The 273,509-nt window shown below is 44.7% G+C and overlaps 1 long non-coding RNA gene and 1 pseudogene across 2 annotated transcripts; one reads left to right on the top strand and one right to left on the bottom strand.

Annotated features, from left to right (window-relative positions):
• The first annotated feature begins 36,079 nt into the window (after window positions 1–36,079).
• Window positions 36,080–187,198, top strand: LOC138367724 (uncharacterized). 2 transcript variants are annotated; one of them, XR_011229416.1, is made up of 4 exons: window positions 36,080–36,290; window positions 36,540–36,640; window positions 120,427–120,533; window positions 127,861–127,992. It is a non-coding gene; the product is annotated as an uncharacterized lncRNA (long non-coding RNA). The 2 variants fall into 2 exon arrangements; XR_011229417.1 differs by lacking the exons at window positions 120,427–120,533; window positions 127,861–127,992 and adding an exon at window positions 187,076–187,198.
• A 72,545-nt stretch (window positions 187,199–259,743) lies between these two features.
• LOC138367837 (EPM2A-interacting protein 1-like) lies at window positions 259,744–261,578 on the bottom strand (annotated as a pseudogene).
• Between the last annotated feature and the right edge of the window lie 11,931 nt (window positions 261,579–273,509).

Raw genomic sequence — 273,509 nt, 5'->3', positions numbered from 1 at the left:
CTAAAAAGACATCTAGAGAGAGAGTCAGTACTCCGATTTACACATGAAAATAGTGAAAATAACAGTCTGCCATTCCTGGATGTACTAATAGCAAAAACAGGAACCTCTTTAAGCACCAACGTATATACCAAGCCCACCAACATAGGATTATGCCTGAACGGTAGAAGTGAGTGCCCTCAAAGATACAAAGCCAGTGTTCTCAATGCTTATATTCGTCGAGCGCTTACCCACTGCTCTGAATGGAGCAACGTGAGTAGAGAGTTTGAAAGAGTAACTCAGGTATTGGTGAACAACGGATATAGCAACGCGGAAATAAACGCTGCTATAAGAAGACTTGGACCGTTGGTATAATCCAGAACCTAGAACAGAAACCACAACACCTCCAATAAAATTATATTACAAATCAACCATGCACAGTGAACATATAAAAGAGGAAAGAATAATGAAAGAAATAATCCGTAAAGGAGTAAAAAGCACTACTCCTAACCAAAACACAAACCTGATAATATTCTACAAAACCAAGAAGACTTCCGAACTCCTTATCAAAAACAGCCCGAAGCCGACGGAGAACCCTCTACAGCAGTCAAGCGTTGTATACATGTACACTTGCCCCCACGAAGGATGTAACCTTCAATCTAAGTACATAGGTATGACGTCGACCAAGCTGACGAGGCGTTTGACATGCCATCTTCAATCTGGTGCCCCTAGGAATCACATGAGACAAGCCCATGACATTACTCTAACCAGAGAAATGTTGAACAAGAATACCTGCATAATAGCCAAAACCCAAGATTCAAGAAGATTACAAATTCTTGAGGCAATTCACATAAGAATAGAACAACCTACCATGAACACCCAAATCACGGAACTATTTACTCTACCCACCATGAGAGTAAGGACAAGACCAGAACATAACGATGCCAGCACAGAAGACAATGTCCAACATAACAGGCCAATTACACTGGATTAATCTTTGTGTTTAGATAGGAGCTGCCTCGTATGGGCCAATAAGCCTTCTGCAGTTACCTCTATGTTTCACCTCACATTTATCCCTTATGTATCCCCCCCATGTTTTCACATTTATTGTATTATCACCTGACCCAGTGCGGGTATAAAATCAACCAGCATTGTAAGATCTGTTCACTTGAGAATGAACCATGGAGGTTCGAAACGTTGTGCAAATTGTATAAATAAGTGTAATACACTCTATAGTAAATCACTTCTCTTCCTCACCTTAAAAGTACGAAAATGAGTTTTGGAGAACTCCTATTTCAACTAAGCCCTGATGCTAAGAAAATAGTTAGAGGGATAGAAGACCTAAACCAGAAAATAATAAATACAGAATATGCGGTCATATTCAATGAAACATGTTTGAAAGAAAACCTGCTGCCAGTATACACCAACATACTCATACATATATGTACATATCTGTACATATACATATATACACTTATACATATTCAATCACCTACACAAATACACACATCAATAATCTTTTGTGTCACAAGTGATTCAACAAGAGGCTCACAACAGTCACTATACAAGGCACTTTACATCTATGTTGAGTCACACAGTTACTAGTTTTGCTCCACACCCACCCAACTGGCCGGCAGCTTTACAGTCATGTGCTCCACACCCACCCAACTTGGCGGCATCATTACAGTCATGTGCTCCACACCCACCCAACTGGGCTGCAGCTTTACAGTCATGTGCATGCATTACCTACAGTAAGCAAATTTTGGATACTTCACTAAGATTTCGGGCAGCACATCATAATGAATGAAGTACTTCTGCACATTTCATGGACACAATTGTTGGTGTTATCTCTAAATTCCGCGATTTTTTCACATTCTATTATATAATGACGCAAAGTATGCGAATCGTTCTGCTGACAGAGTTTACATTTAGTCAAATCTACATCATCAGATGTTACAAATTCCCAGAGGTACTTGTAGCTGAGCCTTAACCTAGAAGTGGTAACATTTAGAAGTCTGCTAACATTATTGGATGACCCATAGTCGTGCGATTCATCAAAGTTTACACAATATTGTGAAATTGAGAGTCAGTGTAGTAACATAAATTGGTAAATCATAAATATTGTAAGTTAAGAATCTGGTGCATTTGTGTGTGTTGGGGGGGAGGGGGGGCGATACCCTTGGTAAGCGAGTGTGGAAAGTAACCTTAGACGTTCTGCGGTCAATGGGGGGGGGGGGAGGGCCAAATCCACCCTCCAACATCTGGGCATAGTACCATGCAGCAGCCTCCACAACACTCCATCAGCCTCCAGCTGATGCTTGTAGATGCCTCATCTACCCTCACCTATGTCACACATTAACCTACAGTTCCTGTGATATTTAAACTCCTCATCACAGTGGCGTCTCTATGTATGCATGCATGCATGTATGTATGTATGTATATATGTATGTATGTATTCCCAATCACGTTAAAGACTCCCCCTCTATCATCCAATTTAAGAGAAAAACAACTATGTACTAAATAATCAACTCCTTGTAATTTTAATTATGCTGACCTTCCTATCTGTATTCAGACTGTGCCTACCATCATTATAGGTGATTATAACGCCAGGCATAGGAATATTGGTAAATCGCAGTTCAGTAATCGTAACGGCAACCAACTGTTGTCACTATTAGGTAGTCACGATGATGCACAGATTGTCGGTGACCTTGAACCGATGAATATCTACGGGGGTATTCTTGATCTATGTCTCGGTTTCAACGTCTCCCACACCGTCTGTGCCTCGTCAATAGTGCCAGATATGGCGTCTGATCATCTGGCCATATTAGCCACTGTAAACATTGGCAGCTCTATCCTCCTCGGTGGAGTGTTCAGGCGGAAGAGGCTGGCTGAGCCCATCGATCAACGAGACAATCTTGTTGCTCATGTGTCAGATTGGTGCAGTTCATCTGAGCCTTCATCAGTTGAAGATTTTAACAATGAGCTCACAGGTACTATCGAGCCGTCTATAGAATCACTTGATCCATCGTCCAGGCCACGTAACCCAAATTACACTAGTCATAGCACTTATGCTTATTATAATGATTCTAAATTGCATGCACTAAAACGCACTGCCAGAATAATTGGACAAGCTTATAGAAGGACCCGCACTGCTGAAATGCTTCGGCTCTTTCAAGCGGCTCTGGCTGAGGCCAGGGAACGTATGGTGGAGCTGAGGCAGACAGACTGGGAAACTTTTGTCCGTGGTCTCAATTCTCACACACCACTAAGTCGGGCATGGAAGGATATCAACAAGATCAAAGGGAAAAATGCTGCAGAGATCTCGTACCCTAATCCTCTGCACAGAGCAAATGAGCTTGTTGATGCTTGGGCCACGACTTCTAGCTTTGACAGTCTTCCTCTACCCACACAGAATGAATTAAATAATAGATAAACTGATAGGGCAAGGCTCCTTGACTTCATGCTTCATCAAGAGGATGACTGTGACATGCTTTTTACTGAATACGAACTAGACTCTGCTCTACATAAAGGCAAAGCTACATCACCCGGGGAGGATGGAGTTACTTACGGCATACTGCGTATGCTTCTGCTAGTTCCAGGGAATCCCTTGCTTGAATTGTATAATATGAGCTATGTAACTGGGGAGCTTCTTAAGTCATGGACCAACAGTCTTATTATTCCCATTCCTAAACCTCACCACCCGAGTGCTTTTCGCCCAATCTTCCTCACTAGTTGTCCATTTGTAGCATCAACAGAAGACTGAATGACCAAATTGCACAGGTTAACAGCAATAATTTTGATATTGCTCTACAGGAGCTCTACACGTATAACTTGATAAACAAAACCCCACCAAAGATCAGAGGACATGTACCCTATACAAACAGAAACGCCACAGGCCTACTAATATACATCAGAAGTGATTTACCACACATTCTTGTGAGCACGTCACACAATGTACACACACAGTACCATCACTATCATGTACAAACTTCAGCAGGCCACTTCTCAATCTGCAACGTATATGCCAAAAGCCAGAAACTCAATGTAACATTGCTCCCAGATCTCGACAATCATGGGACAATATACATGGGAGATTTTAATGGTAGACATATTACTTTGGGAGAAAATACTGACAACGATAATGGATGCAAATTTTACAAATATTTTTATGACAACAGAATAACTGTATACTACGGATACCCAAACTCATTTATTGGGAGGCAGACTTGATTATGTAATGGGTAGAAACCTTGTGCAAGGAAATATGGAATGGTCGTTGGTAAATCACTGGGTTAGTGATCGCTATGCAATTTTTGCTTCCTATAAGGTGCAGTGTGATGTACCTAGCATACATCAGAGATGGAAAATGAATATATGGTTTGCATAACCGCTTTATTAACTGGATTTCAAAATCATATCAATATTACTCAATAACGATCTACACGCCTTCTCCAGAGACCTCGTTGATACAATTACTACCTACTACGAAACATGGGTGTGTTGGGGAACAACCCATAAGCCAACAAGCCATAAGAGGTGGACACCACCACCGCCACCCAAGTGGGTCCTTGACCCCATATTTGTTAAAAAACAATAAACGAGTAAAGCAGCTTGAAGATACATACAAACGATCCAAATCACAAGAAGATTTATATGCATTTCTTGTCGCAAATATAGAGGTGAAGCATGTTTGACCGCCAGATGGGGAAGACGTGCCACCTGCGCTCTCTAGTTGTTGGTGACTCAGCCTTGTGTGTGGTTCTCGGAGGTTCTGTTAGCAGGGGCCCTGAGCCCGTGTTTATCCGAGTGATGGGGGGTCTCCTTGCCCCCTGTGCAGCGGTCCCTGACGATTGGGCTAGAGTATTCGGATTACCTTGCGGTGGATATGACCTTGTTTGACGTTTTGTGCATTGACGTCGCTGACGTCTGCGGAGTCCAAATAATTTTAAGTCATCGCTATGTAGTTAAGTTGGTACTGAGGTGGCTTATCGAGAGTTTCTTCACTGATTTGACAGTTGCACGTTCCGGTTTCCAGCGTCCAGAATGGCATTTGGCAAGGAGGCTCATGTCTGACATCCCGTCATCCGTCAAGTTAATAGTGTTTTATATCCCAGTGTATTATGCCCGGCAGCCATGGACCTGCTTCTGTTGCGGGTTGTTGGGGCACCAGGCTGTGGGGTGCAGTGCAGGCGTCGTGGACTAGATGAGTCTTTTCCGTGAGAACTTAATCCCCCCCCCCCCCTGGTTGTTCAGGATGCCTCCAGGGGCGTGAATGTAGGTGTGTCTGAGGATGCTGTGCCTGAGCGGGAGACTTCTGCTAGGGCTGAGGCTGTTGACGGTCTTTCGTCAGTTGCTGTGCCATAGTCTCCTGCGAATTCTACGGAGGCCGTGTGTGTTGCAGGCATGGATGGGGTGGGGCATGTGGTCCCTCCCCTTCCCTACCTCTCCCTTCTGCGGCTGTTGTGGACGGTTCTCCTGTGGTTCCAGAATCTGCTCGCAAGCCACTTGGAGTTGGGGAAGTGTATGAAATGCCTGCCGTACTGGTTGGGTGTGAGGGTTGCAGCCTCTTGTTGTGCATGGGTCGGTACCTCCTGAGGTCGCCACCACTGTGGTCTGGCATACCCATAGATTGCATGCCTGGGCATGGCTTCCCTGCGTTTCTGGTGAGTTAGCTAGCGTGGAGGTAGAAAGTTCGGATGACCTGCAGCTGGACCATATGTGCTAGAGGCGTTTTTCGGATGCTCCACCCCCTGGGAGTCCAGACTGGGTGGACATGGAGGGCTTTGCTAGTTCCAGGTTTTCGGACGACGAGGATGTGCCTGGGGGTTCTGTGGTGCCTGGTGGTGGTACAGCAGTTTCTTTTTTTATTATTATTTTCTACCACAGACGTGGCCACACATTACAATGCTAACCAGCATATATACATTTTCTTCTGTCCTCCATGGACAGGGTTAGAGAAGTGTTAAACATAAAGTTCAAGGGTTTATTGAACACTCAACCACAGAAGGTGATTCGGTGCTTTTAAAATGCTAAGCTAACCTACATACGTAAATACATAGATACACACATTTACGTATGCCCTACATAAAGTGTTTGATGTGTCTTTTACATAGTGTCATTAATGTACATTCACAAAGGTGAAATGTAATTCTGATCAGCTTCCATATATACTTTATACCCAAACATATACATACACACATATATATACATACATATATGCACACACACATGCATTCACATACATTTGTCTCATTTACTCTGACAGGATGAGATAGCTGATAAATAAACTAGTGTGCAATTAGGCACTTAATCACTGAAGGTGATGAAGGTGCTTTTACAAGCTCAGGTTATATAGTTACATCATATATATATATATATATATATATATTGTATGATTGATATATTACATGGTCAATCTTGGATACAAGTCCAATATATCATCAAGTGTTCCAGTACTCATATAGTAATTACAGAGTTCAGCATACCTTAGCCCAGGAGGACGAAAGTCAGTCAGTATGGGACATTCTACAATATAATGTTCAAGAGAGTGCATGTTTTCTCTTTCACAAAGTTGACACATTGTGTACTCGACATTTGGGTTATGAGAAAGCTGTCAGATACGTCTATATCCCAGGCGTATTCTGGCCACTATAACATCACATTGCCGGGTTCTTGTTCTATTAGTCCCATATGTGAATGTCTCCTCACGATATCTATCATAATATTTAATGCTACAACTTTCAGGTCTTTGAGAATTTGTTAGGTCGGTGAGATTTTCATTAGATATTTGTTAAGTATTCTCTTCGTCACTGCTAATGTAACACCCATATCAATTTCTACCACTGGTTTTCTGCAGGCTGTCTTAGCAAGCATATCAACAGTGTCATGCCTTGAGATGCCAACATGTGATGGTATCCATAGGAATTTAATCTCAAATCTGTTTTCTTTGGCAGCTAAAACATTCATTCGAATATCACTGACTAGTTTCTGGGTGTCACTACTATGTGCGTTCAATGCCAGGAGTGCACTCTGCAAGTCACGTATATAATATAACGGGGGGGGGGGGAATGAGAATGGCGAGTAAGTAGGAAGTGAGTAGGAGAAATATAAGAGGTAGAAGTGTAGATGAAGAAATGTAGATAGTAGACGACGAAATGCTGCCACCATCCATTCAAGACCATTACATACAAGACAAGGAATGGAACTTGTCTGTATCACCAAATTCTCAAATGTTATCAAGAGGTCATTATTAGTATGTTCCATCTGTATCCTGTACCCAGTAACCGCAGAGGCTTTCTCACCTCAACTCAAAAACTCTAGGGAACAAAGTTAAAGAAATAATAAATTCATCAATTATATTTTTCATGATAAGTATCATAATTTAAACCATTCAACTTAATGTTCAAGATATAATGTGCAAAGTGAGTCATCATCCAAGAATTTGAGAACCCTACAACTTGACTGCCCCTGTTCCTCACACAACATTTGTAAACACGACCAAGTCACCTTAATGTTCAACTCACCAAGTGTCTGCCTATAGCTGGATTGAGGGGGGGGGGGATCTGTAGTTGACAGAGACTGTCCCGCCCTGCCGGCTGATAGCCTCCCTGGCTAGGCCGTCTTCTCCTCTGCTTTGCTGGCTCCTATTCTCTCTCTATGCTCTGCTCTCCGAGTATATATTGGGGAACCTAGTAGCTAACTCCGCCCACAAGTAGATAGCCTCAGGCACTCTACCAAGCCACTCCTTAAACGTCGGCATGTTTGAAGGCCAATTATCAGATTAACAGAAGCAAGGTGGAATTCGCATGATCTGACCTCAGGTCACTTGAGGTCATTAACGCTTAGAGGTGTGAGACTCAGGCCGACCAAACTGGCGCCTCTCAAATCCTTGTCTGTGACTCTTGTATCTCATTGTATGTATTAAATAAAACTAAACCAAACACCTTCCGGTGTTACATCTCCCTTCTCCCCAAATAAAGTTTTTTGCAACACTGCTAAAGCAAGCTAGCTGTGTGCGACAACTTTATCAACTTAAAAAAAATACATCTTAGCTAAACAAATATACATCATCCTACACTAAAATGAAATATGTAGACAGACGTCCATTGTCTTTGGCTGGGCGGCATCACTGCTTGGTCTTGTAGATAGTCCTGTACCACATTTCTTCCACACAACTGCCTCCGTCGCTTCTCCGTCGTTAACGCACAACAACCCATGGTCAACCAGGAAGCCGTTACTATTTGCACTGCGCACAGGACCGTGGAATTCGGTTGTCCCAGCTGATCTGTAATTGGCCCTACGTCAGTCACCATGAGAGACGTATATTGGGGTTCTTCACAGCTATAGGGACTACAAGTTTCGAGACCTCCATATAGTTGCCACCGTAGAAATCCCATCCTACTTTCTCCTCCCTGTTGCTCCAGCACGCCTCCTTCAGAGAGCCACTTCTGACAGCCACATCAAGTCCGCACGACACAGGAGGAATCACTTAACAGAGCAACATGCTTGCCGGAAGGGCGGCCAGTTAAGCCAAACGATCCTGTCTTGCAATTACGCTCCATGCAATGATGCTGACACCAGCAAGGGACACTAGGCATCGTGTCTCACTCAGCTTGGTCTTATCTTATCCTCTTCTTCCTTCTCTCTTCTATCTTCTTTCTTCTCTCTTCCTCCTCCCATGGGTCTTTGACAAGCAACCTGGGGTCCATTGGGGTCCGTTCGTCCTGGGGTCCATCCTGGGTAGGACCGATGTTGGTGGGACAGACTGGAGTTGTTGTTGCTCTTCTTCCATCTTTACTGGGTCGTCTGGGGTCGTCTCCAGAACGACCTGGGGTTCCACTTTGGGTCCATCCGTCTTGGAGTCCACTGGGGTCCATCCGGCCTGGGGTCCACTGGGGTCCATCCGTCCTGGGGTCCACTAGGTAGACCATTTTAACCGACCGAGAGGGCTGCATCTTGGGGGTCCCCTGGGTGGTGGTGGGCCATGACATCCAGGTAGGAGGCTGGTCGTGGTGGTGGTGATAAACGCCCGTGAGTATGGTACAAGGCAGCCGTAACCTCTTCTGTATATGCGCGCCTCGCCTCTGGCTCCAACCTGGGAATGAACATAAAGGCAACAATACCCGTGTTCCAACCTATTGTGTGACCCTGTAGTTTGCATAGGGTTCACACAGTCCAATCATAACGCTCTCCTCCCGGCAACGACTACACTTAAATTTTAATAATCCAATTAACACTGAATGATATTGACTTGGTGGAACATAAAACAGTAACAGAGTAAAGTTTTAGAGAAGAGAGAATAAGGTCGTCACTACTTTTAACTTGTCACTAAACGAATCTCCACAAAAAAATATGAATACTAATAGAGACAAAACACTAGCCTAACTTAACTAGACCGTTCCTAATCTTACGTACTTAAATAGCTGTTACTCCCACCGCCACCAACGTGACCCAGAGTGTTTCCTTCGCTTCTCCACGGGTCCACAACTCAAAACTTTTGCCACCCTGTGACCAGACTATCTAACGTCGAGCGTCCCCAACGTGAAGTCTACTGACATACTAAGCCTCCCCCTAGCATGCTGTACAATACCAGTACACCTCGGGTTATTGCGTTCAAATGGAGTAAAACAGTCGATCGCAATATTCTGAGCAGAACCACCACTTAAAACTACTTAAGAACTACACCTGCCACTCCCCAACTGACCTGGCAACCAGCGAGGCTGGGTGTCCCCCTGGGACATGCGGGGTCACGTGTCACACTCAGCTGACCTGCACTACCACCAACCACTAAGTTCCCAAATCGCCAAATATTATCACTAACATAAATCACTACACACGCAAGTTCTGGTAAACATTATCTGAACTTCACAAAACCTCACAAAATCACTAAAACACATCACCAGAAAATCACTATCTCCTAACCAGAAAAAGCTCGCTAAATCGCGAAAGTAAAACACCTGTCAAGATCTCCCTGATAGCGCCTGAGTGGCAAGACACTGGGACTGAACAATATTAAATGAACACTAGTTCCATACACATTGTTCAACACCGCTGCCAATATTGTAATGGGGGGGGGGGGAAATAGCTCTCTCTTGTCCATTATTCCATCCCCCAGTTAACTAACGAGGCCGGGGGAAACAGCTCTCTCTAGTCCGTTATCCCGTCCTCAGTTAGCTAACTATTCTAGAGCACCCCCAGAGTTCCTACGGCAGCCTCTCTCGCTCAACACCTTGTAACCTAAGTATTCGACTATCTAGGTGTGGGTACTACAAGGCGCCGTAACTTGATCAGCTACCCGAAACTCTAGAGACAACTCTAGAACACATTTCACTGCCACAAACGTAAAAGAGACACGAAAGGAAAGAGATGACTAGTGAAGTAATTAGTGAGGGTGTGGGGTGAGAGGTAGAGAGGTGGGAGGAGCGAGGAGGGTCATTAGATGAAAGTGAGAGTTCGGAGAGGGGTGGAGGGAGAGTAGATAGGTAGAAGTAGAAAAGTAGATAGTAGAAAGAAGAAATGCTGCCACCATCCATTCTAGACCATTACATACAAGACAAGGAATGGAACTTGTCTGTATCACCAAATTCTCAAATGTTATCAAGAGGTCATTATTAGTATGTTCCATCTGTATCCTGTACCCAGTAACCGCAGAGGCTTTCTCACCTCAACTCAAAAACTCTAGGGAACAAGTTAAAAAAATAATAAATTCATCAATTATATTTTTCATGATAAGTATCATAATTTAAACCATTCAACTTAATGTTCAAGATATAAAGTGCAAAGTGAGTCATCATCCAAGAATTCGAGATCCCTACAACTTGACTGCCCCTGGTCCTCACACAACATTTGTAAACACGACCAAGTCACCTTAATGTTTAACTCACCACGTGTCTGCCTATAGCTGGATTGAGGGGGGGGGGGGATCTGTAGTTGACAGAGACTGTCCCGCCCTGCCGGCTGATAGCCTCCCTGGCTAGGCCGTCTTCTCCTCTGCTTTGCTGGCTCCTATTCTCTCTCTATGCTCTGCTCTCCGAGTATATATTGGGGAACCTAGTAGCTAACTCCGCCCACAAGTAGATAGCCTCAGGCACTCTACCAAGCCACTCCTTAAACGTCGCATGTTTGAAGGCCAATTATCAGATTAGCAGAAGCAAGGTGGAATTCGCATGATCTGACCTCAGGTCACTTGAGGTCATTAACGCTTAGAGGTGTGAGATTCAGGCCGACCAAAACTGGCGCCTCTCAAATCCTTGTTTGTGACTCTTGTATCTCCATGTATGTATTAAATAAAACTAAACCAAACACCTTACGGTGTTACAATAAGTCCACTACCTCTGTCTTTTAAAAATTCAGTGGCAAGGTATATGCCTGCAAGTTCGGTTTGAGTTGTACTTGCCCAGTCATTGACGCACTTCATTACTGTATGTACGAGAGAAGATTGTTCAAATATGTTACATGCACATCCGGTACATCGTCCACCTTTTTCTACAGAGCCGTCGGTATAGCACTGATACACATCGTTACCCATACTCTGAGTACTTTCAGTGTTAACTGTTTTAATAATGTAGTGTGCACACTATCTTTCTTGGGTGCATTTACAAAATCAACTGATAGATCCCAGTTATCGCATGGAGTAATTGGCTGATTAATCATTAGTTGAGTTGGGTACATATTTAATATTTTGATGGAGTTGGCTCTCTTGTAGAACCAATATACATAATCAGATTTCGTTCTTCTTCTATAGACCTCAGGTGAGTGCAGCATATTAGAAAGTTTAGCTTGAAAACTTCACGTGTTGTCTAGATCTACTCAATGCCTTCACGCCGAAAACTGTGCTATATAGATAAAATTCTCTCACTTATGGTAGGTAATTTTAACTCTGCTCTCATATTAACTATTCTCGTGGACTTTGGAGCCCCAAGGATGAGACGCATAGCTTCATTTTGCAAGGTTTCAAGAGATTTCAGCTCTATGTCAGTATACAGTGTGAGATGTAGAGCATTTTAGTCAATCACAGAGCGTATAAATGATACATAAAACATTCTAGCAAGTCTCACGTTAAGTCCATGATTGACACCTTGTTGGTGTCAATCAACAAGGTGTCAACAAGGACCCGCAAGGGCTTTAATCTCTCCCAAAGTCTCCTCTTGAGAGAAGAAAGGTACCCAGGGTCGTTAATGGGGACACCAAGGTATCTGTAAGACTCGCAGTTCTCGAGTGCTCTCCCATCTATATGAAAATTGGCTGGTGGAATACCACATGGAATGATGGCACGAGTTTTCTGTACAGAGATAAGGAGGCCACATTCCTCAGCTCTAGTAGCAAAAGCGTCGAGCAGAACTTGCATTCTAGGCTCGGTGGCAGCCTGTAAACATATATCATCAGCATAACAAATGACAGTGTCTTCATCATTAGTTGGAAGATCTTTAATAAGTTTATGCATCCGAACGTTGAACAACAAGGGACTGAGGACTCCTCCTTGTGGAGTTCCCAGTTCAAAGTGTTTGCTCTCTGTGCTTTTAACACCATTAAACAAAACATATGCTGTTCGATTAGACAAATAGCCCTTTATCCATTTCAGCAATTTTCCTTGTATTCCCAGCTTGGCAAGCTGTTCCAGTATGATTTCTCTGTTTGATGTACCACAAGCTGCTGCTAGGTAGATGAAGACTGAGGGGAAGCTTCAATAAGTGTGAAGTACTCAGCAAAACAGTGTTGTGTACTGAGCCCAGGCATAAATCCAAACAGTTGAGGTGACAGGTGCCCCTGTATACGATACATGAATCGGGTAAGAACAATACGTTCAAGCACTTTGCAAACACACGATGTTAGAGATATGGGTCTATAATTATTTGAGTGTGGTTTGGGGATGGGAACAATGAAACTCTTTGTCCAAGCATCAGGTAATACTCCTTCACGTAAACTCATTCTGTACAACACTAATAGTGGATTACCTGGTACGTGTGAGACTAATCTCAGTAGACTGTAAGTAATACCATCCTCTCCATGAGCAGTTGATTTTCCTATCTTTAGTGCATGATTTAATTCCCATTCAGTTACATCATTAAGGTCCGACACGTCGATAGCTGTACAGGCAAGATTGATGGTTCGTTGTCTGTTGGGGCGTGTGTCATCAAGTTTGTGCTGTATGTTAATTGGGAGTGAGTCGTAGCTCGATGTTAGTGCCCATTGATCAAGGAGAATGTTTGCTTGTTCTAGTGAGCTGTGGTGCAACGGTTTGGTTGGGCTGCTTCTAGAGATTTTTCGTATCTTTTCCCAAACTTCAACAAGTGTTGTTTGCTCATTTATACTTTGTATGAACTCTTTCCAATGTTTATTACGTATAACGTTGCTCATGTCTCTCACCTCTCTATTTGCAACTAGAAATGCATGCAAGTCACTTTGTGCTTTGGTTCGTTTTTATGTATCTCCAAGTTGCTTTACTCGTTCATGTTCTTTAACAAATACGGGGTCAAGGACCCACTTGGGTGGTGGTAGGTGTTGCCCACTTCTGCTAGGCTTACGGCCTGTTCCCCAACACACCCATGTGTCGTAGTAGGTAGTAATTGTATCAACGAGATCTCTGGAGAAGGCTTGTACATTCGTTATTGTGTAATCTTGATACCATTTTGATATACAATTAATAAAGTGGTCATGCAAGCCATATGGAATATTCATTTTCCGTCTCTGATGTCTATTAGGTACATCACACTGTTCCTCATAGGAAGTAGAAACTGCATAGTGATCACTAACTAAGTGATTTACCAACGAACATTCCATCCTATCTTGCACAAGGTTTCTACCCATTACATAATCAAGTCTGCCTCCCAATAAATGAGTTTGGGTATCCGTAGTATACACGGTTAATCTGTTGTCATAAACATATTTGATAAATTTGCATCCATTATCGTTGCTAGTTCTGTCTCCCAGCTTAATATGTCAAGCATTAAAATCTCCCATGTATATTGTCCCATGATTGTCTAGATCTGGGAGCAATGTTACATTGAGTTTCTGGCTTCTGGCATATACGTTGAGGAATGAAAAGTGGCCTGCTGTAGTTTGTACATGAAAGTGATGGTATTGTGTGTGTACATTGTGTGACGTGCTCACAAGAATGTGCGGTAAATCACTTCTGACGTATGTTAATAGGCCTGTGGCGTTACTGTTATTATAGGATGCATACCCTCTGATTTTTGGTGGGGTTTTGTTTATCATATTGGACGTGTAGGGCTCCTGTAAAAACAATTATATCTATGTTGTTACTGGTAACATATGCAATTAGGTCATTCAGACTTTTGTTGATGCTACGAATGTTCCAACTGAGAAACCTAATGGTTCTTGTGTCAACAGCAGCCATCGTCTTGGTGTTGATCCTCCCTGGGATTGGTGGTCCCATTGTTGTCCTCGTCCCACTCACACAATGTGTCAATAAGTGACTCTATGACGTAAAGAGCCGCACCAACCTGGCGTTTGGTGTCGTCAGGAACATCTGGTGACATCATCAGTTTCTTGATCACTGAATAACTCTGGATGGTTCGCGAGTGAATGTTCTCTGTAAGTCGTATGGCATAATTACTGTCACTCAGAGTATTATCTTTTTCATTCTCGTACTTGGCTTGAGCGCGTTCGTTAAGGTCATGAATCATTTTAAAATATGCTGATGCAGATCGACTTCCTTTTCCAGTTAATGTTTCTGTGTCACTAACACTGCTGTCATCCCTGAGTTGACTGACGACGTCGCTGCCACCGCCTCCGTTGTCGCTCTCTGTTGTCGCCGCTGCCGCCGCCGTCACCACCCCCACAGGAACCTTTACCAGCGCGAGCCACGGCTGTGACACAGCAGCATGGAGGCTGCTGTATCTCTTGTGGAGGAGCCCGACGTAGCGTCTGTATAATTTCAGTCAGTTCTGCTACCTGTGCTTGCAAGGTTGCCAACTGTTCATTAACTGTTGTATGTTGTCAAGGGCGTTGCTGTAACTGTCACCACTATGGGATGGGTCAACAGTATTAGAGCCGGCATCAGTAGACACTTGTTGTGTCTTGGGCACTTGCCTCCTTGTGCCAAGGGAGGCTGGCCGTTTGGTACAATCTGAGTGCCAGATGGTGACTCCTTCCGTACCACATCTGAACCACTTCAGCGGCGGTTTAGACGGAGCCACAGATTCAGGATGTTGCCCTGCTTCTGTTGCAGTGTTCTGTTGCTCCTGTTCCTGCTTTCTTTGGTCTCTGGTCTTCTTATACTGACAATTCTTCAGTGGATGAGGACCGGAAGGTACAGCAGTGGTGGTGGTGGATGTGCATGTTGTGGAGGCGGCTGCTGGCGTTGGGGAGGGGGCGCCTCCGTGTCGGCTCCTTGGTGTCCTTCTGCACCCCATATTGTGGGCTCCCCAGAGTGGGAGGTTGTTGCTCCTGATGTGAGCGCTGGTGAAGCCCGCTATTTGGTTACTGGGTGGAATCTGTGCAGATAGAACCAGTGCCGAGGGTCCCCGTCGGGCCGGCCCCCGACGGTGATCCCTCCCTCCCATTTTGAAGGATTAGGCTATATGGGATGAATATTTGTGTGAAGTATTCTTGGGTGGCCTTTCCGGACAGATATGTGTTTGAGTATAGTAACTGGGTGATTTTTGTTATTTTTGTTCCTGGGTATGTGAGATTTTATGTCCTGTTTTGCTCTATGTTTGTTTTTAGGCTGGTTTATGTGTCTGCGCACCGCTGTTTCTGTTATGTTTCCTTCTCTCAAATTTTTTGGTATGTGTTGTTTTGTATGTTGCGTTTATGTGCTGGTTGTTTTTATGTGTGTGATTTATTTTTGTGTGGTTCTGTGCGTGGTTTATTTTTGTGTGGGTTATTTTTAGTGTGATTTATTTCTTCTTGTATTTTGTGATATTTTTGGTGTTTGTTGAGTAACGTTCCGATGCGTCGGTGCCTTGTCTTTACCTTCACATCCATGGTTCCCGATCCGTTTTGTACTTCAGTTCTTGGGATCTTATATAACTTTCTGTGCCCGGTTCAATCCGTGTCGGTGTTTTTGTTTGTTGCATGGTTGTTTTTTCCCCTCTTTCTGAGTTTTGTATGGCTGCTTTTATTTTTTTGTATTTTTGTTATTAAGCGTGTTTTCCTGTGTTTGTGTTGTGATTTGTTATGTAATTGTTATGTGATTTGTACTGTGGTTTGTGTTATGTGTTTTGTTTATTGGTGGTACTTGTGGTGGTACTTTAGTGGTGTCCTCTATTTTATTGTATTTATGTAGTATGCCGGTGGCATGGAAATATATAACAAAAATAGAGGCACGAGAGACATGAGCAATGTTATACAAAATAAACATTGGGAAGAGTTCCTACAAAGTATAAACTAACAAACAACACTTGTTGAAATTTTTGAAAAGATAAGAAAAATCTCTAGAAACAGCCCAACCAAACAACTGCACCACATCTCACTAGAACAAGCAAACATTCTCCTTAATCAATATGCACTAAAAACAAGTTATAACTTGCTCCCAATTAACATACAGAACAAACTTTATGACACACGCCAAACAGACAAAGAACCATCGATCTTGCCTGTACAGCTATCGACGTGTCGGATCTTAATGATGTAACTAAATGGGAATTAAATCATGCACTAAAGATGGGCAAATCAACTGCTCCTGGTGAGGACGGTATTACCTACAGTTTACTGAGATTAGTCGCACATGAACCAGTAATCCACTTCTAGTGTTATACAGAATGAGTTTAAGTGAAGGAGTATTGCCTGAGGCTTGGACAAAGTGTGTCATAGTTCCTATCCCCAAACCACACCCAGATAATAATAGACCCATATCTCTAACATCGTGAGTTTGTAAAATGCTTGAACGCATTGTCCTTAATTGTCCTTTACTCCCTACCACCCACACATATATCTATATGAAGGGGGCCTCGCCACTGAGGGCACAGCGCTTGGGCAGAGTTTCTTTCACTTTGATGTACCTGTTCACCTAGCAGTAATAGGTGCCTGGGAGTTATATAGCTACTACGGGCTGCTTCCCGGGAATGTGTGTAATCACCTAGTTGTATTCACCTAGTTGTGCTTGCGGGGGTTGAGCTCTGTTCTTTTGGCCGGCATCTCAACTGTCAATCAATCAACTGTTACTAACTACTAACATTTTTTCCTTTTTTTCCACACACACACACACACACACACACACACACACACACACACACACACACACACACACACACACACACACACACACACACACACACACACACACACGCACACGCACACGCACACGCACACGCACACACACACACACACACACACACACACACACACACAAATCCAGCAAGACTCGACCTGATATTCACATTGAATGATTCAGAAATATAGGATGTCAAATTTGAAGCCTCAATAGGAATGAGTGACCACAGTGTGTTGACATTTGAGTATTTGGTGGAGGTAGGGATAACCTATCCAAGGATGGGATCGGAAGGGAAAAGACTAAATTACCGAAGAGGAAAGTATGATGAGATGAGGAACTTCCTAAGGGGAATACCATGAGAAACAAAATTCAGAGAGAAGACTGTGCAAGATATGATGGATTTTGTCACCATGAAGTGCCAGGAAGCTGCAGACAATTTTACCCCAGTCCAAAAGGAGATAAACGAAAAATATCAGAAGAATCCATGGTTCAACCAGGAATGTAAGGTAGCGAAGCAATTGAGTAAAAGAACATGGAGAAACTACAGGAATAACAGAACACCAGAGAGCAGGGAGAGATACCAGAGGGCCAGAAATGAGTACATCAGAGTGAGGAGAGAAGCAGAGAGATAGTATGAAAATGACAATGCGAGTAAAGATAAGACCCAACCAAAACTGCTCCACAGCCACATCAGGAGGAAAACAGCAGTAGAAGGAACAGGTGATGAAACTGAGAAAAGGGGAGAACAGATACACAGAGAATGATATGGAGGTGTGTAAAGAGCTCAACAAGAGATTCCAGGAGGTCTTCGCAGAAGAACAAGGAGAAGCCCCTGCACTTAATGAGGCAAACCAAGCAACCTTAGAGGCTTTTGACCTCACCAGTGATGAGGTCAAAAGGAATCTGTTGGAGCTGAATTTAACAAAGGCTATTGGATCTGACAGAATCTCACCGTGGATACTAAAAGAAGGTGCAGAGACACTAAGTGTGCCACTTTCAATGGTGTATAACAGGTCACGGGAAACAGGAGACTTACCAGAAAGTTGGAAGACAGCTAACGTAGTCCCAATATACAAGAAGGGTGACAGACAAGAGACACTGAACTATAGGCCAGTTTCCCTAACTAGTATACCATGCAAGGTGATGGAGAAGATCGCGAGGAAAAGGCTCGTAGAGCATCTAGAGGGAAATAGTTTTGTGACACACCACCAACAGGGTTTCAGAGATGGTACATCGTGCCTTACAGGTTTAATTGAATTCTATGCCCAAACAACAAAAAATTAGGCAAGAAAGAGAAGGGTGGGCAGACTGCATTTTCTTGGACTGTCAGAAAGCCTTTGACATAGTACCCCATAAAAGGCTGATACAAAAGTTGGAGCAACATGCAGGAGTAAAAGGTAAGGTGCTCCAGTGGATAAGGGAGTATCTAAGCAACAGGAAACAGCGAGTAACTGTGACAGGGGAAGACCTCAAAGTGGCGAGATGTCACCAGTGGAGTCTCACAGGGGTCTGTACTTGGACCCATCCTGTTTCTAATATATGTAACTCGTTATAGACTCGTTACTCTCATAGTTTGCTGATGATGCAAAAATTATGAGAAGAAACAAGACTGATGCAGATACACATAGACTACACTATGACCTGGACAAACTGGAGGAATGGTATAGAAAATGGCTACTAAAGTTCAACTCAGGAAAGTGTAAAGCAATGAAATTAGGCGAAGGAAGCAGAAGGCTGAACACAAGGTACCATCTGGGAGGTGAAATCATGCATGAGTCAAATAAAGAGAATGATCTGGGGGGGAGGGGTTGATATCACACCGAACCTGTCCCCAGAGGCCCACATCAAAAGGATATCATCAGCGGCATATGCTAGGTTGGCCAATATAAGAACTGCCTTTAGAAACTTGTGTAAGGAATCGTTCAGGACCCTGTATACCACTTATGTCAGACGAATCCTGAAATATGCAGCTCCAGCCAGCTGTCTATATCTAGTTAAACACGAGACAAAGTTAGAGAAGATTTAGAGGTATGCCACCAGACTTGTCCTGGAACTAAGAGGTATGAGCTACGAGGAAAGGCTGAAGGAGCTGAACCTCACGTCCTTGGAAAACAGAAGAATAAAGGGAGACATGATAACAACCTACAAAATTCTCAGGGGAATTGACAGGGTGGACAAAAACAAACTCTTCAACACGGCTGGAACACGAAGAAGGGGACACAGGTGGAACCTTAGTACCCAAATGAGCCACAGAGACATTAGAAAGAATTTTTACAGTGTCAGAGTAGTTAACAAGTGGAATAAATTAAGCAGTGATGTGGTGGAGGCTGACTCCATACAAAGTTTAAAATGTAGATATGATAGAGCCCAGTAGGCTCAGGAATCTGTACACTAGTTGATTGACAGTTGAGAGGCAGGATCAAAGAGACAAAGCTCATCCCCCCGCAAGCACAAATAGGTGAGTACAAATAGGTGGTTACACACACTTAGGTAGCAACCCGTAACAGCTGTCTAACTCTGTTACGAACCCAAGTTCATCGTCAGAGCACGGAGCAGCGACATCAACTCCATCTGTGAGTCCGCTCCCAAAACCCTCACTAATTGGACGAGCCCATTTAGTAGTGACAAGACTATACCAGCCAGAAATGCTAGATTCTTGTCCTCTTAGCTCGAGAGGTAGCCGGTGATGACCTCTGGTGAGGTGACGCTTAGACAATCAGCGCCATCTATGGAACGAAAAGGTGTTCGTTTGTGTCTAAGCCAGTAAGTGATGTTTCCCAGTGGTCCCCATGTAGTGTCCCAGTGTACTGATGACGTGTCTATATTCACAGAGTCAACGTAGGGCTGCTGTGATGCAAGAAGAGTCAGTCTACCCAAGGCAGCCAAGGTCTCTACACCAGTCTGTTTTACAGAAGCAGTGAGCCGCCGCTGGACGAGAACTGTAGTGTTCAACTGTCTGCCTGAGGAGTGGCAGTGATGGGATTCGCCGTACCTGGGGCTGGCTGGTGGAAAAGACAACCGACTGTGGTGCCGAAAGAGGAGAGTAACCAGCGAGTTACACGAAGCTCCTGCCTAGGGCTCGCAACCCTAGTATTCACTCGTGAAGTGGCCTAACATCGTGAGGCTGATTGGTACCTGCCAGCAACAGGCTGGACTGTGGTTGTGGGCCTTCACGACGAGGCACCTAGTGGAATTGTGATTTGACTGGCCCGTGGCCAGGGTAGACTCATCGTTGTTTCCTGGTACCTGCTGAGGGTAGTGCCACGGATAAGGAAACCCGGTATAAGACTGCACGGAGTGAGCTTCGCCGAGTGTTCAGTGTCTTCAGAGAGAGACGATGATGTACATAGTGTAGTAATATTTTCCGTTTAAGACTTTTATATATATATGGTGATGGGAAGATTAATTATATATGGTTAAAGTGACGAACTTGTGTATTTAATGTACCTCCCTTTTTTATTTTAATTGCATTACTGAGCTCACCTCTTGAAAGCCTCTACTAACTAGGAGCTGGATATATGAACTTTCGTACCATCTGAAAATAACCCGGTTGCGTCCCATTGTGGCCGTAACAAACTCCCAGGTACCTATTTACGGCTAGGTAGACTAGGTAAGACTAGACTAGGTAGACTAGATACCTAGGTAACAGGAGCATCTGGGTGAAAAAACTGCCCATTTTGTTTCCCGCCGGCACCGGGAATCAAAACCAGGACCACAGGATTACATATCCAGCGTGATGTCCTCTCGAGCACCGGTGCTGCGGTGGGTGTGTGTGTACTCACCTAGATGTGCTTGCGGGGATTGAGCTCTGGCTCTTTGGTCCCGCCTCTCCACCATCAATCAACAGGTATACAGGTTCCTGAGCCTATTGGGCTCTATCATATCTACACTTGAAACTGTGTATAGAGTCAGCCTCCACCACATCACTTCCTAATGCATTCCATTTGTCAACCACTCTGACACTAAAAAAGTTCTTTATAATATCTCTGTGGCTAATTTACACACTCAGTTTCCACCTGTGTCCCCTAGTGGGTGTGCCCCTTTTGTTAAATAGCCTGTCTTTATCAACCCTGTCGATTCCCTTGAGAATCTTGAATGTGGTGATCATGTCCCCTCCTAACTCTTCTGTCTTCCAACGAAGTGAGGTTTATTTCCCGTAGTCTCTCCTCGTAGCTCATACCTCTCAGCTCGGGTACTAGTCTGGTGGCAAACCTTTGATCCTTTTTCAGTTTAGTTTTGTGCTTGACTATCCTAGAAACACAAACCGAAACTGTCTCTATTTTCCGCTTATTACAACTTGTAATAAAGTTGTTACATCTTGGCCTAACGTGTTTATGACGTAATAGAGCGTTGTTACAACTTGCTATATTGGTTGTTATAACTGGTTACGTGTTAAAACTTGTTCGAACGTTATACCAACGTCATAGTTTCGGTGTGTGTTTGGTGGGTAGATATGGACTCCATGCTGGGTCCGCATACTCCAGGATTGGTCTGAGATATGTGGTATATACTGTTCTGAAAGATTCCTAACACAAGTTTCTAAAGGCCTTTCTTATGTTAGCCAACCTGGCATATGCTGCTGATGTTATCCTCTTAATATGAGCTTCATCGGACAGGTCTGGCATGATATCAACCCCCAGGTCATTCTCTCTCTCTGTCTCTTCAAGTATTTCATCTCCCAAATGATACCTTGTATCTGGTCTCCTGCTTCCAACCCCTATCTTCATTACATTACATTTGCCTGGGTTAAACTCTAACAACCATTTATTCGACCATTCCTGCAGCTTGTTCAGGTCTTCTTGAAGCCTCAAGCTGTCCTCCTGTCTTAATCCTTCTCATAATTTTGGCGTCGTCAGCAAACATTGAGAGGAATGAGTCTATACCCTCTGGGAGATCATTTACGTATATCAGAAACAGGATAGGTCCGAGTACAGAACTTTGTGGGACTCCACTGGTGACTTCACGCCATTCTGAGGTCTCACCCCTCACTGTAACTCTCTGCTTCCTATTGCTTAGGTACTTACCCTTTTATGGGGTACTGTGTCAAAAGCTTTCCGACAGTCCAAAAAAAATGCAGTCCGCCCATCCTTCTCTTTCTTGCTTAATCTTTGTCACCTGATCGTAGAATTCTATTAAGCCTGTAAGGCAAGATTTACCCTCCCTGAACCCATGTTGATGGGTTGTCACGAAGTCTCTTCTCTCCAGATGCGTTACTAGTTTTTTTCTTACAATCTTCTCCATGACCTTGCATGGTATACAAGTTAAGGACACTGGCCTGTAGTTCAGTGACTCTTGTCTGTCACCCTTTTTGTATATTGGTACTACATTAGCAGTCTTCCATATTTCTGGTAGGTCCCCCGTTTCCAGTAACCTACTAGTACACTATGGAGAGTGTCAAGCAAAGTGCTTCTGCACACTCCTTCAATACCCATGGTGAGATTCCGTTCGGCCCAACAGCTTTTCTCACGTCCTGCACCAATAGGCGCTTCTTGACCTCATATCTTGTAGCTTCGAATCTTTCCAAAGTCACCTTGTTTGCTGCCACCTCTCCTAGCGCCGTGACTTCTCCCTGTTCTATTGTAAAGACCTCCTGGAACCTTTTGTTGAGTTCTTCACACACCTCTTTTTCATTCTCTGTGTACCTGTCCTCGCCCATCCTAAGTTTCATCGCCTGTTCCTTCACTGTTGTCTTTCTCCTGATGTGACTGTGTAGTAGCTTTGGTTCGGTCTTGGCTTTATTAGCTATATCATTTTCATACCTTTTCTCAGCTGCTCTTCTCACACTAACATACTCGTTCCTGGTTCTCTGGTATCTCTCTACTTTCTGGTGTTCTGTTATTACGGAAGTTCCTCTATGCCCTTTTGTTCAGCTTCTTTGCTTTCATACATTCCCTATTAAACCACGGATTCTTCTTTTGCTTCTCTGTTTTTTCCTGTCGGGCTGGGACAAACCTGCTTACAGCCTCCTGACACTTTTGGGTGACATAGTTCATCATATTTTGTATGGACTTGGTTCTGAGTTCTGTGTCCCAATGTATATCCCTTAGAAATTTGTTCATCTCATAGTTTCCCTTTCGGTAAGCCAGCCCTTTGTTTCCCAGTTCTTTTTGGTGGGTGATAATTCCTAGCTCAACCAGGTACTCAAAGCTCAATACACTATGATCACTCATTCCCAAGGGGGCTTCGAACTTAACTTCCCTTGTATCCGACTCATTTAGGGTAAATATCAGATCAAGCAAGGCTGGTTCATCCCCTCCTCTCATTCTTGTCGGTCCCTTGACGTGTTGACTTAAAAAGTTTCTTGTTGCCACATCCAGCAGCTTAGCTCTCCATGTGTCTGGTCCTCCATGTGGGTCTCTGTTCCCCCAATCTATCTTCCCATGGTTGAAGTCTCCCATGATTAGTAGTCTGGATCCGTTCCTGCTAGCCTCAGAAGCTGCTCTCTCTCTATTATACTGATGGTGGCCAAGTTGTTTTTATCATATTCCTGTCTGGGTCTTCTGTCGTTCGGGTGGGGGGTGGGGGGTTATATATGACTACTACTATAATTTTCTGTCCTCCAGTTGCTATGGTGCCAGATATGTAGTCACTGAAACCTTCACAGTTCTGAATTACCATCTCTTCAAAACTCCAACCTTCTCTTATTAGCAAAGCTACACCACCTCCTCCTCTCTCTTCTCTCTCTTTCCTCACTACATAGTAGCCCTGTGGAAACACTGCGTTTGTTATGGTTTGTTTCTGTGCTTTGTTTCTGTGAGTGCTATTATGTCTGTTTTTTTTCTAGTGCCCATTCTCCGAGTTCACTTGTTTAATTTGTAATCCAGTCTATGTTAGTGTACATTGCCTTGAAGCTCACTTTCTTCTGTTCATTTTATTGTCCCCTTCTTGGCGAGCATTCTGCTGGTTTGGGAAGCTGTTCCCTGGGTGAGAAGATCTGTGAGGTGGTTTGCAGGGTCTCAAAGGAGTTTGGGGTGGGGGGTGGGGGTTTAAGGGAAGGGGGGACAGGTAGGGTGTGGGTTAAGGAGAAAGGGGGGACATGGAGGATACGGGGTGAGGAGGGAGGAGGGATAGGGAGGGTATGGGATGAAGAGGGGAGGGGGGACAGGGGGTGAAAAGTGGGAGGGAGGGACATGATGGGAATGGGGAAGGGGTGACAGGGTCAGAATGGGGTGGGGGGGGGCACGAAGGGTGAGGGGAAGGGAGAGTTTCTATGCAGAGGGGGGTGGTGGTGTTGCCCTCCCCTCTGGTGTTGCTGGGATGCTGGTTTTGGGTTCCTCTCTTGTCTCTGGGACTGTTGTGTTGGGGGCTGCGATTTCCTGGTTTACTCCTCTCTCCCTGCGCTTAGTCCTGGCCTCTGCTACCTTGACTCTCTCCTCCTTCGTCCTGTCCCTCTGCAGGAATAATTTTTTGTATTCCTCCACATACTGCAGACGACTCTTCCTTCCGAGAATATCCTCTTTCGTGGCTTCGTTTGTAAACACCTCCTTTACAAGTCGGTTGCTGTCCTTGTTGTACGAGCCCAACCTGAAAACCTTCTCAATGTTTTGTTCAGCTCCTTCTATCTGTAACCCCTTCTGTAGCCCAGGTACTGCCTCTCTATCCTTGCTATTCCATTCTTGCCTGTTGGAACTTTTCTGTTCTTTGATGCCTACAACTACCACTGATCTTTTTCTCTCCAGCAGCTGAGTGGTGCACCTTGCTGCTTCCTGTGAGGTAGCTGCTTGCTTGGCTATCTCCCTTACTGTGTCCATTGCTTTTGAGCTCTTACTCAGTCTTTCTGCAAATGTTTCAGGTACATAGGCTTTTCCTTTCAATGTAACATTCACACCTTCCCTTTGGGTGATAATCTGATGCTCGGTCTCTTTATTTTTCTCTGTGAGGGATTTGATCTCCTCCCTTGCTGATGCCAGCTCACTTTGCAGGTTGTTAATTGTAATCCTCATTTCATGTATCTCCCTCCTGAATTCCTCCAGAACTTGGGTTAACATTTCCTTCGTTTGGTCACTTTGACTATTCCCTGTGTCCCTGTTGCGTCCTGCCATTTTGTCCCCTATCAAGAGAGAGAGTATGATAGAGAGAGAGGAAGAGAGAGAGGAAGAGAGAGAGAGAGAGAGAGAGAGAGAGAGAGAGAGAGAGAGAGAGAGAGAGAGAGAGAGAGAGAGAGAGAGAGAGAGAGAGAGAGAAGAAGAGAGAGAGAGAAGAGAGAGAGAGAGAGAGAGAGAGAGAGAGAGAGTGAGAGAGAGAGAACAGAGAGAACGAGAGAGAGGGAGGGTGGTGTGTGTGTGTGTGTGGGTGTGATGGGGGTTAAGAGGAGGTGGGTGAGGTGTTGTCTTCAGATTACTGCAGATAAGAGAGGGGGTGGATTATAAGTGAAGTTTTATCCCCTTTCAACGAAAGGTGTTATTCCTTTCTAACCTGACTGGACGTATGTGTGTGCGTGCGTGTGTGTGTGCATTTGTTTTTGCATATGTGTGCATGTGTGCTTGCAAATGTGTAACACCGTAAAGGTGTTTCATTTAGTTTTATTTAATATATATATAGTACATGAGTCAAGCCAGACAAGATTTGAGAGGCGCCAGTCTGTTGGCCTGAAAGTCACACCTCTACAGTGTTAGTGACCTGAGGTCAGCTCATGCAAATTTCACCTTGCTTCCGCTAATCTTATAATTGTAGCCTGAGAACCTTCAAATAAGCCGCAAGTTTAAGGAGCGGTTTGGTAGAGAACCTGGGGCTATCTACTTGTGGGCGGAGTTAGTTACTAGGTTTCCCAATATATACTCGGAGAGCTGTCAATTCGAGAGCATAGCAGGATAAGCAATAGGAGAACCACCAGCGGAGCAGAACAGAAGACAGCCTAGCCAGGGAAGCTGTCAGCCGGCGGGGCGGGACAGTCTCTGTCAACTACAGACCCCACCTCCTCCCTCTCTATCCAGCTATAGGCAGACACTTGGTGAGTTGAGTATGAAAGGTGACTTAGTCGTGTTTACAAGTGTTGTGTGATGATCAGGGGCAGACAGTTGTAGGGTTCTCGAATTCTTGGATGATGACTCACTTTTCATATTAATCTTGAACATTAAGTTGAATTGCTTAAATTATGATATTTAATATGTGAAATATATTTGATGAATTTATTATTTAAATTGTCTTTATCTTTGTTCCCTAGAGTTTTTGAGTTGAGATGAGAAAGCCTCTGCAGTTACTAGTTTCATGATTTTAATGAGTACATGATACAGATGGAACATACTAATAATGACCTCTTGATAACATCTTTGAGAATATTGTGATACAGACAAGTTCCAGTCCTAGTCTTGTAGGTACGGACAAATGGATGGATGGTGGCAGCATTTCCTCTTCTACTGTCTACTCTTCTACTTCTACTATCTGTTTTTCTACTTCTACCTATCTACTCCTCCCCCTCCACCCCCTCTCCAAACTCTCTTTTTCAACTGACGACCCTCCTCGCTCCTCCCACCTCTACCTCTCTCATCCCAAACCCTCACTAAGTACTTCATTATTCATCTCTTTCCTTTCGTTTCTCTTTTAAGTTTGTGGCAGTGAAATGTGTTCTAGAGTTTTCTAGAGTTTCGGGTAGCTGATCAAGTTACTGCGTTTAGTAGTCAGTGCACCTAGGTAATCGAATACCTAGGTTACAAAGTGTTGAACGAGAAATGCTGCCGTAGGAACTCTGGGGGTGCTCTAAAATAGTTAGCTGAAGGCGGGGTAGCGGACTAAAGAGAACTGTTTCCCCCGCCCTCGTTAGTTAACTGGGGGGGGGGGAGTGAATAATGGATCAGAGAGATCTATTTCCGCCACCCCCTGTTACAAACGTACGTGTGAGTGCGTCCGTGTGTTACGGGGGCCCAGAAAAATGTCAACCTCTACCCAAAATGAGCCAGTTTGATATTTTAAATGTATATGATATACTGAACAAGAATTTGGTAATATTTTACCTCACTCTATACACCTGTAGAATTAACCAGAGAGGGGTACCTACCTGTCAGCCTCCCGCTCACACAACCAGGTAAATAATTACGATGCTGGATGACGAAGTGATCAGTCATCGCCTCCCACGTGGTGATGCACTAATCCAGTAGATTGTTGATGGTGGTTCTTCTCTATCTAACACAAATCTCTGGAGTCAGTCACTGTATCGATGTGTCTGTTGGTTACAGCTCACCAATTCACTGTACCACTGATCACTTGACCCAATATGTAAACAAAGCCTCGTGGGCCTTCCCACGTGGCCTGGCTTGTGAATTCACTGTTTAACACAGAGTTCTGGTGATAGCACTGTATTTTTTCTTTCCTATTCGCGGCGGTTATACGCTTTGTGATACCCCTAGATCTGTGATCTGTCACTGTAGCCTTAATTAACCCCAACATATTGGCGTTTATTGTAGCGCGTGACCCCAGCGACCCTCCCTCCGCGGCTGGCTGAACTGAACTCAAAGTGTACTCACCTAGTTGTGTTTGCGGGGGTTGAGCGCTGGCTCTTTGGTGCCGCCTCTCAACCGTCAATCAACAGGTGTACAGATTCCTGAGCCTATTGGGCTCTATCATATCTACACTTGAAACTGTGTATGGAGTCAGCCTCCACCTCATCACTTCCTAATGCATGCAGTGTGTGTGTGTGTGTTTCTGAGATAAATATATGTAATAGATACAAAAGAGGGAAAATAGATTGGTTAGAAATAGTAAATACAAAAATATTTATGTGTACTCATCTAGTTGTACTCATCTAGTTGTGTCTGCAGGATCGAGCATTGACTCTTGGATCCCGCCTTTCGAGCATCGGTTGTTTACAGCAATGACTCCTGTCCCATTTCCCTATCATACCTGGTTTTAAAATTATGAATAGTATTTGCTTCCACAACCTGTTCCTGAAGTGCATTCCATTTTCCCACTACTCTCACGCTAAAAGAAAACTTCCTTACATCTCTGTGACTCATCTGAGTTTCAAGCTTCCATCCATGTCCCCTCGTTCCGTTACTATTCCTTGTGAACATTTCGTCTATGTCCACTCTGTCAATCCCTATGAGTATTTTATACGTTCCTATCATGTCCCCCCTCTCCCTTCTTCTTTCTAGTGTCGTAAGGCACAGTTCTCTCAGGCGCTCCTCATACCCCATCCCTCGTAGCTCTGGGACGAGTCTCGTTGCAAACCTCTGAACCTTTTCCGGTTTCATTATATGCTTCTTCAGATGGGGACTCCATGATGAGGTGGCATACTCTAAGACTGGCCTCACGTAGGCAGTATAAAGCACCCTAACTGCCTCCTTACTTAGGTTTCTGAATGATGTTCTAACTTTTGCCAGTGTAGAGTACGCTGCTGTCGTTATCCTGTTTATATGTGCCCCAGGAGATAGATTAGGTGTTACGTCCACACCCAGGTCTCTTTCGCGCGTCGTCACAGGTAGGCTGTTCCCCTTCATTGTGTACTGTCCCTTTGGTCTCCTATCTCCTTAGTCCCATTTCCTTAACTTTACATTTGCTCGTGTTGAAATCCAGTAGCCATTTCTCTGACTATCTCTGCAACCTGTTCAGGTCCTCTTGGAGGATCCTGCAATCCTCATCTGTCACAACTCTTCTCATCAACTTTGCGTCATCCGCAAACATCAACATGTAGGATTCTACGCCTGTAAACATGTTGTTAACATATACAAGAAATAGAATTGGTCCCAGCACCGATCCTTGTGGTACTCCACTTGTTACTGTTCGCCAGTCCGACTTCTCGCCCCTTACCGTAACTCTTTGGCTCCTTCCTGTTAGGTAGTTCCTTATCCATGCTAGGACCTTTCCCCCACCCCCGCCTGCCTCTCGAGCTTGAACAGCACTCTCATGTGCGGTACTGTATCAAAAGCTTTTTGGCAGTCCAGAAATATGCAGTCTGCCCAACCATCTCTGTCCTGTCTCATCCTCATTATTTTATCACAGAATTCCAGAAGGTTTGTTAGGAACGATTTCCCTGTCCAGAAACCAATGTTGATGTTTGTTCACAAACCTAATGTTCTCCAGATGTGCAACCAGTCGTAGCCTAATTATTCTTTCCAGTATTTTACAGGGGATGCTTGTCAGTGATACAGGTCTATAGTTAAGTGCCTCCTCCCTATCGCCTTTCTTGAAGATCGGCACGACATTTGCCTTCTTCCAGCAACTGGGCAATTCTCCCGACATAAGTGACTCATTAGAGATCATTGCCAGAGGCACGCTGAGGGCCTGCACTGCTTCTTTTAGTATCCACAGTGATACTTTGTCTGGTCCAACTGCTTTAGTTGCATCTAGAGTTGTCAACTGTTTCATTACTTACTCTGCTGTCACCTCTATATCTGATAGTCTTTCATCTAGGGTAACCCCTTCCAACAATAGGAGCTGCTCAGGCTTGGTAGTGAACACTCCATGGAAACTGGCATTCACTGCCTCGCAGATTTCCTTGTCACTTTCAGTATATGCCCCCTCTGTCTTCCTTAGTCTTGTCACTTGGTCGTTCACCGACATTTTTCTTCTTATATGACTGTGTAGTAACTTAGGTTGTTTTTTCGCTTTGATTGCAATATCGTTCTCATAGTCCCTTTCTAATGTTCGTCTTATGTTAATGTAATCGTTCCTAGCTCTGTTGCATCTGATCCTGTTATCCTCTGTCCTTTGTCTTCTGTACTTCCTCCACTCCCGCCTGCTGGCTGGCCATTTTTGCTTCCTGATACTGTCTATTAAACCATGGGTTATTATATTCCTTCTTTTTTTTCCCTATACTGTTGGTATAAATCTCTCTTCGGCCTCCTGGCATTTCTGTATGACTAGGTCCATCATATCTTGGACTGTTTTTGCTCTAATTTCTTCCTCCCACTGCACTTCACCCAGATAGTCCCTTATCCTCTTATAGTCCCCTTTCCTTTAGTCAACTCTCCTTTCCCAGATCTCTTGTCCCATGGTCATAAGCTTGAATTCCATCATGTAGTCAAAGACTAGGACACAGTGGTCGCTGGCCCCTAGAGGTATTTCATGCTCCAAATTCTCGATATCTTCTACGTTCTGGGTGAAAATCAGGTATAATAGGCTCGGTGCATCTCCTCCTCTTTCCCTTGTGTCTTCCTTCGCATGTTGTGTTAGGAAATTCCTGTCTATAACATCTACTAATTTTGCTCCCCATGTTTCGTCCTCTCCATGGGGATTCCTTGATTCCCAATTTATCTCTCCATGATTTAAGTCCCCCATGATCAGCAGCTTTGCTCTCATTCTGTGGGCTAGTGTTGCTGCCTTCTGCAGTTCATCTATACATGCCTTGTTGTTGTCATCATACTACTGCCTGGGTCTTCTACTGTTTGGTGGGAGATTGTAGATTACCAAGATCACAATCTTCCTCCCATCTACTGTCAGAGTTCCATGTATGAAGCTTGTGCACTCATTGGTAACCCGATTTCCCAGGTCTTCAAACTTCCATTTCCGATTTATTAGGAGTGCCACTCCCCCTCCCTGTCTCTGTGTCCTCTCTTTTTGTATCACCTGGTACCCTTGAGGAAAGATTGCATCTGAGATCATGTCATTAATTTTAGTTTCCACAATTGCAACTATGTCAGGATCTGCTTCACTCAGTCTTTCTTTTATCTCTTCTGCTTTATTAGATACCCCATCAGCATTGGTGTACCAAACCTTGAGATTCTTCATGGAAACTCTTGTACCAGAGTTTTCCCTTTCTCTGGGGGTTTGGTGGGATCTGGGGGGTGTTTGGGGGGTGACTGGGGGCAGGGGGGGACCTGGGGGATCTGGGGGGTGTCTGGGGGATGACTGGGGGCGGGGAGGATCCGGGGGATGTCCGGGGGGATCCGAGGGGTGTCTGGGGGGGGTCCAGGGGGTGTATGGGGGTGAAAGAGGTCAGGAGGGGTGCTTGGGGGGCTAATGGGGGCTGGGCTTCTAGGAAGGTAGGTAGGAGGGTCTGCGGTAGGGCCTGGGTAGGTAGGTCTGGAGTAGGAAGAGCATACTGGGTCTGAAAATTAGGGAGGGTCTGATAGGAATAGAGGGGTTGGGAGATAGCGTAAGGTTGGGAGTCAGATAGAGGTTGAGAGGTTGGTAGGGGGAAGGATAGAGGGGGTGGGGGAACCTCCGACCCCCCTCGCAAGGGTGGGGGTCACATGGAAGGAGAGGGGGTGAGGAGGGGTGAGGGCTGGGTAGGTTTTGGGGGTTGAGGGGATGAGGGCTGGGTGGGTTTTTAGGGTTGAGAGGATGAGGGCTGGGTGGGTTTTGGGGGTTGAGGGGGTGAGGGCTGAACGGGTTTTGGGGTTGAGGTGATGAGGGGGTCCTTGGAATGTGGGATGAATTTGACTGCAGTGGGGTCAGAGGGGTCAAGGAAGGTGTTGGGGAGATAAGCAGGGGCAGGGAGGGCTGATTTGGGGAGGGAGTGATCTGAGAAGGTGTGAGCTGGTTAGCATGGGGTGGACTTGCATTGGGGTGTGTATCTACGCTCAAATGGGAGGAGTTGTATTGTTGTTTGCTTGCTATGTGGGCTGGCTATCTGCTCCTCCTTCGTCATGAATTTGTCAATATATACGTTGTAGTAATTTTCGCTACCTCTGAGTAAGTGTTTGTGATGCAATATGTAATCCACTGCCTCTTCGTTAGTGAACTGTACCAGGACAGGTCGTTTCCTGTTACAGTTGTATGGCCCAATGCGTCGTTGGACCTCATTCCCTGCCATCTGGGCTCTCATGTCTCTCAAGATCCCCTGTAGCTCCAAATCCTCAATCTCCATCCTTTCCTGCCTCGATTGTGCCCTGGCTTCAAGCAATCCATGGATTATGATTGTCCTCTTTCTCAGTTCAGGGTCATGCTGGTGGCCCTCTCCCTGGCTGACCCTCACCCCTCCCACTCCCGCTACTCCACCTACTACTACTCCCCCTTCCCCTGCCAAGCTTCCCTTATTCCTGCCAAATTCATTAGTAAGCCTAGATATTTCTCCTTGCCATTCTACCCTGCTCTTCCTGATTTCCTCTTGAATATAATCCATAAACTCTTGTTTGAGTCTTTGCACCTCGTCCTGTATCTTATTAAAGACTTCACTTTTAACCCCCTGGATTAGATCATCTATCCAAACATCCCTCTTCTCTACAAATTTCCCAATCATCTTTTCCACAAACCTATCTTCTTCAATCATAATACTGCTGGATCTAGACGCCCTTCCTGACCTAGTCATTGCTATAATGCAACCTTACCCACAGGGGTTCCAAGTATCTTACCGTCCTGTTAACACAATAGGTGAGTGAATCTCCAAGCGTCTCCCCACGTGGTGGTAGGAGGGTTGCTGCCGGGGCTGAGGTCACGGTCAGAGGTCGGTGAGGTCTGCTCCACACTGCACACTGCCACAGTACTTCATCAACTATTTTCAATTACGCTACTTAAACTGTTTTTCTTCACTACCTTATGACTTTGGTCAAAACCCAAGGTTTTTTTCATTCACTTGTACACACTTTTTCACTTTGAAGTTGCCTGATTACCCCTCCCACTCCACTAGTGAACCAGAAGCACCCAACCCGTGGCCACCCAACACGATGGTCACAACACAAGATTCACACACACACACAAGTGTGTGTGTGTGTGTGTGTGTGTGTGTGTGTCTGTACTCACCTAATTGTGTGTGTGTGTGTGTGTGTGTGTGTGTATGTACTCACCTATTTGTACTCACCTATTTGGGTTTGCAGGATCGAGCATTGACTCTTGGATCCCGCCTTTCCAGCCATCGGTTGTTTACAGCAATGACTCCTGTCCTTTTACCTATCATACCTAATTTTAAAAGTATGAATAGAGTTTGCTTCCACAACCTATTCCCCAAGTGCATTCCATTTTTCCACTACTCTCACGCTAAAAGAAAACTTCCTAACATCTTTGTGACTCATCTGAGTTTCCAGATTCCACCCATGTCCCCTCATTCTGTTATTATTACATGTGAACATTTCATCTATTTCCACTTTGTCAATTCCCCAGAGTATTTTATATGTCCCTATCATATCTCCTCTCTCCCTTCTTTTCTCTAGTGTCGTAAGGTTCAGTTCCTTCAAACGCTCTTCATATCCCATCACTCGTAACTCTGGGACAAGCCTCGTAGCAAACCTCTGAACCTTCTCCAGTTTCCTTATGTGTTTCTTCAGGTGGGGGCTCGATGATGGTGCGGCATACTCTAAGACTAGTCTCACGTAGGCAGTGTAAAGCACCCTAAAAGCCTCCTCACTTAGGTTTCTGAATGTTCTAATTTTCGCCAGTGTAGAGTAAGCTGCTGTCGTTATCCTATTTATTTGTGCCTCAGGAGTTAGATTAGGTGTCACATCCACTCCCAAGTCTCTTTCTCGAATCATTACAGGTAAGCAGTTCCCCTTCGTTGTGTACTGTCCCTCTGGTCGCCTATCATTTGATCCTATTTCCATAACTTTACATTTACTGGTGTTGAACTCCAGTAGCCATTTCCCTGACCATCTCTGCAACCTGTTTAAGTCCTCTTGGAGGATCCTACAATCCTCATCTGTCACAACTCTTCTCATTAAGGTGTGTGTACTCACCTATTTGTACTCACCTATTTGTGCTTGCAGGGGTTGAGCTTTGGCTCTTTGGTCCCGCCTCTCAACTGTCAATCAACTGGTGTACAGATTCCTGAGCCTACTGGGCTCTATCATATCTACATTTAAAACTGTGTATGGAGTCAGCCTCCACCACATCACTGCCTAATGCATTCCATCCGTTAACTACTCTGACACTTAAAAAGTTCCTTCTAACGTCTCTGTGGCTCAGGTGGGTACTCAGTTTCCACCTGTGTCCCCTTGTTCGCGTCCCACCAGTGTTGAATAGTTTATTCTTGATTACCCGGTCGATTCCTCTGAGGATTTTGTAGGTTGTGATCATGTCTCCCCTTACTCTTCTGTCTTCCAGTGTCGTAAGGTGCATTTCCTGCAGCCTTTCCTCGTAACTCACACACCACTATCTTCCACCAGCACCTGAACGGTGGCGGGGTGTTTGGGCTGGGCAGCTCCTGTCTTGTCTATTAATATGCGAGGGACAAGCAGGCAATATCGCAGTAAAAAAATGTGTGTGTGTGTGTGTGTGTGTGTGTGTGTGTGTGTGTGTGTGTGTGTGTGTGTGTGTGTGTGTGTGTGTGAGTGTTTCTGAGATAAATATATGTAATAGATACATTAGAGGGAAAATAGATTGGTAAGAAATAGTAAATACAAATAGTACAGTAAATACACACACCACTATCTTCCACCAGCACCTGAACGGTGGTGGGTGTGTGGGCTGGGCAGCTCCTGTGTTGTCTATTAATATGCGAGGGACAAGCAGGCAATATCGCAGAGAAAAAATGATTACAAGTTAACAAATATTTGGCAAGCTGACCGAAGCCAAACAACAATGTTGAAAAAACAAATCAGAAATAGTGTGTTTTGAAGAAAGTGTCGCAACCAGTGTAGCAGTGCTGCCAGAGCGCTGCTCCAGCACCTCTACAAGTATATGATGGAATGGAGGAAAGGGAGAGAGGATGAGGGGAAAGGGAGAGAGGATGAGGGGAAAGGGAGAGAGGATGAGGGAAAGGGAGGGAGGATGAGGGGAAAGGGAGAGAGGATGAGGGAAAAGGAGGGAGGATGAGGGGAAAGGGAGAGAGGATGAGGGAAAGGGAAAGAGGACGAGGGGAAAGGGAGGGAGGATGAGGGGAAAGGGAGAGAGAATGAGAGGAAAGGGAGATAATGCCTAGTGGCTGATGGTTGATCGTGGCAGGAAAATATTAGTATTATATCACCAATAATTTAATAATGTTATGATATTTCTTCGTTATTTTAAAGATTCAATAATATTTAAATTGTTATATTACATATATATATATATATATATATATATATATATATATATATATATATATATATATATATATATATATATATATATGTCGTACCTAGTAGCCAGAACTCACTTTTCAGCCTACTATTCAAGGCCCGATTTGCCTAATAAGCCAAGTTTTCCTGAATTAATATATTTAATATAATTTTTTTCTTATGAAATGATAAAGCAACCCTTTTCTCTATGTATGAGGTCAATTTTTTTTATTGGAGTTAAAATTAACGTAGATATATGACCGAACCTAACCAACCCTACCTAACCTAACCTAACCTATATTTATAGGTAAGGTTAGGTTAGGTAGCCAAAAAAAAGCTAGGTTAGGTTAGGTTAGGTAGGTTAGGTAGACGAAAAAAACATTAATTCATGAAAACTTGGCTTATTAGGCAAATCGGGCCTTGAATAGTAGGCAGAGAAGTGCGTTCTGGCTATTAGGTACGACATATATATATATATATATATATATATATATATATATATATATATATATATATATATATATATATATATATATATGCAACAATGATCACAAAAACACTGATCACTGAAAAACACTGAAACACTGAAAAATAGAAAATGCTTAGCATTTTCTATTTTTCACATGTGGTTATTCTGCATATATATATATATATATATATATATATATATATATATATATATATATATATATATATATATATATATATATATATATATATATATATATATATATATATGTCGTACCTAGTAGCCAGAACGCACTTCTCAGCCTACTATGCAAGGCCCGATTTGCCTAATAAGCCAAGTTTGCATGAATTAATTGTTTTTCGACTACCTAACCTACCTAACCTAACCTAACCTAACTTTTTCGGCTACCTAACCTAACCTAACCTATAAAGATTTTCTAGTTCAAATGTTCAAACTGGGTCCATGTGCAATTCAGAAAGTAATGGTGCTTTGAAGTCTAACTTGTATCACTGTTCAGGTGTTTAGACAACACCTGAGTGATGTAACGCTCTTCACTTCGAAGGGTTTAAGACGTGTGACATATATAGAAACAAGATAGGAAATGACAGTCTTTTGTCAGGCCCACCAGAGCTCCGGCACCAATAATATTGGCACTGCGCCCCTGGTTGTAACGCACTGTGAAGAGACCAGTAGGAAAGGGACCGCCGAGAAGACTAGACACAACTACCACCAGCTTCACCAGCTTCCCCACCAACCATATCATCACTTGCCCGTACAGCGGCACTGACCAGGAACTACCACTACGTATATAAGTGTCATCTGAAGGGTGAGTTGTTATGCAATTAATGCAAACCATTCTCAGCTAGACTACCTGCAATTTTGCTAGGATTTCATAGGGATAGCAAAGAGTGAAGGATATGATCGATATAGAACGATGGAAGGGTATAAGCCTAACCATATGGACAAGATTTATGGCATTAAAGAAACGCAAAATGAGTAGCTACGGAGAGCAGTTAGCATAGTAGAACTTTGGAAAAGCATGGATGAACTAGTGGGAGTCTGTTCTATACTGCAGGAAGAGCTGGGAGGAGGCGAGAAGTAAAAAAGGGAGAAGAAATACAGGCACTTAAAGAATTTGCGTCTCTGGGAACGCAGCTTCAGAGAATTACAATAAAGGTAAACAACAATGATCATCTAATTCAAGGCCTACTACTCACGTACCACACTTACATATTGATACCCTCTCAGTTACTCGCTGTTTCCTGTTGCTTAGATACTCCCTTATCCACTGGAGAACCTTACCTTTTATGCATGTCTGTTTCTCCTACTTTTGTAGCAACCTTCTATGGAGTACTGTGTCAAAGGTTTTCTGATAGTCTAAGCAAATGCTGTCTGCCCACTCTTTTCTTTCTTGCTTATTTTTTGTCGCCTGGTCGAGGAAGCGTAAGGTAATGAAATTTGGCGAAGGGAGCAGGAGGCTGAACACAAGGTATCATCTGGGAAGTGAAATCCTGCAAGAGTCAAATAGAGAGAAAGATCTGGGGATTGATATCACACCGAATCTGTCCCCAGAGACCCACATCAAAAGAATATCATCAGCGGCATATGCTAGACTGGCCAACATAAGAACTGCCTTCAGAAACTTGTGTAAGGAATCTTTCAGAACCCTGTATACCACTTATGTAAGACCAATCCTGGAGTATGCAGCTCCAGCCTGGAGTCCATACCTAGTTAAACACAAGACAAAGTTAGAGAAGATTCAGCGGTATGCCACCAGGCTCGTCCCGGAACTGAGAGGAATGAGCTACGAGGAAAGGCTAAAGGAGCTGAACCTCACATCCCTGGAAAACAAAAGAGTAAGGGGAGACATGATAACCACCTACAAAATTCTCAGGGGAATTGACAGGGTGGACAAAGATAAACTCTTCAGCACGGGTGGGACACGAACAAGGGACACAGGTGGAAACTTAGTACCCAGATGAGCAACAGAGACGTTAGAAAGAATTTTTTCAGTGTCAGAGTAGTTAATAAATGGAATGCCCTAGGAAGTGATGTGGTGGAGGCTGACTCAATACACAGTTTCAAATGTAGATAGGATAGAGCCCAGTAGGCTCAGGAATCTGTACACCTGTTGATTGACGGTTGAGAGGCGGGACCAAAGAGCCAAAGCTCAACTCTCGCAAGCACAATAAGGTGAATAGAATTAAGTGAGCACACACACACACACACCTTTGAGGTGTACTCACCAAGTTGTACTCACCTAGTTGTGTTTGCGGGGGTTGAGCTCTGGCTCTTTGGTCCCGCCTCTCAACCGTCAATCAACAGGTGTACAGATTCCTGAGCCTATTGGGCTCTATCATATCTACACTTGAAACTGTGTATGGAGTCAGCCTCCACCACATCACTTCCTAATGCATTCCATTTGTCAACCACTCTGACACTAAAAAAGTTCTTTCTAATATCTCTGTGGCTCATTTGGGCACTCAGTTTCCACCTGTGTCCCCTTGTGCATGTTCCCCTTGTGTTAAATAGACTGTCTTTATCTACCCTATCAATTCCCTTCAGAATCTTGAATGTGGTGATCATGTCCCCCCTAACTCTTCTGTCTTCCAGCGAAGTGAGGTTTAATTCCCGTAGTCTCTCCTCGTAGCTCATACCTCTCAGCTCGGGTACTAGTCTGGTGGCAAACCTTTGAACCTTTTCCAGGTTAGTCTTATCCTTGACTAGATATGGACTCCATGCTGGGGCTGCATACTCCAGGATTGGCCTGACATATGTGGTATACAAAGTTCTGAATGATTCTTTAAACAAGTTTCTGAATACCGTTCGTATGTTGGCCAGCCTGGCATATGCCACTGATGTTATCCGCTTGATATGTGCTGCAGGAGACAGGTCTGGCGTGATATCAACCCCCAAGTCTTTTTCCTTCTCTGACTCCTGAAGAATTTCCTCTCCCAGATGATACCTTGTATCTGGCCTCCTGCTCCCTACACCTATCTCCATTACATTACATTTGGTTGGGTTAAACTCCCAACAAATGGGTGATAAACAACCATTTGTTCGACCATTCCTTCAGCTTGTCTAGGTCTTCTTGAAGCCTCAAACAGTCCTCTTCTGTTTTAATCCTTCTCATAAATTTAGCATCGTCCGCAAACATTGAGAGAAATGAATCGATACCCTCCGGGAGATCATTTACATATATCAGAAACAAGATAGGACAGAGTACAGATCCCTGTGGGACTCCACTGGTGACTTCACGCCAATCGGAGGTCTCACCCCTCACCGTAACTCTCTGCTTCCTATTGCTTAGATACTCCCTTATCCACTGGAGCACCTTACCAGCTACACCTGCCTGTCTCTCCAGCTTATGTACCAGCCTCTTATGCGGTACTGTGTCAAAGGCTTTCTGACAATCCAAGAAAATGCAGTCCGCCCAGCCCTCTCTTTCTTGCTTAATCTTTGTCACCTGATCGTAGAATTCCATCAAGCCTGAGGCAAGATTTACCCTCCCTGAACCCATGTTGGCGATTTGTCACGAAGTCCCTTCTCTCCAGATGTGTTACCAAGTTTTTTCTCACGTTCTTCTCCATCTCCTTGCATGGTATACAAGTCAAGGACACTGGCCTGTAGTTCAGTGCCTCTTGCCTGTCGCCCTTTTTGTATATTGGGACCACATTCGCCGTCTTCCATATTTCTGGTAGGTTTCCCGTCTCCAGTGACTTACTATACACTATGGAGAGTGGCAAGCAAAGTGCCTCTGCACACTCTTTCAGTATCCATAGTGAGATCCCATCTGGACCAACAGCCTTTCTAACATCCAGATCCAGCAGGTGTCTCTTCACCTCCTCTCTCGTAATTTCAAACTCTTCCAAGGCCGCCTGGTTTACCTCCCTTTCTCCTAGCACAGTGACCTCACCTTGTTCTATTGTGAAGACCTCCTGGAACCTCTTGTTGAGTTGTTCACACACCTCTCTGTCATTCTCTGTATACCTGTCCTAGCCTGTTCGAAGTTTCAATACCTGTTCTTTTACTGTTGTTTTCCTTCTGATGTGACTGTGGAGTAGCTTTGGTTCGGTCTTGGCTTTGTTTGCTATATCATTTTCAAAACTTTTCTCTGCTTCGCTTCTCACCCAGACGTACTCATTCCTTGTTCTCTGGTATCTCTTTCTGCTTTCTGGTGTTCTGTTATTCCGGAAGTTTCTCCACGCTCATTTGTTCAGTTTCTTTGCTTCCATACATGCCCTATTATACCATGGATTCTTCTGTTGCTTCTCGGATTTTTTCCTTTCGGCCGGGATGAACCTGTTTACTGCCTCCTGACACTTTTGGGTAACATAGTCCATCATACCCTGTACAGACTTATCTCTGAGGTCTGTTCCAAGGTATTTCACTTGGGAAACTTCTCATCTGTTCATAATTCCCCTTTCGGTATGCCAGCCTTTTGATTCCTAGTTCTTTTTTGGGGGAGATAAGTCCTAGCTCTACCAGGTACTCAAAGTTCAATACACTGTGGTCACTCATTCCCAAGGGCGCTTCCATCCTAACTTCCCAAATCCCACTCATTTAGGGTAAATATCAAATTAAGCATTGCTGGTTCATCTTCTCCTCTCATTCTTGTTGGTTCTTTGATGCGCTGGCTTAGAAAGTTTCTTGTTGCCACGTCCAGCAGCTTAGCTCTCCATGTTTCTGGTCCTCCATGCGGGTCTCTGTTCTTCCAATCTATCTTCCCATGGTTGAAGTCTCCCATAATTAGTAGACCAGATCCATTCCTGCTAACAACAGAAGCTGCTCTTTCTATTATGTTAATGGTGGCCATGTTGTTTCTATCATATTCCTGTATAGGTCTTCTGTCATTTGGTGGTGGATTATATATGACTACGACTATAATTTTTTTCCCTCCATTTGTTACAGTACCTGCTATGTAGTCACTGAAACCTTCACAGCCCTGAATATCCATCTCCTCAAAATCCCAGCCTTTTTTTACCAGCAGAGCTACACCACCCCCACCTCTTCCTTCCCTCTCTTTCCTCATAACATAATAGTCCTGTGGGAACACTGCGTTTGTTATCGTTTTCGTGAGCTTTGTTTTTGTGAGGGCTATTATGTCTGGGTTTTCCTCTAGTACCCATTCTCCAAGCTCATTTGCTTTATTTGTAATTCCATCTATGTTAGCGTACATCGCTTTGAGAATCACTTTCTTCTGTCCCTTCTCAAATCGCCTCCTTGGTGAGTGTTCTGCTGGTGGGGGAGGCTGTTCCATGGGTGTGAGGACCTGTGAGGCGGATAACAGGGTCTCAGAGGATACTGGGATGAGGAGCGGGGGATCCAGTGAAGGGGAAGGGACAGGGAGGGTATGGGGTGAAAGGGGAGGGAGGACAGGAAGGAAAGGGGGGGAGGGAGGACTTGGGAGGAGGGGAGGGGTAGAAGGGTGGGGATTGGGTGTGGGGGAGGGAGATTTGGCTGAACATTTGAGTGGGGGCAGAAGGGTTTGGGGTAGGGGGGTTTTCTATGCAGAGGAGGGTGGCGGGGTTGTCCTCCCTTCTGGTGTTACTGGGTAGCTGGTTGTGGGTTCCCCCCTCGTCTCTGGGGGTGTTATGTTGAGAGCTGTGACTTCCTGGTTTTCCCCTCTCGCCCTGCGCCTCTTCCTTGCTTCTACCGCCACAGCTCTCTCCTCCCTTGTCATGTCTCTCTGGAGGAATACATTTTTTAATTTTCCCACGTTTTTCAGGGAGCTCTTCCTTGATAGGATCTTCTCCTTTGTGCTCTCGTTTCCACATTATCTTTATCATTCGGTCTCAGTCTTTGTTGTACCAACCTAGCCTGAAAACCTTCTCAATGCTATGCTCAGCCTCTTCCATGTCTAGTGCCTTTAGTACTTCATTCACTGCTGCTTTTTCCTTGTCATTCCACTTTGTCCTATTAGAGCCTTCCTGCTCTTTAATACCCACAGCAACCACTGATCTGTTCCTTTCCAGCAGTTGGCTAGTGGAGCGTGCCACTTCCTGTGAGGTGGCTGCTTTCATGGCCACCTCCATCACTGCAGTAATTACTTCAGAGTTATTTTTTTTGAGTATTTCCACAAATGTTGCTTTTATTGTGGCATTCTCATCCAAAAAAACTATTACCACCTTCTCCCTGGATGGTTTTCTGATTCTCAGCCTCGATACCATTCTCTTTGAGAGCTCTAATCTCCTCCTTTGCTGCTGTCAGCTCTCTTTTCAGGTTGCATATTTCATTCTTCATTTCCTGCATCATTTCTTGCATCTCACTCTTGATGTCCTCCAGAAACTGGGCGAACATTTCCTTCATTTCGTCATCTTGGCTCTTCCCTGTTCCCCTGGTACCTCTGGCTGCCATGCTTGCCCCTGTTCCTATAGTTGTGCCGTGATACGATTTGTCAGGAGGGCAGAGCAGGATGGGGGAGGGAGAGAGAGAGAGGAAGAGAGAGAGAGAAAGGGAGTGATAAAGGGAGAGATAAATGGGTGGGTGGGGGCGATCCGACCCTTCCACTGAAGTGAGAAGAAAGTAGAAGGGGAGGGGGGAGGAGAGGTGTGTTTGTGTGTGTGTGTGTGTCAAAGATCGACCTCTGAGGATCACCCTAAATTGTGCCAAACAGATGGAAGAAGTACTAAGGAATGCTAGAAAATTACAAAGTGATGAGGATGGGAAAGTGTGGTCATAAAGACGAGATCTTTCAAAAGAAGTTAGGGAGAAGCTGAAACTGAACCTTGCCGAGGCAAAACGTTTGAATGAGAGCAGGAATGAAGAAGAAATCAATTCTTTTTTCTACAAAGTGATAGGGGTAGGTAGGCCAGTAAAGTGGTACATAAAGGCAAACCAACAAAATCATTAGAGAGAGGGGGAGTGAAAAATAAGAAGAGGGGGAACAAGTTCCTCAAGATTGCATACACCAACATAGAGGGAGTAAGATCGAAGATACTGGAGTTAAGTGATGTAATACAGCTGCAGACACCAGACATTGTTGCACTCAAGGAGACAAAACTTGAAGATGTTATTTTAAATGAGGTCATATTCCCAAGGAGCTACTCAATTTGGAAACGGGACAGAAAAATTAGGAAAGGCGGTGGCGTTGCTGTGCTGGTGAAAGAACACCTAAAGGTGAACGAAATAATGACTGCCAATCCACAAGTTGACATAATAGCACTAGAGATCTGCCATGAGGATGACAAACTAATGATCATAAATGCATATAGTCCACCGCCAAGCAGCACATGGTCAAATTAGGAGCTAGATAGTAAAAGCGAAGGTCTTATAACAATAATGAGAGAGATCATAGCGAGTGCGGATCTCGCTATGACTATAGATCATATCTGTTGATATGATCACGACTGTTGATAGTCGGCGACTTCAACTTGAAATCCATAGATTGGGAAGCATATGAAGCTAAAACAGAAGATTTTTGGACCTGTAAATTTGTAGACCTAATCCTGGAAACATTCTTGTATCAACATGTTAAACAAGCTACGAGGATGAGGGAAGGGGACGTTCCCTCCATGCTATGTTTGATATTTACCAGGAAGGAGGAAGAAATATTTGATATTCAGTGCATTCCTCCCTTGGGTAAAAGTGACTATGTCTTTTTGGGAATAAAGTATGCAATGCATTATAATCTGGAAGAAAATAAGAAGGTTGATGCAATTGAAAAGCCTGGCTTTTGGAGAGGACATTATGGCAACCTTAGAAAAAATTTTAGTGAGTATAATTGGACAGACTTGTTGCTAGGCAAGAAAGTGAATGAATTTATACCAAAACAGAGATGCAGAACTAGGAAACAGGATTAGTTCAACAGAAATTGCGAGAGAGCCAGAGACCAAAAGACACAAAAATGGAATCAATACAGGAAGAGGCCAAACCCCCAAACATACCAGCGATACAAAGATGTGAGAGACAACTACACGGCAGTGAGGAGAGAGGCAGAAAGAAATTTTGAAAAACGGATTGCAGACAAATGTAAAACAGAACCAGGTCTATTTTATAAATTCATAAACAACAAATTGCAGGTAAAGGATAATATTCAGAGGATGAAAATGGGAAATAGATTCACGGAAAATGAAAATGAAATGTGTGAAACATTAAACGAAAAGTTCCAAAGTGTGTTTGTACAAAATGAAATCTTCAGGGAACCAGACACAATAAGAATTCCAGAGAACAACATAGAGCACATAGAGGTGTCTAGAGACGAAGTGGAAAAAATGCTAAAGGAGCTCAGTAAGAACACAGCAGTTGGTCCAGATGGAGTTTCACCATGGGTTCTGAGAGAATGTGCACCTGAGCTCAGCATTCCACTTCAACTGATTTTTCAGGCATCCCTGTTTACAGGAGTTTTAGCTGATGTGTGCAAAAAGGCTAACATAGTTCCAATCTACAAAAGTGGAAGCAGGGAAGACCCCCTTAATTATAGACCTGTATCATTGACAAGTGTAATAGTCAAAATATTGGAAAAAATAATAAAAACTAAATGGGTAATGATAAGAGAGAAAATAAGAGAGATAAGAGAGATAATGACTGGAGAGAAATGATATAATATCAGACAGACAGTATGGTTTTCGATCTGGAAGATCCTGTGTATCAAATTTACTCAGTTTCTATGATCGAGCAACAGAGATATTACAGGAAAGGAAAGAGACGGTTGGGTTGACTGCATCTATCTGGACCTAAAAAATGCTTTCGACAGAGTTCCACATAAGAGGGTGATCTGGAAACTGGTAAATAGTGGAGGGGTGACAGGTAAGCTTCTAACATGGCTGAAAAATTTTCTGACCGATAGAAAAATGAGGGCAGTGATCAGAGGCAATGTATCGGACTGGAGAAATGTCACAAGTGGAGTACCACAGGGTTCAGTTCTTGCACCAGTGATGTTTATTGTCTACATAAATGATCTACCAGTTGGTATACAGAATTATATGAACATGTTTGCTGATGATGCTAAGAAAATAGGAAGGATAAGAAACTAAGATGATTGTCATGCTCTTCGAGATGATCTGGACAAAATAAATATATGGAGCACCACTTGGCAAATGGAATTTAATGTAAATAAATGCCATGTTATGGAATGTGGAACATTGACCCCACACAACCTATATATTATGTGAGAAATCTTTAAAAAATTCTGATAAAGAAAGAGATCTAGTGATGGTTCTAGATATAAAACTATCACCTGAGGACCACATAAAGAATATTGTGCAAGGAGCCTATGCCACGCTTTCTAACTTCAGAATTGCTTTCAAATACATCGTTGGCGATATACTAAAGAAATTGTTCACGACTTTTGTTAGGCCAAAGCTAGAATATGCAGCGGTTGTGTGGTGCCCATATCCTAAGAAGCACATCAACAAACTGTAAAAGGTGCAAAGACATGCTACTAAGTGGCTCCCAGAACTGAAGGGCAAGAGCTACGAGGAGAGGTTAGAGGCATTAAATATGCCAAAACTAGAAGACATAAGAAAAAGAGGTGATATGATCACTACATACAAAATAGTAACAGGAATTGATAAAATCGATAGGGAAGATTTCCTGAGATCTGGATCTTTAAGAACAAGAGGTCATAGATTTAAACTAGCTAAACACAGATGCCGAAGAAATAAAAGAAAATTCACTTTTGCAAACAGAGTGGTAGACGGTTGGAACAAGTTAGGTGAGAAGGTGTTGGAGGCCAAGACCGTCAGTAGTTTCTAAGCGTTATATGACAAAGAGTGCTGGGAAGACGGGACACCACGAGCGTAACTCTCATCCTGTAACTACATTTAGGTAATTACTCACACACACACACACACACACACACACACACACACACACACACACACACACACACACACACACACACACACACACACACACACACACACACACACACACACACACACACACACACACACACACACACACACACACACACACACACACACACACACACACACATTAGGTGAGTATACACACACACACAGTTTGTCCCAGTCCAAAAGGAAAACAGAGAAACGAAGATGAGAAACCCATGGTTTAATCAGAGATGTGGGCTTGCTAAGCAGCAAAGTAAAAGGGCATGGAGAAACTATAGGAATAACAGGACACTGGAGAGCAGAGAAAGACACCAGAATGCCAGGAATGAATATGTCAGGATGAGAAGAGAGGCAGAAAGACAATAGGAAAATGACATCGAAGCAAGGCAAAGACTCAGCCTAAATTGTTGCATAACCACACCAGGAGAAAAACAACAGTAAAAGAACAGGTTATGAAATTAAGGATAAGGGCGGAAGGATTCACTACAAATGACAAGGAAGTGTGTGAGGAATTGAATAAGAAATTCCAGGAGGTCTTCACCTTGGAGCAAGGAGAAATTCCAGAGGTAAGAGAGGGAATAGCTAACCAGGAACCACTGGAAGACTTTGAGATTACCAGCGGGGAAGTAAGGAAGTGTTTACTAGAGTTGGATGTGACAAAGGCTATAGGCCCAGATGGAATCTCCCCTTGGGTTCTAAAGGAAGGAGCAGAATAACTGTGCCTACCACTCTCCATAGTGTATAACAAATCACTGGCAACAGGGGAACTGCCAGATATTTGGAAAGCAGCTAACGTAGTCCCGATATACAAGAAAGGGGATAAACAGGAGGTACTGAACTACAGCCAGTGTCCCTAACCTGCATACCATGCAAGCTGATGGAGAAGATTGTGCGAAAAGAACTAGTGGAGCATCTGGAGCGAAGGAACTTTGTAACACAGCATCAACATGGGTTCAGGGATGGCAGGTCCTGCCTCACAGGGTTACTTGAATTCTACGACCAGGCAACAAAAATAAGGCAAGAAGAGAAGGGTGGGCAGACTGCATATTTTTGGATTGTCAAAAAGCCTTTGATACAGAGCCACACAAGAGGCTAGTGCGAAAGTTGGAGATGCAGGCTGGAGTGAAAGGGAAAGTACTCCGGTGGATAGAGGAGTACCTAAGCAACAGGAGACAACGAGTCTGTGTGAGGGGTGAAGTCTCAGATTGGCGAGACGTTACAAGTGGAGTCCCGCAGGGGTCAGTCCTTGGACCTATACTGTTTTTGGTATATTTAAATGATCTCCCAGAGGGTATAGATTCGTTCCTCTCAATGTTTGCCGACGATGCAAAAATTATTAGGAGGATTCAAACAGAGGAGGATAGTAGGAGGCTACAAGATGACCTAGATAGACTGAGTGAATGGTCCAACAAATGGTTGTTGAAGTTCAACGCGAGTAAATGCAGAGTAATGAAACTAGGCAGTGGAAATAGGAGGCCAGACACAGGATACAGAATAGGAGATGAAGTACTTAATGAAACAGACAGAGAGAAAGATCTAGGAGTTGATATCACACCAAACCTGTCTCATGAAGCCCACATAAAGAGAATAAAGTCTGCGGCATATGCGAGGCTGGCTAACATCAGAACGGCGTTCAGGAACCTGTGTAAGGAATCATTCAGAATCTTGTACACCACATATGTAAGACCAATCCTGGAGTATGCTGCCCCAGCATGGAGCCCGTACCTTGTCAAGCACAAGACGAAGCTGGGAAAAGTCCAAAGGTATGCTACTAGACTAGTCCCAGAACTAAGAGGCATGAGTTATGAGGAAAGGCTGCGGGAAATGCACCTCACGACACTGGAAGACAGAAGAGTAAGGAGGGACATGATCACAACCTACAAAATCCTTAGGGGAATCGACCGGGTAAACAAGGATGAACTATTCAACACTGGAGGGACGCGAAGAAGGGGACACAGGTGGAAGCTGAGTACCCAAATGAGCCACAGAGACATTAGAAAGAACTTTTTCAGTGTCAGAGTAGTTAGTAAATGGAATGCACTAGGAAGTGATGTGGTGGAGGCTGACTCCATACACAGTTTCAAATGTAGATATGATAGAGCCCAGTAGGCTCAGGAATCTGTATACCAGTTGATTGACGGTTGAGAGGCGGGACCAAAGAGCTAAAGCTCAACCCCCGCAAGCACAATAAGGTGAGTACAATTAGGTGAGTACACACACACATCTATATTCAAGAAGAAATCAAGAAGAGCAGAGTGGCGTGGGAAAGTGAGATAACTAGGCTTACAACTGAATTTGGCAGGAATAAGGGTAGCATGGCAAAGGGAGGGGGAGTGGTGGGAGATTTAGTAGTCAGTGTGGGAGTGGTGGGGGTCAACCAGTGGGGAAGGCGACCAACATGACCCTTCACTGAGGAGGTCAATCATAATCCATGGATTACTTGAAGCCAATGCATCATCGATGCAGGATAGGATTGAGATAGAAGATTTTGAGCTACAGGGGATCTTGAGAGATATCAGAGCCGAGATAGCAGGGAATGAGGTGGGAATCCACCGCCGCATTGGGGCGTATAACTGTAACAAGAAACGATCTGTCCTGATACAGTTCACTAATAAGGAGGCTGTGGATTACATATTGCAACACAAGCACTTACTCAGAGGTAGCGAAAACTATTACAACGTGAATACTGACAAATACATGACCAAAGATGAGCAGATAGCCCACAGGGTGAGCCGTACTCGACATATCTCCTCAAATTTGAGCGTAGTTACCAACCCCAGTGCTAACCCACCCCGTGCCCCACCCTGTGCTAACAAGCCCACACCTGCTTTCCAGGTTACTCCCTCCTCAAATCAGCCCTCCCTGCCCCTGCTTATCTCCCCAACACCTCCCCTGATTCCTCTGACCCCATTGCATTCGAATCCATCTGAATCATTCCACATTCCAAGGCCCCCCCCCTCATCCTCTCAACCCCCAAAACCCGACTAGCCCTCATCCCCTCAACCCCCAAACCTGACCAGCCCTCATCCCCTCAACCCCCAAAACCCGCCCAGCCCTCATCCCCTCAACCCCCCAAAACGGCCCAGCCCTCACCCCTCCTAATCCCCTCATCTTCCATGTGACCTTCTACCCTTGCGAGGGGGGGGGGCACATGGACCTCCCGTGGGGGATGGAGGGACCCACCCACCTCTTACTCCATTTCTCTTTTCCCCCTTCTGCCCTAATGCCCACACCTACCCCTGAGTTTTCCTTGACTAATACAACCTCCCTCCCACTATCTCTATCCATGTTCCATCTGCCCCTCTTCCCCCGACCCCCCTCTATCCTTCTCCTCCCTCCCCAACCTCTCCACCTCTATCTGACTCAACATTACGCTACTTCCTAACTCCTCTATTCCTCTCAGACTATGCCTAATCTTCAAACTCAGTATGCCCTTTCTACACCAAAACTACCTACCCAAGCTCTACCCCAGACCTTCCTACCTTCCGTCCTAGATGCCCAGCCCCCATTCGCCCCCCAAGCACCCCCTCCAGACTCCGTCCACCCCCCAGATCCCCCCAGCCCCCATTCACCCCCCAGACACCTGCCAGATCCCCCCCCTCCCAGACCCCCAGAGAAAGGGTGAACTCTGGTACCAGACTTTCCATGAAGAATTTCAAGGTTTGGTGCAACAATGCTGATGGGGTATCTAATAAAGCAGAAGAGATAGAAGAGAGAGTGAGTAAGGCAGATCCTGACATACTTACAATAGTGGAAACTAAAATAAATGCCATGATCTCAGATGCAATCTTTCCAAAGGGCTACCAGGTGATAAGAAAAGAGAGGACAAAGAGACAGGGAGGGGTAGTGGCATGCCTAATAAAGCGGAAATGGAAGTTTGAAGACCTGGGAAATCGGGTTACCAATGAGAGCAAAAGCTTCATACATGGAACTCTGACAGCAGATGGGAGGAAGATTGTGATCTTGGTAAACTACAATCCCCCACCAAACAGTAGAAGACAAAGGAAGGAGTATGATGACAAAAACAAGATATGCATAGATGAACTGCAGAAGACAGCAACATTAGCTCACAGAATGAGAGCGAAGTTGCTGGTCATGGGGGACCTAAATCATGGAGAGATAAATTGGGAAGCAAGGAATCCCCATGGAGGGGACGAAACGTGGGGAGCAAGGTTAGAAGATGTTATAGACAGGAATTTCCTAACACAACATGTGAAGGAAGACACAAGGGAAAGAGGAGGAGATGCACCGAGCCTATTAGGCCTGATTTTCACCCAGAACGTAGAAGATATCGAGAATTTGGAGCATGAAATACCTCTAGGGGCCAGCGACCATTGTATTCTAGTCTTTGACTGCATGATGGAATTCAAACTTGTGACCATGGGACAAGAGGTCTGGGAAAGGATAGTTGACTTCAGGAAAGGGGACTTCAGGAGGATAAGGGAGATATATCTGGTAGAAGTGCAGTGGGAGGAAGAAATTAGAGGAAAAAGAGTCCAAGATATGATGGACCTAGTCATACGGAAATGCCAGGAGGCCGATGAGAGATTTATACCAACAGTAAAGTGAAAAAATAAGAGAGAATATAATAACCAATGATTTAATAGACAGTTTCAGGACGCAAAGATGGCCAGCTGGTAGGAGTGGAGGAAGTACCGAAGACAAAGAGCAGAGGACAACAGGATCAGATGCAACAGAGCTAGGAACGATTACATTAACATAAGCCGAACATCGGAAAGGAACTATGAGAACGATATTGCGATCAAAGCGAAAAAGCAACCTAAATTACTACATTCATTTAAGAAGAAAAATGTCGGTGAACGACCAAGTGACAAGACTAAGAAAAACAGAGGGGGCATATACTGAAAGTGAGAAGGAAATCAGCATGGCACTGAATGCTAGTTTCCATGGAGTGTTCACAACTGAGCCTGAGCAGCTCCCATTGTTAGAAGAGATTGCCCTAGATGAAAGACTATCAGATATAGAGGTGGCAGCAAAGGAGGTAATGAAACAGTTGACAACCCTGGATGCAACTAAAACAGTTGAACCAGACAAAGTTTCACCGTAGATACTAAAAGAAGCAGCGCAGGCTCTCAGCGTGCCTCTGGCAATGATCTTTAATGAATCACTTATGTTGGGAGAATTGCCCAGTTGCTGGAAGAAAGCAAATGTCGTACCGATTTTCAAGAAAGGTGATACGGAGGAGACACTTAACTATAGACCTGTATCATTGACAAGCATCCCCTGCAAAATACTTGAGAGAATAATTAGGCTACGACTGGTTGCAAACCTGGAGAACGTTAGGTTTGTGAACAAACAGGCACGATTTCCCTTTCCAGAACATGGGTTCTGGAAAGAGAAATTGTGCCTGACTAACCTTTTGGAGTTCTATGATGAAACAACAGGATGAGACAGGACAAAGATGGTTGGGCAGACTATATTTCTGGACTGGCAAAAAGTCTTTGATACAGTACTGCACATTAACCTGCTGTTCAAACTCGAGAGGCAGGCAGGGGTGGGAGGAAAGGCCCTAGCATGGATAAGGAACAACCTAACAAGAAGGAGCCAAAGAGTTATGGTAAGGAGCGAGAAGTCGGACTGGCGAACAGTAACGAGTGGAGTACATCAAGGATCGATGTTTGGATCAATTCTATTTCTAATATATGTTAATGACATGGTTACAGGAGTAGAGTCCTACATGTCAATGTTCGCGGATGACGCAAAGTTGATGAGAAGAGTTGTGACAGATGAGGATTGCAGGATCCTCAAAGAGGACCTGAACAGGTTGCAGAGATGGACAGAGAAATGTCTACTAAAGTTCAACAAGAGCAAATGTAAAGTTCTGGAAATGGGACTAGGTGATAGGAGACCAAAGGGACAGTACACAATGAAGGGTAACTGCATACCTGTGACGACGCGTGAAAGAGACCTGGGCAAAAACGTATCACCTAATCTATCTCCTGAAGCACATATAAATAGAGTAACGACAGCAGCGTACTCTACACTGGCAAAAGTTAGAACATCATTCAGAACCCTAAGTAAGGAGGCATTTAGGGAGCTTTACACTGCCTACGTGAGACCAGTCTTAGAGTATGCCGCCTCATCATGGAGTCCCCCATCCAAAGAAGCATATAAGGTAACTGAAAAAGGTTCAGAGGTTTGCAACGAGACGCGTCCCAGAGTTACAAAGGATGGGATATGAGGAGCGCCTGAAGGAACTGAATCTTACGACACTAGAAAGAAGAAGGAAGAGGGGGGACATGATAGGAACATACAAAATACTCAGGGGGAATGACAGAGTGGACATAGACGAAATGTTCACACGGAATAGTAACAGAACGAGTGGACATGGGTTGAAGCTGGAAACTCAGATGAGTCACAGGTGTTGGAAATTTCCAACACTAACAAATTACCATTGTATAATACATCATTATTATTATATACTAACTACAGTAGTTATCAAATTTCGCTAACCGTAATGTCAACATAAATTAACAGTTTTTATCTGCGCATTAGTGCTAGAATTCTCACGACATCGAGTAACAAAATTGCATCAGATAATGTCTATCTAGACACGCTTATTACCATTATGTTAGAGAATTGAATGTGGTTCTCTAAAATTATCAGTATTCCATGTAATAATTAACTACGGATAATATGACTCCCAATAATCAAAAACCGAGAGTTATTAACTAAAATTATTAGCTAGTAGCAGTGCCCAAATGAGCTGCAGAGATATTAAAATTAACTTTTTTAGTGTCAGAGTGATTGACAAATGGAATGCATTAGGAAGTGATGGGGTGGAGGCTGACTCCATACACAGTTTCAAGTGTAGATATGATTGAGTCCAATAGGCTCAGGAACCTTTACACCTGTTTATTGACAGTTGAGAGGCGGTACCAAAGAGCTCGACCCCCGCAAGCACAACTTGGTGAGTACAACTAGGTGAGTACACACATGCACACGCATACACACGCACAAACACACACACACATGCACACACACACAGGTTGTAATGTAATTACATTACATTACAACCAAATGTAATGTAATGAAGATAGGTGTAGGGAGCAGGAGGCCAGATACAAGGTATCATCTGGGAGAGGAAATTCTTCAGGAGTCAGAGAAGGAAAAAGACTTGGGGGTTGATATCACGCCAGACCTGTCTCCTGCAGCACATATCAAGCGGATAACATCAGCGGCATATGCCAGGCTGGCCAACATACGAACGGCATTCAGAAACTTGTGTAAAGAATCATTCAGAACTTTGTATACCACATATGTCAGGCCAATCCTGGAGTATGCAGCCCCAGCATGGAGTCCATATCTAGTCAAGGATAAGACTAAACTGGAAAAGGTTCAAAGGTTTGCCACCAGACTAGTACCCGAGCTGAGGGGTATGAGCTACGAGGAGAGACTACGGGAATTAAACCTCACTTCGCTGGAAGACAGAAGAGTTAGGGGGGACATGATCACCACATTCAAGATTCTGAAGGGGATTGATAGGGTAGATAAAGACAGTCTATTTAACACAAGGGGAACACGCACAAGGGGACACAGGTGGAAACTGAGTGCCCAAATGAGCCACAGAGATATTAGAAAGAACTTTTTTAGTGTCAGAGTGGTTGACAAATGGAATGCATTAGGGGGTGATGTGGTGGAGGCTGACTCCATACACAGTTTCAAGTGTAGATATGACAGAGCCCGATAGGCTTAGGAATCTGTACACCTGTTGATTGACGGTTGAGAGGCGGGACCAAAGAGCCAGAGCAAAACCCCCGCAAACACAACTAGGTGAGTACAGGGAGCCGATGGCCAAGCGGAAAGCACGGTAGACACGTGATCCTGTGGTCCCGGGTTCGATCCCCGTCGCTGGCGAGAAACGATGGGCAGAGTTTCCTTCACCCTATGCACCTGTTACCTAGAAGTATATTGGTATCTGGGAGTTAGTCAGCTGTCATGGGCTGCTTCCTAGGGTGTGTGTGTGTGTGGTGCGGAAAAAAATAGTAGTAGTAGAAACAGTTGATTGACAGTTGAGAGGCGGGCTGAAAGAGCAGAGCTCAACCCCCGCAAGCATAACAACTAGGTGAACACACACACATTGGATTGGACATCTGGAATTGGAAACAAACATGGCAGGGAGCAGACGTAACACAGAGGGAGGAGGAGGACAAGATGTATCGCTTTAGCATGAACTCAACTAGATGTACTTGAGGATGTAGGAGTGGGGAACCCCTCCACAGGCGTTTCAACAGCCCCAGTGGGATTAGGATAACACCTATCTCCCACCCATTAGAAGCCCTAACTGCCCAAGCCCCTACATTCCTCCACCAACCTAAGCCCTCCCTTCTCCCCCAGCCCCCTATCCTCTGCTTCCTCTCCCACCCCCCTAAGTCCTCCCTTCTCCCCAACCCCCCCAAACCCTCTCTTCTCTCCTGCTCCCACAAGCCCTCTTTACTCCCCCCTCCCCCAAAGCCGTCCTTACCCTTCCCCCCCCCCCAATGCCCTCCCTCCCCCATTTCCCTGCCAAACCCCCCTTTTCTCTCACTTCACCCCAAGCCCTCCCTTCTCCCCCACCCCTCCATGCCCTGACTTTGCCTCTACCCTCTCCAAATCAGATCCTCCCAGCCCCCCACAACCCAGGTCCTCCCTCACTCTCAGCTCCCCTCACAACCCAGGGGCCCCCTTCCCCCTCACCATCCAGACCCTCCATGTTTACCTACTCAAGTGGAATCAACAGAAACTGAGGATGGACAGAAAAGAGTCAGCTTCAAGGTGATGTACATGAACATAGATGTGATTACAAGCAAGGCGAGTGAACTTAGGGAAAGAGCACAAGAAGCAAACCCAGATGTAATTGGACTCACGGAAACAAAACTCTCAAGAATCATAACGAATGTGGGGTTCCCCCAGAATTACACTGTAATAAGGAAAGAGAGGGAGGGTAGGGGAGGAGGCGGAGTGGCCCTCCTCTTGAGTAAGGAATGGAGTTTCAAGGAGATGGTTATCCCAGGCTGTGAAGGGTTTAGAGACTACATAACAGGAAACTTGAAAATGGGAGGACCTAGAGTAGTAGTAGCAGTGATATATAACCCTCAACCAAATGACAGAAGACCCAGGCCAGGGTATGACAGAAACAACATGGCAGTTAATAACATAATTGAGAGGGCAGCCTCTGCTGCCTGTAGAAATAAAACCCATCTGCTCATCATGAGGAACTTCAATCATGGAGGGATTGATTGGGAGAACAAGGAACCGTATGGAGGAGAGGATATACATGGAGAGCCAAACTAGTGGAGGTGGTGACAAGAAACTTTCCAAGCCAACATGTCAGCGAACCAACTAGGATGAAGGAAAACGATGAACCAGCAAGACTCGACCTAGTCTTCACTCTGAATGACTCCGACATAAGGGAAATTGACTTCAAGGCCCCAGTAGGAATGAGTGATCACAGTGTACTGACGTTTGAATATCTGCTCGAAGAAGGGCTACAGTGCTCAAGAAAAGGATCTGAAAGCAAAAGGCTAGAATTTCGTAAGGGAAATTACGAAGAGATAAGAAAATTCCTAACGGATATAACATGGGAATCAGAGCTAAGGGGAAAGACGGCCCAAGACATGATGGAACACATCACACAGAAGTGCAAGGAGGCAGCAGAAAAGTTTATTCCAGCCCAAAAGGTTAAAAATGAAATGCAAATGAGAAACCCATGGTTTAGCCACTTAACTGCGCCAACCGAGTATTCTCGGTCGACGGGAAAAACTAAGCCAACCGAGAAAACTCTTTGATTTTTCCATGCCCATTCTAAATGTGTGCGAGGTTGGTTGTGTACGAAATGGACTCTTAGGACCTCCAGTGAGAGGCAGCCATCTTAGAAAAAATTCTCAGAATACCCTAGGGCTGCTGGCTGGGTTAGTACTCAGTGAGCAACCATGGGAGGTGCCCGCGCCTCTGGCTCCCAAACACCTGTCCGACGGGGTGTTGAAAGATCGCGCTCTGTCAGTGAAATTCAAACCTTATTGTTTGAAGAACATAAGGATCATAATATTGGTGAAGCTAGGCGCAATAAGGACCTAACACAAAGATTGGATGCAAATGATACAGCACCTATGAGGATGATACAGCGAGAGTATCCAATTGTAGCTCTGAGCAGCACCCTTGCCCACCCATGTTATCTCCAATTTATATAGAAGATATATAGATATTTCAGCAGTCTCCGTGGTGTAGTGGTAAGACACTCGCCTGGCGTTCCGCGAGCGCTATGTCATGGGTTCGTATCCTGGCCGGGGAGGATTTACTGGGCGCAATTCCTTAACTGTAGCCTCTGTTTAACGCAACAGTAAAATGTGTACTTGGATGAAAAAACGATTCTTCGCGGCAGGGGATCGTATTCCAGGGACCATAGGATTAAGGACTTGCCCGAAACGCTACGCGTACTAGTGGCTGTACAAGAATGTAACAACTCTTGTATATATCTCAAAAAAAAAAAAAAAAAAAAATAGAGGAATCGCTTTCTGCATTCAGTAATGATGCATCTGATACAAGTAGCATAGATGAACAGTGTTAGCGGCTTCCACGGTGGTGTTTTCCATAGATATTTTCAAGAATAGTTGAATCTCTTCCAGACTGACACTCTTTGAGGCTAACTGAATCTCTTCCTGACTGATGGACACTCTTTGAGGCTAGATAAATCTCTTCCAGTTTTGGACCTTACAAAGTTATCTTTTCAAGACTACCTTACAAATTGATCTTTTTCTATAATTTTTTCAATACTACCTTGTGCTTTACAAGCTTGGCTACATACGACCTACAAGTACTAAAGCCAAGGGTGTATGTGAGTGCATTATTTGCAAGCACACAGAACAAAGAGACATGAAGCGAAAATCTATCTGTACCTGTTGCATCGAGAGCGAAGTCGCGGTGTGCACCATGGACTACTTCCTTGATTATTACTCACTTCCGAAGTACTGAGTATGTAATACAGGGTGTTACTGTGTAAATAGTGTGTGAAACTGTACATATTGTAATTTTAGTGAATTTTTGACAAGTAATATTGCGACAAACATTTATTGTGGACACATTACTGACACATGTATCACAGGTCCATGGAACACTATGAACGTTCTACTGTATACATATTGTAAAGGACACAAATATGCATCATATACGATAAAGAAACAAATAAAACCGCATTGGAAATACATAGAACAAATAATTGAAAATATATTTGTGGCAACCCCCGGTGCTTGAATGGCCCGCGCGACCGTGTCTGGGCGATTCATGCACGGGCGACCAGGCCCTGATGACGTCACAGCGCATCTTGTCCACGTCTCTACAGCCAAAGTGGAATTTGGTATTTATTTTTACATAGACATGTTCAAGGAAGGAAATTTATCATTTTACTGAGAAAAAATAATTTTTTGGGAACACTTTATCTCATGCGCACAGGGGGAATTGCACAATAAACTTGGTGCAGCACAGTGGTTAATCAGAGATGTAAGCTAGCTAAGCAACACAATTTTGTTATTATTTTTATTTTCTACCACAGACGTGACCACACATTTACAATGCTAACCAGAATATATACATTTTCTTCTGTCCTCCATGGACAGGGTTAGAGATGTGTTAAACATATAGTTCAAGGGTTTATTGAACAATCAACTACGGAAGGTGATTCGGTGCTAAGCTAACCTACATACGTAAATACATAGATACCCAGATTTACATATGCCCTACATAAAGTGTTCAATGTGTCTTTTACATAGTGTCATTAGTCTCCGTGGTGGTGTATTTGTAAGACACTCGCCTGGCGTTATGTCATGGGTTCGTATCCTGGCCGGGGAGGATTTACTGGGCGCAAATCCTTAACTGTAGCCTCTGTTTAACGCAACCGTAAAATGTGTACTTGGTTGTAACAACGATTCTTCGCGGCGGGGATCGTATTCCAGGGACCTGCCCGAAATGCTACGCGTACTAGTGGCTGTACAAGAATGTAACAACTCTTGTATATATCTCAAAAAAAAAAAATGTGCATTTACAAATGTGAAATGTAATTCTGATCAGCTTCCATATATACTTTATACACATACATATACATACACACACACATATACGTTCAAATACATATATATACACACACACATGCATTCACATACATTTGTCTATTTTACTCTGATAGGGTGAGATAGCTGCTAGAGAAACTAGAGTGCAAATAAGCACTTAATCACTGAAGGTGATTAAGGTGATTTTACAAGTTCAGGTTATATAGTTACATCACATACATACATTGTATAATTGATTAATTACATGGTCAGTCTTGGGTACAAGTCCAATATATCATCAAGTGTTCCAGAACTCATATAGTAATTACATTGTTCAGCATACCTTAGCCCAGGAGGGCGAAAGTCAGTCAGTATGGGACATTCTACAATATAATGTTCAAGACAGTGCATTTTTTCTCTTTCACAAAGTTGATACATTAAAAAAGCATGAAGAAACTATAGAAATAACAGGACATTTGAGAGGAGGGAATATTACCAGAGAGCCAGGAATAAATACGTCAGGGTAAGAAGAGGGGCAGAAGGGCAATATAAAACGACATAGCAAGCAAGGCCAGACCCAGCCCAAATTGTAGCATAGCCACATCAGGTGAAAGACAACAGAGAAGGAACGGGTAACGAAACTGAGGATAGGGGCAGACAGATTCACTACAAACGACAAAGAAGTGAGCGAGGAACTCAATATGAAATTCCAGAAAGTCGTCACATTAGAGGAAGGAGAAGTTCTTGAGACAGGAGAAGGAATAGTTAATCAGGCACCACTAGAGAAAATTGAGATTACCAGTGGGGATGTAAGGAAGCTTTTGCTAGAGTTGTATGTGACAAAGGCTATAGGCCCACATGGAATATCACCATGGATACTAAAGGAAGGAGCAGAAGCACTGTGCCTGCCACTCTCCATGGTGTATAACAAATCACTGGTAACAGGTGAACTGTCAAAGATTTGGAAGGCGGCAAATGTAGTCCCGATATACAAAAAGGGGGGATAGACAGGAGGCACTAAACTACAGGCCAGTGTCCCTAAATTGCATACCATGCAATTTAATAATAGAGAAAATTGTGCAAAAAAAGCTATTCGAACATCTGGAGCGAAGGAACTTTGTGACACAACACCAACATGGATTCAGGGATGGCAAGTCATGCCTCACAGGATTAATGGAATTCTTTGACACTGCCAAACAAGAGACTAGTGTGATAGCTGGAGATGCAGGGATGAGTGAAAGGAAAGGTACTCCCTTGGATAAGGGAGTACCTAAGTAACAGAAAGCAGCGAGTCACAGTGCAAGTTGAGGTCTCAGATTGGCGAGACGTCACCCGTGGGGTTCCCCAGGGTTCAGTCCTTGGACCCATACTGTTTTTTATATATGTAAATGATCTTCCGGATGGTATAGAATCATTGCTCTCGTTGTTTGCTGATGATGCAAAAATTATGAGGATTAAGATGGAGGAAGACATTTTCGGTTTCCCATAGGTGTATGAATAACTTGTCTTGAGAATGGTGCAAGAGAGCATTTGAGAAACGTTTACTCCAAAAATCCAAACATATATATGTTTGATATAATATATCAAACATATATATAAAGATATATATCTTTTATAATAAACGTTTTTTTTTTGTAAACTATGTTGATTCTAATGCATTACAAATAGTTTTTACATGTTTAAATATATATTTTATGGTCTTTTTTGTAAAATTCATTAGTCAATTGTGAATGATATTTAATGGTTGTATGAAACATTCAAAATACATTTAGTTATTCTATGATCAGATCATATTAATTTTCATAATTTTGCTTAAAATCGATTTTTATAACACAATTTGACTCTTTATGTGTCCAGGTAAACACTAATATCATGTTTAAATATAATTTTTTTTGTATTATTCCCTAAAATAATTTATATAAATTGTAAATGTTGCTTGATTGAGGTGTGAAACATTCTAAAACTTTTTCTTGTCTTGTATATAGACGTGTGCTTATTTTAACTGTCTCAAGTGAACAGTTTTTCAAAAAAGAAGTATAGATTATAGTGTTGTGGAGTATAGTGTCGCGGAGTATAGTGTCGTGGAGTATAGTGTTGTGGAGTATAGTGGTGTGGATTATAGTGCTGTGGTGTATAGTGTCGTGGAGAATAGTTGTGTGAAGTATTGTGTCGTGGTGTATAGTGTAGTGGAGTATAGTGTCATGGTGTATAGTGCCGTGGAGTATAGTGTCTTGGAGTATACTGTCGTGGTGTATAGGGTCGTGGTGTATAGTGTATCGGAGCATAGTGTCATGGTGTATAGTGTAATGGTGTATAGTGTCATGGTGTATAGTGTCGTGGAGTATAGTGGCATGGAGTATATTATCGTAGTTTATAGTGTTATGGTGTATAGTGTCGCGAATTATAGTGTCGTGGAATATAGTGTCGTAGTGTATAGTGTCGTGGTGTATAGTGTCGTGGAGTATAGTGTCGTTGTGTATAGTGTCGTGGAGTATAGTGTTGTGGAGTATAGTGCCGTGGAGTAGAGTGTCGTGGTGTATAGTGCCATGGAGAATAGAATGGTGGAGTATAGTGTCGTTGTGTATAGTGTCGTGGAGTAAAATGGTGTGGAACATAGTGTCGTGGATTATTGTGTCGTGGTGCATAGTGTCGTGGAGTATAGTGTCGTGTAGTATAGTGACGCGGTGTATTGTGTCGTGGTGTATAGTATGCTGGAGTATAGTGTAGTGGAGTATAGTGCAGTGGTGTATAGTGTCGTGGTGTATAGTGACGTGGAGTATAGTGTCGTTGTGTATAGTGGCGTGAATTATAGTGTCGTGGTGTATAGTGTCATGGGGTATAGTGTCGTGTTGTATAGTGTCGTGGTGTATACTGTCATGGTGTATAGTGTCGTTGAGTATAGTGTCGTGGTGTATAGTGTCGTGGCGTATAGTGTCGTGGAGTATAGTGTCATGGTGTATAGTGTCGTGGAGTATAGTGTCGTGGTGTATAGTGTCGTGGAGTATAGTGTCGTGGTGTATAGTGTCGTTGTGTATAGTTGTGTGAAGTATAGTGTCGTGGAGTATAGTGTCATGGAGTATAGTGTCGTGGTATATAGTGTCATGGTGTATAGTGTCGTTGTGTATAATGTCGTGGAGTATAGTGTCGTGGAGTATAGTGTCGTGGAGCATAGTGTCGTTGTGTATAGTGTCGTTGTGTATAGTGTCGTGGAGTATAGTGTCGTGGAGTATAGTGGTGTGAAGTATTGTGTCGTGGTGCATAGTGTAGTGGAGTATAGTGTCGTGGTGTATAGTGGCGTGAAGTATAGTGTCGTGCTGTATAGTGTCGTTGTGTATAGTGTCGTGGAGTATAGTGTCGTGGAGTATAGTGTCGTGGTGTATAGTGACATGGAGTATGGTGTCGTGAAGTATACTGTCGTGGAGTATAGTGGTGTGAAGTATTGTGTCTTGGTGTATAGTGTCGTGTTGTATAGTGTAGTGGAGTATAGTGTCGTGGAGTATACGTTTGTGGTGTTTAGTGTCGTAGAGTATAGTGTCATGGTGTATAGTGTCATGGTGTATAGTGTCGTGGAGTATAGTGTCGTTGTGTCATCTTGAGGTTATCTTGAGATGATTTCGGGGCTTTTTAGTGTCCCCGCGGCCCGGTCCTCGACCAGGCCTCCACCCCCAGGAAGCAGCCCGTGACAGCTGACTAACTCCCAGGTACCTATTTACTGCTAGGTAACAGGGGCATTCAGGGTGAAAGAAACTTTGCCCATTTGTTTCTGCCTCGTGCGGGAATCGAACCCGCGCCACAGAATTACGAGTCCTGCGCGCTATCCACCAGGCTACGAGGCCCCCTCGTAGTGTATAGTGTCATGGAATAGTGTCGTGGAATATAGTGTCGTTGTGTATAGTGTCGTGGAGTATAGTGTTGTGGAGTATAGTGTCGTGGAGTATAGTGTCGTGGAGTATTGTGTTGTGGAGTATAGTGTCGTGGAGTATAGTGTTGTGGAGTACAGTGTTGTGGAGTATAGTGTCATGTATAGTGTCGTGGAGTATAGTGTTGTGGAGTATAGTGTCGTGGAGTATAGTGTCGTGGAGCATAGTGTCGTGGTGTATAGTGTAGAGTATAGTGGCGTGGAGTATAGTATCGTAGTTTATAGTGTCGTTGTGTATAGTGTTATGAACGATAAACATTTAGTGAACGTGTTTATTTAGTCCAAGGTTGAAATGTTTATTTTTTCCAATGTTGAAAAGTGCATAAAGTTGCTTCTCCTCCCCTGGTGTAGAGCAGTAACAAGTTCTTTCTTCCTTTTTGGGGAGTGTTGTACATGCTGCTATGGCGGTGTGTCCACTCCCAGGATGAGTGGCGTACTGCCCAGTAAACTCGCTCCTCGGGGTAAATAAGAAAGTTTCGTGTGTGGCGCGGGAGACCGCGTCGTACTGGGAGTGTGTTGCCAGGCGCGCGATACACCCCTGGCCTCGTGGTTCCCCCAGGTCATTAACCCCAACATCTGCCCGCTTAGCCAGCAGTCAGTCTCCTGCAGTTTCGTATAACCTCTACAAACCCCCAGCACGTATCTACCCAAGCAAGCTAAAAGGTCTAGTATTACATATGACATATAGCGCTAAATATATCACCAAGGCTGCCAGTACTGGGAGACTTGACCAGGCATACCACTGTCGTTTTAATTAACTCAAAGTCTTCATTGAGACTCAATGTCTTCATCGAACATAGAAGGGATTAGTGGAATATAGTGTCGTTGTGTATAGTGTCGTGGAGTATAGTGTTGTGGAGTATAGTGTCGTGGAGTATAGTGTCGTGGAGCATAGTGTCGTGGTGTATAGTGTCGTAGAATATAGTGTCATGGTGTAGTGTCGTAGTGTATAGTGTCGTGGAGTATAGTGTCATTGTGTATAGTGTCGTAGAATATAGTGGCATGGAGTATAGTATCGTAGTTTATAGTGTCGTTGTGTATAGTGTCGTGGAGTATAGTGTCATAGAGTATAGTGTCATGGTGTATAGTGTCATGGTGTATAGTGTCGTGGTGTATAGTGTCGTGGAGTATAGTGTCGTTGTGTCATGGTGTATAGTGTCGTGGAATATAGTGTCGTTGTGTATAGTGTCGTGGAGTATAGTGTTGTGGAGTATAGTGCCGTAGAGTATAGTGTCGTGGCGTATAGTGTCGTGGAGTATAGTGTCGTGGAGTATAGTGTCATGGTGTAGTGTCGTGGTGTGTCGGAAAATCCGACACTATTTAATATCATACAGATAATAGCTGTATTGTATAAACAAGTTACCCATAGAAAACGTAACTTGTAGTGGAATTACCGTCTAAAGAAAACGGGATATCATCACCACATACCATTATAAATTGACCAGCTATTCTGCTGGGAATTATTCTTAAATACATTAGTCTTTGGACTTTACCATCATAAAAACATCTTATATAAATTAACTTAATTATCAATATTAAAGTAGAGTAAATGTGACCCTTCTATCACGTTCTGAAATCTGGACAATGTAAGCCAGGCGTCAGAGTGGAGGAAGGAGGGCAGCCATTGTTGTTTATATTGAGACCAGAGGCTCACACGGGAGCAAATTCGGCTCCTGTTAAATTTACTTGGACGTAGTGTTATGGAAACCAAAGGTGTACCATTGTCAACACGCTGTCTACAAATTCAAGTTAAGTGTCTATCCGAAACCCGTTTATCATTCATTTATGGCCATTAATGTCAGGATATAGGGTGTGCCGGTTAGATCGCGAAATCGCCTCAAACTAAAGGTAATTAAGCCAGGTCTTTATTGTTCCATGTACTGTATAGTGTTTTCTCTGATATAGCTTGTCATATATAGGATTCTGGCTTCACAGTTAGCGCCCTTTTGACAGGTCAAGACGAGGAAGAGTTTGTGCACCAGTTACCTGGGTGATGAAAGCTACCTCAAAGAGGATAATTTGGTGTCTACACCCTAGTTATACCTGGTGGACTAACCTGCTGTACTATAAGATAAGGAACCTCATCAATGTATGTAGCTATTACTGTAGTTTGATTGGCTGCATATATATATATTAATTTAATAATCCCCCCTAATGTGTAGAGGATCGATTTGTGAGATTATGAGATTATTGCAGAAATACAGTCCACTTATCATTATACAAATTGCTATCGAAGTATATAAATTAACGTAAATATAAATTCTATATATATTCATATAAATTAAATAAATATAAATCTCACAGGTCGGTTCCCACATGGTGTATAGTGTCGTGGAGTACAGTGTCATTGTGTATAGTGTCGTGGAGTATAGTGTTTTGGAGTATAGTGTTGTGGAGTATAGTGTCGTGGAGTATAGTGTCGTGGAGTATAGTGTCGTTGTGTATAGTGTCGTGGTGTATAGTGGCATAGAGTATAGTATCGTAGTTTATAGTGTCGTGGTGTATAGTGTTATGGTGTATAGTGTCGTTGAGTATAGTGTCGTGGAGTATAGTGTCATGGAGTATAGTGTCATGGTTTATAGTGTCATGGTGTATAGTGTTGTGGTTGTATAGTGTGGATTATAGTGTCGTGGTGTATAGTATCATGGTGTATAGTGTCGTGGTGTATAGTGTGTGACGGGAAAGTGTAGAAGTGTAGGTGTTCGGCAGTCCTCCTAATGGCTGGTGTCAATGCCTATCACATTTTAGAAAAAAAGATCGACTGCTTGGCTGTTGTCTGTGGTAAAGTAAGGGAAGACACACAAAACACATAGTATGAACAATGAAACTTTAATTAACTTTAAAAATTATGAACAAAGAGAATCCTTTGGCTATGTACAGTGCAAACAAACAAGTCAAAAAATATAACATAAAAATTAAGAACAAGGGTGACGTTACTCTACAAATAAAATAATGACAGAAAAATGATTAACAGGTGCTGAGAATATAGCGCTAGCTGAGAACCTCCACCAATAAACAGAGCGTATATCAGTTGGTTGTTCACAGCTTGAGAGCACAAGGATATTCTGACTTCAATGGCTGGTTCAAGCCCAGACATCGACTTGGTAGAGGGCGCTGAGGTGCAGGTGCGCAGTCGGCGGGTCACCAATCAGAAGCAGGCAGGCTGGAATGGTAGTTTGCTGGTTGACGTCTGTGGTGGGCTGGCATGGAGGGAGTGAGGAGTGGGGGGAGTTTAGGGTACGTTTGCCTCCTGGTCAAAACGTTTTGTGCTACTGGTAGACGTATCTTGAAGGTAGTATCTTAGTGTTGTATATATATAAGTAACTTTATGTAGGGAAGAGTAGGCTCAATCTTTCTTGAAAGAGATTTCTGTCACAAGTGTCGTTGTGTATAGTGTCGTGGAGTATAGTGTTGTGGAGTATAGTGTCGTGGAGTATAGTGTCGTGGAGTATTGTGTCGTGGAGTATAGTGTCGTGGTGTATAGTGTTATGGTGTATAGTGTCGTGGTGTATAGTGTTGTGGTGTATAGTGTTATGGTGTATAGTGTTGTGGTGTATAGTGTTGTGGAGTATAGTGTTGTAGGTAGGACAGTGTTGTGGAGTATAGTGTCATAGGTATAGAGGTAGGACAGAAGAGAGTCCGTTTCAGGGTTATATACTCGAACATAGAAGGGATTACAAGCAAGGCAAGTGAACTAAGGGAAAGAGCACAAGAAGTAAACCCAGATGTAATCAGACTCACTGAAACAAAACTCTCTGGAATCATAACGAATGCCGTGTTTCCCCAGGACTACACAGTAATAAGGAAAGTGAGGGAAGGTAGAGGAGGAGGTGGAGTGGCCCTACTAATGAGAAAGGAATGGAGTTTCAAGGAGATTGCTATCCTGGGCTGCGACGGATTCAGTGACTATATAACAGGCACCATGACAATGGGAGGACCAAGAATAGTAGTAACAGTGATATATAACCCTTCACCAAATGACAGAAGACCCAGGCAAGAGTATGACAACAACAACATGGCAGTTAACACAATAAATGAGAGGGCAGCCTCTGCTACCTGCATAAATCGATCCCATCTGCTCTTTATGAGGGGGTACTTCAATCACAGAAGGATAGACTGGGAGAACAAGGAACTGCATGGAGGTCTGGAAACATGGAGAGCTAAACTATTAGAGGTGGTGATGAAAAACTTTTTAAGCCAGCATACAAGTTGACCCACAAGAATGAGAGGAAATGATGAACCAGCGAGACTCGACCTAGTCTTAACTATGAACGACTCCGACATAAGAGAAATCGCTTTCGAGGCCCTAGTAGGAATGAGGTATCAAAGTGTACTGATGTATTAGTATCTGGTCGAAGAAGAGGGTATTCTACTCATGGATGGGACCTGAAAAGAAAAGGCTGGCATTCCAAAAGGGAAACTATGAGGAGATAAGAAAATTCCTAACAGATATTACTTGGAAACAGAGATCCATCGGGGAAAGACAGAGACCGGGGAAAGACGGCCCCTAGACATGATGGACTACATCATGCAGAAGTTTAAGGAGGCAGCAGTCAAGTTTGTCCCAGTCCAAAAGGAAAAAAAAATTAAATGGAGATGAGAAACCCATGGTTTAATCAGAGATGTAAACTAGCCCAGCACCCATGTACAAGGGAAATGGGCAAACTATAGAAATAACAGGACACTATAGAGCAGAGAAAGATATCAAAGTGCCAGGAATGAATATGTCAGGGTGAGAAGAGAGTCAGAAGGACAATATGAAAATGACAGCAAGTAAGGCAAAGAAATAAATTACTTTTAATAAATCAGGAGACATAAACAACCACATCAGGAGAAAAACAACAGTGAAGGAACAGGTAATGAAACTGAGCATAGGAACAGACAGATTCACTACAAACGACAAGGAAATGTATGAGGAACTCAATAAGAATTATCAGGAGGTCTTCACATTAGAGCAAGAAGAACTCCCAGTGATAAGAGAGGGAATAGTTAACTAGGCACCACTAAAGGAGTTTGAGATTATCAGTGGGGATGTAAGGAAGCTTTTCCTAGAGTTGGATGTGACAAAGGCTATAGGCCTGGATGGAATATCACCATGAATACTAAAGGAATTTTTAGAAGCATTTTGACTGCCACTCTCCATGATGTGGCAGTCAAAATGTCTAGAAAATTTTTGACAAATCACTGGTAGCAGGTGAACTGTCAAAAATTTTGAAGACAGCAAATGTTGTACCGATATACATGAAGGGGGATAGACAGGAGGCACTGAACTACAGGCCAGTATCCGTAACGTGAACACCATACAAGATGATGGAGAAGATTGTGCTAAAAATAGTTAGTGGAACATCTGGATTGAAGGAACTTTGAAACACAACAGCAGCATGGGTTTAGGGATGGCAAGTCATGCCTAACAGGATTAATTGAATTCAACAACTAGGCAACAAAAATCAGGCAAGAAATGAAAGGTTGTGCAGACTGCATATTTGTGGATTGCCAGAATGCCTTTGACACAGTACTTCAAAAGAGATTAGTGCAAATTCTGGAGATGCAGGCAGTAGTGAAAGGGAAGTTACTCCATTGGATAAGGGAGTACCTAAGCAACAGAAGACAGCGAGTCACTGTGAGGGGTGAGACCTCAGATTGACGAGACGTCACCAGTGGAGTCCCGCAGGGTTAAGTCCTTGGACCTTTCTGATACACGTAAATTATCTCCCAGAGTGGTATAGAATCGTTCCCCCCTCATTGTTTGCTGATGAGGCAAAAATTACGAGGAAGATTAAAGCAGAGAATGATAGTAGGAGGCTACAAGATAACCTAGACAGACTGAATGAATGGACCAAGAAATGGCGACTAAAGTTCAATCCAAGTAAATATGAGGTAATAAAACTAGGCAGTGGAAACAGGAGGCCAGACACAGGATACTGAATGGGAAATTAAGTACTCCATGAAATGGACAGAGAGATTGATCTAGGAGTTGATATCACACCAAACTTGTCTCCTGAAGCCAACATAAAAAGAATTACATCTGCGGCAAATGCGAGGCTGGCTAACATCAGAACAGCCTTCAGTAACCTGGGTAAGGAATCATTCAGAACCTTGTGCACCGCATTTGTAAGACCAATCCTGGAGTATGCGGCCCCAGCAAGGAGCTCGTACCTTGTCAAGCACTAGATGAAGCTGGAAAAAGTCCAGAGGTATGCCACTGGCTAGTCCCAGAACTAAGAGGCATGAGTTACGAGGAAAGGCTGCATGAAATACACCTCACGACACTGTAAGACAGAAGAGTAAGGGGAAGACATGATCACTGCCAACAAATTTCTCAGAGGAATTGACAAGGTAGATAAGGATAAACTTTTTAACACGGGTGGTACGCGAACAAGGAACACAGGTGGAGACTGAGTACCCAAATGACCCACATTGACGTTAGAAAGAACTTTACTTTTCAGTGTCAGAGTAGTTAACAGGCAGACTCCAATCACAGTTTGAAATATAGATATGGCAGAACCCAGTAGGCTCAGGAATCTGTACACCAGTTGATTGACAGTTGAGAGGCGGGACCAAAGAGCCAGAGGTCAACTCCTGAAACCCATGTAGGTAAGTACAACTAGGAGAGTACACACACACACACAGTCCTTCACCTGTTGATTGACGGTTGAGAGGCATGACCAAAGAGATAGAGCTCAACCCCCGCAAGCACAATTAGGTGAGTACACACCAACCAATTAACACAAAACAGTCAAACTGTAGCCGACTGCTTTCCCCTTCCTTCCCCCTACCCCTTCTACTCGAACCCCCTATCATCGCCTCTCCTCCCCTCCCCTTCACCACCGGCGGTCCGTTGTCGTGGTGAGCAATATGGAGGCCTGGCATTTCAACAGTAAATCATTGAAGTGCCTTCTTGTTGAGTGCGGGCCACTCCCTCCGCCCTCCCCCATTCCCACTCCCCTCTCTACCCCTCTCATATCAGCCCTTTCTCCACACCTTTTTCCCTCCCTCTCCATTTCCCTAACCATGGCCATAACAGGTAGAGCAATCACTCAGTCCAGGACCATAACATTCTCTCTTTTTACCCTTGGGCCGAACAAGGATACGTGTTCCAAAGTCTGGGTTGTGTAAATGTCGGGAGGACAGGCGAGGCCTGTTCTCACAGTTTGGATTGTACCAGTTTTAAGTGCCAGCCTACGGTATTAAAACTTACCTTTCCGGGAAAGCCCTAACCTGACCTGGGGGTGTCATTGGCTACGAGCTAGGGTGCCCAGGCTGTGATCGCTGATTCGTTGGAGACCTCGAGGAAGAGGGTGGGGGTTGGGAGGTAGCCATAGGATAGAGTGCCCAGACTACAGGCCTAGTTTATAATGATTGACAATAAACATAGATAGGCAAATCTTAGAGGGCCAAAGAAGACTTAGTGGGTGGAGCCAAGAGGCCTACCTTGGAGGAGTCAGCAGATTGTGAGATAGTGTGGTCGTGGATACAGGAAGAGGTGGGAACACAAGGACTGGGAGGTCAACACCATCGGGTTGTACATTGCAGGGAGAAAGGTACAGTGCTCATGAGACTTATGTGCACAGTAATACCCCCAGCCATTGTCTCTAGGTAGTAATTATTAGCCTAGGATGTATCGAAATGTCATGTGATTAATAAAGTTTTCAATTAACTAATTTCCTGTGTCTAGCTAATTTTCCCTCCATATTAATCTGAGTCCTAAAGATCCTAATTATTTTTGGAAGTTTCCCTTTGTCCCTACTTACTTCCTTTTGGAGTATAAGGAGTATAATATATCTCCTTGTCTTTAAAAATGAGTTAAAAAGATCCCATAAATTATTCCCAGTATTTAAATTCCCAGTTCCTACTTACTTGAATCTTACTGGACCCTGTCTTCTCCTGGGGACCAGTTACTCAGTCATACTCACATGTTCAGGGGGAGTTGTGACAGTGTTTTAGATTAAAGCATAGCACCAATCCCCGATTTTAAGAATACATTTAACAGAGAATTATTAAGTACACTTTTGGGTCAAAGTGGGAGTTACATGCTGGTGTTATGATCTGGTGTTACAACCCACAGATTAAGTAATTGTATTTAATTTAAATTAGACATTTTTTAAACCTTCATTTGTATGTTTGCTAAAAAGATCTACGATTTGATTAAAATTAATGTATTTTTATACATTAAAAAGATTGTGAGATTTTTTTTCTTTGACAGGTTATCAAAAGAATTAAGTCCTATTGATGTTAGGTTAATTGTAACTACCTCGCAAGAGAGGCAGACCTTAAACAGCAAGAGCTGCCAGTGGCAGATATTTAATCTTAAAGCCTAAGATCATAGGACCGCGGGAGCAAACCGCCAGGCGAAACCACTCGGGTAACACCTGTCACTTAGGTCGCTGGCTCCTCCTAGTTAACAAACTAATAAAGGGCAGCCGACGGATTCTCACCTCTTATTTATAGAAGTGTGGTGCTGTGCAATGGACTCGAGCTTTAGATACAGACTTGATATGAACATAAGCAGGCAAAGCGTTGCAGAACATAAAATGTGGGGCAGTAATATTGGAAGGTTTGACGTAAACGACCGTTTTCTATAACAAAACAATTTATTCACAAAACAAAACTAAAACTACTACACAGTGAATTTACGTTCCTTTACTGTCACTCCAGTGGCACATTCAAGAACAGCTAATCAACAGCCTGATGGACCCACGGTATCCTTATCCCGTCGTCGCTGACTGAACAATGACACTAACTGAACAAAGTGGTGCCCACTGGTGACGCAAGCTTGCAATCAATATTGTCACGGCTTCAAGGTGATCAATACTATAATCACAAAAACTTGACTGGCGCTCGCTGCCCACAACGAGGTACCAAGTAACAAGGCGGTTAATCCAAGAATGATAACCCCTTATAAAAAATCTTACGTTAACACTTGTCTCTCAGGACAATCAAAACAAAAGTTACTCTAATTGAATTTAAACAATTACGTTAATACACACGTGTCTCAACGACACTTAAATGGCAGCAATAACTCGTAAATCAATTAATTACATCAACTTGAAAGTCAAGCATTCGGTGAGTAATTCCCAATTAATTACTGAATACAACAGCCTATTAATTCAGACGAGTATTGATAAAGCCTACTGTCTCTCAACTGACAGTTCACTTCCGGTCTTACGACAAGATTACCTTAACGAGGGTAGACTAATGTACCACACACAAGGTTACAACACTCCGTGTAAACAACAACATCAACACCTGGTGAATTCACTAAGTGGCGATTACTAATTATCTTTAATTAGCTACGAGTGCTTAATCACTCTGTCCGCAGACAGATCTGATCAGTCCAACGAATTATAGCAGCTTAATTACAGCGCAATTGACTCCGATCATAACAGACCGTCAACCCCTAACGTTAATCACTCAATTAACGACAGCTCGTTAAATCGTTAACACTACGTTAGTCTTCACTTGACAATTCCTCCACTGCGTGAACTTCACTGTGACTGTTGCCTTTACACGTCCCTACGTTAATCACAACAATGTTCAACGAACAAGTGACCTCGTTAAGTAAATCGTGACTCCCGGTGATGTTAACTGACTTTAATTCTGACGGAATCCTTCACAGTACACAACGCCTTCCACCAAGGACAACTTGTCTACGGTTTACACACAGTACAACACAGTACATCACAGTACAACACAGTACATCCTTGCCACTCACGGCAAAACTTGTAAATGACTTCCCCCAGTAAATTATCCACCAATAATTCACACTTTACCACAACACAACAGTAAAATTTATAACCAAGGGAAACCTCCCTGTTACCACTTCCACTGCTGAAAAAAGGGGATCAAATTACTGCGAATACATACGCGGCACATAGAAAAAAATAGAAGCAAATAACTCACTTTACTCTTCCTCTGAATGTGCCACTAGGTGTCTTCACACACATCAAAAATCACAGTTGCGCCCAACCTCAACTTGATGACGGCAAACAGGGTAGACTCACACGTCTCCAATTCCCATTCACCTCACCAGGTGGTCACAGGGACAGAGGACAGACGGAACACTGGGGGCGAACCCAGCTTCAGAGTTTTATTACCCAAACGGAAACAGTGTACTTACATCAATCATGTGGGCCCGCAACCTTCTCCCACTCACTCATACACACGTCAAAATCACACTCCCGCTGCTGCTGCTGGATGATGACATAGGCGTCCTCACTTCTTACACGTCAGGTGGAGCACAGGGTCCTAGACCACAGGGTTAGCTCCACACACAGAGACCAGGGTGGCACGACACATCGGTTCAGGCAGGCCAGGGTGCGCGCACAACAGCAGGGATGCGGTACCACGCCCTTCCACTTGACACGATACCCCAGGATACGACGGTACACGGTGTTAGTACACGGTGTTACACGGTACACGAGACCCGAGACGGAGTCGTTCACTGTTCCTCAGAATTAGAACTTTTAAGGTTTCTCTCATAACACTGAAACCTTCTCTAGCACGTCTCACAGCAGTAAATTCAAGCACAGATACGATGGATGGCGGATGTCACTTTCGTAGCCCGATAATTAACAGCCTCACTCAGTCCAGTTGCTCTAAGATGGCGTCCCACAATTACGCGGCTAGATAACAAGTTCACAGGTTCGGTACAAGCACCTTTCCGATTACCGGATTCTTACGCACGGCACACGGGAAGATAGCAAGATGATAGGCGTGACTTTAGTAACGTTGCAGGCGGTATTTCCCGATGCTTGGCCTAGCACGGGAAATTACGTCCTCTGTCAGCAACATTCTAGGTAAGAATGTCTTTTCCCGCCAAGGCTGCCTCTGGGGTACCATGCGGTACCCCTCAGCGTCTTGGCCAATCACGGTTCAGCATTTCTGAAGCCCAGGAGCCCTTGGCCAATGTCGCACCTGCCCCATGACGCTACCCCCTCTCTCACGAGGTGGACACGTGATAGGGGGGGGGGGGTCTACGGCCGTTAATCCCCCCATAGCTCCCTCTCTATACTTGACTTGTACAAAATTTCCCTGAAATCAACTCCCTCCTGTAATTTCCTTCACAGACCTGATACAGCGATCAGAATGATATCAATGGCTAGCAAATGTCATGGGCTGTCCAACGACACCCAACACGACTGTGGAAAAGTTATATTCAGAAAGTTGAATCACAGTGCACATCACTGGTGCACTATGCAATTTCGTACTTAATTCAGTGAACGAGAGAGCAGGAAAAATATGTCTTCTGACAAAGATGACTGTATATAAATAATTACAGAATCACTTCTCTGTGACCAAATAAAAACTTCAAAAACGGTATCGTGTTTGCTGAGCTTGGAGAACGCGGCCCCCTGCATGGAGTCCATACATTTTCAATCACAAGACGAAGCTGGAGAAAGATCTAAAGTATGCCACTAGACCAGTCCCAGACTAAGAGGCATGCGTTACGAGGAAATGCAGCGTGAATTGCACCTCACGTCCCTGGAAGAGAACCTAAAAGCCTTTGAGAGCCTAAAAGCCATACTGACATCATCTCCTATTCTCATGTTCCCTAATTTCAATGACAGATTCATGTTAATCGTCGATGCTTCAGATTATGGCATAGGGGCAGTGTTGACACAAAATATAAGATACAAAAAAAAAAAAAATGCTAAAGGGATAGGACACCCTGTGGCTTATTATTCCAAGAAATTAACTGATTGTCAACGGAATTATTCAGTGATAGAAAAAGAAACATTGGCCCAGGTGAGCGATGTGCAACACTTTGACGTCTGATGAGTAACGGTTATCCGATTTTGGTCAGTCTTACCATAATCCTTTAGGATCTTTAGGACAGTTCAGCCATAAGAATCTCAGGTTAACCACATGCAGCCTACACCTTAGTATTGAACACATTAATGGAGTTGAGATTGTTGAGTAGTAGATGCCTTATCATGCATCTAAAATGATAATTTGTTTTTGTCAACAAATAAAACAAATTTATTAGAATGGGAGGAGTGACGAAGTTAACGCCATCTGTTGAGTGCAGCCGACCACATTTCTGTTTCTCGGTGGAAGGCTGTGATCTTCTTGACACCTGAGTAGTTTTCTTCTTACTACACAATTTTTACTCCTCAGAAGTGATGTGGGTAGTACCTTGGTCTACATGTCAGTTTACTCAGGACAGTCCTGAACTCAAGACTTGTTCCTGTGGAAAAAAGTTGGGCCAAGTCGATGGAGACTGTAAATTGTCTGTGATAACCAGTGAAATATTGATGTCTGGGACGACGCTCACGGTATGACCTAGATTTGTAAATAGATGGAATTTACATCTGTCTGTCCTCTAAGTCAAGGCTTATTATAAGGGAAGCCAGCTGGAGATCAGCAACACACTAGAGGAGTGTTTCTGTAGAGTCGAAGTGGTGTTTTGACACTGTGTAGGACTGGCCCATGATTTACTGAGAAAGGTGAACTCGCCGGAGTGAGTACCGTAGAAGAAAGGCTCAGAGAATGTACCTAGAGTGTTATGCGATAGAAGACAAAAGGGTTTTATATGAAAGTGACACCTGCGGTGATATGTGTTGTACGTATGTAATAAGTGTATATAGTGACGAAGTACACGTGGTGATGGTTTTGTTTGATGTTGTTAACTCCCATTCCTGTTGATTGACTATTACTGCCAGTTCCTACTTACTTGGCTTTGACTCGATGTTGGATCTGGTAAGAGGCAATAAGGCTCCATAGAAAGTTTGAGCGGAAAGAGAGACTATTACTGGCTAAGTGACGCCGTAACAGAATCCAAGTTAGGGACACTGGCCTGTTGTTCTGTGCTTCTTGTCTATCCTGACTGAATTAGCTGTATTCCAATTTTGTGGCAGTTTCTCTGTTACCAGTGATTTGTTATATACTATGGAGAGTAATAGGTATAAACTCTGCTCCATCTTCTAGTATCCAAGGTCAGATTCCGGCTGGGCCTACAGCCTTTGTCACATCCAACTCTACCAAATGCTTTGTCACCTCCCCACCGGTAATCTCAAACTCCTCCAGCGATGCCTGGTTAGATATTCCCTTTAATATCTTCTAATAGTGAGTGTGGAGAAGAAGGCTGGGAGAGGTGTGTATGTGGAGAAGGCTGGGAAAGGTGTGTATGTGGAGTAGGCTGGGAGAGGTGTGTGTGTTTCTGGAAAAGGTTGGGAGAGGAGTGTGTGTATATATACACACACTCATACTCCAGGATTGGTCTTACATATGTGGTATACAAGGTTCCGAAAGATTCCTTGCACAGGTTTCTGAAGGCAGTTCTGATGTTAGCCAGTCATGCATAAACCACCGATGTTATTCTTTTGATGTGGGATTCGGGAGACAAGGTTGGTGTGATATCAACTCCTGTGTCCTTCTCTCTGTCCATTTCGTGAAGGCCTTCATCTCCCATTCGGTATGCAGTGTCTGGCCTCCTATTTCCTCCATCTAGTTTCATCACCTTACATTTACTTGAGTTGAACTTTAGTAGCCATTTGTTGGACCATTTATTCAGTTTGTCTAGGTCATCTTTTAGCTCAGTGTTTTATTCCGTCTTAATCCTCCTCATAATTTTTTCATCATCAGCAAATATTAAAAGGAACGAGTCTATTCCCTCTGGGAGATCATGTACACATATCAGAAACAGTATAAGTCCAAGGACTGATCCCTGTGAGACTCCTGCCTGCATCTCCAGCTTTTGCACCTACCTCTTGTATGGTACTGTGTCAAAGGCTTTCTAGCAATCCAAAATATGCAGTCTACCCAGCCCTATCTATCTTGCCTGATTTGTGTTGCCTGGTTATAGAATTCAATTAATCCTGTGAGGCATGATTTAACATCCCTGAACCCATGTTGATGTTGTGTTACAAAGTTCTTTCGCTCCAGGTGTTCCACTGTTTTTTGTTCGCACAATCTTCTCTATCATCATGCATGGTATGCAAGTTAGGGACACTGGCATGTAGTTCAGTGCCTCCTGTTTATCACCCATCTAGCATATCGGTACTACATTGGCCGTCTTCCAAATTCACTTGTTACCAGTGATTTGTTATACGCTATGGAGAGTGGCAGGCACAGCGCTCTGGCTCCTTTCTTTGGTATCCATGGTGAGATTCCATCCGGGCCTATAGCCTTTGTCACATCCAAATCAAGCAGATGCTTCCTTACCTCACCACTGGTAATCACAAACTTCTCTAGTGGTGTCTAGTTAGATATTCCCTCTCTTATTCCTGGGACTTCTCCTTGCTCTACTGTGCGGACCTCTTGAAATTTCTTATTGAGTTCTTCACACACTTCATTTTCGTTTGTTGTGAATCTAACAGTCTCTATCCTCAGTTTCAATACTTGTTCCTTCACCGTTGTTTTTCTCCTGATGTGCCTGTGCAGCAATTTAGCTTAAATCATTGTCTCTCTCGTTATGTCATTTTTTATATTGTGTTTCTGCCTTTCTTCTTACCATGACGTATTCATTCCTGGCGCTCTTTTATCTTTCTCTGCTCTTTAGTGGCCTTTTATTTTCATAGTTTCTCCACGCCCTTGTACTTAGTTGCTTTGCAAGATTACATCTCTGATTAAACCAAGGGTTTCTTCTCTCCATTTCCTTTTATTCCTTTTGAACTGGGGCGAACTTGTCTGCTGCCTCCTTACTCTTCTGCGTGATGTAATCCATCATGTTTTGGGCCGTCTTTCCCCTGAGCTCTGTTTCCCAAACTATATCTGTTAGAAATTTCCTTATCGCCTCATAGTTTCCCTTCAGAAATGCTGCTGCTGCAGCCACTAGGACTGGACGGTAGAGCGACGGTCTCGCTTCCTGAAGGTCGGCGTTTAATCCCCGACCGTCCAAGTGGCTGGGCACTGTTCCGTCCCCCCCGTCCCATCCCAAATCCTTATCCTAACCCCTTCCAAGTGCTATAAAGTTGTTGTGGTTTGGCACTTTCCCCCATGATAATTAATTTAATCCGGAATGCCGGCTTTTTGTTTTCTGGGCCCTTCATTGAGTACTTTAACCCTACTTCGACAAGGAACTCAAACATCAATACACTGTGGACACTCATTCCCACTGGAGCTTCGAAATCGATTTCCCTTATGTCGGAATCGTTCAGGGTGATGACTTGGTCGAGTCTCCATGGTTCATCATTGCCTCTCATTCTGTTTTGTCCCCCTGAAATGCTGACTTAAAAAGTTTCTTGTCGCCCCTTCCAACAGTTTAGCTCTTCATGTTTCCTCACCTCCATGCGGTTCCTTGTTTTCCCAGTCTATTCTTCCATGATTTAATTCCACTATGATGAGCAGATGGATTGATTTATACAGGCAGCAGCTGCTGCTCTTTCAGTTACCGAGTTATCCTCCATGTTGTTTCTATCGTACTCTTGCCTGGGTCTTCTGTCAATTTGTGGTGGGTTATATATCACTGCTACTAGTACTCTTCGTCCTCCCATCATCATGGTGCCTCTTATGAAGTCTCTGAACCCCTTGCAACCCGGAATAACCATCTCCTCGAAACTCCATTCCTTTATCATTAGTAGAGCCACTCCGCCTTCCACACTTCCTTCGTTATCTTTCCTTATTACAGTGTAGTCCTTGGGCAACAACGCATTCGTTATGATTCGTCAGAGTTTTGTTTCCTTGAGTCTAATTACATCTGGGTTCGCTTCTTGTGCTCTTTCCCAAAGTACACTTGCCTTGCTTGTGATCCCATCTATGTTCGAGGACATGACCTTGAAGCTGACTCTCTTCTGTCCATCCTCAGTTTCTGTTGATTCCACTGTAGTTGTGGGACAAGTAGTTGGAGTAGAAAAATCTGTAGTTGGAGGTGTGTGTGTGTGTGTGTGTGGTGAAGAAGGCTGGGAGAGGTGTGTGTGTGTGTGGAGAAAAAGGCTGGGAGAGGTGTGTGTGTGTGTGGGGAAGCAGGCTGGGAGAGGTGTGTGTGTACTCACCTAGTTCACCTAGTTGTGTTTGCGGGGGTTGAGCTCTGGCTCTTTGGTCCCGCCTCTCAACCGTCAATCAACAGGTGTAGAGATTCCTGAGCCTCTCGGGCTCTATCATATCTACACTTGAAACTGTGTATGGAGTCAGCCTCCATCACATCACTTCCTAATGCATTCCATTTGTCAACCACTCTGACACTAAAAAAGTTCTTTCTAATATCTCTGTGGCTCATTTGGGCACTCAGTTTCCACCTGTGTCCCCTTGTGCGTGTTCCCCTTGAGTTAAATAGACTGTCTTTATCTACCCTATCAATTCCCTTCAGAATCTTGAATGTGGTGATCATGTCCCCCCTAACTTTTCTGTCTTCCAGCGAAGTGAGGTTTAATTCCCGTAGTCTCTCCTCGTAGCTCATACTTCTCAGCTCGGGTACTAGTCTGGTGGCAAACCTTTGAACCTTTTCCAGTTTAGTCTTATCCTTGACTAGATATGGACTCCATGCTGGGGCTGCATACTCCAGGATTGGCCTGACATATGTGGTATACAAAGTTCTGAATGATTCTTTACACAAGTTTCTGAATGCCGTTCGTATGTTGGCTAGCCTGGCATATGCCGCTGATGTTATCCGCTTGATATGTGCTGCAGGAGACAGGTCTGGCGTGATATCAACCCCCAAGTCTTTTTCCTTCTCTGACTCCTAAAGAATTTCCTCTCCCAGATGATACCTTGTATCTGGCCTCCTGCTCCCAACACCTATCTTCATTACATTACATTTGGTTGGGTTAAACTCTAACAACCATTTGTTCGACCATTCTTTCAGCTTGTCTAGGTCTTCTTGAAGCCTCAAACAGTCCTCTTCTGTTTTAATCCTTCTCATAATTTTAGCATCGTCCGCAAACATTGAGAGAAATGAATCGATACCCTCCGGGAGATCATTTACATATATCAGAAACAAGATAGGACCGAGTACAGAGCCCTGTGGGACTCCACTGGTGACTTCACGCCAATCGGAGGTCTCACCCCTCACCGTAACTCTCTGCTTCCTATTGCTTAGATACTCCCTTATCCACTGGAGCACCTTACCAGCTACACCTGCCTGTCTCTCCAGCTTATGTGCCAGCCTGTGTGTGTGTGTGTGTGTGTGTGTACTCACCTAGTTGTACTCACCTAGTTGTGTTTGCGGGGGTTGAGCTCTGACTCTCTGGTCCCGCCTCTCAACCGTCAATCAACAGGTGTACAGATTCCTGAGCCTATCGGGCTCTGTCATATCTACACTTGAAACTGTGTATGGAGTCAGCCTCCACCACATCACTTCCTAATGCATTCCATTTGTCAACCACTCTGACACTAAAAAAGTTCTTTCTAATATCTCTGTGGCTCATTTGGGCACACAGTTTCCACCTGTGTCCCCTTGTGTTAAATAGACTGTCTTTATCTACCCTATCAATCCCCTTCAGAATCTTGAATGTGGTGATCATGTCCCCCCTAACTCTTCTGTGTGTGTGTGTGTGTGTGTGTGTGTGTGTGTGTGTGTGTGTGTGTGTGTGTGTGTGTGTGTGTGTGTGTGTGTGTATGTACTCGCCTATTTGTGCTTCCAGGGGTTGAGCTTTGGCTCTTTGGTCCCGCCTCTATACTGTCAATCAACTGGTGTACAGATTCCTGAGCCTACTGGGCTCTATCATATCTACATTTAAAACTGTGTATGGAGTCAGCCTCCACCACATCACTGCCTAATGTATTCCATCCGTTAACTGCTCTGACACTGAAAAAGATCCTTCTAATGTCTCTGTGGCTCATGTGGGTACTCAGTCTCCACCTGTGTCCCCTTGTTCGCGTCCCACCAGTGTTGAATAGTTTATCCCTATTTCCCCGGTCGATTCCACTGAGGATTTTGTAGGTTGTGATCATGTCTCCCCTTACTCTTCTGTCTTCCAGTGTCGTAAGGTGCATTTCCCGCAGTCTTTCCTCGTAACTCATGCCTCTTAGTTCTGGGTCTAGTCTAGTGGCATACCTTTGGACTTTTTCCAGCTTCGTCTTGTGCTTGACAAGGTACGGGCTCCATGCTGGGGCCGCATACTCCAGGATTGGTCTTGCATATGTGGTGTACAAGATTCTGAATGATTCCTTACACAGGTTCCTGAACGCTGTGTGTGTGTGTATATGTACTCACCTAGTTGTGTTTGCGGGGGTTGAGCTCTGGCTCTTTGGTCCCGCCTCTCAACCGTCAATCAACAGGTGTACAGACTTCTGAGCCTATTGGGCTCTATCATATCTACACTTGAAACTGTGTATGGAGTCAGCCTCCACCACATCACTTCCTAATGCATTCCATTTGTCAACCACTCTGACACTAAAAAGTTCTTTCTAATATCTCTGTGGCTCATTTGGGCGTTCAGTTTCCACCTGTGTCCCCTTGTGCGTGAGCCCCATGTGTTAAATAGCCTGTCTTTATCAACCATATCAATTCCCTTGAGAATCTTGAATGTAGTGATCATGTCCCCCTTAACTGTTCTGTCTTCCAGCGAAGTGACGTTCAATTCCCGCAGTCTCTCCTCGTAGCTCATACCTCTCAGCTCGGGTACTTGTCTGGTGGCAAATCTTTGAACCTTTTCCAGTTTAGTCTTATCCTTGACTAGATATGGACACCATGCTGGGCTGCATACTCCAGAATTGGCCTGACATATGTGGTATACAAAGTTCTGAATGATTCTTTACACAAATTTCTGAATGCCGTTCGTATGTTGGCCAGCCTGGCATATGCCGCTGATGTTATCCTCTTGATATGTGCTGCAGGAGACAGGTCTGGCGTGATATCAATCCCCAAGTCTTTTTCCTTCTCTGACTCCTGAAGGATTTCCTCTCCCAGATGATACCTTGTATTTGGCCTCTTGCTCCCTACACCTATCTTCATTACATTACATTTGGTTGGGTTGAACTCTAACAACCACTTGTTCGACCATTCCTACAGTTTGTCTAGGTCTTCTTGAAGCCTCAAACAATCCTCTTCTGTCTTAATCCTTCTCATAATTTTAGCATCGTCCGCAAACATTGAGAGAAATGAATCGATACCCTCCGGGAGATCATTTACATATATCAGAAACAAGATAGGACCGAGTACAGAGCCCTGTGGGACTCCACTGGTGACTTCACGCCAATCAGAGGTCTCACCCCTCACCGTAACTCTCTGCTTCCTATTGCTTAGGTACACCCTTATCCACTGGAGCACCTTACCAGCTACACCTGCCTGTCTCTCCAGCTTATGTACCAGCCTCTTATGCGGTACTGTGTCAAAAGCTTTCCGACAATCCAAGAAAATGCAGTCCGCCCTGCCCTCTCTTGCTTGCTTTGTTTGTGTCACCTGGTCATAGAATTCTATTAAGCCAGTCAGGCAAGATTTACCCTCCCTGAACCCATGTTGTCGATTTGTCACGAAGACCCTTCTCTCCAGATGTGCTACCAGGTTTTTTCTCACGATCTTCTCCATCACCTTGCATGGTATACATGTCAAGGATACTGGCCTGTAGTTCAGTGCCTCTTGCCTGTCGCCCTTTTTGTATATTGGGACCACATTTGCCGTCTTCCATATTTCTGGTAGGTCTCCCGTCTCCAGTGACATACTATACACTATGGAGAGTGGCAAGCAAAGTGCCTCTGCACACTCTTTCAGTACCAATGGCATATCCCATCTGGACCAACAGCCTTTCTAACATCCAGATCCACCAGGTGTCTCTTGACCTCCTCTCTCATAATTTCAAACTCTTCCAAGGCCGCCTGGTTTACGTCACTTTCTCCTAGCAAAATGACCTCACCTTGTTCTGTTGTGAAGACCTCTTGGAACCTCTTGTTGAGTTCATCACACACTTCTTTGTCATTCTCTGTATACCTGTCCTCGCCTGTTCTAAGTTTCACTACCTGTTCTTTCACTGTTGTTTTCCTTCTGATGTGACTTTGGAGTAGCTTTGGTTCGGTCTTGGCTTTGTTTGCTATATCATTTTCATAACTTTTCTCTGCTTCTCTTCTCACCCTGACATACTCATTCCTGGTTCTCTGGTATCTCTTTCTGCTTTCTGGTGTTCTGTTATTCCGGAAGTTCCTCCATGCCCTTTTGTTCAGCTCCTTTGCTTTCATACATTCCATATTAAACCACGGATTCTTCCTTTGCTTCTCTGTTTTTTCCTGTCGGGCTGGGACAAACCTGCTGACAGCCTCCTGACATTTTTGGGTGGCATAGTCGATCATGTCTTGTACAGACTTGGTTCCGAGTTCTGTGTCCCAATGTTTATCCCATAGGAATTTATTCATCTCCTCATAGTTCCCCTTTCGGTACGCCAGCCCTCTGTTTCCCAGTTTTTTTTGGGGGTGCTAATTCCTAGCTCAACCAGGTACCCAAAGCTCAATACACTATGATCACTCATTCCCAAGGGGGCTTCCAACTTAACTTCCCTTATATCCAACTAATTCAGGGTAAATATCAAATCAAGCAAGGCTGGTTCATCCCCTCCTCTCATTCTTGTCGGTCCCTTGACGTGTTTACTTCGAAAGGTTCTTGTTGCCACATCCAGCAGCTTAGCTCTCTGTGTCTGGGCCTCCATATGGACCTCTGTTCCCCCAATCTATCTTCCCATGGTTGAAGTCTCCCATGATTAGTAACCTGGATCTGTTCCTGCTAGCCACAGAAGCTGCTCTCTCTATTATATTGATGGTGGCCAAGTTGTTTCTATTATATTCCTGTCTGGGTCTTCTGACATTCGGTGGGGGGTTATATATGACTACTACTATAATTTTCTGTCCTCCAGTTGCTATGGTGCCTGATATGTAGTCACTGAAACCTTTACATTTCTGAATTACCATCTCTTCGAAACTCCAACCTTCTCTTAGTAGCAAAGCTGCACCACCTCCTCCTCTCCCTTCTCTCTCTTTCCTCACTACATAGTAGCCCTGTGGAAACACTGCGTTTGTTTTGGTTTTCGTTAGCTTTGTTTCTGTGAGTGCTATTATGTCTGGGTTTTCTACTAGTGCCCATTCTCAGAGTTCACTTGTTTTATCTGTAATCCCATCTATGTTAGTGTACATTGCCTTGAAGCTCACCTTCTTCAGTTCATTTTCTTATCCCTTTCTTGGCGAGCATTCTGCTGTTGTGGGAAGCTTTTCAGTGGGTGAGAAGATCTGTGAGGTGGTTTGCAGGGTCTCAGAGGAGTTTGGGGTGAGGGGTGGGGGTTTCAGGGAAGGGGGGACAGGTAGGGTGCGGGTTAAGGAGATAGGCGGGACATGGAGGATACGGGGTGAGGGGGGAGGAGGGATAGGGAGGGTTGACCTGACCACACACTAGAAGTTGAAGGGACGACGACGTTTCCATTTATTTTTCTTTCTCTTTCCTTTTCTTTCACTCTTCTCCCCTTTTTGTGTTCGTTGTCTTCTCCTACGCTTCCTTGCTATCCTCTTCTTATTCCTATTAATATCTCCTTCGGTGGTTATAATAGGAGCTGCCTCGTATGGGCCAATAGGCCCTCTGCATTTCTCATTATTACTACTATCCTCTACACCTTACTTTCCTCCTCAGCTCTCTCTTGCCTATTTATTGCCTGTCTCAACCTCCTCATCACAATCGACTTGAGAATGGTCCAGGACAGACCGAAACGTCGTCGTCCCTTCAACTTCTAGTGTGTTGTCTGGTCAACATACTTCACCCACGTTATTGTGACTCATCGCCTGCATAGGGAGGGTGTATGTGTGTGTGTGTGTGTGTGTGTGTGTGCGTATGTGTGTATGTGTGTGTGTGTGTGTGTGTGTGTGTGTGTGTACTCACCTAGTTGTACTCACCTAGTTGTGTTTGGGTGGTTGAGCTCTGGCTCTTTGGTCCCGCCTCTCAACCGTCAATCAACAAGTATACATATTCCTGAGGCTACTGGGCTCTAACATATCTGCATTTAAAACTGTGTATGGAGTCAGCCTCCACCACATCACTGCTTAATGCATTCCATCCGTTAACTACTCTGACACTGAAAAAGTTCCTTCTAATGTCTCTGTGGCTCATGTGGGTACTCAGTTTCCACCTGTGTCCCCTTGTTCGCGTCCCACCAGTGTTGAATAGTTCATCCTTGTTTACCCGGTCGATTCCTCTGAGGATTTTGTAGGTTGTGATCATGTCTCCCCTTACTCTTCTGTCTTCCAGTGTCGTAAGGTGCATTTCCCGCAGCCTTTCCTCGTAACTCATGCCTCTTATTTCTGGGACTAGTCTAGTGGCATACCTTTGGACTTTTTCCATCATCGTCTTGTCCTTGACAAGGTACGGGCTCCATGCTGGGGCCGCATACTCCAGGATTGGTCTAACATATGTGGTGTACAAGATTCTGAATGATTCCTTACACAGGTTCCTGAACGCTGTTCTGATGTTAGCCAGCCTCGCATATGCTGCAGACGTTATTCTTTTTATGTGGGCTTCAGGAGACAGGTTTGGTGTGATATCAACTCCTAGATCTTTCTCTCTGTTCGTTTCATTAAGTGCTTCACCTATTATTCTGTATCCTGTGTCTGGCCTCCTATTTCCACTGCCTAGTTTCATTACTTTGCATTTACTCGGGTTGAACTTCAACAGCCATTTGTTGGACCATTCACTCAGTCTGTCTAGGTCATTTTGTATTCTGTCTAGGTTACTATCGTCCTCAGTTTCAATCCTCCTCATAATTTTTGCATCATCTGCAAACATTGAGAGAAACGATTCTATACCCTCTGGGAGATCATTTACATATATCAGAAACAGTATAGGTCCAAGGACTGACCCCTGCGGGACTCCGCTCGTAACGTCTCGCCAATCTGAGACCTCACCCCGTACACTGACTCGTTGTCTCCTGTTGCTTAGGTACTCCTGTATCCAACAGAGTACCTTCCCTTTCACTCCAGCCTGCATCTCCAGCTTTTTCACTAGCCTCTTGTGTGGCACTGTATCAAAGGCTTTCTGACAATCCAAAAATATGCAGTCTGTCCACCCTTCTCTTTCTTGCCTTATTTTTGTTGCCTGGTCGTAGAATTCAAGTAACCCTGTGAGGCAGGACCTGCCATCCCTGAATCCATGTTGATGCTGTGTTACAAAGTTCTTTCGCTCCAGATGCTCCACTAGCTTTCTTCGCACAATCTTCTCCATGAGCTTGCATGGTATGCAGGTTAGGGACACTGGCCTGTAATTCAGTGCCTCCTGTCTATCTCCTTTCTTGTATATCGGGACTACGTTAGCTGCTTTCCAAATTTCTGGCAGTCCCCCTGTTGCCAGTGATTTGTTATACACTATGGAGAGTGGTAGGCACAGTTCTTCTACTCCTTCCTTTAGTATCCAAGAGGAGATTCTATCTGGGCCTATAGCCTTTGTCATATCCAACTCTAGTAAACACTTCCTTACTTCCCCGCTGGTAATCTCAAACTCTTCCAGTGGTTCCTGGTTAGCTATTCCCTCTTTTATCTCTGGGATTTCTCCTTGCTCTAAGGTGAAGACCTCTTGGAACTTCTTATTCAGTTCCTCACACACTTCCTTGTCGTTTGTAGTGAATCCTTCTGCCCCTATCCTTAATTTCATAATCTGTTCCTTTACTGTTGTTTTTCTCCTGATGTGGCTATGCAGCAATTTAGGCTGAGTCTTTGCCTTGCTTGCAATGTCATTTTCGTATTGTCTCTCTGCCTCTCTTCTCATCCTGACATATTCATTCCTGGCATTCTGGTATCTCTCTCTGCTCTCCAGTGTCCTGTTATTCCTATTGTTTCTCGATGCCCTTTTACTTTGCTGCTTAGCTAGCCTACATCTCTGATTAAACCATGGGTTTCTCATCTTCATTTCACTGTTTTCCTTTTGGGCTGGGACAAACTGGTTTGCTGCGTCCTTGCATTTTTGCGTGATGTAGTCCATCATATATTGGGCCGTCTTTTCCCTGAGCTCTGTTTCCCATGCTACATCTGTTAGGAATTTTCTTATCTCCTCATAGTTTCCCTTTCGGTATGCTAACCTTTTGGTTTCGGTATCCCTCCTCGAGTTCAATAACCCTTCTTCAATCAGGTACTCAAACACCAATACACTGTGGTCGCTCATTCCTACTGGGGCCTCAAAACCGATTTCTCTTATGTCGGAGTCGTTCAGGGTGAAGACCAGGTCGAGTCTCGCTGGTTCGTCATTCCTCTCATCCTTGTGGGTTCTCTGACATGCTGGGTTAAGAAGTTTCTAGTCACCACCTCCAGTAGTTTGGCTCTCCACGTATCCTCGCCTCCATGCGGTTCCTTGTTCTCCCATTCAATCCTTCCGTGATTGAAGTCCCCCATGATGAGCAGGTGGGATCTATTTTTACAGGCAGCAGAGGCTGCCCTCTCAATTATAGTGTTAACTGCCATGTTGCTGTTGTCATACTCTTGACTGGGTCTTCTGTCATTTGGTGGAGGGTTGTATATTACTGCTACTACTATCCTTGGTCCTCCCATTGTCATGGTGCCTGCTATGTAGTCTCTGAAACCCTCAAAGCCCGGGATAGCTATCTCCTTAAAATTCCATTCCTTTCTCATGAGTAGGGCCATTCCGCCTCCTCGCCTACCTTCCCTCTCTTTCCTTATTACTGTGTACTCCTGGGGAAACACGGCATTCGTTATGATTGTGTGTGTGTGTGTGTGTGTGTGTGTGTGTGTGTGTGTGTGTGTGTGTGTGTGTGTGTGTGTACTCGCCTAGTTGTACTCACCTAGTTGTGCTTGCGGGGGTTGAGCTCTGGCTCTTTGGACCCGCCTCTCAACCGTCAATCTACAGGTGTACAGATTCCTGAGCCTATTGGGCTCTATCATATCTACACCTGAAACTCTGTATGGAGTCAGCCTCCACCACATCACTTCCTAATGCATTCCATTTGTCAACCACTCTGACACTAAAAAAGTTTTTTCTAATATCTCTGTGGCTCATTTGGGCACTCAGTTTCCACCTGTGTCCCCTTGTGCGTGTTCCCCCTGTGTTAAATAGACTGTCTTTATCTACCCTATCAATTCCCTTCAGAATCTTGAATGTGGTGATCATGTCCCCCCTAACTCTTCTGTCTTCCAGCGAAGTGAGGTTTAATTCCCGTATTCTCTCCTCGTAGCTCATACCTCTCAGCTCGGGTACTAGTCTGGTGGCAAACCTTTGAACCTTTTCCAGTTTAGTCTTATGCTTGACTAGATATGGACTCCATGCTGGGGCTGCATACTCCAGGATTGGCCTGACATATGTGGTATACAAAGTTCTGAATGATTCTTTACACAAGTTTCTGAATGCCGTTCGTATGTTGGCCAGCCTGGCATATGCCGCTGATGTTATCCGCTTGATATGTGCTGCAGGAGACAGGTCTGGCGTGATATCAACCCCCAAGTCTTTTTCCTTCTCTGACTCCTGAAGAATTTCCTCTCCCAGATGATAACTTGTATCTGGTCTCCTGCTCCCTACACCTATCTTCATTACATTACATTTGGTTGGGTTAAACTCTAACAAACATTTGTTCGACCATTCCTTCAACTTGTCTAGGTCTTCTTGAAGCCTCAAACAGTCCTCTTCTGTTTTAATCCTTCTCATAATTTTGGCATCGTCCGCAAACATTGAGAGAAATAAATCGATACCCTCCGGGAGATCATTTACATATATCAGAAACAAGATAGGACCGAGTACAGAGCCCTGTGGGACTCCACTGGTGACTTCACGCCAATCGGAGGTCTCACCCCTCACCGTAACTCTCTGCTTCCTATTGCTTAGATACTCCCTTATCCACTGGATCACCTTAACTGCTACACCTGCCTGTCTCTCCAGCTTATGTACCAGCCTCTTATGCGGTACTGTGTGTGTGTGTGTGTGTGTGTGTGTGTGTGTGTGTGTGTGTGTGTGTGTGTGTGTGTGTGTGTGTGTGTGTGTGTGTGTGTGTGTGTGTGTGTGGTGAAGAAGGCTGGGAGAGGTGTGTGTGTGTGTCGGTGAAGAAGGCTGGGAGAGGTATGAGTGTGTGTGTGTGTACTCACCTAGTTGTACTCACCTAGTTGTGTCTGCAGGATCGAGCATTGACTCTTGGATCCCTCCTTTCGAGTATCGGTTGTTTACAGCAATGACTCCTGTCCCGTTTCCCTATCATACCTGGTTTTATAATTATGAATAGTATTTGCTTCCACAACCTGTTCCTGAAGTGCATTCCATTTTCCCACTACTCTCACGCTAAAAGAAAACTTCCTAACATCTCTGTGACTTATCTGAGTTTCAAGCTTCCATCCATGTCCCCTCGTTCTGTTACTATTCCGTGTGAACATTTCGTCTATGTCCACTCTGTCAATCCCTCTGAGTATTTTATACGTTCCTATCATGTCCCCCCTCTCCCTTCTTCTTTCTAGAGTCGTAAGGCACAGTTCCCTCAGGCGCTCCTCATACCCCATCCCTCGTAGCTCTGGGACGAGTCTCGTTGCAAACCTCTGAACCTTTTCCAGTTTCATTATATGCTTCTTCACATGGGGACTCCATGATGAGGCGGCATACTCTAAGACTGGCCTCACGTAGGCAGTGTAAAGCGCCCTAAATGCCTCCTTACTTAGGTTTCTGAATGATCTTCTATCTTTTGCCAGTGTAGAGTACGCTGCTGTCGTTATCCTATTTATATGTGCCTCAGGAGATAGATTAGGTGTTACGTCCACACCCAGGTCTCTTTCGCGCGTCGTCACAGGTAGGCTGTTCCCCTTCATTGTGTACTGTCCCTTTGGTCTCCTATCTCCTAGCCCCATTTCCATAACTTTACATTTGCTCGTGTTGAATTCCAGTAGTCATTTCTCTGACCATCTCTGCAACCTGTCCAGGTCCTCTTGGAGGTTCCTGCAATCCTCATCTGTCACAACCCTTCTCATCAACTTTGCGTCATCCGCAAACATCGACATGTAGGACTCTACGCCTGTAAACATGTCGTTAACATATACAAGAAATAGAATTGGTCCCAGCTCCGATCCTTGTGGTACTCCACTTGTTACTGTTCGCCAGTCCGGCTTCTCGACCCTTACCGTAACTCTTTGGCTCCTTCCTGTTAGGTAGTTCCTTATCCATACTAGGACCTTTCCCCCCCCCCCCCCGCCTGCCTCTCGAGCTTGAACAGCAGTCTAATGTGCGGTACTGTATCAAAGGCTTTTTGGCAGTCCAGAAATATGCAGTCTGCCCAACCATCTCTGTCCTGTCTTATCCTCATTATTTTATCATAGAATTCCAGAAGGTTTGTTAGGCACGATTTCCCTGTCTAGAACCCATGTTGATGTTTGTTCACAAACCTAATGTTCTCCAGGTGTGCAATCAGTCGTAGCCTAATTATTCTTTCCAGTATTTTACAGGGGATGCTTGTCAGTGATACAGGTCTATAGTTAAGTGCCTCCTCCTTATGGCCTTTCTTGAACATCGGCACGATATTTGCCTTCTTCCAGCAACTGGGCAATTCTCCCAACATAAGTGACTCATTAAAGATCATTGCCAGAGGCACGCTGAGGGCCTGCGCTGCTTCTTTTAGTATCCACGGTGATACTTTGTCTGGTCCAACTGCTTTAGTTGCATCTAGAGTTTTCAACTGTTCCATTACCTCCTCTGCTGTCACCTCTATATCTGATAGTCTTTCATCTAGGGTAACCCCTTCCAACAATGGGAGCTGCTCAGGCTCGGTAGTGAACACTCCATGGAAAATGGCATTCAGTGACTCGCAGATTTCCTTGTCACTTTCAGTATATGCCCCCTCTGTCGTCCTTAGTCTTTTCTTTTCACTTGGTCGTTCACGGACATTTTTCTTCTTATATGACTGTGTAGTAAATTAGGTTGTTTTTTCGCTTTAATTGCAATATCGTTCTCATAGTCCTTTTCCGATGTTCGTCTCATGTTAATGTAATCGTTCCTAGCTCTGTTGTATCTGATCCTGTTGTCCTCTGTCCTTTGTCTTCTGTACTTCCACCACTCCCGCCTGCTGGCCATTTTTGCTTCCTGACACTGTCTATTAACCATGGGTTATTATATTCCTTCTTATTTTTTCCCTTTACTCTTGGTATAAATCTCTCTTCGGCCTCCTGGCATTTCTGTATGACTAGGTCCATCATATCTTGGACTGTTTTTCCTCTAATTTCTTCCTCCCACTGCACTTCACCCAGATAGTCCCTTATCCTCTTATAGTCCCCTTTCCTGTAGTCAACTCTCCTTTCCCAGATCTCTTGTCCCATGGTCATAAGTTTGAATTCCACCATGTAGTCAAAGACTAGGACACAATGGTAACTGGCCCCTAGAGGTATTTCATGCTCTAAATTCTCGATATCTTCTACGTTCTGGGTGAAAATCAGGTCTAATAGGCTCGGTGCATCTCCTCCTCTTTCCCTTGTATCTTCCTTCACATGTTGTGTTAGGAAATTCCTATCAATAACATCTACTAATTTTGCTCCCCACGTTTCGTCCCCTCCATGGGGATTCCTTGATTTCCAATTTATCTCTCCATGATTTAGGTCCCCCATGATCAGCAGCTTTGCTCTCATTCTGTGGGCTAGTGTTGCTGCCTTCTGCAGTTCATCTATACATGCCTTGTTGTTGTCAGCATACTCCTGCCTGGGTCTTCTACTGTTTGGTGGGGGATTGTAGATTACCAAGATCACAATCTTCCTCCCATCTACTGTCAGCGTTCCATGTATGAAGCTTGTGCACTCATTGGTAACCCGATTTCCCAGGTCTTTAAACTTCCATTTCCGCTTTATTAGGAGTGCAACTCCCCCTCCCTGTCTCTGTGTCATCTCTTTTTGCATCACCTGGTACACTTCAGGAAAAATTGCATCTGAGATCATGCCATTAATTTTAGTTTCCACAATTGCAACTATGTCAGGATCTGCTTCATTCACTCTTTCTTTTATCTCTTCTGCTTTATTAGATACCCCATCAGCATTGGTGTACCAAACCATGAGATTCTTCATGGAAAATCTTGTGTGTGTGTGTGTACTCACCTAGTTGTACTCACCTAGTTGTGCTTGCGGGGGTTTAGCTCTGGCTCTTTGGTCCCGCCTCTTAACTGTCAATCAACAGGTGTACAGGTTCCTGAGCCTATTGGGCTCTATCATATCTACACTTGAAACTGTGTATGGAGTCAGCCTCCACCACATCACTTCCTAATGCATTCCATTTGTCAACCACTCTGACACTAAAAAAGTTCTTTCTAATATCTCTGTGGCTCATTTGGGCACTCAGTTTCCACCTGTGTCTCCTAGTGCGTGTGCCCCTTGTGTTAAACAGCCTGTCTTTATCTACCCTGTCGATTCCCTTGAGGATCTTGAATGTGGTGATCATGTCCACCCTAAGTCTTCTGTCTTCCAACGAAGTGAGGTTTAATTCCCGTAGTCTCTCCTCGTAGCTCGTACCTCTCAGCTCGGGTACTAGTCTGGTGGCAAACCTTTGAACCTTTTCCATTTTAGTCTTATGCTTGACTAGATATAGACTCCATGCTGGTGCCGCATACTCCAGGATTGGTCTGACATATGTGGTATATAACGTTCTGAAAGATTCCTTACACTAGTTTCTAAAGGCCGTTCTTATGTTAGCCAACCTGGCATATGCTGCTGCTGTTATCCTCTTGATATGAGCTTCCGGGGACAGGTCTGGCGTGATATCAACCTCCAGGTCTTTCTCTCTCTCGGACTTGTGAATCTTGTAAGGCAAGATTTACCCTCCCTGAACCCATGTTGATGGGTTGTCACGAAGTCTCTTCTCTCCAGATGTGTTACTAGTTTTTTTCTCACAATCTTCTCCATCACCTTGCATTGTATACAAGTTAAGGACACTGGCCTGTAGTTTAGTGCCTCTTGTCTGTCACCCTTTTTGTATATTGGTACTATATTAGCAGTCTTCCATATTTCTGGTAGGTCCCCCGTTTCCAGTGACCTACTATACACTATGGAGAGTGGTAGGCAAAGTACTCCTGCACACTCTTTCAATACCCATGGCGAGATTCCATCCGGCCCAACAGCTTTTCTCACATCCAGCTCCAATAGGAGCTTCTTGACCTCATCTCTTGTAATTTCGAACCTATCCAAGGTCACCTGGTTTGCTGCCACCTCTTCTAGCGCCGCGACATCTCCCTCTTCTATTGTAAAGACTCCTGGAACCTTTTGTTGAGTTCTTCACACACCTCTTTGTCATTCTCTGTGTACCTGTCCTCGCTCACCCTAAGTTTCATCACCTGTTCCTTCACTGTTGTCTTCCTCCTGATGTGACTGTGTAGTAGCTTTGGTTCGGTCTTGGCTTTATTAGCTATATCATTTTCATACCTTTTCTCAGCTGCTCTTCTCACACTAACATACTCGTTCCTGGTTCTCTGGTATCTCTCTCTACTTTCTGGTGTTCTGTTATTACGGAATGCCCAATGCTCCATGCCCTTTTGTTCAGCTCCTTTGCTTTCATACATTCCTTATTAAACCATGGATTCTTCCTTTGCTTCTCTGTTTTTTCCTGTCGGGCTGGGACAAACCTGCTTACAGCCTTCTGACATTTTTGGGTGACATAGTCCATCATGTCTTGTACTGTGGGACATTTGGGGCTTGACTCTATTTATTTAAATATTAATGTAATGAAATTCTATTACGAAGGACCACCCGCTTTTATAGTAAAGAGGGAAACTAAGAAAATAAGATCATTAGAAAATTCCTAGATGAACCAGTAACTATGGATAAAATACTAGAGAATATGATCACTTATATAATTAATGGGCTGTATAATTAACTGAATCAAAGCCTCAAACACCTACATTGGGGGGTTATTACTGGAACTCAATATGACCAGGAACTAGTGTGGTTCGTTCACCAGTCCAGTATGTAATAATCTAATCCTATGACCATTTATAGAATTATTATCTTTATCACCAATAAGAACATAGATTATGAACATGAGAATGATAATTATAATAAACACATGCCAATCCAAAGAAACAGTGTTCTGCATGTAAAGGAATACAGATAATAGAATTCAAGGAATACGGAAAGAGTCTTAGCTTGAAGACGATTTCCAAGAAGTTGGTTACGACTCATCCTCAGATTCTCCTGGACTCGTCATGGAACACTGGGAGATGATTAACACGGGAAATGACAGCTCGGAGAATTCTTCACACACGCTGTAAATCAAATTATATTCAGTAGCAACAGATAAAGCTGCTAGACATCTATGTTCAAGAAATTTAGATTAAATAATGAAGGTAAATAATAACCTGTGGTTTTTTATTGTCGCTCTGCGTCACGACAAGCTACCCAGCTATAACCCCCACCTAGATGATGCATCAAATAAGGATAAAGGTACTTAGCTAATATGGGCACTGTGTAAGTTAAGGCTTGCCGAAGTTCGCGTTCTAGGTTCAGGCTTCGTAATAACGAACACGTGGTGTCTAGCCTAGCCTAGATGCTGACGCGTTTCACTGGCCGGTCACGTTGAAATACACGGAACTAAATTTAACAGGTTCTGGCCGAATGTCAAATTAAATCTCTTGACAATTCAACTCGTTGTGTAAAGTGACACTGACACCAGCAAAGTTATTGTCTGCAAAGGTTCTTCACACCTCACAGTGGCGACTTTCTTCTGGAGCTCTTGGTGGCGTCTACCCTGGTGGCTGGGGTAATGGCGTCTCTCTCTGAGCGCGTCGCCTCGTGTACTCGCGTCTCCTCTGCCCCGCTCCGCGTCCATGCGTTTGCTACACAAATTATTTATTACGGATATTATCATTTCTCGCAGTTGTGATTGAAATGCTCGGATAAGGACGGGTTCATTATTCAGAGGAGTTAAATATTATTATTTGCCCGTTTTACGATGGTAAACGAGCAATGGAGATGAATTAAAGTCTCTCCAGGGCATTCACGCGTGACGTTAAATTTATTACTAGATAACAGTTATAACTATAAACGCTCTATTTGGCATTAGTTGGGGATCAGTTTATCTGTAATTAATTATCACACAGAACACCGTTGTTTTATAGAGAATCAAATTCAATTCTCAGACACACTGGATATAATTGTATTTATTAAAATGGAATCTGATGCAATACTGGCGTCTGGTGACGTAAGAATTCTAGCCTTATTGCACAGATGTAATTATTAGTACATGTGAACTCTACGTTTGGTTAATTTTAATTACTACAATGATTAGTAGAATTAGTAATAATTAATGAGAATACAACAGTGTTGTATTTAGTGTTGGAAACTTCCAACATAACTCCGGGGGAAGGATTCTAGGGTCGCAGTATAATGTGGAGTACTGACACACCCATCCCGAAGTTGGTATTAATATTAGTATATTAGTATGTTAGTATGTTAGTACACACATAACGAATGTCCCGTATTTGTCAGGTTAAATGGAACATGTTATTATGAATTACTTATAGCCTATACAACAATTAGGAATTTAAATCAAACAATTCAAATAACTGAGAATCTACTGTGATGAGAATGTCTTGGGTCATAGTGACTTGTAATGGTTTGTTACTTGACACCACACCACAGTATCATCATGGTTGCTTAAATTGGATGTAAAGTTATTTGCTCTTAGTTAAGAACTATAATAGGCTTGTAGTTTCCTTTTGCGTTGTTGAACAGCAGCTCTAGTGGAAACATGTATTAAATATTGAAACATTAAATGATTAAGTTATCGGTAATCAGGAACCCTCTAAAGCTCACAATAAATTCAACAACTAGGGTCGCAGTGACATGTAATGGTGTATTATGTAGCTGCTGAATCGTAGGCAAACTCAGAATAAGTTCCTAAGAACTGATAACACTATGGTATAATTATACAGTAAAGTATTATTGGGTCATTTAAGATCAAGGAGACTATGACACTACAGTAAGGTCACAGTCTAGGGTCGCTGTGACTTGTAACTATTGAGTTACTAGACAATAACATCACGCAGCATCACGATCACCCCAAATTCAAATGAGGAAATTGAATTTAATGTGCACTGCCGTGCAGTAGTCATTCTGACTGATGGTACAACTAATTTGCTAACTAGCTAAAATAATGGAAAAGTAGAGAACTGAAAAGTTTATTCATTAAAATCAAGGAAAATTCTGAGTCGACAGTGAGATTAGCAGCCTAGTCATTCTGACTTATGAGCTAATTGAATGGCAGCTCATAGGCTTGACACTGTAAACTTGTTAATACGAAATCAACCTTTACATGAAATTGAGTTTATTAAATCAGTCTCTATAAGTATAGTCAACTGCAAATAATGGTGAGTACAGATTAGGCTAGTACTCAGTTGACACTAACTAAAGTCCCTAAACCTACCTAAATAAATGGTTTGAATTTCTAACTTACCTAAGTAAGGGACTAAGCTAACTGTGAGCAAAAATGTACTCGAATTAACATTGGGAGCTATATTGAGCTCGGTAAGCATGTTAACAAGGTGAGTTATAGTAAACTCGTCAACAATGTTGACAGGGTGAGCTACAGTGAGCTCGATAACAGTGTTAACAGGGTGAGTTATATTGAACTCGTCAACAGTGTTGACAGGGTGAGCTGCAGTGAGCTCGTTAACAGTGTTAACAGGGTGAGTTACATTGAACTCGTCAACAGTGTTGACAGGGTGAGCTCGTTAACAGGGTGAGTTATATTGAACTTGTCGACAGGGTGAGCTACAGTGAGCTCGTTAACAGGGTGAGTTATATTGAACTCGTCAACAGTGTTGACAGGGTGAGCTACAGTGAGCTCGTTAACAGTGTTAACAGGGTGAGTTATATTAAACTCGTCAACAGTGTTGACAGGGTGAGCTGCAGTGAGCTCGTTAACAGAGTTAACAGGGTGAGTTATACTGAACTCGTCAACAGTGTTGACAGGGTGAGCTACAGTGAGCTCGTTAACAGTGTTAACAGGGTGAGTTATATTGAACTCGTCAACAGTGTTGACAGGGTGAGCTACAGTGAGCTCGTTAACAGTGTTAACAGGGTGAGTTATATTGAACTCGTCAACAGTGTTGACAGGGTGAGCTGCAGTGAGTTCGTTAACAGAGTTAACAGGGTGAGTCATATTGAACTCGTCAACAGTGTTGACAGGGTGAGCTACAGTGAGCTCGTTAACAATGTTAACAGGGTAAGCTCGAATTAACGAGATAGAGTATTGCATCATTCAATTATCATGGCGAGCAGTGCTCGTGGCATGGGGAACATTAAAGCGTTCAATTGTCATGGCGAGCAATATTAAGCTCGTATGCGCATGGGGAACAATAAGCACTCAATTGTTACGTTAATTCTAAGGTGAGCTATATTAAGCTCATGAAGCATGTTAATTAACAATGCTGATGTTTAACGATAATGCATTAAACAAAGAGAAACCTAAGATTGCTGGAAATTAAATTACTGCTACGATTAATCCTATTCAAGATAATTTGTAACATTTTCCCAACCTAAACGTTTCACGGGTTATTAGTTCTCTGTAAATTCACTTACGTATTGGTAAGTTTGCAAGTTTGTTCGTGCTGCGCTCCTACACTAATTAAGCAGAAACGAAAGAAAAACAACTCAAACAAATTGATGCAAGTATTTATCACATGGTATGGTATTAAGAAAACATGGTATTAAGAAGGTTTTCTTGGCAAACCTTTAAGCGCAAGTATAGTGGACCAGTGGTCCTAGTGAATTTATAATTACAGAAGTTGCTTGATGACTTCATAGTATTACTAAATTCAGGAAATGCCAGTGGCATTGAGTGCTAGATTCTCTAGCCTAACATTATCAATTACCTAGGGAGTACTAGATTCTCTAGCCCAACATTACAATTTACCTAGGAAGACTGAGTGTGGTCAATTACTACTTGTCGAGAATAATTCTAGGTCTGCAGTGAATTCAATGGCTTGGTCGCTGTGACTTGTACTTGTTTGAGTACGGACCATTGGTTTTCACTGAGAGCTATGAAACATCTCGGCGAGTACCAATTGCACTACATTCAATCTGAGTTTATTACTCAGCTGTATTTCTCCCTTTAGCTTGCTGCTGGAGAATTGATTTACTGCTGATTAATTTATTATTGATGGCTGGCTTAGGCTTGTTCACATTCAGAACTTTACCAGTAAGTAAGTAGCCACCTGCAGATTGGAGCATATTCATGCCCAATCGTTTAACATGTCCAGTTATGAACTGGTAATAGTAGTCGGCTCCTACTAGTACATCTACATTGTTAAGGCGGTCAGACGTTAACTTGTCAGCCAAATTAATTTCACGTTCCTGCAGGAAGTGGGCTGTGTACCCCAGACCCTTAATGTTTAAGTCTAGAGGTATTTGATCTACAACAATGGCTTGGACAGCCTTGGCATGACTACCTAGTCGTACAAGCGGTTGAACTACTGAGTATTCATGGGTTCCTCGATTTATCATGAACCCTGACAAGTTTAATTTTACCTGTCCTATTGGTTGTAAATTAAGTGCCTCTGCTGCCCTTTTGAGTAATGAAAGTTCTCTGGGAACCTTGGTCAAATAGTCCACGTGTGGTGATCTTGGCTCCTCTGTTCTTCACTTGAAGTTGGGCAGTAGGCAAAGCAGCATCCACTTGAGATGCTTGTGAAGTTACGCTGTACACATCTCGCACCTTGCAGCACTGTACTGGTGTAGATTCTCTACGTCCTATTCTAGGATTGACATAATTTGTCCTAACTAATTTGCACAGTGCAGCATGATGCTTGCCCTCTCTACACCTATTGCAGGTGTTCAGTGGGGTTTCACAGCTATTAACATTATGTGATTTGAGACACCTAGTACATTTGTGTAACTGTTTGAGTCGTCTGACTCTTGTGTCTCTATTAGGATAATTGGTACATTTGTACAGAGAATGTTTTTGATTGCAAAACAAGCACATTTCCCATCCTACAGTTCGTTTAGGGGTTACCGGTTTAGGTAAAACAGTACTTGTAGGTTGTGATGGTTTGGTGGCTTGCATTTGCTTGTTATTTATTCTCTTGTGAGTACTTGGTGTACTCTGGGGAACCATTAATAGGCTCTTGGGAGTGCTCTTTGGACTATTAGGTCTCTTAGGAGCACCTGTGGGGCTCTTAGGCCTCACTGATGAATCAGTGTTTGACTGATTGTTGTTACATTGATTATTAGCACCTTGGTTACCTAGTGACAGTGTCACTTTAGGAGTTTCAGGTAAGGAAACTGATGTAGGTACAGTTTTGGTGCATTCAGATTTAGTATTAATTGTCTGGTCTGCTGTATGATTGCTCATATTGCGCAAACCTGTAAATATATCCTGCATTGACAGGGTATTACCATTCTGGTATACATATAATTTATTAAGTGTGTCACCAGACAATTTTCTCTGGATGATAATTTTAGTCATCCACTCAATAGTTGGGTGATCCACCTCTTTACTGAAAGAATTCATCAGTGACTCAAGCTGAAAACTAAAGGCTTGTAAAGAGTCAACTGATTGTTCTGGTGAAGATAAATTTAATAATTGGTGCACAAGGTTTATAATAGTCTACTCATTGTTAGCACTTACTTTAGAAGGCTGTTGTGAGCAATTGTGACCATTACTTGTGTTGCTTAAGGCTTCTTGCTTAGCCTCAGCTTTGATTACAGCTTCGACTGCTGCTGCAGCATTAGCTTTATCATTTTCTGGTTTAGATTCACTGATTATTGCAGCTTCACTTGTTTCATCTGCAGCTTCACTTGTTTCTCTGGGTCCTTGTGATAAGCTAGTTAATTCAGTAGCCTTATGTATTGAACTTATAGAATCCAGGGAACATGGAGAAGAGTTGTCTGAAAATTGGTCAGACTCTGTAAACAAGTCATCACATGAAGCTGTATTAGATGAGAGGTTAGAAAATGAAGGTTGAACTTCAGTTGTGGATCCTGTGTAGTGATCAGTATTGATTAGAGGATTCTCCTCATCTTGAGGTAGCTCAAATATTTCATCTGAGCTGAGTGTTGGCTCGGGTGTAGGTCTATTAATGATCTGTTCTATCCACTCGGGAATATCTTGTCTCGCAAGCACCTCCTTATATCGGTCTAACCTGGTTTGAACGTTATGTTCATAGTTATCAAGATCAGATTTTGTCAGACATAAGTGGTCTGAGACAGTATGACCGACGTGGAGTAAATTCCTGTGGGACTCGATTACAGTCTTTATAGTATCATAATTATGGTTAGCGTTCCTTATGGAAGTTGCTAGTCTGTAGACGTCACCTGGGTCAGTTTCTACACAGTGATGACATCTGATAAGCAGTTCTCCTAGGCGAATTTGAAGAGTTCTCAAGAATCTTGCATTCCTTTCTAGAGGATTCATTCTTGCAGTAAATTGAGCCTGATAGGGCTTATGTAGCTATTTGTATAGCTATGGTGTCTGCTCCTTGATGTAGAGCAGGTATAATTAAAGACAGCCTGATATTTTATTGAGGCTGATTGTAATTTACCTCATTTAGAGGTTAGCTACCTACCTAATAATAAGCAACTAAGATTTGAGTGGTACCTTGGTCTCACTACAGGTGTTCCTCAGCTTAGCTCTTCAAAATCAGCTTCGGATGGGTAGCGGACTTACAGTAACACTCAAAGACATACATAGAAATATGTAATAAAATATAATTACACAATAAATGGTTAATCCCACCCTTGATAGGGTCAGCACAAAAATGAATAATATATGTGTCACTAACTAGCTCAAGCCTAGTCGTGAGAATTTCTACTTAAGAAACTACAACTTTATTTAGTCTGTGCTTGTGCCAAATTCAACACAATCACAGCCTAAATTGCTACCTAATAAAGGTTGGCAAAGATTATATTGTGGTGCAATAATGTGCAAATAATTGTGCTGTGTTTTTGAGTTTTTTGGATTTTATAGTTTATATACACTTGTATAATTATGTGTATAAGAAATTAAATGAACACAAGAGAATTAATTGTGTTTGGCAAGTATTCTACTGCAGTAAATATTATCTAACTCCTGAATGTACTCCTAATTGTGGAATAAAATGTTATCAGGGTTAGTAATGATTAACTAGTATGAGATCAGTAATTTATATTAGTATACTGGATCCCTAAATGTTAATGATCCACTGACTTGAGTGAATCAGTAACTATAACATGGATTCAGGCTATAATGGACAGTCTGCTGACAGCCATATATTGAAACATTTGTATAGCCCAAATGGTTAACACATAATTGGTGTTAGTGATTAATATAAAGTTATGAGCTATTGCTCCTGGTGACCTAAAGATTCTTACTTCAGTATGAAGTGGAGGCCTAAGTGTTGTGGGCAATAAACTGTGTCCCACGAGTGCTACCTTATACATAAGGTATAAGTAGCACTGAATTGGTGTGACTTAGGCTAACCTATGTGTTACGTTGTTAGTAGACACAAGTAATTAAAATGGTTAGTCTTGATCACATCACACAAGGATTAGTTATTACTAATTAGTATTTGTAATTATAATTTATGTTTATCCGGTTTGAAGGACCATAATGTGGGACATTTGGGGCTTGACTCTATTTATTTAAATATTAATGTAATGAAATTCTATTACGAAGGACCACCCGCTTGTATAGTAAAGAGGGAAACTAAGAAAATAAGATCATTAGAAAATTCCTAGATGAACCAGTAACTATGGATAAAATACTAGAGAATATGATCACTTGTATAATTAATGGGCTGTATAATTAACTGAATCAAAGCCTCAAACACCTACATTGGGGGGTTATTACTGGAACTCAATATGTCCAGGAACTAGTGTGGTTCGTTCACCAGTCCAGTATGTAATAATCTAATCCTATGACCATTTATAGAATCATTATCTTTATCACCAATAAGAACATAGATTATGAACATGAGAATGATAATTATAATAAACACATGTCAATCCAAAGAAACAGTGTTCTGCATGTAAAGGAATACAGATAATAGAATTCAAGGAATACGGAAACCCAGCAAACAATTTTAGGTTGCCACAACATATCTGGAAAGTATTTGAAAGTATTGGAAACGTTTGTTTTATCGTATCAGATACGATATTGTGTGTGGACTTAAATAGGTTTCCAAAACTTATAACCAAGACATATGTATCTATCACTAATTTGAGATGTTGTGGCAACTTTACACTCCTAACATGAGTCATTCATAAACCATTCATACACCAATATGAATCTCTTATGAAAGGTTTGAGCCAATAATCTGAACCATTTTCACATCTTTGTGTTTAAAGTTAAGTTTCTTGAAATTAAATTATATTTTATATTATATTATTTTTATTATATTTTATATTATATTATTATTTTCAATTTAAATATTAAAACCAATTTAAGGGTAAAAAAAATCTAATAATTTATATTTCTTTTATTATTTACTAACAATTATAATTATTTACTAACGGAGAGAGGGGAGGCTGGACGGCGGAGAGTGGCGGCTGTGGCGGACAGTGGCGGCGGTGGCGGATAGTGGCGGCGGGCGGACAGTGGCGGCGGGCGGACAGTGGCGGCGGCGGGCGGACAGTGGCGGCGGTGCCGGATAGTGGCGGCGGGCGGACAGTGGCGGCGGCGGGCGGACAGTGGCGGCGGTGGCGGATGGTGGCGGCGGGCGGGCGGACAGTGGCGGCGGGCGGGCGGACAGTGGCGGCGGGCGGGCGGACAGTGGCGGCGGGCGGACAGTGGCGGCTGTGGCGGATAGTGGCGGCGGGCGGACCGTGGCGGCTTTGGCGGCGGTGGTAAACAGTGGCGGCGGGCGGACAGTGGCGGCGGCGGGCGGACAGTGGCGGCGGCGGGCGGACAGTGGCGGCGGTGGCAGGACAGTGGTGGCGGCGGGCGGACAGTGGCGGCGGTGGCGGATAGTGGCGGCGGGCGGACAGTGGCGGCGGGCGGACAGTGGCGGCGGCGGGCGGACAGTGGCGGCGGCGGGCGGACAGTGGCGGCGGGCGGACAGTGGCGGCGGTGCCGGATAGTGGCGGCGGGCGGACAGTGGCGGCGGCGGTGGCGGATGGTGGCGGCGGGCGGGCGGACAGTGGCGGCGGGCGGGCGGACAGTGGCGGCGGGCGGGCGGACAGTGGCGGCGGGCGGACAGTGGCGGCTGTGGCGGATAGTGGCGGCGGGCGGACCGTGGCGGCTTTGGCGGCGGTGGTAAACAGTGGCGGCGGGCGGACAGTGGCGGCGGCGGGCGGACAGTGGCGGCGGCGGGCGGACAGTGGCGGCGGTGGCAGGACAGTGGTGGCGGCGGGCGGACAGTGGTGGCGGCGGGCGGACAGTGGCGGCGGGCGGACAGTGGAGGCGGCGGGCGGACAGTGGTGGCGGCGGGCAGACAGTGGTGGCGGCGGGCGGACAGTGGTGGCGGCGGGCGGACAGTGGTGGCGGCGGGCGGACAGTGGTGGCGGTGGCAGACAGTGGTGGCGGTGGCAGACAGTGGTGGCGGTGGCGGACAGTGGTGGCGGTGGCGGATAGTGGCAGCGGGCGGACAGTGGCGTCGGGCGGACAGTGGCGGCGGGCGGACAGTGGCGGCGGTGGCGGATAGTGGCGGCGGGCGGACAGGGTTGGCGGCGGGCAGACAGGGTTGGCGGCGGGCGGACAGTGGCGGCGGTGGCGGATAGTGGTGGCGGGCGGACAGACAGTGGCGGCGGGCGGACAGTGGCGGCTGTGGCGGATAGTGGCGGCGGCGGGCGGACAGTGGAGGCGGCGGGCGGACAGTGGAGGCGGCGGGCGGACAGTGGTGGCGGCGGGCGGACAGTGGTGGCGGCGGGCGGACAGCGGTGGCGGCGGGCGGACAGTGGTGGCGGCGGGCGGACAGTGGTGGCGGCGGGCGGACAGTGGTGGCGGTGGCGGACAGTGACGGCGGTGGCGGACAGTGGCGGCGGTGGCGGACAGTGGCGGCGGTGGCGCACAGTGGCGGCGGTGGCGGACACTGGCGGCTGTGTCTGGCGGTGGTGGCGGGCGGTGGCGGGTGGCGGCGTCTGTGATGAGTGGTGGCGGCTGGCGGTGGTGGGTGGTGGCGGCGGCGGTGGTGGGTGGTGGTGGCGGCGGCGGCTGGTGGTGGAGGGTGGTGGCGGCGGTGGTGGTGGGTGGTGGTGGCGGCGGCGGCGGTGGTGGTGGGTGGTGGTGGCGGCGGCGGCTGGTGGTGGTGGCGGCGGGTGGTGGGTGGCGGCGGCGGCTGGTGGTGGTGGGTGGTGGGTGTGTGGCGGCTGTGGTGGGTGGTGGCGGGCGGTGGCGGGCGGTGGCGGGCGGCGGCGGCTGTGGTGGGTGGTGACGATCGGCGGTGGGGGTGGCTGGTGGCGGATGGCGGTGGCGGCTTGCGGTGGCGACTGTGGCAACGGGCGGTGACGGCTGATAGCGGGCGGTGGTGGCGGCTGGTGGCAGGTGGTGGTGGCGGTGGTGGCGGCTGGTGGTGGCGGCTGGTGGTGGTGGCAGCTGGTGGCGGCTGGTGGTGGTGGCAGCTGGTGGCGGTGATGGCGGCTGGTGGTGGTGGCGGCTGGTGGTGGTGGCAGCTGGTGGTGGTGGTGGTGGTGATGGCGGCTGGTGGCGGGCGGTGGCGGCTTGTGGCGGCTGGTGGTGGCGGCGGTGGTGGGTGGTGGTGGTGGGTGGTGGTGGCGGCTGTGGTTGGTGGTGGCGGTGGTGTCGGCGGCGGCTGTGGTGGGTGGTGGCGGCGGCGGCGGTGATGGGTGGTGGCGGCGGCGGTGGTGGTGGTGGCGGTGATGGGTGGTGGCGGCGGTGGTGGTGGCGGCGGCGGCGGCTGGTGGTGGTGGGTGGTGGTGGTGGGTGGTGGCGGCGGGTGGCGGTGGTGGGTGGCGGTGGTGGGTGGCGGTGGCTGGTGGCGGCTGGTGGTGGGAGGTGGCGGCGGGTGGTTAGTGGCGGTGGTGGGTGGCGGTGTTTGGTGGCGGGTGGCGGCTGGTGGCGGCTGGTGGTGGGTGGCGGCTGGTGGTGGGTGGTGGGTGGCGGCTGGTGGTGGGTGGTGGCAGGTGGCGGCTGGTGGTGGGTGGTGGCGGGTGGCGGCTGGTGGTGGGTGGCGGCTGGTGGCGGGTGGCGGCGGGTGGCGGCTGGTGGTGGGTGGCGGGTGGCGGCGGGTGGCGGCTGGTGGTGGGTGGTGGCAGGTGGCGGCTGGTGGTGGCTGGTGGCGGGTGGCGGCTGGTGGTGGGTGGTAGCGGCGGGTGGTGAGTGGCGGTGGTGGGTGGCGGTGGCTGGTGGCTGGTGGCGGGTGGTGGCGGGTGGCGGCTGGTGGTGGCGGGTGGCGGCTGGTGGTGGGTGGTGGCGGGTGGCGGCGGGTGGTGGGTGGCGGGTGGCGGCGGGTGGTGGGTGGTGGCGGCGGGTGGTGAGTGGCGGTGGAGGGTGGCGGCGGCTGGTGGTGGGTGGTGGCGGGTGGTGGCGGGTGGCGGCTGGTGGTGGGTGGTGGCGGGTGGCGGCTGGTGGTGGGTGGTGGCGGCTGGTGGTGGGTGGTGGCGGGTGGCGGCTGGTGGCGGGTGGCGGCTGGTGGTGGGTGGCGGTGGGTGGCGGCGGGTGGCGGCTGGTGGTGGGTGGCGGCGGGTGGCGGCGGGTGGCTGGTGGTGCGTGGTGGCGGGTGGCGGCTGGTGGTGGGTGGCGGCGGGTGGCGGCTGGTGGCGGGTGGCGGCTGGTGGTGGGTGGTGGCGGGTGGCGGCTGGTGGTGGGTGGCGGGTGGCGGCGGGTGGTGGCGGCGGGTGGTGAGTGGCGGTGGAGGGTGACGGCGGCTGGTGGTGGGTGGTGGCGGGTGGCGGCTGGTGGTGGGTGGTGGCGGGTGGCGGCTGGTGGTGGGTGGTGGCGGGTGGCGGCTGGTGGTGGGTGGTGGCGGGTGGCGGCTGGTGGTGGGTGGCGGGGGGTGGCGGCGGGTGGTGGGTGGTGGCGGCGGGTGGTGAGTGGCGGTGGAGGGTGGCGGCGGCTGGTGGTGGGTGGTGGCGGGTGGCGGCTGGTGGTGGGTGGTGGCGGGTGGCGGCTGGTGGTGGGTGGCAGCTGGTGGTGGGTGGTGGGTGGCGGGTGGCGGCGGGTGGTGGGTGGCGGTGGGTGGCGGCGGGTGGCGGCTGGTGGCGGGTGGCGGCTGGTGGCGGGTGGCAGCTGGTGGTGGCGGGTGGCGGCTGGTGGTGGGTGGTGGCGGGTGGCGGCTGGTGGTGGGTGGTGGCGGGTGGCGGCTGGTGGTGGGTGGCGGCTGGTGGCGGGTGGCGGCTGGTGGCGGCTGGTGGCGGGTGGCGGCTGGTGGTGGGTGGTGGCGGGTGGCGGCTGGTGGTGGGCGGGCGGCGGGTGGCGGCTGGTGGTGGGCGGGCGGCGGGTGGCGGCTGGTGGTGGGCGGCGGGTGGCGGCTGGTGGCGGCCAGCTGGGACACACCCTTCACCACTGAAGGTCTGAGAACAACTAACCATATGTCTCTCTCACCACCACCAGCCTAGTGTTGCCAGCTCGCGCTCTCAAAATGTTTCCTTCAAAGATTGTATATTATCTTTGAACAACAAGTTTGATTATCAAGGAAATAATGCATATATTATTGTCACATTAATACTGTGCAATATCTTATTACATTCCTGCTAAATAATTATAATTTGAAACAGGACAAAAAATCCAACATATATATAAAAACCAACATTAGAGATCACGAGGCCTAGGCCTCGCCTGTGACCACACATCCTGCCTCCCTGGCCTGCTACACTCACACACCTCACACTCTTAACTCTCTCATAATCACTCTCACTCTCTTACTCTGTCACTCTTACTCTCTGTCACTCTTACTCTCTGTCACTCTTACTCTCTGTCACTCTTACTCTCTGTCACTCTTACTCTGTCACTCTTACTCTGTCACTCTTACACTGTCACTCTTACTCTCTGTCACTCTTACTCTCTGTCACTCTTACTCTCTGTCACTCTTACTCTCTGTCACTCTTACTCTCTGTCACTCTTACTCTCTGTCACTCTTACTCTCTGTCACTCTTACTCTCTGTCACTCTTACTCTCTGTCACTCTTACTCTGTCATTCTTACTCACTCTCAGTCACCCTTACCCATTCATACTCACTCTCTCACTCTTACTCTCATACTCTTACTCTCAATTACTCTTACTCTCAATCACTCTTACTCCCAATCACTCCTACTCCCAATCACTCCTACTCCCAATCACTCCTACTCTCATTCTTACTCTTACTCCCAATCACTCTTACTCTCAATCACTCTTATTCTCATTCTTACTCTTACTCTCACTCTTACTCTTACTCCCATTCACTCTTACTCCCAATCACTCTTACTCTCAATCACTCTTACTCTCAATCACTCTTACTCTCAATCACTCTTACTCTCATTCTTACTCTTACTCACTCTTACTCTCAATCACTCTTATTCTCATTCTTACTCCTACTCCCAATCACTCTTACTCCCAATCACTCTTACCCTCAATCACTCTTACTCCCAATCACTCTTACTCTCAATCACTCTTACTCTCAATCACTCTTACTCTCAATCACTCTTACTCCCATTCTTACTCTTACTCACTCTTACTCTCAATCACTCTTATTCTCATTCTTACTCCTACTCCCAATCACTCTTACTCCCAATCACTCTTACTCTCAATCACTCTTACTCCCAATCACTCTTACTCTCAATCACTCTTACTCTCAATCACTTTTACTCTCAATCACTCTTACTCTCAATCACTCTTACTCTCACTAACTCTCAATCACTCTTACTCTCACTCTAACTCTCAATCACTCTTATGCACTATTACTCACTCTTTCTCTCAGTCATCCTAACTCACTCTCATACCCCTCTTACTCTGTCACTCTTACTCTCTGTCACTCTTACTCTCTGTCACTCTTACTCTCTGTCACTCTTACTCTCTGTCACTCTTACTCTGTCACTCTTACTCTCTGTCACTCTTACTCTCTATCACTCTTACTGTCATTCTTACTCTGTCACTCTTACTCACTCTCAGTCACCCTTACCCATTCATACTCACTCTCACTCTTACTCTCATACTCTTACTCTCAATTACTCTTACTCTCAATCACTCTTACTCCCAATCACTCCTACTCCCATTCACTCCTACTCTCAATCACTCCTACTCTCATTCTTACTCTTACTCTTACTACCAATAACTCTTACTTTCAATCACTCTTATTCTCATTCTTACTCTTACTCTCACTCTTACTCCCAATCACTCTTACTCCCAATCACTCTTACTCTCAATCACTCTTACTCTCAATCACTCTTACTCTCATTCTTACTCTTACTCACTCTTACTCTCAATCACTCTTATTCTCATTCTTACTCTTACTCCCAATCACTCTTACTCCCAATCACTCTTACTCTCAATCACTCTTACTCTCAATCACTCTTACTCTCATTCTTACTCTTACTCACTCTTACTCTCAATCACTCTTACTCTCACTCTTACTCCCAATCACTCTTACTCTCAATCACTCTTACTCCCAATCACTCTTACTCTCAATCACTCTTACTCTCAATCACTCTTACTCTCAATCACTCTTACTCTCAATCACTCTTACTCTCACTAACTCTCAATCACTCTTACTCTCACTCTAACTCTCAATAACTCTTACTCACCCTTACTCTCACTCTTACTCATTCTGTCACCCTTACTCTCACTCTTACTCACTCTGTCTCTCTTACTCACTCTCAGTCACTCTTACTTATACTCACTCTTACTCACACTTACACACTCTCTGGCACTCTCACTCACCTTCAGTCACTCTTACTCACTCTTACCCACTCTCGCTCACTCTTACTCACTCTAGTTAATAAGAACACGCCAATATAAGACAACAAAACGTTTTCAGATTCTTTCTCACCACTTTCCAGCAACTTTTATAATTTATATAAATTATCTTAGGGAATAATACATAAATTATATATTTAAACATGATATTAGTGTTTAGTGGAATGCATAAGAAGTCAAATTGTGTTAAAAAGAGCGATTTTTAGAAAATTTGGAAAACTACTTTTTTTTGTTCATATTATAACTAAATGGATTTTAAAGGTTTCACTCAGCCAATATATATCATTCACAATTTATTAATGAATTTTACAAAAAAACACCATAAATTTTATATTTAAACATGTAAAAACTATTTGTTTTACATTTGGAAGAAAATAATTGTAGAAAAACAATTTATAATTAAACCTTTGTGTTTGGATTTTTTGAGTAAAAGTTTCTCAAAGGCTCTCCTGCACCATTCTCAATGCAAATCATTCCCACACCTATGGGAAGAGATAGGCGAACGTTGTGTAGATGATTTGTGTTTGCTGGGAAGAGTCTTAGCTTGAAGACGATTTCCAAGAAGTTGGTTACGACTCATCCTCAGATTCTCCTGGACTCGTCATGGAACACTGGGAGATGATTAACACGGGAAATGACAGCTCGGAGAATTCTTCACACACGCTGTAAATCAAATTATATTCAGTAGCAACAGATAAAGCTGCTAGACATCTATGTTCAAGAAATTTAGATTAAATAATGAAGGTAAATAATAACCTGTGGTTTTTTATTGTCGCTCTGCGTCACGACAAGCTACCCAGCTATAACCCCCACCTAGATGATGCATCAAATAAGGATAAAGGTACTTAGCTAATATGGGCACTGTGTAAGTTAAGGCTTGCCGAAGTTCGCGTCCTAGGTTCAGGCTTCGTAATAACGAACACGTGGTGTCTAGCCTAGCCTAGATGCTGACGCGTTTCACTGGCCGGTCACGTTGAAATACACGGAACTAAATTTAACAGGTTTTGGCCGAATGTCAAATTAAATCTCTTGACAATTCAACTCGTTGTGTAAAGTGACACTGACACCAGCAAAGTTATTGTCTGCAAAGGTTCTTCACACCTCACAGTGGCGACTTTCTTCTGGAGCTCGTGGTGGCGTCTACCCTGGTGGCTGGGGTAATGGCGTCTCTCTCTGAGCGCGTCGCCTAGTGTACTCGCATCTCCTCTGCCCCGCTCCGCGTCCATGCGTTTGCTACACAAATTATTTATTACGGATATTATCATTTCTCGCAGTTGTGATTGAAATGCTCGGATAAGGACGGGTTTATTATTCAGAGGAGTTAAATATTATTATTTGCCCGTTTTACGATGGTAAACGAGCAATGGAGATGAATTAAAGTCTCTCCAGGGCATTCACGCGTGACGTTAAATTTATTACTAGATAACAGTTATAACTATAAACGCTCTATTTGGCATTAGTTGGGGATCAGTTTATCTGTAATTAATTATCACACAGAACACCGTTGTTTTATAGAGAATCAAATTCAATTCTCAGACACACTGGATATAATTGTATTTATTACAATGGAATCTGACGCAATACTGGCGTCTGGTGACGTAAGAATTCTAGCCTTATTGTACAGATGTAATTATTAGTACATGTGAACTCTACGTTTGGTTAATTTTAATTACTACAATGATTAGTAGAATTAGTAATAATTAATGAGAATACAACAGTGTTGTATTTAGTGTTGGAAATTTCCAACATGTACGGACTTGGTTCTGAGTTCTGTGTCCCAATGTATATCCCATAGGAATTTATCCATTTCCTCAAAGTTTCCCTTTCGGTACGCCAGCCCTTTGGTTCCCAGTTCTTTTTCGGGTGTGTGTGTGTGGGTGTGGTGAAGAAGGCTGGGAGAGGTGTGTGTGTGGTGAAGAAGGCTGGGAGAGGTGAGTGTGTGTGTGGTGAAGAAGGCTGGGAGAGGTGTGAGTGTGTGTGTGTGTGTTTGTGAGTGTGTGGTGAAGAAGGCTGGGAGAGGTGTGAATGTGTGTGTGTGTGGTGAAGAAGGCTGGGAGAGGTGTGTGTGTGTGTGTGTGTGTGGTGAAGAAGGCAGGGAGAGGTGTGTGTGTGTGGTGAAGAAGGCTGGGAGAGGTGTGTGTGTGTGGTGAAGAAGGCTGGGAGAGGTGTGAGTGTGTGTGTCTGTGTGTGTGTGGTGAATAAGGCTGGGAGAGGTGTGTGTGTGTGTGTGTTTACTAGTTGTGTTTACTAGTTGTGTTTTTGCGGGGGTTGAGCTTTTGCTCTTTCGGCCCGCCTCTCAACTGTCAATCAACTGTTTACTAACTACTTTTTTTTTTTTTTTTTTTTTTTCCACACCACACACACACACCCCAGGAAGCAGCCCATGACAGCTGACTAACTCCCAGGTACCTATTTACTGCTAGGTAACAGGGGCACTTAGGGTGAAAGAAACTTTGCCCATTTGTTTCTGCCTCGTGCGGGAATCGAACCTGCGCCACAGAATTACGAGTCCTGCGCGCTATCCACCAGGCTACGAGGCCCCTTGTGTATGTGTGTGGTGAAGAAGGCTGGGAGAGGTTTGAGTGTGTACTCACCTAATTGTGCTTGCGGGGGTTGAGCTCTGGCTCTTTGGTCCCGCCTCATGTACTCACCTAATTGTGCTTGCGGGGGTTGAGCTCTGGCTCTTTGGTCCCGCCTCTCAACCGTCAATCAACTGGTGTACAGATTCCTGAGCCTATTGGGCTCTATCATATCTACATTTGAAACTGTGTATGGAGTCAGCCTCCACCACATCACTTCCTAATGCATTCCATTTACTAACTACTCTGACACTGAAAAAGTTCTTTCTAACGTCTCTGTGGCTCATTTGGGTACTCAGCTTCCACCTGTGTCCCCTTGTTTGCGTCCCACCAGTGTTGAATAGTTCATCCTTGTTTACCCGGTCGATTCCCCTGAGGATTTTGTAGGTTGTGATCATGTCCCCCCTTACTCTTCTGTCTTCCAGTGTCGTAAGGTGCATTTCCCGCAGCCTTTCCTCATAACTCATGCCTCTTAGTTCTGGGACTAGTCTAGTAGCATACCTTTGGACTTTTTCCAGCTTCGTCTTGTGCTTGACAAGGTACGGGCTCCAAGCTGAGGCCGCATACTCCAGGATTGGTCTTACATATGTGATGTACAAGATTCTGAATGATTCCTTACACAGGTTCCTGAACGCCGTTCTGATGTTAGCCAGCCTCGCATATGCCGCAGACGTTATTCTGTGTGTGTGTGTGTGTGTGTGTGTGTGGTGAAGAAGGCTGGGAGAGGTGTGAGTGTGTGTAGTCACCTAGTTGTACTCACTTAGTTGTGTTTGCGGGGGTTGAGCTCTGGCTCTTTGGTCCCGCCTCTCAACCGTCAATCAACAGGTGTACAGATTCCTGAGCCTATCGGGCTCTGTCATATCTACACTTGAAACTGTGTATGGAGTCAGCCTCCACCACATCACCCCCTAATGCATTCCATTTGTCAACCACTCTGACACTAAAAAAGTTCTTTCTAATATCTCTGTGGCTCATTTGGGCACTCAGTTTCCACCTGTGTCCCCTTGTGCGTGTTCCCCTTGTGTTAAATAGACTGTCTTTATCTACCCTATCAATTCCCTTCAGAATCTTGAATGTGGTGATCATGTCCCCCCTAACTCTTCTGTCTTCCAGCGAAGTGAGGTTTAATTCCCGTAGTCTCTCCTCGTAGCTCATATCTCTCAGCTCGGGTACTAGTCTGGTGGCAAACCTTTGAACCTTTTCCAGTTTAGTCTTATCCTTGACTAGATATGGACTCCATGCTGGGGCTGCATTCTCCAGGATTGGCCTGACATATGTTGTATACAAAGTTCTGAATGATTCTTTACACAAGTTTCTGAATGCCGTTCGTATGTTGGCCAGCCTGGCATATGCCGCTGATGTTATCCGCTTGATATGTGCTGCAGGAGACAGGTCTGGCGTGATATCAACCCCCAAGTCTTTTTCCTTCTCTGACTCCTGAAGAATTTCCTCTCCCAGATGATACCTTATATCTGGCCTCCTGCTCCCTACACCTATCTTCATTACATTACATTTGGTTGGGTTAAACTCTAACAACCATTTGTTCGACCATTCCTTCAGCTTGTCTAGGTCTTCTTGAAGCCTCAAACAGTCCTCTTCTGTTTTAATCCTTCTCATAATTTTAGCATCGTCCGCAAACATTGAGAGAAATGAATCGATACCCTCCGGGAGATCATTTACATATATCAGAAACAAGATAGGACCGAGTACAGAGCCCTGTGGGACTCCACTGGTGACTTCACGCCAATCGGAGGTCTCACCCTTCACAGTAACTCTCTGCTTTCTATTGCTTAGATACTCCCTTATCCACTGGAGCACCTTACCAGCTACACCTGCCTTTCTCTCCAGCTTATGTACCAGCCTCTTATGCGGTACTGTGTCAAAGGCTTTCCGACAATCCAAGAAAATGCAGTCCGCCCAGCCCTCTCTTTCTTGCTTAATCTGTGTCACCTGATCGTAGAATTCTATCAAGCCTGTAAGGCAAGATTTACCCTCCCTGAACCCATGTTGGCGATATGTCACGAAGTCCCTTCTCTCCAGATGTGTTACCAGGTTTTTTCTCACGATCTTCTCCATCACCTTGCATGGTATACAAGTCAAGGACACTGGCCTGTAGTTCAGTGCCTCTTGTCTGTCGCCCTTTTTGTATATTGGGACCACATTCGCCGTCTTCCATATTTCTGGTAGGTCTCACGTCTCTAGTGACTTACTATACGCTATGGAGAGTGGCAAGCAAAGTGCCTCTGCACACTCTTTCAGTACCCATGGTGAGATCCCATCTGGACCAACAGCCTTTCTAACATCCAGATCCAGCAGGTGTCTCTTGACCTCCTCTCTCGTAATTTCGAACTCCTCCAAGGCTGCCTGGTTTATCTCCCTTTCTCCTAGCACAGTGACCTCACCCTGTTCTATTGTGAAGACCTCCTGGAACCTCTTGTTGAGTTCCTCACACACCTCTCTGTCATTCCCTGTATACCTGTCCTTGCCTGTTCTAAGTTTCAATACCTGTTCTTTCACTGTTGTTTTCCTTCTGATGTGACTGTGGAGTAGCTTTGGTTCGGTCTTGGCTTTGTTTGCTATATCATTTTCAAAATTTTTCTCTGCTTCTCTTCTCACCCTGACGTACTCATTCCTGGTTCTCTGGTATCTCTCTCTGCTTTCTGGTGTTCTGTTATTCCGGAAGTTCCTCCACGCCTTTTTGTTCAGTTTCGTCGCTTCCATACATGCCCTATTATACCATGGATTCTTCTGTTGCTTCTCGGATTTTTCCCTTTGGGCCGGGATGAACCTGTTTACTGCCTCCTGACACTTTTGGGTAACATAGTCCATCATACCCTGTACAGACCTGTCTCTGAGGTCTGTGTCCCACGGTATTTCACTTAGGAAACTTCTCATCTGTTCATAGTTCCCCTTTCGGTAAGCCAGCCTTTTGATTCCTAGTTCTTTTTGGGGGGAGATAAGTCCTAGCTCTACCAGGTACTCAAAGTTCAACACACTGTGGTCACTCATTCCCAAGGGCGCTTCCATCTTAACTTCCCTTATATCCCATTCATTTAGGGTAAATATCAAATCAAGCATTGCTGGTTCATCTTCTCCTCTCATTCTTGTTGGTTCTTTGGTGTGCTGGCTTAGAAAGTTTCTTGTTGCCACGTCCAGCAGCTTAGCTCTCCATGTTTCTGGTCCTCCATGTGGGTCTCTGTTCTTCCAATCTATCTTCCCATGGTTGAAGTCTCCCATAATTAGTAGTCCAGATCCATTCCTGCTAGCAACAGAAGCTGCTCTTCTATTATGTTAATGGTGGCCATGTTGTTTCTATCATATTCCTGTCTAGGTCTTCTGTCATTTGGTGGTGGATTATATATGACTGCGACTATAATTTTTTTCCCTCCATTTGTTACAGTACCTGCTATGTAGTCACTGAAACCTTCACAGCCCTGAATATCCATCTCCTCAAAATCCCAGCCTTTTCTTACCAGCAGAGCTACACCACCCCCACCTCTTCCTTCCCTCTCTTTCCTCATAACATAATAGTCCTGTGGGAACACTGCATTTGTTATCGTTTTCGTGATCTTTGTTTCTGTGAGGGCTATTATGTCTGGGTTTTCCTCTAGTACCAGTTCTCCAAGCTCATTTGCTTTATTTGTAATTCCATCTATGTTAGTGTACATCGCTTTGAGGCTCACTTTCTTCTGTCCCTTCTCAAATCGCCTCCTTAGTGAGTGTTCTGCTGGTGGGGGAGGCTGTTCCATGGATGTGAGGACCTGTGAGGTGGATAACAGGGTCTCAGAGGATACTGGGATGAGGGGCGGGGGATCCAGTGAAGGGGGGAGGGACAGGGAGGGTATGTGGTGAAAGGGGACAAGGACGGGAAGGAAAGGGGGGGAGGGAGGACTCGGGAGGAGGGGAGGGGTAGAAGGGTGGGGATTGGGTGTGGGGGGAGGGAGATTTGGCTGAACATTTGAGTGGGGGCAGGGAGGGTTTGGGTAGGGGGGTTTTCTATGCAGAGGAGGGAGGCGGGGTTGTCCTCCCTTCTGGTGTTACTGGGTAGCTGGTTGTGGGTTCCCCCCTCGCCTCTGGGGGTGTTGTGTTGGGAGCTGTGAATTCCTGGTTTTCCCCTCTCGCCCTGCGCCTCTTCCTTGCTTCTGCCACCACGGCTCTCTTCTTCCTTGTCATGTCTCTTTTGGAGGAATACATTTTTGAATTTTCCCACGTTTTTCAGGGAGCTCTTCCTTGATAGGATCTTCTCCTTTGTGTTCTCGTTTGCAAACACTATCTTTATCATTCGGTCTCGGTCTTTGTTGTACCAGCCTAGCCTGAAAACCTTCTCAATGCTATGCTCAGCCCCTTCCATGTCTAGTGCCTTTAGTACTTCATTCACTGCTGCTTTGTCCTTGTCATTCCACTCTGTCCTATTAGATCCTTCCAGCTCTTTAATATCCACAGCAACCACTGATCTGTTCCTTTCCATCAGTTGGCTAGTGGAGCCTGCCGCCTCCTGCGAGGTGGCTGCTTTCATGGCCACCTCCATCACTGCAGTCATTACTTCAGAGTTATTTTTTTTTAGTATTTCCACAAATGTTGCTTTTATTGTGGCATTCTCATCCACAAGACTATTACCACCTTCTCCCTGGGTGGTTTTCCAATTCTCAGCCTCGATACCATTCTCTTTGAGGGCTCTAATCTCCTCCTTTGCTTCTGTCAGATCTCTTTTCAGGTTGCTTATTTCGTTCTTCATTTCCTGCATCATTTCTTGCATCTCACTCTTGATGTCCTCCAGAAACTGGGCGAACATTTCCTTCATCTCGTCACCTTGGCTCTCTCCTGTTCCCCTGGTACCTCTGGCTGCCATGCTTGACCCTGTTGGGATGGGGGAGGGAGAGAGAGAGAGAGAGGAAGAGAGAGAGAAAGAGAGAGAGAAAGAGAGAGAGAGAGAAAGGGAGTGATAAAGGGAGATATAAATGGGTGGGTGGGGGGGGATCCGACCCTTCCACTGAAGTGAGAAGAAAGTAGAAGGGGAGGGGGGGGAGGAGATGGAGAGAGAGGCGGGAGGGAGAGAGATGGAGAGGGAGAGAGTGGGTGAGGGAGAGAGTGGGTGAGGGAGAGAGCAGGTGAGGGAGAGAGCGGGTGAGGGAGAGAGGGGGGGAGGTGTGTGTGTGTGTGTGTGTGTGTGTGTGTGTGTGTGTGTGTGTGTGGGCAGAGAGGGAGGGGGAAGGAAAGAGAGGGAGGGAGAGGGGGAGGGAGAGAGAGAGAGAGAGAGAGAGAGAGAGAGAGAGAGAGAGAGAGAGAGAGAGAGAGAGAGAGAGAGAGAGAGAGAGAGAGAGAGAGAGAGAGAGAGCAGGAGAGAGAGAGCAGGAGAGAGAGAGCAGGAGAGAGAGAGCAGGAGAGAGAGAGCAGGAGAGAGATAGTGGGAGTGGGAGAGAGGGAGTGGGAGAGAGGGAGAGTGGGGAGGGGAAGAGTGTGTGTATGGGCGATGCAGGGGACTGGGGGTGGGTGGGGGGGGGCGGAGATGGCGACTAGGTCAGGTCAGGTCAGATGGTGGGGTCAAGAGGGGGGAAGATAGTAAGGTCCTGATCCCAGGTGTTAGTGCCTTTTTCCCTCACTGAACGATTGTGTGTGTGTGTGTGTGTGTGTGTGTGTGTGTGTGTGTGTGTGTGTGTGTGTGTGTGTGTGTGTGTGTGTGTGTGTGTGTGTGTGTGTGTGTGTCTGTGTCTGTTTTAGCGTGTGCACACTTGTGTGCGTGTATACGTACGTGGGCGAGCGTGCTTGTATGTGTCAAGATAACCCTTATGCGTTACCTCTACCTAAATGAGCCACTCTGAGATTTTTAAATATATATGATATCCTGAACAATAATTTGATAATCTTTTACCTCAATCTGTACACCTGATTAATTGACCAGAGAGGGGGTACATACCAGACTCCTCCCGCTCACACAACCAGATGAGTAAGGGCGATGTATGATGACGATGGTTCCCCGTCGTTGTCTCCCACTAGGTGATTCACTAAGTGCTGGTAGATTGATGAGGTCGGTTCTTCTCTGTCTACACAAAGCTCTGGAGTCAGTCACTGTATCGTTATGTGACAGTTCACTAATTTACTGTACCACTGATCACAGTCACCACTCAACAGCACAATCAGGTAGTTCCACGGCGGGGCGTCCCACCCGGTCAGGTCACACACTTACATGCACCGGTGATGCCCTAGCTCCACTTTTGGTTTCTTCGCCAAATCTTCGCACTATCGCTAGCGATATGACTATGCTATGTTGCACCCTGCTAGCTACACACTGCGAGAGGCCAAATACTATGATCTAGCCTCTATACTCCTTCAATGTCCCGAGAAATTGACGAATTTCCGCGGACCTCACTAATCGCGTGTGTCTCCTACCGTCTCCCGCGCGTGCGCGTGTGTGTGTGTGGTGAAGAAGGCTGGGAGAGGTATGTGTGTGTGTGTGGTGAAGAAGGCTGGGAGAGGTGTGTGTGTGTGTGTGTGTGTGTGTGTGTGTGTGTGTGTGTGTGTGTGTGTGTGTGTGTGTGTGTGTGTGTGTGTGTGTGTGTGTGTGGTGAAGAAGACTGGGAGAGGTGTGAGTGTGTGGTGAAGAAGGCTGGGAGAGGTGTGAGTGTGTGGTGAAGAAGGCTGGGAGAGGTGTGAGTGTGTGTGTGTGTGTGTGGTGAAGAAGGCTGGGAGAGGTGTGAGTGTGTGGTGAAGAAGGCTGGGAGAGGTGTGAGTGTGTGTGTGTGTGTGTGTGTGTGTGTGTGTGTGTGTGTGTGTGTGTGTGTGTGTGTGGTGAAGAAGGCTGGGAGAGGAGTGAGTGTGTGGTGAAGAAGGCTGGGAGAGGTGTGAGTGTGTGGTGAAGAAGGCTGGGAGAGGAGTGAGTGTGTGGTGAAGAAGGCTGGGAGAGGTGTGAGTGTGTGTGTGTGTGTGTGTGTGAAAGTGTGTGTGTGTGTGTGTGTGGTGAAGAAGACTGGGAGAGGTGTGAGTGTGTGGTGAAGAAGGCTGGGAGAGGAGTGAGTGTGTGTGTGTGTGTGTGTGTGGTGAAGAAGACTGGGAGAGGTGTGAGTGTGTGGTGAAGAAGGCTGGGAGAGGAGTGAGTGTGTGTGTGTGTGTGGTGAAGAAGACTTGGAGAGGTGTGAGTGTGTGTGTGTGTGTGGTGAAGAAGACTGGGAGAGGTGTGAGTGTGTGTGTGTGGTGAAGAAGGCTGGGAGAGGTGTGAGTGTGTGTGTGTGTGTGTGGTGAAGAAGGCTGGGAGAGGTGTGAGTGTGTGTGTGTGTGTGTGGTGAAGAAGACTGGGAGAGGTGTGAGTGTGTGTGTGGTGAAGAAGACTGGGAGGTGTGTGTGTGTGTGTGTGTGGTGAAGAAGACTGGGAGAGGTGTGAGTGTGTGTGTGTGTGTGTGGTGAAGAAGGCTGGGAGAGGTGTGAGTGTGTGGTGAAGAAGACTGGGAGAGGTGTGAGTGTGTGTGTGTGTGTGGTGAAGAAGACTGGGAGAGGTGTGAGTGTGTGGTGAAGAAGGCTGGGAGAGGTGTGAGTGTGTGGTGAAGAAGGCTGGGAGAGGTGTGAGTGTGTGTGTGTGTGTGTGGTGAAGAAGACTGGGAGAGGTGTGAGAGTGTGTGTGTGTGTGTGGTGAAGAAGACTGGGAGAGGTGTGAGTGTGTGGTGAAGAAGGCTGGGAGAGGTGTGAGTGTGTGGTGAAGAAGGCTGGGAGAGGTGTGAGTGTGTGGTGAAGAAGGCTGGGAGAGGTGTGAGTGTGTGGTGAAGAAGACTGGGAGAGGTGTGAGTGTGTGTGTGTGTGTGGTGAAGAAGACTGGGAGAGGTGTGAGTGTGTGTGTGTGTGTGTGGTGAAGAAGGCTGGGAGAGGTGTGAGAGTGTGTGTGTGTGTGTGGTGAAGAAGACTGGGAGAGGTGTGAGTGTGTGGTGAAGAAGGCTGGGAGAGGTGTGAGTGTGTGTGTGTGTGTGTGTGTGGTGAAGAAGGCTGGGAGAGGTGTGAGTGTGTGTGTGTGGTGAAGAAGACTGGGAGAGGTGTGAGTGTGTGGTGAAGAAGACTGGGAGAGGTGTGAGTGTGTGTGTGTGTGTGGTGAAGAAGACTGGGAGAGGTGTGAGTGTGTGGTGAAGAAGACTGGGAGAGGTGTGAGTGTGTGTGTGTGTGTGGTGAAGAAGACTGGGAGAGGTGTGAGTGTGTGGTGAAGAAGGCTGGGAGAGGTGTGAGTGTGTGGTGAAGAAGGCTGGGAGAGGTGTGAGTGTGTGTGTGTGTGTGTGTGTGTGTGTGTGTGGTGAATAAGGCTGGGAGAGGTGTGAGTGTGTCGTGAAGAAGACTGGGAGAGGTGTGAGTGTGTGTGTGTGTGTGTGGTGAAGAAGGCTGGGAGAGGTGTGAGTGTGTGTGTGTGTGTGTGGTGAAGAAGACTGGGAGAGGTGTGAGTGTGTGTGTGTGTGTGTGGTGAAGAAGGCTGGGAGAGGTGTGAGTGTGTGGTGAAGAAGACTGGGAGAGGTGTGAGTGTGTTTGTGTGTGTGTGGTGAAGAAGGCTGGGAGAGGTGTGAGTGTGTGTGTGTGTGTGTGGTGAAGAAGACTGGGAGAGGTGTGAGTGTGTGTGTGTGTGTGTGTGTATTGAAGAAGGCTGGGAGAGGTGTGAGTGTGTCGTGAAGAAGACTGGGAGAGGTGTGAGTGTGTGTGTGTGTGGTGAAAAAGGCTGGGAGAGGTGTGTGTGTGTGTGTGTGGTGAAGAAGACTGGGAGAGGTGTGAGTGTGTGGTGAAGAAGGCTGGGAGAGGTGTGAGTGTGTGTGTGTGTGTGGTGAAGAAGACTTGGAGAGGTGTGAGTGTGTGTGTGTGTGTGTGGTGAAGAAGACTGGGAGAGGTGTGAGTGTGTGTGTGTGTGGTGAAGAAGGCTGGGAGAGGTGTGAGTGTGTGTGTGTGTGTGTGGTGAAGAAGGCTGGGAGAGGTGTGAGTGTGTGTGTGTGTGTGTGCCCAGCAAACACAAATCATCTACACAGAAGTAAGTGATTGAGAGTAAGAGTGATTGAGAGTAAGAGTGATTGAGAGTAAGAGTGATTGGGAGTAAGGGTGATTGGGAGTAAGAGTAAGAGTGAGAGTAAGAGTAAGAATGAGAATAAGAGTGATTGAGAGTAAGAGTGATTGGGAGTTAGAGTAAGAGTAAGAATGAGAGTAGGAGTGATTGAGAGTAGGAGTGATTGGGAGTAGGAGTGATTGGGAGTAAGAGTAATTGAGAGTAAGAGTAATTGAGAGTAAGAGTATGAGAGTAAGAGTGAAAGAGTGAGTATGAATGGGTAAGGGTGACTGAGAGTGAGTAAGAATGACAGAGTAAGAGTGACAGAGAGTAAGAGTGACAGAGAGTAAGAGTGACAGAGAGTAAGAGTGACAGAGAGTAAGAGTGACAGAGAGTAAGAGTGACAGAGAGTAAGAGTGACAGAGAGTAAGAGTGACAGAGAGTAAGAGTGACAGAGAGTAAGAGTGACAGAGAGTAAGAGTGACAGAGAGTAAGAGTGACAGAGAGTAAGAGTGACAGAGTGTAAGAGTGACAGAGTGTAAGAGTGACAGAGTGTAAGAGTGACAGAGTGTAAGAGTGACAGAGTAAGAGTGACAGAGAGTAAGAGTGACAGAGAGTAAGAGTGACAGAGTAAGAGTGACAGAGAGTAAGAGTGACAGAGAGTAAGAGTGACAGAGAGTAAGAGTGACAGAGAGTAAGAGTGACAGAGAGTAAGAGTGACAGAGAGTAAGAGTGACAGAGAGTAAGAGTGACAGAGAGTAAGAGTGACAGAGAGTAAGAGTGACAGAGTGTAAGAGTGACAGAGTAAGAGTGACAGAGAGTAAGAGTGACAGGGAGTAAGAGTGACAGAGAGTAAGAGTGACAGAGAGTAAGAGTGACAGAGAGTAAGAGTGACAGAGAGTAAGAGTGACAGAGTGTAAGAGTAACAAAGTAAGAGTGACAGAGTAAGAGTGACAGAGAGTAAGAGTGACAGAGAGTAAGAGTGACAGAGAGTAAGAGTGACAGAGAGTAAGAGTGACAGAGAGTAAGAGTGACAGAGTAAGAGAGTGAGAGTGATTATGAGAGAGTTAAGAGTGTGAGGTGTGTGAGTGTAGCAGGCCAGGGAGGCAGGATGTGTGGTCACAGGCGAGGCCTAGGCCTCGTGATCTCTAATGTTGGTTTTTATATATATGTGGGATTTTTTGTCCTGTTTCAAATTATAATTATTTAGCAGGAATGTAATAAGATATTGCACAGTATTAATGTGACAATAATATATGCAATATTTCCTTGATAATCAAACTTGTTGTTCATTTCGTTCATTTCGTGAGTATAAGTATAGATGCCAAACTTGTGACAGGTAAAACCATGCCTTTTTTGAAAAACAGCACCGTCTGTTGCACGTAAGAGCAACCCACACTATATTATGTTGCGATATTATTTCAATATTTCCGATTGTATTGATAATTTGAATTTTCATAGATTTCAATTTATTTTCATTTCGATTTAATAATTTTGTGTGACATTGCATTGAAATTGAGCTGTGTTGTTTACCATACTGTTCATTTCATGAGTATAGTTTATTTTTTTATTTTTTTCATTTCATTTTTTTAGCTGTTCTTATTTTTCAGTGATGGGAATATCAGATCATTTGATGTTCCCAATTTTCTGATGGAAGCATCAGACCATTATAGAATGCATCGGATGAGGTAGTTTGGAATGGTGGGGAGGACGAGAGGGGGGTATGGTGGGGAAGACGAGGGGACAGAGGAGAGGGTAATGGTGGGGAGGACGAGGGGACTGGGGAGTTGGGGATGGTGGGGACAGGGGAATGCTGGGGAGGACAAAGGGACAGGTGAATGGGAGATGGTGGGGGAGGAAGAAGGACAGGGGAGGGGAAAATGGTAAGGAGGACGATGGGACAGGGAAGTGGGAATAGTGGGGATGATGTGGGGACAGGGAAGTGGGAAGGACGAGAGGACTGTGGAATGGGGAATAGCAAAGTGAATTATAATTATATATATTAATTAATTCTTATAAATTTCCAGAAGCCTGTATCAACACCCACACTAATGCAACTGAAAGAGATGTTGAGACAAGTATTGCTGATATGTTGAAGAACGCCCCAAACAAACTCGGTGGAAACAGATACAAGGTAAAGTTTGCCAATTTGCTGTAGTCTAATTCAATTTCTTTTTAGTAATCTTCGAGAACATTTATGCTATGAATAAGATAAAATAATGTAACTGATTTTGATTTATTTACTATTTATTATTTATTTACCGTTATTAGTATAATAGATCTCGTAATAATTTTGCAAAAATAATGGCATTTACTATTTTAAAAAGCTCGGGTGCAGGGGGGGGGGGTTATGTAAAAGCCTGGTTTGTGCCTCGGAGAGGCTATGGGATCCAGTAAGATCGTCCTTCCTTTCCTCCCTAGAATCTGGATGTAGCAGGTGCTCAATTGTCAAAAGTGAAAAATTGGTTTTGTCTTCCGAATGCACCATTTCTGTAAATTTGCTAATAATCTTTTAAAAATAGTAAATGCCATTATTTTTGCAAAATTATTACGAGATCTATTATACTAATAACGGTTTGATAAAATACAGAAGACTGCCTACTGGTTTTACCTGTAATAAGGTTTGATACAGATGATTATGATTATGGTTTTGGCCTCCACCACCCTCTCACCTAACTTGTTCCAACCATGTCTACCACGGTTTTGTCTTCCGAATGCACCATTTCTGTAAATTTGCTAATAATCTTTTAAAAATAGTAAATGCCATTATTTTTGCAAAATTATTACGAGATCTATTATACTAATAACGGTTTGATAAAATACAGTAGACTGCCTACTGGTTTTACCTGTAATAAGGTTTGATACAGATGATTATGATTATGGTTTTGGCCTCCACCACCCTCTCACCTAACTTGTTCCAACCATGTCTACCACGGTTTTGTCTTCCGAATGCACCATTTCTGTAAATTTGCTAATAATCTTTTAAAAATAGTAAATGCCATTATTTTTGCAAAATTATTACGAGATCTATTATACTAATAACGGTTTGATAAAATACAGTAGACTGCCTACTGGTTTTACCTGTAATAAGGTTTGATACAGATGATTATGATTATGGTTTTGGCCTCCACCACCCTCTCACCTAACTTGTTCCAACCATGTCTACCACGGTTTTGTCTTCCGAATGCACCATTTCTGTAAATTTGCTAATAATCTTTTAAAAATAGTAAATGCCATTATTTTTGCAAAATTATTACGAGATCTATTATACTAATAACGGTTTGATAAAATACAGTAGACTGCCTACTGGTTTTACCTGTAATAAGGTTTGATACAGATGATTATGATTATGGTTTTGGCCTCCACCACCCTCTCACCTAACTTGTTCCAACCATGTCTACCACGGTTTTGTCTTCCGAATGCACCATTTCTGTAAATTTGCTAATAATCTTTTAAAAATAGTAAATGCCATTATTTTTGCAAAATTATTACGAGATCTATTATACTAATAACGGTTTGATAAAATACAGTAGACTGCCTACTGGTTTTACCTGTAATAAGGTTTGATACAGATGATTATGATTATGGTTTTGGCCTCCACCACCCTCTCACCTAACTTGTTCCAACCATGTCTACCACGGTTTTGTCTTCCGAATGCACCATTTCTGTAAATTTGCTAATAATCTTTTAAAAATAGTAAATGCCATTATTTTTGCAAAATTATTACGAGATCTATTATACTAATAACGGTTTGATAAAATACAGAAGACTGCCTACTGGTTTTACCTGTAATAAGGTTTGATACAGATGATTATGATTATGGTTTTGGCCTCCACCACCCTCTCACCTAACTTGTTCCAACCATGTCTACCACGGTTTTGTCTTCCGAATGCACCATTTCTGTAAATTTGCTAATAATCTTTTAAAAATAGTAAATGCCATTATTTTTGCAAAATTATTACGAGATCTATTATACTAATAACGGTTTGATAAAATACAGTAGACTGCCTACTGGTTTTACCTGTAATAAGGTTTGATACAGATGATTATGATTATGGTTTTGGCCTCCACCACCCTCTCACCTAACTTGTTCCAACCATGTCTACCACGGTTTTGTCTTCCGAATGCACCATTTCTGTAAATTTGCTAATAATCTTTTAAAAATAGTAAATGCCATTATTTTTGCAAAATTATTACGAGATCTATTATACTAATAACGGTTTGATAAAATACAGTAGACTGCCTACTGGTTTTACCTGTAATAAGGTTTGATACAGATGATTATGATTATGGTTTTGGCCTCCACCACCCTCTCACCTAACTTGTTCCAACCATGTCTACCACGGTTTTGTCTTCCGAATGCACCATTTCTGTAAATTTGCTAATAATCTTTTAAAAATAGTAAATGCCATTATTTTTGCAAAATTATTACGAGATCTATTATACTAATAACGGTTTGATAAAATACAGTAGACTGCCTACTGGTTTTACCTGTAATAAGGTTTGATACAGATGATTATGATTATGGTTTTGGCCTCCACCACCCTCTCACCTAACTTGTTCCAACCATGTCTACCACGGTTTTGTCTTCCGAATGCACCATTTCTGTAAATTTGCTAATAATCTTTTAAAAATAGTAAATGCCATTATTTTTGCAAAATTATTACGAGATCTATTATACTAATAACGGTTTGATAAAATACAGTAGACTGCCTACTGGTTTTACCTGTAATAAGGTTTGATACAGATGATTATGATTATGGTTTTGGCCTCCACCACCCTCTCACCTAACTTGTTCCAACCATGTCTACCACGGTTTTGTCTTCCGAATGCACCATTTCTGTAAATTTGCTAATAATCTTTTAAAAATAGTAAATGCCATTATTTTTGCAAAATTATTACGAGATCTATTATACTAATAACGGTTTGATAAAATACAGTAGACTGCCTACTGGTTTTACCTGTAATAAGGTTTGATACAGATGATTATGATTATGGTTTTGGCCTCCACCACCCTCTCACCTAACTTGTTCCAACCATGTCTACCACGGTTTTGTCTTCCGAATGCACCATTTCTGTAAATTTGCTAATAATCTTTTAAAAATAGTAAATGCCATTATTTTTGCAAAATTATTACGAGATCTATTATACTAATAACGGTTTGATAAAATACAGTAGACTGCCTACTGGTTTTACCTGTAATAAGGTTTGATACAGATGATTATGATTATGGTTTTGGCCTCCACCACCCTCTCACCTAACTTGTTCCAACCATGTCTACCACGGTTTTGTCTTCCGAATGCACCATTTCTGTAAATTTGCTAATAATCTTTTAAAAATAGTAAATGCCATTATTTTTGCAAAATTATTACGAGATCTATTATACTAATAACGGTTTGATAAAATACAGAAGACTGCCTACTGGTTTTACCTGTAATAAGGTTTGATACAGATGATTATGATTATGGTTTTGGCCTCCACCACCCTCTCACCTAACTTGTTCCAACCATGTCTACCACGGTTTTGTCTTCCGAATGCACCATTTCTGTAAATTTGCTAATAATCTTTTAAAAATAGTAAATGCCATTATTTTTGCAAAATTATTACGAGATCTATTATACTAATAACGGTTTGATAAAATACAGTAGACTGCCTACTGGTTTTACCTGTAATAAGGTTTGATACAGATGATTATGATTATGGTTTTGGCCTCCACCACCCTCTCACCTAACTTGTTCCAACCATGTCTACCATGGTTTTGTCTTCCGAATGCACCATTTCTGTAAATTTGCTAATAATCTTTTAAAAATAGTAAATGCCATTATTTTTGCAAAATTATTACGAGATCTATTATACTAATAACGGTTTGATAAAATACAGTAGACTGCCTACTGGTTTTACCTGTAATAAGGTTTGATACAGATGATTATGATTATGGTTTTGGCCTCCACCACCCTCTCACCTAACTTGTTCCAACCATGTCTACCACGGTTTTGTCTTCCGAATGCACCATTTCTGTAAATTTGCTAATAATCTTTTAAAAATAGTAAATGCCATTATTTTTGCAAAATTATTACGAGATCTATTATACTAATAACGGTTTGATAAAATACAGTAGACTGCCTACTGGTTTTACCTGTAATAAGGTTTGATACAGATGATTATGATTATGGTTTTGGCCTCCACCACCCTCTCACCTAACTTGTTCCAACCATGTCTACCACGGTTTTGTCTTCCGAATGCACCATTTCTGTAAATTTGCTAATAATCTTTTAAAAATAGTAAATGCCATTATTTTTGCAAAATTATTACGAGATCTATTATACTAATAACGGTTTGATAAAATACAGTAGACTGCCTACTGGTTTTACCTGTAATAAGGTTTGATACAGATGATTATGATTATGGTTTTGGCCTCCACCACCCTCTCACCTAACTTGTTCCAACCATGTCTACCACGGTTTTGTCTTCCGAATGCACCATTTCTGTAAATTTGCTAATAATCTTTTAAAAATAGTAAATGCCATTATTTTTGCAAAATTATTACGAGATCTATTATACTAATAACGGTTTGATAAAATACAGTAGACTGCCTACTGGTTTTACCTGTAATAAGGTTTGATACAGATGATTATGATTATGGTTTTGGCCTCCACCACCCTCTCACCTAACTTGTTCCTACCATGTCTACCACGGTTTTGTCTTCCGAATGCACCATTTCTGTAAATTTGCTAATAATCTTTTAAAAATAGTAAATGCCATTATTTTTGCAAAATTATTACGAGATCTATTATACTAATAACGGTTTGATAAAATACAGTAGACTGCCTACTGGTTTTACCTGTAATAAGGTTTGATACAGATGATTATGATTATGGTTTTGGCCTCCACCACCCTCTCACCTAACTTGTTCCAACCATGTCTACCACGGTTTTGTCTTCCGAATGCACCATTTCTGTAAATTTGCTAATAATCTTTTAAAAATAGTAAATGCCATTATTTTTGCAAAATTATTACGAGATCTATTATACTAATAACGGTTTGATAAAATACAGTAGACTGCCTACTGGTTTTACCTGTAATAAGGTTTGATACAGATGATTATGATTATGGTTTTGGCCTCCACCACCCTCTCACCTAACTTGTTCCAACCATGTCTACCACGGTTTTGTCTTCCGAATGCACCATTTCTGTAAATTTGCTAATAATCTTTTAAAAATAGTAAATGCCATTATTTTTGCAAAATTATTACGAGATCTATTATACTAATAACGGTTTGATAAAATACAGTAGACTGCCTACTGGTTTTACCTGTAATAAGGTTTGATACAGATGATTATGATTATGGTTTTGGCCTCCACCACCCTCTCACCTAACTTGTTCCAACCATGTCTACCACGGTTTTGTCTTCCGAATGCACCATTTCTGTAAATTTGCTAATAATCTTTTAAAAATAGTAAATGCCATTATTTTTGCAAAATTATTACGAGATCTATTATACTAATAACGGTTTGATAAAATACAGTAGACTGCCTACTGGTTTTACCTGAAATAAGGTTTGATACAGATGATTATGATTATGGTTTTGGCCTCCACCACCCTCTCACCTAACTTGTTCCAACCATGTCTACCACGGTTTTGTCTTCCGAATGCACCATTTCTGTAAATTTGCTAATAATCTTTTAAAAATAGTAAATGCCATTATTTTTGCAAAATTATTACGAGATCTATTATACTAATAACGGTTTGATAAAATACAGAAGACTGCCTACTGGTTTTACCTGTAATAAGGTTTGATACAGATGATTATGATTATGGTTTTGGCCTCCACCACCCTCTCACCTAACTTGTTCCAACCATGTCTACCACGGTTTTGTCTTCCGAATGCACCATTTCTGTAAATTTGCTAATAATCTTTTAAAAATAGTAAATGCCATTATTTTTGCAAAATTATTACGAGATCTATTATACTAATAACGGTTTGATAAAATACAGTAGACTGCCTACTGGTTTTACCTGAAATAAGGTTTGATACAGATGATTATGATTATGGTTTTGGCCTCCACCACCCTCTCACCTAACTTGTTCCAACCATGTCTACCACGGTTTTGTCTTCCGAATGCACCATTTCTGTAAATTTGCTAATAATCTTTTAAAAATAGTAAATGCCATTATTTTTGCAAAATTATTACGAGATCTATTATACTAATAACGGTTTGATAAAATACAGTAGACTGCCTACTGGTTTTACCTGTAATAAGGTTTGATACAGATGATTATGATTATGGTTTTGGCCTCCACCACCCTCTCACCTAACTTGTTCCAACCATGTCTACCACGGTTTTGTCTTCCGAATGCACCATTTCTGTAAATTTGCTAATAATCTTTTAAAAATAGTAAATGCCATTATTTTTGCAAAATTATTACGAGATCTATTATACTAATAACGGTTTGATAAAATACAGTAGACTGCCTACTGGTTTTACCTGTAATAAGGTTTGATACAGATGATTATGATTATGGTTTTGGCCTCCACCACCCTCTCACCTAACTTGTTCCAACCATGTCTACCACGGTTTTGTCTTCCGAATGCACCATTTCTGTAAATTTGCTAATAATCTTTTAAAAATAGTAAATGCCATTATTTTTGCAAAATTATTACGAGATCTATTATACTAATAACGGTTTGATAAAATACAGTAGACTGCCTACTGGTTTTACCTGTAATAAGGTTTGATACAGATGATTATGATTATGGTTTTGGCCTCCACCACCCTCTCACCTAACTTGTTCCAACCATGTCTACCACGGTTTTGTCTTCCGAATGCACCATTTCTGTAAATTTGCTAATAATCTTTTAAAAATAGTAAATGCCATTATTTTTGCAAAATTATTACGAGATCTATTATACTAATAACGGTTTGATAAAATACAGTAGACTGCCTACTGGTTTTACCTGTAATAAGGTTTGATACAGATGATTATGATTATGGTTTTGGCCTCCACCACCCTCTCACCTAACTTGTTCCAACCATGTCTACCACGGTTTTGTCTTCCGAATGCACCATTTCTGTAAATTTGCTAATAATCTTTTAAAAATAGTAAATGCCATTATTTTTGCAAAATTATTACGAGATCTATTATACTAATAACGGTTTGATAAAATACAGTAGACTGCCTACTGGTAATAATGGAATAATACAGGAATAATACAGGATATAATAATATATATATATATAAATATATATACATATATTTATATATATATATATTTATTTATATAAATATATATATGATATATATATTCTATTCTATTAGTCTATTCTATTCTATGGTTTTATATAGATTCTTTTAGTTTTTTTCTATAATATGGAAAGGGTTTTTAATTAATAAATTAAATATTATATAATAAAATAATGTATTATTGAAAACAATTAGTAACAAACAATATTTCATTACAGGGTGGTGAAGCAAGAATACATGTGCATCACATAGCAGAGTCGGATGACGAATAATGAAAATAGCGGAGAGCCTGGTGCATGGCATACCGCTGAATCTTCTCTAATGTCTATATAGAAGAATCTTTGTTTCTGTGTGTATATATGTATATATATCATTAATAAAATATATATATATATATATATATATATATATATATATATATATATATATATATATATATATATATATATATATATATATATATATATAACCTATATATATATATATATTTATATATATATTTATATTTATATATATATTTATATTTATATATATATATTTATATTTATATATATATATTTATATTTATATATATATATTTATATTTATATATATATATTTATATATATATATTTATATATATATTTATATATATATATATATATTTATATATATATATATATATTTATATATATATATATATATATATATATATATATATATATATATATTTATATATATATATATATATTTATATATATATATATATATATATATATATATATATATATATATATATATATATATATATATATATTTATATATATATATTTATATATATATTTATATATATATTTATATATATATATATATATATATATATATATATATATATATATATATATATATATATATATATATATATATATATATATATATATATATATTTATATATATATATTAGGTTAGGTTTGGTAGGGTTGGTTAGTTATCATATATCTACGTATAACTAGCTAGTTTTACCTTTATATATATATTATTTATATATATATATATATTATATAAAAAGTTTGTGAGGAAGACCCCTGGTGCCAATGTGGGGACCCATAGCCTCGGAGAAGAAAATAAAAAGTATTCAGAGGAGACCTTGTGGTCACTCACTAAACACTAATATTATCTTCTACCACCCCCATTCTTTTGTATGTACACATATATTTGCTTTATTTGAACTTTGTTACAAAGAGGGAGTTACATATAGGTTACAAAGATGGTTATCATATATATATTATTTATATATATATATTATATATATATTATTTATATATATATATATTATATATATATTATTTATATATATATATATATTATTTATATATATATATTATTTATATATATATTATTTATATATATATTATTTATATATATATATATATATTATTTATATATATATATATTATTTATATATAAATATATTATTTATATGTAAATATATTATTTATATATAAATATATTATTTATATATAAATATATATATATATATAATATATAATATATATACTATTACACTACATTCTTATGTATTACACTAATATATATATATATATATATATATATATATATATATATATATATATATATATATATATATATATATATATATATATATATATATTATATAAATTATTTATATATATATATATATATATAATTATATAGGTCATATGTTTTTGTATTTTTGCTGATTTGTTAGTAAATAATAAAAGAAATATAAATTATTTGATTTTTTTACCCTTAAATTGGTTTTAATATTTAAATTGAAAACACTAATATAATATAAAAAAATATAAGAAAAATAATAATAAATTATAAAATAAAATATAATAAAAATAATAATATAATATAAAATAATTTAATTTCAAGAAATTTAACTTTAAACACAAAGATGTGAAAATGGTTCAGATAAGGCTCAAACCTTTCACAAGAGATTCATATTGGTGTATGAATGGATTATGAATGACTCATGTTAGGAGTGTAAGTTGCCACAACATCACAAATTAGTGTTAGATACATATGTCTTGGTTATAAGTTTTGGAAACCTATTTAAGTCCACACACAATATCGTATCTGATACGATAAAACAAACGTTTCCAATACTTTCAAATACTTTCCAGATATGTTGTGGCAACCTAAAATTGTTTGCTGGGTGGTGAAGAAGACTGGGAGAGGAGTGAGTGTGTGTGTGGTGAAGAAGGCTGGGAGAGGTGTGTGTGTGTGTGGGGAAGCAGGCTGGGAGAGGTGTGTGTGTACTCACCTAGTTCACCTAGTTGTGTTTGCGGGGGTTGAGCTCTGGCTCTTTGGTCCCGCCTCTCAACCATCAATCAACAGGTGTAGAGATTCCTGAGCCTATCGGGCTCTGTCATATCTACACTTGAAACTCTGTATGGAGTCAGCCTCCACCACATCACTTCCTAATGCATTCCATTTGTCAACCACTCTGACACTAAAAAAGTTCTTTCAAATATCTCTGTGGCTCATTTGGGCACTCAGTTTCCACCTGTGTCCCCTTGTGCGTGTTCCCCTTGTGTTAAATAGACTGTCTTTATCTACCCTATCAATTCCCTTCAGAATCTTGAATGTGGTGATCATGTCCCACCTAACTCTTCTGTCTTCCAACGAAGTGAGGTTTAATTCCCGTAGTCTCTCCTCGTAGCTCATACCTCTCAGCTCGGGTACTAGTCTGGTGGCTTTGAACCTTTTCCCTTTTAGTCTTATGCTTGACTAGATATGGACTCCATGCTGGTGCCGCATACTCCAGGATTGGTCTGACATATGTGGTATATAATGTTCTGAAAGATTCCTTTCACAAGTTTCTAAAGGCCGTTCTTATGTTAGCCAACCTGTCATATGCTGGTGATGTTATCCTCTTGATATGAGCTTCAGGGGACAGGTCTGGCGTGATATCAACCCCCCAGGTCTTTCTCTCTCTCTGACTCTTGAAGTATTTCATCTCCCAAGTGATTCTTTGTATCTGGTCTCCTGCTTCCTACCCCTATCTTCATTACATTATATTTGCTTGGATTAAACTCTAACAGCCATTTGTTCGACCATTCCTGCAGCTTATCCAGCTCTTCTTGAAGCCTCAAGTTGTCCTCCTCTGTCTTAATCCTTCTCATAATTTTGGGCGTCGTCAGCAAACATTGAGAGGAATGAGCCTATACCCTCTGGGAGATCATTTACATATATCAGAAACAGGATAGGTCCAAGTACAGAGCCCTGTGGGACTCCACTGGTGACTTCACGCCAGTCTGAGGTCTCACCCCTCACTGTAACTCTCTCCTTCCTATTGTTTAGGTACTCCCTTATCCACTGGAGCGCCCTACCAGTTACTCCTGCCTGTTTCTCCAGCTTATGCATCAACCTTTTATGGGGTACTGTGTCAAAGGCTTTCCGACAGTCCAAAAAAATGCAGTCCGCCCACCCTTCTCTTTCTTGTTTAATCTTTGTCACCTGATCGTAGAATTCTATCAAGCCTGTAAGGCAAGATTTACCCTCCCTGAACCCATGTTGATGGGTTGTCACGAAGTCTCTTCTCTCCAGATGTGTTACTAGGTTTTTTCTCACAATCTTCTCCATCACCTTGCATTGTATACAAGTTAAGGACACTGGCCTGTAGTTCAGTGCCTCTTGTCTGTCACCCTTTTTGTATATTGGTACTACATTAGCAGTCTTCCATATTTCTGGTAGGTCCCCCGTTTCCAGTGACCTACTATACACTATGGAGAGTGGTAGGCAAAGTGCTCCTGCACACTCTTTCAATACCCATGGCGAGATTCCATCCGGCCCAACAGCTTTTCTCACATCCAGCTCCAATAGGTGCTTCTTGACCTCATCTCTTGTAATTTCGAACCTATCCAAGGTCACCTGGTTTGCTGCCACCTCTTCTAGCCCCGCGACATCTCCCTGTTCTATTGTAAAGACCTCCTGGAACCTTTTGTTGAGTTCTCCACACACCTCTTTGTCATTCTCTGTGTACCTGTCCTCGCCCACCCTAAGTTTCATCACCTGTTCCTTCACTGTTGTCTTCCTCCTGATGTGACTGTATTGTAGCTTTGGTTCAGTCTTGGCTTTATTTGCTATATCATTTTCATACCTTTTCTCAGCTGCTCTTCTCACACTGACATACTCGTTCCTGGTTCTCTGGTATCTCTCTCTACTTACTGGTGTTCTGTTATTACGGAAGTTCCTCCATGCCCTGTTGTTCAGCTCCTTTGCTTTCATACATTCCTTATTAAACCACGGATTCTTCCTTTGCTTCTCAGTTTTTTCCTGTCGGGCTGGGACAAACCTGCTTACAGCCTCCTCACATTTTTGGGTGACATAGTCCATCATGTCTTGTACGGACTTGTTTCCGAGTTCTGTGTCCCAATGTATATCCCATAGGAATTTATTCATTTCCTCATAGTTTCCCTTTCGGTACGCCAGCCCTTTGGTTCCCAGTTCCTTTTCGGGGGTGATAATTCCCAGCTCAACCAGGTTCTCAAAGCTCAATACACTATGATCACTCATTCCTAAGGGGGCTTCCAACTTAACTTCCCTTATATCCGACTCATTTAGGGTAAATATCAGATCAAGCAAGGCTGGTTCATCCCCTCCTCTCATTCTTGTCGGTCCCTTGACGTGTTGACTTAGAAAGTTTCTTGTTGCCACATCCAGCAGCTTAGCTCTCCATGTGTCTGGGCCTCCATGTGGGTCTCTGTTCCCCCAATCAATCTTCCCATGGTTGAAGTCTCCCATGATTAGAAGTCTGGATCCGTTCCTGCTAGCCACAGAAGCTGCTCTCTCTATTATATTGATGGTGGCCAAGTTGTTTTTATTATATTACTGTCTGGGTCTTCTGTCATTCGGTGGGGGGTTATATATGACTACTTCTATAATTTTCTGTCCTCCAGTTGCTATGGTGCCTGATATGTAGTCACTGAAACCTTCACAGTTCTGAATCACCATCTCTTCGAAACTCCAACCTTCTCTTAGTAGCAAAGCTACACCACCTCCTCCTCTCCCTTCTCTCTCTTTCCTCACTACATAGTAGCCCTGTGGAAACACTGCGTTTGTTATGATTTTCGTTAACTTTGTTTCTGTGAGTGCTATTATGTCTGGGGTTTCTTCTAGTGCCCATTCTCCAAGTTCACTTGTTTTATTTGAAATCCCATCTATGTTAGTGTACATCGCCTTGAAGCTCACTTTCTTCTGTTCATTTTCATGTCCCTTTCTTGGCGAGCATTCTGCTGGTGTGGGAAGCTGTTCCGTGGGTGAGAGGATCTGTGAGGTGGTTTGCAGGGTCTCAGAGGATTTTGGGGTGGGGGGTGGGGTTTAAGGGAAGGGGGAATAGGTAAGGTGTGGGTTAAGGAGGTAGGGGGGACATGGAGGATACGGGGTGAGAAGGGAGGAGGGATAGGGAGGGTATGGGATGAAGGGGGAGGGGGGAAAGGTGGGAGGGGGGACATGATGGGAATGGGGAAAGGGTGTCAGGGTCAGAATGGGGTGGGGGGGGGGAGGGAGGGGGGGGGGGGTGGGGGCAGGTAGGGTGAGGGGAAGGGAGGGTTTCTATGCAGAGGGGGGTGGTGGTGTTGCCCTCCCCTCTGGTGTTCCTGGGATGCTGGTTTTGGGTTCCTCTCTTGTCTCTGGGACTGTTGTGTTGAGGGCTGTGATTTCCTGGTTTGCTTCTCTCTTCCTGCTCTTCCTCCTTGCCTCTGCTGCCCTGGCTCTCTCCTCCTTCGTCCTGTCCCTCTGCAGGAATACATTTTTGTATCCCTCCATATGTTGCAGACGACTCTTTCTTTCGAGAATGTCCTCCTTCGTGGTTTCATTTGTAAACACCACCTTTACAAGTCGGTTTCTGGCCTTGTTGTACCAGCCCAACCTGAAAACCTTCTCAATGTTATGTACAGCCCCTTCCATCTGTAACCCCTTCAGTAGCCCATGTACTGCCTCTCTATCCTTGCCATTCCATTCTTGCCTGTTGGATCCTTCCTGTTTTTTGATGCCTACAACTACCACTGATCTTTTTCTCTCCAGCAGTTGAGTGGTGCACCTTGCTGCTTCCTGTGACGTAGCTGCTTGCATCGCTACCTCCCTCACTGTGTCCATTGCTTCTGAGCTCTTTTTCAGTATATCCGCAAATGTATCAGTACAGAGGCATTTCCTTCCAATGTAACATTCCCACCTTCCCTTTGGATGATAATCTGATGCTCGGTCCCTTTATTTTTCTTTGTGAGAGATTTGATCTCCTCCCTTGCTGACGCTAGCTCACTTTGCAGATTGTTAATTGTAATCCTCATTTCATTCATCTCCCTCCTGAATTCCTCCAGAACTTGGGTTAGCACTTCCTTTGTTTGATCTCCCTGGCTGCTTCCCGTGTCCCTTTTGCGGCCTCCTGCCATTTTGCCCCTTGTCAAGAGAGAGAGCAAGAGAGAGAGAGAGAGAGAGAGAGAGAGAGAGAGAGAGAGAGAGAGAGAGAGAGAGAGAGAGAGAGAGAGAGAGAGAGAGAGAGAGAGAGAGAGAGAGAGAGAGAGAGAGAGAGAGAGAACATGTGTGCGCGTGGGATGGGGTAAAGAGGAGGTGAGGTGTTCAGCTTACAGCAGGTAAGAGAGGGGGGAAGAGTAGGGGTAAGAGAGGGGGGTGGATTATGAGAGGTTTTATCTCCTTTCCACAAAAGGTGTTAATCCCTTCTAGCCTGTGTGTGCGTGTGTGTGCGTGCGTGCGTGTGCGTGTGTCACTAGTTTCTGTAAGCGGTAACTTCTACCCAGAATGAGCCACTCCGAGATTTAGTAATATATATACCCTCCTGAACAAGAATTTGATAATATTTTACCTCACACTGTACACCTGATAACTTGACCAGAGAGGGGGTACATACCAGTCTGTTTCCCGCTCACACAACTAGATGAGTAATGATGATGTATGGTTGACGATGGTGCTCCGTCGTCGCCTTTCCACTTGGTGATTCTCTAACTGCTAGTAGATTGACGATGTCGATTCTTTTCTACACAAATCTCTTAAGTCACAGTCACCACCCAACAAACACAGTCAGCAGTTCCACGGCGGGCCGTCCCACCTGGCCGTCAGGTCAGGTCAGGTCAGGTCACTACGCGGTCCTCCACACTGTATGCACCGGTGATTCCACTAGTTACACTTTGTTTTTTTTTGCACTATCGCTAGCGATATGACTATGCTATGAAGCACCCTGCTAGCTACACACTGCGAGAGGCCAAATACTATGATCTAGCCTCAATAATCCTTCAATGTCCCGATAAATTGACGAATTTCGTGGACCTCGCTAATCGCGTGTGTCTCCTACCAACGCTGGTCTACTCCAACGCTGGTCTACTCCAACGCTGGTCTACTAGCCTGTGTGTGTGTGTGTGTGTGTGTGTGTGTGTGTGGTGAAGAAGTTTGTGAGAGGTGTGTTTGTGTGTGTGTGTGTGTGTGTGTGTGTGAGTCGAAAAAGAAGGCTTGGAAAGGTGTGTTTAGGAGCTGGCTGGGAAAGGTGTGTACTTGCCTCTCAACTCTTAATCAGCTGGTGTAAAGATATCATATCTACATTTAAAACTGCGTTTGGAATCATCTTCCACCACATAACTTCCTAATGCATTCCATTTATTAAATACTCTGATACTGAAAAAGGTCTTTCTAATGTCACTGTGGCTCATTTTGGTACTCAACTTCCACAATTGCTCCCTTGTGCGTGTACCATCTGTGTTAAATAATCCATCCTTGTCTACCCTGTCAATTTCCCCGAGAATTTTGTATATAGTTATCATGTCTCCCCGAGCTCTTCTATCTTCTAGCGACATGAGGTGCAGTTCGCTCAGCCTTTTCTCGTAACTCATGCTCATAGTTATAGAACTGATATAGTCGCATAGCTCTGACTTTTCTCCAGCTTCATCTTATGTTTGACAAGGTACGGGTTCCATGCTGGGGCCGCATGCTGCAGGATTGGTCTTATATATGTGGTTTGCAAAGTTCTGAATGATTCCTTACATTATGTGTTACTACATTGAATGATTCCTGTGTGTGGTGGCATAATACAGTACAATACAATAAAATATTTATTTAAAAGAATGTTTGTACAAGAACATAGGAGTAATGTACAAGTTGTAGGGTTGACTATTACAATAGTCATTAGTAGTAGCAATAATACAGTAGTTAACTTACATTAAAGACAGAATGGAAATAGGAGATGTACTTTAGTAAAGCAGCTGGATTCTTCCTCATAACATTTTGTTTAAACATAACAGAACATAGAGTAATATGGTAATTTAAGGTCAATGGAGCCAACACTAAAAAATGAACTAAGAATATGAAGGACATGAGTAAACTCTGGAACAAATAAATGTAAGAAATTAGATGACAATAAATACTGAAAGTACATAATACTCAGTATATGCAATTTAATAAATGAGTAACTCAAAAAACTTACTATAAGGGAAAATATGAGTGAAGCTATTGTAGCGTTTTCTTCTTGAAAAGTCAATGAAAAGCCTCTAATGTACTCAACGTATGACCGTTCTATAGTGACACAGCACTCTGACACTCTAGAATTCCTCACTTTGTGTAATACCCCCGTCCCTACGTGCCACTGTACACCCAGGGGGAGCACCTTAGTCGCCCACTGGGCTAGAATTCCATGAACCAGCCTTGCCCCTATAGCAAGTAAAGTAAGCCGGCCACTCCCATGCCCGTAGGCACGAAGAACAAGGAATTACTCGGCCAGCTTGTCAGCCAAACAAGTATCAATTTCAAGGTCGCCAATCAGACCTGTACTCATCTGAGACCAGATAATTTCTTCATGTGCAGTGGTATGTAATATCGTCCAGTCAGAAACTTATTCCACATTGTGTGGTACTCAGTAACCTCAGACAAACATACAGACATATGAAGGAGAGGAAGTACACACCATACTTAAAATTATTCACCGTTTACTAAAATAACAACCCGTCCTCCACTCAAGTCCATTAGATCCCGCGGTCGACCCCACAGACCATTCATAAATTTTTACAGGCTGTATATTCAAAACAGGGAATTTTCTCAAATATTGATTAGTATTATAATACTAGCTGTACCCGGCCACAGCAGACTTCCCCTGTCTCCCAGTCCTCCCCACTATTCCCCCTCCCTTATTCCCTCGTCCTCCCAACCATTCCACACTCCTCCATTCCCTCGTCCTCCCAACCATTCCACACTCCTCCATCCCCTCGTCCTCCCATCCATTCAACCTTGTGCCCCACCATTCCCCCCTCCCCCGTCTATTTGAACTCCCCACCATCCCCCACTCCAGCGTCCCCTCGTCCTCCTAATCATTCCCCCACACCACCATCCCCTTGTTCTCCCAACAATCTCCCCCATCCCTCGTCCTCCCTACCTTCCCTCCCCCCATCCCTACATCATCTCCAATATCCCCCACTCCCCTGTCCCTTTGTTCTCTCCACCATTCTCCATTCCCTTGTCCTCTCGTTCCCACCATCACCAACTCCCCTAACCCCTCGCCCTCCCAACCATTATTCCCTCCTCTGTCCCCTCATCCTCCCCGCTATCCACCACTCCCGTCCCCTCATCCTCTCCACCATTCCCCACTCCCTCGTTCAATGCATTCCCAAAAGATCTAATGTTCCCATCAGAAAATTGGGAACATCAAATGATCTGATGTTCCCATCATTGAAATATAAGAAAAACAGTCAAAAAAACGAAATGAAAAAATACAAAAATACAAACATAAACTATAGTCACGAAATGAATGGCATGGTAAACAACACAGCTCAATTCCAACATAATGTCACACAAAATAATTAAATACAAAGAAAATAAATCGAAATCTGTGAAAATTCCATTTATCAATGAAATCGGTTGTAACATATTTAGTATAGCAAGTATTGCTCTTACGTGCAACATATGGCACTGGTTTTCAAAAAAAGCATGTTTTTACCTGTCACAGGTGTGGCATCTATACTTATACTCATGAAATGAACGTTATGGTAAACAGCACAGCTCAATTGAATCACAATGTCACTCAAAACAATTAAATCAAATTGAAAATAAATCAAAATTTATGAAATTTCAATTTGTCAGTGCAATCGGTAACATCGAAATGGAATCGTGACATATTTAGTACAGTGTGTGTTGCTCTTATGTGCAACAGATGGTGCTATTTCTTTAAAAAATAAACTGTTTTTACCTGTCACAGGTGTGGCATCTATACTTATACTCACGAAATGAATGGTATGGTAAACAGCACAGCTCAATTCCAACACAATGTCACTCAAAGTAACAAAATCAAAATGAAAATAAATCGAAATCTATGAAAATTAAATTTATCAATGCAACCAGAAACATTGAAATGGAATCGTTTCATATTTAGAATAGCGTGTGTTGCTCCTACGAACAACAGATGGCACTGTTTTTTAATAGAAAACATGTTTTTACTTGTCACAGGGGTGGTATCTATATAGTAGGTATATAAAAACACACGCATATATGAATGGAACGTTGTGTTAAAATTTCAAAGCAATCGGTGAAGAACTTTTAAAGATTTCCCTCACATGAAAAACACAGTTTTGATAAAAAAAAAACACGTTTTTTCCCGTCACAGATGTGACATCTATATAGTATGTATATTAAAACCCGCTCGGATGTGAATGGAACGTTGTGTGAAAATTTCAAAGTAATCGGTGAAGAACTTTCGGAGATTAGCGATTATGAACAAACGAACAGTTACATTTTTATTTATATAGATATTGACATATTCTGCATATATAGGCATAGGTTAGGTTAGGTTAGGTGTTTAGGTTCTGTTGGCGATTATTTGTATTTGTACTAAGTGGGTGAAGCATTTACAGAGTTGTGTTTTGAACAAAATTCGTCAGTGAAGCATTTGTTCCAGAAGTGTTTGAACCAAATCAGTTGCGAGTCTTGTGTAACCCGTTTTTCATTCATAAAGAGGGGGTTTGGGGGATACATGGAATCACATTTGGTCTTTGTTTGGAAGACGGGCTGAAAATAAAGCTACTGGGTAACGGTTTGAAAATATCTTACATATTTTACAGATGGCAACACTCCGCAAGCCAGTAATAATATAGCAACACTCCGCAAGTCAGTAAAAAAATGGCACAACCCTTTCTCGCACTTTCGTATAGTCAATATTGACTTATTAAATATGTGTATATGTGACATACTTAACATACTAGTTTAACCTTGAAAAGCTTCATAGAAAACACCGACCTTACCTAACCTTCTTAGTATGTTAAGATAAGCATCTTATTGCTTCGTAATTACAATTATTATATGTGACATACTTAACATACTAGTTTAACCTTGAAAAGCTTCATAGAAAACACCGACCTTACCTAACCTTCTTAGTATGTTAAGATAAGCATCTTATTGCTTCGTAATTACAATTATTACTTAAACTATTATAGGTATAGGTTAAGTAAAAATTGTAATTGACATGACATACTTAACATACTAGTTTAACCTTGAAAAGCTTCATAGAAAACACCGACCTTACCTAACCTTCTTAGTATGTTAAGATAAGCATCTTATTGCTTCGTAATTACAATTAATACTTAAACTATTATAGGTATAGGTTAAGTAAAAATTGTAATTGACATGACATACTTAACATACTAGTTTAACCTTGAAAAGCTTCATAGAAAACACCGACCTTACCTAACCTTCTTAGTATGTTAAGATAAGCATCTTATTGCTTCGTAATTACAATTATTACTTAAACTATTATAGGTATAGGTTAAGTAAAAATTGTAATTACGAATCAGTAAGATGCTTATCTTAACATACTAAGAAGGTTAGGTATTAACCTAATTAATTAAAAATTCAATATATCATTGCAATCGGAAACACTGAAATGGAATCGTAACCTACTCAGTATAGCGAGTGTTGCTTTTACATGTACCAGATGGCACTGTTTTTCCAAGAAAAGTATGTTTTTACCTGTCAGAGGTGTATTAGGTATATAAAAACACGTGTGTATTTAAATGCAACGTTGTGTCAAAATTTCAAGACAATCGGTAAGTAGGTTTCGGAGATTTCCCTCACGTGAAAACTCACATGAAAAAGACAGTTTCTCTAAAAAAGCATGTTTTTACCTTTCACAGGTGTGTGACATCTATATAGTAGGTATATAAAAAGACGCTCGTAAGTGAATGTAACGTTGTGTCAAAATTTCAAGGCAATCGGTGGAAAACTTTCGGATATTAGCGATTTTGAGCAAGCGAACATTAAAATTTTTATATATATAGATTGTATTAATGATTCTCTACCTAATATTCCCTCCTAACTTGTGGGTTACAACACAGCCTTCTAGGAAGCCCTTCAGGTCAGGATTGACATTGCAATTCAGAGTTTTACAGATATAGATAACACTTGAGAGTATGAGAGTATGTGCAGTGACTTGATATTTTACATGTTCATGGATTTCATTAAGAGAGCAGACTGGTTATCTTGAGATCTTGAGATGATTTCGGGGCTTAGTGTCCCTGCGGCCCGGTCCTCGACCAGGCCTCCACCCCCAGGAAGCAGCCCGTGGTAGCTGACTAACTCCCAGGTACCTATTTGCTGCTAGGTAACAGGATCATCAGGGTGAAAGAAACTCTACCCATTGTTTCTCTCCGGCGCCCGGGATCGAACCTTGGACCTCAGGATCACGCGTCCAGTGTTCAGCCCGATCAGCCACCAGCGGGTGTCTGGGACTAGAATTTGTGATTGTTCTAATATCAGATTTTTGTTGAGAAATTAGGGGTAGGAGGTAATTAAGGGTGGGTTGGTCCTCCAGGCCCAGACACCATAGGTGAGATATGTATAAATTAGTGAATAAATCAGAGTAACTAGAGCAGGGCGAGGAATATAGTATCTGGCTTTGGAAAGAATGCCTATTGTTTTAAAAACCTTTTTGGTAATATCTTGAATATGGCTACTGAAATTTAGTTTGTTATCACTGTGAACACGAAGGAACTTCCCATCTACTCTGCTTACAATTTGAGTATTGCTAATTCTTAGATCAATTTGATTGTTGGACTTGTTAGCGAGCTAAATGTAAAAAGTCTTGTCAATGTAAAGGACAAGTTTGTTAACAGTCAACCACAAATGGACTTGATTAAGCTCTGTATTCACGTGTCATTTAGACAACCCATCCTCCTGTTTAGATAGTACCTATTGTGATGATTGTCAATAGTCACGAATTCGTACGTACTTAGCTTTTAGATAGTATTATACTGACTAGTAAGGAGTTCATATAAAAATGAAGCCAAAAACAAAATCAGATATAGTGTATTAGGCCTAAGAAGGTCAGGTTAGGTTTAGTTTGACTATGCAACACAAGTGAAAAATAGTTTTCCGGTTTGTCCAACTCAGCAGTACCTATTTTTACTTTCTAATTTCGTTGTTTGTCGGTATATATACTTCGATCCTCACCGTTATTATAAGTACTACCAAAATAGGAGGATGGGCTGCATTTAGAATAAGTGGATTAGCATTTGAGAAAATGAAGGTTGTATCATCAACAAACAGAATTGGCTTCACATGTTGTGTGGTATTTGGAAGATCATTGATATATATGAGAAAGAGGAATGGACAAAGTATACTACCCTGAGGAACACCCATGTTAATTGGGAGAGTGGGAGAAGTGGCCTCGTTCACTGAAACATACTGCTTGCTGCCTGTCACTGAGGTAAGACTACAAGTACTGAAGGGCTCTTACCTGTGACTCAATATGGTTAGAGTTGGTGAACAAGTTTATTGTGGTTAACAGCGCCAAAAGCCTTAGGTAGGTCAACAAACAGACCTATGGTGTACTTACTCATTTTTGTCAAGTACTGCATGTATTAGGGTAAATATATTTATAAGAGCATCATTGGTGCTTTTAAGGGGCCTGAAGCGATATTGATTGAAACTCATATATCTCAAATATCGCTAATATTTATCAAGTGTGGTCAGTTCTAGGGAAATCAACATATATTTATCGAGCTCTGATATCTAACTTCGCTGGAATAGAGCTGTTTATATAAAAGTTTCTCAATTATTTTACATGTTAAGATTTCAATGGTGGAAGCTGGTGGAAGTGTGTGTGTGTGATGGCTGTGAATGTGTGTGGAGGAGGAGGCTGGGAGAGGTGTGTGGAGGAGGAGGCTGGGAGAGGTGTGTGGAGGAGGAGGCTGGGAGAGGTGTGTGGAGGAGGAGGCTGGGAGAGGTGTGTGGAGGAGGAGGCTGGGAGAGGTGTGTGGAGGAGGAGGCTGGGAGAGGTGTGTGGAGGAGGAGGCTGGAAGAGGTGTGTGGAGGAGGAGGCTGGGAGAGGTGTGTGGAGGAGGAGACTGGGAGAGGTGTGTGGAGGAGGAGACTGGGAGAGGTGCGTGGAGGAGGAGGCAGGGAGAGGTGTGTGGAGGAGGAGGCTGGGAGAGGTGTGTGGAGGAGGAGACTGGGAGAGGTGTGTGGAGGAGGAGACTGGGAGAGGTGTGTGGAGGAGGAGGCTGGGAGAGGTGTGTGGAGGAGGAGGCTGGGAGAGGTGTGTGGAGGAGGAGGCTGGGAGAGGTGTGTGGAGGAGGAGGCTGGGAGAGGTGTGTGGAGGAGGAGACTGGGAGAGGTGTGTGGAGGAGGAGGCTGGGAGAGGTGTGTGGAGGAGGAGGCTGGGAGAGGTGTGTGGAGGAGGAGACTGGGAGAGGTGTGTGGAGGAGGAGGCTGGGAGAGGTGTGTGGAGGAGGAGACTGGGAGAGGTGTGTGGAGGAGGACACTGGGAGAGGTGTGTGGAGGAGGAGGCTGGGAGAGGTGTGTGGAGGAGGAGGCTGGGAGAGGTGTGTGGAGGAGGAGGCTGGGAGAGGTGTGTGGAGGAGGAGGCAGGGAGAGGTGTGTGGAGGAGGAGGCAGGGAGAGGTGTGTGGAGGAGGAGGCTGGGAGAGGTGTGTGGAGGAGGAGGCTGGGAGAGGTGTGTGGAGGAGGAGACTGGGAGAGGTGTGTGGAGGAGGAGGCTGGGAGAGGTGTGTGGAGGAGGAGGCTGGGAGAGGTGTGTGGAGGAGGAGGCTGGGAGAGGTGTGTGGAGGAGGAGACTGGGAGAGGTGTGTGGAGGAGGAGACTGGGAGAGGTGTGTGGAGGAGGAGACTGGAAGAGGTGTGTGGAGGAGGAGACTGGGAGAGGTGTGTGGAGGAGGAGGCTGGGAGAGGTGTGTGGAGGAGGAGGCTGGGAGAGGTGTGTGGAGGAGGAGGCTGGGAGAGGTGTGTGGAGGAGGAGACTGGGAGAGGTGTGTGGAGGAGGAGACTGGGAGAGGTGTGTGGAGGAGGAGACTGGAAGAGGTGTGTGGAGGAGGAGGCTGGGAGAGGTGGGTGGAGGAGGAGGCTGGGAGAGGTGGGTGGAGGAGGAGGCTGGGAGAGGTGTGTGGAGGAGGAGGCTGGGAGAGGTGTGTGGAGGAGGAGGCTGGGAGAGGTGGGTGGAGGAGGAGGCAGGGAGAGGTGGGTGGAGGAGGAGACTGGGAGAGGTGTGTGGAGGAGGAGGCTGGGAGAGGTGTGTGGAAGAGGAGGCTGGGAGAGGTGTGTGGAGGAGGAGGCTGGGAGAGGTGGGTGGAGGAGGAGGCAGGGAGAGGTGGGTGGAGGAGGAGGCTGGGAGAGGTGTGTGGAGGAGGAGGCTGGGAGAGGTGTGTGGAGGAGGAGGCTGGGAGAGGTGTGTGGAGGAGGAGGCTGGGAGAGGTGTGTGGAGGAGGAGGCTGGGAGAGGTGTGTGGAAACGAAGGCTGGGCTACCAACTACCTGCTCCGTCAGATAGATAATAGTCTCCAAAGGCTCCGTCAGATAGATAATAGTCTCCAGATGCTTCGCAAGGTAGTTGGTAGTCTCCAGATGCTCCGTCAGGTAGTTGGTAGTCTCCAAATGCTCCGTCAGGTAGTTGGTAGTCTCCAGATGCTCCGTCAGGTAGTTGGTAGTCTCCAGATGCTCCGTCAGGTAGTTGGTAGTCTCCAAATGCTCCGTCAGGCAGTTGGTAGTCTCAAGATGCTCCGTCAGGTAGTTGGTAGTCTCCAAATGCTCCGTCATATAGGTGGTAGTGTACAGATGATCCATCAGGTAGTTGGTAGTCTAAAGATGCTCCGTCAGGTAGTTGGTAGTCTAAAGATGCTCCGTCAGGTAGTTGGTAGTCTCCAGATGCTCCGTCAGGTAGTTGGTAGTCTAAAGATGCTCCGTCAGGGAGTTGGTAGTCTCCAGATGCTCCGTCAGGTAGTTGGTAGTCTCCAGATGCTCCGACAGATAGTTGGTAGTCTTCAGATGCTCCATCAGGTAGTTCGTAGTCTCCAGATGCTCCGTCAGGTAGTTGGTAGTCGTCAGATGCTCCGTCAGGTAGTTGGTAGTCTCGAGATACTCCGCCAGGTAGTTGGTAGTCTCCAGATGCTTCGTCAGGTAGTTGGTAGTCTCCAGATGCTCCAGCAGGTAGTTCGTAGTCTCTAGATGCACCGTCAGGTAGTTGGTAATCTCCAGATGCTCCGTCAGGTAGTTCGTAGTCTCCAGATGTTTCATCAGGTAGTTTCCAGATAGTCTCCAGTAGTCTGGTAGTTTCCAAATGCTCCAGTATTCTCTAGTAGTCTTTAGTCTCCAGTTGCACCGTCAGATAGTTGGTAGTTTCCAGATGCTCCACCAGGGAGTTGGTAGTCTCAAGATGCTCCGTCAGGTAGTTGGTAGTCTCCAAATGCTCCGTCATATAGGTGGTAGTGTACAGATGCTCCATCAGGTAGTTGGTAGTCTCCAGATGCTCCGCCAGGGAGTTGGTAGTCTCCAGATGCTCCGTCAGGTAGTTGGTAGTCTCCAGATGCTCCGTCAGGTAGTTGGTAGTCTCCAGATGCTCCGTCAGGTAGTTGATAGTCTCCACATGCTCCTTCAGATAGTTGGTAGTGAACAGATGCTTCGTCAGGTAGTTGGTGGTCTCCAGATGCTCCGTCAGGTAGTTGGTAGTCTCCAGATGCTCCGTCAGGTAGTTGGTAGTCTCCAGATGCTCCGTCAGGTAGTTGGTAGTCTCCAGATGCTCCGTCATATAGTTGTAGTCTAAAGATGCTCCGTCAGGAAGTTGGTAGTCTCCAGATGCTCCGTCATATAGTTGTAGTCTAAAGATGCTCCGTCAGGTAGTTGGTAGTCTCAAGATACTCCGTCAGGTAGTTGATGTAGTTGGTAGTCTCCTAATGCTCCGTCAGGTAGTTGGTAGTCTCCAGATGCTCCGTCACGTAGTTGGTAGTCTCCAGATGCTCCGGCAGGTAGTTGGTAATCTCCAGATTCTCTTTCCGATAGATGGTAGTCTCCAGATGATCTGTCAGGTAGTTGGTAGTCTCCAGATGCTACTTCAGATAGTTGGTAGTCTTCAGATGCTCCATCAGGTAGTTCGTAGTCTCCAGATGCTCCGTCAGGTAGTTGGTAATCTCCAGAAGCTCCGTCAGGTAGTTCGTTGTCTCCAGATGCTCCGGCAGGTATTTGGTAGTCTTCAGATGCTCCGTCAGGTAGTTGGTAGTCTCGAGATACTCCGCCAGGTAGTTGGTAGTCTCGAGATACTCCGCCAGGTAGTTGGTAGTCTCCAGATGCTTCGTCATATACTTGGTAGTCTCCAGATGCTCCGTCAGGTAGTTGGTAGTCTCCAGATGCTCCGTCAGGTAGTTGGTAGTGTCCAGATGCTCCGTCAGGTAGTTGGTAGTGTCCAGATGCTCCGTCAAATAGTTGTATTCTAAAGATGCTCCCTCAGGTAGTTGGTAGTCTCCAGATGCTCCGTCAGATAGTTGGTAGTCTCCAGATACTCCGTCAGGTAGTTGATGTAGTTGGTAGTCTCCAAATGCTCCGTTAGGTAGTTGGTAGTCTCCAGATGCTCCGGCAGGTAGTTGGTAGTCTCCAGATGCTACTTCAGATAGTTGGTAGTCTCCAGATGCTCCGTCAGGTAATTGGTAGTCTCCAGATGCTCCGTCAGGTAATTGGTAGTCTCCAGATGCTCCGTCTGGTAGTTGGTAGTCTCCAGATGCTACTTCAGCTAGTTGGTAGTGTACAGATGCTCCGTCAAGTAGCTGGTAGTCTCCAAATGTTCCGTCAGGAAGATCGTAGTCTCCAGATGCTCCGTCAGGTAGTTGGAAGACTCCAGATGCTCCGTCAGGTAGTTGGTAGTCTCCAGATGCTCGGTCAGGTAGTTGGTTGTCTCCAGATGCTCCGTCAGGTAGTTGGTAGTCTCCAGATGCTCCGTCAGGTAGTTGGTAGTCTCTAGATGCTCCGTCAGGTAGTTGGTAGTCTCCAAATGTTCCGTCAGGTAGTTCGTAGTCTCCAGATGCTCCGTCAGGTAGTTGGAAGACTCCAGATGCTCCGTCAGGTAGTTGGTAGTCTCTAGATGCTCCGTCAGGTAGTTGGTAGTCTCCAGATGCTCCGTCATGTAGTTGGTAGTCTCCAGATGCCCGGTCATATAATTGGTTGTCTCCAGATGCTCCGTCAGGTAGTTGATGAAGTTGGTAGTCTCCAGATGCTCCGTCAGGTAGTTGGTAGTCTCCAGATGCTCCGTCAGGTAGTTGGTAGTCTAGAAATGCTTCGTCAGGTAGTTGCAAGTCTCCAGATGCTCTATCAGGTAGTTGGTAGTCTCCAGATGCCCTGTCATATAGTTGGTAATCTCCAGATGCTCCGTCAGGTAGTTGGTAGTCTCCAGATGCACCGTCAGTTAGTTGGTAGTCTCCAGATGCTCCGTCAGGTAGTTGGTAGTCTCCAGATGCTCCGTCAGGTAGTTGGTAGTCTCCAAACGTTCCGTCAGGTAGTTCGTAGTCTCCAGATGCTCCGTCAGGTAGTTGGTAGTCTCCAGATGCTCCGTCAGGTATTTGGTAGTCTCCAGATGATCCGTCATATAGTTGTAGTCTAAAGATGCTCCGTCAGGTAGTTGGTAGTCTCCAGATGCTCCGTCATATAGTTGTAGTCTAAAGATGCTCCGTCAGGTAGTTGGTAGTCTCAAGATACTCCGTCAGGTAGTTGATGTAGTTGGTAGTCTCCTAATGCTCCGTCAGGTAGTTGGTAGTCTCCAGATGCTCCGTCACGTAGTTGGTAGTCTCCAGATGCTCCGTCAGGTAGTTGGTAGTCTCCAGATGCTCCGGCAGGTAGATGGTAATCTCCAGATGCTCTTTCAGATAGATGGTAGTCTCCAGATGATCTGTCAGGTAGTTGGTAGTCTCCAGATGCTACTTCAGATAGTTGGTAGTCTTCAGATGCTCCATCAGGTAGTTCGTAGTCTCCAGATGCTCCGTCAGGTAGTTGGTAATCTCCAGAAGCTCCGTCAGGTAGTTCGTTGTCTCCAGATGCTCCGGCAGGTATTTGGTAGTCTTCAGATGCTCCGTCAGGTAGTTGGTAGTCTCGAGATACTCCGCCAGGTAGTTGGTAGTCTCCAGATGCTTCGTCATATACTTGGTAGTCTCCAGATGCTTCGTCAGGTAGTTGGTAGTCTCCAGATGCTCCGTCAGGTAGTTGGTAGTCTCCAGATGCTCCGTCAGGTAGTTGGTAGTGTCCAGATGCTCCGTCAGGTAGTTGGTAGTCTCCAGATACTCCGTCAAATAGTTGTATTCTAAAGATGCTCCCTCAGGTAGTTGGTAGTCTCCAGATGCTCCGTCATATAGTTGTAGTCTAAAGATGCTCCGTCAGATAGTTGGTAGTCTCCAGATGCTACTTCAGATAGTTGGTAGTGTCCAGATGCTCCGTCAGGTAGTTGATGTAGTTGGTAGTCTCCAAATGCTCCGTTAGGTAGTTGGTAGTCTCCAGATGCTCCGGCAGGTAGTTGGTAGTCTCCAGATGCTACTTCAGATAGTTGGTAGTCTCCAGATGCTCCGTCAGGTAATTGGTAGTCTCCAGATGCTCCGTCAGGTAGATAGTAGTCTCCAGATGCTCCGTCAGGTAGTTGGTAGTCTCCAGATGCTCCGTCAGGTAGATGGTAGTCTCCAGATGCTCCGTCAGGTAATTGGTAGTCTCCAGATGCTCCGTCTGGTAGTTGGTAGTCTCCAGATGCTACTTCAGCTAGTTGGTAGTGTACAGATGCTCCGTCAGGTAGCTGGTAGTCTCCAAATGTTCCGTCAGGTAGTTCGTAGTCTCCAGATGCTCCGTCAGGTAGTTGGAAGACTCCAGATGCTCCGTCAGGTAGTTGGTAGTCTCCAGATGCTCGGTCAGGTAGTTGGTTGTCTCCAGATGCTCCGTCAGGTAGTTGGTAGTCTCCAGATGCTCCGTCAGGTAGATGGTAGTCTCCAGATGCTCCGTCAGGTAATTGGTAGTCTCCAGATGCTCCGTCTGGTAGTTGGTAGTCTCCAGATGCTACTTCAGCTAGTTGGTAGTGTACAGATGCTCCGTCAGGTAGCTGGTAGTCTCCAAATGTTCCGTCAGGTAGTTCGTAGTCTCCAGATGCTCCGTCAGGTAGTTGGAAGACTCCAGATGCTCCGTCAGGTAGTTGGTAGTCTCCAGATGCTCGGTCAGGTAGTTGGTTGTCTCCAGATGCTCCGTCAGGTAGTTGGTAGTCTCCAGATGCTCCGTCAGGTAGTTGGTAGTCTCTAGATGCTCCGTCAGGTAGTTGGTAGTCTCCAAATGTTCTGTCAGGTAGTTCGTAGTCTCCAGATGCTCCGTCAGGTAGTTGGAAGACTCCAGATGCTCCGTCAGGTAGTTGGTAGTCTCTAGATGCTCCGTCAGGTAGTTGGTAGTCTCCAGATGCTCCGTCAGGTAGTTGGTAGTCTCTAGATGCTCCGTCAGGTAGTTGGTAGTCTCCAGATGCCCGGTCATATAAATGGTTGTCTCCAGATGCTCCGTCAGGTAGTTGATGAAGTTGGTAGTCTCCAGATGCTCTGTCAGGTAGTTGGTAGTCTCCAGATGCTCCGTCAGGTAGTTGGTAGTCTAGAAATGCTTCGTCAGGTAGTTGCAAGTCTCCAGATGCTCTATCAGGTAGTTGGTAGTCTCCAGATGCCCTGTCATATAGTTGGTAATCTCCAGATGCTCCGTCAGGTAGTTGGCAGTCTCCAGATGCACCGTCAGTTAGTTGGTTGTCTCCAGATGCTCCGTCAGGTAGTTTGTAGTCTCCAGATGCTCCGTCAGGTAGTTGGTAGTCTCCAAACGTTCCGTCAGGTAGTTCGTAGTCTCCAGATGCTCCGTCAGGTAGTTGGAAAACTCCAGATGCTCCGTCAGGTAGTTGGTAGTCTCCAGATGCTCTGTAAGGTAGTTGATAGTCACCAGATGCTCCTTCAGATAGTTGGTAGTGAACAGATGCTCCGTCAGGTAGTTGGTAGTCTCCAGATTCTCTGTCAAGTAGTTGGTAGTCTCCAGATGCTCCGTCATATAGTTGGTAGTATCCAGATGCTACGTCAGGTAGTTGGTAGTCTCTAGATGCTCTGTCAGGTAGTTGGTAGTCTCCAGATGCTCTGTCAGGAAGTTCGTAGTCTCCAGATGCTCCGTCAGGTAGTTGATGTAGTTGGTAGTCTCCAAATGCTCCGTAAGGTAGTTGGTAGTCTAAAGATGCTCCGTCAGGAAGTTGGTAGTCTCCAGATGCTCCGTCAGGTAGTTGGTAGTCTCCAGATGCTCCGACAGATAGTTGGTAGTCTTCAGATGCTCCATCAGGTAATTCGTAGTCTCCAGATGCTCCGTCAGGTAGTTGGTAATCTCCAGAAGCTCCGTCAGGTAGTTCGTAGTCTCCAGATGCTCCGGCAGGTAGATGGTAGTCTTCAGATGGTCCGCCAGGTAGTTGGTAGTCTCGAGATACTCCGCCAGCAAGTTGATAGTCTCCAGATGCTCCGTCAGGTAATTCGTAATCTCCAGATGCTCCGTCAGGAAGTTGGTAATCTCCAGAAGCTCCGTCAGGTAGTTCGTAGTCTCCAGATGCTCCGGCAGGTAGATGGTAGTCTTCAGATGGTCCGCCAGGTAGTTGGTAGTCTCCAGATGCTCCAGCAGGTAGTTCGTAGTCTCTAGATGCACCGTCAGGTAGTTGGTAATCTCCAGATGCTCCGTCAGGTAGTTCGTAGTCTCCAGATGTTCCATCAGGTAGTTTCCAGATAGTCTCCAGTAGTCTGGTAGTCTCCAAATGCTGTAGTATTCTCCAGTAGTCTTTAGTCTGCAGATGATCCGTCATGTAATTGGTAGTCTCCAGATGCTCCGTCAGATAGTTGGTAGTTTGCAGATGCTCCACCAGGGAGTTGGTAGTCTCGAGTTGCTCCGTCAGGTAGTTGGTAGTCTCTAAATGCTCCGTCATATAGGTGGTAGTGTACAGATGCTCCATCAGGTAGTTGGTAGTCTCCAGATGCTCCGCCAGGGAGTTGGTAGTCTCCAGATGCTCCATCAGGTAGTTGGTAGTCTCCAGATGCTCCGCCAGGGAGTTGGTAGTCTCCAGATGCTCCGTCAGGTAGTTGGTAGTCTCCAGATGCTCCGTCAGGTAGTTGGTAGTCTCCAGATGCTCCGTCAGGTAGTTGGTAGTCTCGAGATGCTCTGTCAAGTAGTTGGTAATCTCCAGATGCTCCGTCATATAGTTGGTAGTCTCAAGATGCTCCGTCAGGTAGTTGGTAGTCTCCAAATGCTCCTTCATATTGGTGGTAGTGTACAGATGTTCCATCAGGTAGTTGGTAGTCTCCAGATGCTCCGCCAGGGAGTTGGTAGTCTCAAGATACTCCGTCAGGTAGTAGGTAGTCTCCAAATGCTCCATCATATAGGTGGTAACCTCCAGATGCTCCGTCATATACTTGGTAGTCTCCAGATGCTCCGTCAGGTAGTTGGTAGTCTCCAGATGCTCCGTCATATAGTTAGTAGTCTCCAGATGCTCCGTCAGGTAGTTGGTAGTCTCCAGATGCTCAGTCAGGTAGCTGGTAGTCTCCAGATGCTCTGTCAGGAAGTTGGTAGTCTCCAGATGCTCCGTCATATAATTGGTAGTCTCCAGATGCTCCGTCAAGTTGTTGGTAGTCTCCAGATGCACCGTCAAGTAGTTGATGTAGTTGGTAGTCTCGAAATGCTCCGTCAGGTAGTTGGTAGTCTCCAGATGCTCCGTCAGGTAGTTGGTAGTCTCCAGATGCTCCGTCAGGTAGTTTGTAGTCTCCAGATGCTCCTTCAGATAGTTGGTAGTGAACAGATGCTCCGTCAGGTAGTTGGCGGTCGCCAGATGCTCCGTCAGGTAGTTGGTAGCCCCCAGATGCTCCGTCAGGTAGTTGGTAGTCTCCAGAGGCTCCGTCATATAATTGTTGTCTAAAGATGCTCCGTCAGGTAGTTGGTAGTCTCCAGATACTCCGTCAGGTAGTTGATGTAGTTGGTAGTCTACAAATGCTCCGTTAGGTAGTTGGTAGTCACCAGATGCTCCGTCAGGTAGTTGGTAGTCTCCAGATGCTCCGGCAGGTAGTTGGTAGTCTCCAGATGCTCTTTCAGATAGATGGTAGTCTCCAGATGCTCCGTCAGGTAGTTGGTAGTCTCCAGATGCTATTTCAGATAGTTGGTAGTCTCCAGATGCTCCGTCAGGTAATTGGTAGTCTCCAGATGCTCCGTCAGGTAATTGGTAGTCTCCAGATGCTACGTCAGGTAATTGGTAGTCTCCAGATGCTCCGTCAGGTAGTTGGTAGTCTCCAAATGTTCCGTCAGGTAGTTCGTAGTCTCCAGATGCTCCGTCAGGTAGTTGGTATTCTCCAGATGCTCGGTCAGGTAGTTGGTTGTCTCCAGATGCTCCGTCAGGTAGTTGGTAGTCTCGAGATGCTCCGTCAGGTAGTTTGTAGTCTCGAGATGCTCCGTCAGGTAGTTGGTAGTCTCTAGATGCACCGTCAGGTAGTTGGTAGTCTCCAGATGCCCCGTCATATAATTGGTAGTCTCCAGATGCTCCGTCAGGTAGTTGATGTAGTTGGTAGTCTCCAGATGCTCCGTCAGGTAGTTGGTAGTCTCCAGATGCTCCGTCAGGTAGTTGGTAGTCTAATGATGCTCCGTCAGGTAGTTGGTAGTCTACAAATGCTTCGTCAGGTAGTTGGAAGTCTCCAGATGGTCTATCAGGTAGTTGATAGTCTCCAGATGCTCCGTCAGGTAGTTGGTAGCCTCCAGATGCTCCGTCAGGTAGTTGGTAGTCTCCAGATGCACCGTCAGTTAGTTGGTAGTCTCCAGATGCTCCGTCAGGTAGTTGGAAGACTCCAGATGCTCCGTCAGGTAGTTGGTAGTCTCCAGATGCACCGTCAGTTAGTTGGTAGTCTCCAGATGCTCCGTCAGGTAGTTCGTAGTCTCCAGATGCTCCGTCAGGTAGTTCGTAGTCTCCAGATGCTCCGTCAGGTAGTTGGTAGTCTCCAGATGCTCCGGCAGGTAGTTCGTAGTCTCCAGATGCTCCGTCAGGTAGTTCGTAGTCTCCAGATGCTCCGTCAGGTAGTTGGTAGTCTCCAGATGCTCCGTCAGGTAGTTCGTAGTCTCCAGATGCTCCGTCAGGTAGTTGGAAGACTCCAGATGCTCCGTCAGGTAGTTGGTAGTCTCCAGATGCACCGTCAGTTAGTTGGTAGTCTCCAGATGCTCCGTCAGGTAGTTCGTAGTCTCCAGATGCTCCGTCAGGTAGTTCGTAGTCTCCAGATGCTCCGTCAGGTAGTTGGTAGTCTCCAGATGCTCCGGCAGGTAGTTCGTAGTCTCCAGATGCTCCGTCAGGTAGTTCGTAGTCTCCAGATGCTCCGTCAGGTAGTTCGTAGTCTCCAGATGCTCCGTCAGTTAGTTGGTGGTCTCCAGATGCTCTGTCAAGTAGTTGGTAGTCTCCAGATGCTCCGTCATATAGTTGGTAGTATCCAGATGCTACGTCCGGTAGTTGGTAGTCTCCAGATGCTCTGTCAGGTAGTTGGTAGTCTCCAGATGCTCTGTCAGGAAGTTGGTAGTCTCCAGATGCTCCGTCAGGTAGTTGATGTAGTTGGTAGTCTCCAAATGCTCCGTCAGGTAGTTGGTAGTCTAAAGAAGCTCCGTTAGGAAGTTGGTAGTCTCCAGATGCTCCGTCAGGTAGTTGGTAGTCTCCAGATGCTCCGACAGATAGTTGGTAGTCTTCAGATGCTCCATCAGGTAGTTCGTAGTCTCCAGATGCTCCGTCAGGTAGTTGGTAATCTCCAGAAGCTCCGTCAGGTAGTTCGTAGTTTCCAGATGCTCCGGCAGGTAGATGGTAGTCTTCAGATGCTCCGCCAGGTAGTTGGTAGTCTCGAGATACTCCGCCAGCAAGTTGGTAGTCTCCAGGTGCTTCGTCAGGTAGTTGGTAGTCTCCAGATGCTCCAGCAGGTAGTTCGTAGTCTCTAGATGCACCGTCAGGTAGTTGGTAATCTCCAGATGCTCCGTCAGGTAGTTCGTAGTCGCTAGATGCACCGTCAGGTAGTTCGTAGTCTCCAGATGTTTCATCAGGTAGTTTCCAAATGCTCCAGTATTCTCCAGTAGTCTTTAGTCTCCAGATGATCCGTCATGTAATTGGTAGTCTCCAGATGCTCCGTCAGATAGTTGGTAGTTTCCAGATGCTCCACCAGGGAGTTGGTAGTCTCAAGTTGCTCCGTCAGGTAGTTGGTAGTCTCCAAATGCTCCGTCATATAGGTGTTAGTGTACAGATGCTCCATCAGGTAGTTGGTAGTCTCCAGATGCTCCGCCAGGGAGTTGGTAGTCTCCAGATGCTCCGTCAGGTAGTTGGTAGTCTCCAGATGCTCCGTCAGGTAGTTGGTAGTCTCCAGATGCTCCGTCAGGTAGTTGATAGTTTCCAGATGCTCCTTCAGGTAGTTGGTAGTCTCGAGATGCTCCGTCAGGTAGTTGGTAGTCTCCAGATGCTCCGTCAGGTAGTTGGTAGTCTCGAGATGCTCTGTCAAGTAGTTGGTAATCTCCAGATGCTCCGGCGTATAGTTGGTAGTCTCAAGATGCTCCGTCAGGTAGTTGGTAGTCTCCAAATGCTCCTTCATATAGGTGGTAGTGTACAGATGTTCCATCAGTGTAGATGGTAGTCTCCAGATGCTCCGCCAGGGAGTTGGTAGTCTCAAGATGCTCCGTCAGGTAGTAGGTAGTCTCCAAATACTCCGTCATATAGGTGGTAACCTCCACATGCTCCGTCATATTCTTGGTAGTCTCCAGATGCTCCGTCAGGTAGTTGGTAGTCTCCAGATGCTCCGTCATATAGTTAGTAGTCTCCAGATGCTCCGTCAGGAAGTTGGTAGCCTCCAGATGCTCAGTCAGGTAGTTGGTAGTCTCCAGATGCTCAGTCAGGTAGCTGGTAGTCTCCAGATGCTCTGTCAGGAAGTTGGTAGTCTCCAGATGCTCCGTCATATAATTGGTAGTCTCCAGATGCTCCGTCAAGTTGTTGGTAGTCTCCAGATGCACCGTCAAGTAGTTGACGTAGTTGGTAGTCTCCAAATGCTCCGTCAGGTAGTTGGTAGTCTCCAGATGCACCGTCAGTTAGTTGGTAGTCTCCAGATGCTCGGTCAGGTAGTTCGTAGTCTCCAGATGCTCCGTCAGGTAGTTCGTAGTCTCCAGATGCTCCGTCAGGTAGTTGGTAGTCTCCAAATGCTCCGGCAGGTAGTTCGTAGTCTCCAGATGCTCCGTCAGGTAGTTCGTAGTCTCCAGATGCTCCGTCAGGTAGTTGGTAGTCTCCAGATGCTCCGTCAGGTAGTTCGTAGTCTCCAGATGCTCCGTCAGGTAGTTGGAAGACTCCAGATGCTCCGTCAGGTATTTGGTAGTCTCCAGATGCTCCGGCAGGTAGTTCGTAGTCTCCAGATGCTCCGTCAGGTAGTTCGTAGTCTCCAGATGCTCCGTCAGGTAGTTCGTAGTCTCCAGATGCTCCGTCAGTTAGTTGGTGGTCTCCAGATGCTCTGTCAAGTAGTTGGTAGTCTCCAGATGCTCCGTCATATAGTTGGTAGTATCCAGATGCTACGTCCGGTAGTTGGTAGTCTCCAGATGCTCTGTCAGGTAGTTGGTAGTCTCCAGATGCTCTGTCAGGAAGTTGGTAGTCTCCAGATGCTCCGTCAGGTAGTTGATGTAGTTGGTAGTCTCCAAATGCTCCGTCAGGTAGTTGGTAGTCTAAAGAAGCTCCGTTAGGAAGTTGGTAGTCTCCAGATGCTCCGTCAGGTAGTTGGTAGTCTCCAGATGCTCCGACAGATAGTTGGTAGTCTTCAGATGCTCCATCAGGTAGTTCGTAGTCTCCAGATGCTCCGTCAGGTAGTTGGTAATCTCCAGAAGCTCCGTCAGGTAGTTCGTAGTTTCCAGATGCTCCGGCAGGTAGATGGTAGTCTTCAGATGCTCCGCCAGGTAGTTGGTAGTCTCGAGATACTCCGCCAGCAAGTTGGTAGTCTCCAGGTGCTTCGTCAGGTAGTTGGTAGTCTCCAGATGCTCCAGCAGGTAGTTCGTAGTCTCTAGATGTACCGTCAGGTAGTTGGTAATCTCCAGATGCTCCGTCAGGTAGTTTGTAGTCGCTAGATGCACCGTCAGGTAGTTCGTAGTCTCCAGATGTTTCATCAGGTAGTTTCCAAATGCTCCAGTATTCTCCAGTAGTCTTTAGTCTCCAGATGATCCGTCAAGTAATTGGTAGTCTCCAGATGCTCCGTCAGAAAGTTGGTAGTTTCCAGATGCTCCACCAGGGAGTTGGTAGTCTCAAGTTGCTCCGTCAGGTAGTTGGTAGTCTCCAAATGCTCCGTCATATAGGTGTTAGTGTACAGATGCTCCATCAGGTAGTTGGTAGTCTCCAGATGCTCCGCCAGGGAGTTGGTAGTCTCCAGATGCTCCGTCAGGTAGTTGGTAGTCTCCAGATGCTCCGTCAGGTAGTTGGTAGTCTCCAGATGCTCCGTCAGGTAGTTGATAGTTTCCAGATGCTCCTTCAGATAGCTGGTAGTGAACAGATGCTCCGTCAGGTAGTTGGTAGTCTCCAGATGCTCCGTCAGGTAGTTGGTAGTCTCGAGATGCTCTGTCAAGTAGTTGGTAATCTCCAGATGCTCCGTCATATAGTTGGTAGTCTCAAGATGCTCCGTCAGGTAGTTGGTAGTCTCCAAATGCTCCTTCATATAGGTGGTAGTGTACAGATGTTCCATCAGTGTAGATGGTAGTCTCCAGATGCTCCGCCAGGGAGTTGGTAGTCTCAAGATGCTCCGTCAGGTAGTAGGTAGTCTCCAAATACTCCGTCATATAGGTGGTAACCTCCACATGCTCCGTCATATACTTGGTAGTCTCCAGATGCTCCGTCAGGTAGTTGGTAGTCTCCAGATGCTCCGTCATATAGTTAGTAGTCTCCAGATGCTCCGTCAGGAAGTTGGTAGCCTCCAGATGCTCAGTCAGGTAGTTGGTAGTCTCCAGATGCTCAGTCAGGTAGCTGGTAGTCTCCAGATGCTCTGTCAGGAAGTTGGTAGTCTCCAGATGCTCCGTCATATAATTTGTAGTCTCCAGATGCTCCGTCAAGTTGTTCGTAGTCTCCAGATGCTCCAGCAGGTAGTCTTCAGATGCTCCGTCAGGTAGTTGGTAGTCTCCAGATGCTTCGTCAGGTAGTTGGTAGTCTCCAGGTGCTCCGTCAGGTAGTTCGTAGTCTGCAGATGCTCCGTCAGGTAGTTGATGTAGTTGGTAGTCTCCAGTAAACTGGTAGTCTCCAAATGCTCCAGTATTCTCCAGTAGTCTGTAGTCTCCAGATTCTCCGTCATGTAATTGCTAGTCTCAAGATGCTCCGTCAGGTAGTTGGTAGTCTCCAGATGCTCCGTCAGGTAGTTGGTAGTCTCCAGATGCTCCATAATATAATTGGCAGTCTCCAGATGCTCCGTCAGGAAGTTGGTAGTCTCCAGATGCTCCGTCAGGAAGTTGGTAGTCTCCAGATGCTCCGTCAGGAAGTTGGTAGTCTCCAAATGCTCCGTCATATAATTGGTAGTCTCCAGATGCTCCGTCAAGTAGTTGGTAGTCTCCAGATGCTCCGTCAGGTAGTTGATGTAGTTGGTAGTCTCCAAATGCTCCGTCAGGAAGTTGGCACTCTCCAGATGCTCCGTCAGGTAGATGGTAGTCTCCAGATGCTCCGACACATAGTTGATGTAGTTGATAGTCTCCAAATGCTCCGTCATATAGTTGGTAGTGTACAGATGCTCCATCAGGAAGTTGGTATTCTCCAAGTGCTCCGACAGGTAGTTGGTAGTTTTCAGATGCTCCGTAAGGTAGTCAGTATTCTCCACATGCTCGGGCAGGTAGTTGGTAGTCTCCAGATGCTCCGTCAGGTAGTTCGTAGTCTCCAGATGTTCCGGTAGGTAGTTGGTAGTTTTCAGATGCTTCGGCAGGTAGTTCGTTGTCTCTAGATGCACCGTCATGTAGTTGGTAATCTCCAGATGCTCCGTCAGGTAGCTGGTAGTCACCAGATGCTCCACCAGGGAGTTGGTAGTCTCAAGATGCTCCGTCAGGTAGTTGGTAGTCTCCAGATGCTCCTTCAGATAGATGGTAGTCTGCAGATGCTCCGTCAGGTAGTTGCTAGTCTCCTGATGCTCCGTCAGGTAGTTGCTAGTCTCCTGATGCTCCGTCAGGTAGTTGATGTGGTTGGTAGTCTCCAAATGCTTCGTCAGGTAGTTAAGTAGTCTCTAGATGCTCCGGCAGGTAGTTGGTAGTCTCCATATGCTCCGTCAGGTAGTTGGTAGTCTCCAGATGCTCTTTCAGATAGATGGTAGTCTCCAGATGCTCCGTCAGGTAGTTGGTAGTCTCCAGATGCTCCGTCAGGTAGATGGTAGTCTCCAGATGTTCCTTCAGATAGTTGGTAGTGTACAGATGCTCCGACAGGTAGTTGGTAGTCTCCAGATGCTCCGGCAGGTAGTTAGTAGTCTCTAGATGCTCTGTCAGGTAGGTGGGTGTCTCCAGATGCTCCGTCAGGTAGTTCGTAGTCTCCAGATGCTCCATCAGGTAGTAGGTAGTCTCCAGATGCTTTGTCAGGTAGTTGGTAGTCTGCAGATGCTCCGTCAGGTAGATGGTAGTCTCCAGATGCTCCTTCAGGTAGTTGGTAGTTTCCAGATGCTCCGTCAGGTAGTTGGTAGTCTCCAGATGCTCTTTTAGATAGTTGGGAGATCCAGATGCTCTTTTAGATAGTTGGGAGATCCAGATGCGCCGACAAGTAGTTGGTAGTCTCCAGATGCTACGTCAGGTATTTGGTTGTCTCCAGATGCTCCGTCAGGTAGATGGTAGTCTGCAGATGCTCCGTCATGTAGTAGGAAGTCTCCAGATGCTACAGCAGGGAGTTGATGTAGTTGGTAGACTCCAGATGCTCCGGCAAGTAGTTGGTACTCTCCAGATGCTCCGTCAGGTAGTTGGTAGTCTCCAGATGCTCCGTCAGGTAGTTGGTAGTCTCCAGATGCTTCGTCAGGTACTAGATAGTCTCCAGATGCTTCGTCAGGTAGTTGGTAGTCTCCAGATGCTCCGGCAGGTAGTTGGTACTCTCCTGATGCTCCGTCAGGTAGTTGGTAGTCTCCAGACGCTCCGTAAGGTAGTTGGTAGTCTACAGATGCTCCGACACATAGTTGATGTAGTTGGAAGTCTCCAGATGCTCCGTCATATAGTTGGTAGTGTACAGATGCTTCGTCAGGAAGTTGGTAGTTTCCAGATGCATCGTCAGGTAGTTGGTATTCTCCAGATGCTTAGTAAGGTAGTTGGTAGTCTCCAGATGCTCGGTCAGGTAGTTGGTAGTCTCCAGATGCTCCGTCAGGTAATTCGTAGTCTCCAGATGCTCCGGCAGGTAGTTGGTAGTTTTCAGATGCTCCGTAAGGTAGTTGGTAGTCTCCAGATGCTTCGTCAGGTAGTTGGTAGTCTCCAGATGCTCCGTCATATAGTTGGTAGTCTCCAGAAGCTCCGTCAGGTAGTTGGTAGTCTCCAGATGCTCCGTCAGGTAGTTGATGTAGTTGGTAGTCTCCAAACGCTCCGTCAGGTAGTTGGTAGTCTAAAGATGCTCCGTCAGGTAGTTGGTAGTCTAAAGATGCTCCGTCAGGTAGTTGGTAGTCTCCAGATGCTCCATCAGGTAGTTGGTAGTCTCCAGATGCTCCTACAGGTAGTTGATGTAGTTGGTTGACTCCAAATGCTCCGTCAGGTAGTTGGTAGTCTCCAGATGCTCCGTCAGGTAGTTGGTAGTCTCCAGATGCTCTGCCAGGAAGATGGTAGTCTCCAGATGCTCCTTCAGATAGATGGTAGTCTTCAGATGCTCCGTCAGGTAGTTGGTAGTCTCCAGATGCTCCGTCAGATAGTTGATAGTCTCCAGATGCTCCGTCAGGTAGTTGATAGTCTCCAGATGCTCCGTCAGGTAGATGGTAGTCTCCAGATGCTCCTACAGGTAGTTGATGTAGTTGGTAGTCTCCAAATGCTCTGTTAGATAGTTGGGAGATCCAGATGCGCCGACAAGTAGTTGGTAGTCTCCAGATGCTCCGTCAGGTAGTTGGTTTTCTCCAGATGCTCCATCAGGTAGATGGTAGTCTGCAAATGCTCCGTCAAGTAGTAGGAAGTCTCCAGATGCTCCAGCAGGGAGTTGATGTAGTTGGTAGTCTCCAGATGCTTCATCAGGTAGTTGGTAGTCTCCAGATGCTCCAGCAGGTAGTTGGTAGTCTCCAGATGCTCCGTCAGGTAGTTGGTAGTCTCCAGATGCTCCGTCAGGTAGTTGGTAGCCTCCAGATGCTTCGTCAGGTAGTTGGTAGTCTCCAGATGCTCCGTCATATAGTTGGTAGTCTCCAGATGCTCCGTCAGGTAGTTGGTAGTCTCCAGATGCTCCGGCAGGTAGTTGGTAGTCTCCAGATGCTTCGTCAGATAGTTGATAGCCTCCAGATGCTCCGTCAGGTAGTTGGTAGTCTCCAGATGCTCCGCAAGGTAGTTGGTAGTCTCCAGATGCTGCGACACATAGTTGATGTAGTTGGTAGTCTCCAGATGCACCGTCATGAAGTTGATAGTCTCCAAATGCTCCGTCATAAAGTTGGTAGTGTACAGATGCTCCATCAGGTACTTGGTAGTCTCCAGATGCATCGTCAGGTAGTTGGTAGTCTCCAGATGCTTCGTCAGGTAGTTGGTAGTCTCCAGATGCTCCGTCATATAGTTGGTAGTCTCCAGATGCTCCGTCAGGTAGTTGGTAGTCTCCAGATGCTCCGTCAGGTAGTTGATGTAGTTGGTAGTCTCCAAACGCTCCGTCAGGTAGTTGGTAGTCTAAAGATGCTCCGTCAGGTAGTTGGTAGTCTCCAGATGCTCCATCAGGTAGTTGGTAGTCTCCAGATGCTCCTACAGGTAGTTGATGTAGTTGGTAGTCTCCAAATGCTCCGTCAGGTATTTGGTAGTCTCCAGATGCTCCGTCAGGTAGTTGGTAGTCTCCAGATGCTCCGTCAGATAGTTGATAGTCTCCAGATGCTCCGTCAGGTAGTTGGTAGTCTCCAGATGCTCCGTCAGGTAGATGGTAGTCTCCAGATGCTCCGTCAGGTAGTTGGTAGTCTCTAGATGCTCCGACACATAGTTGATGTAGTTGGTAGTCTCCAGATGCTCCGTCATGAAGTTGGTAGTCTCCAAATGCTGCGACATATAGCTGGTAGTGTACAGATGCTGCATCAGGTACTTGGTAGTCTTCAGATGCTTCGTCAGGTAGTTGGTATTCTCCACTCTCCGTCAGGTAGTTTTCTGATAGTCTCCAGAAGTCTGGTAGTCTTCAAATGCTCCAGTATTCTCCAGGAGTCTGTAGTCTCCAGATGCTCCGTCATGTATTTGGTAGTATCCAGATGCTCTGTCAGGTAGCTGGTAGTCTCCAGATGCTCCGCCAGGGAGTTGGTAGTCAATGGATGCTTCGTCAGGTAGTTGGTAATCTCCAGGTGCTCCGACAGATAGTTGATGTAGTTGGTAGTCTCCAAATGCTCCGTCAGGTAGTTGGTAGTCTCCAGATGCTCCGTCAGGTAGTTAATAGTCTCCTAATGCTTCGTCAGGTAGTTGGTCGTCTCCAGATGCTCCTTCAGATAGATGGTAGTCTGCAGATGCTCCGTCAGGTAGATGGTAGTCTCCAGATGCTACTTCAGGTAGTTGCTAGTCTCCTGATGCTCCGTCAGGTAGTTGATGTGGTTGGTAGTCTCCAAATGCTTCGTCAGGTAGTTGGTAGTCTAAAGATGCTGCGTCAGGTAGTTGGTAGTCTCCAGATGCTCCGTCAGGTAGTTGGTAGTCTCCAGATGCTCCTACAGGTAGTTGATGTAGTTGGTAGTCTCCAAATGCTCCGTCAGGTAGTTGGTAGTCTCCAGATGCTCCGTCAGGTACTTGGTAGTCTCCAGATGCTCCGTCAGAAAGTTGGTAGTTTCCAGATGCTCCTTCAGATAGATGGTAGTCTGCAGATGCTCCGTCAGATAGTTGATAGTCTCCAGATGCTCCGTCAGGTAGTTGGTAGTCTCCAGATGCTCCGTCAGGTAGATGGTAGTCTCCAGATGCTCCTGCAGGTAGTTGGTAGTTTCCAGATGCTCCGTCAGGTAGTTGGTAGTCTCCAGATGCTCTTTCAGATAGTTGGGAGTCTCCAGATGAGCCGACAAGTAGTTGGTAGTCTCCAGATGCTCCGTCAGGTAGTTGGTTGTCTCCAGATGCTCTATCAGGTAGATGGTAGTCTCCAGATGCTCCGTCAGACAGTTGGTAGTCTCCAGATGCTCCGTAAGGCAGTTGGTAGTCTCCAGATGCTCCGAAAGGTAGTTGGTAGTCTCCAGATGCTCCGACACATAGTTGATGTAGTTGGTAGTCTCCAGATGCTCCGTCATGAAGTTGGTAGTCTCCAAATGCTCCGTCATATAGTTGGTAGTGTACAGATGCTTCATAAGGTAGTTGGTAGTCTCCAGATGCACCGTCATGAAGTTGGTAGTCTCCAAATGCTCCGTCATATAGTTGGTAGTGTACAGATGCTCCATAAGGTAGTTGGTAGTCTCCAGATGCTTCGTCAGGTAGTTGGTATTCTCCAGATGCTCGGTCAGGTAGTTGGTAGTCTCCAGATGCTCCGGTAGGTAGTTGGTAGCCTCGAGATGCTCCGTCAGGTAGTTGGTAGTCTCCAGATGCTCCGTCAGGTAGTTGTTTGTCTCCAGATGCTCCGGCAGGTAGTTGGTAGTCTCCAGATGCTCCGTCAGGTAGTTGGTAGTCTCCAGATGCTCCGTCAGGTAGTTGGTATTCTCCAGATGCTCGGTCAGGTAGTTGGTAGTCTCCAGATGCTCCGGTAGGTAGTTGGTAGCCTCCAGATGCTCCGTCAGGTAGTTGGTAGTCTCCAGATGCTCCGTCAGGTAGTTGTTTGTCTCCAGATGCTCCGGCAGGTAGTTGGTAGTTTTCAGATGCTCCGTAAGGTAGTTAGTGGTCTCCAGATGCTTCATCAGGTAGTTGGTAGTCTCCAGATGCTCCGTCAGGTAGCTGTTAGTCTTCAGATGCTCCGCCAGGGAGTTGGTAGTCTCAAGATGCTCCGTCAGGTAGTTGGTAGTCTCCAGGTGCTCCGACAGGTAGTTGATGTAGTTAATAGTCTCCAAATGCTCGGTCAGGTAGTTGGTAGTCTCAAGATGCTCCGACACATAGTTGATGTAGTTGGTAGTCTCAAGATGCTCCGACACATAGTTGATGTAGTTGGTAGTCTCCAGATGCTCCGTCAGGTAGTTGGTAGTCTCCAGATGCTCCGGCAGGTAGTTGGTAGTCTCCAGATGCTCCGTCAGGCAGTTGGTAGTCTCCAGATGCTCCGTCAGGTAGTTGGTAGTCTCCAGATGCTCCGTCAGGTAGTTGGTAGTCTCCAGATGCTCCGTCAGGTAGTTGGTAGTCTCCAGATGCTCCGGCAGGTAGTTGGTAGTCTCCAGATTCTTCGTCAGGTAGTTGGTAGTCTCCACAGGCTCCGGCAGGTAGTTGGTAGTCTCCAGATGCTCCGTCAGGTAGTTGGTAGTCTCCAGATGCTTCGTCAGGTAGTTGGTAGTCTCCAGATGCTCCGGCAGGTAGTTGGTAGTCTCCAGATGCTTCGTCAGGTACTAGGTAGTCTCCAGATGTTTCGTCAGGTACTAGGTAGTCTCCCCATGCTCCGTCAGGTAGTTGGTAGTCTCTAGATGCTCCGTCAGGTAGTTGGTAGTCTCCAGATGCTCCGTCAGGTAGTTGGTAGTCTCCAGATGCTCCGACACATAGTTCATGTAGTTGGTAGTCTCCAGATGCACTGTCATGAAGTTGGTAGTCTCCAAATGCTCCGTCATATAGTTGGTTGTATACAGATGCTCCATCAGGTACTTGGTAGTCTCTCGATGCTTCCTCAGGTAGTTGGTATTCTCCAGATGCTCGGTCAGGTAGTTGGTAGTCTCCAGATGCTCCGTCAGGTAGTTCGTAGTCTCCAGATGCTCCGGCAGGTAGTTGGTAGTTTTCAGATGCTCCGTAAGGTAGTTGGTAGTCTCCAGATGCTCCGTCAGGTAGTTGATGTAGTTGGTAGTCTCCAAACGCTCCGTCAGGTAGTTGGTAGTCTAAAGATGCTCCGTCAGGTAGTTGGTAGTCTCCAGATGCTCCATCAGGTAGTTGGTAGTCTCCAGATGCTCCTACAGGTAGTTGATGTAGTTGGTAGTCTCCAAATGCTCCGTCAGGTAGTTGGTAGTCTCCAGATGCTCCGTCAGGTAGTTGGTAGTCTCCAGATGCTCTGCCAGGAAGTTGGTAGTCTCCAGATGCTCCTTTAGATAGATGGTAGTCTGCAGATGCTCCGTCAGGTAGTTGGTAGTCTGCAGATGCTCCGTCAGATAGTTGATAGTCTCCAGATGCTCCGTCAGGTAGTTGGTAGTCTCCAGATGCTCCGTCAGGTAGATGGTAGTCTCCAGATGCTCCGTCAGGTAGTTGGTAGTCTCTAGATGCTCCGACACATTGTTGATGTAGTTGGTAGTCTCCAGATGCTCCGTCATGAAGTTGGTAGTCTCCAAATGCTGCGACATATAGCTGGTAGTGTACAGATGCTGCATCAGGTACTTGGTAGTCTTCAGATGCTTCGTCAGGTAGTTGGTATTCTCCACTCTCCGTCAGGTAGTTTTCTGATAGTCTCCAGTAGTCTGGTAGTCTCCAAATGCTCCAATATTCTCTAATAGTCTTTAGTCTCCAGATGATCCGCCATGTAATTGGTAGTCTCCAGTGGCTCCGTCAGATAGTTGGTAGTCTCCAGATGCTCCGTCAGGTAGTTGGTAGTCTCCAGATGCTCCGTCAGGTAGTTGGTAGTCTCCAGATGCTCCGTCAGGTAGTTGATAGTCTCCAGATGCTCCTTCAGATAGTTGGTAGTGAACAGATGCTCCGTCAGGTAGTTGGTGATCTCCAGATGCGCCGTCATATAGTTGTAGTCTAAAGATGCTCCGTCAGGTAGTTGGTAGTCTCCAGATGCTCCGTCATATAGTTGTAGTCTAAAGATGCTCCGTCAGGTAGTTGGTAGTCTCCAGATGCTCCGTCATATAGTTGTAGTCTAAAGATGCTCCGTCAGGTAGTTGGTAGTCTCAAGATACTCCGTCAGGTAGTTGATGTAGTTGGTAGTCTCCAAATGCTCCGTCAGGTAGTTGGTAGTCTCAAGATGCTCCGTCACGTAGTTGGTAGTCTCCAGATGCTCCGTCAGGTAGTTGGTAGTCTCCAGATGCTCCGGCAGGTAGTTGGTAGTCTCCAGATGCTCTATCAGTTAGATGGTAGTCTCCAGATGTTCGGTCAGGTAGTTGGTTGTCTCCAGATGCTCCGTCAGGTAGTTCGTAGTCTCCAGATGCTCCAGCAGGTAGTCTCCAGATGCTCCGTCAGGTAGTTCGTAGTCTCCAGATGCTCCAGCAGGTAGTCTCCAGATGCTCCGTCAGGTAGTTGATGTAGTTGTGTAGTCTCCAGATGCTCCGTCATATAGTTGTAGTCTAAAGATGCTCCGTCAGGTAGTTGGTAGTCTCAAGATACTCCGTCAGGTAGTTGATGTAGTTGGTAGTCTCCAGATGCCCCGTCATATAGTTGGTAGTCTCCAGATTCTCCGTCAGGTAGTTGGTAGTCTCCAGATGCCCCGTCATATAGTTGGTAGTCTCCAGATGCTCCGTCAGGTAGTTGGTAGTCTCCAGATGCACCGTCAGGTAGTTGGTAGTCTCCAGATGCTCCGTCAGGAAGTTGGTAGTCTCCAGATGCTCCGTCAGGAACTTGGTAGTCTCCAAATGCGTCGTCAGGTAGTTGGTAGTCTCCAAATGCTCCGTCAGGTAGTTGGTAGTCTCCAGATGCCCCGTCATATAGTTGGTAGTCTCCAGATGCTCCGTCAGGTAGTTCGTAGTCTCCAGATGCTCCAGCAGGTAGTCTCCAGATGCTCCGTCAGGTAGTTGATGTAGTTGTGTAGTCTCCAGATGCCCCGTCATATAGTTGGTAGTCTCCAGATTCTCCGTCAGGTAGTTGAGAGTCTCCAAATGCTTCGTCAGGTAGTTGGAAGTCTCCAGATGCTCTATCAGGTAGATGGTAGTCTCCAGATGCCCCGTCATATAGTTGGTAGTCTCCAGATGCTCCGTCAGGTAGTTGGTAGTCTCCAGATGCACCGTCAGGTAGTTGGTAGTCTCCAGATGCTCCGTCAGGTAGTTGGTAGTCTCCAGATGCTCCGTCAGGAACTTGGTAGTCTCCAAATGCGTCGTCAGGTAGTTGGTAGTCTCCAAATGCTCCGTCAAGAACTTGGTAGTCTCCAAATGCTCCGTCAGGTAGTTGGTAGTCTCCAGATGCTCTGTCAAGTAGTTGGTAGTCTCCAGATGCTCCGTCATATAGTTGGTAGTATCCAGATGCTCCGTCAGGTAGTTGGAAGTCTCCAGATGCTCTGTCAGGTAGTTGGTAGTCTCCAGATGCTCTGTCAGGAAGTTGGTAGTCTCCTGATGCTCCGTCAGGTAGCTGGTAGTCTCCAGATGCTCCGTCAGGTAGTTGGTAGTCTCCAGATGCTCCGACAGATAGTTGGTAGTCTTCAGATGCTCCATCAGGTAGTTCGTAGTCTCCAGATGCTCCGTCAGGTAGTTGGTAATCTACAGAAGCTCCGTCAGGTAGTTCGTAGTCTCCAGATGCTCCGACAGGTATTTGGTAGTCTTCAGATGCTCCGTCAGGTAGTTGGTAGTCTCGAGATACTCCGCCAGGTAGTTGGTAGTCTCCAGATGCTTCGTCAGGTAGTTGGTAGTCTCCAGATGCTCCGTCAGGTAGTTGGTAGTCTGCAGATGCTCCTTCAGATAGTTGGTAGTGAACAGATGCTCCGTCAGGTAGTTGGTGGTCTCCAAATTTTCCGTCAGGTAGTTGGTAGTCTCCAGATGCTCCGTCATATAGTTGGTAGTCTCAAGATGCTCCGTCAGGTAGTTGGTAGTCTCCAAATGCTCCGTCATATACGTGGTAGTGTACAGATGCTCCATCAGGTAGTTGGTAGTCTCCAGATGCTCCGCCAGGGATTTGGTAGTCCCAAGATGCTCCGTCAGGTAGTAGGTAGTCTCCAAATGCTCCGTCATATAGGTGGTAACCTCCAGATGCTCCGTCATATACTTGGTAGTCTCCAGATGCTTCGTCAGGTAGTTGGTAGTCTCCAGATGCTCCGTCAGGTAGTTGGTAGTCTCCAGATGCTCCGTCATATAGTTCTAGTCTAAAGATGCTCCGTCAGGTAGTTGGTAGTCTCCAGATACTCCGTCAGGTAGTTGATGTAGTTGGTAGTCTGCAAATGCTCCGTTAGGTAGTTGATAGTCTCCAGATGCTCTTTCAGATAGATGGTCGTCTCCAGATGCTCCGTTAGGTAGTTGGTAGTCTCCAGATGCTACTTCAGATAGTTGGTAGTCTCCAGATGCTCCGTCAGGTAATTGGTAGTCTCCAGATGCTCCTTCAGATAGTTGGTAGTGTACAGATGCTTCGACAGGTAGTTGGTAGTCTCCAGATACTCCGTCAGGTAGTTGGTAGTCTCCAGATGCTTCGTGAGGTACTAGGTAGTCTCCAGATGCTCCGTCAGATAGTTGGTAGTCTCCAGATGCTCTGTAAGGCAGTTGGTAGTCTCCAGATGCTCCATAAGGTAGTTGGTAGTCTCCAGATGCTCCGGCAGGTAGTTGGTAGTCTCCAGATGCTCCGCCAGGTAGTTGGTAGTCTCCAGATGCTCCGTCAGGTAGTTGGTAGTCTCCAGATGCTCCGTCAGGTAGTTGGTAGTCTCCAGATGCTCCGTCAGGTAGTTGGTAGTCTCCAGATGCTCCGGCAGGTAGTTGGTAGTCTCCAGATGCTTCGTCAGGTAGTTGGTAGTCTCCAGATGCTCCGGCAGGTAGTTGGTAGTCTCCAGATGCTCCGTCAGGTAGTTGGTAGTCTCCAGATGCTTCGTCAGGTAGTTGGTAGTCTCCATATGCTCCGGGAGGTAGTTGGTAGTCTCCAGATGCTCCGTCAGGTATTTGGTAGTCTCCAGATGCTTCGTCAGGTACTAGGTAGTCTCCACATGCTCCGTCATGTAGTTGGTAGTCTCTAGATGCTTCGTCAGGTAGTTGGTAGTCTCCAGATGCTCCGACTCATAGTTCATGTAGTTGGTAGTCTCCAGATGCACCGTCATGAAGTTGGTAGTCTCCAAATGCTCCGTCATATAGTTGGTTGTGTACTGATGCTCCATCAGGTACTTGGTAGCCTCCATATGCTTCGTCAGGTAGTTGGTATTCTCCAGATGCTCGGTCAGGTAGTTGGTAGTCTCCAGATGCTCCGTCAGGTAGTTCGTAGTCTCCAGATGCTCCGGCAGGTAGTTGGTAGTTTTCACATGCTCCGTAAGGTAGTTGGTAGTCTCCAGATGCTTCGTCAGGTAGTTGGTAGTCTCCACATGCTCCGTAAGGTAGCTGGTAGTCTCCAGATGCTCCGCCAGGGAGTTGGTAGTCTCAAGATGCTCCGTCAGGGAGTTGGTAGTCTCCAGATGCTCCTTCAGATAGATGGTAGTCTCCAGATGCTCCTTCAGATAGATGACAGTCTGCAGATGCTCCGTCAGGTAGTTGGTAGTCTCCAGATGCTCCGTCAGGTAGTTGGTAGTCTCCAGATGCTCCTTCAGATAGATGGTAGTCTGCAGATGCTCTGTCAGGTAGTTGGTAGACTCCAGATGCTCCGTGAGGTAGTTGATGGGGTTGGTAGTCTCCAAATGCTTCGTCAGGTAGTTGGTAGTCTCCTGATGCTCTGTCAGGTAGTTGGTAGTCTCCAGATGCTCCGTCAGGTAGTTGGTAGTCTCCAGATGCTCTTTCAGATAGATGGTGGTCTCCAGATGCTCCGTCAGGTAGTTGGTAGTCTCCAGATGCTACTTCAGATAGTTGGTAGTGTACAAATGCTCCGACAGGAAGTTCGTAGTCTCCAGATGCTCCATCAGGTAGTTGGTAGTCTCCAGAAGCTCCATCAGGTAGTTGGTAGTCTCCAGATGCTTTGTCAGGTAGTTGGTAGTCTCCAGATGCTCCGGCAAGTAGTTCGTAGTCTCTCGATGCACCGTCAGGTAGTTGGTAATCTGCAGATGCTCCGTCAGGTAGTTGGTAATCTGCAGATGCCCTGTCAGGTAGTTCGTAGTCTCCAGATGTTCCGTCAGGTAGTTTCCAGATAGTCTCCAGTAATCTGGTAGTCTCCAAATGGTCCAGTATTCTCCAGTAGTCTGTAGTCTCCAGATGCTCCGTCATGTAATTGGTAGTCTCAAGATGCTCCGTCAGGTAGTTGGTAGTCTCCAGATGCTCTGTCATATATTTGGTAGTCTTCAGATGCTCCGTCAGGTAGTTGGTAGTCTCCAGATGCTCCGTCAGGTAGTTGATGTAGTTGGTAGTCTCCAAATGCTTCGTCAGGTAGTTGGTAGTCTAAAGGTGCTCCGTCAGGTAGTTGGTAGTCTCCAGATGCTCCGTCAGGTAGTTGGTAGTCTCCAGAAGCTTCTTCAGTTAGTTGGTAGTCTCCATATGCTCCGGGAGGTAGTTGGTAGTCTCCAAATGCTCCGTCAGGTATTTGGTAGTTTCTAGATGCTTCGTCAGGTACTAGGTAGTCTCCACATGCTCCGTCAGGTAGTTGGTAGTCTCTAGATGCTTCGTCAGGTAGTTGGTAGTCTCCAGATGCTCCGACACATAGTTCATGTAGTTGGTAGTCTCCAGATGCACCGTCATGAAGTTGGTAGTCTCCAAATGCTCCGTCATATAGTTGGTTGTGTACAGATGCTCCATCAGGTACTTGGTAGCCTCCAGATGCTTCGTCAGGTAGTTGGTAGTCTCCAGATGCTCCTTCAGATAGTTGGTAGTGAACAGATGCTCCGTCAGGTAGTTGGTGGTCTCCAAATGCTCCGTCAGGTAGTTGGTAGTCTCCAGATGCTCCGTCATGTAATTGGTAGTCTCTAGATGCTCCGTCAGGTAGTTGGTAGTCTCCAGATGCTCCTTCATATAGTTGGTAGTCTCCAGATGCTCCGTCGGGTAGTCTGTAGTCTCCAGATGCTCCGTCATGTAATTGGTAGTCTCCAAATGCTCCGTCATATACTTGGTAACCTCTAGATGCTCCGTCATATACTTGGTAGTCTCCAGATGCTCCGTCAGGTAGTTGGTAGTCTCCAGATGCTCTGTCATATAGTTGGTAATCTTCAGATGCTCCGTCAGGTAGTTGGTAGTCTCCAGATGCTCCGTCAGGAAGTTGATGTAGTTGGTAGTCTCCAAATGCTTCGTCAGGTAGTTGGTAGTCTAAAGGTGCTCCGTCAGGTAGTTGGTAGTCTCCAGATGCTCCGTCAGGTAGTTGGTAGTCTCTAGAAGCTTCGTCAGTTAGTTGGTAGTCTCCATATGCTCCGGGAGGTAGTTGGTAGTCTCCAAATGCTCCGTCAGGTATTTGGTAGTCTCCAGATGCTTCGTCAGGTACTAGGTAGTCTCCACATGCTCCGTCAGGTAGTTGATAGTGTCTAGATGCTTCGTCAGGTAGTTGGTAGTCTCCAGATGCTCCGACACATAGTTCATGTAGTTGGTAGTCTCCAGATGCACCGTCATGAAGTTGGTAGTCTCCAAATGCTCCGTCATATAGTTGGTTGTGTACAGATGCTCCATCAGGTACTTGGTAGCCTACAGATGCTTCGTCAGGTAGTTGGTAGTCTCCAGATGCTCCTTCAGATAGTTGGTAGTGAACAGATGCTCCGTCAGGTAGTTGGTGGTCTCCAAATGCTCCGTCAGGTAGTTGGTAGTCTCCAGATGCTCCGTCAGGTAGTTGGTAGTCTCTAGAAGCTTCGTCAGTTAGTTGGTAGTCTCCATATGCTCCGGGAGGTAGTTGGTAGTCTCCAAATGCTCCGTCAGGTATTTGGTAGTCTCCAGATGCTTCGTCAGGTACTAGGTAGTCTCCACATGCTCCGTCAGGTAGTTGATAGTGTCTAGATGCTTCGTCAGGTAGTTGGTAGTCTCCAGATGCTCCGACACATAGTTCATGTAGTTGGTAGTCTCCAGATGCACCGTCATGAAGTTGGTAGTCTCCAAATGCTCCGTCATATAGTTGGTTGTGTACAGATGCTCCATCAGGTACTTGGTAGCCTACAGATGCTTCGTCAGGTAGTTGGTAGTCTCCAGATGCTCCTTCAGATAGTTGGTAGTGAACAGATGCTCCGTCAGGTAGTTGGTGGTCTCCAAATGCTCCGTCAGGTAGTTGGTAGTCACCAGATGCTCCGTCATACAGTTGGTAGTCTCAAGATGCTCCGTCAGGTAGTTGGTAGTCTCCAAATGCTCCGTCATATAGATGGTAGTGTACAGATGCTCCATCAGGTAGTTGGTAGTCTCCAGATGCACCGTCAGGTAGTTGATGTAGTTGGTAGTCTCCAAATACTTCGTCAGGTAGTTGGTAGTCTAAAGATGCTCCGTCAGGTAGTTGGTAGTATCAAGATACTCCGTCAGGTAGTTGATGTAGTTGGTAGTCTCCAAATGCTCCGTCAGGTAGTTGGTAGTCTGCAGATGCTCCGTCAGGTAGTTGGTAGTCTTCAGATGCTCCGTCAGGTAGTTGGTAGTCTCGAGATACTCCGCCAGGTAGTTGGTAGTCTCCAGATGCTCCTTCAGATAGATGGTAGTCTGCAGATGCTCCGTCAGGTTGTTGGTAGTCTCCAGATGCTCCGTCAGGTAGTTGGTAGTCTCCAGATGCTCCTTCAGATAGATGGTAGTCTGCAGATGCTCTGTCAGGTAGTTGGTAGACTCCAGATGCTCCGTGAGGTAGTTGATGTAGTTAATAGTCTCCAAATGCTCCATCAGGTAGTTGGTAGTCTCAAGATGCTCCGTCAGGTAGTTGGTAGTCTCCAGATGCTCCTTCAGATAGATGGCAGTCTGCAGATGCTCCGTCAGGTAGTTGGTAGTCTCCAGATGCTCCGTCAGGTAGTTGGTAGTCTCCAGATGCTCCTTCAGATAGATGGTAGTCTGCAGATGCTCTGTCAGGTAGTTGGTTGACTCCAGATGCTCCGTGAGGTAGTTGATGGGGTTGGTAGTCTCCAAATGCTTCGTCAGGTAGTTGGTATTCTCCTGATGCTCTGTCAGGTAGTTGGTAGTCTCCAGATGCTCCGTCAGGTAGTTGGTAGTCTCCACATGCTCTTTCAGATAGATGGTGGTCTCCAGATGCTCCGTCAGGTAGTTGGTAGTCTCCAGATGCTACTTCAGATAGTTGGTAGTGTACAAATGCTCCGACAGGAAGTTCGTAGTCTCCAGATGCTCCATCAGGTAGTTAGTAGTCTCCAGATGCTCCATCAGGTAGTTGGTAGTCTCCAGATGCTTTGTCAGGTAGTTGGTAGTCTCCAGATGCTCCGGCAAGTAATTCGTAGTCTCTAGATGCACCGTCAGGTAGTTGGTAATCTGCAGATGCCCTGTCAGGTAGTTCGTAGTCTCCAGATGTTCCGTCAGGTAGTTTCCAGATAGTCTCCAGTAATCTGGTAGTCTCCAGTAATCTGGTAGTCTCCAAATGGTCCAGTATTCTCCAGTAGTCTGTAGTCTCCAGATGCTCCGTCATGTAATTGGTAGTCTCAAGATGCTCTGTCAGGTAGTTGGTAGTCTCCAGATGCTCCTTCATATAGTTGGTAGTCTCCAGACGCTCCGTCGGGTAGTCTGTAGTCTCCAGATGCTCCGTCATGTAAATGGTAGTCTCCAAATGCTCCGTCATATACTTGGTAACCTCTAGATGCTCCGTCATATACTTGGTAGTCTCCAGATGCTCCGTCAGGTAGTTGGTAGTCTCCAGATGCTCTGTCATATAGTTGGTAATCTTCAGATGCTCCGTCAGGTAGTTGGTAGTCTCCAGATGCTCCGTCAGGTAGTTGATGTAGTTGGTAGTCTCCAAATGCTTCGTCAGGTAGTTGGTAGTCTAAAGGTGCTCCGTCAGGTAGTTGGTAGTCTCCAGATGCTCCGTCAGGTAGTTGGTAGTCTCCAGAAGCTTCGTCAGTTAGTTGGTAGTCTCCATGTGCTCCGGGAGGTAGTTGGTAGTCTCCAGATGCTTCGTCAGGTAGTTGGTAGTCTCCAGATGCTCCGGCAGGTAGTTCGTAGTCTCTAGATGCACCGTCAGGTAGTTGGTAATCTCCAGATGCTCCGTCAGGTAGTTCGTAGTCTCCAGATGTTCCATCAGGTAGTTTCCAGATAGTCTCCAGTAGTCTGGTAGTCTCCAAATGCTCCAGTATTCTCTAATAGTCTTTAGTCTCCAGATGATCCGCCATGTAATTGGTAGTCTCCAGTGGCTCCGTCAGATAGTTGGTAGTTTCCAGATGCTCCACCAGGGAGTTGGTAGTCTCAAGATGCTCCGTCAGGTAGTTGGTAGTCTCCAAATGCTCCGTCATATAGGTGGTAGTGTATAGATGCTCCATCAGGTAGTTGGTAGTCTCCAGATGCTCCGCCAGGGAGTTGGTAGTCTCCAGATGCTCCGTCAGGTAGTTGGTAGTCTCCAGATGCTCCGTCAGGTAGTTGGAAGTCTCCAGATGCTCCGTCAGGTAGTTGATAGTCTCCAGATGCTCCTTCAGATAGTTGGTAGTGAATAGATGCCCCGTCAGTTACTTGGTGGTGTCCAGATGCTCCGTCATATAGTTGTAGTCTAAAGATGCTCCGTCAGGTAGTTGGTAGTCTCCAGATGCTCCGTCATATAGTTGTAGTCTAAAGATGCTCCGTCAGGTAGTTGGTAGTCTCAAGATACTCCGTCAGGTAGTTGATGTAGTTGGTAGTCTCCAAATGCTCCGTCAGGTAGTTGGTAGTCTCCAGATGCTCCGTCACGTAGTTGGTAGTCTCCAGATGCTCCGTCAGGTAGTTGGTCTCCAGATGCTCCGGCAGGTAGTTGGTAGTCTCCAGATGCTCTTTCAGATAGGTGGTAGTCTCCAGATGATCCGTCAGGTAGTTGGTAGTCTCCAGATGCTACTTCAGATAGTTGGTAGTCTCCAGATGCTCCGTCAGGTAATTGGTAGTCTCCAGATGCTCCTTCAGATAGTTAGTAGTGTACAGATGCTTCGACAGGTAGTTGGTAGTCTCCAGATGCTCCATCAGGTAGTTAGTATTCACCAGATGTTCGGTCAGGTAGTTGGTTGTCTCCAGATGCTCCGTCAGGTAGTTCGTAGTCTCCAGATGCTCCAGCAGGTAGTCTCCAGATGCTCCGTCAGGTAGTTCGTAGTCTCCAGATGCTCCAGCAGGTAGTCTCCAAATGCTCCGTCAGGTAGTTGGTAGTCTCCAGATGCCCCGTCATATAGTTGGTAGTCTCCAGATGCTCCGTCAGGTAGTTCGTAGTCTCCAGATGCTCCAGCAGGTAGTCTCCAGATGCTCCGTCAGGTAGTTGATGTAGTTGTGTAGTCTCCAGATGCCCCGTCATATAGTTGGTAGTCTCCAGATTCTCCGTCAGGTAGTTGAGAGTCTCCAAATGCTTCGTCAGGTAGTTGGAAGTCTCCAGATGCTCTATCAGGTAGATGGTAGTCTCCAGATGCCCCGTCATATAGTTGGTAGTCTCCAGATGCTCCGTTAGGTAGTTGGTAGTCTCCAGATGCTCCGTCAGGTAGTTGGTAGTCTCCAGATGCACCGTCAGGTAGTTGGTAGTCTCCAGATGCTCCGTCAGGTAGTTGGTAGTCTCCAGATGCTCCGTCAGGAACTTGGTAGTCTCCAAATGCTCCGTCAGGTAGTTGGTAGTCTCCAAATGCTCCGTCAGGTAGTTGGTAGTCTCCAGATGCCCCGTCATATAGTTGGTAGTCTCCAGATTCTCCGTCAGGTAGTTTTAGTCTCCAGATGCTCCGTCTGGTAGTTGGTAGTCTCCAGATGCCCCGTCATATAGTTGGTAGTCTCCAGATGCTCCGTCGGGTAGTTGGTAGTCTCCAGATGCCCCGTCATATAGTTGGTAGTCTCCAGATGCTCCGTCGGGTAGTTGGTAGTCTCCAGATGCCCCGTCATATAGTTGGTAGTCTCCAGATGCTCCGTCATATAGTTGGTAGTCTCCAGATGCCCCGTCATATAGTTGGTAGTCTCCAGATGCTCCGTCGGGTAGTTGGTAGTCTCCAGACGCTCCGTCGGGTAGTCTGTAGTCTCCAGATGCTCCGTCATGTAAATGGTAGTCTCCAAATGCTCCGTCATATACTTGGTAACCTCTTGATGCTCCGTCATATACTTGGTAGTCTCCAGATGCTCCGTCAGGTAGTTGGTAGTCTCCAGATGCTCTGTCATATAGTTGGAAATCTTCAGATGCTCCGTCAGGTAGTTGGTAGTCTCCAGATGCTCCGTTAGGTAGTTGATGTAGTTGGTAGTCTCCAAATGCTTCGTCAGGTAGTTGGTAGTCTAAAGGTGCTCCGTCAGGTAGTTGGTAGTCTCCAGATGCTCCGTCAGGTAGTTGGTAGTCTCCAGAAGCTTCGTCAGTTAGTTGGTAGTCTCCATGTGCTCCGGGAGGTAGTTGGTAGTCTCCAGATGCTTCGTCAGGTAGTTGGTAGTCTCCAGATGCTCCGGCAGGTAGTTCGTAGTCTCTAGATGCACCGTCAGGTAGTTGGTAATCTCCAGATGCTCCGTCAGGTAGTTCGTAGTCTCCAGATGTTCCATCAGGTAGTTTCCAGATAGTCTCCAGTAGTCTGGTAGTCTCCAAATGCTCCAGTATTCTCTAATAGTCTTTAGTCTCCAGATGATCCGCCATGTAATTGGTAGTCTCCAGTGGCTCCGTCAGATAGTTGGTAGTTTCCAGATGCTCCACCAGGGAGTTGGTAGTCTCAAGATGCTCCGTCAGGTAGTTGGTAGTCTCCAAATGCTCCGTCATATAGGTGGTAGTGTATAGATGCTCCATCAGGTAGTTGGTAGTCTCCAGATGCTCCGCCAGGGAGTTGGTAGTCTCCAGATGCTCCGTCAGGTAGTTGGTAGTCTACAGATGCTCCGTCAGGTAGTTGGAAGTCTCCAGATGCTCCGTCAGGTAGTTGATAGTCTCCAGATGCTCCTTCAGATAGTTGGTAGTGAATAGATGCCCCGTCAGTTACTTGGTGGTGTCCAGATGCTCCGTCATATAGTTGTAGTCTAAAGATGCTCCGTCAGGTAGTTGGTAGTCTCCAGATGCTCCGTCATATAGTTGTAGTCTAAAGATGCTCCGTCAGGTAGTTGGTAGTCTCAAGATACTCCGTCAGGTAGTTGATGTAGTTGGTAGTCTCCAAATGCTCCGTCAGGTAGTTGGTAGTCTCCAGATGCTCCGTCACGTAGTTGGTAGTCTCCAGATGCTCCGTCAGGTAGTTGGTCTCCAGATGCTCCGGCAGGTAGTTGGTAGTCTCCAGATGCTCTTTCAGATAGGTGGTAGTCTCCAGATGATCCGTCAGGTAGTTGGTAGTCTCCAGATGCTACTTCAGATAGTTGGTAGTCTCCAGATGCTCCGTCAGGTAATTGGTAGTCTCCAGATGCTCCTTCAGATAGTTAGTAGTGTACAGATGCTTCGACAGGTAGTTGGTAGTCTCCAGATGCTCCATCAGGTAGTTAGTATTCACCAGATGTTCGGTCAGGTAGTTGGTTGTCTCCAGATGCTCCGTCAGGTAGTTCGTAGTCTCCAGATGCTCCAGCAGGTAGTCTCCAAATGCTCCGTCAGGTAGTTGGTAGTCTCCAGATGCCCCGTCATATAGTTGGTAGTCTCCAGATGCTCCGTCAGGTAGTTCGTAGTCTCCAGATGCTCCAGCAGGTAGTCTCCAGATGCTCCGTCAGGTAGTTGATGTAGTTGTGTAGTCTCCAGATGCCCCGTCATATAGTTGGTAGTCTCCAGATTCTCCGTCAGGTAGTTGAGAGTCTCCAAATGCTTCGTCAGGTAGTTGGAAGTCTCCAGATGCTCTATCAGGTAGATGGTAGTCTCCAGATGCCCCGTCATATAGTTGGTAGTCTCCAGATGCTCCGTTAGGTAGTTGGTAGTCTCCAGATGCTCCGTCAGGTAGTTGGTAGTCTCCAGATGCACCGTCAGGTAGTTGGTAGTCACCAGATGCTCCGTCAGGTAGTTGGTAGTCTCCAGATGCTCCGTCAGGAACTTGGTAGTCTCCAAATGCTCCGTCAGGTAGTTGGTAGTCTCCAAATGCTCCGTCAGGTAGTTGGTAGTCTCCAGATGCCCCGTCATATAGTTGGTAGTCTCCAGATTCTCCGTCAGGTAGTTGGTAGTCTCCAGATGCTCCGTCTGGTAGTTGGTAGTCTCCAGATGCCCCGTCATATAGTTGGTAGTCTCCAGATGCTCCGTCGGGTAGTTGGTAGTGTCCAGATGCCCCGTCATATAGTTGGTAGTCTCCAGATGCTCCGTCGGGTAGTTGGTAGTCTCCAGATGCCCCGTCATATAGTTGGTAGTCTCCAGATGCTCCGTCATATAGTTGGTAGTCTCCAGATGCCCCGTCATATAGTTGGTAGTCTCCAGATGCTCCGTCGGGTAGTTGGTAGTCTCCAGATGCCCCGTCATATAGTTGGTAGTCTCCAGATGCTCCGTCGGGTAGTTGGTAGTCTCCAGATGCACCGTCTGGTAGTTGGTAGTCTCCAGATGCTCCGTCAGGTAGTTGGTAGTCTCCAGATGCTCCGTCAGGAACTTGGTAGTCTCCAAATGCTCCGTCAGGTAGTTGGTAGTCTCCAAATGCTCCGTCAGGTAGTTGGTAGTCTCCAGATTCTCCGTCAGGTAGTTGGTAGTCTCCAGATGCTCCGTCTGGTAGTTGGTAGTCTCCAGATGCTCCGTCAAGAACTTGGTAGTCTCCAAATGCTCCGTCAGGTAGTTGGTAGTCTCCAGATGCTCTGTCACGTAGTTGGTAGTCTCCAGATGCTCCGTCATATAGTTGGTAGTATCCAGATGCTCCGTCAGGTAGTTGGAAGTCTCCAGATGCTCTGTCAGGTAGTTGGTAGTCTCCAGATGCTCTGTCAGGAAGTTGGTAGTCTCCAGATGCTCCGTCAGGTAGCTGGTAGTCTCCAGATGCTCAGTCAGGTAGTTGATGTAGTTGGTAGTCTCCAAATGCTCCGTCAGGTAGTTGGTAGTCTAAAGATGCTCCGTCAGGTAGTTGGTAGTCTCCAGATGCTCCGTCAGGTAGCTGGTAGTCTCCAGATGCTCAGTCAGGTAGTTGATGTAGTTGGTAGTCTCCAAATGCTCCGTCAGGTAGTTGGTAGTCTTCAGATGCTCCATCAGGTAGTTCGTAGTCTCCAGATGCTCCGTCAGGTAGTTGGTAATCTCCAGAAGCTCCGTCAGGTAGTTCGTAGTCTCCAGATGCTCCGACAGGTATTTGGTAGTCTTCAGATGCTCCGTCAGGTAGTTGGTAGTCTCGAGATACTCCGCCAGGTAGTTGGTAGTCTCCAGATGCTTCGTCAGGTAGTTGGTAGTCTCCAGATGCTCCGTCAGGTAGTTGGTAGTCTCCAGATGCTCCTTCAGATAGTTGGTAGTGAACAGATGCTCCGTCAGGTAGTTGGTGGTCTCCAAATGTTCCGTCAGGTAGTTGGTAGTCTCCAGATGCTCCGTCATATAGTTGGTAGTCTCAAGATGCTCCGTCAGGTAGTTGGTAGTCTCCAAATGCTCCGTCATATACGTGGTAGTGTACAGATGCTCCATCAGGTAGTTGGTAGTCCCAAGATGCTCCGTCAGGTAGTAGGTAGTCTCCAAATGCTCCGTCATATAGGTGGTAACCTCCAGATGCTCCGTCATATACTTGGTAGTCTCCAGATGCTTCGTCAGGTAGTTGGTAGTCTCCAGATGCTCCGTCAGGTAGTTGGTAGTCTCCAGATGCTCCGTCATATAGTTCTAGTCTAAAGATGCTCCGTCAGGTAGTTGATGTAGTTGGTAGTCTGCAAATGCTCCGTTAGGTAGTTGATAGTCTCCAGATGCTCTTTCAGATAGATGGTCGTCTCCAGATGCTCCGTTAGGTAGTTGGTAGTCTCCAGATGCTCCGTCAGGTAGTTGGTAGTCTCCAGATGCTCCGTTAGGTAGTTGGTAGTCTCCAGATGCTACTTCAGATAGTTGGTAGTCTCCAGATGCTCCGTCAGGTAATTGGTAGTCTCCAGATGCTTCTTCAGATAGTTGGTAGTGTACAGATGCTTCGTCAGGTAGTTGCTAGTCTCCAGATACTCCGTCAGGTAGTTGGTAGTCTCCAGATGCTCCGTCAGGTAGTTGGTAGTCTCCAGATGCTCTGTAAGGCAGTTGGTAGTCTCCAGATGCTCCATAAGGTAGTTGGTAGTCTCCAGATGCTCCGGCAGGTAGTTGGTAGTCTCCAGATGCTCCGTCAGGTAGTTGGTAGTCTCCAGATGCTCCGGCAGGTAGTTGGTAATCTCCAGATGCTCCGTCAGGTAGTTGGTAGTCTCCACATGCTCCGGCAGGTAGTTGGTAGTCTCCAGATGCTTCGTCAGGTAGTTGGTAGTCTCCAGATGCTCCGGCAGGTAGTTGGTAGTCTCCAGATGCTCCGTCAGGTAGTTGGTAGTCTCCAGATGCTTCGTCAGGTAGTTGGTAGTCTCCATATGCTCCGGGAGGTAGTTGGTAGTCTCCAGATGCTCCGTCAGGTATTTGGTAGTCTCCAGATGCTTCGTCAGGTACTAGGTAGTCTCCACATGCTCCGCCATGTAGTTGGTAGTCTCTAGATGCTTCGTCAGGTAGTTGGTAGTCTCCAGATGCTCCTACACATAGTTCATGTAGTTGGTAGTCTCCAGATGCTCCGACACATAGTTCATGTAGTTGGTAGTCTCCAGATGCACCGTCATGAAGTTAGTAGTCTCCAAATGCTCCGTCAGGTAGTTGGTAGTCTCCACATGCTCCGGCAGGTAGTTGGTAGTCTCCAGATGCTTCGTCAGGTAGTTGGTATTCTCCAGATGCTCGGTCAGGTAGTTGGTTGTCTCCAGATGCTCCGTCAGGTAGTTCGTAGTCTCCAGATGCTCCGGCAGGTAGCTGGTAGTCTCCAGATACTCCGCCAGGGAGTTGGTAGTCTCAAGATGCTCCGTCAGGTAGTTGGTAGTCTCCAGGTGCTCCGACAGGTAGTTGATGTAGTTAATAGTCTCCAAATTCTCCGTCAGGTAGTTGGTAGTCTCAAGATGCTCCGTCAGGTAGTTGGTAGTCTCCAGATGCTCCTTCAGATAGATGGTAGTCTGCAGATGCTCCGTCAGGTAGTTGGTGGTCTCCAGATGCTCCGTCAGGTAGTTGGTAGTCTCCAGATGCTCCTTCAGATAGATGGTAGTCTGCAGATGCTCTGTCAGGTAGTTGGTAGACTCGAGATGCTCCGTGAGGTAGTTGATGGGGTTGGTAGTCTCCAAATGCTTCGTCAGGTAGTTGGTAGTCTCCTGATGCTCTGTCAGGTAGTTGGTAGTCTCCAGATGCTCCGTCAGGTAGTTGGTAGTCCCCAGATGCTCCGTCAGGTAGTTGGTAGTCTCCAGATGCTACTTCAGATAGTTGGTAGTGTACAAATGCTCCGACAGGAAGTTCGTAGTCTCCAGATGCTCCATCAGGTAGTTGGTAGTCTCCAGATGCTCCATCAGGTAGTTGGTAGTCTCCAGATGCTTTGTCAGGTAGTTGGTAGTCTCCAGATGCTCCGGCAAGTAGTTCGTAGTCTCTAGATGCACCGTCAGGTAGTTGGTAATCTGCAGATGCTCCGTCAGGTAGTTGGTAATCTGCAGATGCCCTGTCAGGTAGTTCGTAGTCTCCAGATGTTCCGTCAGGTAGTTTCCAGATAGTCTCCAGTAATCTGGTAGTCTCCAAATGGTCCAGTATTCTCCAGTAGTCTGTAGTCTCCAGATGCTCCGTCATGTAATTGGTAGTCTCAAGATGCTCCGTCAGGTAGTTGGTAGTCTCCAGATGCTCCTTCATATAGTTGGTAGTCTCCAGATGCTCCGTCGGGTAGTCTGTAGTCTCCAGATGCTCCGTCATGTAATTGGTAGTCTCCAGATGCTCCTTCATATAGTTGGTAGTCTCCAGATGCTCCGTCGGGTAGTCTGTAGTCTCCAGATGCTCCGTCAGGTAGTTGGTAGTCTCCAGATGCTACTTCAGATAGTTGGTAGTGTACAAATGCTCCGACAGGAAGTTCGTAGTCTCCAGATGCTCCATCAGGTAGTTGGTAGTCTCCAGATGCTCCATCAGGTAGTTGGTAGTCTCCAGATGCTCTGTCAGGAAGTTGGTAGTCTCCAGATGCTCCGTCAGGTAGCTGGTAGTCTCCAGATGCTCCGTCAGGTAGCTGGTAGTCTCCAGATGCTCAGTCAGGTAGTTGATGTAGTTGGTAGTCTCCAAATGCTCCGTCAGGTAGCTGGTAGTCTCCAGATGCTCCGTCAGGTAGTTGGTAGTCTCCAGATGCTCCGTCAGGTAGTTGGTAGTCTCCAGATGCTCCGACAGATAGTTGGTAGTCTTCAGATGCTCCATCAGGTAGTTCGTAGTCTCCAGATGCTCCGTCAGGTAGTTGGTAATCTCCAGAAGCTCCGTCAGGTAGTTCGTAGTCTCCAGATGCTCCGACAGGTATTTGGTAGTCTTCAGATGCTCCGTCAGGTAGTTGGTAGTCTCGAGATACTCCGCCAGGTAGTTGGTAGTCTCCAGATGCTTCGTCAGGTAGTTGGTAGTCTCCAGATGCTCCGTCAGGTAGTTGGTAGTCTCCAGATGCTCCTTCAGATAGTTGGTAGTGAACAGATGCTCCGTCAGGTAGTTGGTGGTCTCCAAATGTTCCGTCAGGTAGTTGGTAGTCTCCAGATGCTCCGTCATATAGTTGGTAGTCTCAAGATGCTCCGTCAGGTAGTTGGTAGTCTCCAAATGCTCCGTCATTTACGTGGTAGTGTACAGATGCTCCATCAGGTAGTTGGTAGTCTCCAGATGCTCCGCCAGGGATTTGGTAGTCCCAAGATGCTCCGTCAGGTAGTAGGTAGTCTCCAAATGCTCCGTCATATAGGTGGTAACCTCCAGATGCTCCGTCATATACTTGGTAGTCTCCAGATGCTTCGTCAGGTAGTTGGTAGTCTCCAGATGCTCCGTCAGGTAGTTGGTAGTCTCCAGATGCTCCGTCATATAGTTCTAGTCTAAAGATGCTCCGTCAGGTAGTTGATGTAGTTGGTAGTCTGCAAATGCTCCGTTAGGTAGTTGATAGTCTCCAGATGCTCTTTCAGATAGATGGTCGTCTCCAGATGCTCCGTTAGGTAGTTGGTAGTCTCCAGATACTCCGTCAGGTAGTTGATGTAGTTGGTAGTCTGCAAATGCTCCGTTAGGTAGTTGATAGTCTCCAGATGCTCCGTCAGGTAGTTGGTAGTCTCCAGATACTCCGTCAGGTAGTTGATGTAGTTGGTAGTCTGCAAATGCTCCGTTAGGTAGTTGATAGTCTCCAGATGCTCTTTCAGATAGATGGTCGTCTCCAGATGCTCCGTTAGGTAGTTGGTAGTCTCCAGATGCTACTTCAGATAGTTGGTAGTCACCAGATGCTCCGTCAGGTAATTGGTAGTCTCCAGATGCTCCTTCAGATAGTTGGTAGTGTACAGATGCTTCGACAGGTAGTTGGTAGTCTCCAGATACTCCGTCAGGTAGTTGGTAGTCTCCAGATTCTTCGTGAGGTACTAGGTAGTCTCCAGATGCTCCGTCAGAAAGTTGGTAGTCTTCAGATGCTCTGTAAGGCAGTTGGTAGTCTCCAGATGCTCCATAAGGTAGTTGGTAGTCTCCAGATGCTCCGACAGGTAGTTGGTAGTCTCCAGATGCTCCGCCAGGTAGTTGGTAGTCTCCAGATGCTCCGTCAGGTAGTTGGTAGTCTCCAGATGCTCCGTCAGGTAGTTGGTAGTCTCCAGATGCTCCGTCAGGTAGTTGGTAGTCTCCAGATGCTGCGGCAGGTAGTTGGTAGTCTCCAGATGCTTCGGCAGGTAGTTGGTAGTCTCCAGATACTCCGGCAGGTAGTTGGTAGTCTCCAGATGCTCCGTCAGGTAGTTGGTAGTCTCCAGATGCTTCGTCAGGTAGTTGGTAGTCTCCATATGCTCCGGGAGGTAGTTGGTAGTCTCCAGATGCTCCGTCAGGTATTTGGTAGTCTCCAGATGCTCCGTCATGTAGTTGGTAGTCTCTAGATGCTTCGTCAGGTAGTTGGTATTCTTCAGATGCTCGGTCAGGTAGTTGGTAGTCTCCAGATGCACCGTCATGAAGTTGGTAGTCTCCAAATGCTCCGTCATATAGTTGGTTGTGTACAGATGCTCCATCAGGTACTTGGTAGCCTCCAGATGCTTCGTCAGGTAGTTGGTATTCTCCAGATGCTCGGTCAGGTAGTTGGTAGTCTCCAGATGCTCCGTCAGGTAGTTCGTAGTCTCCAGATGCTCCGGCAGGTTGTTGGTAGTTTTCAGATGCTCCGTAAGGTAGTTGGTAGTATCCAGATGCTTCGTCAGGTAGCTGGTAGTCTCCAGATGCTCCGTCAGGTAGCTGGTTGTCTCCAGATGCTCCGCCAGGGAGTTGGTAGTCTCAAGATGCTTCGTCAGGTAGTTGGTAGTCTCCAGGTGCTCCGACAGGTAGTTGATGTAGTTAATAGTCTCCAAATGCTCCGTCAGGTAGTTGGTAGTCTCAAGATGCTCCGTCAGGCAGTTGGTAGTCTCCAGATGCTCCTTCAGATAGATGGTAGTCTGCAGATGCTCCGTCAGGTAGTTGGTAGTCTCCAGATGCTCCATCAGGTAGTTGGTAGTCTCCAGATGCTCCTTCAGATAGATGGTAGTCTGCAGATGCTCTGTCAGGTAGTTGGTAGACTCTAGATGCTCCGTGAGGTAGTTGATGGGGTTGGTAGTCTCCAAATGCTTCATCAGGTAGTTGGTAGTCTCCTGATGCTCTGTCAGGTAGTTGGTAGTCGCCAGATTCTCCGTCAGGTAGTTGGTAGTCTCCAGATGCTCTTTCAGATAGATGGTGGTCTCCAGATGCTCCGTCAGGTAGTTGGTAGTCTCCAGATGCTACTTCAGATAGTTGGTAGTGTACAAATGCTCCGACAGGAAGTTCGTAGTCTCCAGATGCTCCATCAGGTAGTTGGTAGTCTCCAGATGCTCCATCAGGTAGTTGGTAGTCTCCAGATGCTTTGTCAGGTAGTTGGTAGTCTCCAGATGCTCCGGCAAGTAGTTCGTAGTCTCTAGATGCACCGTCAGGTAGTTGGTAATCTGCAGATGCTCCGTCAGGTAGTTGGTAATCTGCAGATGCCCTGTCAGGTAGTTCGTAGTCTCCAGATGTTCCGTCAGGTAGTTTCCAGATAGTCTCCAGTAATCTGGTAGTCTCCAAATGGTCCAGTATTCTCCAGTAGTCTGTAGTCTCCAGATGCTCCGTCATGTAATTGGGAGTCTCAAGATGCTCCGTCAGGTAGTTGGTAGTCTCCAGATGCTCCTTCATATAGTTGGTAGTCTCCAGATGCTCCGTCGGGTAGTCTGTAGTCTCCAGATGCTCTGTCATGTAATTGGTAGTCTCCAAATGCTCCGTCATATACTTGGTAACCTCTAGATGCTCCGTCATATACTTGGTAGTCTCCAGATGCTCCGTCAGGTAGTTGGTAGTCTCCAGATGCTCTGTCATATAGTTGGTAATCTTCAGATGCTCCGTCAGGTAGTTGGTAGTCTCCAGATGCTCCGTCAGGTAGTTGATGTAGTTGGTAGTCTCCAAATGCTTCGTCAGGTAGTTGGTAGTCTCCAGATGCTCCGTCAGGTAGTTGGTAGTCTCCAGATGCTCCGTCGGGTAGTTGGTAGTCTCCAGATGCTCCGTCAGGTAGTTGGTAGTCTCCAGATGCTCTTTCAGATAGTTGGTAGTGTACAGATGCTCCATCAGGTACTTGGTAGTCTCCAGATGCTTCGTCAGGTAGTTGGTAGTCTCCAGATGCTCCGTCAGGTAGTTCGTAGTCTCCAGATGCTCCGGAAGGTAGTTGGTAGTCTCCAGATGCTCCGGCAAGTAGTTCGTAGTCTCTAGATGCACCGTCATGTAGTTGGTAATCTCCAGATGCTCCGTCAGGTAGTTTGTAGTCTCCAGATGCTCCGTCAGGTAATTTTCTGATAGTCTCCAGTAGTCTAGTAGTCTCCAAATGCTCCAGTATTCTCTAGTAGTCTGCAGTCTCCAGATGCTCCGTCATGTAGCTGGTTGTCTCCAGATGCTCCTTCAGATAGTTGGTAGTGTACAGATGCTCCGAAAGGTAGTTAGTAGTCTCCAGATGCACCGTCAGGTAGTTGGTAGTCTCAAGATGCTCCGTCAGGTAGTTGGTAGTCTCCAGATGCTCTGTCATATAGTTGGTAGTCTAAATATGCTCCGTCAGGAAGTTGGTAGTCTCCAGATGCTTCGTCCGGTAGTTGGTAGTCTCCGGATGCTCCGTCAGGTAGTTGATACAGTTGGTAGTCTCCAAATGCTCCGTCAGGTAGTTGGTAGTCTAAAGATGCTCCGTCAGGAAGTTAGTAGTCTCCAGATGCTCCGTCAGGAAGTTGGTAGTCTCCAAATGCTCCGTCAGGTAGTTGGTAGTCGCCAGATGCTCCGTCAGGTAGTTGGTATTCTCCAGATGCTCTGTCAGGAAGTTGGTAGTCTCCAGATGCTCCTTCAGATAGATGGTAGTCTGCAGATGCTCCGTCAGATAGTTGATAGTCTCCAGATGCTCCGTCAGGTAGTTGGTAGTCTCCAGATGCTCCGTCAGGTAGATGGTACTCTCCAGATGCTCCTTCAGGTAGTTGGTAGTCTCCAGATGCTCCTTCAGATAGATCGTAGTCTGCAGATGCTCCGTCAGATAGTTGAAGTCTCCAGATGCACCGTCAGGTAGTTGGTGGTCTCCAGATGCTCCGTCAGGTAGATGGTACTCTCCAGATGCTCCTTCAGGTAGTTGGTAGTCTCCAGATGCTCCGTCATGTAGTTGATGTAGTTGGTAGTCTCCAGTTACTCTGTCAGGTAGTTGGTAGTCTCCAGATTCTCCGACAGGTAGTTGGTAGTTTCCAGATGCTCTCTCATCTAGTTGATGTAGTTGGTAGTTTCCAAATGCTCCGTCAGGTAGTTGATGTAGTTGGTAGTCTCCAGATGCTCCGTCAGGTAGTTGATGTAGTTGGTAGTCTCCAGATGCTCCAGCAGGTAGTTGGTAGTCTCCAGATGCTCCGTCATGTACTGTGTAGCCTCCAGAGGCTCTGGCAGGTAGTTGATGTAGTTGGTTGTCTTCAGATGCTCCGTCAGGTTGTTGGTAGTCTCTAGATCCTCCGTCATTTAGTTGATGTTGTTGGTAGTCTCCAGATGCTCCGTTAGATTGATGATGTAGTTGGTAGTCTCCAGAGGCTCCGTCATGTAGTTGGTAATCTCCAGATGCTCCGTCGTGTAGTTAATGTAGTTGGTAGTCTCCAGTTACTGTCAGGTAGTTGGTAGTCTCCAGATGATCCGGCAGGTAGTTGGTAGTCTCCAGATGCTCCGTCAGGTAGTTGGTAGTCTTCAGAAGCTTCATCAGGTACATCTCAATTGCCCTCTGTTCTTATTTCTCTGTACTTTTTCAGGGGTTTCGTTCATAGCTTCTCTGCATATTCTTTTGAACTTTAATTTTCTCGTTCCCTTAATTCTTGAGAGAAACGAACTGCTCGTTGCATCAGCACATATCCCAGCAATAAATTCCATCATCACATGTGTTATCTTCCCTTCCATTTGTCTTTCCCATTGAATTTCACACAGAAAGTTCTTTTTTTGTAATTCTCATATCTTCAACAGGTTTCCTTGTGTTACCAACTCCGAGAATACAGTGGTCACCAGCTCCTAGAGCCAAGCATAAGAATACAGTGGTCACCAGCTCCTAGAGCCAAGCATAAGAATACAGTGGTCACTAGCTCCTTGAGCCAAGCATGAGAATACAGTAGTGTTACATCTTACCTTTTGAAGAAAATTTGAAAATTTCTGGATCAATATCCTCCAAATTGTTCAGTATTTTAAAAGTTTCAATGAGATCAGCCTTGTCACGCCTGGTTTGCAGTGTTGTTAGCCCTCTGGCCTTCAACCGTTCCTGATACGAGAGATGACTTAACTCTGGAATGACTTTTGTTGCTCGGTGTTGCACTTTCTCTAGAGCAGCTGTATCCTTCTAAAAATGAGGTCGCCATGCTTGGATACAGTAATTCAAATGAGGACGCACCAGAGATTTATCCAGTTGAATCATTACCTTCTTTTCCTTAAAGTCAAATGTACGCCTGATAATTCCAAGGGTTTGGTTAGCTTTTCTGACTGCTGTTCCCACCTGTTGTGAGTGGTGTATTTTGACTCCAAGGTCCTTTTCTTCATCAATCTACTGTAATGTAATGCTATTAATTTGGTAGTTGCACGAGTCGATATTAAAAAGTATTTGCAAGTGTTCTGACCATCTATGAAGTTCATATAGATCTCTTTGTAAAGATTCAATTTCACTATAATTTTCCACTTTACCATAAATCTTTGTGTCAACTGGAAATTTGATGATGTGGTTTGTAATATTCACGTCTGTCATTGATGTATATGACAAAAAGGGTTGGCTCCAAAACGGACCCTTGTGGCACCCCTCTTATCACATTTCTCCATTCTGACTCATTCCTATTTAGCACGACCCTTTGTTTTCTTTCCTTCAACCATTGTTTTACCCATTCTAATATTTTTACCATTTATTCCATGTGCTTGTAATTTTCTTGCTAGTCTTTCATGTGGTACCTTATCAAAAGCGTTAACAAAATCTATGTATACTACATCCAGTAGCTGAGTACCTGGTAACCGCTTTAAAAAATGTGAGCAAGTTTGTAGAGCAGGCTCTCTCTTTAACAATGCCATGATGTGTTGATTGTACAAGGTCGTTCACTTTGATGGTGAATGATTCTCTCCCTGAGGATTCTCTCCATGAGCTTGCAGATGTGTGATGTCAAGCTAATCGCCCGGTAGTTTTCTGCTGAGGTCTTTCTGCCTTTTTTGAAAATACGGGTAACATTTGCATATTTCCCATCTTGGGGAACTACCCCAATTGGGTCAGAGATTTTGTGAAAAGTAGTTTCAGTGGTAGGCATAATTCTTCTGACAGTTCCTTTATGACTTTGGATAGGATTCCATCCACACCTGGGACTTTTGAATCTTTTAGTGTGTAAATGTTCTTTCTAATTTTTTCCCATATACCATCCTGGAGGAGATGTATATAATCAAGTGCAATTTAAATTCTTGAAGCTTTTTTTCTGAATTGACGTTTAATTTCCAAAATACTGAAGCTGGGTTTGTTTGATTCATCAGATGAGCAGCACGAGCGAGATGGAGGAGATTACTGGTAAGTTTCTGGAAGAGTTCCGTCAACCCGGCCAGGATCCCCATCAACTCATCGCTAAATACGATGAGTTGTGTAAGATCTACGACAAGGTAACTATAGTTTACATTTTTGTTTATTAGACCATTATTGTTGTTAACTTGCCCGTTGTCTAGGACCCATAACATTATACATGTTTTCTACGACCCATAACATCATACACATTGTCTAGGACCCATAACATCAAACACGTTGTCTAGGACCACTAACATCATACACGTTGTTTAGGACCCATAACATCATACACATTGTCTAGGACCCATAACATCATACACCTTGTCTAGGACCCCTAACATCATACACATTGTCTAGGACCCATAACATAATACACGTTGTCTAGGACCTATAACATCATACTAGATCATGATGATTCTCACCATGATTTGAACAAACTTAAAATTGTTCACTGACTTCTTTTTGTCGTCAGTTTACCTTTTGACATTATAGTTTTAAATGTAAACTAGACCAAGTGTTTTAAGTGTTAAATAAGTGTTAACTTCGCAGAACAATTCTATAACACACTTTACACGGATGAATATAAAGTGTTTGATTGTTTATATGCTGCTCTAGCAGGGATATTTATAAATACATGTGGTACCTAGTAGCCAGAACGCACTTCTCGGCCTACTATGCAAGGCCCGATTTGCCTAATAGGCCGAGTGATTTTCTTTATTATCAATAATTTTTTCCAAATAGTTTATTTGAATTAGTATTATTATTTTATATCAAGACCATAATTTATTGACTTACTTGTGTTAGTTTAGGTTACGTTAAAATAGGTTAGGTTAGGTTAGGTAGGGTTTGTTAGGTTCGGTCATATATCTACGTTAGTTTTAACTAAAATTTAAACAAATTAACTTATACATAATGAAATGGACAGATTTATCATTTCATAAGAATTTTTTTTTACAAATATATAAATTTAGGAAAACTTGGCTTATTAGGCAAATCGGGCCTTCCATAGTAGGCCTAGTACGACGTTCTGGCTACTAGGTACAACATTATATATATATATATATGTGTGTGTATATCACGAAAATAAACACGTGATTAAGAATGTGACAATGTCAGACCACGGAGGAAAAATGAAACAGGAAATTTCCTTAAGTACTTTCGTATATTAAATACATCTTCAGAAGGTCATTTTACGGATCGAGTGATGGGTATAAATAGGCAGGAAGGAGTGGTGAAGTAAGGTGAGGTACAATACTTGGACAACGCAGACGGCCCATTGGCCCATCAGATGCACCCAATTGGCCCATCCGATGTAGCCCAATGGCCCATCTGATACAGCAGACATACAAGCATAATATATAGGTAATTATAACATAAAGAAGTAAATATATACAATAAATTAGTGAGACAAATGTTTTTCAATGATTCTACTTAAATCGCCCTTTAGCTGATCTATTAGAAATGGATCTAAGTTATATAGACCACTGCTAATATTCAAATTACTTTCTTTGGTGATCTGTATCAAAGCAGATTCAATTATGTTTCTGTTATAGGTGCTTTTACAATTTGTTATTGAAGAAGCACTCTCCCAATCAATTTGGTGAGCTTTTTCTGACAAATGCACAAACAAAGCATTAGTCAATTGGCCATGTCTTACAGAGTATTTATGTTGCGATATTCTACATTTTAAATCTTTAGATGTTTGCCCGACATAGAACTTATTACATTCCTTACAAGGTATTTTATAAATGACGCAATTATCACTACGAGGGCTGTTCCTTACTAATAGCTTACCAACAGTGTTTTCGTAGCTAAACATTACATTTATATTAAAAAGTTTCAAGGCCTTGACAATATTCTCAAACCCAGAGAAATATGGTAAACATAACACATTCTTTGGGCGAATCCTTTCACTGCATACATTATTATAATATGTACGACGAGCTTTGTTACGACAAACTTCCAAAAAATTCAGTGGGTAACAAAGCTTAAGACCAATCGAATCAATATTCTTAAATTCTTCATCTAGGAATTCTGGACTCACAACTCGAAGAGCTCTTAGATACATTGAAGAAAAAATTGACTTTTTTACATTGTATTTATGCCCTGAAAAATAATGAATAATGCCCTGAAAAATAATTTGGAATGGCAATGGGGAATCCTCTATCGCCATTGCTCTCAAACCTGTACATGGAATTCTTTGAAAAGAAATTTGTTTCAAAAATAACTCCTGGAATCATTCCTTGGTTTAGATATGTTGATGATATCTTGTGTATTTGGCCTTCAGATGTAAACACAGACGAATTTGGAGCCAAACTTAATGACTAAGTCACCTCCATAAAATTTACTATGGAGACTGAAATTGATAAATGTTTGCCATTCTTAGATGTGCTTATTCATAGGGAAAACTCTTCATTAAAGTTTAGTGTTTACAGAAAACCTACGAACAATTTATCTTGTGTTCATTATTTTTCAGGGCATAAATACAATGTAAAAAAGTCAATTTTTTCTTCACAGTTTCGATCAGTAAACTCCAAGAAATCCGGACTCCACCTGCCAAAGATCATTGGGGTATATAAACCTGGATATGCGTATGGAAATGTCAAGACGCACAAGCCTGGAAACCCACTTCGGCCAATCATTAGCCAGATACCCACACCCACGTACAGACTGGCGAAGCGACTCAACGGCCAGCTGACTCCTTATGTTCCTTGCGCCTTCAGCCTGAAGTCTCCAAAGGAATTTGTTGACTTACTGCGGGGCACACGGGCCACAGGGATAAGAGCCTCGTTGGACGTAGAATCGCTGTTTACCAACGTACCTGTGGACGAGACAATCGGAATGATAGCCGACAGAGTGTATCGTGATCCAGCCTGTGCTCCTCTTGACATACCAGAAAATATTCTGAGGAAACTACTCCAAGCTTGTACTAAAGAGGCACCCTTCTTGAGCCCGGATGGGCACATGTATAAGCAAGTAGATGGGGTCGCCATGGGTTCTCCCCTAGGTGTCCTGTTTGCAAACTTCTACATGGGTACCATCGAGCAAAAAGTCTTAGTCGACATGAACTTCAAACCGGCCATATACTGCAGGTATGTTGACGACATTTTTACACAGGTACCTGATGTCAGACATCTGCAGGAGCTGAAGGAGGCATTTGAGCAGAGTTCCGTGCTGCGTTTCACTTACGAGATGGAAAAGGATGGGAAGCTGCCCTTTCTAGATGTAACAGTCATGGAAAAGGGCGAAGGTTTCCACACTGCAGTCTAACTAAGGAAACAAACATAGGAATGTGCCTAAATGCCAACAGCGACTGCCCAGACAGGTATAAGAGGAGTGTTGTTAACGCATATGTCGACCGTGCTCTCAGCCACAGCTCAGAATGGAAGCAAGTCGACGAAGAACTCTGTAGGGTAAGGCAGGTCCTAGTCAATAACGGCTTCTCCAATGGTTTCATCGAAGACATCATAAGAAGGAAAGTGAAAAGCCATGCAACCTCTGAAGAGACAACTAACACAACACCTATACCCCCTATTAGACTATTTTACAGGAACTTCTTTTCCACAGCTCATAAAACGGAGGAAAGGGTCCTGAAAGATATTGTTAATAGAAACGTTATCCCTACAGACAAAAATCAGAGGATACAACTGACGATTTACTATAAAACCAGAAAAACGGCCAGCCTACTCATGAGAAACTCTCCAGACACAAAACAGAACGCTTTAAAAGAGACTAACGTCGTCTATGCCTTCAAATGCCCACTTGGGGACTGTAAGCTCCAAAAACCCAGTATATAGGCAAGACAACAACATCTCTTTCTAGGCGTTTAACGATGCATAAGCAACAGGGCTCCATTAAGGAACATATAATCTCTTCCCACAACCAAACCATCGCCAGAGAAATCCTAGTAAACAACACAGAAATCATCGATAGATACAGCGATAGCAGGCGGCTTGACGTTTGCGAGGCACTACACATCAAGAAGTCAACACCAGCAATCAACAGCCAATTATTGCACAACTATATTCTACCCACCTCAAGACTCCGCTCCAATATAGAAGCATCAAGAAATATGGACCAATAGGCTTTCTACAAACACTTCTATTCAATATCCATTGTTTCGTGTTCTGTCTTGTGTTGATGAAATTGATACCCTATTAATACTCTTGTTCTGTCTTGTGTTGATGAAATTAATACCCTATTAATACCACATTTTGTTCTGTCTTGTGTTAATGCCACATCACCCCTTCCACCTCACTCAAATGTAGATATAAAATCGGAGATACGTAAGTTCTATTCAGTTGTGTATTTGTGAACTAAAGTCTTTGAAAATGTAATAAGTTTTACGAAACGCGCCCGTGTCGCGTCAGACTAGAAATAAAAATGAATTTTGGAGAATTGATTTTTGATTTACCTCCAACAGTGAAGCGTAATGTACGAAAGATTGAGAAAATTCGTGTTAGAATTATTAATCTTACTTTTTCGGTCATATTTAATAATATATGTCTACAGGAAAGACTGCTACCAAAATATACTAATATATATATATATATATATATATATATATATATATATATATATATATATATATATATATATATACCGCTTGACCATCATGACCGGACATAAGGAAGTGATAGCCGAAGCTATTCAAACCACTTCCCCGCCGGCACTCGGATCGTAATCTTGGGCATAGCATTTTATGCCCAAGATTACCATCCGACAACCTACTGGGTATACTACCTGCTCGGTATACTACCTGCTAGTTATACCACTTGCTAGGTCTACTACCTGCTGGGTCTAATACCTGCTGGGTATACCACCTGCTCGGTATACAACCTGCTGGGTATACCACCTGCTGGGTATACCACCTGCTGGATATTCAACCTGCTGGAAATACGACCTGCTGGGTATACAACCTGCTGTTTATTCCACCTGCTGAGTATACCACCTGCTGGGTATACCACCTGCTGGGTATACCTCCTGCTGGGTATACCACCTGCATGGTATACCACCTGCATGGTATACCACCTAACTGGTATACCAACTGCTTGGTATACTACCTGCTGGGTATACAAATTGCCGGGTTTATCACCTGCTAGATTAACACCTGCTGGGTATACCAACTGCTGGGTATACCAACTGCCCGGTATACCACCTGCTGGGTATACCAACTGCTGGGTATACTACCTGCTGGGTATACCACCTGCTGGGTATACCACCTGCTGGGTATACCAATTGCTGGGTATACCACATGCTGCGTATATCACCTGCTGGGTATACCACCTGCTGGGTATACTACCTGCAGGGTATACCACCTGCTGGGAATACCACCTGCTGGGTATACCACCTGCTGGGTATACTACCTGCTGCGTATATCACCTGCTAGGTATACTACCAGCTGTGTATACAACCTGCTGGGTATACTACCTGCAGGGTATACCACCTGCTGGGTATACAACCTGCTGGGTACACAACCTTCTATGTATACCACCTGCTAGGTGTACTACATGCTGGGTATACAAACTGATCGGTATACCACCTTCTGGGTATATCACTTGCTGGGTATACCACCTGCTGGGTATACCAACTGCTGGGTATATCACATGATGGGTATACCACCTGCTTGGTATACCACCTGCTGGGTATACAACCTGCTGGGTATATAACCTGCTAGGTATATCAAATGCTGGTTATACATCCTGCTGGGTATACCACCTGCTGGGTATACCTCCTGCTGGGTATACTACCTGCTGGGTATACCACCTGCTGGGTATACTACCAACTGTGTATACAACCTTCTGGGTATATTACCTGTTGGGTCTACCACCGGTTGGGTATTTCACTTACTGGATATACAACTCTCTGGGTATACAGGGCGGGAAGATCCTGTCTGTCACAGTTACTCAACCACTATGACAAAATCACAGAAGCCCTAGAAGAAAAGCAAAATGCAGATGTTGTATACACAGACTTTGCAAAGGCGTTCGACAAATGTGACCATGGGGTGATAGCTCACAAAATGAGGTCAATGGGAATAACTGGAAAAGTAGGACGCTGGATACTCAATTTCCTGTCGAACAGAACACAAAGAGTAACAGTCAATCAGATAAAATCGAGTCCAAGCGATGTTAAAAGCTCTGTACCTCAAGGTACAGTCCTTGCACCGCTACTGTTCCTTATTCTCATATCTGATATAGACAAAAATACACGTCACAGCTTCGTGTCGTCCTTTGCAGATGACACAAAAATCAGCATGAAAATTACCTCTACTGAAGACATTGAAAAACTACAAGCAGATGTCAACAAAGTTTTTGATTGGGCAGCAGAAAATAACATGATGTTTAACAGTGATAAATTTCAGGTACTCAGGTACGGCAAAAATGAGGATCTGAAACATAATACAGGGTACAAAACACAATCGAATCTTCCCATAGTAGAAAAACAGCATGTCAAGGATTTGGAAATAATGATGTCCGACGATCTAACGTTTAGGGAGCATAACCAAGCAAATATCGCGTCAGCCAGAAAAATGATCGGATGGATTACGAGAACTTTCAAATCCAGGGATCCCATCACAATGGTTGTACTCTTCAAGTCACTTGTGCTGTCCCGTATCGAGTACTGCTCAGTACTCACTTCCCCCTTCAGAGCAGGAGAGATTGCTGAAATAGAGGGAATACAGAGAACATATACGGCACGCATAGACGAGATAAAACACCTAAATTATTGGGATCGTCTCAAAGCTCTCCAAATGTACTCTCAAGAAAGGAGACGAGAGAGATACCAAATAATATACACATGGAAAATACTGGAGGGTCAGGTCCCAAATCTACACAGTAAAATAACAACGTACTGGAGTGAACGATATGGAAGAAAATGCAAGATTGAACCAGTGAAGAGCAGAGGTGCCATAGGCACAATCAGAGAGCACTGTATAAACATCAGGGGTCCGCGGTTGTTCAACGTCCTCCCAGCAAGCATAAGAAATATTGCCCGAACAACCGTGGACATCTTCAAGAGAAAACTGGACGGTTTTCTAAGAGAAGTTCCGGATCAGCCGGGCTGTGGTGGGTACGTGGCCCTGCGGGCCGCTCCAAGCAACAGCCTGGTGGACCAAACTCTCACAAGTCGAGCCTGGCCTCGGGCCGGGCTTGGGGAGTAGAAGAACTCCCAGAACCCCATCAACCAGGTATCAACCAGGTACAACCTGCTGGTTATACCACCCGCTGGGCATACATCCTGCAGGGTATATCACCTGCTGGGTATACAACTTGCTGGGTATACAACATCCTGGGTAAACCACCTGCTGAGAATACTACCTGCTAGGTACACCACCTGCTGGATATTCAATCTTCTGGGAATTCGACCTGCTGTGTATACAATCTGCTGTGTATTCCACCTGCTGGGTATACTACCTGCTGGGTATTTCACCTGCTGTGTACCAACTGCCGGGTATACCACATGCTGGGTATACCAACTGCTGGGTATACCAACTGCCGGGTATACCACCTACTGGGTATACCAACTGCCGGGTATACCACCTACTGGGTATAACAACTGTTGAGTATACCACCTACTGGGAATACCAACTGCTGGGTATAACTCCTACTGGGTATACCAACTGCTGGGTATACCACCTGCCGGGTATAGCACCTACTAGGAATACCAACTGCCGGGAATACCACCTGCCGGGTATACGGCATACTGGGTATACCACCTGCCGGGTATACGACCTACTGGGTATACCAACTGCAGGAAATACCACCTGATGGGTATACCAACTGCTGGGTATACCAACTGCCGGGTATACCACATTCCGGGTATACTACCTGCTGGGTATACCACATGCTGGGTGTACCACCTGCTGGGTATACCACATTCTGTGGGGTACCACCTTCTGGCTATACCTCCTGCTGAATATACCAACTGCTGGGCATACCAACTGCCGGGTATACCACCTTACGGGTATACCACATGCTGGGTATACCACATGCTGGGTATACCACATGCTGGGTGTACCACCTGCTGGGTATACCACATGCTGGGTATACCAACTGCCGGGTATACCACCTTCCGGGTATACCAACTGCAAGGTATACCACCTGATGGGTATACATCCTTCTGGGTATGCCACCTGCTGGGTATGCAACCTGCTCGGTATATCACCTTCTGGGTATATCACCTGCTGGGTATACAACAAATGCTGGGTATAACACCTACTGGGTAAACTACCTGCTGAGTATACAACCTGCTCAGTACACCACCTGCTGGATATTCAACCTGCTGGGAATACAACCTGCTGGGTATACAACCTGTTGTGTATTCCACCTGGTGGGAATTCAACCTGCTAGGTATACTATCAGCTAGGTATACCAGCTGATGGGTATACATCCTGCTGGGTATTCCACCTGCTAGGTATACCACCTGCTGGGTATACCATTTGCTGGGTATACCACCTGCTTGATATACAACCTGCTGGGTATATAACCTGTTAGGTATATCACCTGCTGGGTATACATCCTGCTGGGTATACCACCTGTTGGGTATACCTCCTGCTGGGTATACTACCTGCTGGGTATACTACCAGCTGTGTATACAACCTTCTGAGTATACTACCTGCTGGGTATACCACCGGCTGGGTATATCTCCTGTTGGGTATACAACTTGCTGGGTATACAACTTGCTGGGTATACTACCTGCTGGGTATACCACCTGCTCAGTATTTCACTTACTGGAGATACAACCCTCTGGGTATACAACCTACTAAGTATACTACCAGCTTGGTATACCACCAGCTGGGCGTACATCCTGTTGGGTATACCACCTGCTGGGTATCCTACCAGCTGGGTATACCACCTGCTGGGTATGTCACCTGTTGGGTATACTACCAGCTGGGTAATCACCTACTGGGTATACTACCTGCTGGGTATACTACCTGCTGTGTATACCACCTGCTATATTTACTACCTGTAAGGTATACCACCTGCTAGGTATACTACTTGCTGGGTATACCACCTGCTATGTATACAACCTGCTGGATATATCACCTGCTGGGTATATCACCTGCTGGATATACCACCTGCTGGGTATACCACCTGCTGGGTATACAACCTGCAGGGTATATCACTTGCTGGGTATACAACCTACTGGGTATACAAACTGCTGGGTATACTCTCTGGTGGGTATACCACCTTCTTGTATACCACCAGCTAGGTATAATACCTGCTGGGTATAACACCTGCTGAGTATTTCAATTGCTGGGTACAAAACTTGCTGGGTATACTATCAGCTAGGTATACCACCTGATGGGTATACATCCTGCTGGGTATACCATCTGCTGGGTATGCAACTTGCTGGGTATACCACCTGCTGGGTATACCACCTGCTGGGTATACAACATGCTGGGTATACCACCTACTGGGTAAACCACATTCTGAGTATACAACCTGTTGGGTATATAACCTGCAGGGTACACCACCTGCTGGATATTCAACCTGCTGGGAATACGAACTGCTGGGTATACAACCTGCTGTGTATTGCACCTAGTGGGTATTCAACCTGCTAGGTATACTATCAGCTGGGTATACCACCTGATGGGTATACATCCTGCTGGGTATACCACCTGCTAGGTATACCACCTGCTGGGTGTATCACCTGCTGGGTATACCACCTGCTGGGTATACCACCTGCTGGGTATACAACCTGCTGGGAATATCACCTGCTAGTTATATCACCAGCAGGGTATACATCCTGCTGGAAATACAACCTGCTGGGTATACCTCCTGCTGGGTATCCTACCTGCTGGGTATAACACCTGCTAGGTATACTACCAGCTGTGTATACAACCTTCTGGGTATACTACCTGCTGCGTATACCACCTGCTGAGTAATTCACTTACTGGGTATACAACCCTCTGGGTAAACAACATGCTAAGCATAATACCAGCTGGGTATACCAAAAGCTGGGCCTACATCCTGCTGGGTATACCACCTGCTGGGTATACAACCTGCTGGGAATACAACCTGCTGGGTAAACTACCTGCTGAGAATACTACCTGCTAGGTACACCACCTGCTGGATATTCAACCTTCTGGCAATAAGACCTGCTGGGTATACAATCTGCTGTGTATTCCACCTGCTGAGTATACCACCTGCTGGGTATTTCACCTGCTGGGTATTCCACCTGCTGGGTGTTTCACCTGCTAGGTATACCATTTGCTGGGTATACCAACTCCCGGGTATACCACTATTTGGGTATACCACCTGCTGAGTACAACACTTGCTGGATATTCAACCTGCTGGAAATACGACCTGCTGGATATACAACCTGCGGTGTATTCCAACCGGCTGAGTATACCACCTGCTGGGTATACCACCTGCTGGGTATACCAACTGCCGGGTATACCAACTTCTGGGTACACCTCCTGCTGGATATTCAACCTGCTGTGTATTCCACCTGCTGGGTATACCACCTGCTGGGTATTTCACCTGCTGGGTATACCTCCTGCTGGGTATACTAACTGCCGGGTATACCACCTGCATGGTATACCACCTAACTGGTATACCAACTTTCGGGTATACCAACTGCTGGGTATACTACCTGCTGGGTATACAAATTGCCGGGTTTATCATCTGCCAGATTAACACCTGCTGGGTATACCAACTGCTGGGTAAACCAACTGCCCGGTATACCACCTGCTGGGTATAGCAACTACTGGGTATACCACCTGCTAGGTATACTACCAGCTGTGTATACAACCTGCTGGGTATACTACCTGCAGGGTATACCACCTGCTGGGTATACCACCTGCTGGGTACACAACCTGCTGGGTATATCTTCTGCTGGGTATACCAACTGCTGGGTATACAACATGCTGCGTATATAACCTGCTGGGTATACCACCTGCTGGGTATACCACCTGCTGGGTATACCACCTCCTGGGTATACTACCTGCAGGGTATACCACCTGCTGGGAATACCACCTGCTGGGTATACCACCTGCTGGGTATAATACCTGCTGCGTATATCACCTGCTAGGTATACTACCAGCTGTGTATACAACCTGCTGGGTATACTACCTGCAGGGTGTGCCACCTGCTGGGTATACAACCTGCTGGGTACACAACCTTCTATGTATACCACCTGCTAGGTGTACTACATGCTGGGTATACCGCCTTCTGTGTATATCACTTACTGGGTATACAACCTGCTGGGTATACCAACTGCTGGGTATATCACATGTTGGGTATACCACCTGCTTGGTATACCACCTGCTGGGTATACAACCTGCTGGGTATATAACTTGCTAGATATATCACATGCTGGTTATAAATCCTGCTGGGTATACCACCTACTGGGTATACCTCCTGCTGGGTATACTACCTGCTGGGTATACCACCTGCTGGGTATACTACCAACTGTGTATACAACCTTCTGGGTATACTACCTACTGGTATACCACCGGCTGGGTATTTCACTTACTGGATATACAACTCTCTGGGTAAACAACCTTGTAGGTATACTACCAGCTGGTTATAACACCCGCTGGGCATACATCCTGCAGGGTATACCACCTGCTGGGTATACAACATCCTGGGAATACCACCTGCTAGGTACACCACCTGCTGGATATTAAACCTTCTGAGAATAGGACCTGCTGTGTATACAATCTGCTGTGTATTCCACCTGCTGGGTATACCACTTGCTGGGTATTTCACCTGCTGTGTATACCACCTGCTGGGCATACCAACTGCCGGGTATACCACCTGCTGGGTATACCACCTGCTGGATATTCAACCTGCTGGGAATACGACCTGCTGGGTATACAAATTGCCGGATTTATCACCTGCCGATTTAACACCTGCTGTGTATATCAACTGCTGGGTATACCAACTGCTGGGTATACCAACTGCCGGGTATACCACCCACTGGGTATACCAACTGTTGAGTATACCACCTACTGGGTATACCAACTGCTGGGTACAACTCCTACTGGGTATACCAATTGCTGGGTATACCACCTGCCGGGTATAGCACCTACTAGGTATACCACCTCCCGGGTATACGACCTACTGGGTATACCACCTGCCGGGTATACGACCTACTGGGAATACCAACTGCCGGGAATAACACCTGCTGGGTATACCAACTGCTGGGTATACCAACTGCCGGGTATACCACATTCCGGGTATGCCACATGCTAGGTATACCACAGGCTGGGTGTACCACCTGCTGGGTATACCACCTGCTGGGTATACAACCTGCTGGGAATACAACCTGCTGGGTAAACCACCTGCTGAGAATACCACCTGCTAGGTACACCACCTGCTGGATATTCAACCTTCTGGCAATAAGACCTGCTGGGTATACAATCTGCTGTGTATTCCACCTGCTGAGTATACCACCTGCTGGGTATTTCACCTGCTGGGTATTCCACCTGCTGGGTGTTTCACCTCCTGGGTATACCATTTGCTGGGTATACCAACTCCCGGGTATACCACTATTTGGGTATACCACCTGCTGAGTACAACACCTGCTGGATATTCAACCTGCTGGAAATACGACCTGCTGGGTATACAACCTGCTGTGTATTCCACCTGCTGAGTATACCACCTGCTGGGTATACCACCTGCTGGGTATACCAACTGCCGGGTATACCAACTGCTGGGTATACCACCTGCTGGGTACACCACCTGCTGGATATTCAACCTGCTGTGTATTCCACCTGCTGGGTATACCACCTGCTGGGTATTTCACCTGCTGGGTATACCTCCTGCTGGGTATACTAACTGCCGGGTATAACACCTGCATGGTATACCACTTAACTGGTATACCAACTTTTGGGTATACCAACTTCTGGGTATACTACCTGCTGGGTATACAAATTGCCGGGTTTATCATCTGCCAGATTAACACCTGCTGGGAATACCAACTGCTGGGTAAACCAACTGCCCGGTATACCACCTGCTGGGTATACCAACTGCTGGGTATACCACCTGCTAGGTATACTACCAGCTGTGTATACAACCTGCTGGGTATACTACCTGCAGGGTATACCACCTGCTGGGTATACCACCTGCTGGGTACACAACCTGCTGGGTATATCTTCTGCTGGGTATACCACATGCTGCGTATATAACCTGCTAGGTATACCACCTGCTGGGTATACCAAATGCTGGGTATACTACCTGCAGGGTATACCACCTGCTGGGAATACCACCTGCTGGGTATACCACCTGCTGGGTATACCAACTGCTGGGTATATCACCTGCTAGGTATACTACCAGCTGTGTATACAACCTGCTGGGTATACTACCTGCAGGGTATGCCACCTGCTGGGTATACAACCTGCTGGGTACACAACCTTCTATGTATACCACCTGCTAGGTGAACTACATGCTGGGTATACCGCCTTCTGGGTATATCACTTGCTGGGTATACCACCTGCTGGGTATACCAACTGCTGGGTATATCACATGTTGGGTATACCACCTGCTTGGTATACCACCTGCTGGGTATACAACCTGCTGGGTATATAACCTGCTAGGTATATCACATGCTGGTTATAAATCCTGCTGCGTATACCACCTACTGGGTATACCTCCTGCTGGGTATACTACCTGCTGGGTATACCACCTGCTGGGTATACTACCAACTGTGTATACAACCTTCTGGGAATACTACCTACTGGGTATACCACCGGCTGGGTATTTCACTTACTGGATATACAACTCTCTGGGTATACAACCTTGTAGGTATACTACCAGCTGGTTATACCACCCGCTGGGCATACATCCTGCAGGGTATACCACCTGCTGGGTATACAACATCCTGGGAATACCACCTGCTAGGTACACCACCTGCTGGATATTCAACCTTCTGGGAATACGACCTGCTGTGTATACAATCTGCTGTGTATTCCACCTGCTGGGTATACCACCTGCTGGATATTTCACCTGCTGTGTATACCACCTGCTGGGCATACCAACTGCCGGGTATACCACCTGCTGGGTATAACACCTGCTGGGTACACCACCTGCTGGATATTCAACCTGCTGGGAATACGACCTGCTGGGTATACAAATTGCCGGATAAATCACCTGCCGATTTAACACCTGCTGGGTATATCAACTGCTGGGTATACCAACTGCTGGGTATACCAACTGCCGGGTATACCACCTACTGGGTATACCAACTGTTGAGTATACCACCTACTGGGTATACCAACTGCTGGGTATAACTCCTACTGGGTATACCAACTGCTGGGTATACCACCTGCCGGGTATTGCACCTACTAGGTATACCACCTGCCGGGTATACGACCTACTGGGTATACCACCTGACGGGTATACGACCTACTGGGTATACCATCAGCCGGGTATACGACCTACTGGGAATACCAACTGCCGGGAATACCACCTGCTGGGTATACCAACTGCTGGGTATACCAACTGCCGGGTATACCACATTCCGGGTATGCCACATGCTGGGTATACCACATGCTGGGTGTACCACCTGCTGGGTATACCACATGCTGGGGGTACCACCTGATGGCTATACCACCTGCTGGATATACCAACTGCTGGGTATACCAACTGCCGGGTATACCACCTTCTGGGTATACCAACTGCTAGGTATACCACCTGATGGGTATACATCCTGCTGGGTATGCCACCTGCTGGGTATACCACCTGCTGGGTATATCACCTGCTGGGTATACCACCTGCTGGGTATACCACCTGCTTGATATACAACCTGCTGGGTATATAACCTGTTAGGTATATCAACTGCTGGATATACATCCTGCTGGGTATACCACCTGCTGGGTTTACCTCCTGCTGGGTATACTACCTGCTGGGTATACTGCCAGCTGTGTATACAACCTTCTGGGTATATCTCCTGCTGGGTATACAACTTGCTAGGTATACTACCTGCTGGGTATACCACCTGCTGAGTATTTCACTTACTGGAGATACAACCCTCTGGGTATACAACCTACTAAGTATACTACCAGCTGGGTATACCACCAGCTGGGCGTACATCCTGCTGGGTATACCACCTGCTGGGTATCCTAGCAGCTGGGTATACCACCCGCTAGGTATGTCACCTGTTGGGTATACTACTTGCTGGGTAATCACCTACTGGGTATACTACCTGCTGGGTATACTACCTGCTGTGTATACCACCTGCTAGATTTACTACCTGCTGGGTATACTACCTGTGAGGTATACCACCTGCTAGGTATACTACTTGCTGGGTATACCACCTGCTGTGTATACAACCTGCTGGATATATCACCTGCTGGATATATCACCTGCTGGGTATATCACCTGCTGGGTATACAACCTCCTGGGTATACAACCTCCTGGGTATACCACCTGCTGGGTATACAACCTGCAGGGTATATCACCTGTTGGGTATACAATCTACTGGGTATACAAACTGCTGGGTATACCCTCTGGTGGGTTTACCACCTTTTTGTATACCACCAGCTAGGTATATTACCTGCTGGGTATATCACCTGCTGAGTATTTCAATTGCTGGGTATTCAACCTTCTAGGTATTAGACTTGCTGGGTATACTATAAGCTAGGTATACCACCTGATGGGTATACATCCTGCTGGGTATACCATCTGCTGGGTATGCAACTTGCTGGGTATAACACCTGCTGGGTATACCACCTGCTGGGTATACCACCTACTGGGTAAACTACATTTTGAATATACAACCTGCTGGGTATACAACCTGCAGGGTACACCACCTGATGGGTATACCACCTGCTTGGTACACCACCTGCTGGATATTCAACCTGCTTGGAATACGACCTGCTGGGTATACAAATTGCCGATTTTATCACCTGCCGGTTTAACACCTGCTGGGTATACCAACTGCTGGGTATACCAACTGCTGGGTATACCAACTGCCGGGTATACCACCTACTTGGTATACCAACTGTAGAGTATACCACCTACTGGGTATACCAACTGCTGGGTATAACTCCTACTGGGTATACCAACTGCTGGGTATACCACCTGCCGGGTATAGCACCTACTAGGTATACCACCTGCCGGGAATACGACCTACTGGGTATACCACCTGCCGGGTATACGACCTACTGGGAATACCAACTACCGGGAATACCACCTGCTGGGAACACCAACTGCTGGGTATGTCAACTGCCGGGTATACCACCTGCTTGGTATACCACATGCTGGGTGTACCACCTGCTGGGTATACCACATTCTGTGGGGTACCACTTGCTGGCTATACCACCTGCTGAATATACCAACTGCTGGGTATACCAACTGCCGGGTATACCACCTTCCGGGTATACCACATGCTGGGTATACCACATGCTGGGTGTACCACCTGCGGGGTATACCACATTCTGGGGGTACCACCTGCCGGGTATTCCACCTTCCGGGTATACCAACTGCTAGGTATACCAGCTGATGGGTATACATCCTGCTGGGTATGCCACCTGCTGGGTATGCTACCTGCTGGGTATATCACCTTCTGGGTATACCACCTGCTGGGTATATAACATGCTGGGTATAACACCTACTTTGTAAACCACCTGCTGAGTATACAACCTGCTGAGTACACCACCTGCTGGATATTCAACCTGCTGGGAATACGACCTACTGGGCATACAACCTGTTGTGTATTCCACCTGCTTGATATTCAACCTGCTAGGTATACTATCAGCTAGGTATAACACCTGATGGTATACATCCTGCTGGTTATACCACCTGCTAGGTATTCCACCTGCTGGGTATATCACCTGCTGGGTATACCACCTGCTGGGTATACCACCTACTTGATATACAACCTGCTGGGTATATCAACTGCTGGGTATACATCCTGTTGGATATACCACCTGCTGGATATACCTCCTGCTGGGTATACTACCTGCTGGGTATACTACCAGCTGTGTATACAACCTTCTGGGTATACTACCTGCTGGGTATACAACCAGCTGGGTATATCTCCTGCTGGGTATACAACTTGCTGGGTATACTACCTGCTGGGTATACCACCTGCTGAGTATTTCACACACTGGAGATACAACCCTCTGGGTATACAACCTACTAAGTATACTACCAGCTGGGTATACCACCAGCTGGGCGTACATCCTGCTGGGTATACCACCTGCTGGGTATCCTACCAGCTGGGTATACCACCCGCTAGGTATGTCACCTGTTGGGTATACTATCTGCTGGGTAATCACCTACTGGGTATACTACCTGCTGGGTATACTACCTGCTGTGTATACCACCTGCTAGGTATACTACTTGCTGGGTATACCACCTGTTGTGTATACAACCTGCTGGATATATAACCTGCTGGATATATCACCTGCTGGGTATATCACCTGCTGGGTATACAACCTCCTGGGTATACCACCTGCTGGGTATACATCCTGCAGGGTATATCACCTGCTGGGTATACAACCTACTGGGTATACAAACTGCTCGGTATACCCTCTAGTGGGTATACCACCTTCTTGTATACCAACAGCTTGGTATATTACCTGCTGGGTATACCACCTGCTGAGTATTATAATTGCTGGGTATTCAACCTTCTGGGTATGAAACTTGCTGGGTATACTTTCAGATATATCAGGTATACCACCTGATGGGTATACATCCTGCGGGGTATACCATCTGCTGGGTATGCAACTTGCTGGGTATAACACCTGCTGGGTATACCACCTACTGGGTAAACTACATTTTGAGTATACCACCTGCTGGATATTCAACCTGCTGGGAATACGAACTCCTGGGTATACAACCTGCTGTGTATTGCACCTAGTGGGTATTCAACCTGCTAGGTATACTATCAGCTGGGTATACCACCTGATGGGTATACACCCTGCTGGGTATACCACCTGCTAGGTATACCACCTGCTAGGTATATCACCTGCTGAGCATACCACCTGCTGGGTATACAACCTGCTGGGTATATCACCTGTTAGGTATATCACCAGCAGGGTATACATCCTGCTGGATATACAACCTGCTATGTATACCTCCTGCTGGGTATACTACCTGCTGGGTATACCACCTGCTTAGTATTTCACTTACTTGGTATACAACCCTCTGGGTAAACAACATGCTAAGTATAATTCCAGCTGGGTATACCACCAGCTGGGCCTACATCCTGCTGGGTATACCATTTGCTGGGTATACCACCTGCTGGGTATACAACCTGCTGGGTAAACCACCTGCTGAGAATACCACCTGCTAGGTACACCACCTGCTGGATATTCAACCTTCTGGCAATAAGACTTGCTGGGTATACAATCTGCTGTGTATTCCACCTGCTGGGTATACCACCTGCTGGGTATACCACCTGCTGGGTGTTTCACCTGCTGGGTATACCAACTGCCGGGTATACCACCTTTTGGGTATACCACATGCTGAATACAACACCTGCTGGATATTCAACCTGCTGGGAATAGGACCTGCTGGGTATACAACCTGCTGTGTATTCCATCTGCTGGGTATACCACCTGCTGGGTATTTCACCTGCTGGGTATACTAACTGCCGGGTATACCACCTGCTTGGTGTACCACCTGCCAGGTATACCAACGGTCGGGTTTACCAACTGTTGGGTATACTACCTGCTGGGTATACAAATTGACTGTTTTATCACCTGCAGGTTTAACACCTGCCGGTTTAATACCACATGCTGTGTGTACCACCTGCTGGCTATACCACCTTCTGGATATACTAACTGCCGGGTATACCAACTGCCGGGTATACCACCTTCTGCTTATACTACCTGCTGGGTTTACCACTGGCTGGGTATATCTCCTACTGTGTATACAACTTGCTGGGTATACTACTACTGGGTATACCACCTGCTGAGTCTTCACTTACTGGGAATACAACCCCTCTGGTTATACAACCTGCTAAGTATATTACCAGCTGGGTATACCACCAGCTGGGCATACAACCACCTGGGTATACTACCTGCTGGGTATACAACCTGCTGGGAATAAAATCTGCTGGGTAAACCACCTGCTGAGAATACCACCTGCTATGTACACCACCTGCTGGATATTCAACCTTCTGGAAATAAGACCTGCTGGGTATACAATCTGCTGTGTATTCCACGTGCTGGGTATACCACCTGCTGGGTATTTCACCTGCTGGCTATACCACCTGCTGGGTATTTCACCTGCTGGGTATACCACCTGCTGGGTAATTCACCTGCTGGGTATACCACCTGTTGGGTATACTAACTCCCGGGTATACCACCTGCTATGTATACCACCTACTGGGTATACCATCAATTGGGTATACCACCTACTGGGTATTCCAACTGCCGGGTATACCACCTACTACTTATACCAACTGCCGGGTAAACCACCTGCCGGGTATACGACCTACTGGTTATTCCAACTGCCGGATATACCACCTTCCGGGTGTACCACCTGCTGGCTATACCACCTGCTAGATATACCATCTGCTGGGTATAACAACTGCCGGGTATACCACCTGCTGGGTATACCACCTACTTGGTATACCATCAATTGGGTATACCACCTACTGGGTATACCATCAATTGGGTATACCATCTACTGGGTATACCAACTGCCAGGTATACCACCTGCCGGGTATACCACCTAGTTGTACCAACTGTCGGGTATACCACCTTCCGGGTATACCACCTGCTGGTTATACCACATGCTGGGTGTACCACCTGCTGGCTATACCACCTGCTGGATATACCAACTGATGGGTATAACAACTGCCGGGTATACCACCTTCCGGGTATACCAACTGCTGGGTTTACCAAATGCTGGGTATACCATCTGTAGGGTATATCAACAGCTGCGTATACCAACTGCTGGTTATACTGGGTAACTGCCGGGTATATCACCTTCTGGGTATATCAACTTCCGGGTATACCACCTTTTTTGGTATACCAACTGCTGGGTATACCAGCTGTCGGGTATACGAACTGCCGGGTATACCACATGCTTGGTATACCAACTGCTGGGTATACCAACTGTCGGGTATGCGAACTGCTGGGTATAATACCAGCTGGGTATTCCACCTGCTGGGTCTACCAACTGCTGGGTATACCACCTGCTGGTTATACCACCTGCTTGGTATATCACCTGCTGGGTATAACACCTGCTGGGTATTCCACCTGCTGGGTATACCACCTGCTGAGTATACCACCTGCTGGGTATATCACCTGCTGGGTATACCACCTGCTGGGTTCACCACCAGCTGGATATTCAACCTGCTGGGAATACGACCTGCTGGGTATACAACCTGCGGTGTACTCCACCTGCTGGGTATTCCACCTGCTGTGTACTCCATCTGCGGGTATTCCACCTATTCCGGATATACCACCTGCTTGGTATACCACCTGCCAGGTATAGCAACTTTCGGGTATACCAACTGCTGGGTATACTACCTGCTGGGCATACCACCAGCTTGATATACTAACTGCTTGGTTTACCACCACCTGGGTATACTAACTGCGGGGTATATTACCGGCTGGGTATACCAATTACTGTGAATACTACCTGGAGGGTTTACCACTGGCTGTGTATGGCACCTGCTGGGTACACTAGTTGCTGGGTATAGTACCTGCTAGGTATACTAACTGCTAATATAACACCTGGTGGGTATACAACCTGCTGGGTATACCACCTGCTGGGTATACCATCTCTTAGGTATTCCACCTGCTGGGTATACCATGTGCTGGGTATACCATCTGCTGGGTATACCACCTGCCTGGTATACCACCTGCTGGGTATAATACCTGCGCCGTATACCACCTGCTGGGTATATCACCTGCTGGGTATCTCACCTGCTGGGTCTACTACCTCCTGGGTATACCACCTGCTGAATATACCACCTGCTGAATATACCACATGCTGGGTATACCACCTGCTGGGTATACCTCCTGCTGGGTATACAACCTGCTGGGTATACCAACTGCTGGGTATACAACCTGCTGGTTATATCACCTGCTGGGTATACTACCTTCTGGGTATTCCATCTGCTGGGTATACCACCTGCTGGGTATGCCACCTGCTGTGAATTCTACCTGCTGGATATACCACCTACTGGGTATACTACCTGCTGGGAATACAACCTGCTGGGTATACAACCTGCTGGGAATACAACCTGCTGGGAATACAACCTGCTGGGTAAACCACCTGCTGAGAATACCACCTGCTAGGTACACCACCTGCTGGATATTCAACCTTCTGGCAATAAGACCTGCTGAGTATACAATCTGATGTGTATTCCACCTGCTGAGTATACCACCTGCTGGGTATTTCACCTGCTGGGTATTCCACCTGCTGGGTGTTTCACCTGCTGGGTATACCATATGCTGGGTATACCAACTCCCGGGTATACCACTATTTGGGTATACCACCTGCTGAATACAACACCTGCTGGATATTCAACCTGCTGGAAATACGACCTGCTGGGTATACAACCTGCTGTGTATTCCACCTGCTGAGTATTCCACCTGCTGAGTATACCACCTGCTGGGTATACCACCTGCTGGGTATACCAACTGCCGGGTATACGAACTGCTGGGTATACCACCTGCTGGGTATACCACCTGCTGGGTATTTCACCTGCTGGGTATACCTCCTGCTGGGTATACTAACTGCCGGGTATACCACCTGCATGGTATACCACCTAACTGGTATACCAACTTTCGGGTATACCAACTGCTGGGTATACTACCTGCTGGGTATACAAATTGCCGTTTTTATCATCTGCCAGATTAACACCTGCTGGGTATACCACCTGCTGGGTATACCAACTGCTGGGTATACTATCAGCTGTGTATACAACCTGCTGGGTATACTACCTGCAGGGTATACCACCTGCTGGGTATACCACCTGCTGGGTACACAACCTGCTGGGTATATCTTCTGCTGGGTATACCAACTGCTGGGTATACCACATGCTGCGTATATAACCTGCTGGGTATACCACCTGCTGGGTATACCACCTGCTGGGTATACTACCTGCAGGGTATACCACCTGCTGGGAATACCACCTGCTGGGTGTACCACCTGCTGGGTATAATACCTGCTGCGTATATCACCTGCTAGGTATACTACCAGCTGTGTATACAACCTGCTGGGTATACTACCTGCAGGGTATGCCACCTGCTGTGTATACAACCTGCTGGGTACACAACCTTCTATGTATACCACCTGCTAGTTGTACTACATGCTGGGTATACCGCCTTCTGGGTATATCACTTGCTGGGTATACCACCTGCTGGGTATACCATCTGCTGGGTATATCACATGTTGGGTATACCACCTGCTTGGTATACCACCTGCTGGGTATACAACCTGCTGGGTATATAACCTGCTAGGTATATCACATGCTGGTTATAAATCCTGCTGGGTATACCACCTACTGGGTATACCTCCTGCTGGGTATACTACCTGCTGGGTATACCACCTGCTGGGTATACTACCAACTGTGTATACAACCTTATGGGTATACTACCTACTGGGTATAACACCGGCTGGGTATTTCACTTACTGGATATACAACTCTCTGGGTATACAACCTTGTAGGTATACTACCAGCTGGTTATACCACCCGCTGGGTATACATCCTGCAGGGTATACCACGTGCTGGGTATACAACATCCTGGGAATACCACCTGCTAGGTACACCACCTGCTGGATATTCAACCTTCTGGGAATACGACCTGTTGTGTATACAATCTGCTGTGTATTCCACCTGCTGGGAATACCACCTGCTGCGTATTTCACCTGCTGTGTATACCACCTGCTGGGCATATCAACTGCCGGGTATACCACCTGCTGGGTATACCACCTGCTGGGTACACCACCTGCTGGATATTCAACCTGCTGGGAATACGACCTGCTGGGTATACAAATTGCCGGATTTATCACCTGCCGATTTAACACCAGCTGGGTATATCAACTGCTGGGTATACCAACTGCTGGGTATACCAATTGCCGGGTATACCACCTACTGGGTATACCACCTACTGGGTATACCAACTGCTGGGTATAACTCCTACTGGGTATACCACCTGCCGGGTATAGCACCTACTAGGTATACCACCTGCCGGGTATACGACCTACTGGGTATACCACCTGCCGGGTATACGACCTACTGGGTATACCACCTGCCGGGTATACGACCTACTGGGAATACCAACTGCCGGGAATACCACCTGCTGGGTATACCAACTGCAGGGTATACCAACTGCCGGGTATACCACATTCCGGGTATGCCACATGCTGGGTATACCACATGCTGGGTGTACCACCTGCTGGGTATACCACATGCAGGGGGTACCACCTGATGGCTATACCACCTGCTGGATATACCAACTGCTGGGTATACCAACTGCCGGGTATACCACCTTCTGGGTATACCAACTGCTAGGTATACCACCTGATGGGTATACATCCTGCTGGGTATGCCACCTGCTGGGTATACCACCTGCTGGGTATATCACCTGCTGGGTATACCACCTGCTGGGTATACCACCTGCTTGATATACAACCTGCTGGGTATATAACCTGTTAGGTATATCAACTGCTGAGTATACATCCTGCTGTGTATACAACCTTCTGGGTATATCTCCTGCTGGGTATACAACTTGCTGGGTATACTACCTGCTGGGTATACCACCTGCTGAGTATTTCACTTACTGGAAATACAACCCTCTGGGTATACAACCTACTAAGTATACTACCAGCTGGGTATACCACCAGCTGGGCGTACATCCTGCTGGGAATACCACCTGCTGGGTATCCTATCAGCTGGGTATACCACCCGCTAGGTATGTCACCTGTTGGGTATACTACCTGCTGGGTAATCACCTACTGGGTATACTACCTGCTGGGTATACTACCTGCTGTGTATACCACCTGCTAGATTTACTACCTGCTGGGTATACTACCTGTGAGGTATACCACCTGCTAGGTATACTACTTGCTGGGTATACCACCTGCTGTGTATACAACCTGCTGGATATATCACCTGCTGGATATATCACCTGCTGGGTATATCACCTGCTGGGTATACAACCTCCTGGGTATACAACCTCCTGGGTATACCACCTACTGGGTATACAACCTGCAGGGTATATCACCTGCTGGGTATACAATCTACTAAGTATACAAACTGCTGGGTATACCCTCTGGTGGGTTTACCACCTTTTTTGTATACCACCAGCTAGGTATATTACCTGCTGGGTATATCACCTGCTGAGTATTTCAATTGCTGGGTATACTATAAGCTAGGTATACCACCTGATGGGTATACATCCTGCTGGGTATACCATCTGCTGGGTATGCAACTTGCTGGGTATAACACCTGCTGGGTATACCACCTGCTGGGTATACAACATGCTGGGTATACCACCTACTGGGTAAACTACATTTTGAATATACAACCTGCTGGGTATACAACCTGCAGGGTACACCACCTGCTGGGTATACCACCTGCTGGGTACACCACCTGCTGGATATTCAACCTGCTGGGAATACGACCTGCTGGGTATACAAATTGCCGATTTTATCACCTGCCGGTTTAACACCTGCTGGGTATACAAATTGCCGATTTTATCACCTGCCGGTTTAACACCTGCTGGGTATACCAACTGCTGGGTATACCAACTGCTGGGTATACCAACTGCCGGGTATACCACCTACTGGGTATTCCAACTGTTGTGTATACCACCTATTGGGTATACCAACTGCTGGGTATAAATCCTACTGGGTATACCAACTGCTGGGTATACCACCTGCCGGGTATTGCACCTACTAGTCGATTTGGATCAATATGTAGGTTTTTCCATCCTGACATGTGCCAAACCTCACTGGAGGACAGAAAATGCTATGACCTAAGCTGCCCACACTTTCACGTGAAAGGCACGGAACGCTACATAAAGAGTGGCAAGCAGGATAATGAATTTGGAGGAAACTCTATAAATTTTTTATACCAGACCGGCAGAGAATTCAAAAGGAGCAGCATGGAGAGTGTATGGAACTGGATGCCAGATTCACTGGCATTCCAGAATTACAGATACAATTACCCACCGAAAGGGAACTACAACTACGACAGAAAACTGCCCTACAACAATCAGGACTGGTCAGAACAAACTCATTATGTCCACGATTAATGGACGTGCCGAAAAAGTCTCCCATTCAAACTATCACTAATAGAGTAACCTCATTCATCTTTGCCAACATACAAGGACTGAAAACAAGAACAAACAACAAAATACAGTTCATAAATGGCCTCCTCACGGAGTCAAATGCAGTATTTGGAGCTATCACAGAAACCCATGCAGGTGAATTGTTGGACAGTGAGATCTGGATTCCAGGATATAACCTATACAGGTGTGATAGGAAAATTAGGTCACATGGAGGAGTGGGTCTGTATATTAGGGAAGACCTTGTATGCTCGGAGCTCCTAAACGTTACAAATGAGGTGGTAGAGGTACTGGGATTAAAAATAGAGAAAATAAATTTAGTGATTATACTAATATACAAACCGCCAGATGCAACGGCTGAGGAATTCACAGAACAGATAAGCAAAATAGAGAATAGCCTTGATAATTTGGAGAACCCGATACCTGATATTATTTTCCTAGGTGACTTCAACTTGCCTAGTTTCAGGTGGAAAATTGCAAACAATAATATTATACCAGGAAATCTATCAGGACCTAACTAACCACAGATTAGAGAACTACTTAGATTCTGTGACAAATTTTCACTCAATCAGCAGATATCGGAGCCAACGAGAAATGAAAATATTCTAGATCTGGTCTTTACGAACAATGAAGACATTATCAGAGACATTACGATATCAGATACCACATACTCAGATCACAAACTCATTGAAGTGCAAACGACCATCAATACTCAGAATAGACCTAAAACGTTGATAAAGCGAGAGGGGCTATTCAGTAAATTCAATTTTAATAATAAAAGGATAGACTGGGAGATAATAAACAGGGAACTTACAAACATTCCATGGGGAACTGTTCTAAATAATACAAGTCCTACAGAAGGAATAGAAAAACTTACTTCAGAAGCGTATCAAGTCTGTCTGAAACATGTTCCTTTGAGGAAAGCCAGAAAGAGATCTAACGTAGAAAGAGAACGCAGACGACACTATAAACGCAGGAAAAAAATAACGGAACTGCTTATGCAGACACGAATTTCCCGTCAAAGAAGGAATAATTTAAATAGGGAGATTGAAGAAATCGAGCGGAAATTGAAACACTCATATGAAACTGAAGAAAGGCAGTTAGAACAGAAAGCAATTCAGGAAATAAAGAAAAATCCAAAATATTTCTTCTCATATGCGAAATCTAAAGCAAAAACCACTGCCAGTATTGGACCTATTCGTACAAGTGAAGGTTCATACACGGAGGATGACAAAGAAATTAGTGAAATCCTAAAAAAGCAGTATGAGGACATGTTTAGCACTCCAATAAACAACATGAAGGTGGAAGATCCAGACAATTTCTTTATGCGGGATATTCAAACCCCGGTAAATATAACTGATATAAACACGAGCGCACTAAATTTTGAAAAAGAAATTGAAAACATGCCCATGCACTCGGCCCCAGGTCCAGACTCATGGAATTCAATATTTATAAAGAAATGCAAAGTGCCGGTAGCACAGGCACTCAGTATAGTGTGGAGGAAGAGCTTGGACACGGGGGAGATACCAGATGCACTTAAAGTAGCAGACATAGCCCCTCTACACAAGGGAGGGAGCAAAGCATTGGCAAAAAATTATAGACCAGTTGCACTAACATCGCACATCATAAAAGTATTTGAGAGAGTGATTAGGAGTCAGGTCACCAATTTCATGGAGACCAATGACCTTCATAACCCAGGCCAACATGGATTTCGAGCGGGAAGATCGTGCCTCTCACAGCTACTTGAGCACTACGACAAAGTCACTGAGGCATTAGAAGAGAAACAGAATGCTGATGTGATATACACGGACTTCGCAAAGGCCTTCGATAAATGTGACCATGGCGTGATAGCACACAAAATGAAGTCAATGGGAATAACCGGTAAAGTAGGACGCTGGATACTCAGTTTTCTGTCAAACAGGACTCAGCGAGTAACTGTCAACCATATAAAATCTAGTCCAAGTGCAGTGAAAAGCTCTGTACCTCAGGGTACAGTCCTTGCACCACTGCTTTTCCTTATTCTCATATCAGATATAGACAAAAATACAAGTCACAGCTTCGTATCATCCTTTGCAGATGACACAAAAATCAGTATGAAAATTACCACGGCTGAGGACATTGAAAAACTTCAAGCTGATATTAATAAAGTTTTCGACTGGGCATCAGAAAATAACATGATGTTTAACAGTGATAAATTCCAGGTACTCAGGTACGGTAAAAATGAGGACCTTAAACATAATACAGAGTACAAAACACAATCAAATGTACCCATAGTAGGAAAACAGCATGTAAAGGAATTGGGAATAATAATGTCTGACGACCTAACGTTTAAGGAGCATAACCAAGCAAATATTGCGACAGCCAGAAAAATGATAGGATGGATTACGAGAACTTTCAAATCCAGGGATCCCATCACAATGGTTGTACTCTTCAAGGCACTTGTGTTGTCCCGTCTTGAGTACTGCTCAGTACTCACTTCCCCCTTCAAAGCAGGAGAGATTGCTGAAATAGAGGGAATACAGAGAACATATACGGCACGCATAGACGCAATAAAGCACCTAAATTATTGGGATCGTCTCAAAGCCCTCCAAATGTACTCGCTAGAAAGAAGACGAGAGAGATATCAAATAATATACACCTGGAAGATACTGGAGGGCCAAGTACCAAATCTACACAGTAAAATAACAACGTACTGGAGTGAACGACATGGAAGAAAATGTAGAATAGAACCAATGAAGAGCAGAGGTGCCATAGGCACAATCAGAGAACACTGTATAAACATCAGAGGTCCGCGGTTGTTCAACGTCCTCCCAGCAAGCATAAGAAATATTGCCGGAACAACCGTGGACATTTTCAAGAGGAAACTAGATTTATTCCTCCAAGGAGTGCCGGACCAACCGGGCAGTGGTGGGTATGTGGGCCTGCGGGCCGCTCCGAGCAACAGCCTGGTGGACCAAACTCTCACAAGTCGAGCCTGGCCTCGGGCCGGGCTTGGGGAGTAGAAGAACTCCCGGAGCCCCATCAACCAGGTATCAACCAGGTACTAGGTATACCACCTGCTGGGAATACGACCTACTGGGTATACCACCTGCCGGGTATACGACCTACTGGGAATACCAACTACCGGGAATACCAACTGCTGGGTATGTCAACTGCCGGGTATACCACCTTCCGGGTATACAACCTGCTTGGTATACCACATGCTGGGTGTACCACCTGCTGGGTATACCACATTCTGTGGGGTACCACCTGCTGGCTATACCACCTGCTGAATATACCAACTGCTGGGTATACCAACTGCCGGGTATACCACCTTCCGGGTATACCACATGCTGGGTGTACCACCTGCGGGGTATACCACATTCTGGGGGTACCACCTGCCGGGTATACCACCTTCCGGGTATACCAACTGCTAGGTATACCAGCTGATGGGTATACATCCTGCTGGGTATGCCACCTGCTGGGTATGCAACCTGCTAGGTATATCACCTTCTGGGTATACCACCTGCTGGGTATATAACATGTTGGGTATACCACCTACTGGGTAAACCACCTGCTGAGTATACAACCTGCTGAGTACACCTCCTGCTGGATATTCAACCTGCTGGCAATACGACCTACTGGGCATACAACCTGTTGTGTATTCCACCTGCTTGATATTCAACCTGCTAGGTATACTATCAGCTAGGTATACCACCTGATGGGTATACATCCTGCTGGTTATACTGTAACAAACTAGGCTGTTGTAAGAATTATCCAGAGTGGTTTATCGACAAAAGAGAATGGGAAGCTGAGCCCGCATGGTGACCTGACCCCCAGGGGAATTCGCGGTGGAAATAACCGACGCTTTGTTCATAGCTGCGTATAATGAATCATCCTATAGTATTCAGTAATTTAGAGAAAATTAGCCTTTATTCATTTTGCATTAAAATTGTATTGTATAATAGTACTGGATACAATATAAAGAGTATTCTAATTATTGAGTTTAAGTCACCATCAGTGACGTCACGAATCAGATCTAACTTGTAAGGCGGAGTGACCGGCGGTCATAGGTCATCAGGGGTTGACAGGTCTACTATTTCTCAAAGTTTTAATAACCATTTTTGTGATCGGGAACAGCTCTGCCGTTAGAGGCATGTGAATTTAATTTCAGTAAAATAATTCAACCAGTCTGGATCAATTAAGTACAACAGAGGTTAATTGTTATAACTTAAACCTTGCTAGTAACTTGGTGAAATTTTGACTAGGCGGAAGGTTACAATGCTCTGTCTGGGGTAGACGAGACAAGGGAGAGATCAGTGTGATCTGCCGAGCAGCTGGGAGAGGTCAAACATCTTACCTCTCCCCAAGACCAGCCCAACATCCTTAACTGGTAAAGCATAGAGGTATAGTTGCTACTGTTATGTATATAAATAGTCTCATTTGCCATTCAGGTCAAGTAGGGAGTGTTAAAGTGACAGGGAGTGAACATATTTAGATTTTTGTTTTAGTTTTCTTTTAATAAATTAATTAAGTTAAGAATTTGCATTTTTATTGTTTCCATGTGTTTTATGTGTACACTTGTCCTGGTCACGTGGTCCACACGAGGCAGAGTTGGACTGGGCGCCGATTCTAACATCGAATCGGAATTATCATTACCGTGTAATTTATTCCACACTCAAGGTCATCGTTTATAGTGGGGATCAAGCCCCAAGGTTGATTAATTAGCGTGATCGATCCAGACCTCGATCATTGCTCTGTGTTGCTGGTCTGGTGGTGGCAGCGTAGAGGCGACTCTAGGGTTTTGCTCAGAGCCTAGGTCACGTCATACTGGGTGTAGAATCCTAAGTCGGTCAATCGTCTTAGGACCACGTGGCGTGGAGTTGGCTTTGGTAAAAGTTTTGGAGTCCCTTGGTAGAGAATAAAAAGTAAGAATACGGGTAGAGGGAGTAGAAGGAAGATAAGTAGAGAGAGGAACCCAAACTCGTGTTACAATGGTGGCAGCGGTGGGATATTTTCTCTAAATTACTGAATACTATAGGATGATTCATTATACGCAGCTATGAACAAAGCGTCGGTTATTTCCACCGCGAAATCCCCTGGGGGTCAGGTCACCATGCGGGCTCAGCTTCCCATTCTCTTTTGTCGATAAACCACTCTGGATAATTCTTACAACAGCCTAGTTTGTTACAACCCCCCCCGCACAAGCACTTAGTAAACCTTGTTAATTTGTTAAAAATTCACGAGGTTTAGTATCCAAACCCACAATTCAACTCATGCCACAAACAAAAGCTAACCTAACTAATAAAATTTGACAAATAATAGTCCAACATCATAATAAACATGTTCATATTTCATAAATTTCTCAGCTGTCAACTGACAGCAATCCTCCAATATCAGGAAACATACATCCTATCCTTACTGACATAGCTAAATAACATGTCCCTACTCTACCATCAAAACTAGCTATTAAACTCTCTTGGCTCTTCACTAGCCAAGTCCATGTGTCCTCTAGAGCCGGCCACACCGTGCTCAAACAAACATTAAAGTTATAACTTCAGACTGAACTTTCAGTCATCCGGGAGCGTACTACGGAACTATCAAGCTCACATCCGTGTACTAACCACTCCCCATCAATGTCAACCTTGACATGTTAAGGAACACTCCTAATGTTTATTACATGTATCTAAAAATAAAAAAAAAATAAAATTCCTATACTATATCACAGGTTTCAGCTGACTGTACAGCCAAGTGTTCTCACTCACTAGAAGTGTCAATGTTTATATTGGCCCGCCTCTCCTGTGTTCATTCTGCAAAAAATAGCACAACATAATTTTCCATAACCGTTTGTTCTGGGCTGAGACAATTACACAGGGGCTTCGATTTTGATTACTGACCAATTTATAGAGTAAAATTCATATATTATACCAGAAATATTATTTTAAATCTGTTTTTCAACATTTATAAAGTATTGATTCTAAATCTGTTTTTCAACATTTAAACAAAAGTGTCCAGATGTTCTTTACACAGATGTTCAGAGCCAACTTTGTTGTTTGTATCAATTGTTCATATTGAGTAAACGAGAAAAAAAAAATCGATGCTGCTGGATGCTGAATGTAGTCGCTGACGATGACGGTGTCGATCTTGCTTCTTCTCATGTGTAGACATCAATACCTGGTCCTCTTGTACTCCCATCCGGTACTCCTGAATGACGACAGAGTGTAGTAGAGCGGAGTGCCAAGTGACAGCTGTAGAATACTGTTACTTCGGCCATTAATCTTGCTCTCGACAGTCCACACGCCTTCGTATCAATCACAGTTCACACGGCAGTCTTGATGTTAAACTTGACGGCGCAGATGACCACAGCAGAGCAGAACTGGATGTACCAACGGTGTCTCTTAGCAGGAGTGGTGTCAGAAGGTCGTAGAGGCGGGTTGCTTGTTTGCAGAACAGGTGAATCTCGTCTTCCATCATTGCTCACGTCATCTCAGGCGTTTCTTGATGTCACCAGGTTACTAGGCCGTAAACACCAACTGTGTATACCCTCGTACCGCCGACTTTAGGCCAAAGGAGACAATTTTGCGACCTTCTATTGGCGAGTCCCGGTACTCTGTAGGGAAACCGTGCCTTCCACCTGTGACCGCCTTACTTCCGCTTTCTTGTTACTTCAGATGACGTAATCATTAATCTTCCGGCGAAATTCTTGAGTACTGCTACGTGCTTTCCATTTCTTGACCTCTCCTCCAACACTGCTGGAATGGCTGCAGTCTTGATGACGCAGCAGGTGGGTAGTGGTGATCTCGAGACAGCTACCCCGGCGGTGTATGGCACCTCCGGTGACTGCTATAATGTGGACAGCTCGCTGGCCCTGACAACCTCGTTAGTGACGTGAGGCGTCGGCCGGGTGACTCTTGGACAGTCACTCATCCCCAAAGTAACTGATGTATGGGTTACTGGGTCTGGTGAGGGGAGGGCTTTGTGTAACGTGCCTCCCCCCTCGGTCTTTACAGACAAGGGTTCACGTGTGGCTGGAACAACTGGGTCGGTGTACCAATCAGACCTGGGAACAGACAGACACAACACAGCGGAAGCATAGATATACTCTGGGTTTGGTGGAGGTGGAACCCCAGAGCACGGTAAAAGTTGCTACCTGAGTCAAGTATAGACATAGTACATCTCATTGCCTTTACAGGAAAATCTAATGAATACTAAATTATACTAACCAAGGAAGTTACTTTACTGTATAGCGCGAGATCTCGTCACCATAGGGTGGCGAGACTGCACCTGACTACTGATGAGCGATGACAGAGGGTCATCCTCATCTTCTGACTCGTCGGTGAAGTCATGAGTCAGCACTGCTGAGTCAGGAACTAGACCCGCTGAAGGCAGTTCTAATTCCTCTCTAGCATGATAATGTTTCAATTTATTCACATGAATTGTCCTTTCCACCTGGTCCTCGAACACTCCCTTTATAACAAGATTAACCGGCCCCGCCCTTTTAATTACTCTATAGGGTCCTCGCCACCTCGGAGCTAGTTTCCTGCTCTGATTGGCGGGCGCAGCCTCATTCACTCTCAATACGAGGCTTCCTTCCGTCAACTCAAGAGGGCGCACTTTCTTGTCATAAAAATGAGCATACCGAGTCCGTGCCTTCTTGGACGCTTCAGCTGCAATATTCCATGCATTTCTCATTTTACCAAGGACCTCTGAAGGATAGTCCTCCCCGTATGCAACATTATGTCTGTTAAGCAGACCTGACGGGAAATTGCATGAATTACCAGTAAACAAATGAAGTGGTTGGGTGTTAATTGATTGGTGGATGGCAGTATTCAAGGCGAACTAAACATTGTAACACGAGTTTGGGTTCCTCTCTCTACTTATCTTCCTTCTACTCCCTCTACCCGTATTCTTACTTTTTATTCTCTACCAAGGGACTCCAAAACTTTTACCAAAGCCAACTCCACGCCACGTGGTCCTAAGACGATTGACCGACTTAGGATTCTACACCCAGTATGACGTGACCTAGGCTCTGAGCAAAACCCTAGAGTCGCCTCTACGCTGCCACCACCAGACCAGCAACACAGAGCAATGATCGAGGTCTGGATCGATCACGCTAATTAATCAACCTTGGGGCTTGATCCCCACTATAAACGATGACCTTGAGTGTGGAATAAATTACACGGTAATGATAATTCCGATTCGATGTTAGAATCGGCGCCCAGTCCAACTCTGCCTCGTGTGGACCACGTGACCAGGACAAGTGTACACATAAAACACATGGAAACAATAAAAATGCAAATTCTTAACTTAATTAATTTATTAAAAGAAAACTGAAACAAAAATCTAAATATGTTCACTCCCTGTCACTTTAACACTCCCTACTTGACCTGAATGGCAAATGAGACTATTTCTATACATAACAGTAGCAACTATACCTCTATGCTTTACCAGCTAAGGATGTTGGGCTGGTCTTGGGGAGAGGTAAGATGTTTGACCTCTCCCAGCTGCTCGGCAGATCACACTGATCTCTCCCTTGTCTCGTCTACCCCAGACAGAGCATTGTAACCTTCCGCCTAGTCAAAATTTCACCAAGTTACTAGCAAGGTTTAAGTTATAACAATTAACCTCTGTTGTACTTAATTGATCCAGACTGGTTGAATTATTTTACTGAATTAAATTACACAAGCCTCTAACGGCAGAGCTGTTCCCGATCACAAAAATGGTTATTAAAACTTTGAGAAATAGTAGACCTGTCAACCCCTGATGACCTATGACCGCCGGTCACTCCGCCTTACAAGTTAGATCTGATTCGTGACGTCACTGATGGTGACTTAAACTCAATAATTAGAATACTCTTGATATTGTATCCAGTACTATTATACAATACAATTTTAATGCAAAATGAATAAAGGCTAATTTTCTCTAAATTACTGAATACTATAGGATGATTCATTATACTCAGCTATGAACAAAGCGTCGGTTATTTCCACCGCGAATTCCCCTGGGGGTCAGGTCACCATGCGGGCTCAGCTTCCCATTCTCTTTTGTCGATAAACCACTCTGGATAATTCTTACAACAGCCTAGTTTGTTACAATACCACCTGCTAGGTATACCACCTGCTGGGTATATCACCTGCTGGGTATACCACCTGCTGGGTATATAACCTGTTAGGTATATCAACTGCTGGGTATATATCCTGCTGGGTATACCACCTGCTGGGTATACCTCCTGCTGGGTATACTACCTGCTGGGTATACTACCAGCTGTGTATACAACCTTCTGGGTATACTACCTGCTGGGTATACCACCAGCTGGGTATATCTCCTGCTGGGTATACAACTTGCTGGGTATACTACCTGCTGGGTATACCACCTGCTGAGTATTTCACACACTGGAGATACAACCCTCTGGGTATACAACCTACTAAGTATACTACCAGCTGGGTATACCACCAGCTGGGCGTACATCCTGCTGGGTATACCACCTGTTGGGTATCCTACCAGCTGGGTATACCACCCGCTAGGTATGTCACCTGTTGGGTATACTATCTGCTGGGTAATCACCTACTGGGTATACTACCTGCTGGGTATACTACCTGCTGTGTATACCACCTGCTAGGTATACTACTTGCTGGGTATACCAACTGCTGTGTATACAACCTGCTGGATATATAACCTGCTGGATATATCACCTGCTGGGTATATCACCTGCTGGGTATACAACCTCCTGGGTATACCACCTGCTGGGTATACATCCTGCAGGGTATATCACCTGCTGGGTATACAACCTACTGGGTATACAAACTGCTCGGTATACCCTCTGGTGGGTATACCACCTTCTTGTATACCAACAGCTAGGTATATTACCTGCTGGGTATACCACCTGCTAAGTATTTCAATTGCTGGGTATTCAACCTTCTGGGTATGAAACTTGCTGGGTATACTATCAGATAGGTATACCACCTGATGGGTATACATCCTGCTGGGTATACCATCTGCTGGGTATGCAACTTGCTGGGTATAACACCTGCTGGGTATCCCACCTGCTGGGTATACCACCTACTGGGTAAACTACATTTTGAGTATACAACCTGCTGGGTATACAACCTGCAGGGTACACCACCTGCTGGATATTCAACCTGCTGGGAATACGAACTCCTGGGTATACAACCTGCTGTGTATTGCACCTAGTGGGTATTCAACCTGCTAGGTATACTATCAGCTGCGTATACCACCTGAGGGGTATACACCCTGCTGGGTATACCACCTGCTAGGTATACCACCTGCTAGGTATATCACCTGCTGGGTATACCACCTGCTGAGTATACCACCTGCAGGGAATACAACCTGCTGGGTATATTACCTGCTAGGTATATCACCAGCAGGGTATACATCCTGCTGGATATACAACCTGCTATGTATACCTCCTGCTGGGTATACTACCTGCTGGGTATACCACCTGCTTAGTATTTCACTTACTGGGTATACAACCCTCTGGGTAAACAACATGCTAAGTAAAATTCCAGCTGGGTATACCACCAGCTGGGCCTACATCCTGCTGGGTATACCATTTGCTGGGTATACCACCTGCTGGGTATACAACCTGCTGGGTAAACCACCTGCTGAGAATACCACCTGCTAGGTACACCACCTGCTGGATATTCAACCTTCTGGCAATAAGACTTGCTGGGTATACAATCTGCTGTGTATTCCACCTGCTGGGTATACCACCTGCTGGGTATACCACCTGCTGGGTGTTTCACCTGCTGGGTATACCAACTGCCGGGTATACCACCTTTTGGGTATACCACATGCTGAATACAACACCTGCTGGATATTCAACCTGCTGGGAATAGGACCTGCTGGGTATACAACCTGCTGTGTATTCCACCTGCTGGGTATACCACCTGCTGGGTATTTCACCTGCTGGGTATACTAACTGCCGGGTATACCACCTGCTTGGTATACCACCTGCCAGGTATACCAACGGTCGGGTTTACTAACTGTTGGGTATACTACCTGCTGGGTATACAAATTGCCTGTTTTATCACCTGCAGGTTTAACACCTGCCGGTTTAATACCACATGCTGTGTGTACCACCTGCTGGCTATACCACCTGCTGGATATACTAACTGCCGGGTATACCAACTGCCGGGTATACCACCTTCTGCTTATACTACCTGCTGGGTTAACCACTGGCTGGGTATATCTCCTACTGGGTATACAACTTGCTGGGTATACTACCTACTGGGTATACCACCAGCTGAGTCTTCACTTACTGGGAATACAACCCCTCTGGGTGTACAACCTGCTAAGTATATTACCAGCTGGGCATACCACCAGCTGGGCATACAACCACCTGGGTATACTACCTGCTGGGTATACAACCTGCTGGGAATAAAATCTGCTGGGTAAACCACCTGCTGAGAATACCACCTGCTATGTACACCACCTGCTGGATATTCAACCTTCTGGAAATAAGACCTGCTGGGTATACAATCTGCTGTGTATTCCACGTGCTGGGTATACCACCTGCTGGGTATTTCACCTGCTGGGTATACCACCTGCTGGGTATTTCACCTGCTGGGTATACCACCTGCTGGGTAATTCACCTGCTGGGTATACCACCTGCTGGGTATACTAACTCCCGGGTATACCACCTGCTATGTATACCACCTACTGGGTATACCATCAATTGGGTATACCACCTACTGGGTATTCCAACTGCCGGGTATACCACCTGCCGGTTATACCACCTACTACTTATACCAACTGCCGGGTAAACCACCTGCCGGGTATACGACCTACTGGTTATTCCAACTGCCGGATATACCACCTTCCGGGTATACCACCTGCTGCGTATACCACATGCTGGGTGTACCACCTGCTGGATATACCACCTGCTACATATACCAACTGCTGGGTATAACAACTGCCGGGTATACCACCTGCTGGGTATACCACCTACTGGGTATACCATCAATTGGGTATACCACATACTGGGTATACCAACTGTCAGGTATACCACCTGCCAGGTATACCACCTAGTTGTACCAACTGTCGGGTATACCACCTTCCGGGTATACCACCTGCTGGGTATACCACATGCTGGTTGTACCACCTGCTGGCTATACCACCTGCTTGATATACCAACTGATGGGTATAACAACTGCCGGGTATACCACCTTCCGGGTATACCAACTGCTGGGTATACCAAATGCTGGGTATACCATCTGTAGGGTATATCAACAGCTGCGTATACCAACTGCTGGTTATACTGGGTAACTGCCGGGTATGTCACCTTCTGGGTATATCAATTTCCGGGTATACCACCTTTTTTGGTATACCACCTTTTTTGGTATACCAACTGCTGGGTATACCAACTGTCGGGTATACGAACTGCCGGGTATACCACCTGCTTGGTATACCAACTGCTGGGTATACCATCTGTCGCGTATGCCACCTGCTGGTTATACCACCTGCTGGGTATATCACCTGCTGGGTATAACACCTGCTGGGTATTCCACCTGCTGGGTATACCACCTGCTGAGTATACCACCTGCTGGGTATATCACCTGCTGGGTATACCACCTGCTGGGTTCACCACCAGCTGGATATTCAACCTGCTGGGAATACGACCTGCTGGGTATACAACCTGCGGTGTACTCCACCTGCTGGGTATTCCACCTGCTGTGTACTCCATCTGCTGGGTATTCCACCTATTCCGAATATACCTCCTGCTTGGTATACCACCTGCCAGGTATAGCAACTTTCGGGTATACCAACTGCTGGGTATACTACCTGCTGGGCATACCACCAGCTTGGTATACTAACTGCTTGGTTTACCACCAGCTGGGTATACTAACTGCGGGGTATATTACCTGCTGGGTATACCAATTACTGTGAATACTACCTGGAGGGTTTACCACTGGCTGTGTATGGCACCTGCTGGGTACACTAGTTGCTGGGTATAGTACCTGCTAGGTATACTAACTGCTAATATAGCACCTGGTGGGTATAGAACCTGCTGGGTATACCACCTGCTGGGTATACCATCTCTTAGGTATACCACCTGCAGGGTATACCATGTGCTGGGTATACCATCTGCTGGGTATACCACCTGCCGGGTATACCACCTGCTGGGTATAATACCTGCGCCGTATACCACCTGCTGGGTATATCACCTGCTGGGTCTACTACCTCCTGGGTATACCACCTGCTGAATGTACCACATGCTGGGTATACCACCTGCTGGGTATACCTCCTGCTGGGTTTACAACCTGCTGGGTATACCAACTGCTGGGTATACAACCTGCTGGGTATATCACCTGTTGGGTATACTACCGTCTGGGTATTCCATCTGCTGGGTATACCACCTGCTGGGTATGCCACCTGCTGTGAATTCTACCTGCTGGATATACCACCTACTGGGTATACTACCTGCTGGGTATACCACATGCTGGGTATACCATCTGCTGGGTATACAACCTGCTGGGTATATCACCTGCTGGGTATACAACCTGCCGGGTATATCACCTGCCGGGTATACCACCTACTACTTATACCAACTGCCGGGTAAACCACCTGCCGGGTATACGACCTACTGGTTATTCCAACTGCCGGATATACCACCTTCCGGGTATACCACGTGCTGCGTATACCACATGCTGGGTGTACCACCTGCTGGCTATACCACCTGCTAGATATACCAACTGCTGGGTATAACAACTGCCGGGTATACCACCTACTGGTATACCATCAGTTGGGTATACCACCTACTGGGTATACCACCTACTAGTTATACCAACTGCCGGGTAAACCACCTGCCGGGTATACGACCTACTGGGTATACCACCTTCCGGGTATAACACCTGCTGGGTATACCACATGCTGGGTGTACCACCTGCTGGCTATACCACCTACTGGATATGCCACCTGCTGTGAATTCTACCTGCTGGATATACCACCTACTGGGTATACTACCTGCTTGGTATACCACATGCTGGGTATACCATCTGCTGGGTATACAACCTGCTGGGTATATCACCTGCTGGGTATGCAACCTGCCGGGTATACCACCTGCCGGGTATACCACCTACTACTTATACCAACTGCCGGGTAAACCACCTGCCGGGTATACGACCTACTGGTTATTCCAACTGCCGGATATACCACCTTCCGGGTATACCACCTGCTGCGTATACCACATGCTGGGTGTACCACCTGCTGGCTATACCACCTGCTAGATATACCAACTGCTGGGAATTACAACTGCCGGGTATACCACCTGCTGGGTATACCATCTACTGGGTAGATGGTGATACTGGGTAGATGGTGATGGTGATAGTATCTGGGTAGATACTATGAATGTGGTATACCACCTACTGGGTATACCAACTGCCGGGTATACCACCTGCCGGGTATACCACCTACTAGTTATACCAACTGCCGGGTAAACCACCTGCCGTGTATACGACCTACTGGGTATACCACCTTCCGGGTATAACACCTGCTGGGTATACCACACGTTGGGTGTACCACCTGCTGGCTATACCACCTGCTGGATATACCAACTGATGGGTATAACAACTGCCGGGTATACCACCTTCCGGGTATACCAACTGCTGGGTATACCAAATGCTGGGTATACCATCTGTAGGGTATATCAACTGCTGCGTATACCAACTGCTGGTTATACTGGGTAACTGCCGGGTATATCACCTGGGTATATCAACTTCCGGGTATACCACCTTTTTTGGTATACCAACTGCTGGGTATACCAACTGTCGGGTATACGAACTGCCGGGTATAATACCAGCTGGGTATTCCACCTGCTGGGTATACGAACTGCTGGGTATAATACCAGCTGGGTATTCCACCTGCTTGGTATATCACCTGCTGGGTATAGCACCTGCTGGTTATACCACCTGTTGCGTATATCACCTGCTGGGTATACCACCTGCTGGGTATATAACCTGCTGGGTATATAACCTGCTGGGTATACCACCTGCTGGGTATACCACCTGCTGAGTATACCACCTGCTGGGTATATCACCTGCTGGGTATACCACCTGTTGGGTTCACCACCAGCTGAATATTCAACCTGATGGGAATACGACCTGCTGGGTATACAGCCTGCTGTGTACTCCACCTGCTGGGTATTCCACCTGCTGTGTACTCCATCTGCTGGGTATTCCACCTATTCCGGATATACCACCTGCTTGGTATACCACCTGCTAGGTATAGCAACTTTCGGGTATACCAACTGTTGGGTATACTACCTGCTGGGCATACCACCTGCTAGGTATATTACCTGCTGGGTATACCATCTGCTGGGTATACCACCTGCTTGATATACCACGTGCTCGGTATACCACCTGCTAGGTATAACACCTGCTGGGTATACCACCTGCGAGATAAATCACATGCTGGATATACCTGCTGGGTATACCATCTGTTGGGTATACTTCCTGCTGGGTATACCACCTGCTGGATATACTACCTTCTGGGTATACCACCTGCGGAGTATACCACTAGCTGAGTATACAATCTGCTGGGTATACCACCTGCTGGGTATACAACCTGCTGGGTATACCACCTGCTGGGCATACAACTTGCTGAGTATATCACCTGCTGGGTATACTACCTGCTGGTTATTCCACCTGCTGGGTATACCACCTGCTGGGTTTACAGCCTACTGGGTATTCAACCTGCTGTGTATACCACCTGCTGGGTATACAACCTGCTAGGTATACAACCTGCTGTGTATACCACCTGCTGTGTATACCACCTGCTGGGTATCCAACCTGCTGGATATACAACCTGCTGGGTATACCACCTGCTGGGTATACTAACTGTTTGGTATACAACCTGTTGGATATACAACCTGCTGGGTATACCACGTGCTGTGTATACCATGTGCTGGGTATACAACCTGCTGGGTATACCACCTGCTGGGTGTACCACCTGCTGGGTGTACCACCTGCTGGGTATACAACCTGGTGGATATACATCCTGCTGGGTATATCCCCTGCTGGGTATACCACCTGTTGTGTATTCAACCTGCTGGATATACCACCTGCTTGGTATGTCACCTGCTGGGTATACTAACTGATGGGTATACCACGTGCTGGATATACCACCTGCTGGGTATGCTACCTGCTGGGTATACCACCTGCTGCGTATACTACCTGCTGGGTATACTGCCTCCTGGGTTTACATGTTGGGTATTCCACCTGCTGGGTATACTACCTTCTGTGTATACCACTTGCTGGGTATACCGCCTGCTGGGTATACTACCTGCTGGGTATACAACCTGTTGGGTATACCAACTGCTGGATATACAATCTGCTGTGTATATCACCTGCTGGGTATACTACCTGCTGGGTATTCCACCTGCTGGGTATACCACCTGCTGGGTATGCCACTTGCTGGGAATACTACCTGCTGGATATACCACTTGCTGGGTATACTACCTGATGTGTATACCTCATGCTGGGTATACCACCTGCTGGGTAACATCCTGTTGGGTATTCCACCTGCTGGGTATACTACCTGCTGGGTATACAACCAGCTGGGTATATCACCTGCTGGGTATATCACCTGCTGGGTATACCACTTGTTGGGTATATCACTTGCTGGGTATACCACCTGCTGGGTATACCACCTGCTGGGTATACCACCTACTGGGTATACCACCTGCTGTGTATACCTATTCGTTGCCTTGTTGGGTTGAATGTTATACACAGTTGGCACTTCTGTAGTTTTATTGATTAAGACAGCAAGGTGTATAACTGGCCAGCCGAGGTCCTAACCTACTCTGGGTCCGTGAGAGAACTGAGCCTGCTGCAAGCACGGCTGGTGCTCCTCTGTCTGGCGTGACGTCAGAGGCCTACTCGCCTGTGATTGGTTATGTCTCAACCGCCATATAATTTGAGTATAACACAGCTCTGACACGCTACCTATTCGACGTCCCTTGTCGACAAGCTCTGGCTAGCTATATAGTTACAATGATACTGAAAGGACCTCGGTGGTATTCAATAATGGCTTACATATGAAATTTGCATAATAAACATTAAAAGTAGATCAGGTGTGAAAAATCATGGTAACAACGCTTCAATTAAACCAGAGTATTAAGAACATGTGTGTATCTACTTATCAGATATAAACAATACAACTCAAGGTATTGCCTAAACAAAATTATTAACATGTGTCAATGGCAAGTGCTTGAAACATTACAAAATCAAACAATTGTAACATTAATGGAAAAAAGTTCTGACCTAACAACCACAAATGAATTTTAAGATTAGATAATGATTTTTTTTGTTAATGTACATAATATTTACAATATATTTACAAGCTATATACAAGACCTGGATCAAGAAGACTAACATCTCAGTGATAGCGGTCAGGATTCACTGGCCACAATGTGGTTGCTAGAACCCTTAATGAACTCTTATGACAAGCACTGTAAAAATACAAATGGCAGTAGACTTAACAATGGCACCTAATTTATAACACTGAATAAAGTTGAGAAAAACTTTATTATGCTATATATATAATGATAATAACAAGACACATGTGGTGAAAATACTGCAAATGAATTTTGCAAAGCAAAACAGAATAACTGCAGAGTGCACTCAATTATAAATTCTGCGGATATCTACACCTAGCTCATCCAGAGCACTATACAACTCTGGCTCTGACTGAAGGTCAGGAACAGATGAAACTGCATGTGACAAACTATCATCTTGAGAGATATCCTCGTTAACATCTAGCCAATGGACATGTGGTGAGTGCACGGTTGAAACGAGAGGTCTAGATCTAAGATTATAAGTGCTAATATGGGGTTGCTGAACATCAAGTGGTATGTCAACCAACCTGTCCTCTTAAAAAGAACGTCGCTTTTGGCCGTTTGCCCGTATGGCCGAATTTGGACGTAATTTGAAAATGAAAAAAAAATGAAAATAAATTTGTGATTTTTTTCAACAACAGTAGGTTAAGGGTCCTCTGATAGGTTAGGTGGGCAGAAAATTCTTATAAAGTTTCAAAACGTTATGAAAAACGTTAATTTGAAGTGCCCTCTCATAACCTCTGCGTGTACGCCGTACGTGGACGACTCAAATAGAAAACGGAACAGAACGTCACTTTTGTGAGTCGATTTCATTTCAAATTATGTCCAAATTTGGCCATAGCGCGCATACGAGCCAAAAGTGACGTTATTTTTAAGAGGACGGGTTGGTCAACCACAGAAGGTGGTGTCCCAATAGGAGAATCTGTCTGGGTAAGTTCATTGTCATCTTCCTCATCAGTCTCATCAACAGTCATTTTAGCTAACTTCATGTGGTCTAAATGTTCATTTATATACTCTCCTGTTACCACTTGTACCTGTCTGTACTTGTTACCTTTGATACGCTCGGTTACCTTATATGGACCCAAAACTTTCTTAATTAACTTGTACATAGGACCAGACCTGTGTTGGTTACGTACCATTACTACAGATCCAATAGTTATTTTTCTGGGTTTAGCTCGTGCATTCCTTGCTAGAGTGAACTCGGCTGTTGCTTTGGACAGTTGTTCTTGTATTTTCTTAAATACTAGTTGCATCTGTCTATGCTTCACTTGAACAAAATCATCTACGTTATATAAGGGAGTAGGAGGTACATTAATCAATTCATTAGGGAGGATCTTATCTGTACCATAAAGAATAGCGTGAGGTGTGTCACCTGTAGAAACATTAATTGAAGAATTTATAGCACACTGAATTAAGGGTATAAAATCATCCCAATTGTTATAAAAATTCAACGTGACTCTCAAGGCATCTAATACTTTCCTGTTAGTACGTTCAGCTAATCCGTTGCTTGCTGGATGGTAAGGCATTATACTACATTTTTTAATGTTATATAAATCACACAAGCTAGTTAAAATACTATTACTGAATTCTGGACCATTATCTGAAAGGATTACTTTAGGCATACTATATCGACAAATTATTTGGTCATGGAATGCACTGGCTATAGTTTCTGCTGTTTTGTTCGGGATAGGAACTAGTTCGCAAAACTGTGAAAAATTATCGACCATTACAAACAAATGTTTGTTCCCTTTTTCTGTTTCTGCAAAATTTGTCAACAAATCCATCGATATTCGTTTCCAAGGAGCTTTAGTTGCTGGGTACACCTGAATTGGATTAGGTCCTGAAACATGTCCCTTGTGCTGTAAGCAAGTTAAACATCTGTCAACATAATGAGCAATCTCCTTAGCCATTTTTGGCCAAAAATACTTCAATCGACCTTGTTGGAGTGTACGATCCTTTCCTGGATGTGCACTTGCAGGAGCATCATGGATAATTTTTAACACAGTTGGTACTAAGACAGCTGTCTTGGTACCAACTAACTGACAACATTTCCTCGGGGCTGTCCCTAGCTTTACTACTCTACACAGTAAATTGTCTAACATCACTAATTCTTTCAATGGCACTAGTGGTTTATGAATCGGGCGAGTGTCTTGCTTAGTCAAAAATTTAATGACGGGTGCCCATATGGGGTCTTGTCTTTGTTCCGTCTCGACTACTGTAGCATCTAATGCTGGGTAATTTAACTGAATTGCAGCTACGTGTCGAGAAAACGTATCAGCTACAACATTTTGCTTTCCTGGAATATAACCAAATGTGGGATTGAATTCTTGAATTGTGAGCAAATATCTAGCAAACTTTCCAACTGGATTCTTATTTTTGAACAAGGGAATTAATGGTTGGTGATCTGTAAGAACATGAACTGGGTAATTATAAATTGTATCCTTGAAATGTTTAAGTGCCCAAACAACTGCCAAGGCTTCTCGTTCTGTTGCGCTATAATTTTTCTCTTCTTTAGATAATGTGCGGCTAGCATAAGCTATTGCGTGATCTCTGTGACCTTCTGTTTGAAGTAATGCAGCACGTAGACCTATGTCACTAGCATCTGTAACCAACGTAAAAGGTTTAGAAAAATCTGGGTACCTAAGGACAGGTGACGAAATCAAGGCTGACTTGAGTTTTTTGAATGACTGATCCTGGGCCTCTCCCCAATCAAAGGGTTCATCTTTTCTTTGCAACTTGTAAAGCGGAGCGGCTATAATAGAGAATCCAGCAATAAATGAACGATAAAATCCTACAAGACCTGTGAATTGTTTTATGGCTTCTGCGGTACGAGGCGTTGGAAAATCACGGGCAGCAATAATCTTTGATTCATTCAATGTAATACCTGAAGGTGTAACTGTATGACCTAGGAAATTAATCTTCTCCTTTAAAAATGAACATTTTGCAAGCTTTATTTTTAAATTAGCTTCAGCGAGCTTTGCAAGAACTTTCTCAAGGTTCTGGAAATGAGTCTGAACAACTTGTGACATGATTATTAGATCATCAAAGTAAACTAGAAGAGTACTATAGTGTTTGTGTGTAGCTGAGGAAGTCTTGGTTGTAGGGTTGATATAAAGCCATTGCTTGGTTACTGACTTTAATACTTATAAACGATTACATGACTAGTACATTTTGCTGAGAACACTGTATAAACATCAGAGGTCCGCGGTTGTTCAACGTCCTCCCAGCAAGCATAAGAAATATTGCCGGAACAACCGTGGACATTTTCAAGAGGAAACTAGATTTATTCCTCCAAGGAGTGCCGGACCAACCGGGCTGTGGTGGGTATGTGGGCCTGCGGGCCGCTCCAAGCAACAGCCTGGTGGACCAAACTCTCACAAGTCGAGCCTGGCCTCGGGCCGGGCTTGGGGAGTAGAAGAACTCCCAGAACCCCATCAAGCAGGTATCAACCAGGTAGTAGATACCAAGCTGGTGGCGTCCTGTATGTCATCCTGTTTACCTCTCTGCTGGTGACTGAGCTGTAGCACATTATAACGGATGGTACCGTTTTCTATGAACATGACAACCCTCCTTTTCTTTAAAAAGATTGAATACATGATGTCTACCATGCTCGTAGCACAAAGCAAAGTTATTAACACAAAGTAAGTTACTAACACATCAAGAGATATTGCATACATTTAACATTAATTAAGCACACAAAGAATTTAAACAACTTAATCTTTACCACAAAGGATTTCAATGTTAAAAATACAAATGCAATGTTAAACAAAAATGAAAGAAACTGTAATACAAAGTTACAAAATATTAAATGAGAGATCTGCATTATTCAAACAATATTAAATTTAGTTCAGCATAACAAGTAAATACTTTGCATCACATAGGAACACAATTAATCATCAAATCGTGTAGGGCGTTTAACATGACGTTTAGAACGAGAGTCCTTAAATACAAGAACATCCCTTGATGAATTGTTTGTTGGGTTATAAGTCATTTTTTCTTTTTCCTTTGTACGACTTTGCACTTCATCATTTTCTACACTAGTTGGAATCACTTTGAAATAAGCCATATTACGTGTTATACTATGATCTCTATTACTAGCTGTTACCATAGTTCCTTTTACACTAATCACTTTATATGGTTTTGTATCATACGGCATATCTAGCTTTCCCTCTTTTTTCTTTTTAACTAGAACAGTGTCTCCAACCTTTATGACTTGTTCCTTTGCACGTTGATCATGAGCAATTTTCATTTTGCCCCTGACTAGTGCATCCTTCTGAGCGAGACGTTTATCCGTTACCTCGGCTGGCATGACAGGTAGTGCGATTCTCATAGGACGTCCAAATAAAAGTTCACCAGTCGACTTGCCCAGTGTTCCATGTGGTGTTGCACGGTAGTTCCTGAGAAAAGCATACATAGCTTGTTTCCAGGATCGTCCTTCGGCATGAGCACAGTGTACCGCTTTCATGAGAGGTTGCATGAATCTCTCAACTTCTCCATTTGCTTGAGGATGTAGTGGCATCACACTGCGGTGTTTGAATCCAATATGCTCAGCAAAGTTGACGAAGTCTTGTCCATTGAATGGCGGTCCATTGTCCATCTTGACAACTTCAGGAATGCCAAAGTTTGAAAAGATCTTGTCGAGTTTCGGGATGACAGCCTTTGCAGATGTGGAAGTGATGATTTCTACTTCTGGATAACGTGAGTGTTCATCAATGACTACCATCAAGTACTCTCCAGTTGGTAGCGGCCCGCAGAAGTCCATCGATACTTCCGTCCATGGTGCAGCAGGTAGTGGTGAAGGTTGTAGAGGTGTTGGTCTTGAAGTATCCACTGCAGCTTGGCAAGGGACACAGGCATCATGCATGTCCTTTGCTTGACGATCAATGCCAGGAAACCACACCTTTTCTCGTAGCAGCTGTTTGGTCCTAACAAGACCTTGGTGTCCTTGATGTGCAAGCTTCAGAGCACGTTGCTGGAGAACAGCTGGAATGACAATACGAGTACCTCGCAGCACGGTGTCGCGTTGTTGCGTAACACTTAATTCTGTCTGGATGCGTTCAAGTGCTTTGAATGCATCTTGGTCAACTCCTGAGGGTGGGATGCGTGGAAACGTTTTCTTAGTCAATGCATCCACTGTTGCTTGCAGAGTTGGGTCCTCTAGGGTTGCAGTACGGATTTCATTAGGAGTAAGAGCCTTAGGGACTGCATCACAGGTTATAGAGTGCACATATTCCTCGGCAACTTGCTGATGCTTGGTAATGGTGAAACTGTTGGCAGGATGTCGACTGATGTAATCAGCGGGATTGCCTGCATCCGGCTTGTATTTCACCGTAAAGTTGTATGGTTGCAGACGAAGAGCCCATCTCTCAATGCGAGCTGGTGGTTTGGACTTTGGATTATTGAAGATGGTCTCCAACGGTTTGTGGTCAGTGACTATCGTGGTGAAGGGTGCACCAAGCAGATACACATTGAAGTGTTCACAGCCCCAAACAAGAGCAAGAGCTTCCTTCTCTGTCTGACTGTATCGTTGCTCAACATCTGTGAGAGAACGACTGGCGTAGGCAATTACTACTCTGGAATCTGGTTGACCAGGTTTGTGTTGGGCTAAAACAGTACCTAAACCAACAGGACTAGCATCCACCGTTAACTCAGTGTCCATTGATGGATCAAAGTACGCAGCAGTCGCATTCTCTACTAGTGCATCTTTCACAGCATCAAATGCATTTTGCTCGATATCGCTCCAGTACCATGATGCATTTTTCTTCAGGAGCTCACGTAGAGGCTTCGTAATGGTAGCAAAATCTGGAATGAAGCGAGAACAGTAGTTTGCCATTCCCAGAAAACTATGTACTTCAGTGGACGTAGAAGGAGGTGCAGCATTCTTGATATCTGCAACTTTCTTAGGATCTGGAGACAGACCTTTGTCACTAAGTACGTGTCCATAGAATTCAATTTTATGTTGATTGAACTCACACTTTGCTCGGCTTAGCGTCAGATTTTTGTCTCGTAGGCGTTGCAATGTTGCACGAAGAGCTTTGTTGTGTTCAGCTTGGGTTCGGCCATAAACAATGTCATCAGACATGTTGTCAGCATTAGGTATATCTTACAATACCTGGCTGATGATGTGCTGGAATACCTCGGCAGCACTGTTAATACCAAAACTCAGGCGCTTGTACCTATATAGACCTCGATGTGATGTAAACGTTGCGATGAAGCGACTCTCATCATCAAGTTCAAGCTGATGATAGCCCTTGTTTAAATCTAACTTGCTGAATACAGTTGCACCATTCAAGCGGTATATCATATCATCTACAGCGGGTGTAGGATGGCGTTCACGCATTATTGCATTCTTGGGAACATGCATGTCCACACAGATGCGTATCTCATCTGGATTCTTCGGCTTTGGTGTAGTGACAATTGGGCTTACTCATGGTGTTGGACCTGTTACCGGTTCAATGATATCTAGTTCCATCAGCCTATCCAGTTCGGCATCGACTTTCGCGTGAGTATGGAATGGTTGTCGGCGATGTGGTTGGGCAACTGGAATTACATCTGGGTTGATATGCAGATGTACTTTGCTATCAGTATAACAACCTATGGATTCAAATCGATCAGAAAATTCAGCAACAATACCATCAACATTGTTTGCAGATTCCACTGCTACAGCATTAGAAAGCTGAAGTAGCCCCAATTTGGTTGAAGTCTTGTAACTGAGTGAAGACTCCTTTGCATTCCTAACAACATGGAATGTAGTAATGAGCATTGCACCCTTTGACTTAATCTCTGTAGTGAAAGTTCCAATCACTGGCAAGGCTACCTTTGAAGCATAGGCAGTGGCTTTGCCATTATAGTTTTCAAGCTTTGGGAACTGTTTTTTAAATTTCTCATAGTGGCACTCAGCAATGGTGTCAATGTTTGATCCAGTGTCAATGAGAACTTTGAGACAAATACCAGCAATGTATACTATAGTCTCTGGGTTGTTTGGAAGATCACTCCAATCTGTGATTGCTTGTACTCCATAAGTGTATACACATTCACTGTCATCTGAGACTGGTTGTAATGACATATTGTCTTGTACATTATTTACATTCTGGATATGAAGTGCAATATTGCGTTTACTACCTCGACTCATATGACCTGATCCTCGTACAGTGCTTTTATTCACTGACTGTGGTTTCTTTAGTGCGGAACGACACATAGCACCAAAATGAGCTAGTTTTCCACACTCATAGCACTTCTTACCTTGAGCAGGACAAACATTACCTTGGTGTGGGTAGTCTCCTCCACAATTGTAATATTTATTGTTGACACCCTCTGATGTGAGTCGTTGTGACTGCTTGAGTCTTGTTCCATGACCCCAGTTGTGATGTGGCTCTCGGCTCAATTTGCTGTTAGGTTTGCCATGATATCTTCTTTGATCACGGTGTCCTCCCTGAATCTTATGTACCTCATCACTGTTAGTAACAGTGGCAGAACTGTTGTTGGCACTGCACTCAATGACACGAGCATCACGTGCAGCATCTTCCATTCGACGAGCAATATCCAGTATCTTGGTAAGAGAACTTTAAACATCAACAAGTTCTATAGCTCGTCGACGGAGACGTGTAGATGGGCATGTTTCAATTATTTGCTGTTTGATTTCTTTGTCAACATCAGAACACTCACAATGGGCTGCTAAACCCTGCAGACGTGTGTGGTATTGATCCACAGTTTCATTAGAGAGTTGTCTGGCTCTCCTGAAATGCATAATTTCCATTGCAGTATTTTGTCTTGGTTTGAAGTGCTCAGTTAATTTGGCTTTGGCAATGTCATAATCTTTGGCACCACCAGTGTCTTTCAGTGTGTCAAAGATGTCACAAACTCTATCACAGGGGTGGGCAACCTCTGGCACGTGTGCCAGACTTGGCACGCCGATGACTTGTCTCTGGCAAGCAAGAGCATAGGTTACCCTAAGCACAGATGCAAGCACATGTTACCCTAAGCACAGACAAAAAAAACTACTTTCCTTGGGGTATAAGCTTACATGCCATGACAGTATATGTACGTCCTGGTGGTGAAGAGGTTTAAGCTCTACGAAGCTAAAGAGGTCTCAAGAAAAAGAAGTTGATCTTGTTGCCATAGTTACCTTCTTTTTTTACGTCATCGATCATGCCGATGTATGATGATTCCCCTCTATTTACTTTGGCTCATATTTTATATAATAAGCCTTTCTAACCTAAAGGCTGCACCCTTAACCATAGTGTACACAGACAATCATATCTGTGCAGGCAAAATACGCCATGCCTGCCCACCTTTAAAAATTAATTTCGTAAACTTTGAATTTAAACCCCCACAACATCTCCCCCCCCCCCTAAACCTCATGTGTTTGAATGCCGCCCGACTTCAGTTTGACGCATATTAATTAAACTCACTTTACTATCTAAATCTAAAGCATCTTCACCTTCGAAAGCTAAAGAAAGATAAGAATTCTTATCCTCTCCCCTTCTCTCCATTGACGGCCGTAATATAACCAGTGAAATCAACAGTCCCCCACCCCCATGAAGTCCCCGTAATGAACACATGTTCAGACGATCTCAGACTCGTAACTCTCTCTCGCAGTCTTGCTTCGTAGTGTTTCTCACAGTTGCTCACTTGCCTCCTCCCCGAGAAGGTCAGTACTTCATCTCCAGGTGAAAATTATTCCCCTTATAAATCAATAACTTTGTGAAACTCAGTATCATTGTAAGAATAGTCTTAATCCTTAAATTCACACGTACTCGCTCGCCTGCTCCCTAAGAACAGAGCTGACATAAGCAAGATGTCACCGACTCAACGATGTTTCGCCACAACACACCACACAAACACACAAAAACGGGTTTTGTCTATCGAACCAAGTGAAGTCTTATAAACTCTTGGCATAAGTACTCAATGCCTAGGAAGTAGTGTCTTTGTGATAAGCGGCTGCTGGTGTTGTTTCTGGAATTATGTAAAATAAAGAAAACCCTCGAATTTTCATAAAAGAAAAAAAAATCCTCTGAAGATTTTTATTATGTTCATTGTCTCGTCACGCTTACCTCAAACATTGGCTTATTAAACTTATTGATTGGTATTAGAATAAACGTACATATACTTTACTACAAAGTTTGTGTGTGCTATAATATTAACAGGAAATAAATAATTCTTTAAATACTCGCATTTCAGTAGAAGTAGGCTAATTCATTTCTCGTCACTGCACTTCACAACGACAACACAATCCGTTATCATTGCTATTCATTGGAGTTACTCATCATATACTATTTTGACTTACTTTTGGTCTTCCTTCTCTTCCATGCATATCAATATATTACTTATTTTAATTTCATGCCCTTTACAGATTGTACAGAATGTCACCACCACCAGCTAAGAAACGATGTCAGTCAAATGAAGAGGATATTAGAGAATTTAAGGAATACTGGTCTGAAAAGTTTGGCATGATTAAGAAGGATGATATAGCTTTATGCATTTTCTGTTCTGACACAGTTGTTTGTAGAACTTTACAGAACTTCTTCTGTAAAGAGACATTTTGAAAATGTTCATAAGAACTTAAGCAATAAAACTGAGGAGGAACAAAGAGAATTAATTTCTCGTGAACTGAGCAAGACAAAAACACAAGCTGAAACTTTTATGAATTATATTTCAGGTAGGCCCAGTTCCAACTTAGTTGCTGCTAGTTTTGAAGTTTCAAAAGTTATTGCCCAACACGGAAAGCCTCTCTGTGATGGGGAGTATATTAAAGAAGCTTGGCTAGAATGTGCACCTTTTCTTTTTGACAACTTTTCAGAAAAGAAAAAAGATTATTCAGCGCATTAAAGGCCTTTAAATAAAAGACAATTTCAAACTCTACTGGATGAGGTAGAATCTGTGTATAAAGGACTGAAAATGTACCACCATGTTCGTTGGCTTAGCAGAGGCTTAGTTCTGAAACGATTTATTGAATGCTTAGATGAGATAAAGCTCTATTTGAACGACCAACAAGTGTCATACCATGAATTTTCTGACATCGTGTGGGTTTGTAAACTGATGTTTTTGCAAATTTTTGTGAACATTTAAATGAATTGAATATTAAGTTACAGGGCTCTGGTAAGACACTTGATGTTATGATTTGTTACATAAAAGCTTTTGAAATGAAGCTTAAAGTTTTTAAGAGGGATGTAGATAATGAGAGATTTAGATACTTTCCAAACCTAAAGAGGTACATCAGTGATCTAAAAGATGACAGAACAGATCACAAATGTCTTCAAAAGCTGTTTGTAAACATTATCGAGTCAACAGTTTGGCAGTTCTCTACAAGATTTGCCAAATTCAGAGAACTGGAAGACACAGTAAAGTTCATCAAGTTTTCAGACAGCATCAAAATGGATGAACTAAACTTGCAAATGTTTTCATGGATAGACATGGATGATTTTGAGATGCAGTTGATTGAATTTCAGAGTAGCTCAATTTGGAAGCAGAAATTTGTTGACCTTAGAGTTGACTTGGAAAATATTGAAAGAGAGAGATTAGAGATGAAAGTAACAAAGAGAAATGCGGAAAACGAAGTATTAAGGACTTGGAATACTATTCCAGAAAATTATGTCTGTTTAAAAAACCTTGCAACAGCATTGTTAACCATGTTTTCGTCTACATATGCTTGCGAATCTTTGTTCTCAATTATGAACTTTGCTAAGTCTCGTAACAGGAGTAGCATGACAGATGAAACTAGCGCTGCATGCATATCTCTCAATGTTACTAAATATAAACCCGATGTAAAATCTCTGTCATCAGTTATGCAGCAGCAGAAGTCTCACTGACAGTATATAAAAGGAGTCAACAAGTTTTTTATCTGTTGTATTCTATTAAAGTCACAAAAGCATAAAGGCTGTTGAAATGTACTTCTGAATGTTAAATAAAAAAAAAAATCTGTTTTTTTTTATACTATGTTTTACTGCACTGAGGTAATTTATTATTTTTTCGTTTAAAAAGTTCTTAAGAGATACCAAATATGTTCTAAAAAAAAAAAATGGTTGGCACGTGGAAAAAGTTTGTGTCAGAGACATGACTGATTTTGGCATGCACTCTCAAAAAGGTTGCCCACCCCTGGTCTATCACCTACATAATGAAGTAGAAAGGTACGCTTTCTTTCAGCACTTTTGATGTCTGAAACTATCAACAAATTTTCAAACCTTTTAAGCCATTTGGTCCACCTCTGTGACAGGTTTGTCTGGTCACAGTCAGGATCAAATGCAGGAAACTGAGATATATTTGCCATTTTTTATTGTATAAAAGTAAACTAATCACATAAAATGTTCCTCAGAATACTAAACACTTACTGCACTGTATATGTTAGTTAAGAATTCACTGTAATTACTTTAATTCTGCACTGTATATGTTAGTTAAGAATTCACTGAAATTACTTTCATTTTGCAAAGCACACAAGCATTTTAATGCAAAAATTCACAACAGTGCACAATATAGCACCAACTGACTTCTAACCTAGCCTTGTGTACGTGTGGTATTTTTCCTACCTACAGCTGCACAGCAGTTGTCAGCAATGTTGTTGTTTGATGAGTTTTCAGCACTGTCAACACAGCAGAGTTCACAGCATGATGAATTTTGTAGCAAGAAGCATCGTTTCGTACAAAAAACATCGAGTTTTGTGAACAGCATCAAACCGTCGTTTCGTACACAGCATCGGCACACATGGATCGCAGGTTCCTCAGTACACAGCTTGTCAGCACATAGCTGGGCAGCACATAGCATTAGTTAGCACACAGCATTGGTTAGCACAGAGCATCGGTAGGGCGCGCACAGACATCTCTTCCTCCTGGGCGAGACAGCATGCTTCTCTCTTGTTTTGAGCTGAACAAATACCTGCATTCACAGTTCATCCTCGTCGCCAGTGTGGTGTTTGTGTGTTACTGAGGAAGTCTTGGTTGTAGGGTTGATATAAAGCCATTGCTTGGTTACTGACTTTAATACTTATAAACGATTGCATAACTAGTAGCTACCAAGCTGGTGGCGTCCTGAATGCTCTCCTTCTTCTTCTTGAGAATAGGTGCAGTTTGCATGAAGGGGTAACCCTCCCGATGACTGCACCAGGACAGATGTAAGGAGACGCGTTGATGGTGAGGAGGAGAAGAAAGTTAAAAGCGGTAGATGTGATGGGCCGTAGAGAGAGGAGTGGCGACGAAAACAGAGGCGAACGTTAGAGGGAGACTCATCGCACCGGGAGGCGGGCAGTCGTGGTCACGGCGGTCAGCTGATCCAGGCACGGCGTAGCCGTGTGCGCAAGACAGGAACTAATACTTCTCCGGAAACTTGCGTATCGGAAAGCGCAAGCAGTACGCTTCCCAAATCACCCACAGGTCGGTGGGCAGCCGGCCATCAGGCAGTACCCTCGCTGAGACATCCTATCCGGCACCCTATTAACAAACACCTTCTCAGACGATACCCAGATAGTGGACGAGCACCATGGGATCGGAAGCACCCGGGCATCCCGATAAGGGCTCAACTCCGGACCCTCACAGGGCACGACCCCAGCAGACGGGACTAGGCAACCACCAGACCGGGACAATGAAGGAGGGGGAACAGCAGGGGATGCAGGCGCGGCAGCGACCCCACCACAGGGCACAGGAGCCGAGGCTCCCCGGCGCACATCTTTCCGCAACATCACGACGAGGTCCCGATCATCAGGGACAACCCCCCACTGCGGGGATCCAACAGCAGGTGAAACAGGAAGGGGGACACAGGTAGCAACTTCGGAGCCCCGCACAGCACCATCATCCACGGCGGGGGACGCCAGCTGAGCACCATACTCCCCCACCTCCTCCCAAGGCACACCACGAAGGGGAGACACACTCCGAGCCCGCCGCGAACGCTTCGAGACAGGCCGCACCACACCACGCCCAGCAGGCCCCTCCGTAGGCACGGCCACCATCTTTACATCCACACAGGCCACACCCACACCGTCCGAAGAGTCCACAGAGGCCACATCACCCACATCTACATCATCCACGGAAACAGCCTCAGAACACCGACGTGCACGCTTCTGCAAAGGAATGAAAAGAGCAGAACTACAGTCGGTAACACACACAGGCACGGCAGGCACCTCACCTTGCCGAAGCATCCCCTCCAAAACAGCAGAACCCGCGTCCCCGGGAGCCGTTACCACATCCACAGGCGGGGGTGGGACATGAACCTCCACCGGGACACCCTTCACTACACGCAGCGCAGGCGACGCCCCGTCACCCTCACACACCGGCTCAACAACCCCAGGGGCCACAGCAGTCACCTGACGTGTCGCACGGGCCAGAGAACCCGCCTCAACAGGCGGAGCAGCAGACAGGCAGTCAGGCGCCTCAGGCACAGCACCCACACCGTCCGAACGCAACAGGGGCAGAAAATCCTCCGCACGAAGAACATGCACCCGACCAGTTGCTCCCACGTCGCACGCCGCAGCCAGATGAACCTCGTGACCACACCGATAACAGGTGCGCGGTTGACCCCGGTACTGGCAGCGGAGCGTGTAACCCAACACGGACATCGACGACCGTACACTACACTTCAGCGACATCATCAGGGTGCGGGAGCCGTCAAGCATACCAACACAGTGCTCGGCAACGACCTTATTCCATCGAACACTTAACACAGCCCCAAACCGTTCGAAACAGGAGGTTAAAAAGTCGTCCTGAAATTCGAAGGGGGCACCATGCACCGTCACAGACGTCAAGGTGACACTGAGATTCACTACCTTAACGGAGCCAGCAGTATCAGGGAGAGGGTAAACACGCCCCTCACACCGCTCGAGAAACGCCTGAAAGGCAGCCTGGAGGCGGAACTTGACTACAGCACGGTGGCCCTGAAGCAGCTGGATGCCCACCAGGTCCGACAGCTCCACATGCAGCACGTCCACCAGGGCGACACCAACCAATGAATGGCCCACCGGCACCGTAAACGCCAGACCAGCTGACAGCGTCCACGTCATTGGAGGGCGAGACATCCCCATGGCTAAGCAAACGTCACCCTGTCAGTGGCAAACCACCACCAGCAGGGCAGTATGCTCTCCTGTTTACCTCTCTGCTGGCGTCTGAGCCGCAGCACATACAAACGGATGGTACCGTTTTCTATGAACATGACAAGTACTTCCTATCAATCTACGAAATAGATTTGTCATGAGCCGTAAAAAGGTTATTGGACTACTCCGCAAACCAAATGGCATTCTTTTGAAATGAAAATGACCATTGGGAGTACTAAAGGCTGTCAATTGTTTACTTTCCTCATCAAGGGGGATTTGCCAGAATTCCTGCAACAAATTTAATGTTGAGAATACTTTATTTCGATCAATACTTTGCAACATATTATTTAGAACTGAAAATGGGAAACGATCAGGTATCGTTGCTCTGTAAAGCTTCCGATAATCGATTAGAGGTTTCCAAGTCCCATCTCGCTTTGGTACAAGAATCAATGGAGCGTTCCACTCGATTCAATTACATCACTCTGTAACATTTCCTCTATGAGTCTATCAGCTTCTGCTCTCTGAGAATGGGGAAGACGGTAAGCTGGTACATAAATAAGCGTAGTTCCTTGTTCAAGGGGAATTTTATGTGTAATAAGAGGAGTGAGACCTAACTTTTCTCCTGGTAGAGCAACAACGGCTCTATTCCTGTTCAAAATTTCCAAAAGCTGAGCCACAGAGTCAGGAAAATCAGTAGGACTGAGATGTTGTGCTTGCACCTCTGGCTGAGATCCCTGTTCTCCTGGTATGAGAGTACAAACAGTATGATCCATGGAGACATCATCCACAACTCGCACCGGTAATGAGTAATGGGCAAAATCTACAACATGGGTGCCAGACTGGAGATGGATGTCGGCATTACTAGTGTTTGCAATAAATAATGTAACAGTACCATCCTGCACTGTGTGCCAGGAGGGTTCAACAAACGTACCATTCACTTTACATGTTTCACTTTCTGCAATCACATCCGACAACTCAGGCACTCCCTGAACCTCAACTCTTATTCTGGTGAGAGAATGAGAGTGCAGCACAGTGTCAGTAGCCGTGGAACCACTGACTTCAGAGATGGAAACTGCCAGGCGAGCGAGACAACGAGAATCCGTTAGGGCGTCCCCTTCCAGAAAGTCCCGATACTCACTCTTCCTAGCAACTGTACACGTACGATGCTTCAATCGAGTTCCCGTTTTCTCGGGTATGCTACCACGACAAGGATCTGACAAACCTACGCTAGCAAGGCGGGTGTCAACAAAATTAACGTAGTCTGATTGGAGGTTGAACTCATGGCCCTGTCGATAAATGCTACACAATGGTATGACGTGGTCTTTGATACTAATGTTCCAACGATGGGGAAACAATGCAATATTTTCATCAATCATTGTGTACAGACCTAAGAGAATGTCTCCAGGAAAATGAATAATGTCAACAACTAAACATGTTATAGACAATGTGCCATCATTTAACTTGAGTGGGAGGTCAATTTCACCCTGAACTTTTACTTTATTTCCTGAAATACCACTTAGAAAAGGTATGGGTGACTGTTTTAAAGTATTACTTCTCTTGACTTTGAATTTGCTAGTAACACTATCAACACAATTAATGCACAATGAAATTACTTTGAGAAGCATGAATGTTGAAATCACTCAGGGAACTGTGGGAGTGGAGTACTGAACCAGCTCCAATATTTAACAAGTCACTGAATGGTTAATTCATAAGATATTGTGGATATATTTACGTTAAACCTCTTTAAAACATAGCACACGATATCTTAGTTCTTAATTACTTAACTGAGGGCTGCAGGATTTGCAATATAACAGTGGCCAACACGAAGAAAACGGCGACAAGGCGTGTGAAGAGGCACATGCACGGTTTGTTTACAATCTGGTGCGACGGCAGCGCTCCTAGCGGCAGTGGCACGAAGCTCGGGAGACCCTACACTAGGAATTGATGTTGGGAGCGCGAAGATAAACTCTGAGACCATGATATTGCGTCGATGGCGGTGGAGGAAGCACGATTTGCTAGGCAGGAGTTCACTGCAAAATGATGTAGCAGGGGGCTGACACGGTGGTGAGAGGAGGCAATGTGGCGCTGCGGCGTCTTGACTGGGAGCTGGCGACGCTAGACAGATGGTTGTAGTCCTTTTTTCGGCAATTGTTTCTCAATAAATTGCACAACACAGCTGCAGAGCAGTTGAAGCTGTAGAAGATGATTGCAATAGCTGGAACGGTACAGGCAACACACAAGGCTTGTTGATGTGGGCTTGGGTGGTGGTGGTGGGTGCAGGTTCCCACGTGGCGCGAGATTCAAAAATGGCTGGTGCGGGAATCTTCCTTTCTCCTCACTGATGAATTAGTGTTCTCACAAGAAAATGTTGACCCTTACTTCTGAGACGTTGACCTGGAGTAGTGGTTGATGGCAGGACCCCGATCTGGCACAATATTTGATGGTGGCGACTGGAACATGTGGCGATGTGGGTACTTGAATTTTCGTTTCCAGAAAAATAATTCTGGATCCCACTGCTGCGACCAGTATTCGTTGTCTTGTTGGGTTGAATGTTATACACAGTAGGCACTTCTGTAGTTTTATTGATTAAGACAGCAAGGTGTATAATTGGCCAGCCGAGGTCCTAACCTACTCTGGATCTGTGAGAGAACTGAGCCTGCTGCAAGCACGGCTGGTGCTCCTCTGTCTGGCGTGACGTCAGAGGCCTACTCGCCTGTGATTGGTTATGTCTCAACTGCCATATAATTTGAGTATAACGTACCACCTGCTAGGTATACAACCTGCTGTGTATACCACCTGCTGGGTATACCACCTGCTAGGTATACCATCTGCTAGGTATACCAACTGCTGGGTTTACCACCTGCTAGGTATAACACCTGCTGGGTATACCACCTGCAAGGTATAACACCTGCTGGGTATACCACCTGCTAGGTATATCACCTGCTAGGTATACCAGCTGCTGGGTATACCAGCTGCTGGGCATACCACCTGCTGGGTATACCGCCTGCTGGTTATTAGGCGTGTATTAGGATAAAAAAAAAACGAAAAAAAAAAATAGTGAACGGTGATTCGTGGAACAGTGATGTGGAACGGGTATCACAACAACATATAAGTTGGAAGTGAATATTATAAATATAGAACACTAGAAATATAAAATAGTGGCAAGAGGCGGCATCAGTGGTTATAAATCGGGTAACTGGAAACTGGTGACATCAACCTGGGCCACAAGAGGTCACCTGAACTGACCGGGGGACCAGCCTCGCTACCTACGCTAAGTACCTGCCATAAAGTTTGAACAAAATAACACACACAATATTACAAATATACGATATACATATAATATTATAATATTAAACATATAAATATATATACATATTGTTACAAATATACAATATACATATAATATTATAAATATATAGATATATACAACAAAACAAGGCAATATGGGAGTAAATAAACAAATTTGTGGCCACTGTAACAACTTCTTAAAGACGAAGGTAACGGGAATTGAATGTTATATCTGTAAGACTAGATTCCATTCGGCTTGTACAGGAGTGAGTAACACTACGGCACTGAGAGATGGCCACTTGCTCTGGGTGTGTAAAAATGACCTGCCAGCTTGGAATATCCTAAAAAACCTTCTAGATAACATGACGCATGATCGGAAAACATCATTCATTGGAAGCCTACCAGCCATCCAGAAGGAGTGGGAAAGGAACAACAATTCTAATATACAAGGGGCGGAGGCTATAGTCAGGGATGAAACTGAGGCTGAAACTCAGGAAGTTGCAAACTCTGACTCAGTAGGCCTGGATGTAGATGACAGTAAACTAGAAAGTGTACCAGACAGCACTGACAGCTCGATAGGTACAGACACCACGACGGTTCTCGATAGAGCAATTCAGAACAGAAGGACAGACTTATGCAAATTTTATGCAAAGGGCATATGCAGACATAGATATGCTGGTAATAAGAAAGGATTAGAATGCAGTTACCAACATCCCAAAAAATGTTTAAATATGCTTAGGAAAGGTGAGTGTCGATTTGGATCAATATGTAGGTTTTTCCATCCTGACATGTGCCAAACCTCACTGGAAGACAGAAAATGCTATGACCTTAGCTGCCCACACTTTCACGTGAAAGGCACGGAACGCTACATAAAGAGTGGCAAGCAGGATAATGAATTTGGAGGAAACTCTATAAATTTTTTATACCAGACCGGCAGAGAGTTCAAAAGGAGCAGCATGGAGAGTGTATGGAACTGGATGCCAGATCCACTGGCATTCCAGAATTACAGATACAATTACCCACCGAAAGGGAACTACAACTACGACAGAAAACTGCCCTACAACAATCAGTACTGGTCAGAACAAACTCATTATGTCCACGATTAATGGACGTGCCGAAAAAGTCTCCCATTCAAACTATCACTAATAGAGTAACCTCATTCATCTTTGCCAACATACAAGGACTGAAAACAAGAACAAACAACAAAGTACAGTTCATAAATGGCCTCCTCACGGAGTCAAATGCAGTATTTGGAGCTTTCACAGAAACCCATGCAGGGGAATTGTTGGACAGTGAGATCTGGATTCCAGGATATAACCTATACAGGTGTGATAGGAAAATTAGGTCACTAGGAGGAGTGGGTCTGTATATTAGGGAAGACCTTGTATGCTCGGAGCTCCTAAACGTTACAAATGAGGTGGTAGAGGTTCTGGGATTAAAAATAGAGAAAATAAATTTAGTGATTATACTAATATACAAACCGCCAGATGCAACGGCTGAGGAATTCACAGAACAGATAAGCAAAATAGAGAATAGCCTTGATAATTTGGAGAACCCGATACCTGATATTATTTTCCTAGGTGACTTCAACTTGCCTAGTCTCAGGTGGAAAATAGCAAACAATAATATTATACCAGGAAATCTATCAGGACCTAACCAACCACAGATTAGAGAACTACTTAGATTCTGTGACAAATTTTCACTCAATCAGCAGATATCGGAGCCAACGAGAAATGAAAATATTCTAGATCTGGTCTTTACGAACAATGAAGACATTATCAGAGACATTACGATATCAGATACCACATACTCAGATCACAAACTCATTGAAGTGCAAACGACCATCAATACTCAGAATAGACCTAAAACGTTGATAAAGCGAGAGGGGCTATTCAGTAAATTCAATTTTAATAATAAAAGGATAGACTGGGAGATAATAAACAGGGAACTTACAAACATTCCATGGGGAACTGTTCTAAATAATACAAGTCCTACAGAAGGAATAGAAAAACTTACTTCAGAAGCGTATCAAGTCTGTCTGAAACATGTTCCTTTGAGGAAAGCCAGAAAGAGATCTAACGTAGAAAGAGAACGCAGACGACACTATAAACGCAGGAAAAAAATAACGGAACTGCTTATGCAGACACGAATTTCCCGTCAAAGAAGGAATAATTTAAATAGGGAGATTGAAGAAATCGAGCGGAAATTGAAACACTCATATGAAACTGAAGAAAGGCAGTTAGAACAGAAAGCAATTCAGGAAATAAAGAAAAATCCAAAATATTTTTTCTCATATGCGAAATGAAAAGCAAAAACCACTGCCAGTATTGGACCTATTCGTACAAGTGAAGGTTCATACACGGAGGATGACAAAGAAATTAGTGAAATCCTAAAAAAGCAGTATGAGGACATGTTTAGCACTCCAATAAACAACATGAAGGTGGAAGATCCAGACAATTTCTTTATGCGGGATATTCAAACCCCGGTAAATATAACTGATATAAACACGAGCGCACTAAATTTTGAAAAAGAAATTGAAAACATGCCCATGCACTCGGCCCCAGGTCCAGACTCATGGAATTCAATATTTATAAAGAAATGCAAAGTGCCGGTAGCACAGGCACTCAGTATAGTGTGGAGGAAGAGCTTGGACACGGGGGAGATACCAGATGCACTTAAAGTAGCAGACGTAGCCCCTCTACACAAGGGAGGGAGCAAAGCATTGGCAAAAAATTATAGACCAGTTGCACTAACATCGCACATCATAAAAGTATTTGAGAGAGTGATTAGGAGTCAGGTCACCAATTTCATGGAGACCAATGACCTTCATAACCCAGGCCAACATGGATTTCGAGCGGGAAGATCGTGCCTCTCACAGCTACTTGAGCACTACGACAAAGTCACTGAGGCATTAGAAGAGAAACAGAATGCTGATGTGATATACACGGACTTCGCAAAGGCCTTCGATAAATGTGACCATGGCGTGATAGCACACAAAATGAAGTCAATGGGAATAACCGGTAAAGTAGGACGCTGGATACTCAGTTTTCTGTTAAACAGGACTCAGCGAGTAACTGTCAACCATATAAAATCTAGTCCAAGTGCAGTGAAAAGCTCTGTACCTCAGGGTACAGTCCTTGCACCACTGCTTTTCCTTATTCTCATATCAGATATAGACAAAAATACAAGTCACAGCTTCGTATCATCCTTTGCAGATGACACAAAAATCAGTATGAAAATTACCTCGGCTGAGGTCATTGAAAAACTTCAAGCTGATATTAATAAAGTTTTCGACTGGGCATCAGAAAATAACATGATGTTTAACAGTGATAAATTCCAGGTACTCAGGTACGGTAAAAATGAGGACCTTAAACATAATACAGAGTACAAAACACAATCAAATGTACCCATAGTAGGAAAACAGCATGTAAAGGATTTGGGAATAATAATGTCTGACGACCTAACGTTTAAGGAGCATAACCAAGCAAATATTGCGACAGCCAGAAAAATGATAGGATGGATTACGAGAACTTTCAAATCCAGGGATCCCATCACAATGGTTGTACTCTTCAAGGCACTTGTGTTGTCCCGTCTTGAGTACTGCTCAGTACTCACTTCCCCCTTCAAAGCAGGAGAGATTGCTGAAATAGAGGGAATACAGAGAACATATACGGCACGCATAGACGCAATAAAGCACCTAAATTATTGGGATCGTCTCAAAGCCCTCCAAATGTACTCACTAGAAAGAAGACGAGAGAGATATCAAATAATATACACCTGGAAGATACTGGAGGGCCAAGTACCAAATCTACACAGTAAAATAACAACGTACTGGAGTGAACGACATGGAAGAAAATGCAGAATAGAACCAATGAAGAGCAGAGGTGCCATAGGCACAATCAGAGAACACTGTATAAACATCAGAGGTCCGCGGTTGTTCAACTTCCTCCCAGCAAGCATAAGAAATATTGCCGTAACAACTGTGGACATTTTCAAGAGGAAACTAGATTTATTCCTCCAAGGAGTGCCGGACCAACCGGGCTGTGGTGGGTATGTGGGCCTGCGGGCCGCTCCAAGCAACAGCCTGGTGGACCAAACTCTCAGAAGTCGAGCCTGGCCTCGGGCCGGGCTTGGGGAGTAGACGAACTCCCAGAACCCCATCAACCAGGTATCAACAACCTGCTGTGTATACAACCTGCTGCGTATTCAACCTGCTGGGTATACCACCTGCTGGGTATACAACCTGCTGGGTATACCAGTTGCTGAGTATACTACCTGCTTGGTATACCACCTGCTGGGTATACTACTTGCTGGGTATACCACCTGCTGGGTATACTACCTGCTGGATATACCACATGCTGGATACACCACCTGCTGGGTATACTACCTGCTGGATATTCCACCTGCTGGATATACCACCTGCTGGGTATACAACCTGCTGGATATACCACCGTCTGGATATGCCACCTGCAGGGTATACCATTGGCTGAGTATACCAGCTGCTGGGTATACCACCTGATGAGTATACTACCTGCAGGGTATACCACCTGCTGGTTATACTACCTGCTGGATATACCACCTGCTGGGTATACTACCTGCTGGGTATACAACCTGCTGGATATACCACCTGCTGGGTATACTACCTGCTGTGTATACAACCTGTTGGGTATTCAACCTGCTGAGTATACTGTCTGCAGGTTATACCACCTTCTGGGTACACTACCAGCTGTATATAATACCTGCTAGGTATACCATCGGCTGGGTATACTATCTGATGGGTATGCCATCTGCTTTGTATACTATCTGCTAGGTATACTACCTGATGGGTATACTACCTGCTGGGTATACTACCTGCTAGGTATACTAACTGCTGGGTATACTATCTGCAGGGTATACTACCTGCTGGGTATATTTCACGATGGGTATACCATCTGCTGGGTATACCATCTGCTGGGTATAATACCTGCTTTGTATACTATGTGCTGGGTATACCATATAATAGTTGCAAGTTATCATGGTGAGCAAAAATAGTTGCAAGTTATCCTAGTGAGCAAGATGAACTCTAAATATCGCAGTGAGCAATAGGGGCTCAGATTATCACGGTGAGCAATAAGGGCTCAGATTATCACGGCGAGCAATAAGGGCTCGAATTATTCCGGTGAGTAATAATATGCTCGTATGATGGTGAGCAACAAGGAGCTCATATGATGAGCATCAGAGGGTTCGTATGATGATGGAGAGCAACAAGGGGCTCATATGATGAGCAACAAGGGACTCGATGATAATGGTTAGAGACAATGTGCTCGAATTAGCGTGAGGAGCAATAAGGCGTTCAATTAGCGTGGGGAGCAATAAGCGTTCAATTATCGTGGTGAGCATTAGACATTTGATTTATCGTGGGGGAGCAATAATGGGCTCGAATTATCATGACGAACAATAATGCGCTTGAATTACCCTAGGGAACAATAATACGCTCAAATGATGATAGCGAGCAATAATATGCTCGAGTGATCATCATGAGCAATAGGCCCAAATGATCATGTTGAGCAACAATGTGCTCGAATTAGCGTGGGGAGCAATAAGGCGTTCATATATCATGGTGAGCATTAGGCGTTTGAATTATTGTGGGGAGTAATAATAGGCTCAAATTATCACGGCAAACAATAATGTGCTCAAATTATCATGTTAATTCACAGGTGAGCAGTTGATTCTACTCGTTTGTTTAGGTTAAATAATTGCAGGATCCTTCTTGAGGGATAACTAAGCACAGAATCAATTGAAGATTTATGGGTGAGCAGTAAGCCTACTCGTATTAAGCATGTTAAGTCACAATTCTTAAAATTTAATAATAATTCATTAAATGATGGGAAACCTAAGGTTGCTGGAAAAAATTAATGTTGTTACTACAAACAATCTTGCTTGGAAAATAATTTGTAATGGATTATCCCAACTTATACGTTTCACGGTTTAATAGTTCTGTTATATGTTCACTTACAAATTTGCAAGTTTGCAATCTTGCTCGTGCTGCGCTTCTACAAAAACGTTCCTAAGTTTGCTTAAGAGCAGAAGCGAAAAGAAAACAGCTCAGTCAAAACTAATGCAGGTAAATCACTAGAATCCTAGTGCAGAAAACTTTGAATAAATATAGTTGTCTGGTTAAGACTGATATAAGGTTTTCTTGGGAGACCTTAAGTGCTAGATTATTTTGGGCCTTGGACTGGACTTTGGTCCTGGTGAATTTGCAGGTATAGAAGTTTCTTGATGACTTCATGGAACTGCTAGATTCATTGGGTGCTAGAATCTCTAGTTTAATTTTATTAATTTACATGGGGAGACTGAGTGTGGTCAATTATTATTGTCGAAAATAATTCTGGGTCTACAGTGGAGTCAGAGACTTGGTCGCTGTGACATGCACCTGTTTATGCTGCAGACCACTGATTTTCCACTGAGATTCATAGAAACATCTCGGCGAATATTAATTGTACCAGACTCAATCTGGGTTTATTACTCAGCTGGATTTCTCCTTTAGCCTTGTTGCTGGAGAATTAATTTACTGCTGATTATTTTTTATTAATATTGTTGTTATCAGGCATAGGCTTGTTCGGGTTTAAAAGTTTACCTGTAAGTAGGTAGCCACCTTCAGATTTGAGCAGATTCATGCTCTGTTTTTTAACATGACCATTAATAAACTGGTAGTAGTAGTCTGCTCCTACTAGTAGATTTACATTGTTAAGGCGGTCAGACATTAGCTGGTTGTCAGCCAATTTAATTTCATTTTCCTGCTGGAATTTGGCTGTGTACCCTAGACCCTAAATATTTAGGTCAAATGGGATTTGATCTACAACTATGGCCTGAATAGACCTGACATAACCACCTAGGCGTACGAGCGGTTGTACTAATGAGTATTCTTGGGGTTCTCTATTTATCATGAACCCTGACAGGTTTAATTTTACCTGTATGATTGGTTTTGATTTAAATGCCTCTGCCGCTTTCTGGGTAATGAAGGCTTTCTGGGACCCTTGATCGAATAGGCCTCGAATGAAAATCTTGGCCTCTTTATTCTTTACTTGAAGTTGGGCAGTGGACACTATTGCATCAACTTTAGATGCTGGTGATATTGCGCTGTAAATTTCTCGTACCTTACAGCACTGTACTTGTGTAGATTCTCTACCTCCTACCCAAGAGTTGGAATAATTTGATTTGACAAATTTGCACAATGCAGCATGATGTTTGCCCCTTCTACATCTATTGCAGGTGTTCAGTGGGGTTTCACAGCTGTTAGTATTATGTGGTTTGAGACACCTAGTACATTTGTGTAACTGTTGGAGTCGTCTGACTCTGGTATCTTTATTAGGATAATTTGTACAGAGAATCTTTTTGATGACAAAACAAACATAACCCCCCAGCCTACAGCATGTTTAATATTCACTGGTTTAGGTGAAACATTGTCTACAGGTTTTGAAGGTTTTGTTGCTTGCATGTGTTTATTAGTTTGTCTCTTGTGAGTACTTGTTGTATTCTTGAGAGTAATTATTGGGTTCTTGGGAGCACTTGGGCTCTTGGGAGCACTTATTAGACTCTTAGGTCTCACTGATAAATCAGTATTTGACCTGTTGGTTTTACATTGATTATTAGTACCCTTGTTACCTAATGACTGCGTCACTTTAGAAGTTTCAATTAAGGAACTTGATGTGAGTACAGTTTCTGTGGATTCAGAATAAGCATTGAGTGCCTGTTTTGCTTGTTTATTATTTACTATATTAAACAAACTTGTTAATATATCCTGCATTGACAGGACATGTCCATTCTGGTATGAATATAATTAATTTAGCACCTAGCTAGACATGTTTTCTCTGGATTATAATTTCAGTCATTCAATCAGCAGTAGGTTGATCCACTTCTCTGCTGAAGGATCATAACAGTGACTCGAGCTGTAAATTAAAGTCTTGTAAGGAGTCAACTGATTGATCTGGTTGAGATCAGTCCAGTTGCTGGTGCACGAGATTTATGATAATCTTCTCATTGTCAGCACTTGTTGGAACTGGATGGCTTGATTAATGCTAATAGGTTCAGCATCACCTCTATGAGGCTAGTTTAAGTGATTAAGACCATCACTAATTTTGCTTAGCCTCAGCTTTAATTTCAGCTTCAGCTTTTACTTCAGGTTCAGCTTTTAATCCAACTTCAACTGCTGTTGCAGCTACAGCTGCATCTTCATCTTCTGTTTTAGCTTCACTGTCTGTTGCAGGTTCATCTTCAATTGCAGCTTCACTTGTTTCTCTGCGGTTCATTTGGGAGGCTTATTAATTTAGTAGCATCATGTATTGAATTTACAGAATCCATAGAGTATATGGATGAGTTTTCTGAAAATAGTTCTGATTCTGTTAATGTACTATTACGTGAAGTTGTATTATATGAGACTGTAGAAACTGAAGGTTTGACTACAATTATGGATCCAGTGTAAAGATCTAATTTTATTAGAGGAATATCCTCATCTTGAGGTAGCTCATTTATTTTATCTGAAGAGCTGGGTGCTTGCTTTGGTATAGGTAAACTTTGAAGGTGTTCCAACCCAGTAGAAACATTTTGTGTTGCAAGCACTTTGTAATAATGATCTAACTTGGGCTGAATTTTGTCTTCATATTTGGCAAGGTCAGATTCAATCAAATATATTTGATCTAGGTCAGTATTACCGGCAAGAAGTATATGTCTATAAGACTCAATTATTCCCTTTACTAGGTCAAATTTTTGGCTAGCCACCTTTGTGGATATTCCTAACCAGATGATGTGAACTGGATCTGTTTCTAACCAGTTGTCACATTTGTTGAGCAGCCTTGTCAAGTGAGCTTGAAGGTCTTTCAAGATTCTTCCAGTTTTTTTCTGGTGTAGCCATGTTGGCTGAGGGTGTGAGATTTTTCTCTACGCCTACCTCCCTTAAGAGGTGGACTACAAGTTTAAAGGCTGCTCACGGCAGTTAAGCATGAGTCCAATAGAAAAAGGAAAAGCGGGAGCAAACCGCCAGGCCTCCACCACTAGGGGTGAAAACCTGTCCACATAGGCCGCTGGTTCCTCCTAGTTAAACAGGACGTTAAAACTAATAAAGGGTAACCGACGGGTTTTCACAATCAAATATTTATATTTGATGTGGCGCTATGAATTCGAATTCGAATTCCCAAGAACAGCCGTCATATCAAAAGATCACATCAACATTCAATCGTATAAAGCAGAACATGGGTGGAAAAGAATGGTTGAAGGGTTGACATCAAAGACCGTTTTCTATAAAATAAACAATTTATTAATAACAAGAGACTAAACTACTACATTATCGAGTTTACACTACGTTAATGTCCATCCAGTGGCACTATAACAAACAGCTAAATAGCAACCCTTGCTGTGAGGCTGCATACTGAACTAACCTGAACACAGGTGTGCCCACTGACGACGCAATATTGCAAATCAAAAAAATATCACAGACTAAGTTACACTACAGAGTGACTCGTTACGTTAATGTCCATCCAGTGGCAATTACAACACAGCTATTCAGCAGCCCCTCGAGAAATGACAGCAGTCTCCATCTTGCTGACACTTCGGGCTGACCAGTGAACTAACTGAACAATGATGGATGCCCACTGATGACACAAGCTTGCAATCAATATTGTCACGGCTTCATGGTAACAGATACTATAATCACAATCTTTAGGGTCCTCCAACCATAACAGGAATGACCCCCGTAACTTGGCGGGTAGTCCAACAGTGACTGCCCCTATCACAACCTAATGTGAACACTCTTTGCAACTCCCTGCAAGGAGTTGCATTGTAAACAGTAAACAAAGCCAGGCAAGGTGAGATTCTGAGACACAGCTCTAGCAATCCCTAAGTTACTTTACTCTCGTCACCAGACGATAAACAAAAGAAATTGCCTTAATCAATTACAAAATTGATTATGTGATTAATTACGTTAATTGACTGATCACAGCAGTCAGCAACAAAGTGCTACGTTAATCACAAACAATTGTCTTTCTTAGACAACAACATGATAATACTCTACGTTAATCATTACCACTTGTTTCCTTTAACACAAGTCAACTTGTTAACAATAACTCAAAGTCTCTCTTGTATTACATCACACTTGACTCCTTGCAAGTATTCAGTGAGTAATTCTTAATTAAAGTCAAACGGACCACTAATTACATCCCAATTGAGTTATGTTAACTAAGCCTACCCTAAATTGGTAGCTTCTCAACAGTCTATGTCAAAATTTACTTTAATGACTGTTAATTACCCTAATTAACCCCGAGCAATTAATTAACTGTCACCAGGACCGATAATTAATCAACATAAATACGTCTCACTCCGCACTGCCTAAGCAGGTCTCATCAAACACTGTGAATTCACGGGAGAGGAGTTAATTACTCCCCTAATTAACATGAGTGCATCTTAATCCACTGTCATCAGACACGATATGATCAATATAACAATTTATGCTAGCTCCATGACCTCGCTTTACCGAGTCATCTGAGTCCTCAAGACTCCAGACGTTAATTCCTCCACTAATTATCATGAGCCACTAATTGCTCTACCCCAGAAAGGTAATTAGTATCGAGCAAATTACGTTAACACAAATACTGACAGACTCTGACAGATCCTCTCCCACTACGTGAATTCATGATTAGAATGCTAATTACATAATTAGCTAGAGTGGTCAATTAGTTGTCACACGAACAATTAATTGCACTGGAAACGTATCTCAACAAGCTCAACACTGCTCTCCTTAACAGCTCTCACTCACTCAACAATAAGTGTGCACCCCTTATCCAGTTAATTACCCTATAATTAACTTGCTGAATCTTTAAGTCCTCAACACAACTTAAAAAAACAAAGTAACCCCAGTGTTACATAGGTCACACTTACAATGGCATGCATAACAACATAAATGCACTGCCCACATACGGTTGCGGCTACTGCAACTCGTTAATTGCTGTACCCATACAGTAATGATACACAGTTAGGCACAACAAGAGTATACTAATATTACTGCCCCCCTTATCTTGCAACCGTTGCAAGGGACTACTGTGAGCAATCACAACTACTTTAGCAAGGCAATTTACGTTAATATAAAATACCGTCGTTACGCGGACAGCTGGCGCTAATTCTCTTAATTAAGCAATTAACAAATAAATTGCCTGCTCTCATTAAGTACTGTGAATTCCCCTGAATACTCAAAGGGGTCCCTTAAAGCCTCAACACAGTTCCTAGGGCAGTAATATTGTATACCTGATAACAACACTGCACAAACCTACAGCATAATAATGCCGTCAGCATACCCCACATGCTAATGACATCATTAGGCAATCAGACAGCAATCTCTCTACTGACTCACCACACAACACAGTACATACAAAAACATGCAAATGAACACATGGAAATGGCATTCACATAATCAATGAAAATTATATCACCAGAAAAATGTATCCATAACTACACAGACCTCAGGGTATCCACTGACATCCCTGCAACACTGGCCTGCCTACCTCTGCAATGATATAATTAACATGTGGCACTATGGCATTAATCGAGTCTGAACGATTATATAGAATCGACAGACTGGATCACTTATATGATAAATCTCTACACTGACTGGTTACATACTCGAGTCAGTCTACACCAGGGGTGGGCAACCTTTTTGAGAGTGCGTGCCAAAATCAGCCAAGACTCTGACACAAACTTTTTCGACGTGCCAACCATTTTTTTAGAACATATTTGGTATCTCTTAAGAACTTTTTAAACAAAAAAATAATAAATTACCTCAGTGCAGTAAAACATAGTATAAAAAAACAGATTTTTTTTTTATTTAACCTTCAGAAGTACATTTCAACAGCCTTTAAGCTTTTGTGACTTTAATAGAATACAACAGATAAAAAACTTGTTGACTCCTTTTATATACTGTCAGTGAGACTTCTGCTGCTGCATAACTGATGACAGAGATTTTACATCGGGTTTATATTTAGTAACATTGAGAGATATGCATGCAGCGCTAGTTTCATCTGTCATGCTACTCCTGTTACGAGACTTAGCAAAGTTCATAATTGAGAACAAAGATTCGCAAGCATATGTAGACGAAAACATGGTTAACAATGCTGTTGCAAGGTTTTTTAAACAGACATAATTTTCTGGAATAGTATTCCAAGTCCTTAATACTTCGTTTTCCGCATTTCTCTTTGTTACTTTCATCTCTAATCTCTCTCTTTCAATATTTTCCAAGTCAACTCTAAGGTCAACAAATTTCTGCTTCCAAATTGAGCTACTCTGAAATTCAATCAACTGCATCTCAAAATCATCCATGTCTATCCATGAAAACATTTGCAAGTTTAGTTCATCCATTTTGATGCTGTCTGGAAACTTGATGAACTTTACTGTGTCTTCCAGTTCTCTGAATTTGGCAAATCTTGTAGAGAACTGCCAAACTGTTGACTCGATAATGTTTACAAACAGCTTTTGAAGACATTTGTGGTCTGTTCTGTCATCTTTTAGATCACTGATGTACCTCTTTAGGTTTGGAAAGTATCTATATCCGTCTTAAGAACTTTAAGTTTCATTTCAAAAGCTTTTATGTAACAAAACATAACATCAAGTGTCTTACCAGAGCCCTGTAACTTAATATTCAATTCATTTAAATGTTCACAAAAATTTGCAAAAAACATCAGTTTACAAACCCACACGATGTCAGAAAATTCATGGTATGACACTTGTTGGTCGTTTAAATAGAGCTTTATCTCATCTAAGCATTCAATAAGTCGTTTCAGAACCAAGCCTCTGCTAAGCCAACGAACACAAATTCATCAACACAAATAGAAAAAAACTTGCATGAAGACAAATCTTTTGTCAATTGTTCAGCTGTATTTCTTTCCAACTTAAGTATCCTATCCTTAACTGTTTTCCTACTCACAGGCAAATCTTTATTGCGCTGTATAATCTTTTTCTTTTCTGAAAAGTTGTCAAAAAGAAAAGGTGCACATTCTAGCCAAGCTTCTTTAATATACTCCCCATCACAGAGAGGCTTTCCGTGTTGGGCAATAACTTTTGAAACTTCAAAACTAGCAGCAACTAAGTTGGAACTGGGCCTACCTGAAATATAATTCATAAAAGTTTCAGCTTGTGTTTTTGTCTTGCTCAGTTCACGAGAAATTAATTCTCTTTGTTCCTCCTCAGTTTTATTGCTTAAGTTCTTATGAACATTTTCAAAATGTCTCTTTACAGAAGAAGTTCTGTAAAGTTCTACAAACAACTGTGTCAGAACAGAAAATGCATAAAGCTATATCATCCTTCTTAATCATGCCAAACTTTTCAGACCAGTATTCCTTAAATTCTCTAATATCCTCTTCATTTGACTGACATCGTTTCTTAGCTGGTGGTGGTGACATTCTGTACAATCTGTAAAGGGCATGAAATTAAAATAAGTAATATATTGATATGCATGGAAGAGAAGGAAGACCAAAAGTAAGTCAAAATAGTATATGATGAGTAACTCCAATGAATAGCAATGATAACGGATTGTGTTGTCGTTGTGAAGTGCAGTGACGAGAAATGAATTAGCCTACTTCTACTGAAATGCGAGTATTTAAAGAATTATTTATTTCCTTTTAATATTATAGCACACACAAACTTTGTAGTCAAGTATATGTACGTTTATTCTAATACCAATCAATAAGTTTAATAAGCCAATGTTTGAGGTAAGCGTGACGAGACAATGAACATAATAAAAATCTTCAGAGGATTTTTTTTTCTTTTATGAAAATTCGAGGGTTTTCTTTATTTTACATAATTCCAGAAACAACACCAGCAGCCGCTTATCACAAAGACACTACTTCCTAGGCATTGAGTACTTATGCCAAGAGTTTATAAGACTTCACTTGGTTCGATAGACAAAACCCGTTTTTGTGTGTTTGTGTGGTGTGTTGTGGCGAAACATCGTTGAGTCGGTGACATCTTGCTTATGTCAGCTCTGTTCTTAGGGAGCAGGCGAGCGAGTACGTGTGAATTTAAGGATTAAGACTATTCTTACAATGATACTGAGTTTCACAAAGTTATTGATTTATAAGGGGAATAATTTTCACCTGGAGATGAAGTACTGACCTTCTCGGGGAGGAGGCAAGTGAGCAACTGTGAGAAACACTACGAAGCAAGACTGCGAGAGAGAGTTACGAGTCTGAGATCGTCTGAACATGTGTTCATTACGGGGACTTCATGGGGGTGGGGGACTGTTGATTTCACTGGTTATATTACGGCCGTCAATGGAGAGAAGGGGAGAGGATAAGAATTCTTATCTTTCTTTAGCTTTCGAAGGTGAAGATGCTTTAGATTTAGATAGTAAAGTGAGTTTAATTAATATGCGTCAAACTGAAGTCGGGCGGCATTCAAACACATGAGGTTTAGGGGGCGGGGAGATGTTGTGGGGGTTTAAATTCAAAGTTTACGAAATTAATTTTTAAAGGTGGGCAGGCATGGCGTATTTTGCCTTCACAGATATGATTGTCAGTGTACACTATGGTTATGGGTGCAGCCTTTAGGTTAGAAAGGCTTATTACATAAAATATGAGCCAAAGTAAATAGAGGGGAATCATCATACATCGGCATGATCGATGACGTAAAAAAAGAAGGTAACTATGGCAACAAGATCAACTTCTTTTTCTTGAGACCTCTTTAGCTTCGTAGAGCTTAAACCTCTTCACCACCAGGACGTACATATACTGTCATGGCATGTAAGCTTATACCCCAAGGAAAGTAGTTTTTTTTTGTCTGTGCTTAGGGTAACATGTGCTTGCATCTGTGCTTAGGGTAACCTATGCTCTTGCGTGCCAGAGACAAGTCATCGGCGTGCCAAGTTTGGCACGCGTGCCAGAGGTTGCCCACCCCTGGTCTACACACATTATATATAACTACTTGTGTGGTACCGTGTACAACATCCATCTCCAGGAACCTCCCAACCAGTCACCTGGACGTCAGTACAGACAGCTGTCTCTCAGCTGCTTCCCTAGCCTGGCAGGGCTATGGGACAACACAGCTTTTACCAGAATTTCCACTAGTCCTGAGACACTGGTACACTATGATTATTGTATTCACGTTTACTCATATCCTCATCATTTCATTTTCCCGGTCACTACCTCACTGGCTGTAGAACGCCTAGCTCGCTCCTCGTGCGTCGACTAGGTGTGGCCCTAGGATGTCCAGAGAAAGTGGCCAAAGCATGTGGCCACTGCGTGGCCCTAAGGGGGGAAGGTGGCCACGAGTAGTGCGGGACGTCACAGCGCCCCACCCGGGCTGTGCTGGCGTGCGGGGGTGGCGCTGGGGTGGCCTGGGGTGGCCGGCACGCGGGTGGCCTAGGGGTTGGCCGGCGCATGGGTGGTGCGCACATGAGACTTGCCTCAGGCTGGCTGGCTGGCGCCTACAGGCATACACACGTGGATGGGGGGATCACCTACAACCCCACCATACCAGAGCATGCCTCACTCGTACACTGGGGTGACAATGGCCCGTGGCATCACCACATGGCAGACCAAACAAGGTGGAATTTAAAGTCCAACAGGGGCCTGTAATATCACCAAAATTACACTGCCCATATTCCACCAATTGTCCATTAACACTCGACAGGATACTCGGACCCGATGTGATCAATCTGATACACCATGAGGCCTGACAGCTGCCTCATGGTGAACACTGAAAACTGTCTCTTAGCTTGTTACTGTTCCTTCCGTACTCATTGGCCCCAATTTCACGCAAATTTGGCCTTGACACAACCCAGGATGGCAGGAGTGCCCTGCACAACGAGTAATCAGGATGACACAGCGATTAATGGGGTTGGAGGTGGCAGGCTGCCACCTCCACCCAAAGTCACCTTCTCAGCTTGCCGCCCAGCTCAAACTGACGATTTGGCGGGCTAGGAAAACTCAAATGCCCATCTCTCCCCCCCTACCTTGTCTTGACCAATCAGCACAAAGCCGACACAACTCAAGGTGCCTCTACCAAAAACAGCTGTTCGCACCAAAACTCAGCTAGGGGCGAGGATGCCGCCACCAATCACATGCGCCCCTCACCCTGTGGCGTCCTGTGACGTCCCAAGAAGGGGGAGGCCTAAAGACCGTGGCGCAATGTCTCACATAGTGAGGGGGGGGGGGGCGACGTTCACCCCACTGTCCCCCTACCTCTAAAAATTCGTTGAGACAAATATCCTCTCATACCACTTCACTCTCAACTCTCATCCCATTTCACAGAAACAGGAAAAACTCTGTAACTCTCTCTACAGTGCAATCACAGACTTCTAATTAGTCTTAAATGATAGTCCATAACACGAGCTTTCATCCAACACCCCATAAGTGTATGTTAGTTTGAAAACTTCTTGTCTAGAGTCCCTAGAGCGATTAGCCTAATCTAAAAAACTAGGAAAACTAGCTGAGGGAATCTTCATTCTTTCACAATGCGTTTCAGCCATATAGGTCTTATATAGCTATTTATTGACAGCTATGGTACTTTCTCGCATATGTAGAGCAGGTATGGTTATTATTAGCCTAATATTTAATTTCTTGGTTAAGCTGTTTTTTAATTATACCTCGTTAGACATTAGCTAACCTACCTAACAGGATTAGCTAAGATCTGAGTGATACTTGAGTGCCACTATGGTAGTATGTCCAGTTAGCTCTTAAATTATCACCATTAGTTGGTATAGTGACACTTTAGTAGCAATCAAAAGGTACACGAAATAATGGGAAATTACACAATTAATACGAATAGGTCCCACCCTGCTCGGATCAGCACAATGTAAAATAATATATATACACCAGTACTGTCTAGCACAGGTCTAGTTAAATTTTATCCTACCTAGGAAAATAGATAAATAGTTTAAGCTGGATTTGTACATCCCTGAGTACAATTACAGTCTAAAATCCCACCTCTTTAGGTTGTCATCAATACACAAATGGTGCAATAATGTGAATATAATTGTTCTGTGTTTTTGGGAGTTTTGTGTAATTTGATATATAGTATATATATACACTTGTAGGAAATACGTGTATAAGAAATTTAATTAACACAAGGTTATTAATTGTTGTGTGGCAGGTATTTTACTGCTGTATATAATATCCTAACACCTGACAATACTTTCTAAAGAGTATAATGTTGTCAGGGTTAGTAAATGGTTAATTGAATATAATTAATTATATAGGACCAGTAATTTGGGTTAATATACTGTATCCGTAAAATGTATGGGTTTTAATATTAATTATGGTTTATCCGGTCCGAAGTTGACCAAAAAGGGTGTGCGAATATATGGCTCTAGAATATTAATAATAATAATGATTTTTATAATATCGAAGGACCACTCCCTTTATGGGAGTAATGAATATATTAATTGTAATGAATTAGAGAACCAGTGATCTATGAATCTCGAAAATAATTAAAAATATAATGCGAGAGCATTAAGTGAACTGTAGAATAATAATTAAATTATAGAGCCAAATCCCTCCACATTCTTTGGGGGTGTTGAAATAGTAGAAAGAAACTAATCCGTCACTTGCAAAATAAATAGATGCTAATATGCATCAAATTGAGTTTTTGGCCATTGAGTTTTCAAGAATAATTACATGGAAAAAATATAAATGGTTAGTAAATATATGATCTTATATTGAAGATCAATAATTAATTAAATGTTAATAATCTATTACATAAGAAATGAACAGCAGCTTAGGTGTATTTGAAAAATTGATGTACGCTTCAGGACAGTCACGTCAAGAATACTCTTCCAAACAGGCTGTCTTAGACCACGCGTTAAGGTGGAGGGTATCTCCCGCCTTGTCGCTATGGCACAAGCTGAAATACGGTCAAAACTGTAAGATATGCCTAAACTAATTTAGATTCACACCTATTTCTGAATAAGAATGAGAACATGATCTAGCATGGGACTCACCTTTTGTTATTTTGATTCCATATATATTGACGTATTAATATTGAAGACGAGCAACCAACAAGTTTGATAATCTGTGGACACAATTTACCAAATGTTAGTAGCACTTATCGTAATTATGCTCGCCGAGACGAGTGCCTGATAGATCAGGAGTTCATTCCAGCACTCCGACATCCTCTGATGCATGGATGACGCAAATACGGGCTGGTGAAATACGCGAGCTCCTAGACACAGCTTGTTGCCAGAAAATATGGCTGCCGTCGCTCTCCTCCTTCCATCTCAGGCACGTGCAATAGCTCCCAGTGGGGGCCTCGAGCCTAAACTACGTTATTCATTTAATTTTAGGTATGGGAGGAAGTGGATATGACGAACATTTACGTCAGAAATAAATTTATTATGTTGCAGTATATTTTCTCGTAATTCAAGTGAATTAATTTAGACTGCGCTAAATAAACGAGAAAGATTTAGAGGGGAAATTATTTTACATTACAGTATTATTCACTGGAACAGCTAATATAGCTGGATAAATGAATTACAGTAAACGGTAATATACTAATTAAAGTAAACTCATTAATAAACGATTATCCTTAATAAACGAAAGTAATTAACTGGACTCTATTTGATCCACAGATATGTTTAAAATATTCCCTGAGGCGGACTTTCTGGTGCCACGTTGACATAAATAGTAGAAAATTTTGGCATGGTTATTACGCAGTAGGGAATATATTAATATTATTACACTACTAGTAGGAAGTATTTCTAAATATAATTGTTAGTAAAAGAATTTTTATTAAAGTATTAAATATTAAGAAATAAGCATTGGATATTTCCAACACCACCTGCTGGGTATTGCCGCAGTACCTGCACGCGTCACTCTCTTGACTCACTGACGAAAGTTTTGTCTCTCTAACGATAGCTTCTGACCTCCTAATGACAGTTCCTGATCCACTGATGATAAATTCTGACAGATTGACAATATTGTCTGTTACGGACCCGAATCCAGCGTCCGAGCCCGGAGTAGTGACGACCACGCCATCTGTGGGTCGGCTCCCGAAACCCCCTCCAAATGGACGACGACACCTGGTGAGGACGAGGTGTACTGGCCACAAGGGCTAGTTTCCAGTCCTGATTAGCTCGTAACACAGCCGCCGCTGACCTCTGGTGAGGTGGAGCTTAGACAGCAACGCCATCTATGGAATGGATACGTCGGGCGTTTGTGTCTAAGCCTGTAAGTGAGGTGCTTTAGTGTGTCCCTGTTACTGATGACGTGTCTGCTTACAGAGTCGACCTGGGACTGCTGTAATGGAAGTTGAGTCAGTCTACCCAAGGCAGTCGTCTCGTCTCCAAGTGTTTGCTGCAGCAGCTGTGAGTCGCCGCCGGATGAACACTGTGGTGTTGACCTGCCTGTGAAGTGGCAGTTGAGGGATTGCCATATCCGGGACTGACTGGTGGAGACGCTTAACCACTGGGGAGTTGTGGCAAGGAGAGTGATCTGTGGTGTCACACGAGGCTCCTGACTAGGGTTTCGCTACCTCAATATCGATCGTGGAGTGGCCTAACCAGCGTCGCTGATTTTGAACCTGCCAGCTATCTGCTGGACTTGTGGTTGACGGCCTCCACGACGGTGCCCCCAGTGGAACTGTGCTTTGGCTGGCCTGTGGCCGGGGTAGACTCAAGATTCTCGAAGGATTCGTCGTGAGGCCACAAGAGCACCAGGAGCTTGGCATTGTGAGCACCGTGAAGATCCAGAGTCTTCAGAAGAAGACAACAGTGTATATAATAGTGTTTATACCCCCCCCCCCTCTTCTTATATATATTTATTGGTGACGGTAATTATATTATTAAGTTTTTGCCTTTATTTCCCTTCCCCTTTTATTTTACTTGCGTTACGGATCACATCCCTTGAAAGCCACTACTAGCTTGGGGCCGAATACCCTTACTCTACTAACATCAGAGTAAGGACCCGGTTGCGACCCGAGAGGGCCGTAACATTGTCTGACCAAATGACGCGTGATCTTTACACACTACTGCACCCATCCCGCTGATGACAGCTTCTGTCCCAATGGCAACAGCTGCTACTACATGTGATGTTCATCGGTCCCTTGTTTCATCTTTCTTTCATGTATGTGATATTGATCTTGTCTTTCCTTGTATCTCGCTTCATTAATGTGGTTGCCAACCCCCTGGTCTTTCAGCAGCTATATGCAGAGTTGGAGAACTTTTATTCCACGCTGGCTCTGCATTATTGCATTATGCAGAATATATCCTCACCCTCTTTTAAAATATATATATATATATATATATATATATATATATATATATATATATATATATATATATATATATATATATATATATATATATATATATATATATATATATGTTTCATTGAATATGACCGCATATTCTGTATTTATTATTTTCTGGTTTAGGGCTTCTATCCCTCTAACTATTTTCTTAGCATCAGGGCTTAATTGAAATAGGAGTTCTCCAAAACTCATTTTCGTACTTTTAAGGTGAAGAAAAGAAGTGATTTACTATAGAGTGTATTACACTTATTTGTATAATTTGCACGACGTTTCGAACCTCCATGGTTCATTCTCAAGTGAACAGATCTTACAATACTAGTTGATTTTATACCCGCATTAGGTCAGGTGATAATACAATGAAGGTGAAAACATGGGGGGATACATAAGGGATAAACATAGGGGCTGCAGAAGGCTTATTGGCCCATACGAGGCATCTCCTATCTAAACACAAAGATTAATCCAGTGTAATTGGCCTGTTATGTTGGACATTGTCTTCTGTGTTGGCATCGATATGTTCTTGTCTTGTCCTTACTCTCATGGTGGGTAGAGTAAATAGTTCCGTGATTTGGGTGTTCATGGTAGGTCGCTCTATTCTTATGTGAATTGCCTCAAGAATTTGTAATCTTCTTGAATCTTGGGTTTTGTCTATTATGCAAGTATTCTTGTTCAACATTTCTCTTGTTAGAGTAATGTCATGGGCTTGTCTCATGTGATTCCTAGGGGCACCAGATTGAAGATGGCATGTCAAACGCCTCGTCAGCTTGGTCGACGTCATACCTATGTACTTACATTGAAGGTTACATCCTTCGTGGGGGCAAGTGTACATGTATACAACGCTTGACTGCTGTAGAGGGTTCTCCGTCGGCTTCGGGCTGTTTTTGATAAGGAGTTCGGAAGTCTTCTTGGTTTTGTAGAATATTATCAGGTTTATGTTTTGGTTAGGAGTAGTGCTTTTTACTCCTTTACGGATTATTTCTTTCATTATTCTTTCCTCTTTTATATGTTCACTGTGCATGGTTGATTTGTAATATAATTTTATTGGGGGTGTTGTGGTTTCTGTTCTAGGTTCTGAATTATACCAACGGTCCAAGTGTCTTCTTATAGCAGCGTTTATTTCCGCGTTGCTATATCCGTTGTTCACCAATACCTGAGTTACTCTTTCAAACTCTCTACTCACGTTGCTCCATTCAGAGAAGTGGGTAAGCGCTCGACGAATATAAGCATTGAGAACACTGGCTTTGTATCTTTGGGGGCACTCACTTCTACCGTTCAGGCATAATCCTATGTTGGTGGGCTTGGTATATACGTTGGTGCTTAAAGAGGTTCCTGTTTTTGTTATTAGTACATCCAAGAATGGCAGACTGTTATTTTCACTATTTTCATGTGTAAATCGGAGTACTGACTCTCTCTCTAGGTGTCTCTTTAGGTCAATTAGTTCATCTGAGTCTTTTACTATTACGAATATGTCATCTACATAACGGCAGTATACAGTTGGTTTTTGTCTGCTACTGAAGACCCTATCTTCGATGGTTCCCATATAAAAATTAGCAAATAAAACTACTAAGGGGGAGCCCATTGCTACTCCGTCTATTTGTAAATACATGTCTCCTTGTGGACTGATGAAAGGGGCTTCCTTTGTACATGCTTCGAGAAGACTTTTCAAGTGTGGCTCAGGTATGTCAAGTGTGGCTCAGGTATGTGTAATTAGACATACCTGAGCCACACTTGAAAAGTCTTCTCGAAGCATGTACAAAGGAAGCCCCTTTCATCAGTCCACAAGGAGACATGTATTTACAAATAGACGGAGTAGCAATGGGCTCCCCCTTAGGAGTTTTATTTGCTAATTTTTATATGGGAACCATCGAAGATAGAGTCTTCAGTAGCAGACAAAAACCAACTGTATACTGCCGTTATGTAGATGACATATTCGTAATAGTAAAAGACTCAGATGAACTAATTGACCTAAAAAGACACCTAGAGAGAGAGTCAGTACTCCGATTTACACATGAAAATAGTGAAAATAACAGTCTGCCATTCTTGGATGTACTAATAACAAAAACAGGAACCTCTTTAAGCACCAACGTATATACCAAGCCCACCAACATAGGATTATTCCTGAACGGTAGAAGTGAGTGCCCCCAAAGATACAAAGCCAGTGTTCTCAATGCTTATATTCGTCGAGCGCTTACCCACTGCTCTGAATGGAGCAACGTGAGTAGAGAGTTTGAAAGAGTAACTCAGGTATTGGTGAACAACGGATATAGCAACGCGGAAATAAACGCTGCTATAAGAAGACACTTGTACCGTTGGTATAATTCAGAACCTAGAACAGAAACCACAACACCCCCAATAAAATTATATTACAAATCAACCATGCACAGTGAACATATAAAAGAGGAAAGAATAATGAAAGAAATAATCCGTAAAGGAGTAAAAAGCACTACTCCTAACCAAAACATAAACCTGATAATATTCTACAAAACCAAGAAGACTTCCGAACTCCTTATCAAAAACAGCCCGAAGCCGACGGAGAACCCTCTACAGCAGTCAAGCGTTGTATACATGTACACTTGCCCCCACGAAGGATGTAACCTTCAATGTAAGTACATAGGTATGACGTCGACCAAGCTGACGAGGCGTTTGACATGCCATCTTCAATCTGGTGCCCCTAGGAATCACATGAGACAAGCCCATGACATTACTCTAACAAGAGAAATGTTGAACAAGAATACTTGCATAATAGACAAAACCCAAGATTCAAGAAGATTACAAATTCTTGAGGCAATTCACATAAGAATAGAGCGACCTACCATGAACACCCAAATCACGGAACTATTTACTCTACCCACCATGAGAGTAAGGACAAGACAAGAACATATCGATGCCAACACAGAAGACAATGTCCAACATAACAGGCCAATTACACTGGATTAATCTTTGTGTTTAGATAGGAGATGCCTCGTATGGGCCAATAAGCCTTCTGCAGCCCCTATGTTTATCCCTTATGTATCCCCCCATGTTTTCACCTTCATTGTATTATCACCTGACCTAATGCGGGTATAAAATCAACTAGTATTGTAAGATCTGTTCACTTGAGAATGAACCATGGAGGTTCGAAACGTCGTGCAAATTATACAAATAAGTGTAATACACTCTATAGTAAATCACTTCTTTTCTTCACCTTAAAAGTACGAAAATGAGTTTTGGAGAACTCCTATTTCAATTAAGCCCTGATGCTAAGAAAATAGTTAGAGGGATAGAAGCCCTAAACCAGAAAATAATAAATACAGAATATGCGGTCATATTCAATGAAACATATATATATATATATATATATATATATTTATTGGTGTATACTGGCAGCATGTTTCTTTCAAACATGTTTCATTGAATATGACCGCATATTCTGTATTTATTATTTTCTGGTTTAGGGCTTCTATCCCTCTAACTATTTTCTTAGCATCAGGGCTTAATTGAAATAGGAGTTCTCCAAAACTCATTTTCGTACTTTTAAGGTGAAGAAAAGAAGTGATTAACTATAGAGTGTATTACACTTATTTGTATAATTTGCACGACGTTTCGAACCTCCATGGTTCATTCTCAAGTGAACAGATCTTACAATACTAGTTGATTTTATACCCGCATTAGGTCAGGTGATAATACAATGAAGGTGAAAACATGGGGGGATACATAAGGGATAAACATAGGGGCTGCAGAAGGCTTATTGGCCCATACGAGGCATCTCCTATCTAAACACAAAGATTAATCCAGTGTAATTGGCCTGTTATGTTGGACATTGTCTTCTGTGTTGGCATCGATATGTTCTTGTCTTGTCCTTAATCTCATGGTGGGTAGAGTAAATAGTTCCGTGATTTGGGTGTTCATGGTAGGTCGCTCTATTTTTATGTGAATTGCCTCAAGAATTTGTAATCTTCTTGAATCTTGGGTTTTGTCTATTATGCAAGTATTCTTGTTCAACATTTCTCTTGTTAGAGTAATGTCATGGGCTTGTCTCATGTGATTCCTAGGGGCACCAGATTGAAGATGGCATGTCAAACGCCTCGTCAGCTTGGTCGACGTCATACCTATGTACTTACATTGAAGGTTACATCCTTCGTGGGGGCAAGTGTACATGTATACAACGCTTGACTGCTGTAGAGGGTTCTCCGTCGGCTTCGGGCTGTTTTTCATAAGGAGTTCGGAAGTCTTCTTGGTTTTGTAGAATATTATCAGGTTTATGTTTTGGTTAGGAGTAGTGCTTTTTACTCCTTTACGGATTATTTCTTTCATTATTCTTTCCTCTTTTATATGTTCACTGTGCATGGTTGATTTGTAATATAATTTTATTGGGGGTGTTGTGGTTTCTGTTCTAGGTTCTGAATTATACCAACGGTCCAAGTGTCTTCTTATAGCAGCGTTTATTTCCGCGTTGCTATATCCGTTGTTCACCAATACCTGAGTTACTCTTTCAAACTCTCTACTCACGTTGCTCCATTCAGAGCAGTGGGTAAGCGCTCGACGAATATAAGCATTGAGAACACTGGCTTTGTATCTTTGGGGGCACTCACTTCTACCGTTCAGGCATAATCCTATGTTGGTGGGCTTGGTATATACATTGGTGCTTAAAGAGGTTCCTGTTTTTGTTATTAGTACATCCAAGAATGGCAGACTGTTATTTTCACTATTTTCATGTGTAAATCGGAGTACTGACTCTCTCTCTAGGTGTCTTTTTAGGTCAATTAGTTCATCTGAGTCTTTTACTATTACGAATATGTCATCTACATAACGGCAGTATACAGTTGGTTTTTGTCTGCTACTGAAGACCCTGTCTTCGATGGTTCCCATATAAAAATTAGCAAATAAAACTCCTAAGGGGGAGCCCATTGCTACTCCGTCTATTTGTAAATACATGTCTCCTTGTGGACTGATGAAAGGGGCTTCCTTTGTACATGCTTCGAGAAGACTTTTCAAGTGTGGCTCAGGTATGTCTAATTTGGGGGTGCTCTCGTCTCTGTATACTCTGTCCAGTATCATTCCTATGGTTGTGTCGACTGGGACGTTGGTAAAAAGGGATTCAACGTCCAGGGAAGCGATGAGTCCATCGGGCTGGGTAGATTTGATCAATTCTAGGAAATCTGCTGATGATTGTAGACTAAACTTACTTGGAGTGTATGGAGTTAGGAGTTCATTGAGTTTCTTTGCCAGGTGATAAGTTGGGGTTGGTATTTGGCTGATTATAGGGCGTAGTGGGTTACCTGGTTTATGCGTCTTAACACTGCCGTAGGCATATCCTAAGCCATAGTCGCCTTGAAGTTTATTGAAATGCACACTACCTTTCTTTGCGTTGATTGCTGTAATTGTTTTGTTTACTTTCCGCTTAAGGTCTTCTACGGGGTTCAGGCATAATCCTATGTTGGTGGGCTTGGTATATACATTGGTGCTTAAAGAGGTTCCTGTTTTTGTTATTAGTACATCCAAGAATGGCAGACTGTTATTTTCACTATTTTCATGTGTAAATCGGAGTACTGACTCTCTCTCTAGGTGTCTTTTTAGGTCAATTAGTTCATCTGAGTCTTTTACTATTACGAATATGTCATCTACATAACGGCAGTATACAGTTGGTTTTTGTCTGCTACTGAAGACCCTGTCTTCGATGGTTCCCATATAAAAATTAGCAAATAAAACTCCTAAGGGGGAGCCCATTGCTACTCCGTCTATTTGTAAATACATGTCTCCTTGTGGACTGATGAAAGGGGCTTCCTTTGTACATGCTTCGAGAAGACTTTTCAAGTGTGGCTCAGGTATGTCTAATTTGGGGGTGCTCTCGTCTCTGTATACTCTGTCCAGTATCATTCCTATGGTTGTGTCGACTGGGACGTTGGTAAAAAGGGATTCAACGTCCAGGGAAGCGATGAGTCCATCGGGCTGGGTAGATTTGATCAATTCTAGGAAATCTGCTGATGATTGTAGACTAAACTTACTTGGAGTGTATGGAGTTAGGAGTTCATTGAGTTTCTTTGCCAGGTGATAAGTTGGGGTTGGTATTTGGCTGATTATAGGGCGTAGTGGGTTACCTGGTTTATGCGTCTTAACACTGCCGTAGGCATATCCTAAGCCATAGTCGCCTTGAAGTTTATTGAAATGCACACTACCTTTCTTTGCGTTGATTGCTGTAATTGTTTTGTTTACTTTCCGCTTAAGGTCTTCTACGGGGTTCCTCGTGATTCGTTGAAATTTGGAGTCGTCACTTAGGATGTCGCTAATTTTGTTCATGTATTCATGGGTAGGAATCAATACATATGC

Source organism: Procambarus clarkii, chromosome 23, assembly GCF_040958095.1.
Source record: "Procambarus clarkii isolate CNS0578487 chromosome 23, FALCON_Pclarkii_2.0, whole genome shotgun sequence".
NCBI lineage: Eukaryota > Metazoa > Arthropoda > Malacostraca > Decapoda > Cambaridae > Procambarus > Procambarus clarkii.
Note: the sequence above shows the minus strand (reverse complement) of the source record. Positions and strands in the feature narration are given on the sequence as shown.